The 280,140-nt window shown below is 39.3% G+C and overlaps 17 protein-coding genes and 4 long non-coding RNA genes across 54 annotated transcripts in view; 6 read left to right on the top strand and 15 right to left on the bottom strand.

The window, feature by feature from the left end:
• Positions 1–16,741, bottom strand: part of yeats2 (YEATS domain containing 2) — a 19,884-nt gene extending 3,143 nt beyond the window's left edge. Inside the window, exons 1-26 of one of the 4 annotated variants that reach the window (XM_020711048.2) lie at positions 16,613–16,741; positions 16,156–16,261; positions 15,925–16,022; positions 15,736–15,828; positions 15,405–15,638; positions 15,200–15,318; positions 13,772–13,933; positions 12,312–12,423; positions 12,081–12,125; positions 11,828–11,996; positions 11,425–11,490; positions 10,422–10,586; positions 9,615–9,700; positions 8,978–9,166; positions 8,453–8,678; positions 8,073–8,231; positions 7,687–7,802; positions 5,533–5,682; positions 5,053–5,232; positions 3,885–4,251; positions 3,150–3,284; positions 2,748–2,879; positions 2,361–2,511; positions 1,560–1,636; positions 1,392–1,471; positions 161–365 (exon numbers count right to left, since the gene is read on the bottom strand). In XM_020711048.2, the coding sequence (XP_020566707.1) occupies positions 161–365; positions 1,392–1,471; positions 1,560–1,636; positions 2,361–2,511; positions 2,748–2,879; positions 3,150–3,284; positions 3,885–4,251; positions 5,053–5,232; positions 5,533–5,682; positions 7,687–7,802; positions 8,073–8,231; positions 8,453–8,678; positions 8,978–9,166; positions 9,615–9,700; positions 10,422–10,586; positions 11,425–11,490; positions 11,828–11,996; positions 12,081–12,125; positions 12,312–12,423; positions 13,772–13,933; positions 15,200–15,318; positions 15,405–15,638; positions 15,736–15,828; positions 15,925–16,022; positions 16,156–16,255 (3,616 nt within the window). In that variant the 5' untranslated portion in view covers positions 16,256–16,261; positions 16,613–16,741. Of the gene's footprint in view, positions 1–160; positions 366–1,391; positions 1,472–1,559; positions 1,637–2,360; positions 2,512–2,747; positions 2,880–3,149; positions 3,285–3,884; positions 4,252–5,052; positions 5,233–5,532; positions 5,683–7,686; positions 7,803–8,072; positions 8,232–8,452; positions 8,679–8,977; positions 9,167–9,614; positions 9,701–10,421; positions 10,587–11,241; positions 11,491–11,827; positions 11,997–12,080; positions 12,126–12,311; positions 12,424–13,771; positions 13,934–15,199; positions 15,319–15,404; positions 15,639–15,735; positions 15,829–15,924; positions 16,023–16,155; positions 16,262–16,612 lie in introns of all 4 variants that reach the window. The other 3 variants (XM_004079330.4, XM_023965004.1, XM_020711047.2) reach the window with 3 other exon arrangements.
• Positions 16,742–20,241: 3,500 nt separating this feature from the next.
• Positions 20,242–33,946, bottom strand: klhl24 (kelch like family member 24). Its single transcript, XM_004079331.4, has 8 exons — positions 33,717–33,946; positions 31,934–32,040; positions 30,981–31,825; positions 29,540–29,724; positions 27,139–27,257; positions 23,687–23,875; positions 22,914–23,102; positions 20,242–22,832 (listed from the first exon to the last, which is right to left on the bottom strand). The coding sequence occupies exons 2-8, from the start codon at positions 32,006–32,008 to the stop codon at positions 22,632–22,634; spliced, it is 1,803 nt and encodes a 600-aa protein (XP_004079379.1). The 5' UTR covers positions 32,009–32,040; positions 33,717–33,946; the 3' UTR covers positions 20,242–22,631.
• A 1,954-nt stretch (positions 33,947–35,900) lies between these two features.
• gpr148 (G protein-coupled receptor 148) lies at positions 35,901–37,837 on the bottom strand. Its single transcript, XM_011486922.2, has one exon. The coding sequence runs from the start codon at positions 37,479–37,481 to the stop codon at positions 36,531–36,533; it is 951 nt and encodes a 316-aa protein (XP_011485224.1). The 5' UTR covers positions 37,482–37,837; the 3' UTR covers positions 35,901–36,530.
• Positions 37,838–39,096: 1,259 nt separating this feature from the next.
• LOC101168403 (transcription termination factor 4, mitochondrial) lies at positions 39,097–41,101 on the bottom strand. The gene is made up of 4 exons (XM_004079206.3): positions 40,974–41,101; positions 40,284–40,713; positions 40,005–40,189; positions 39,097–39,624 (listed from the first exon to the last, which is right to left on the bottom strand). The coding sequence occupies exons 1-4, from the start codon at positions 41,013–41,015 to the stop codon at positions 39,244–39,246; spliced, it is 1,038 nt and encodes a 345-aa protein (XP_004079254.1). The 5' UTR covers positions 41,016–41,101; the 3' UTR covers positions 39,097–39,243.
• A 1,466-nt stretch (positions 41,102–42,567) lies between these two features.
• pask (PAS domain containing serine/threonine kinase) lies at positions 42,568–52,260 on the bottom strand. Of its 3 annotated transcripts, none has more exons than XM_023965418.1 (21): positions 51,877–52,260; positions 51,539–51,599; positions 51,167–51,378; positions 50,889–51,059; positions 50,655–50,789; positions 50,407–50,541; positions 50,029–50,260; positions 49,377–49,558; positions 49,167–49,287; positions 48,771–48,942; positions 48,060–48,265; positions 47,810–47,948; positions 47,144–47,688; positions 46,598–46,740; positions 46,351–46,509; positions 46,121–46,246; positions 45,883–46,017; positions 45,416–45,615; positions 44,393–44,526; positions 44,155–44,304; positions 42,568–43,463 (listed from the first exon to the last, which is right to left on the bottom strand). In XM_023965418.1, the coding sequence occupies exons 3-21, from the start codon at positions 51,350–51,352 to the stop codon at positions 43,294–43,296; spliced, it is 3,441 nt and encodes a 1,146-aa protein (XP_023821186.1). In that variant the 5' UTR covers positions 51,353–51,378; positions 51,539–51,599; positions 51,877–52,260; the 3' UTR covers positions 42,568–43,293. The 3 variants fall into 3 exon arrangements, with proteins under 3 accessions (XP_023821186.1, XP_023821185.1, XP_023821184.1); XM_023965417.1 differs by having other exon boundaries at positions 51,539–51,645; XM_023965416.1 differs by having other exon boundaries at positions 51,539–51,696.
• A 300-nt stretch (positions 52,261–52,560) lies between these two features.
• Positions 52,561–87,412, bottom strand: LOC101168654 (voltage-gated potassium channel subunit beta-1). The gene is made up of 16 exons (XM_011486775.3): positions 87,228–87,412; positions 82,132–82,373; positions 81,112–81,610; positions 70,396–70,439; positions 68,141–68,178; positions 67,349–67,428; positions 66,883–66,927; positions 65,259–65,303; positions 63,901–63,944; positions 60,603–60,689; positions 55,521–55,606; positions 55,172–55,292; positions 54,984–55,078; positions 54,738–54,858; positions 54,539–54,627; positions 52,561–54,446 (listed from the first exon to the last, which is right to left on the bottom strand). The coding sequence occupies exons 3-16, from the start codon at positions 81,324–81,326 to the stop codon at positions 54,357–54,359; spliced, it is 1,200 nt and encodes a 399-aa protein (XP_011485077.1). The 5' UTR covers positions 81,327–81,610; positions 82,132–82,373; positions 87,228–87,412; the 3' UTR covers positions 52,561–54,356.
• Positions 87,413–90,706: 3,294 nt separating this feature from the next.
• On the bottom strand, positions 90,707–92,492 carry LOC110016894. The gene is made up of 3 exons (XR_002292197.2): positions 92,196–92,492; positions 91,891–92,116; positions 90,707–91,425 (listed from the first exon to the last, which is right to left on the bottom strand). It is a non-coding gene; the product is annotated as an uncharacterized LOC110016894 (long non-coding RNA).
• Positions 92,493–98,340: 5,848 nt separating this feature from the next.
• Positions 98,341–100,978, bottom strand: LOC101168899 (ras-related protein Rap-2b). The gene has a single exon (XM_011486776.3). The coding sequence runs from the start codon at positions 100,467–100,469 to the stop codon at positions 99,921–99,923; it is 549 nt and encodes a 182-aa protein (XP_011485078.1). The 5' UTR covers positions 100,470–100,978; the 3' UTR covers positions 98,341–99,920.
• A 1,957-nt stretch (positions 100,979–102,935) lies between these two features.
• Positions 102,936–139,609, bottom strand: LOC101169146 (muscleblind-like protein 1). Of its 21 annotated transcripts, none has more exons than XM_020711053.1 (12): positions 139,506–139,609; positions 127,025–128,007; positions 113,028–113,198; positions 112,616–112,834; positions 111,606–111,845; positions 110,566–110,619; positions 109,299–109,452; positions 108,473–108,508; positions 107,652–107,743; positions 107,238–107,282; positions 106,454–106,525; positions 102,936–106,258 (listed from the first exon to the last, which is right to left on the bottom strand). In XM_020711053.1, exons 2-11 carry the CDS (start codon positions 127,196–127,198, stop codon positions 106,469–106,471), a joined length of 1,242 nt encoding a protein of 413 aa, XP_020566712.1. In that variant the 5' UTR covers positions 127,199–128,007; positions 139,506–139,609; the 3' UTR covers positions 102,936–106,258; positions 106,454–106,468. The 21 variants fall into 21 exon arrangements, with proteins under 21 accessions (XP_020566712.1, XP_011485081.2, XP_020566714.1 ...); XM_011486779.3 differs by lacking the exon at positions 139,506–139,609 and adding an exon at positions 138,205–138,317; XM_020711055.2 differs by lacking the exon at positions 139,506–139,609 and adding an exon at positions 134,379–134,836 and having other exon boundaries at positions 102,936–106,280; positions 107,238–107,264.
• LOC105356234 lies at positions 138,415–139,688 on the top strand. The gene is made up of 2 exons (XR_910450.3): positions 138,415–139,300; positions 139,531–139,688. It is a non-coding gene; the product is annotated as an uncharacterized LOC105356234 (long non-coding RNA).
• Positions 139,689–146,655: 6,967 nt separating this feature from the next.
• LOC101170875 (cullin-3-like) lies at positions 146,656–156,019 on the top strand. Of its 2 annotated transcripts, none has more exons than XM_020711051.2 (16): positions 146,656–146,978; positions 147,643–147,840; positions 147,959–148,072; positions 148,935–149,095; positions 149,274–149,388; positions 149,486–149,714; positions 149,817–149,962; positions 150,081–150,257; positions 150,344–150,514; positions 150,644–150,751; positions 152,618–152,742; positions 152,837–152,939; positions 153,058–153,192; positions 153,338–153,524; positions 155,212–155,357; positions 155,466–156,019. In XM_020711051.2, the coding sequence occupies exons 1-16, from the start codon at positions 146,919–146,921 to the stop codon at positions 155,595–155,597; spliced, it is 2,307 nt and encodes a 768-aa protein (XP_020566710.1). In that variant the 5' UTR covers positions 146,656–146,918; the 3' UTR covers positions 155,598–156,019. The 2 variants fall into 2 exon arrangements, with proteins under 2 accessions (XP_020566710.1, XP_004079267.1); XM_004079219.4 differs by having other exon boundaries at positions 146,657–146,978; positions 152,837–152,933.
• Positions 156,020–158,348: 2,329 nt separating this feature from the next.
• LOC101171281 (dehydrogenase/reductase SDR family member 12) lies at positions 158,349–162,929 on the bottom strand. Of its 4 annotated transcripts, none has more exons than XM_020711063.1 (11): positions 162,843–162,929; positions 162,579–162,654; positions 162,136–162,186; positions 161,983–162,065; positions 161,808–161,903; positions 161,613–161,694; positions 161,472–161,533; positions 161,244–161,348; positions 160,687–160,777; positions 159,736–159,873; positions 158,349–159,635 (listed from the first exon to the last, which is right to left on the bottom strand). In XM_020711063.1, exons 2-11 carry the CDS (start codon positions 162,598–162,600, stop codon positions 159,478–159,480), a joined length of 888 nt encoding a protein of 295 aa, XP_020566722.1. In that variant the 5' UTR covers positions 162,601–162,654; positions 162,843–162,929; the 3' UTR covers positions 158,349–159,477. The 4 variants fall into 4 exon arrangements, with proteins under 4 accessions (XP_020566722.1, XP_004079269.1, XP_023821293.1 ...); XM_004079221.3 differs by having other exon boundaries at positions 162,136–162,269; XM_023965525.1 differs by lacking the exon at positions 162,843–162,929 and having other exon boundaries at positions 162,136–162,269; positions 162,579–162,774.
• Positions 162,903–167,142, top strand: LOC101171526 (AP-1 complex subunit sigma-3). 2 transcript variants are annotated; one of them, XM_004079223.4, is made up of 6 exons: positions 162,910–163,023; positions 165,204–165,382; positions 165,489–165,597; positions 165,710–165,847; positions 166,449–166,510; positions 166,674–167,142. In XM_004079223.4, exons 1-5 carry the CDS (start codon positions 163,021–163,023, stop codon positions 166,488–166,490), a joined length of 471 nt encoding a protein of 156 aa, XP_004079271.1. In that variant the 5' UTR covers positions 162,910–163,020; the 3' UTR covers positions 166,491–166,510; positions 166,674–167,142. The 2 variants fall into 2 exon arrangements, with proteins under 2 accessions (XP_004079270.1, XP_004079271.1); XM_004079222.4 differs by lacking the exon at positions 166,449–166,510 and having other exon boundaries at positions 162,903–163,023.
• Positions 167,143–167,277: 135 nt separating this feature from the next.
• On the bottom strand, positions 167,278–170,422 carry LOC101172108 (secretogranin-2). Its single transcript, XM_004079225.3, has 2 exons — positions 170,296–170,422; positions 167,278–169,860 (listed from the first exon to the last, which is right to left on the bottom strand). Exon 2 carries the CDS (start codon positions 169,841–169,843, stop codon positions 168,047–168,049), a length of 1,797 nt encoding a protein of 598 aa, XP_004079273.1. The 5' UTR covers positions 169,844–169,860; positions 170,296–170,422; the 3' UTR covers positions 167,278–168,046.
• Positions 170,423–179,449: 9,027 nt separating this feature from the next.
• On the bottom strand, positions 179,450–190,100 carry LOC101172360 (long-chain-fatty-acid--CoA ligase 3). Of its 2 annotated transcripts, XM_023965021.1 has the most exons (16): positions 189,886–190,100; positions 186,700–187,154; positions 185,372–185,549; positions 185,183–185,292; positions 184,904–185,042; positions 183,388–183,538; positions 183,099–183,222; positions 182,911–182,982; positions 182,672–182,811; positions 182,328–182,500; positions 182,182–182,256; positions 181,914–182,105; positions 181,716–181,830; positions 181,470–181,627; positions 181,174–181,369; positions 179,450–181,049 (listed from the first exon to the last, which is right to left on the bottom strand). In XM_023965021.1, exons 2-15 carry the CDS (start codon positions 187,048–187,050, stop codon positions 181,212–181,214), a joined length of 2,136 nt encoding a protein of 711 aa, XP_023820789.1. In that variant the 5' UTR covers positions 187,051–187,154; positions 189,886–190,100; the 3' UTR covers positions 179,450–181,049; positions 181,174–181,211. The 2 variants fall into 2 exon arrangements, with proteins under 2 accessions (XP_023820789.1, XP_023820788.1); XM_023965020.1 differs by having other exon boundaries at positions 179,450–181,369.
• Positions 190,101–193,402: 3,302 nt separating this feature from the next.
• Positions 193,403–196,399, bottom strand: LOC105356237 (RING finger protein 186-like). The gene has a single exon (XM_020711065.2). The coding sequence runs from the start codon at positions 195,863–195,865 to the stop codon at positions 195,218–195,220; it is 648 nt and encodes a 215-aa protein (XP_020566724.1). The 5' UTR covers positions 195,866–196,399; the 3' UTR covers positions 193,403–195,217.
• Positions 196,400–201,271: 4,872 nt separating this feature from the next.
• LOC100049190 (paired box protein Pax-3) lies at positions 201,272–217,630 on the top strand. The gene is made up of 9 exons (XM_004079227.4): positions 201,272–201,795; positions 202,107–202,342; positions 202,754–202,883; positions 203,041–203,184; positions 211,025–211,224; positions 211,936–212,101; positions 212,217–212,437; positions 215,265–215,528; positions 216,548–217,630. Exons 1-9 carry the CDS (start codon positions 201,711–201,713, stop codon positions 216,563–216,565), a joined length of 1,464 nt encoding a protein of 487 aa, XP_004079275.1. The 5' UTR covers positions 201,272–201,710; the 3' UTR covers positions 216,566–217,630.
• A 3,264-nt stretch (positions 217,631–220,894) lies between these two features.
• On the top strand, positions 220,895–221,900 carry LOC110016895. The gene is made up of 2 exons (XR_002292198.2): positions 220,895–221,436; positions 221,585–221,900. It is a non-coding gene; the product is annotated as an uncharacterized LOC110016895 (long non-coding RNA).
• An 11,676-nt stretch (positions 221,901–233,576) lies between these two features.
• On the bottom strand, positions 233,577–242,479 carry LOC111949024 (zonadhesin-like). The gene is made up of 25 exons (XM_023964794.1): positions 242,377–242,479; positions 241,810–241,951; positions 241,664–241,716; positions 241,521–241,592; positions 241,180–241,409; positions 241,002–241,083; positions 240,488–240,864; positions 239,498–240,065; positions 239,234–239,427; positions 238,774–239,163; positions 238,372–238,658; positions 237,962–238,221; positions 237,770–237,823; positions 236,970–237,107; positions 236,636–236,892; positions 236,465–236,549; positions 236,305–236,364; positions 236,051–236,182; positions 235,712–235,968; positions 235,547–235,631; positions 235,343–235,474; positions 235,141–235,269; positions 234,763–235,019; positions 234,606–234,681; positions 233,577–234,496 (listed from the first exon to the last, which is right to left on the bottom strand). Exons 1-25 carry the CDS (start codon positions 242,456–242,458, stop codon positions 234,144–234,146), a joined length of 4,752 nt encoding a protein of 1,583 aa, XP_023820562.1. The 5' UTR covers positions 242,459–242,479; the 3' UTR covers positions 233,577–234,143.
• Positions 242,480–253,333: 10,854 nt separating this feature from the next.
• On the bottom strand, positions 253,334–265,116 carry LOC101157398 (zonadhesin). 2 transcript variants are annotated; one of them, XM_023964793.1, is made up of 31 exons: positions 265,027–265,116; positions 264,460–264,601; positions 264,314–264,366; positions 264,171–264,242; positions 263,830–264,059; positions 263,651–263,732; positions 263,137–263,513; positions 262,147–262,714; positions 261,883–262,076; positions 261,423–261,812; positions 261,021–261,307; positions 260,611–260,870; positions 260,419–260,472; positions 259,619–259,756; positions 259,285–259,541; positions 259,114–259,198; positions 258,954–259,013; positions 258,700–258,831; positions 258,361–258,617; positions 258,196–258,280; positions 257,992–258,123; positions 257,790–257,918; positions 257,412–257,668; positions 257,255–257,330; positions 256,234–257,145; positions 255,097–256,056; positions 254,803–255,008; positions 254,575–254,722; positions 254,199–254,497; positions 253,932–254,061; positions 253,334–253,869 (listed from the first exon to the last, which is right to left on the bottom strand). In XM_023964793.1, the coding sequence occupies exons 1-31, from the start codon at positions 265,100–265,102 to the stop codon at positions 253,715–253,717; spliced, it is 7,203 nt and encodes a 2,400-aa protein (XP_023820561.1). In that variant the 5' UTR covers positions 265,103–265,116; the 3' UTR covers positions 253,334–253,714. The 2 variants fall into 2 exon arrangements, with proteins under 2 accessions (XP_023820561.1, XP_011485092.3); XM_011486790.3 differs by having other exon boundaries at positions 255,097–257,145.
• Positions 265,117–268,673: 3,557 nt separating this feature from the next.
• Positions 268,674–272,875, top strand: LOC111949140. Of its 2 annotated transcripts, XR_002875209.1 has the most exons (4): positions 268,674–269,005; positions 269,407–269,554; positions 270,104–270,280; positions 272,309–272,875. It is a non-coding gene; the product is annotated as an uncharacterized LOC111949140 (long non-coding RNA). The 2 variants fall into 2 exon arrangements; XR_002875208.1 differs by lacking the exon at positions 269,407–269,554 and having other exon boundaries at positions 268,691–269,005.
• The last annotated feature ends 7,265 nt before the right edge of the window (positions 272,876–280,140 follow it).

Below are 280,140 nucleotides of genomic sequence, written 5' to 3' on the forward strand. Positions count from 1 at the left end.
GAACAAAACTGGAATCCAAAGACACGCCCAGGTTTAATGGTAGCTGCTGAAGCAACACATCCTTATGTGGAACTCTCAGGAGGAAATATTGATCCCAGTGAGCTTCTGAGAGCAGAGGGATCCTCGTGTAGATTTCCTCCACAAAGTGGCAAAAGCTCACCGGGTTCATTATCGATTTGAGTGAGAATGTCCTCGATGGATTCGTCGTCATGTCTGTGCTGGGGTTCGGGGTCGGGCGGGGTGTAGCCTCTTTGCCGGCACCACTGCACCACCTCTCTGGTCTTTGGGGGGGTAAGGGCCTGCAGGCGTGGGGAGCGGTCCAGAACGTCCTGGACGACTCGCTTCACGGCCACAGCTCGCTGGAGCTTCAGAGACACAAAGAGAAACTTTGGGAAACAAAACCACAAAATGATCACCCTAAAGATCACCATTGCTGAACCCATTACAGACAGACGTCCAGCCGGAGAGACACGTCTGACCTGACAGAGAAACACCCGGCAAGGAGAAAGCTCTGCAACTCAGAGACAGATGACACAGACAACAAACTACAGATGGGATTTTTTTAGGGATTATCAGAATGATATTGATGTTCTTAACCTGGAAACTGGATGAGTGTTCATAAAAAGCTCCTAAAATCCCTCTCAGGTTGGTGTAAACCAAACCACACAAAAGAACAAAACTGACTTTGAAACACAGTGTTCTGTTGTTTATCGTGGGGGATATGTTCCATAAATAACCTGGGATGGATGTAAGTCGCAAAGTAGGATGTCCAGATGTTTTAAGACCGTAAACAACTCACTGCACACTTTAAACACCTTTTCTCAAGTCTGACATGAACATTTTCACACTATTCTCTCTTGTTTAAACTTTTAAAATTCACAATTTATTTTCAGGATTATAGAATAGAAACAGAGATCTCATCACAAAGATTTAGATAACTCTGTACAGCAGACATGTCACCAAAGATATTGATTGACTGACAAGGCCAACAGCCAATTAGGACACAGAGCACAGTGCGCTTTGAAAAAAAGAAAAAAAGAAAGATGAAGTGAAAGGTGAAGCGCAACAAAGCGAGGGATCACTGTATCCATTCAACTTCATCATTTTAGGATCAGAAGGATCAGAGGGGAGCAGAATATTTTCAGATATTTTCTGGCAGATGTGATTTGTTGAATGGAAGGTTCAGACCAGACTAGTATCCTTTCTAACTGCATCTATGGGTGATTTGGTGCAATAATGTAAAAATGACAAATTTTCATAAAGTTAGAAATGCAGCTCTGTCTAATGACACGTTTCTGCTTTTTCTGACTCACTTCAGTTTTCCTGACAGGTGCAGACATGGAAAGATTTTTAGTTTTTAGAAAAACAATTGATAAGAAGCATAAAGTTACCTCTGATGCTCGCCGCTTGCCAATGTTCCAGGAATAATACTGTTCCATCGAGGAGGCACAAAACTGGTGGGAGTCTTCAGCTAAACACAGAAAAAGAATATTCAGACAGCTGGAGAGAAAAAAAATCTGTGTTCTTTGTTGGATCACCTGGAAAGAAAGCAAACTTACTTTTTTCTGGCACAATTAAAGGGAACTTCTTCACAACAGCAGTCAGCAGCTGCATCATGGTCTCTATGTGCTCAGTGCTGCAACGAAAGTGAGCCAAGTGTAGTTTAACTGTTGTGTTTTGTTTTCTTAATATTCACAAACCATACAAATCAGTTCTACTTAAAAAAAAAACCTGTCTAAACTTTAGGTTTTTTTTATTGTCTAAATGTTATTTTTCTTTTCTGTATTTATCCATTTTTTTATTTATCATTTGACCATAATTGATTATTTTCGGTGTTTGTGTTTTTCTTCTAGTAATTTTGTAAAATTACAGTTTGTATACATTTTATTTTACAAAAAAGGCAGAATTAGACTTGATAAGCTGTTCAACGTAATCCAAAGTCCTTTTCAAACGTTGCTTGTTGTCATTCACCGTGATACTTCTCTTTTAACTCATGGTTTTGAGTGAGTTTTTATTAATTTGACATGTGTAGAGACTACTTCAACTTTCAAACTCTTGTATTATTTGTCACTTTTATTGTAGATTTTGTGTGTTTTTGGTGTTTGTTGTTGGTAAACCTACGACTTTCCCAGCGACTACAGTTGAAAATTAGCTTTGCAGCTAACACTGTTAGCGATTCATACTATTTAAAAATATATGAATTAAAAGGAATAAGAAAAGGCAATAAAAAAACGTTTAAAATATTTTTAGTCTTAGATTAAATGGAAAATTTAAAAGGAGGAGAGCAACTAATATTTTCGGTACTCTATCAGAGTCTGCGGTAAACGTGATGCTAAAACTACGACCCTTCTTTGCATTACTTGATGAGGTCGTGGGCGGCGCTCTCCGCTCCTTGCTCCTGCTTGACCGTGGTGGTGGCTGAGGTAACGTGGACAGAGGTGGGGGCAGCGCCAGCCACTGGGGGCGAAGGGCAGGCTGACACAGATGGACAAGCCCCCGGCTCTGTTTTCACTGTTACAGCAGAGAGCAGAAGCGTTCATTTCCAGCAGAAGATCCAAACCAAATAAACACAAAGAGGAAAGGGAAATGTGAAATGACAGGGAATGGGTGTTACATGATGGGTTCGTTACAATACTTGATTTTTGATATAAAAAAAATATTAAAGTGATTGCATCCTTCCTAAGCCCGACACAGCCTAACCAAATACATTAAAGTATGAAGATGAAGTGAGGATGATCCCCTCTCACCTTGTGCCAGAGGCAGGGCAAGGGAGGGGGGTTGTTGGCTAGCAGGACTTGGGGAGGCTCCAGTCCCAGCTGTTCCAGGGGTTGCTGATGATGAGGAGGAAGCAGTACTGGAGACTGGGCCTTTAGCCACCACTATACACACAGGAAATACACACGGATGGAGCATTTGCCCTTTAGGGAAACAGGCTTTACATGTATGTAGATGAAAGATGAGTGGAAATCATTTAAAGGGTTTTTGTTCCTACATAAACGATGTCTTTCTTCATCTCTATAACCACTTTAACTTTGTCTTATTTGAAGACGGAAATCATTTGTAACTAAAAAGAGGATTTCTCTCTGAAAATCATGCAACTGAAAAGGTTTTTTTTTTTTTTTTAAAGAAAGTCGATGTGAAAGTTTTACCTTTCCCAACAGGCATGAAAATAGTCTGCAGTCCACCAGAAACGCTGCCGACGCTCAGCTGCTTGAGCTGGTTGGCAGGAATAGTTAAGACCGTCTGCTGGGAGCCGGAAGCTCCAGAGTGGATCTTCAGCATCCCTGAAAAACATACGAGGAAAATGTGTGTGTCAGCTCTCCTTCCATGTTCTGTAGCTCTAATATCCAGACAAACAAATGGAGATTAAAACGATAAGCAGACAAGGAACTTTATTGAATGAGGTGTGCGAAATACCATGGAGCATTTGATGCTTAAACACCAGCCAATCAGGAACATGATGGGGGAGAGGAAGAAAACTTTCAAATCAATCTAGTTAAAGAACAACCTAAAAAGTATGAAGCTGTTTTAAATCTACAATTATTCCTAGTCTTTAGTATTCTGGCATCCAAAGATTTATTTTTTTGTTTTATCTAGATTTTCTTTGCGGGTTACAAAGAGAAAAAAACAACTAAAAATAATTTTTGAACCAGTCCTTACTTCATTTTGTGTTTATTTTTAAGCTTCTAGTTACTTGACTTTTACATTTTAACCACTTTTGTTCAGTTTTTTGAACATTTAAAAAAGTGTTATTTATAACTGAACATCGGTTTTAAATGAATACTTGAATCAAACCAATTCAGTATTTTGGCAATTAAACCCAATTCTATCTGTTAATGCTCAATAAAAGTTAGTAACTGTTGCATTAAATCATGTCTATCTACCTGATAGAGTTGCACCAGTCCTTCCTCCTCCAGACGCCACGCCGCTTACTAATGATGCTGCAGAAACCAAGGAGGCGCTGCTGCTTTTGGGTACACTCACTACGGCCCCGACCCCGCCTCCTTTTGACATCCCAACAACAGGCATGCTTGTGACCCCCTTTGCAGCAGAAACTGCCGCGCCAACAGCGGTTTTGGTTCCTGCCGCAGCGATACCAGCCCCTTTCCCAGAGGAGTTCAATGCAGCAGCTTTGGACGTATTCCCGCCTCCAGCAGCACTGGAGTTCTTGGCTGCACTGATTACCGCCGCCTGGTTGGCCGCCACCAGAAGAGACTGCTGCTGAGAGGCCGACTTCCCACTATCAGCCGTCTATGAACACACAAGAGAAACACAACCAGGAAATGAACAAAAACACAAGAACTCATTTAAAGTGGTTCTAACCAAAATACCCCAAATTCAGAACCTCATCTGTGTTTTTAAAAACACAGTGGCTTTTTGCCTTTTAGGGAGGTGTTAGGGTTTCCTTATCTAAACATATCTGTGTTTACACATAAATCTGTGTTTTACTGAGGCACAAAGACTGAATTCTTCAAAGTTTTTTAAGAGAAAAATCCTTTAAAACTAAATTTAAATATGAAGGAATTGCCGTTCAAATTCTTTGTAGAACTGCAGACCACTACAACAACAAAAGAAAGGAAAAAGTTGAATTTTCCGCAGGTGGGTTTGGGCTGTAAAACTAAAAAGAAGATTTAGCAAACATGGCACAGAACAACTTCTCCTCACTCTCAGTTTTTATTGTTGTGCAGCCCTTTGAGTGAGATCTGATGCTCAGGTCACTATGACACCCATGGATTTAACAACAACAGAAGAGCCCTCTGCCCCCACATGCAGCACTGATAACTACTACCTACAGGCGCCAAATATGCTGTAAATCTTTCAATCCCTCCTAAACAAGACAACAAACTCATCTCTGCTTTCAGAGACGGTCAATAATGTCATTCAATATCCAAGAAGCTGCTTATGCTCAAAACATAAAATCTAATTGTTTAGAAGATGCTGACTTTTCTTACATTTTTACAAAAAAATACAAAATGTAAATAAAACTAAAGAAACTTTTGAGATTAACAAGTTTGCTTTACATTGCTATTATTAAATTGTAATGAAGCCAACCTGTTGCTGATTGGCTGCTGCAGTGCTGGCAGGGGTGGAGCTTGAAGTAGTGATGACTCCGCCCGTCATCCTCAGAGTGGTGGTACCCAACTTGGACATGTGACCGGCTCCTGCTGATGTCACGGTCTTGACGGAGCCGTCAGACAGCTTAAGCTGGGCGCCCTGGGTGGAGCCCACCACCTGCCAGTAAAAAAAACACAACGGGGAGGTGTCAAAGGATACACATTTATAACTATTTAGAAATTTATTTAAAACAGGATTTATTTGCACTACAGGATTAAAACATCATGATTAAAGGAATTCAGAGTTGAAAAAAACAATTCCTTAGTTTAGCTCTTTTGGAAAACCTTTTCTGTTTTTTTAAACATTTTATAAAGACTCGCTTCAGGCTGCTTATGAAAATCTTCATGAACAACAGTTTAGCTTAAAAAAAATACTAAAGGTAGCAGTAAAGGCCTGATATCAGGGATGTTCACTCACCTGAGCCAAGATGGCTGCTTTCTGTCCAGCTGTGACCCGAATGGCCTGCTGGGTAGCAGCTGCAGCTGGAGAAGCTGCTGAATGAGCTGCTGAGCTGGCACCCCCCTGTTTCGCAGCCCCCTGCGCTGGCTGCCCAACCAGAAATGTGCCCTTCGAAGCACAAAGTTAGGTTTGGACGTGGGCGTGGGAAGGACAGTAACAGCAGAAGTTACAAAAGGGAAAAATAAACAAGTGCTCTCTCTGAAGGCATATGGATGTTAAAAAAGAACCTCAATGCTTTCCACTGTCCAAACAAGCTGATCTAGAAGTGAACATTAAGCTGAAAATCTGCTGTCGCACTAGAATTTGATCTTAAGCAACTCTGTAAACAGCTAACAAAGCCATACTCAAGAAAAATGAGATTTCAAAGGACATTTTTATTTTCCTATTCTTCCATCTTTTGTGTTGTTGAAAGTGGAGCCCATAGAAGAATTTTTAGAACAAGCAGCAGATAAAAAGCCGGGACAGGGAGCCATTTCTTTACAGAGAAGAACAGGCAGTATTATGAAGAGGGTTCATGAGAATGCATGCAGAAACACACGACTGACAGTCAATAAAGAAACCTTGCTGCTGTGAATTCCAAACAATCTCCAACAGAAATGTAGAACAATGACAATGCTATGTAATTCCAACTACCGTAAATTCCGGACTACAAAGCGCACCCGATTACAAGCCGCACCCACCCACTTTCACGTGTTTAATTAGTTTTACACATACACAAGCCGCGTCAGAGTACAAGCCGAGCATGTGTTAGGCGATATTGTCATCCTGACAGATCACGGCCAGCATCCCAGAGTGAGTGCAATTCATTAGCACATTGTGGGTGGTGCCAGCTTTGCCTCAGGCTCATGTATTTGAGTATCGACATCTGTCAAACAGCATGGACCTCTATTCTGTTCACAAGTTCCTCAGTTATGGTGTTTTTATTTCATTTTTTTTTTTACTTATTGACAATCTAGGTATCATACATAAAATTACAAACAGTAACCATATAATCAACATTACATCCCTCAGTTATGATGAGGAAATTTACATCTGCGATTCCACATTTCCCATGAGTCTTAGGGGCTAAAGGCGGGGCCAATGCCCGGCTCGCCATTCTGTTGTACGTGTTTAAGAATGAGCAAGTATCAGCAGTGCATGGAGGGGTGAACGGGAAAAGCTCTCCTTCCGCTTGTGTCGCGGCAGCGTTATGGGAGTAACAGGGCTGGTTAAAAAACACACCGGTAAAATACAGCAGCGGCGACTGACTGAAAAGCGCGCGCCTCAGCGTGATACGCGCGCCTCAGTGCGGCGCGTGCGTCAGAATTCAGAAGCCTCTGCGCTCCGCTCCCGCCCCGCGCGCTCCTTGTCTCCCCTTCCTATCTACTCTGACACCTCTGGCCAGGGCGGCTTCAAGGAGGAGCACTTCGTCCCCGTTGCGCCGGTGGATGGAGCAAATCGTTTCAGTGCAAAGCAATCGGACTTAATACTGTACGTTTTGTGTATGAGGGGCGGGTGCGTTGTTACGTGGGACTGCCATCGGCCCCGCAGCTCAATCAGCAGGAGATGTCTCCAGCTCACACGGAGGCTGTGAATTTTTCAAAGCAAAATTCCGCTTTTACGGTTTCCTTAGAAACCGTAAATGGAGTGTAAATTCACTCCATGCGCTGTTCTCTCCGTCACGCAGGAAACCGGCTTTTCCAAACCCGTTGGTGACGGTGGACTTTTTTATGCTGCTTTTAACGATTGCTTTTAACTTGAAAGCTTCATCATATTGTAGCGGCGATCACGTGCACGTTGGGTCTAATGGCACCAAAGGGTTCTGGGATGCGGCCGGGCATGCGTGTTTCGTTTTGTTGAACCATGACTGAAGTGTCTAAGACCTGAAGTCAAGTCCATGCTGTTTGGCTGCTTAAAGGTGTGTTGAATATAAATGCCTTGTGCTTGGTGTTAGATAAAGAATTCAAACTATTCACTGAGTTCGAAAGTACGTACATGGCGGCCGCTAATTAAATCCATAAATTAGCCGCGTCACTGAATAAGCCGCAGGGCTGTAAGCGCAGGAAAAAAGTAGCGGCTTGTAGTCCGGAAATTACGGTAGTTATTTATATAAAAAAACAAGAGTGTAACTACCTGTGGGGTCTGTTTAAGGATGTAGGATGTGTAGGACAGGTTTGAAGTAAGATTGCTGGAAGAGGAGCTCTGGGAACCTCCTGCGCCTCCAGAGGAGCTGCTCTGGGACTGCTGACCTTAATTCCACGCAGACGACAGGACATTTTTAAATCAGGTAAACAATCCTATTACACTTTAATATTTAGTAATCAATCAGCTTTGTGGTTCTCAATTCATAAAAGCATAAAACTAAGATTGATAAAGTGAATTGTTGGACAAAAGTACAAACAAAGCAGCTATTTAAAACTAATAGGATAATAAGTGTGTAGTATAACTGAAACAGATCTAAATAATGTGGAGGTTTCTTTGTACTTAAAGGCATAAACATAAGTTTGAGGATGTCTTACTTGCACTAGATGCTCGGAGAATGGCTCCCTGTGGTATCAGCAGCAGCTTTCCTTTCCCTGATGGGTTCTTACTGTTGGTCGTCAGATAAAGTTTGGTGCCAGGAGGCAAATTGGCCAAATTCGCCAAGTTGTTGGCTGGAAGCTGCAGAGTAGCCATTACTGTAAAAAATACAAAAGACGGTGTACAGATCAAGGTAAAAGGAAGAAGGGTGTAAAACCAAAAGTGTCTGATTTTTCAGAAAGGTGTTTATTTACAATTCAAGGTTTACAATATTACAGAATCTAAATGTTTGAGATAAAAAGAGCTAATTTCCTATAAGCTAAGATGTAAAGGTTTATCATAGTGAATCTAAATGTCAGTCATGTCTGTGAGTTCAAACCTCCACTTTTGCCCCCTGAACCACCAGCTGTCTTGGCGCCGCCCTGCTGGCCTGACAAGGCGCTGCCTCCACTGACGATGGCTTTAGCAACTCCCTGAGCCAAAACCTGCTTGCCTCCCATCACTTTGGAACCGGGGTTGCCCTTGGCAACCAGAATTTGCCCACTGCTGATGGCAACTTGCTTAACCGAAGATTGAAGTGTGGAGCCAACAGGAATCCCCAACATCTACAAAGAGAAGAAGGGGAGAGAGAAACAAATGAAAAGAAATGTTTAGGAGTTACTGTGTTTGGGAATGAAAAATAATGATGAGTGAGAGCAAGAAAAAAAAGACTGCAGTACTTGATCTTTCAAAAGTTTAAAGCCTGAAACAAGTTTTTAAAACATTATAGATCTTATTTTTCCTTGTTCCGTCAAATCTCATCAGACTGTTTTCTTTTGGGATCTGGAAGCTAAACTTGGCTTTTTGGACGCAATTCAGGTAGATCCTCCTGGTTACTGTCTGGATCTATGCAGGAATGTCTGACCTTGCTTGTTGTGGACCCTGTGGCTCCTCCGGCCTGTTTCTGAGCCGTCATGGAGATCATGTGACCTCCTTTCATTGCAACCAACTGGTGAGCTGCTGCAGCAGAAGGTTGCTGCTGGCTGGTTACCGTGGAAACCATCTGCTGCTGCTGCGCTGTTGAAACTTCCCCTGGCTCCTGTTTGATAATAACCTGAACAAGAAACACAAGAAATGTTTTAAAAGATGACTGTTCTTGCAAAAAATAACAGTCGCTTTTGTGAACATGTCGAAGAATGTTGGACTAAACGGTGACAGGACTAAAACTGTATTAGAAGAGAATTTCAAAGTAAAATCACAGAATAATCAAAAGGATGGCAACAAGTGGCAGCGCAATCACTTTACTGCAGGCTGTCAAGACATTTGGTGTGAAGCTGAACCGAGTAATTCTCTCTACAGAGCTTCCCACACCCCCACCCCCATCTTCACAAAGATGCCCTATTTAAATAGCTGCTGAAGGGCTCACATCTGCAGAAGGCAGTTCCCCAGCCTACTATTAATACACACTGCTTTGCTGGAGAGGCAAATGCTACAGGGACAGGCTGGAGGATGGATAAATCCCTCAAAAAAATGTGCTTTCGTCTAAAACGTGGCTAACTCACCTTCACTCCTGAGGACAGCAAGGTGCCGGTGTGAACTTTAGGTGCTGGGGAGCGTGTGCCTTGACCCTGTTTGCTTGTAGGGCTTCCTATGTAACAGAATATGGACAAAAATGAGCAATAACTTTATTGATAATGCTAAAGCGGACATTTAACTGCACTCCATGTAGAAGTAGAGCTGCAGGTTCGGAGAATCGACCCCACCCCCCCATGACACTCATATCAACATAATCCTGAGGGAAATCATTACTACCGCTCCAATCCCAAAACTAGATCTGACTGATGTTTGAACTCGTGGAGGAAGCGTAGGAGTGTCTAAGTGGATATAATAGCACAACATAAGAGAAAGAGCTCCAATGGTGCAATGGTTACCCAAGTTTCTGATGTGTAAAATAGATCTGTGATCATGAAGCAGCCTGCACTCCATGGAGCAAAAAAGTACTTCTAATTCATCTTTTCTCAAAAGAGCAAAAGGATTTTTAAGATGTTCTCCTGCCCTGATCATGAACTACCACAGCGCTGTTGCCATGGTAATCTCAGAGCCAGCAGCTATTCTGCTGTTTCACCTCACGTCACTCATTAGAAAACGAAACCCACAGACAAAAATACTATCAAATATTTTTTAAAATATTAAAGAGAAGAACAGACAAGAGGCTTTGGGTGCAGAGATGTGCAGAAAAAAAATCTTCCAGATTTGATCATTTGCTGTACTTTCCATTCTCTGTAGCCATTAAACGTTTTCAAGGGCATCTTAGAGGTTTGCTTTTAAACTCTGTGGAGCATCGGCAGCACTGACAAAAAGATTTGTACCTGTGGGCCCAGCAGACGAGGAAGTCATGCCGATCATTTGGCCAGGTTTGTCTACTATGATATAAGGGTTGTTGAGCACAGAGGAGCCATCCTTGGTGTGAGCGGGGGTGGAGGCGATGGGTGTGCGAGGCAGGGGAGAGTGGCTTGGGGTGGAGATGGGGGAGCCTATAGATGAGAAGATGTACCAGTAAACAGATACAGAGTAAATCTTTTGGTGTTTTATATGTCAAAGATATTGGAGGAATTGAAATGGAAGAGAACTTGAGGGCTAAGATAGTCTAAAGAACATCAACTGTTAATCACACCAATTTCATGAAATATTTTAAGCTTTTAACACCTCTAAATTTGACTGTTCTTTTTCATGGGGTGCTTTTTTTTGGCAGCTCATCTAGGACTTCATTACTGGACCTCCTCATCAGATGTCTCCTTTAGCTCTTAAGGGGGTAGGCTTTCCCAAGAGAACACTCCTAACCATAATCAGTCCATTCTGGAGCCCTACGTGTCTAAACTGCATCATGACCCGATACCAGACAGTTGGTATTTTGGGTACCCAACATTTATGATCTCAGATGAGGGTTAGAACATAAAAGACAAAAAAAGGTTATATATTCAATTTATTAATGACAAAAAAAATCACTTTTCTTAAGAAAAGTGTCTTTTCACTTAATTGTTGTTTGTAATTTGGTGGTAAATTTATCAAATAAATGCTTTATTACATGTGAAACACTGACATAATGAAATATTTTATTTTAGTGACTAAGCTCAACTTCTGAATAGGGCAGATATAGCTGCTATAAAAAAAACTGATGGAGACACTTGCCTGAAACTATTTTACAGCTCATGGTGATGGGTTGGAACAGTTTCCCAGGAGATTCAGCGGGACTGGGTGGCTGTCCTTGAGGGACTATCTTACAGCTGGCTGTGATTGGTTGGAAGGCAGAGTTGCCATGGGAACCCAAAGTAACCCTGTCACCAGTTTTGGGACGTGTTGGAGTGCGCTCACCAGCAGCAAGAGAAAGACCTGAACTAAGAGCAACTGCAGCACTTCCCACTTCTGCTTTAATCAAACCTGGAGACAGGAGGAGAGACTGCTTTAAAACTTTGTTTCTACCTCGTCTAAAGTCGGCACAAAGCAGTTGGCATAATGTTATCTAGATCATCATATCTTTCACAATAAAGACTTTCATCTAGGATAGACTGGGGATAATGAAAATGCACGTAAGGTGCATCAAAACAAACAGACATAGATGGTGGATCAACCTGAAACTGCATTGTCAAAAATCCACCCATAGGACTTTTAAGTCGCCTCTCTAGCAGTTCTGATTTACCCCATAAGGCTAAAATCCTTCAATGCGATCCATTTTCATGGTCATGTTCCAAAGCTATTTTTGTGTCTGTTTTTGTACCTTTGTCTACACTGCCGTCATGGGAGATGGGGGAAGCAGATCGTCCGCGACTCTGGGCAAAGCTGGAGGCTGACAAAGGACTGGCTGTTCCTTGCGTCACCTTGGAGGAAGACGACTGAAAGTAGTAATCTTCCCCAAGAGAGTCTCTGTGGAGCTCCACATCAACCACCTGGAATAGGAATAGCGGTGTGTGACTGCAAAAGCCTGAGCGGAGAAGTCAAAACAGGAAATGTTGCAGGAATCCAGGACTTACAGTTTCTGCCCCAAGGGTCTGAAGTCCAGTGTACGTTCTGTCCAGCTGCGAAAAACCCCAAGAAAAGGTCAACAATAAACAGGTGCTGACTTATTCTCTTAGCTACAAATGTAAATATGCCAATAAGTCAGAATGACTTATTGGCATAGTTGCAAGACCAACTATCTGGTTGCCTGGAGGAGACTTGGTCAAACTGGATATGGAAGGTGGAAGTATTTGATGAGATCTGACCTTAAGCTGGTGAATGATGTCAATACGTTTGTTGCGAGGGTCTTTGAAGTGGATCTGGATCCTGACAGGAAACTCCCCCCAGCCACGACGCGTTAAATGAAAGGGGGACTCACTGAGAAAAGAGATGTGCTTACAGTCATTCCAAGAAAAATCGAATTGAATCCCAATTAATGCTTTTAGTGTAAGGGATTCATCTAACACAAACAAACACAAGTTAGTTAAAGTCCCACTCTGATCATCTTATGTTCTATTTTTTAAATCGTTCTCGGTGGTCTTTTATTTATGATTAAGCTGAGTTGTTTTCTAAGGCATAGTTTCTGCAGAGCGGCAGTAGTTCATTAGAAATTCCCCTCACCTAACATTACTGGCGAGCAATTTAGAAGCTATTCAGCCGTACAGTTTTGAGGCAGATGCCAAATAGGGAAAGGAAGACTTACGAGGATCTAGTCGTTTACAAGTGGATGCATCAGAATGAAGTGGAGAAGGGAGCCCCGTGTTTTCTACTTAAAAAATAAGGTCTATTACAAAAGGCATTTTTTCGTTTGCTCCCGATTCACAACAACTTGAATACAGAAATCCTCAGAAATGTAATTTTAAGTTTAAAAGTTCTTTTAATATGTCCTCAATCCTCAGAAAAATGCCACAAGAATGTTAAAAACACAATTTCGAGATGGCATTTAACTACAGAAACAAGATGTATGTTAGAATTTCCAAAGTCTTTTAAGGCTTGTTTCCTTTACTTTGACACATCCGCTCATCTACATTTATGCCGTGTTCAGTCAGACTCAGCCGGTGAGTCAGTCAGTCATGAGAGGCTCATGAACGGCTGTAGCAGCAGTGTGAGTGCATCTTCAGCTCAAAGAGTTGCCAAACTTGAGATATCTACATTAAAATTGCAACCGTTTTGTTGATTCATAAAAAACAGGTAATTTGAGCGAAGGCAATGTAAACAACAACTAATTTAAACATGTGAGAGTCATGTTGAGGATAACGTTTGAAATGCAAAATGAGCAGCATTTCCTCCTAATCGATGGCCTCATTAAGCCTCAATTGAGACCCGAGTTTCTTTTGAAATTAGGCTGCATGAGCTGCAAGATCAAACAATGCACAAGGGGGCGGTATTTACTAAATTATATTTTTCGCTACATTTTTCCACACAAACTGATAAATCACATGTCAGGAGGTGATGAAGAGTTTGATATGCCTTTTAATTTGTGCAAGAGGTTTGTGGAAGGAGGAAATGCAAACCACTGACTCAGAGTCTTCCTGTGACAGGGGAGTAAATATTGATAAAAAATACTGAAACAAAGCATGGAATCATATCACCGCTGCCTTTCTTGCAGTTATTGTTGCCTCGGGTGATCAGAGAGAAGCTTACCCTGATTTTGTAAAAATACTACCTATGTTAGAAAAACATGAACCACAAGGGCGTACAATTTAGTTCACATAAAGTTACAAACCTGACTTCCACAAGGTCGTTCGGTTTGTAGCTGGGGTGCAAGAAGAACCAGACTTTCTTTACAAAGTGGTCGATGCTGGGTTCCCTCCGAGAGCCTCGGACGTAAACCATCCATTTGTGGGTGGACTGATCACTCTCTTCCCGCTTATCTGGAGGAATGTACCTGAAAGAGTAGAGAAGCAAACAGAGCCAGAAATTATTCAGGCTCTACAAGCCTTATGGGATAGTTTAAGTGCTAAGATGTTATTGAAAAATTCAGGTACAGACATAAAAAAAGACTGAGGAATGTTTTAAGTGCCAAATAAAATAACATAACAAGTGACAACAAATAGCTTGGAAAGATGAGCATTTATCAGATAATACAAGCATAACAGCTAAAAACTAAAATTATTAATATTAAAATTATTAAAATCATTTTTTCTCATGTTCATCTAGAGTCTGTAAAAAGCAAAAAATGTCAACAAAGCAGAGGTCTTTCGACATGTTTAAAGAGCACATTAATGTGTCCATCTAAAGATGAATTAAGTGGTCTGAGCTCTCTGGATTCCCTTTGGCCAATTAGAAAAAATAAAACTTGTTTTACATCTTTATCAAGACTGGGCTTGTAGCAGAAAAGAGATGTGGTTCAATATTTTGAGAGGAAGCTCTTACACAAGACCATGTTAGACAAAAAACAACTCTGTTGTACTGTTTGCTCTATTATTGAATACATTCTAACAACTGTAGGCATTGTTTTTAAATGCCTTGTCTGCACTTAAATGGATTTATACACGGAACAGTGAAGCTCTGCTGATTTAATGAGTCTAAAACACACAAAAACAGGAGCACAGTCTCAATAAACCAAAACATCAAATGCAACCAATGCCAGTTTAATGACATGTTCAAAGAAATCCTACAACACACCAAAGTTAGATAGAAAGAGCTGATAAAACACAATGTTATGATAAAAGTCTCATTTCTGAACTCAGGCTAGCACCAAAAAAGAGAGATTTCAGTCAAAAACAAACATTTAAATTGCAAATAAAAAGCCAACAAAATGAAACATTAAACACGGTTCACTGTCAGAGACATGGATGTATGATTAATCATTCATTTGAAATCTAAACTATATACTTGAAAAGAAGCAAGAAAATGTTCCTAATTTAGCAATATCAAAGGTTTTCATTTAGTTTAAATTTTACTAATAAATGTTATTTTGAATGTATTCCAACAAAAGCTTTCAGAGCGAGTTACTGTTGCGGGAAATCTCAACCCCGTCTACCATGCAGACCAAAAACCTGCCCCCAATATCATCTCTGATACCACAAAAACAGCAGTCAGACTATAGATGACAAATAAACAGCCTGACCAGGCAGTTCTTATCACACATGCAAAAAGTACATCTGTGATTCCAAAAAAAGCTTTTGATGTGCAGTGTTTGGCTACATACTTGGATACGTTCCCCACGACGATTGTCTTTTTTACGTAGAGTCTAGAAGCTTCGTCTCCAGTTGTGAGGTAGGTCACCCGCTGCTCCGCTCCAATGGTTGAAGGCACACCAAATGTGTCCTACGTCATAAAAGGAAAATCTACCAGTCTTAAAGAAAGGCCATGAGACCATTCTGCAGCCTTCAAACAACCAACAAAAAACCTACTTTTCCTGTGTTGCGTCCAGGTCTGCGCACCTGCCTGCTGCCCTCCTCTCTCCACGCTCCTTCTCCGTTCCTCTCCGCTCCGTCTCCTTGCTGTGAGAGGGACTCGGACTCTGACTGGACCAGAGAAGGGGTTTCAGAGCCTTGGTTTACTGGTGAGGAAGACCGTGATGGAGGCTCCAGGAACCGTCGAATGGCTGGATGGTTTAACACAGCTGGATCACTTTTAGGTGCATGCTAGAACATACAAAAATATATATAAATAGATGACCTGCTGCAAATCCATACCCCCACAATAAAAGTGACTGACCACAAATCAAACGCAAATAAATACCTCAGGGACTTTAGTTATTCCAGCACTGGCATAATAATTGGCAACTATACAAGCCCGCAACCTGTCCATCATCTTCCTGGCCTCGTTTAAGCGCTACAATAACCATAAAAAGTGCAAACCAATCAAAATGTTAAACAAATGGACTTATTTCTTTTGTGTCGTTCACAAACATGAACACAGTTCAAATACCTGGCTAATCACATCTATCTCGTGCTCTTTGTTCTTCATTTCCAAAGAAAACTGCTCCTTAATGATGGTTTCGATCTTCTGAATCGTCGCTTCTCGAGCTGCAAGCGCACCAAAAGCAAAAAAATAAATGAATAAAACAAAAAAAAACGGTTGAAATTAAATCCAGAGAGATAGGTGGTTATGAGCAAAACATGCAAAGCAGACGTCACATAAGGAGTTGGATTTGCTTACCATCGTGCTCAGCAGTTTTATTTCTTTTGTTATTTCGGACCTGTGAAATGTCTTCATAGTCTGGGTCGGTTCCTTCTATTTTTCGTTTCATTCCTGACATGTCTGTCTTTGAATGAGAACAGAAATTGAGAAATGCACTTAAAACATTAGCTACGACGACTAGCTAGCTAGCTGCAAAGTAACTTGTTAGCATGACAGATTTTCCTTCCTCCGCAGAAATATGTGCTATGAACTACTCAGTTATTTGTACCGTGAATACAATTAAACCAGTATGAGAAATTAACCCACAACACACTGCCCTGGGTGTTTTCAATAAATCCAAACAAGTCGCTCGACCAGAGTCCAGACACAGCACCAACAACAACACTTAGCTACTACTACTACTGCAGTTTTGTTTGCTAATTTTAGCCAAAATTAGCACAGTTCATAAAGATTTTGACTTTAAATGCAGACTTACTGCAGGGCCTTATGCTGAAAAGTATCTTGGAAAATGTTTGTCGTTATGCTTTAGCTCCACATTCATTCAACACTCGTGCTATGGAAATAATTAAATCTCAGGGGCGCTCCTTCTTCTTCTTCTACTATGTTTACTAATCTCCAAAAGGTGGCATCACTGCCCCCTGCTGGGTGCTTTTTCCACAACAGTTTTTGTTGCATTTAACAAAACAGCCGCTAGGAAGCGCAGTTCTTTGAAACCATAGCCATTAACGTAAAAGAATGAAGACAAACTAACACACCGTATTTCTTAGGAAAAGGGAAGTATAATTTCCGAGCCAAAGGCATAACTTGTTTATCAAGCTGTGTAGGTTGCTGGACCAGATATTCAGAACAAACGTGAAAATAAGGTGTTTATTATCTGTTGAACCTCATGACAACAATGCAATGCTCAAGTCATCTCTTCAGCTTTTTGGCCTTAATCTTATCAGTTCCTGATAATTCCAACATTTACTAGTCATGCATTCGGCTTTGTCATGACGAAACCTGAAAGTAAAAAAAAAAAAGGGGGGGGGGGGGTACGTTATTAGCAAAAGGAACAACAAGGAACACTGAAACACTGAAAAAAGTGTATGAAAGAAGAAGCTAATATATCTATTCAAGGTTTTAACTATAAATACATCACCCTTCATTTTTTAAACGTTTCATTTCTACCCTATTTAATTAATGTACTACTTAATTGTTGTCTTTTTTAAATGCCTCTAACTGAATTATTTAAATTAAACGTAGCATTTTTCAATGCTAGTTTTTGTGCTGGAAAACAAAAATTGGTCTAAAAATCAAATTTCTGCCATAAATATCAGAATTCACTTTTTTTTAAAACTAGTGATACCTACAAAAAACATGTTTTGTCATATTACCTGTATGAAAGTAAAACGTTTTTTGTTTTTTATTAACCCACTGGGCATAATTTTTATCTTCCGAAAAAGGCTACACTGTGGTGTAGTGGTTAGCTCTTTCAGTTGACAGCAAGAAGACTATGGTTTGAATCCCTGCTTGGACCTTTTTGTGTCAAGTTTGAATGTTCTCCCTATTCCTCCCACAGTTCAAAAACATGTTTCAGAGGTTACCTGGTATCTGCTTCAAAGTGTGGCCCTGTGACAAACTGGCCACCTGATTTGGATGTACTCCACCCTGCTTCAACAGTAGCTGGACCCAGAACCCGTACGACCCTGAAAGGGGTTCAGCAAGTTCTGAAGATGGATGTATAATGGCTGTGTTTATTTTATATCTAGTAAATGCTTTAAAAAGTCTTCTTGCAGACATCTAAAAATATCTCAAGTTTAGATTGCTAAAAGATGCGTAGCAGATACTTATGTGGAAATATCTTTCAGAACACTGTTGGTAAACATCTAACAGAGTAACAATAGATGTCTAGTGGTTAAACATCTAAATAGCCACAATTTAGATAGCTAATAGATGTTGCCGTGTCCAGTGGGAATGAACCAAAATATTGACTCTAACTTTAACTGCTGCAAAGAACAGGTTTTCTTAAGTCCAATGTTTTGTTACCTAATCTCAAAGCACAATGACATTTCTGCTAAGTAAATGTTAGAAAATGTGATACATTCATGCTTTTGCCTCACAGCAAGAAGGCCCCTGGTTCAAGTCCCGGCTGGGGGACCTGAAGCAGAACACCCACGGGGAACCTTTCTGTGTAGAGTTTGCATGTTCTCCCTGTGCACGCGTGGGTTTTCTCCGGGTACTCCGGCCAAAATCATGCCTCACAGGTTATTTGGTTAATCTAAATTGTCCATGGTGTGAATTTGAGTGTGCACAGGTGTGCAGAGTGCAACAGCCCACGAGTGGCTGGGATAGACTCCAACAGCCCCGTGACCCTGAAAGTGAGAAAACGGGTTTAGAAAAAGATGATGAATGAATTAATGTAACACATCCATTTTGGTCATCAAACAGTCATGTTTTCGGAAACAGTTGGAAATATTTTCAATAATGAAACCTGTAAGGATCGACTGGTATGTGTAAATCAGAAACTATTCAGGGAAGTCGTTGCTAAAAATCATATCTCTAATCAGTTAAGAGATCCTTGCCACGCGCCACACACTCTTTCTGAATCTTTTTTAGGGTTTACAACATATCTGTCTCATTAACTTGACATGAGATATGCGGAAACAGTTGCTGCAACACATTACAAACACAGCAGGTCATCTGTTGTTTCTAAATGTTGTCGTTTGGATCTCATTTTATTGTAATCTTTCAGTAATCTTTACATTGCTTTTGTTCGTATTTGTTGTTCATTTTAACAAGTAAAGAATTTTTTTTTTTTACATTTTTAAAGATCCTCTACACGACTTTGATGATGTTTTAAAGAGAACTTCCACACAAAAAAACATTCCAAGAGTTGTGTGACTTTCTGAGAAGATAGTTTTATACTAACATTCAGATTTAATTCACATCTCCTCATTTTTATTTAACTGTACTGTATCATGATTCAATTGTGACTTCTTGCACTTAATTCCACAAAAGCTTTGTTCAATTCAGAAACTTTTTTGCATGTGTTTTACTGATTTTTCTGATTAAAAGAAATGCGGTCATTGCAAACAAATGTCTGAATGTGGGCGTGTTAGTGTCAGCATGAGGCAACAGTATGGTGCCAATGCAGAATATCACATAAAAAAACAAGACTTTTATGACTTCTCTACTACACCCCTCCTTCAGACTCCATCTCTGATCTGTTGTGCCATAAATCTCAATCAGTGGTGTGTAAAAGACATGGCTTGGATGTTTTCACCATGCTTAGTGTTAACGTCATGAACACAAGTGTAGGAAATAATGTGGTTTTGATTCAACTGGACCACAATGAAGTGCACACTAGAAATATGTATACAAATCCAATGAATTATTATTGGAGAAAGAGTTACTCAATCCTGTGTTGAATAGTGTTGCTGGTTTTCCGTCATGTCTCTTTGTTTAACACAATAGCTCCTTAAATCTTATCACACATGATTAATTCATCCCTCTGTGAGCTGAAAACATCAGAAGCACATGGAACGAAGAACGCTGTCGGTTAACCAGAACTCTCTGGAATCCATATGGAAATACTGTAAGTGATAAATAATTCAGCGCTGATTATTTTCTACTTTTATTAGTGTTTTGTTTTTCCAATAGAAAAGGTTCACATGAAAGTGTAATTATGTTGTATTATGTTCAAACAAATATGATAAAAGTGAATTATATGGAGTTAAATTCATATGTAACAGGCTGCTTCATCATGGACAATAGATTCTGAGTTTAATGTTGAAGCACATACTTAAATTATTGCAGGAACATTTAAAAATGTGTAATTGATCGCTTTTTTTTGGATTATGTAGCGTAAAAAATGTATAAAAAAGAATTCAGTTGAATTTATAGGTAACAGGTTGTTTCATCATACACAGGAGACTTTAGATTTAAAATTAATGAAGCTGGTTTATTTTGTGGCTGTGGTCGTTTTTTTTTTTTACATATAGGACAAGTGGAGTAAACAGATCTGACAAGGGTTAAACTATCTTTGAAAGACAATGGTGTGATTAAAGATTTTACCACCATGACAAAAGACCTAAGGTATTTGGCAATAATAAGTCCAAACAAAGGTTTAAAACTGAAAGAGAAACTTTATTGATTTTCCTCATACAGAAGCCAGGCATTACATTTTGACTGAAAACAGTTTACAGTAATCCAAAGCTCTCTGGCACACGGACTCAAGGCACTGAGGAGGAAGTGTTGTTAAACATGACATCACTCCGTAACAGAAAGAGCTGATTTTTTGATTCTTGCATTAATAAACAGCCGTTTCCTCTTTTCCAACTCCTGCTTTCCAACACGACAAAGGCCAAAAAGGTTCACGCTTCCACCTTCCATGCAGCCGCACTGAAGGTTGTCTTTTTGAACAGAATCACATCCATATAGGCTGATACCTGCTTAACCTGTTCTTAGGGCTTCTCTAGATGATATTTAAGGCACTCTGTATACACGCAGAACTTAAAACATGTCAACACACAATCCCACAAAAACCAAGAAAAATTGTAAAACAACAGATAAGCTTATCAAAAGCAAACAATACATGAAAGGCTAAACATAACCAGTTATAGGAGGCAATAAATCAGCATTATAGAACATTTGTTTGAACCCTTTTATATGATAAACCCACCTTTTTTTTTTAAATATATCCATTTGTCTCACTGTATTTTTGCCCCTCAATTCATATGATTGGCCTTTAGAGTTACTATAGAGGGGAAAAAATGGGCTTAAGTGTCTAAAGATGTTTGCTTTGTTGCTCATAAAGACCTAACATGCCCAGCAGACTACTTTAATTATGCAACCCCCAACTGCTTTAGCCATTTTGAGTCAAAAAAAAACATCCTGTTCCTGCTGAAGATGGTGCTTTTCCTAACAGTGGAAACCTCCTGACTGTCTGGAGCTGAAGAGCCTTTTTTTTTAAACTGTTGTGTTTTTAAATGCTGTGTAAAAAACCAAACATATTACTGATACAGTAAAAACAGAAATTCACAATAAACAGCATCATGTCAAAGTGCACAAACGAGGTTTCAGAAACACAGTTATCAACAAAAACACATACAAAAAGAAAACAGATTATAGTCATACTCACAGCAATTCTATAGTTTATCAACACCAAGTTTAGCAAATAGTGAGTTTACTGACCAGGAGCCACACAATCCAAAATTCTCATCATTCAAAACTCCCCCTGGATGAATTACACACACATAAAGCTACACACCAGCATACAGACATTTGCACCTGGAGGTATCCATGGTTACCCCGAGTTGGATCTTTAAAGGTCAATGTACAGGTGAGAGGTGCCAGCATTAAAAAAAAAAGAAATTAGCATTTGTGCTAACACTTCAGCTCTATGACGGCCCCCTTGGCTTCAGACTGAAACAGTCCCACAGATCCACACATGCAACATGTAAACCACTTTTTCAAAGCACTCTTTGAGTTTGATCCACAAAGGCTTCTTACACTGACAGAAACCCACCCACAATCCCAGAATATCAATGAGCTGACACTGATGACACAATCACATACAACGCATTTAAAATGTAAATTGTAAAAAAAAAAAAAGGCACATACAAATATAACTTAATGCTGTATACATGTAAAGAATATGTTAGAAACATTCATAATAACATTTATAAAAATGAAGAAAAGTAAAGGTAGCCTGGATTAAAAATGTCAACGGCAATTGATTTTCCTAGATCTTCTTTGGATTGAGAACGGTTCAATGATTCAACATCAAAAACTTGAAAAGAATGACAGACTATCTTTTTATGACTCTCTACTGCAGTCTACTGTAGTTATATATTTAGTTGGACTTTAAAAAGGTCCAGAAAGGTTGGGTTAAACAGGTTTTCTTCAAACATATCACTCTTGTCTCCAGTTGGGAAATTTTAAGATTTCCTTTTTAGAAAAAACCTCCCAACATCCGCCAATCCTCCTCTGTTGGATCATTGTTGTATCAGTGACTTCCATCTCATTGTTCTTAGCAGACTGTTAAGATGCGAGTATTTAGTGTTTGGCATGAACTACAAATTCACTTGAGTGAACAGATCACTGCTCTCTTAGTATTAGATCACTGAGATTTCAAGCAAAAATAGGAAAATCAAAACAAAAATGGCTTTTTTTTGTTTCCATTGCATATGAAACATTCAGTAAAAAAGTGTAAAATGTTGCTATCACACAAATGTATGCACTTATGACAGATGGATTACTCTCCAACCTTTTGCAGTCACTGCCAAAAAAAACCTTGTGCCACAGAGATTTGGTTCTCCTTTAGCTCAGGTTGCTAAAAACAAAAAGAAGGGATTAAGTCTACTGAACAAATAGATTGCTACATGATGCTGTCCATACTGGTACAGCAAACCAAACCATTTCGCTTGTCTGCTATTTTAAAGTTGAAAGGCTGTAAGTGTGGTGTACCTAAAGAGTTTAGGCGTCATGTGTGTGTCTCTGGTTGCATGTCATGGTCATGACTTGTAATATTTGTCATTGTAGCGGTGGATGGTTACGCAGCCGTGGTAGGCGATCGGCCGGGGCATGGCCGCTGCTCCGGTTATGATGCCCGTTGATGGGTCGTAGCACAAGACCGTATCTGTGGATTCTCCGTTTTCCGTGCGACCTCCGAGGATGTAGATCTTTCCGTTACACACCGACATGCCGCAGCTCTCCTGCGAAGAAACCAAAAGGCAGATATGAGAAGACTGTTTTAGAAAACACAAGCTGAAGTTCGGCTGCGAAGAAGCCTCTACCATTTTGTTGAAGGTGTGAAGGACAAGCATCCAGTAGTCGCTCACGGGGTCGTAGCAGTAAACGGACTTTGTCAGCCCGCCGCAGACGTAGATCATGTTGTTAAGAGACACTGCTGTGATGCAGCGCTTGGCGATGGGGATGTTGGCTCTCAGTAACCAGGTGTTTGTTTCTGGGTCATAGCACTGAACCTGTACAAGAAAAATCCAACTCTTTTAGAAAGACGTGTGACAGGATGTACATTTAACGCAGGGGACAGAAAACATACTGGACACATTTATGGACAGCTCAGTGGGCTGACACAAGCCTGCCTTTGCATACATTCCGGGAATTCCTGAACCCGCTTACATATTTAAAAAAGCTGCTTTCCAACCAGTTTGTTCTCATAGATGTTCAATATGTTTGAGGAATCTTTACAAGAAATGAAAACCTTTGGGATAAATGCAAATGTAGTACAAGACCCAGCAGATTAGTAGGTTGAAGGGTGAAGCTGACAAAACATAATGAAAGCTTAGACTTAATGAAAGCCTTCTGCAGAGGACTATCTGGTTTGAATGCCTGAATTCCTGAGGTTTGTCTTGCATTGTAGTGTCACAGATGAAAAATGATAAGAATATTTTGACTTCTTTCTCCATCTCTAACAATATTACAAATAAAACTCAGCGAGAAGCCGTTTTAACAGTTGATAGCAGAATAGGGGGTCTCCAGGCCAGCTGAGCTGTTATCACTCTGGGTTCCGTGTGTGGGTACCAGTAAACATCTATCTTGTTCCCACCTTGTCTGAACAGGTTTCATCGTCAGGGCCTCCTCCTATGACAAAGAGCTTGCCAGCACAGCTGGCCACAGCTGGAGAGCTGACTGCCTCTTTCAGGGGTGCCACTTCTGTCCAACGGTTCGAGAAGGAATCATAACACTCCACACTGCTGAGGCGGCTCTGGCCATCGTAACCGCCGATGGTGTACACCTGTGAACACACACAGTGATGGCCTCCATTAAATATGAAATGGGAGCTTTTCTAGAAGTGGCACAGAAAAATGCTGCCATGATGTTTGACAGTATCTGTTGTTGCATTCAAACCTTTAGATATAAATGTTACGCCAGTATTACCAGAACCAGTTTATCAGGCGCACAGGAAGGAGGATACAATGGCTGCTGACTATTGCAGCTACTGCTGTTCTTACAGCTCTAGTTTCCAAATGCACAACCACACATTTGCAGTTGCACCTTTACAGGAAAGAGTTACCTTCATTCTTGATTCGCAACTTTAACTCTAAAAAATATCTGAAATGAGTAAAAAAACTCACAAAAGACGAATCTAAGTTAACTATCCATTATCTGTTTTGCTACAACAATGCACAAACAACAACAACACAAAGAGATTACATGTCAGAAAAAGGCTTCAGGTAGGATTTGAAATTTTGCTGTGGATCAAGTTTGTCTGATGCAACAAAAAGGCTTCAGGCTATTCCTCTGAGAAAAACAGGAAACACAAATGAGCACACAAGGTGAGAGGAAGAGAAAAACAAAATATAAGAGAAGATTTTATGGAAAAAAGGGAACAAAAAAACAGAAGTGTATGGCAAGAGTTCTGTTTTTCTCTACCAGTTTTAACGTAAAAGACATGACAGTGTTTTTCAGGTGGATATGATATCCTATAAGTCAGGTTATCAGGTTTTTTAAGAAGTAGAAACTAAGATAAATATTTTTTTAAAAGGCTGACCCCTTTCCAGCTCAACTGAGGATTTCCAGACCCCATTGTGTTTAAAGAAGCCAGTGTGGTGAGGGAGCTGCTCTGCTCCGAATAAGATCATGTTCATAAACTGAAAGACATAAATCCTTACAGCTATCAGCATGTGCACATTTCTGTGAGATCCATTATGTATCAGAACTAAGCAGGCATCACCAGAGCGAGCCACCGCAGAGCGGAGAAAAAGTCCTTTCAGTTTGATTTGGAGAAAAGCTCAACAGGAGACTGAACAAAGGGTTTTTAATAGTTCATTCATCTGCTTTAGAATATCAAACTGCATAAAAAAGGGCTAGTACAGTTGCTTCTCAAACTGCCAAAAGTTGATTATTTATTTTAGAAAATGTGATCAAAATCATCATTTTGAGGAATTGTGTGCTTTTAAAAAATGGGATATTCTCAACATTTAATTGTGGCTTTGATGAAACATTCAGGAACTTCTGAAGTGTAAACGTCCTTTAAGAAGCACATTTAAATGAAGTGAATTCTCCGTACGTGGAAACTCAGAGGTTTCAATCAGTATACTCAACTTCTTCTTCCAATATGCAAATGTTTGACAGCAACATATCCGGAATGCTTTTTGGATGAAAACATGAACATCCGTGTGTGATAAACATCACTCAGTCATCCTGCTTGGATGACTGATGGGGGACCAGAACTGTCCATAAACCGAGGAAATAACAGGCTGAATGAGGATGTGCGACGCTGCCGTTTCAGGGGGAGGGGGCAACTAAATTCTGAGGAAAAACAAACATGAAAAAAAAAAATCTTCAAACAAGACCTGCGGCATACTTGAGATAGAAACCCAGATATGATCAAGAATGAGATTGGAAGATGGAGCATACTTTGTAAAAGATTCTTCTAAGCAATTTAAAAAGAAGAAATAACTGAGGTCTTACAGCACCAAGACAGTGGAACAAAACATACTAACAGGGAAAAAAAAAAGAAAAAAGAAAAGAAACCATGTAATTCAGCTGCTCCCTTTCTTTGGTACTCTTACATCACAGACCCCGGTTTAGGTGGAATTTTCCAGCCCCCAAACCCCCCCAACTCCCAGTTTCCCCCCTTATTACTACCTTTATAGAAATGAAGAAGAAAAACTTTTCAACAGCTGTTACCTTTTTTTTTTTTGGCTGAGTACTTGAATCCATTACAGGTTCAAATGAACAAAAAGAATAAAGCCTTGTTTACGGTAAAGCCTTAATCAAAGTCATGTTAAAAATTCAGGAAGCTGTGACTGTGTTTGTCACCTTGTCAACACATTGTAATGCAAGTCTCACTTTGGGGTTCAGAAGAGATATTTATGGATGTAAACGCGTAGGAGTTCATCTGATTCAAAGATAAGGTCCAGCAAATGAGGATTATTTATATTCTGTGACAAATATTGTGGTTGTTGTCAGCATGTTTGAAAAAAACTAATTTAAAACAGGATTTTTGGGCTGTACGTGCAAATAAGAACATTTTTATTCTTAAAACTCAGCCTAATAAATATTGTATTTTTGAAAACAAGCCGATTTATTTGTTTAAATGAGGACCTGGTTTCTCTTTACTCTATGTTTAGTTGTTGCAAAGGCACATGAAGCATGATACAGGCTTAAAAAATGAAACTCTAGGCATCTGCTTGGAAGTGTGAAGAGCTGGCTTGCATCCAGAGAAGGCACACGGCCGTCACCTTCTAGAGAAAACTATGCAACCTCATAGATACATATATGAAAAACAAATGCTAATTAGGTTTTAAAAATCCACTCAACACAACGATAGGTACTTTCTTTTTCTTTTTGATGCATTGCGTGAGTTGAACTGCTGTCGCTTCTTTTAAAAACGCTGGAGCGACATAAGTTTGATAAAATACCGTTTCTAATCTAAGGATTCTCTGTCTCTGGATCTTTGATTGCACACAGCTGGTTTATGGTGGTTGACTTCATTGGCTGTGCAAGTTTGGGCAAACATAGGGGAACATGCAGGTGAATATGCATGGCATGCCCATGTGAGATTGGTGATCTGCCCACAGTGAAGCCTCAAAAGGCTTTAGGCCTCACAGCAAACCTGAACAGGATGAAGGAGCTCAAGAAAACTCATGGGGAAATGGATTACATGTTGGGAATCATTACAAATGCTACATTTTTGGTCGATTCTTTTTAACTAATTGTAACTAATTTCACAGCTTTTCTTTGTATTTATAGGGTAGATTGTAACATTATGTTGAGTTGTTCATTTTTCTGAATATGTGACTGAATAACAAAATGACAATAAAGTTCATTCTATTGTTCTGGGTTACACACTCGCATTCCACGCATTCATCTCCGATTCCTTAGAAGCACGCATCTTTCAGTAATCACATAACAGGTTTCCTTGTAAATCTGACTGATCTACTGTTGAAGTTTGAACCTATTTAGTCAAACTGTGGTGAAAATTCCCCCTGCAGGCCACATTTATCTCCTAAATCATTGTGTTCTGAAAAAGAGGGATCCTTTTCTCCTTACCTTGCCTAACAGGACACACATCTTGTGTCTCCAGCGGCCTTTGTTGAGAGAAGCGACTTTCATCCACAGGTTTAGCTGGGAGTTGTACATCCACACATCCCTGCCGTTAATGCGTCCGCCTGAAAACACAGAATCAATAACTTTTTAGAGTCAGCAAACAAAACTAATGTGACAACTTAAAGTGAAGTAAAAGCAAAAAGTCTTCAAGATCAGATTGAAACATTACAGCTGTAGACGTTAAAATTCCGTTTGAGTTGTGCAAAAGTTTGACTTAAACTGTAAAGTTTGGTAGAAGAGAGGTTGGCTAAGACTTTGACAAGTTGATCAAACTTTAACACAAAGCTTGACTTTAATTATTCAAAAGTGAAATGTGTTAAGCACCGTGAGGTGGAAGAGAAAATCAATGATTAGCGACTAAATAAAAGCAGTTAGAAAACCGCAGTAAAATGTCAAAAAAACTCGGAAAATTGAAGAATAACTAAGCATTCACTACAATGTTATCAGAATCAGAGGCAATTATTTGATATCCAAGAATAAAACCTGTACTTTATTGAGAGATAAGTGCTTAAAGCAACAGGTATGAACACGATATGAGCATGGAAGGAACTGTTTGTGTTGCGTCTTTTTTTTTTGGTTGACTAAGCTTTTATCTTTTGAGGTAAGAATGATAAATTCTGGGAAGTCTAAATAAAAACTTCTATCTTTTGTGTTTTTTTTTTTAGGAACTTCATAACAAAAATGGCCTTTAAATTTGAGTCTATTTATAACATTTAAATATGATTGGAGAATTGGATGTTATAGGAGGTATATACTAAAGATAGAAACAGGTTTCTGCACATGCTTTACTTTTTTAATGATAAATTGCATAATGTTAATATTCAGCTATGCCTAATTATACGGTAACACATAAAGAAGGAGACAGATCAGGGGAGATAGTTGCAGCATGCCTCTTTTCAGAAATCTGTAGGAAAGGCCGAGAGCTAGACAGCCTGCTGCCCTCCAGGCTTCCCTTAGTAAAAAAAAAAAAAAAAAAAAGCACACATGGGAACAAGTTGACTCGAGACGTGGAGCTTCAAAAGAGGGGGAGAAATCTAGTGTAGCCTCGCTCTAAATTTAATGCTAGGGAGCTTTACTTGTGAACACATGTTCAACGTGTGAGGAAAGTGAATTGGTTTAGCTCTTCACAGGCTGATGAGACATATCCAATCATTAAATTGCAAATTACTGATAGTAATAAATCATTAATATGCAGACAACTTGTAACTGGCTGGGGGACTAATTATACTTCCACTTCAGCCCCGTGCTATATAAAAACACAGCTGACTGTAGCAGTACAGGGAGTACAAGCTTCAGACCCCAGTTCTTGGAAGGGGGAAGCAGAATGATCCAAGGAAAATGGGGAAATGTAATCTGGAGAGTGGGCTGAACTCTACAAATGTGAAGGGGAAAAAAACCAGGACAGTGGGGCACTGGGAAACATAACATGTTACAAACACTGAGAAAAAGCCGAAGGGGGAGGAATATAATTTCAGAAAGCATGTGAGACTGAAAGCTCACACGTGAGGTCTTGGCACATTGAGGGAAAACACTGCACACGCTCTTTGCTGAAGGGAACAAGTTTTCCTTTTACCCTTTTGCCTACTTTTTTCCCCCCCTTTTCTCTCAGTCAGCTGTTGTTGTTCATCAGTGATGGGGAGCTCATTTAAAGCGTGCCTGAACCTGAACAATGCTTGAAAAATATTAGCACTTCTAATCTTTATCTTTTTATTGGAAACAAATAACTATTAAGCATTTTTTTTAGAGTTACTTATGGGCTTTTATCTCCATAAAACTAAAAGCAGCAACTTTAAGTTTTGATCATCAACTATCAGAGATGAATCAGTTTTATCAGAGAAAACGATGGGCATTATAGTATATATGATTCAGAAGTCTGAAGTAATCTGGACTATGTTTTTATTATGACAAGGATAGGCTTCTGAGGATGTCCAGGAATTAATGGGAAGGTGAAGACCTTGAGGAAAAGAAGTCGCCAACAAAAAGGATCTCAGCTCTGAGATCCAGATGTTGCTCTTTTATTTCCTTTGACTCAAAGGCAGAAGTGCTCAAGAAAAAAACAGGTCAAACTGCCACTGCTGCCATAATAGCATTTTAAGATGATCCAGAATATTACCTCCTGAAGAAAAAAACCTAGAAACATGTAGTTTTGATAAAACAATGACTGAAATTAAGAAGTGTGGTAAATTGATTAAAGATGACATTTTTCTAAATGAAGGGGCTCTAAAATCAAGTGATAACCATAAAGTATTGTTGACATGAAGCTGTTCAACAGTCAAAACATCTCAAGTTGTCCATTGATGTTTGATAGAGTTATAATTCTTTAAAAAGTATTGATGAATCTTACCTGACACCAAAATGTCATTGCGCAAGGCACACACAGCGTACTCGGACTTGGTGAATTCGGGAAGTTTGGCCAGTGACTTCCATTCTCCAATGACTGGGTCAAAACATTCAGTGTAGGGTAGGTTGAACCCACCGATCCGTTCACAGCCACCAACGACCACGATCACCTCGGAGTAGCCAGTCGATCTTTACAGAAAAGGGAAGAAAAAAGTCATAGAGAGGAAAAATGAAAAGGAGATTTCAAATAAACCAATCATAAGATCCATAAGGTAAATAAACATAAAAACAGTGAATTGTTAGGGGGAAAACATGGCACTACAGTGGAAACCTATACCATAATAAAAAAGGAGCTGTGGTTTTCTCTGGAACAGCTTTGAAAGCTCACTGTAAACTAAGGGTACCAATTCACATACTTGGCATAAGAATTTGCTGGAACTTCCATGATAACAAAGCCTTCAGCTGCTTAAAAACTTGTTAGCAGCCTCAAACAATTGAAGTGAGATCTAAATTGCATGTTGTCACATGTTCATATATCAACACTTTTAACGTGCGTCTGTGATGGTGTAGAAACCGAAGGAAAAAAACAGGCGCTTGTTTTCAAGCGTGGCGAGGCCCTCGGGGCAAACGAGGCAGACGGGACAGGAATCAACTCTGCTGATCTGCCTAGATAATAAGGATACACCTGAAACACAGCAATGGTAACTGGCAGCTGGCTCTCTGCCCACTTTAACCTTCTTTTTTTTTTTTAAAGTAGTTCCATTAACAAAGGACAGCTGCACTCCTGTTTGTTGAGAAGCAGCAGACCATAAGGTCAGGTTTCAGTGTCATTCATAATGCATCAGCCTTTTGTTCCTTATCAGAGACGTTATTTTAACTTATGTTTGGACAATCTGTAAATTCTATACAACAAAAACAAAACTATTAAGCAAATAGGTCAACCATCTGTGATGAGTGCTGTTCTGCCAGTGTCATAACAAGACACAGCATTTCATTTTTTGACATTTATTGCATCATTACTTTTTTTTTATTTTAAGGAACTCATTGTTTGAACATGCCCTGTTCCTTTCTATTTCAAAATGTTTCAAGAAAAAAAAGCTCTGTCAATAATTCACTTGTCTTTTCAGCACAACAACACTCCCTTCTGTGTCGCACGAACATGTGACAACAGCTAGGAGCACCGAGTTCATCAACAAGACATAACCTCTAGCTACACAATGACAACAGGGATTGGTTAAGTGACGACAAACTGTCCTCATTGTGGCACAGACATCTCAACCTACACAACAAACAATGGAGTTCAAAACATTATTTTTAAAATACAGGTTTAGTGGGTCATCTTTCCAGAAAACACAGTAGGTATCAACAATGAGGTCTACTTATACCTCAGGGTTGATTTATTTCTGTCACCTTCCTCATGCCAAGGAAGTCAGGATTTTCGTTACCTGCGTGGGCGTGTTCTGGGCGACATCATTTCGTTTCCAAGCACATGGTAGCGTCTGGCTTCGTGGAGGAGCTGGTAGCACTCTGGAGCATTCTGGATGAGCTGATCTCCCTCCACGGTCTGGACAAAGTAGTTGGGATGGAGCAGGGGCAGGCGAACATGCTCCAGCAAATCCTTCAGCATTGGCCTTCTGTGCTCCACAGAATGGTAGATCCACCGCACGACAGACTCGAACACCATCTCCTCCTTACTTACAGACAGGTCATCACTGTTGATGTACTCTTCCAGCTCTTCCTTGCGTAGGTCAAGGAACTCTGCGTGCTGGGCCACTTCTGAGAAGTTGGCCAGGGCGTAAGTACGACAGCGGCTGGCAAGCTGCTTCAGAGAATGTGCATCTGCAAAGCGCTGAATGCCCAGGCAGTTGCATGGGTCTAGCTGGTCCTCCAGGAACTTTGCACAAGCATCACGTAGAGTGGAGATCTGGAAGAGGCTGGAGGTTTCAAATAGGAACTGGACATTCTCTGTAGTAATCTTGGCACGGCCAGTGTAAACATAGGTGAGGAAGGAGTCCATGGCCTCGGCCAGGATGCCATTGATCTCAACCAGCATCTCACGGCTCTCGCGGTGATCATTGCAGAACATGGCTCTGAAGTAAGAGGAGGAGGCAGAGAGAACAGCGCGGTGGCAGGGGAATTCACGGCCCTGAACACTGATGACCACGTCCGTGAAGAGGCGACTATCACGGAACTCATTAAACACCTGCAGGATGCCCTCTGAATGTGAGGATCCAGAGCAGAAGTCCAAGATCTCCTGACTACCTGAGGTTTTGGATTCAACTTCAAAGACCTTAAAGAATCAAAGAACAAGTATAAATATGTTTAAACTTGTGACTTACACAAAGAATGCTTCATCTATAAAAACACAGACATGGGCTTTTTTTTTTTTACACATTACCTTTCGTTTTACAGCTGGGGAGTCTCTGATCTCAGAGTCCTCCCTGATTAATCTCCGGCCCAGCATCAACACCATTGCTGCTACCTTTAAAAGATGCTCTCAAAGATCTAAAGATAAAGAGAAAAATATACACCATCATGACAATAAGAGTGCATCTCTCACATGTGTCTTTTAGAATCTATTAAACATAAAAAATGATGGATTGCCAATGAAAAAGGAACAAGTATAGTGAACTTTGGAGTACAATAGAGTATCACATCAAACAAAACAACTCTCACACAGCAGTCACAAAACATTCAGCAAAACAGTGACAAACTATGAGATTAATGTAAACTTAGATAGATAGATAGATAGATAGATAGATAGATAGATAGATAGATGACTTTATTAATCCCACAATGGGGAAATTTCATTTATCTGTGGCAGCAACACGACATTCAGAAATAATCTATATAATATAACATCAATAAAGGACATCACAAATTACATTTATATTAGTTAATTAAAAAATATTACTAAAATTATTATGAAAAATTATTATCAAAAATGAGATTCTTATTAAATAAAGAAATAAATATAAAATAAATACAGCTGCAAAAGTGTAAAAAAACATGCGGTCTGCAAAACATGTAAACTGTAAAAAAACATTACAATTTTTTTCAAAATACAGAAATAACTAATGAAGTTCACACCAAAAACAAAAACAAACAACTGTTCAGGAACAAAAAATGCTTAATGCTCAAAAGTATACAGTAAATATGAAAAGTTTACATTTCAGTAGATGGACAACAGGAAGGAAGAGTCTCTTGAGTTTGCTAGCTCAACACTGCTGTTAAGCAGTTGTGCCCTGCAGCACAAGGGTTTGCATGAGGAAAGACAAACAGATGCAGGCGGGAGATCGGTTGAGCAACAGTTAGGCCAGCCTACATGCCAGTCAGGTTAGTTTGGACCGGAAGTGGGGGCAGGGATAACACCACATGATGAGTTTTTGAACAAGTGCAAGGTCAAAGCTTTATACGTGACTTTTCTTTTGAGTAAAACCCAAGAAAGCAAATTCAAAATGAAATGAAAAAAGAAATCTAACCATATTTTTTATAGCAGCAATTTATAATTAATCGGATTAATCGCGAAGAAATGACAGTAATGATATTCTTATGAGCACGTTTATAAATCAAATAAAGGTTATTTCCCATAAAGTCTAGAATAAGTTCTATGAAGTCATGTTTTCTTTGTTGTTATTTTTAACCTATTAGACTCAACCCATCCACGTGCCAGTAGCCGCTAGAGATTCGATAGGTTTAGCCCATGTCTGACTGAGACTTGCCTTGTTTGTCTGCTTGACGCACACGGAAATGCGAATATAGACAAAAGCACTAACGGTGTTTAGGAAAATAACAACAAATTAATAACAAGTAAAAATAACAAAATAATCGGCGTATCTGAATAAAAATGCCACAAAACTCAATAATAATAGGTTGCCTAAAAAAAACAAAATCCTGTGTAAAAAAAATTTAAATATCAAAATGTATCTAGAAAGTAAATCAATGAGAGTTTACAAATGCTTTTGAGCCCGTTTAGAACAAGCAAACGAACAAAAACCTTTAGGCTAATTTAGACAAAGCAAATGTGCCTCGTGCCACAATGTAGTTAGTTAGCTAGTGCTGACCGTTAACGGTAAAAAAAAAAAAAAAAAAAAAAACTACCATTTTTTTTTCTTTGTTATTACTTTCACTTCTACACAATAAATAAACACATCAATAATCGTCACCAAAACTCTTTTTACCTTTTAATTTAAAAAAAGTTTCCAGATGAAGCGGCGTCGTCTCTCTCGCAAAAAAAACAAACCAAAAAAAAAAGAAATTCTCCAAAACATTCAGCACTGGCCTTTGACAAGATCTTTTCTCGATGGATTATAATAGATTCGTCAGACTGCTGCATAAATTGAACATTTTGATGGCTGTACTGGACAAAAGAAAGAGTTTCGAAAAGATAACTTTGTTGTAAACAGAGAGCAATATTTATATCTCTGAGAAATCCCACCTCTAACGCGATGCATTGTGGGTATCATAGTTAAAATACTTGGTTTAGCATGGTTTCATGCTATTTCACTGAGTTAACAAACTACAGATTCCAAGAGCAACACGTTCTCCACGTGGCTTCCCTTTGTTTGCAAACAAACGGCACTTTTCATGAAAACAAGTCATATAATAGTTAAACGGAAGAAAAACAGCACGGACATTTTGGTCTACAGTTTTTCCCCGCCGCTGAAAATTCAAACTATGTTCATAAATTACAGACAGAAAATGTCTAAACGTCTTCCCACATATATATTTTTTGTGAACAACGTTAAAAATCTGAGATAATCGAAATAACATGATGTGATGTAGCTTTTTGAAGTGACAGATATGGGTAACTCTTATGAAACGAGATGTTTGCCCGTAAACCGGATGAAACGCCACACTATTTGACCAGTATGAGGTTAGTTGGAAAAAAAAGTGTGATCATTTCCTCATCAGGTTTCCTCATAGCTTTTGCGAGATCATGATTTCGTTCCAAGGAAATGTCCAAACAATCAGTGACTGGTATTGTTAAGAATTTCAAGTTTACCCCTACAAGCCATCTCATTCATGCGTTTCTGTATACCAAAGGGCATTAAAAGGTTAAAGAAAGATAACAGCCAAACAACAATAGACATGAAAAAAATAAAAACATTTTAAAACAGCTGTCAAGTCGGACTGCATGTTTGCTCTTTAACTACAAATGTTTCATTATAGGGCTATATAAATCACAGAGTAATATTTTTGTGTTTATTAGATAAACACAAATTGCTAGTTGTAAATAATCGCTTAAGGCCACTTTGGAGGAAGCACAGAGAAACACAGGGGGAAGTTATCCACTTGTTTTGCTGACAGTACAGTACTTGCCGGCAGCCCAAGCTTGATACATGGACAGAACATTGGGTCCATCTGCTGTTGAACTGTTGTAATTGTTCAAACTAAAACCCAATTTGCTTCCAAAGTTACTGAATCAACACTGACCTCATTTTTCCCCTTTTTTCTTTAAACTGCGGTGTCAACATCTTGCTTCATTGGCTTTATGCAAGCACGACTTTCTAGAGTAAATGGAGTTAGGTGTTTAGTTTCAGTGAACATAAAACTGATAGTTATTTGGATTGTACAATTTACTTTAAATATCTAAGCATAACATTTTAAACGGTGGGTCTTAAAACTGTGTTGGTATCTGAGTTGTTTAAGAATACACAAGATTAAATCAAAGATATTTTTTAAAAAATCATCTTCTTTGTGTTTTTAACATGTGCTTGTGGCATTTCTCTCATAATGGATGATACATGTAAGGAAATTAAGCTCAAAATGGTGTTTCTGAACATTTCTTTATTCAGTTGTAAATCAGGAGGAGACAAAAAATGCTGTTGGAAAAGCAATAGGTGGGCTACAAGCTCCCTGCTCCGCTCTATTCTGATGCATCCACTTGCAGACAATTAGATCCATGTACGTTTGTATGTGTAGCTCCAATTTTGCTCAACATTTCAGTAGTACCAGTAATGTCAGGTTGAGAGTGTGAGGGACGCTAGTGAGAGAGTGTGTAAACAACAGGAAGATGGGAGGTCAGGGCAGGCCTACTCCGCTCCAACAGTTCCATCCACAAGGAGGGGAAATTCTGATGAACTCCTGCCTCTTTGCAAAACCCATGTCTTAGAAAACGAGGTTTTTTTGATTTTGCCTATAAACAACATAATCAAAATTTAAAGACCACTAATAATGCTTTTACAATACTGTAGAACAAAAGATGATTAGAGTGGGACTTGACAAGAAATGTTGCATTTCAACAAGAAACAATCTTGATAAACATTAATAAAGCTGCTTGTATGGGTGTGGAAACATTTGAAGAAAAGCGTAAAAGTCCAAACACGGTGACTTTACCTCAGTTCAAGAAATCCTTCATAACATAACTTTGGACAGCATTTATTAGGCAATTAACACTTTTCTATTCTCAACTATAAAAATCTTAAACAACAATGTTGAAGAGAAACACTAATTGACAGTAAAATATTCTTTCTTCAAAACAGTCAGTGAATATGTAAACTTGGACTACCAACAATCAAAACCATCTCTGAGGGCAGAAAAACACTACATTGAGGTTTGACACAGTCTGGGACTTTCATACAATCAAAATTTTTAGGTTTAGGCATCTCTCTGTGTATGCTAAGTTGCTTTGGCTTTCACATTTTTCAAGCATCACCATTTCCACATTACAAAATAATGCAGAAAATATAACAAAATGACAAAAGATGCTAAAACATTTTACCTGAAAAGTGTGATTAAGAGGGATTTTTCTTTGTGGAAACTAATCTCATGAAATAAAAAAGTGTTGCTAGGGAAGATTGGAGGCCTTTTAACATTGGAGTGTTTAGCACAAAGTTTTTTTCTTTATTTATAAAACTCATATAGCATTGTGTGATGAACACTGATTAGGGGCATATATACACCACAAGAAACAGAACATTTAGTGAAATCAAAGAAATATGTTATTCTAAAAAGGCAATTCACAGTAAACGACAGGTGGCTTCTTAAAGTCCTCAGGATAGGGAGATTTGGCTGAGTCTTCTCTGGCGATGCAGCAGCAGAGTCAGATATTCACTGATCTCTCTGTACCTCAGACCATACAGATAAGGGGCGAGGGCCCTGGGGAGGAGCATAAAAAAACTGCCATTGAGAGTGCTGATCCACACATTTACGTCCGGATGTGAGCTCTGTTCACGGAACATGAGGAGCTCTAGTGCAAAGAGAAAGCCAGGGACAAAGTAGAGAAAGAGCAGAACCCCGTGGGCCAGTACGGTGACCCGCGCCCTGGAGAAGCGGGTCTGCCAAATACCCTGCGTCCTTGTCACCATGTAGAGCCGAATATAACAGTAGAAAATGACCAAGGAACAGGCTATGGCGCACACCAAAAAGTACACGTAAACGCCCTCCACGTTTTTGTTTTGGATCAAGCCAAGGGAAATGACAGCCAGACAGGCAAAGACGTTTTCAGTAGAACTTTCCCACTTAATAATAAGCAAAGTCAAGGGGAAGATGGCCACCAGTACCCACATCAACACGAGGAGACTGTAGGTGCGAGCAGGTGTGAGGAAATCGTGGTAATGAAGTGGCCAGTTGACGGCAGCAAAGGTGTCAACCACCATGACAGTGACAGTGAGGATGGCAGAGCTGTAAGCGGTGACAAGGACGATTGTCATCAGCTCACACGCCATCCAGGAAATGCGGACTTCCACTGAGTTGATGAAGGTTGTGGTCAGGTTGAGGACAAGGAAGAGCATGTCTGCCACTAGAGTGTTAGCCACCAGCAGGTAGCGGGTTTCCTGACGCAAGGCGCGAAAAGTAAAAATGCAACACAGGAGAACAGGGTTTGCAATCAAGGTAGCCAAGGTGATGACAGTGGCGGGAATGCAAAACAACTCCAGGTGCCATGACTCCACAACTGCAACCCAATCCTGCGTGAAGTTTACAATGTCTTTACCAAATTGCATGGTGCTTTGAAGGATTGGGGTAAAATGGAGTTGGCTTTTCAATTTCAGTCAATGAATTCCTGTAAATAGAGACAATTCATTAGAAAACAGGCCCGTTTTTGCAAAATAACCTGTGGTGAAAATAGGTAAATGCATACAAATGCAGAATAAAAGCTTGTTTTGTCAAAATTGTATGCAGATGACCATGCAGATCTATTGGTATGCAAATTAGAACAGCTTTTTCTTGTTGCAACCTGGCAGGTAAGTTAATGACCTAGATAATGGTTACTCAGAACAAAGGGAAAAACAAACATGATAACATTCATCAACCCATTTTTAAATAGTATTTGCCAACTTGTTTTTAGATAAAGTCATGAAGTATGTAGATTTTAGGGGGAAGAAAACAATATTGAGAGCCAATCAAATAAAAACTAGAAAACCTTGAGAGCAACTTTATGAAGTTCTGGACCTGAACAAACGCTGGTGACAGAACAGATTGAAATTATCTGTAGTTAATGTCATTTTAAGACAAAGAAAACAATTGGTTCAGAGATCTAATAGAATCAGTCGTGGATGACAAATTTTGGATATACAGTAAATAAAACCAATTATTTTTTGTTATTTAAAGAAACTGGGATCAAAGCTGGGTTTTTAATTCAACAAGGGAAAAAAATCAGGGTATTGTTTTCATTCAGCTTTTCTCGCAGCTTTTTGTCCTAAACCTGGAAAGCAATCCTGAAATTCTTTTACAATTTTTCCTGATAAAATGTTTGAACACAGTGGTTGTTATAATCTCTGGTTCCCTTTTCACATTAGTGAACCCCTATTAGAAAATACTGAAAGGACTAGAGTTTACAAAATGTGTGCCAATTTAAAGTAATTACAAGTTCAACAAATACTTATACTGTGGACAAAAATGTTTTTTATAAGATAGCTTCTCAAATTTAACAAACTTTTTTTCTCTGTATGATCATTTTTGAGAACAGAAGTGGCTTTATAACGCTATTACTCTGAATCCTTACTGCTTATGTAGAATCTCTCACTTTAATAGAAAGCTAAAACAAAAAAATATCGAGTAAAAGCTGTTGACAGATCCAAACAACCTTACCTTGCGTCCAATACGGAAAACCACCCACTGCAGCATAAATCAATGGTTTGTGTATGACTTCTCTCATTCCATGTCCTTATCTGATGTACTCTTTGTTGACTCAGTGATAACTTATAGATGCAAAAAGCTACAGGCACTTGGGTATCACATAGCAACAGGGTGGAGCTTTTACCATTGTAAGTGCTCAATACGGTGTTGTTTTTACCGGTTTGCAATTTTTAGTTTAAATCTAAATTTTAAAAAAAGGGGAAGCTAAAGCTCTTTATGCATTTTTCTTTTTTGTTAGTGTTTTTTATTGACCTAAATTGAGTTTCATATCTGTTCTGTTTATAACTTGGCAAAAAAGTTGCAACTAGAAATCAATTTTAGCTGGTATCTAAATGATCAGAACTCTGAAATAATGTCAGCTTACCGTCATTTAACTCTGTCTCACACCAGCATCCCGATGACAACACTTAAATAAACACAAAAAAGTCAACTCCACATCAAATAGATCCTAATTAAATAGAAGAGGCTGAGAAGCAATGCTGCATGTTTGGTTAAGATAAAATTTTTATTATCTGCTTATAAAACAGCACAATTGTATCCTTGTTTTTTTTTTTTTTTTTAGAAAACTTCCTTTTTGCTTTTCATAAAATTGTATTCCTTCTCCATTTCATTTTTTGTCTTAAACTGTTATTTCTTTTTTGTCTTTCTATATCCATTTCTTCCACCAATCTCCTCCTCCTCCCCCTCATCTTCTTCAGCATCACTATCAGCTTCTATTTTGCCCTGTAACCCCTCCTCCTTCCACTCTCTTGCCACAAGTTTCTGAAACACATCATATTCTTCTGCAGATGCCCGGGCAACACTTGTGACGAAGGTGTCCTGGTCCACATCGAGGATGCTGGCCAGTTTGGGGTTGATGATGGTCGTCTGTCCCTTCTTATCTGGGGTCTGGTACAGGCCTCGCCGCTCAAGAAAAAGGTGTCGACAGCGCAGCTCATCGAGAGTGAAACGAAACATCTTGCACTTCACCATATCTGTCTGTTTGACTCCCATTCTGAAGTAAACATACTGTGGACAGATGGGTTAACATATGCTGGTATAAATAACAAGCAGGGAGAATTTCTTCAACACAAAAAAATCTTTTAAAACAAAATACGGACTAACACGAAGATTTAAATGGCAAGGTTCACCATTCTTCACACACCAGACAAAAAACAAACAAACAAACAAACAAAAACTAGCTGCATTTTACAATTTTACTGCTGCGGGTCATAAATTTTAATTGGTGCTTTGAGGAAGTTAATAAATCTGCATTGTTGTACTGTATTTCAGTCAGAGGAACAACTCCTCCCAGACCAGTGTTATATGTGACAGGTTTACCAGTTGTTTTTGATCATTAGTATTTTATTTTAACATGTATAAATATACAGATCATCTTGTTTGCTGACCTGAAACTTGTACTCCAGTTGATTCTTGTCCTCCAGTACCACGGCTGGACTGTCTCTGAGGATGTCTGTGACCTGCTGCGTTGTAAAAAGGCACTTCTCTTTGAGAAAGAGCACCACATTTTTGACTGACTTCACAGGCACAGTCAGTATTTTAGGGTAGTGGACCACAACTCTCTGAAGACTCCCTATGTGAGAAACAGGTAAAATAGGGGGTTTGAGCTGGTTAAGTGCAGCATTTGCTCTTTTTTGTGTGATCTTATGATACATGATCATACTCACCTTCCAGTAATCCCAGCTTCCGCAGGTTGCTTATTCTCTGCTGAAGCTGTACCTCTTTGACACTACATAGTTCAGGACATTTGTTAAGCACTTTCACCACACTGGAGGAATTAAGACCCAGGACAAAAAGGGCTGTAAGTGTTGATAAAGCATGTCTGGCAGCTCCTTCTCCTCTGATGCTGCACACACATTGGTATATTTCCTCAGCCTGTGAGTCTGTGCAGCCCATGTCAACCAGAGAGCGCGGGGACAGCTCGGAAACCGGCTTTGCTGTCCATGGAGGTGGTTCATGGGGTCGCTGATTTGACTGAAAATGATCTGAGGAAGAGCACAGCCCTCTGGTTCCAAAGCGCAGACACGGGAGATGATGTATCCTGGCGTGGGGAAGACTAAACACGAAGGACGAATCCCTACAAGTCCAGTAAAATATCTGCAAATCAAAGCAATGTTTTATCGTAAATTGGTTCACTAACAGCTGGATTCAAAAATAAACAAGTTAATAAGAAATAATAAAAGGACATGCCAGTACAGAGAGTTAGGCAAACAAGAGAAGGTTATTTTAAAAAAAGGAGAGGATCTGTCAACACTTTTATTTTTATCATTCAATAAATTAACACGGTATACTTGGGAATAAACTTAACCTGCACCGTAAATATATTTAAAGTTGTATACACATAAACCTTCAATCACCTGCCTAGCAGCAATTCGCATACCCATGCTTGTCCGTGGCATATTCTGTTCCGTCTAGAAACTACAGCAATACATTGAAAGGTTCCGTTCGTTTTAGTTCTAGTTTATGCTTGTATTTAAAAATTAGTCAAATAAAACGAGTATGGAAAAAAGGGAGGTCATTTAAAAATATAAACTGATTTGATAAAATAATTTATTGCTGAGCCATTTGTGGCTACTAATACAAAGTCAAATCCATTGCTTTGGTGTGCCAGTCCCATGTTCAGGTACATGCTGAGGGTTGGGGTCAGGAGGAGCTTCTGACAAAAACCCAAGGCAAATCAGATATGCGACCATGAATAGACTGTTGTTGGTCAAAGGAAAATCATATGTGACCATGAATAGACTGTTGTTGGTCAAAGGGAAGGAGGGAGGCATGGTCATAGGTAAACAGTAAAGGAGAAACAGCCGTGTAGAGTAGAAACTAAATGGAAGTTTGTTAACAGGGAAAACTAGTTTGTTTGAGATGTTGCAAAGGAAGAAAAAAGGATGATATCCTATTTTTCAAGAGACGATCTGGAAAGAGAGAAATGCTTTTTAATGCTTTTAGAACATCTTAAAGTTTTTTTAAGATGTTCTATCCTACTGTGAATAAAAAAAGAAGAAAAGAAAAGTGGGACACTGAGAGGACAGAAGACAGCAGACAAAAAACATGAAATGCAGCAGTAGGGGAAGGTGGCAGAAGCCAAACAAAGGGCATATGAAGACTTATAAGACAGGTTGGGCACAACGGATGGATAGGTGGGTTTATACAGGTTGACAAGGCAGAGAAACAGAGATGAAAGAATGTGCAGCTAGTTTTGGGGATCAAGGACTGAGATTAAAGTGTGTTGACAGGTTCCTCAAGTGTGATGGAAAGATGGAAGAGGAACTTTGAAGATCTGATAAATGAGGAAAATTAGAGAAAGCAGAGTGGAAGAGGCGCCTGTTATGGAGCACGACTTAGTTCAGAAGTCACTGGTTTTAATAAGGAAGTCTGAAGTGGCAAAAAAGTACGTTGGAGTTGTTCAGGACAACAGATTTTGGGAAAGAGGTGAAAAGGCTTGAGGAAGCAGGTTGGAATGAGTGGAGGAAGGTTTTAGGTATGAAGTTTGTCTAAAGAATGTCAGCAAGAATGAAAGGAAAGGTAAAAGAGACACAGCTGAAAATGTTGAGGTTCTCTTTGGAAGGGACCAGGATGGATAGGATCAGGAATAAAAACATCGGAGGAAAAGATAATGTTAGATGTTTTGAAGAAAAATGCAGGCAAAGAAATTGAGATGGCTTGGATATGCTCAGAGGAGGGAAGGGTGATGATGTCAGGTAAATGTAACTGTACTAAGGTTGGAGTTCGGATAAAACCAAAAAGGAGATTTGTTTGGCGAGTTCAGATCTCATTCTAGCAGAAACTATAGGGGTGGGGCTGAAATATACATGCAAGCAACAATGCATGAACCCAAATCCATGCAAATATTTGAGTTTGGGGTGGATCAGCCTTAACAGTTGAGCTATTACTCTTGGGATCAATTCCACCGAAGAAACACCTTTATGTTCATAAAAACTCATGACACTGCTCTTTAAAGGAAAGAGGATTCTTTAATGTCCTATAAACGTTTTTGAGGCTTGCATTGGACATTTTCTTTTCTATGCAGGTTCATTCATGGTCAAAACTAAATTTGAACTTCCTTCTGTCCATAAAAGCTGTGATATCAGAGGAAACTTTCAAAAATCAAGTCAGGTACTGAACTTTGCAGCAGAGCTACTATGCATGAGTAAAACTGATGTTTTTGGAAAGATGAAGACTCACATCTTTCTTTATTGAAACTCCTTCAATTATGTTCAATGAGAACAACATAGTTGTGGTAAAATATTTATTAACACAAAAATAAATATAGAAAGTGTTTTAAATATGCTTACACATTTTAATTAAAAACTTAAAAAAAGGTTAAGAAACCTTTTCACATAAAACCAGTTTATGCAGCATTTCAGAGGTAAAGAATTTTGGGGTTTTATAGGAAAAACTGGAGGCAAAGATATTTTACCATCAACAATCTTTCAAAAGCATTAAAATAAGATAAAAATTGTGATAATTAAAGTTTATAATAAAAATTAAAATCAAGATGTATAACATCTTTAGGATTATTCAAACAAAAAACACAGAAAAAACAACAGTTTCTCTGTAGATTAGTGTTTAGACGGCAGATTTACTAAAATGAACTCCCCTTTTTCTCTTGGTTCTTGTTTCTTTAGACTGCAGGAGAGCGAATGCTGGAGCTGTAGTTCTGCTTAGCTCTCTTTAAACTCAATCCTCACAAAGATACTTCTGAAGCTCAGTTTCCAGAGCCACCATGGACAACCTTTCCTCTTCATCTTCCTCTTCATCGTGAGACAGAGTCTCCTCTCCTTGATCCAGAAACAAGCCTTGTTTGATAACTGTAGCAGGACTGGACAGCTTCTGAGGCTGCGGGGGGCCTGTTTAAAGAACAGAGGTCCTTTAATAATGTGTACACATGTGTGTGTGTGTGTGTGTGTGTATATTCACAATATACCGGTAAGTTAATGAAAACAAGTCATATAATAGTTAAACGGAAGAAAAACAGCACGGACATTTTGGTTTACAGTTTTTCCCCGCCGGTGAAAATTCAATCTATGTTCATAAATTACAGACAGACAATGTCTAAACGTCTTCCCACATATATATCTTTTGTGAACAACGTTAACAATCTGAGATAATCGAAATAACTTGATGTGATGTAGCCTTTTGAAGTGACAGAGGTGGGTAACTCTTATGAAACGAGATGTTTGCCCGTAAACCGGATGAAACGCCACACTATTTGACCAGTATGAGGTTAGTTGGTAAAAAAAAAAAAAAGTGTGATCATTTCCTCATCAGGTTTCCTCATAGCTTTTGCGAGATCATGATTACGTTCCAAGGAAATGCCCAAACAATCAGTGACTGGTATTGTTAAGAATTTCAAGTGTGTTTCTGTATACCAAAGGGCATTAAAAGGTTAAAGAAAGATAACAGCCAAACAACAATAGACATGAAAAAAATAAAAACATGTTAAACAGCTGTCAAGTCGGACTGCATGTTTGCTCTATAACTACAAATGTTTCATTATAGGGCTATATAAATCACAGAGTAATATTTTTGTGTACTTACAGTAGCTCTCGTTTGCAGGAGCTACCTCTGACCAGCTGTATTCTGCTAAGGAGATGGGCTGGCTGATCCAAGGCTGCAACAGCAACTGATCTAAAGTCATCCTTTTTTTGGGGTTGGAGTGCAGCAGTCCTCGCAACACAACATGCAGCTCTGAGAAAAAAAGTTAAAAAAAAAAAAAACCTGTAACAAAAAGAATCAGAGAGTTGTTAAAAACCAGCAGCACAGAATGCTAGCATACCTGAAGAAACAGAGAATGGAAGTTTGAGTTTGGCGTCCAAGATCTCCTCCACATCACAGAAGGGGTTCTCACTAAACAGCAAAGTGAAGAGTAGTACCCCAAGAGACCACATCTCCAGCTCTGGGCCCTCATAACTACAAGAGAAACACAAGTATAGACAAAGTCGTTGTAAATTAACCTTTCCTAGACAAACATGACAGAAACCAGGAAGCACCAAGTGCTCCAGTTCCTCTAGAGACCACTGGAGTCTGGCTATAGAGGGGAGCAATTTCTCATTAGTTTCTTTGTTGTAGATTACATCAAAATTAAAGTTAATTAAAAATGAAAGCATTTGTAGTGTGGCGTTTTTAGATTCACGAAGCCTGCAGGGTAAAAAAAAAAAAAGAGAAAGCTATTTTCCTTCTATTCAAGCTCAATTTTTCAGCTAATTCAGAGACAAAGTTTCTCAAATTGGGATGTGGGTGGAGTCAGAGCTTTACACCACTTTGTCCAAAACAAACTGGTGTTTTCAGAACATTGGACAGAGCAAATGCAGCTTCATGTGCCTGCTTCACTTAAGGCTTCATTTTCCCTTTTCAGAATTGAAACAAGTTCGAGTCCAACAACAATGAGAGGGAACCCAGCATGTTTGATCCTGAAAATGAGCATTTATTTAATTCAGACACCGAGGATGAGAACTTTGATAGATTTGTTGGAGAAGATTGACTAAAAAAATAACGTGAGTAGATTGTTAAATAGTGGAATAAATTTCAACTACCGTAAACTCACTGTTTTCCTTCTGCTTTGTGTATGGGCTAAGTAAAGAAATACACCCTCTAAGACTTTATAATACAGAATGCCTTGTGGTGCAAAAAATACCATAACTCATGATCAGATAAGAGTTTTCTGATTCTGCTTGAAAAGGAAAGAAAAGATTTTTCTGTCACTTTGCCAGCCATATTTAAAAAACGTTCTCTGTTTACACAACTTTTATGTAAAATTGATTTTAAAAAAATTCAATATTGTTATAAAGTCTACACTTACGGATGTCCCTGAAGAACTTCTGGGGAACAGTACTCCAGTGTACCACAGAAATTGTAGAAGAGCTTCCCAGGAACCAGTATTGCAGCAGAGCCAAAGTCTATCAGCCGGATGTGAAAACACTTGTCAATGATGATGTTCTCGTCTTTAATGTCCCTGTGGATGATGTTCTTGGTTCTCAGATAGAATACAGCAGCAACAAGCTGGAAGAAAAATACATATTAAAAGACAAGCTTTCACAGTGTCGTAACGGTCTTTGTGCTCAATGACAATTGTTAACACTATTGTCGTACACTAACACTTTTGAGTGAATGGACATTTTTAATATGATACAAAACTCTGTTAGAAAGATTTCTAAATCAGTCTGTGTTCATTAATGGGTCCAATTTTGAACAAATAACACAGTTTCCATTCTATTTTCCTATCATATGTGCATTTTTGAGAACTTTTTTTGGAGCTTGTTCACATACTTGTCTGAAGATATAACTGGCCAGTGGCTCATCCAGCCTCGGTTGCATGTCTATGAATTCAAATAGGTCCAAACCATCTCCGTGCTTCTCCATCACCATCTGGAAGTAACTTCCATTCTCAAACACCTCCACTACCTGGTCCCCCCATCCAGAAAAAAAACACAAACATGCTCAGATTACTTTAAGAGTATTATCAACATTTGAGACTCGAAAGCTCTGAAGCCAAGACGACGCTTACCTTGACAATGTTATGGTGCTGCACTCGCGTCAGAATGGCAATCTCCTGGCTCACCTTTCCTAACATGGGGTCATCTACCCAGGAGTCACTCACTATCCTGGCCTTGCTGATGAACTTCACTATCACCTGGATTTGATTCAGGTAAAAAGCAGCTTTACTAAAACCCTACATATTTTTTTAAAATATGCCTAAATGAAAACAATAAAATTTACTAGAGAAAAATGTTTTACCTCCTGTCCATCACAGCGTCTTACTGCCTTCCAGACAAAACCAAAAGCTCCTTTACCAACAGCTTTGGCAGGCTGGTACTCTTCTTCAAACTGCCCATCACAAGCTCGAGAATTCTCCAGATCAGTGGTGGAACGCAGAGCTGAACCTTCACCAATCCTCTGGAAAACGGCGTAAATATCCCACAGAGCAACAATTATGCTTGAATATTGTATCATATTGTGCTATGATGACTTAATTGCTGCTGACCTCTCCAAAACTAGCTCCTGATTGGTTGGTCAGTGAATGGTTTGCTTGCATCGCTGTTCCCTGCTGGCCGGCCTTTTTTATCCACACACAGAACATGAAGCTTCCATCAGAAAGGACAGTCTTATGCACATCCAGCTGGACATCTGATGAGAAAACAACGGAGGCCAGTCGAACCTTGTTGCCCATCATTTTAAGCAAATAAAGTGGTCCCTCAGTTTATCGGGGTTCATCATTCGCGGTCTCATGGAGTTTTTTCAGTTTTTCTTTCTTTAACAGCAGACTGTGTTCTGCGTCATGATTGGCCGTTTACCTTGTCAATCAATCTCCTCCATGCCATGACTCCTGTACAGAATGTGTTCAGCTTTCCAAATCGACACAAATCTTTCATTGCGAGTATATCTTTGTTTTCATTCTACAGTACTGGACTTACTTTTCTGCAATGGTTTGAACTTTGAGAGTTTAAACGAGAAAAATTGTGAAAACCCTCAGATAAAGGAGGAAACACTGTAAGCTGTTAAAAGTACTATTTTTTCTTTTTTTACCAACCTACTCTTGTTCCATCTCGGTGATATCCGCTTCCTTCAACTTGTGCATCTACTATAGTCCTGTGTGAGGACAGCACCTGTCCGTCCATCTTCTGCTTCTTAGGTGTTGATGTGGCGGGGACGTCTGTCATCGACTGCTGGCTAACATTCGCACAACACTCTTGGCTCTTCCCTTTATCAGTTGTAGTGGCAGCTGTCTGCAGCTCCTCGCTCATGTCGTTCCTGGCTTCTGCAGCAACATGGGGAACGCAGACAGACTCCGATTCCTGGTCAGACTCAATCACACACAGGGAGGGTGTCTGCAGGAGCTCAGCTGTATCCAAAGATGCTACGGACAGTTGGTTGTCGTCGGTGCATCCTCCGCTGCTAAGCAGTTCTATACTACTGCTCAGGTTTAGATCAGCGAAGGCTGTGGAAACTACATCTCCATTGATGTCCAGGAAGGAACTGGCCGAGTCCAAAGTGTGTTCTGGAACGGACTCTTCTGCATGGTCCGGCTTAAATTCACCGTGGCGATTAAACTTCTCACAGAGGCCTGAAGCTGATCTGGAAAAGAAGTTTAAGGAAAACTTATGACCTGAAATAGAATGTAGAAATTTGTGGCTTTTCATTAAATGTGAAGGTGGCTGCACTGAAAGAACATTAGCAGACAACAGTCAGATCTCACCTGCTCTCTAGTGAGATGACATCAAAGCTCGAGTCTTGAAGCTGTGAAGAGCACGAGGGTTTTTCCTCCTCTGCTACAGGACAGGTGTCACTCACACTGCTGGCTGCCTGGCCATGTTGAGTAGGGGTGCCTACAGAAACTGAATAAAACATGCATTCAGAGGATAAATTCTGATACTGCATTCCTATTCATGGTGCAGATGTGAAGCACATTTGACAGACAGGCACGAAAAAAAGGAAATAAATTTTACCAATGACCGGTGTGTGGCTCCTTTGCTGACCTTCCCTGCGTGGAACGGACACCTCAGTGGAAGCAGAGCAGCAGGATCCATCCTCCAGAGGTTCTACCCAGGTAAACGTCCCGAGGAGTGCCTGGGTGGTCTCTGCACTGTTAGGCAGACTACTGCAGGGAGCCACTCGGGCTGCTTCCCTCAGCAGCTCTATAGTGTCATTAGCCCTAAAGGGAGGAAAGAGGAGATCATAGACTCCTTGGATAAAACAATTATTGGATTTTGTGTTCTGATTGTAAAGGTGATGAAATGTAAAAACTCTTTTTTCTACATGAAGATTTAATCGGTATTCCGCCTGTAACACCTGTTCACATTCAACTTCTACATTAAAATCAGCTTCTAGCACAAGAAATAAGATGCTATCAAAATATGTAAATGTGCACCTAAGACCATCCAGATGAAGAACGGGAGTCACATGCTGGAGTGTGTTTGGATTCACAGCAAGCAAGCACATCAAATTTGCATGCAGCCTGCAGTTAGAAGTGTTTGCTTGTTCTTTAAGCAGCTCCTGCTTGTGCAAATGTTTCTTTTTTGCAAACATAACAACAGCTGGCAGATTCAAACAACTGTACATTTAAAATCGTTGTTAGTCCTGCAGACCAAAAACCTTTTACATCCTGTAGCTTATAAATCTCTCATTTGACAACAAACAAATGACGCCTGCTCCCTTACATAACTACACGTGTGGACGTGACTGCAGGAGAGGAGAGGGCTGATAGAGCGCTGGTGTGCTTCTCCAGATTGGTGCAGTTTCCAGTGAAGATCCTGCCTCTCCCTGAGGACGTCTGACCTTGGACGGCCTGCTGCACCATGGCCAAGTCTCCAGCCACCAGGGAGGAAGGATCTAAGGCAACAACAAGAAGGGAAATTACTTTAGGATGTAAAGCATGATGAGACTGAAAGACAAGCAGGATAAAAAAAACGGTTACAACAAAGAATAAAAAAGTACAGGTAGAAGCATTTCATTGGACTTTATCCGATAATTATTTTAACATGAACAACTTAGTCATCCCACTTTTTAACCTACTCCACCTTTGTGCGCAGACTAATGCAAATGGACACAGATACCTGATATTCTCGAGGAAGTTGGACTTTTGGGCAATTCTATACGAGATTCAGAGAGCGGGCCGTCCTTTTTGTCCAAGTCAGACATCCATGTATAGAAACCAGGCATCAGGAAAGAGACGCTCTGTTGGCGGCAAAGCAATATTAAGAAGATTTCAAGCCGGTACGTTCTTCAGTCCAAAGAGCTTTGCTTGGCTGGTCGTGTTGGCTAACCTTTCCAAGCAGCTCCTCATTGCTGTAACCAAACAGACTGAGGGCCAGATGGTTGTGGATGCTGAAGATTGAGCCATCAGGATGGAGGAGGAGAAGACTGCTTCTTGGAACAAACATCCAAACTGTTCCACAGTACTCCAGTAATGGACTAAGAGAGGTTCTGATGTCGTCCACTTTTTCACCTGTGAATCCCAAACATGTAACATTAACATGTAAGTCATCAGGAAAAAGATAAGCTTCTTAATCTTAACTACAGGCTTTTTTTTAAAAGGCTCCTTATTCACAGTGACTTGAATAAAGGAATCCTCAGAAATGCAAATTTGAGCTTAATTTTCTTTATATTTGTCTTCTGTCATCACAAAAATGCCATAAGATGTCAAAAACTGATTTTCTATCTGAGTGGGTCTTTAACTGTACATTATTTGTAATGGTATGTAAAGTACTTTTACAAAATTATTTTGTAAAAGTATTTTTTAAAAATAGCATTTTTATATTTTCTTGTCTTTGCATTTTGAATCACATATTTTATTTTAAAAAGCTAGATGCTTTTTGGATTTGCATGTCATGGATGTTGCTGTATTTCTTGTCATAATGTTGAATTTAGTTACATTTCTAAAATCCCTTCTTACTTCTAACCTTTGATTAAATGTACCTGATGACTTCTCTCTGCTCTGTTTCTCAGGATTTGGGACATTTCTCTTGTCTTGATGAGGCTCCCACTGGTTGCATTCGTCATTTGAAAGTTCATGCCCGTCTCTGGTGGAGTTGTGCTCATCACTCTGGTTTGGAGGTTTTCCACACAACACGGTGCTCTGTAGTTTTACACAGAGAGGCACTGATGTGCCATCCCTGCTCTTCCCAAACACTCGCTGAGCCCTCAGCATCTGAATCAAAGAACAGAGATGACACACGACATTATTTCTTGTAGGGGAAACAGAAAATCTACAAAGTACAGTTGTGAATAGGAACTGCTAAGGAGATGATAGGAAAGGTATCTGTTCCTATGTTCCTAGCTGAGTTCTCTGCTTACTTTAGGCAATGTGTGACTGTAGAGGGGAATTTGTAAGGAGGGGATTAGATTCTGTATGGCAGCTCCTTTCAACCCCTCAGGGTTGAGGTACCCATGGAGGTGAGCAAATGCACTGTCACAGGTTAGGATCCTTCCCTTGAAAGAAAATCAAATAGAAACATGCATTTTAAATAGTATGATTTCTTATAAAAGGTAAGAAAGAGCCCCTGAAAGTAGTCAGTCAGAGCACTAAATAATGGTACACTTACATCCTGCGAAAATGAAAAATAAGCAGAAACCCTTTCTACAGCTTCTGTCATGACAAGCAAGCGGTCTTCACTTTGAGGCTCTCTGTAAGTACACAGTGATACAGGAACCTCACCAGATGATGTCACAGCATCCACCTAAGAGGGAAAAAAACACACATTAGCAGTTTTCCAATAACATTTCTAAACAATTTATTTAGCGATTCTAAATATATAAATTGACTTTATAGTTCATACCACTTTTCCACTAACTGTACCAATGGTTCCATCTACACGCACGTCATTTTCTTCTAATGCTTCCTCAAGAACCTGGTTTGTTCTCTTTAACAAAGAGGATATTTTCTTTCCGATCAGGTCCACTGATGGAGACTCAAACAGCTTGGCTGCCTGTTCATTTGCTGAGAGAATCTAGAAAAATGAGCAGACGAGTTAAACATGTTTACAGATGAGAATCACTGAAGTGTACGCGAAACGATATTTATGCAGTCCTGCTAAGCAACAGCTGATCACAGTACCTCCCCAGTTTGAGAAGAAATGGTAAGGACGGCTTTGTTTGGATTGAGGGATGATGGATATTCCGGAAGATCAAAACCTCCCGAGATAAGCAAACTAAACAGACTCTCCTCTGTTTCTGATGCAGTGGATGGGTGTGGCAGGGAGCCAGGAAGTAAGCTGGAGAGTTGATGGTTTCTTGTTGCCATGAGAGCAAACACATCCAAACCTCTACCTGCAAAACACAGCAGGAAAGCCTAACGTAAATGTCATATCCCCATAGTTAGAAAAGGGAGTGGTAACTTTGATTTGAGAACCAAAACACAATCAGAAAGATTAAGGATATTTGACTACTTTTAGAGAACAAATACATGATTTAAAAAAAAAAGTCCTACCTGTCAACGAACTAGGATAATGACGACGCTGTAACTTGAAAAAGCTCCTGCAGATGGGTTTCTGGGTGCATGGATAAGACTTGTTCAGGTCAAACTCGTCTTCCGGACTAGAGGGATAATCGTCCACACCACAAAAAGTCTGTCCTTTATCCCTTATTCTGGGGTTTGGGGGAAATCGAGCCATTGTCGACATTCTTTTTTCTAACCTACAACTTCACTATGAATATACCGCCTGAAAAGGCAGGTTATTTAAATTTTAGCAACGACTAAAAAATTATGTTTGCACCAGCATCTGTGTCGCTCAGGCATTGACTGACCGTAACCTAAACAAAACCCACCTCCTCTCTCGTGGGGCCTTCTTATTTCCTTCCCCCGGCGGTAACCGTCATCTCGGCTCCACGGTTTCAGTTGAGTTTAGTTGACAGGGTAACAGCGTTTCCCCTGGGATGTTTGTCTACCTAGCAATAGCTTAGCCTCGCGGCTAAAGCTACCAGCAGAAACAACGCTGGTGGGTTTAGGACGTTCTTGCTGTTCGCATTAAAGTCGTTTGTTAAGGTAATTTTTCCGTTAAGTTAGCACAACCCTACTTCAGCCTCAATATGTTATTGATTATTCAAAAGCAATATTTTTCATTTCTTTCTCTTCTTTTGCGTCCCCTTCTAACAGTGCAATTTCATAAACCGCGGGCAAGTGGAGTGGACACGTTGAAGGACACTCCTTTCAGCCAATCAAATCACACACTTCAGCAGCAGCGACAATCATTGGACAATGAACCGGAAGCCTGTCTCCGTTTCTACGGGATGTTGACTGTCTTAATAAAATAAAATAAAATAAAATAAAATAAAATAAAATAAAATAAAATAAAATAAAATAAAATAAAATAAAATAAAATAAAATAAAATAAAATAAAATAAAATAAAATAAAATAAAATAAAATAAAATAAAATAAAATAAAATAAAATGAAATGAAATGAAATAAAATATTTTAAAGTGACACATGATGCTTACATTTTGCAGTCCAGTTTAGTCCATAATGATTTTATTTTATTTATTACTCCATTAGAAAAAACAAGGCATCCATTACATTAACAAAAAATAAAATAAATAAATATATATGTAAAACACATACATTAAACTAGGCTGTTTTTTTCATGTACAAATTTAATGAGCAATACAATGAAATAAAAGAAAACAGCTGAGATAATGTTACATAAATACACCATCTGTTTGTTCCAGGTGCTATTTGTAGGGTCCATAGGGTTCTTTTTTCTCTTACCAGAGAGTTTCTTTATCATCCACAAGGCAATATTTTTAGTCACAAGTTCTCCCTTGGGGAAAATCACCTACCTAAATTCAAGAAGACAAATGTTCTATCCACAACAATGACTGAAATGAAACCAACCAACCAGATATTTATCTTTAATGACTCAAACTCTGGAACAGTTCGACAGAAAAGAGTTGAAGGTGCACACCATAAAATTAAATTTAGTTTTTGCATAAGTAATAATTAAAAATAATTATTAACAGGTAGAATCATAAAACAGTCAGTTCATGTTAAAGATGCGATGAGCAACATCATTGTGAACAGTTTTTACTTCATTCCGAACTGAAATTATCATTCAGAGTGACACTATATCTTTAATGCACCTGGCTCAAAATATAAACATATCATCTTAATATTTTCTCAGTTTTTTGCACACAGTTTAAAAATAAAATAACACAGATTTTTGTTATGCTATGATAACTCGGACACCTAACAGTTTTGCTGTGGTCAAACCCTGCCATAAACTAAGGAGGTGCTTCAAGATTAGAAATTCCTCAAGAAGTTTCCTTTTTATGCACAGTTTCCATCATTTTTTTTTAAATGTCCTAATAACACAGTAACTTGCTGCAGCGTGTTTGTGATTCTGCACCTTCTTGCACAATTTTTTGGAGTGGAAGAAGTTTTACCTCAAGGTAACAACTTTGAAGATTGTATTTACTCATGTGGCTGGCTGCTTTAGCTGTTGCTTTGCATGCTTTGTCTTTTTGCAATAATGTACCATGAGGGCCAAGCAGAGCATATTTTGCATTCACATTTACACAGTCATAAATCATCCAAGCAACCCTGTGCAAGCAATACACTCATGTGAAAAAGGAGCATCCACTGTCAATTGTGAGACTTTTGATGACATTATTTAAAAACTGCTGGAACTTACCAAGTGATGGAAAAAAGTCAGTATAGGACGACATGTACAACTGGCTGAAAAAATTTAACCAAACAGTGAATGGAAACAAAGTAAACTTCTACTTTTGAAACACTTATTGAAAGTAAATACTCATTAGTTTTCTATCAGTTTTTGAAATTGCTGTTTTTAAAGAGCTCTGTTGATTTTTGTTTGGCATTTGATCTGCAAACTTCTGTATTTTAGTCCAACAAACTCTAAAATGTTTTCTTCCATGATCATAAAAACATTTTATCTCATGACTACTAGATGGTGATGATTACATTCATTTGAATTCCATTAACAGTATCTGGGTGATACTTACCCAGTTTCTTACAAAGCAAGAAGAAAAGATGTCTTTGATTTTACACTTATTTTGTGTTTAATCTAACTTTATGTCAAACAAATTAGTTTCAATTTTGTTTCAGTTTGATGATGTTTATTAATACTTGAACATAGGAAAATATTTATGCATAATTTAAATGACGTTCAAGGACTCAAAAACAATGGAATTGAGAGAGGATGAATCTTTTTCACACAAGACTGGATGCGACAATGGCTGTGAAAAGCGATTCTCGTTGCTTTTTTTTAGCATAGCTTGCTTGGATCTTTCTCTAATGGTGGAAGTCCTTTTTACTGTGTGGACGGTTGCCCAGTAAATGATCCACTTCAGAGGCAATGCCTGTTGTAATCTTTGGAATTACCTGAAATACAAAAAACAATGAAGGTCCATTATCACTGTCACAAAGCTTTTCCACGGGATATCAAATTAGATCATAACTAAAACAATAAATACCTGAATGGCTCCCAAGTTTTCTGTTAGTTGGACCGGATTGGAGGAACCGATGAGCACCGAACTTACCCCCTCGTTCCTCAGACACCAAGCTGCAGGGGAAAGACATAAATCGTATCCTTAGGGAGCCTAACAATAATTACGCTAATATAAGAACAATAATTGCTATACAGTTACATTTATTTTGTTATGCGTTCTTTACCTATGGCAAGCTGGGGTAAAGTACACCCAAGCTTCTCTGCAATGTGAGTCAGTTCTTTTAGCTTTGCCTGCTGTTTCCTCCCATCTTCACTCATTATCTTCTCCCTTAACCACTGGTATGGCTAAAGGATCATTAAAAAGAAAAGCATCAATGCCTCAAGTGCCTTAAAATCAACAAAAAACACATTAGTTAATCATTAATGGTCATTTCAAAAATAAAACTACAAACAAAAGATCGCTCATCCACCTTCATTGCAGCTCTGGAGGACTCTGGGATGCCGTTTTCATACTTTCCAGTGATAATTCCACAGGCCAAAGGGGACCAAGAGACAACACCCACACCTGTAACACCACAATAATTACTAAGAAACAAGAAATGAAAATCTAAATCGATTTTTTAGGGGAGATCTTTACAGCAAATATATTTTACCTTACCTATTTTGTGATAGAGCTCTGGAAGCTGAGTTTCCACTTTCTCCCTCTGGAAGAAATTATACTCAGCCTGCTCGCACACAGGTGGAATCAGATTAAACTGTCGGGCCACTGAATATGCTTCCTAATTACAGGGGAAAAGAAAGAAAAAAAAAACAAGAAAAGTGGAGCGCAATAGAGAGATAAGGAAACATTCAAAAGGTGACCTATATCGTTAATGACTTTTATCCTTTTTGAACTCTGCAAATGTGGTGCCATCTTCCTCTGTGACTCATTTCAAATTAATTTAAATGGACCTCACGTAACACTAGATTTTTTAAAAATCTTTATGACATATTTTGCAATCAGTTACCATGATCTCCATGGCAGACCAGCGAGACGTTCCCCAGTACATGGCCATCCCCTGATTGATCACATGCGTCATTGCTCTCACTATCTCTGCAAAAGGGAAACAAGAACAAATGAGAGCACAGTCATTAACTGAACAGTGGGTGGTGCCAAACTGCAACTTGAAAGAACAGAAAAGATTGAAGTGCTGCAGTTAAATTTACATAATTCCTAAATGTCCTAAAATTGTCACTAAGAAAAAATGTTAGCTTCTTGTGAAACTGGTATTAGCAAATATTATTTGCTGGGGTCAGACTACTTAATGTGAGTAAAAAGCTGCAGGGCTGAAGTGAATGTTGTCACCTATTGCAGAAGTGAAATGAAATATTCAACCGGCCCTAAAAGAATGTTGCAGTGCAGCAAATCACAGCAAACCACAGCACCTTTGGACATTTCTTAAGTCTATGTTAGAAGATGCAGTGGAACTGATGAAATACAGAAGAAGTGAAACAATATTTCACAAAAACTTGTTTTCAAAGTTACTTATAAAGTGAGTTTTCAAGGACATCTCTACAAAGACAAGAACATCCAGCTACTGTTCAGCATGGCTGTCTGTCCCATGCTGTTTCACCCAAAGAAAACAACATGGTTATAATGTAATTATAATGAAACATCTGCCACAACACCACATTGCAAACTTGGATGTAATACAGCAAAAACAGCAGCAATGTGATTTAAAAACTGATTATTTTCATCGGTTCTCTCTTTGGATCTGAAACGTAACGCAGTGAGAGATAATGATGGTGTGTGGGTGACGGGAAGGTAGAGGAGCAACAGTGCATCCGCTCCGAAAATCCATGTGTGGCAGATGGGATTTGAAGGGATGTAAGAGCTGAAAGGAAAACACATGAATCAAGTAAGAACCTTAGGCAAACATAGTTCTTGAGAGTTCGTGGAAAGATGAATAATGTTAACATGAAGCTACTTTTCACAGGGCCATGTGAGTCATCCGCACTAACAGTAGACGCCACACTGAGTAGGGAATTCAGGTAAGAAATGCAGTAAATACACCAAACTCACTAAAAAAACAATCAACAAAAGTAGATTTGTATGCAGATTTAGCCTAAAAGCAAGATCATCCTAATTATTTAATCATATTATAAATGAGTATAGTAAAACTGCAGTTAATTCCTCACAAAGAAACAAAGCATTATCTGGTTTTAAAAGCTTCCAGCAGGAATAAAAGATTTTGAAATGGAGTCGATTTGCAAATTAAACAAAATCCTCTCATCCTCTCATTTGTATTCAGTTTGCAGACACTGGCTTGGCTGGTAGCCAGGATCTGGCTGTCCAAGAGCCCTCTAGCAGTGGCAGCATGCCTCTCAGGCTGGAACATTTGGTCAACTCGAGCCAGCAGGTATGACAGTGCTCCTTCAGAACTAGGCAGTGATGTGGGTGTTAGAGAAAATTCAATACATTTTGTCTTGGCACATGCATTGAATGCTGTCTGGCTTTTTTTATTTTTTATTTGCTGGGTGATATCACACGACTCTGTCAAGGTCATGTGGGCTAAGTGAGAATGAGGGTTATCAAGAAACTTCTGTGGGGAGTCATTAAAACATTTGGTCTTTGCTGCTTTTTCTACACTCAGCCTATTTTGTAATTGCCATATTCAGTCATTTATTAGATTAAACTTTTTTCACATATTTCTTTCGAAAAAACAGGCTTTGAATGACTGGATTGCAGCATCTTTTAGACATTTAGACAGCTTGATTTGACACAGCAATTATAAGAATGAAGTTACGTTGAATAAAGTATTTTTCCTGAAGGCACCTCCACATAATATTCGCTGTAATGAGTATTTTAAAATGGCACTATTTAATAAGAAGTTGAATGAAATGCCAGTTTGTGGAAAAGCTCTATGCTGAGCCATCTTCTGTAATTGACAGTTCCAACAGTAAAAAGCAAAAGAAGAAAAAGGAGCCGGGAAGTAGGACACAATATTCTTATGACACGTGGGTCATATTCCCTCTGTTTGAAAAATTATAGGTTTAAAAAATAAAAGAAAATTAAGTACGTAAACAGCTTGTGTCGAGAAGAGGGCTGAGGCGGAGGAGGATTACGATTACAGAGACGGAAGCTGTGATGATAACAAAGGTAGACTCTGCTGCCATGACATCACTTTTCGGTCCCCAAAGGGACATGGCTCGTCTCACACAAAGTCGGAATTCGTTTAAGTCACAGAAACAAACACAAATGCATACAGATGCACTTGTTAGTTTGCATTACGTTTTCCTTCTAACACGCGGGGAGTTTAAATCCTTTGTTACACATTTTACTGATGATGTTAAAGCAGTTTAGGTTTCAGGCACTTGATGCAAGTGCATGATTCATTACATCTAGCGTGTGCACAAAAAAATCCTGCATTCTGCTCTTGTGAAGTGAGATACAGGCCAAGAGAAAGCGTTGTAGTGTGGATTTATGAGGATCTGTTGTTTTACTTTAAACATTTATACATTTAATTGTTAATTTCTCATCACAGAGTAGCATTCAAGTGTTTGGATACAGTTTTGTGGCTCTGAGTAACTGAAACAATGAAAGAATGATGATAAACATTAAAAAAGGCAATGAGAAAATATTTTGTAAATGCTTAATAGTTAGGGATACATATCCTTTCATGCTTATGCTAAGAGGAGTGCTGCTTTGTGGAGGTGCTTGCTCCTCATTTATTACGACAGGGATGTGAATTATTGTACTAAAGGCACTGTTATTGGTAAAAAATACATGAGGTTCATTTAGCTGATCATTTAAAAATCAGAAGTGTTATGATTCACTCTCAAACAGCAGGAAAGTTTTGTTTTTTCTTATCAACTCTCGTGTATTATTTTCAAGGCCAGATTTGATAACATACCCAAAGAAATGGCCCGCCACTCACAATTCTTTCTATGTGACGGTAAAGAAAACACCATCACATATAACAAATGTGATTATAGTGATTGTTGCTTGTCTGACCTTCAAACTTTGGTTTGCCTCCCAATTTAATGAATAAAAGCAGCTTGTTCCAGATTAAACCTTTTGAAGTACGCTTTTTTTTTTAAAGCTAAAACTATAACATTTCTTTAAATGAAACAGATTGTTTTATTTGTCATTTTTAGTGTTTTTGAAACCCTAAAGCCAAAATTTTTACATCAATTTGAACAACTTTTACACCTTTCAGTGTGCCTTTTTTTGTACTTCTTAGGCTAGGGGTCTGAGCCTCCGGAGCCACATGTGGCCCTTTTCCCCCCTGCTTTGACTCTGGCTAAACAAAAGGAAATAGCAGTAATTCTAAAAAGTAAGGGCTACTTATTTAGTATTGCTTTAATTTAAATTAGTCGTCAATAGGAATTTAAGGTGCTTCCATAGTAGTAAAACAAACTGTTTACATTTTTTTACTCCACTGCTGACATTACGCTGTGTGAACAACCATTGAAGGCACAGATTTCTAATACTGAGCAAAACTTTGGTAAAATGTCGGAATTTCTGTTAGCTTTGTTTATAATTGTAAAAAATGTTGAAAGCACACATTTTTTGCTGCTAAACAATATTTATTTGCTGCCCCAAGGGAAGTTTCAGAATATATATGTATTTGCATGCTTTGTAAATATTACTGCAGCATCATAAACCAAATAAATTCCGATTATACTCAGGTTAACAGCACTAGTAAGTAAGGAAAAAGATGAAAGCACCCCGAGGAAGACTTCAATTGTTTAAAAGTTGTCAGTGCAGTACATTTGCAGCAGCAGGACGATCCTTTGTTGCACCTAGGGTGTCTTATTTTAAAAGGAATTCAAATGACCCTTTGTGAAAAGTAAAATACAATTTTGTACTATATAATACATTTCAGGGTTTCTTTTGAAAAACAACATTTCATTTATATGTGGCATAAAAGTAGCAGCAACCTAAATACTAAGCAGAGTACCGGTAGTAGAATTATTTTAAAGGAGGAGTAGGGCTTTGCAGTTCCTGTAGGGTTTTTGGTTAGAGAGAAATCGGCCCAACTGGGACTTTAGGTATTGAAGGTTGCAGAGTCCTGTCTCAGGCTAAAACCCTGCAACGCCAGAAAACTGGAATGATAATAAAATAGCTGAAACAAAATTCCCTGCTACTTTCCATCTCCTTTGAGTTGTCAGTGAAAAGCTTTTTCTGGCTAATCTACTCCAAAATATATCAAAGTAACTGACAAAAAATTGTGACAAGCGTTTGGTACCACATCAAGCGATGAACATTTTATGCGTCTTAGCAATTTTTTTGGGCTGCACATCTAGCTTATTTGTTGATGTTGCTTTTGTTATCCGGTCAGAATGTGTCAGTGCAATTACAACTTGCAACAGTTCACTTGCTGAGTGATATTATTTGCAGGATTGATGGAGAAAGCTGCAGGTGTTACCTGTCAATCATGAGGAATTAGGATGACTGCAAGGCTCCTGGAATTATAAATATGACAGACTGGCCTCACACACTTTGCTGGTCCTCAGGGGAGAACATGATGGGGGCAGGGGATGAGGAGAGAATAGGAGAATAAAATTAGGGATGTTATCCTTTATAATACTTTTGGATGGGGGTTTGTTTGTGTGAAAAGAAAAAAGGATCAAAGTATCATCCCAGACCAAAAGGAAAATAATTGAGGAAGTCTCTGCAGAGGCTGAAAAGCAGTTTTTGATGACGTATGGGAAAGGCTGCACAGGAGCGCTGAAGGAGTCAGGCGCTCAGCAGGGCTTGTTTCTAGTGAGACCAGCCTAAAATACACCATTCTCTCCCACAGGAGCCAAATAATCCTGCTATGAAGAACAGAGAGGGCTGGGAGCGGGTGCAGCTAAGAAAGCCCACAGAAGTCCTCCCCCCAAGAGAGGAGAAAAATTGCTTGACAAAAATAGACGACAGAAGATAAGACAAGATTGTCGGATAACTTTTGCCCTGTTTATGCAGGAGGAAAAGAATTACTGGTGACCCCAAAGAGCCAGTCGAGTCAGTATGTGGCCCCTTCTCAGGTTACAGAACAACATGCATTGTTGCTGCCACAACTTCCCAACTGCCCCACCAGGAGGGCTGGTATGATTTCACTCACCTTCCATGGGAGTGTTGCTGTCTGTTCGATTGGCAAAAACCACATCCACATACTCGAGTTGCATCCTCTGAAGGGAACTCTTCAGTCCTAAATTAAGAGGAGAGTTGCTTCGTTAAAGATTTTCAATCATTGAAACACAAAAAACAACATTTAACAACTACAGAGAGTCTAAGTTTTGAAGTCGAATGAACACAATTTAGCTTTTAAAAAAAGAAATTATATTAACTACCAGGTCTCCTAATCCTGGTAAACCAAATTTCACAAAAACTAAGTGGCAGGAAATTTTTGTCGAAGAACTCATTAATTCCATTTAAGTGGAAAAATAGGTCAAAGAGATTCTGGCGAAGTTCAACCAACGGGCTTATAAACGTGGTAAAATGGCAGTGGACAACATCTGACTCAGAGCCTTCCAGCTGTATCTGACCTGCCACATTTTTTGATCCAGTTTGCTCTGCATGCTCATCCGAGTTGTCACATGAAGTCTGGTTCCTATTTATCGAGCCATAAAATTCTCTTTTTGCTACCCACTAAAGCTGAGAAAAGAAAAAAACACTTTAAATTTTGATAGGATCAAGGGGATCTGCCATGCGCAGGGCAAAGCTGGAAAATGAATTCATGTCATACTGTGAAAACTAAATCCTATAATAGTTATCAGGAGGAGGAAGTCTACATGTGTTCTTTGATTCTTGTGTTTGACAAAAACACCCCATCTTGTAAGGCTGTTATAGCCTCAACATCAACTACAAAAGAAATGTTCTTCCTTTAATTTTTTGAATGGTTATTGACTGAGCTACGCTGACATGACTCGTCAGACAAACAAGTAGACCTGCCACACAAGATGGTGTTAATGATGTCCCCCTGGACCAGATCAAGGCATGTTTGTTTACCTGGACAACTGCCCAACAATTTATATTACTAATTACTAATATTTTTTTTTCCTGATGAGCAAAATCACATCCAACAGATCAAAATAGAGCTACTATGACTCATATAGTCCTAACTGAATAGATAGAGTTTCATGCTCTTGTTAAAACACGGTTTCTGCATTTAAGTGTATTATTTTGAAATGCATGTCAGCTGAGTATTGTTTGGCAATTTTTACAATCAGGCAACAGTTAGGATATTGACTTTAAAGCCTGCTTTATTAGTTTACCTCATAGTTGTTAAACAAGAAGCAATATTTGTAATGATTACTGATAATATTTGTTTCTCATTGTTGCAGACTTTATTACATCTTCAACCATTGTCCAAACAGCAGGAACTGCATACTTGCAGGAGATTTGCTCCTATAAGTATTAAACTCTTTAGTAAGCTTTTTCCTTTTTGATCCGTCTTTTAGCTGAAAAAACAATATGATATTTTAAAAGTAAAAATCTTGATTAATACATAATGTTTCCTGGTATAGTAGTATTTGTTTTTAATTGAAAACAACGTTTTTTTAAGGCTGGTCTTAAAATAAACTATTTCAAGATTAATTTAAACTTAAGCAATACATAAAAAATATGTCAAAATTTGGGAATAAAAATGGGTACATTTGATTTTTTATTGGGTTTTCAGGAAACTTTATGGTACATTTTACAAAGATTGTTTTCACATATTAAATAAAAAATAAAGAAAATTGTGAAAATGATTGGTCCATGTCAAATGCACAAGTATTTAAAGTTCCAATCCAATCAGCTTTTGAGCTTTTTTAAAAACATTCCCGGTGGTCTTTTAGTTAGGATTATTCCATTTAAAGCCAAATCAAAACAATTGTGTCGTTTTTTAGGACATAGTTTCTTCAGAGCGCCGGTAGTTCATTAGAAATTCACCTGTAAGATGTGGGTGGGACTGCTGGCACAGAGCAACCCTGCCCCCCCTTCCCCTCCCTGTTGCATAGCGAACCTGAGCAGGGTGCTTGCAGTCCCCCAGCGTCTTTCCTAAGTCACAAATACTCTCCTTTTAAAACATTATTTCTTTGTTTTCCTCTGATTCACAATGGTTTGAATAAAGAAATACTCAGAAATGTCATTTTGAGCTTAATTTTCTAAATTTATGTCCTCCATCATCAGAAAAATGCCACAAGAACATGTTACCTACGTTATCTATCACCATAATGGGACTAACACATCTCTGTTTGCGATTCAATATATTTATACAGCATTTATACAGTACATATATGTGATTGTACACAAACTCTACACATACTGGTACTCAGATTTTGATAGTCTAATGTTTTGGAGCCCTTCCTTCCAAACAGAATTTAATGAACCAATTCCAACAGGAGAGAAGATGTCAGCTTCTCCATCCATGTATAATAGCTGTCAAGCATCACTTCAACCCATTCTTCCACTTTAGGCACTAACCCACTTTAGCCACCTTTGTACTGACATGACTCTCAAGATTTTACAGTCATTTTCAAGTCATCAACTCTTTTAAACTAACTTCATCTTTCCCAGAAGTCTCAAAGGGAGTTTTTTTTTTTCAGACTTTCTCTGTGGATTTTTTCCTCTCAGTTCAAAACTGATTGGTTTCAGTGAGGATCTCCATATGTTTATCTACTTTAATTGCACCACAAATAATAATATATAAATAATATATCCAATTGTTGAGGGAACTCAATCCAGTGCTGATTGTAACAGTTTGAATCTGTAGAGGACAAACTCACTCCTTGAATCTACAGAAGTAGATCAGCCTTCATTCAGTCACAAAAGAAACCAACTGAGAAGTCAAAACCCACTCAAGAGATTTTCAAAAAGAGGACAGCCGACTAATAGACATGGAAAAGTAACTGTGACTGTATGTCAGATTAGTGCCAGAAGCTTCCTCATCACCCACTAATCCCAGTTGAGAGTTACACGCTCCGCATTGCCGTTTAAACCACTTATACCCTCTCCTTTCACATGAACCTTTTCCACAATAAAGCTATTATTTTTAAGCATGCCAAGTCTCCTTTCCCCAACATTTTTGTGCAACTTTGTGTTTTTGTCCCCTTCCTTCTCTTCCAGATTTTTCTGGATTCTTTTCCTGTCTCTGGTTTGGAGGGGAATGTTACAGAGGCTGCAATGAATGCTAATGATGCTGGGGAGCTGAGTCACTGTAGGAGGTGCATTGCACTGTGGTGTGTTTGATACTGGCACTATTCAAGTTGATTATATTGGCACCTTTAAAAGTTTCGATGAAAAGTTTCGATGACCCACAAAATGGTGGGTCTGGTGTACCTCTGAGAAAAAAGGTTTTTCCAACGCAAAAAAGCAAGCAAACAAACAACAAAAAACAAAGAAAACTGATAAAGGCAGAGGAGAAACTGACATGTTACCTTCTATGATGTGTTTTCTGTTGAGGCCTCTCTCTGTCTCTGCTCTGCAAGAGCATAAGACACAAAAAATGGATTTCAAAGACGTTCAATCCAGAAAAGAAGCATTTTCATACAACATATATAACACTTTCAAAGAATGACACAGACCACTGCACATGTGAGGCAAGATTCTTAGTATAAATTACCTGCAGGCCACTTAAGAGAGGTCTACTGATTCAGTTATTGATCCGACCCTGCAGGGTTTCTCTGCAGAGGGTGCATTAAACCCCTGTTATGGATGTTAGTCCTGACCTCAAGTGATTTGAATCCACTCCCGTTTGAAATAAAAAGGGTAAAAACATGTTCAGCAAAGGCAAGTGGTAAAGCAAATGTTTGCTTTAACAAATAAATGCACATAAAAAAAATCAAGATAATACTAGTATATGTTATTATTTTTATGTTTTTGGAGTGAGGTAAACCTTCAATCCTAATCTGTTAGTTTGCATTTAATTCTAGTTTGAAAGTGGTGTATGCAGTTTAACTCACTTAAAAAATGAAGAAAAAAGATAAAAGTTAAAGTGAACCCCAAAAACTCTGGTTTCTTTTGGTTATTTTGGTTCCTTACTCTTTCTGTGTATCAGAAATGTCTAAAATCCCATACTATTCAGCTCCACATGCTCCTGTTTACTATACACTGTTGCTGCTAATGGGAAATGTTGCCATCGTGTAGCCTTGGAGTTGTTTTGCTGAAAACAGCTGATGGATTGTCCAAAAACCTCTTTTGAAGGAGTAGTGCGAGCTGTCCCTGCAGAGAAATTTCAGTCACATTCATCTTAAAATCGGTATTTTCTCCTTTTCATTGTGTTCTACTATTTTGCTCAGATAAAAGAGAACACCCATCTCCCATGACACACAAGGGATTACATATTTTCCCCATAAATTATTTCAAAATGGAACAGATTAAATTATTTTTTGACTGAAGTTTAACATCTATTTTGGGATCATGTCTACTAAGCAAAATCAGATTGAAAGCCCACCAGAGGAGGAATGTGTTTCTGCTGGTGGATGCTCTATTTCCCTCAGTCAGAGCCTAAAGACTTTTAGAAGAAGGTGGATGTGACTAATGCATACTGAACGCAGAATATTTCAGCATGACAGCAGAAGCAAATCTGACATTTAGCCGGAAGGCTAAAAACGGGTAACACTAAGGAAAAAGGAGACCGTGGTTACAGTGTCTTCAGTGTGTCTTTTTTGTGTTTTTGTGGCTTTCCCAAAATGCCTAATCCAATGTCATATTTCCTGATGCCGGAGGGAAAAGTTTTAGGTGTAGACAGGTGCAGTACAGCTAAAGATAGCCACATACATGCACATACACTTACTTTCCCCCCCAATAGAGCTTTGTGGTGATCACCAGACTGGATCTCCTGAGGGAAAACAGGAAGACATGTAAAAAATGGGACACAAATATTTCAGAGCCGGCATCAATTTGTGCACGAGTGTAACAATGTGTCAGAATCCAAACAGTGTGAGGATTAAGTGTGTGTGCAATGTTTGATGGTTAACCTGACATCCTGCAGTGAGAAGTGGCAGTCAAACCTTGTCTGTAACCTATCAAACATGAGGACTCACAGAGGTAGTCTTGTTTGTGAACTCTAACAAGACAGCTCCCTCACAATCAAATCCTCCATGCTTGAATGATCAATAATACCAACTGCTGCTGGAGTTGGAGAAAGGGCAGAGAAGGAAATGGCCTGACACGCCAGAATGGCATGCTGTGGAACAACCGCTGTTTTTCCGTGATTGAGAATCATCTTCTGTGGACTTTATGGATGATGCAGATCCTGTTTTAAGTCTTTTAATCATGATGTTGGAATTGCTGTGACTGTGCTAGAGTAGATCATGATGCTCAAAAATATTTCACACACAGGAAATTTCCAGATTAAAACATCATTAAAACAACATTTGAAGGGCATCCCCAACTGTAACTCTGGTTTGTCTTGAGGCCTACTGAACGTCAGTGTAATATCTTGTGTTGAGAATCAAAATGTAAACTTTGTACCGGAGTTTGTGGTTGAACAATTCTAGATAAAACTTGAATACAAGTTACTGATTCTAAATATACTTTTATTACCTGGTTGACCAAAATGAATAAATCACAATTCTACCTTTTAAATGCCTTCAAAGATTCAATTTTAAAATGCACTGTTTTTCTTTCTGAATCTGGTTGTCAGCCTGATAGACGACGTTCCAGTTCTTAACTGCAATAAAACAGGATAAAAAATGTACAGAGCACCAACATTTAGCTTCTCCTGAGTCAATGGCTCCCCTGAGATCTTCCATGTTTGCCTGACAAGTCTCCTTTCTGTTGGTCTGAGGCACTTCAAAATGATTGTTTTTGATCTACCTCTAAACAGTAATGTTTGCTGTGCATTCGTCTCAGACCTTTTACGCATAAACAGTTTGCTTAGAGTATGTGGCATTCGACTCATGGAGGATCTGCTCGATTTATTGCAGGTTTATATTTGAGCAATTCTAGTTCAGTTTTCACAGATGTAACAATTAAACAATCAAACACAAAAGTGCAGCTTGATGATTTGTTGTTACATAATCCTGCCCTCTTTCAATCTGACAGATTCCATGCACAAAGTGAATTCCACAAAGACATGGATTTTTTTGGTAGGAAGACTCTCAGCTTCTTCTTTTCTTCAAAATAAGGAGGAAGGACACGATTTATCCTCCAAATATCCCCTCACTAATGCCTTAGTGATAGAATGGGAGCAAATCTCTGCTGCAAGTCACCACGATCTAGTAGAAAACTATCCCAGAAGAACAGCTGCTCTCATAGGAACAAACCAAAGGGTTTGATTTTGAAAGGTTGAGTTCAAAATGTGAAATATGTACATGACCAGTAACTACAAAGGCCAAATTTGAGTGAAGTGCAATAACAATACAAAGAATAGATGGCAAAAAAAGTCTTTGTTTTATTTAGAGACTACAATGTACCTCCAACACTTCTTCCTGATGATGTTTCCCAGAAGGATTTCAGCTCTGTGAAGAAAAGAAATGGTCTGAGGTTAAAAACAGCAGAGGGATTTCAGATCAGATCATCACAGAAGCCGCCTTCAGTTGCAGCAAGTAAACGTGAATTGTATGTGCTGCATCTGTGTCTGATTAAAAACCAGAGGGGGATGCAAGATAAACGATGCTTCTTGCATCGAACACCTTAATTTCACCAGCAACCTTGAAATTAATATTTATCCCATTACAGCATTTACATGCTCTGCGTTATTCATCTTAATAATGTCCACAAAGCTGGGCAAACATAAAGATCCTCCAGCCACAGATAAGAATATTTAAATCACTTTGGACGTGCTGGTTCTGCTCTTTTTCAGCTCAATGCTACAATACCGTATCGTAATGCAATATCAAAAGACAAAATGTCTTTCAAGGACTGAAAAGTGTTACCCACTTCCCTGTGGAGTAAACCTCTGCCGTGTCGAACAGGTTAACTCCACTTTCATAAGCAATCGTCATCAGCTGCTCTGCAACCTAAGAGGCGAGAAGAGTTTTCCCATTAACCTTACTGCAGTGCAATAAATTATCCTTAAATAAAGACATTTCCATCCATAAAAACCAAAGGAGTAAAAAATGGGTTTGCTGCTGAGTCTGAAACTCTACACTGGCTGTTCACTGATTTGGGTTGTTTACTGCAGTTTGTTTTTGCAGACTTTTTTTTTGACCTACTTCTTGTGCTTGCATGTTAACTCACTAAGAAGGAAGCAGATGGAAACGCCGGTTTTGACATGAAGAAGTCTTCCAAACCATCTGCCTCCATGTCTTGTTTTATTTTGAAGATTTGTTTCTTTTCCCCTGAGTCACTTTGTCTCAGTAGTCTTCAGTTGGTGATGTGTTATCCACAATTCGGAGTTTTTCCCTCCTCCCCAGGGATGGGTAAGGGTAGCGGAGTATGTCCTCTGCTTCATAACGGCTGACAGTGAGGGATGCTACCAGATCACTTAGTGGTGGTGGAGCCAACAGGGAGTTTACGGCCGGTTGTGGCACTTGGAAATTAATTTGATGATATTGAGCGATTGCTGTGGTCTAATTGCTCCCACACCATATTACATCAGATTAAATTAAACCGCCTCCATAGATAGTGGACAGAGCCAGCTACTCAATTTTATCTTGCTGGGTCCAGGCTAATAAAAACCAACATGCACTTCTAGGCTGGGAAGGTGATTGATTGGTCATAATGTCTCACCTCGTCTGAGATCTGACCGCCAAATGTTACCCATGTTCCTGTTAAGAGAAATAAAAGGTTTGGAACAAAAAAACAAAACAAAAAAACGTTTAAAAACTTTTTCATATATAGCCTTTCTCATATTTTCACATCTTGTTGGAAATATGTATAAATGAGTCCTTGTTAAAAATTTTAACAATCAACAAATAAGTGGAAATGTATGAGACAAATAAATATAAAGGAAAACACATCAATCCCACAAAATAACAATTTTTTTATGTCTTCTTTTTTTTGGCGATTTGAACATTTTCTTGTGGTGTTTTTCTAATGATAGAGGACATACATTGGTCAAATTAATCGCAAAATTGCATTTCTGAGTAGTTCTCTATTCAAGAAGTTGTGAAAACAGCATAATTGTGACATAGACAATACACGGGGCAACTCAGAAGTGAATTTCTAATGAACTCCTGCCGCTCTGCAGAAACTATGTCAAAGAAAATGACAAAAGATTTTGGTTTGAGCAAAAAACGGTGTCATCATAATTAAAAGATCACTGGGATTGCTTGTAGAATATATAATACAGTAAATAAAAGATGACTGGAGTGGAACTTAACAAACTAAAACTTGCAAGGGCACTTCTTTCAATATACCCAAGGTTCTTCTTCAGAATGTTAAATATGTTTTTTGAGATAATATGTAATACTCACTGCTAGAGCCATATTTCATAAACATTTTCATCAAAGGGGACTCATTACTAATAGACTGGTGTTTGGAAGAATTACTAAAAATCCCTATTAGAGTATGGTTACAGAAAAAATTGTAGTTTTTAATTGTTAAGAAATGTTTCATTAAATTTAAATATTAATTTGAATTTTAAATAACTGCATTCGACATATTACTGGTCTTTAACTCTGTGATTACACAAGAACACGGTTAACATTATGCTCTGGGCCTTTCTGCATGTAAACATAATTAACATAATTAAAAAAACACTCCAACCAAACCCTAGTAAAATTATTAAAATAAGTGCAGAAAATAAGGACACTAGGATTAAAAGTTAACTGTAACCTAATACTTGACCTTGCTACTGACTGTCAGATTATTATCAAACCCAAAAGGAAACCATCAAACTTAATATTCCATTACAAAAAACATATAATATGAACATACAATACGAAGCTTTCTATTGCTCATACAATGTACGCGAGAAGTAATAATTTGTTTTGGACTGTTTTTCTATTTTAATTTTTGGCCTTTCTACCAGCCTCTTGATTCGTGACGAAAATATTATCTTCAGAAGTGAAGATCTTTCATATGGTCATCTTCTAAATGCCACCATTGTCAAGCATAAACTGTGGAAAATGGAAAATGACATGCAATTGTGGACAACCAGAATGCGTGTGTAATGGGTCAAATGCAGCTCTGAGTTATGTTGACACAGTTCCTGCACACAAGTGAGTACACGCGCGTACAAACTCATGCACTCTTGCATAACATAGCCCATGACTGAAAACCATTATATCATTTTTAAAAATGTTTTGGTGTTAGCATAATTTTTCATTAGGAAAATTGAAACCACTGAGATGCATTTATTTTACAAATTACAAGAAAGTCTGTCTTTTTGGAATGTGACTGTCCTTTTGGAGTCATTGCACTGTTAAATATTTATGTATAGGTACACATGCACACACAGAAAAAAGACTTTTAGAAGTCAGGAGATAAAGATGGGTTTCTCTGAATTTTTTTCCTACTTTGTTTGCATAAAATCAGTGCAAGAAATCAATGTTTGCTCAAAGGCCTATAGTTTCTCCCAGTTTCTCATTCGTAGTAGCTCATTGGGCTCTATCCAAGTCTTGTTAAAGAGTGTTAGGTTGGAGGAACGTCTTCATTCATGGCAAAGCAGCACCTATACTCCCCCCCATAGATTCTTTCTTATAAACAGCCTCGCACATCCATAAACATACAAAAAGAAAATTAATGAATAAAACAAGAAAAATCAGAGCAGCTCCCCCGTGGTACACACTGATATGCCTAATAGTTGTGTAATTTGTTTGCTGAAACCCTTGCCACAGATTAAATATTGAACAGGGAAATTATTAATGCTTTTTGTTGTCTCCTATGGGTTTTCATACAAATTAAATATGCATGAGGTTTGGATTGGGCTGAAACAATATTGTCAAAATAAAATAAAGGCTTTTATTTTCTGTTTGCCTTTTTCACACTTGGGTGCTTGTGAATTTTTTTCTGTATTCGTAATTGTAGGTAAATGTACTCACCAAGCCCCAGACAGGAGACACGCAGCCCAGATTTTCCCAGGTTCCTACAAAAAAACAAACACAAAGCACAACTTAAAAAAAGGGTGTAATTTTTTGCAGCTTTTATTAGTCAAATGTGAATTTAATTACTGTGCTCCTACAATAGTCTTTGGGATTTTTCCAAGCCTATACTTAAAAAAACTAAAGAACAAATTGAAACTGTGGATGTTGAAATAGCAGAAAAAAGAAATCCTGGCTCGGTGGTTTTTGTTTGGACTTTTGTGTTCTCTCTGTACATGCGTGGGTTTTATCTGGAAACTCTGGCATCTCTCCTCGGTCTGAAGTTGATTGGTGTTTCTAAATTGGCCTTGGGAGTAAAAGTGCATTTGTTTCATTTGTCTCCGTGCGGCCCTATGGTGGACCGCCAGCTTTGCAGAAGGGATCTTGGCCCTCACCCCACAACAGCTGAGGCAGCAGGAGCAGAAAATGGATGAACGAATGGGAACGCCTGCTCTAATGAGAACAGTGACAGATTTTCTCCCATGTTTGATGGGGACTCAAGTCATCTTTTATCAAAATCACAACAGATTGCAAGGTTGGAATTGCAGAGAGAAGGTTTTTTTTGCTCAATTGCACCTTCTCTACAAAATACTGGGGTCTTATGAGGGGCTAGATTTTCTTTTAAAACAAAGAAATAAGAATTAAAAGATGGCTTTGTAAGGACATTGCATAGTAATTGGTGCCCTGCATTTTTCATTTTAATATTTCTTTTTTGATATGCTTTTTACTGTATTACAATGGCATCTTCTTTGAGGTACACCTATTAGCATTAATGCAAGATTTCTAGTTCTCTACCTCTTTTTAACCTTCATTTTACACTCAGCTGTAAGCACTGCAGTAAAGAACTTTTGTTCTATAAATCGATCTTGCTGCCCTGCATTTTAAGAGTACATTCAGCTGTAGCTGCACTCACCTCACCCTCAACAACGTGCGTTCAAGCGGCCACTTCTAATGAAAAGTCTATGTAAACGCGCGTAAACGTTGAGTTAGAAGTCCCTCCCTGCTTGTCCAGTGTGAACACCTTGGGCTATCTGCATCTATCACGTCTCACGTGTGTCCATAGCTTTACATTCTGGTTAAGTGAAAGAGGACCTCATGTGGTTCAACACTTTAAAAGCTTCACAGACACACTGACTGTATGCTCTCTTTCATGGTACCACAGGTGTGCTTCGGCAGCATGATGGCGTGCAGGTGAAAGAAGCGATTTTTTTCAAAGGAGTCCAACACACACGAAGAAGCTCTGACAACCTTCTGAGCGAGCAGAGACATCCAATCTTTGTTTGGAGGGGATTGTACTTTCCGCTTGATTTTGCAGGCATTTATTCATTACAAAAACAAAAACAAAAACAAAAAAAACACATAGAGAAAAAAACTGCCAGCAGTTATTTTCTTGTGCACGAAAACTAATGACCTGTGCCTAAGGATGGACTCATTCGAGCCTGTGCTGCCTGACTGTCCCCCAGCCAATTCAATTAGGTCTTCAACGTTTGGAATAATCAGTCATCAAATAAGAGGTTGGAAAGAGTTGCCTGTGAAGCATACAAGTAAAAGTATTTTTTCTTCTAAGCACAAAATTTCTCATTAGGTTGGTGGAATGACCTGAGAAGAGAGATTCACTCATATCTCTAATTCAGAGCATAAGTTTGCATATTGTATCCTCAATCTCTGTGATGTATTATAGAGTGTGAGCCGGGATTCATGAAAGAGTGGGGGAAGGATGGGAGTTTTGTTTTGCAGTGGGTTACTAACTCAGTCTCTGTGTGTTTGATTGGGGTTCACTAGGGACAATACTCCCTGATGCTAAAAAACACATTCATTTTTGGATTCACTGCAAATTGCAGGTCAAGGTCAAGCATCGGTTTGATGCTTGAAACAGTTGGAAACTACAGAACGTTTGTCATTGATCTGTTATCTGTTTGAAGGCAGTCCTTCAACATTGTTATTTTTTTAAATAAATTACTAAGCGATTTTTTTCCAGAGAGGCTGAATTTTCAGAAGTAAAAATTCTCTGAATTGCATATTTGCATATCCTCCAGCTTTGTATACATTTGCTGTATCTGTTCAGTTTTGAACACCCTCTCTGATGAAAATTGTGTTTTTCACAGGTTCTTGGAGCATTTTTCTCATGATGGAAGACATATCTAAAATAAATTAAGATTAAAACTGTGTTTCTGAGTGCCGGTATACTCTTTATTTTAAATCTCTTGAACCAATGCATTTTAATTGCCAACCCAAACAAAATAGGTTTACCCATTTTAAAAGTTTTTCTACAATTTTGCCATCTTCTTTTCTGTAGCCACGTCCCTCTCCTACATTCTGATGCATCCATTTGCAGACAAATAGATCTGTGTACGTCTTTGTTTTCCTCGTCTGAGCTGGGATCTGGCACAAAACTGGACGGCTGGATAGCTACGATACAGTTCGAAATTTTTGTTGCTCTTGCAATGTTAGGTTGGGGTTGTGAAGGGCTGTAAGCTAGCAGGAGAGTGCAAACAAAAGGGGTGATGGGAAATAAAGGCAGTCTCACTCTGTACATATAGCCAACAACTCAAAGGTGAATTTTTGATTTCTATGTTTGATTTTGGTTTAAAGTGGAATTATCATTGTTGTGATGGGAAATAAAGGCAGTCTCACTCTGTACATATAGCCAACAACTCAAAGGTGAATTTTTGATTTCTATGTTTGATTTTGGTTTAAAGTGGAATTATCATTGTTCGAAAACCACTCAGAACACTTTTAAATAGAACAAAAGATTATTGGAATGGGACTGTGAAAGCATCAAAGTTATTTTCACCAAACAGAAAAACATTAAGCTGTTTTTGTCCGATTCTTTGACATTTTTTTTTTTTGGAGTCAGAAAGCAAGGGCTTTCTGCACCTGATCATTATAGACTGGGCATGCCATGAACAGATTTGTGCAGGTCTGGGGTTTGGGGGTGCCAGCAAAGGCACAATGCTATAGACGCAAATCCTCTGGGAAGTGCCTGGAAAAATCTGCAGCTTAAAAGGACGATGAAAAGGTGTTTTGCGGAAGAGGAAACACACACTGTGGTAGAAAGAAAAAAGAGGCATTCCTGCTGCAATATAGATGCACCTTGAATATTACACTTGCAGGGTAAACAGGAATGTAAAAGGAAGACAGTTTATGAGTTGGTATGTGCATTAAAAACAGCTTTGAAAAACTCAGACTGCAACTCGCGCCATCACGCTTGGATGATGCCTAAAAGAAGCCTTGAAGGAAAATGACAAATGAGTCAGCTCATGAGCCCCCCCTACACACACACACACACACACACACACACACACACACACACCCACGCACACACACACACACGCACACATACACGTGTCACCACTTGTATGCACTCTGCAAGCTGCTACTGTATGTCCTTCTTTTTTCCGTGGATCTAACATATGTTGCTTAACATAAAATATACAACATATAATATATAAGTGAAATAATAATTTTGCAGTGTTAGGATTTTTTAATTAGCACTTTATGACTTCATATCCAGATGCATGATTATTTAAATCAATATTTGTCAAAAAATACTTTTGCCAAAGTTATGACTTAGAAAATAAAACTATTTACTCTCTGGGGATTATTGGAGATGACACTAGAAAACACAAACCCACTTGATCGGTGAGGAATTACACAACACATACCTCCCCAGTTCCTATCACACTTCTGATGCCAACCATAACCCTGTTATCAAAATAATACGAGGAGAGAATAGAGTCTTATTGCCAATGTAGTAAAGAAAAAATGTTGGGTTCCCTCTATAACGGAGAAGATATTCAGATTGTGCAATGAACTTTAAAGGAAAACAAAGTCTGGGGATAAAATAAAGACTAGTCCTTGGAAAACATATGAAACTGATTAGGAGGAGGACAAGACAAAATGATGCAAACAGAGAGTGTTGCTTGTGTGACGTGTTCATCAAACTGAAGCTTGCAGAACTGCTAGTCTGAGCCTCAAGTCTAAGCAGATCAACCGCCCTCTAAAGAAAAAGCATTGTTATTGACAAATAGGATCTGACAGCAACTTCCCAACAGCTCCATGTACAATTTTGCATAGTGTGCTTAAGCGTGTGAGTAACAAAGTGTTTCTGTGATTCTTTTGTTCTCCTCCAGCCAAAGTAAAAAGTTTTTTATTTTGTTTTAGAATCAATACTCCTAAAAATAATATTATTCTCGTTATATGTACTTACACTTTAATGAGTGCATTTTTTTTTTTTTTTTTTTAACTTGTCCTGTCCAACAGCTAGGCAAACAGATGAGAGCTGAGGGCCTCTTGTGTTGGACATATTTTATTTTAACAAGAGGGGTTATTCATCTTCAGACAAACCAAAGGTATGTCTGAATAAACCCCTTTTGTAATTGAGGCCAAACTTTATTAATTTCAATCATGTTTGAAAATCTTTGGTGTTGGACCGGACGGAAAAGGAAAGAGGGGAAGAAGAGAGAGGGACGTTAGAGAGAGGGGGGGGTAGGAGGGTGATAATAGGAGGGGAAGGGGGGTAAGACCATGAAGCAGCATAGAGCAGGCAGGTTTACTGGTTGTTTATCGTTACGGTACGGTTCAAATGTAGTACAAAAAGGGCGGGGCCTGTTCACACACACTCAAATATTATCAACACACCTGCTAGCCGCAAAAATGTCCACATGTCAACATGCACACAAAACAGATAGTGTTCACGAACGCATACCTATGCCTTTAAACCAACTAGTGTGAAATCTTTCATTCAATCATGCAAACTATTAGTGCAAAGGTGAGCTAACACCTGTGCTCAGGTGAGTGTTTATGTTCTTCTAAAATGGATGATGGAATGTGAAAAGAAGGAGGAGGAGCGCCCAGCCACCCCCACACCCATACCCCCGCCGCAGCAGCAGCGGCAGCCGGAGCCCCCCCAACGCCACACGGGAACAGGCAGGGAACAACCGCCCCCCGGGCGACCAAGACCGCCACCCAGGCCAGGGCCAGCAGGACCGCCGCGAGGCCCCCAGAGCCAGAGAGCAGGGAGGCGCAGAGGGAAAGAGAGCGCCGCCCCAGCCCAGCCAGGAAAGCAGCCCCCCGCCGCGCCGGAAGAGCCCAACGCAGGGCCCCACCGGAGAGGGACGCCCACAGCCCCAGACGAGCACCCCACCACCACCCAGGAGTTCCGGGCATCCCCCCGCCCCGACCCCAGGTACGAGCCAGGACCCCCCAAGGGAGACCCGCTCCGCACTCCAGGCAGCCACCCACCCGGCCCACGGTTGGTCCAGGTAGGAGCAAGGCAGGGGCCCGCCGCCCCCGCCCAGGAGGGGGGAACCCCGGGGAAAAAAGGGCGGCCCACAAGGGATGTTATAAATATGGCCCGACCAGGCTCGGCCATGTTGGAAGTTTGGCGGGGCCCAGCGTCCAGGGGCAAGGACCAGGACCCACCCCCCAGGGACACGAACACCCCCGGCTCAGGTGTAATATGAACCCCCCCACCGTGCGGAGAGAGCACCGCCGGGCCCAGGGAGCCGGCACCCAAGGGACACGGCCGCCATCGCCAAGAGGCCCGCACCCCCCACCAGGGAAGGGGTAGGGGACAGATGGACCCAGGTCCCACCTTCCTTGTAAAATGTGTGTGCGTGTATGGGTGTTTGAGAGGGTGTTTGTGTGCATGTGTGTGTGTTTATGTTTGAATGTATATATTGAAGGGGGAGGGGTGTGTGTACTAAGGGGGGTGCAGTTAAAATTGGCGAGTAGGGCACTAAGGGGACATCTCCTGATTACTCACAGTGATGTCCCCTCACCCTCCACACCAAGGGGCCCTAAATGTCTAAGGTGCGGTTAAAATTGGCGGGTAGGGTGCCAGGAGGACATCTGCTGCTTGCTTGCAGTGATGTCCAAGCACCCCCCCTACCAAGGACCCTACATGTCTAAGGTGCAAATAAAACCGAAAGAGGGGGGGCCCACTCCATACGGCAACCATAGGAGGGGGGCCACTCCCAAGTAGCCCCCCCCCCAAGGCGCATCGCAGGCTAGACCCCCCACCCCCTCACCCTAATATGAGGTTATATAAGGAAGGGGGTAAGTTGGGGACAGCTGGTAGACTGTCCCCCGGTGGTCAAACAGCCGTCCCCCAGCCCACCCCCAGCAAAGGGGCCAGGGCCACCCAGCCCAGGGGCCCACCCCCGGAGGCGCCGACACCCCAGGCCCGGCACCACCCACCCCACACAGAGAGAGAGGAGCCAGAAAGCGTCGCCCCCCCCCCGGAGCAAGCCCAGGCCCCCACCCCCAGACGCCGGCCCTAGAAGAGCTCTGGTCAGGCCTCGACGGGACCGAGGAGGCCAACCGGCCGAGGCAACCACTGATTGCCTCAGCGGAGACCCTGACCCGCTAGCCCCCCCCACTTAATGAGTGCATTTTGATCTTGTGAGGAATTCCGGCTGGCTTCTTCGTATTTTTTTGTGTTTTTTTTTCCAAGCTGCAAGAACGTCTCACAGAACAGCTTTCAGTAAAATTCATTCCCTAAGATTGTGGCCTTTTTTGTCTGAGCCTCATTTTAAAGACATATGCTCAAATCTGAATAAATTACTTCAATAATAGTACAGCTTTTTTTTAAGCAAAGCAGTATGCGTTCAAAGTGTACTTTTCCCCACACACTGGCTGACCAGGACAGACCGGTATTTAGACCTAAAGGTGAGTTAGTGTCATTTGATTGTGAATAAAACATGCTTCATCCTCTGCTACATTTTCAGTTCAATTTGAGGGATTATTTTGCATCTCGCAGTCTCTAAATTCAACTTGGATTAGGCATAAACAGAGAGGCTGTCTTTCTGTTTTATCACCCCCAATTATCTATTTGCTTAGAGCCTGTTTGGGGGCTGATTAAGGAGAAAGGGCGAAAACTGCAATTGCAAGGCAGTGCTTTAAATAAACTATTACGCTCTGAGAAAACCATTGTCTTTGTGACCTTTAATTAAAACGCGCTAAGTTTGTGTAACTTTCTGACTTTTCTGCTGAGGGATTGTTTGCTGCTCATCCTTGGGGGCTCGGATGGTCTTTAGGCAGAGAGGAGCTCCACGCCGCAGGGCTCTTGTTGTGCAACAGCCTGGCTCACATTATTAGATCCACACATCACGGCGAGCAGCTTAGACAAGCACCAAAGTTAATAGTTTTGGAATACAAAATGGAACATAAATTGTATTTATTGTCTTAAAGGCTGAGGGGGACAAAAGGAAACCTGCTGCCAAACATGCTGATGCTGAGCAGAAGCAGTGTAATAACCTCTCTATGTATGCATGAATCATGCAAAGCCACACAGAAGCATCCACCCACTAACGAATAACAAAAACATCAAGAGAGCAACAAAGGAAAACACACATCAGCAGAGCATGGGAATGCAAGTAGTCTTTCTGTGGTCAGAAATGCGAGTAGACGTGCACACTTTAGTGTCCCAGGGGGGCATATAAATTAACTAAATTTAGTAAATGAGCTGCTGCTCAAAGATAAATGCAAATTTCCTATTTACTTGTTTCTCTAGATCTGCAAAGAATCCAGCATGGAATGCACTGACGGGCTACTTATTTTAAATTACCTTTATGACAAGATTATGTTGCAAATATGTGATAAATTATAGATTTAAATTACATGTCTGCAGAAAAAAACCTGTCAATGACTAAGGCCCCCTGGGAGATATTATGGTGCTTAGTAAAACTCACTTCCACCAGTGCTTTTTGTTGTTTTTGCTGAGGTCTAACAGTTCATGGCTTTATTAAACGGAGAGGCAAAGACAAAAAGATAGAAATTAATTGGAAAGATTTGGCCAGAGGCTCAGCAGACTCATCCATGAATGCAAGAATGACTTTTGCTCTGAGGCTCCTTCTCTCTATGGGAAAGAAAGCATAATATTTTACTTAACTCAGATGTGTGCTTTGGTTCAAAAAGACTTGTTCTGACCAACACTCACCATGTTTTTTAATATTCCTGTCTTGCAAAACAAAAACAAAAAAAAAACATCATTTTAGCTGCTTTTTGCATTCTACACACAAATATAAAACAAGAAAATACCTCCTTTCCACCCTATTAAGAACCTCCTCATATTTTGGCCAATAGCTGGGCTTTTTATGATCATAAAGAAGAGTTCAAATGTCCTTGTAAGGTAGCAACCAGTGGACACTGCAATTAGAACTAAACTAAATTTGGATTGTCATGACAACTAAAATGCTGGGGGTGGTGATATTATTAGTTTATGCTTGCTTGCTGTGCTTTCCACTTCTTCTGCTTCAACTTGCTACGCCTTCAGATGTTCCCAGTGTGGAACCTAAATGCCAGGCACATCGAATGCAAATACAGGGACTGGAGTACTTAATGCTGCGTGCCAGCTCCTACGCCCACAACTACACGCACCTCTGTCTTTGAAGAGAATCTCTGCTAGATTTGGTATCACTTGAAGAAAACTTGAAGGATTTTGTGTAACCCAGGTTTAACTCCAGACTTGGCTTTGCATCAAAAAAAAGAGAATCCCTGTCAGATATCTTTCAAAGGAACTCTAGTCTAGAATGTACTTTTAAAGCTTTGAATCACAGGTTGGAGATACAAAGGATAAAAAATACTGTTAAGTATTTCCTTTTGGTGGTTAAAGTGAATTTATTTGTCATTTTGTAATTTTGATTTACACAAAAATAAAAAGCCTCAACATGCTTTTAGTTTGACCAGTTAAAACACACTCTGAAAAAGGAACACTTTAGGGCAAATCCAGCTTCATGAGCAGCGTAAATTAAGAAAACCTTTTAAAACAAACTGCATCAACTGCTACCTGCTACGTTTTTGGGGGAGCATAAAAAATGTGTAATCTTCTCCAGTCAAAGAAACTCTTTTGCCTTTTTAACAAACTCAAGAACTTGTTGCGCTTTCAAAGATGCACTTGAAATTTCACTGGGGGTTGAAAAAAACCTTTGCAGTGTGTGCTCTACCTTGTTTCTTTGGCCTGCTGAACTCATCATAGACCATGATTTTCTGACATCAGGGGGTCATCAAGGCCATCATCTCTTGTAAAAACTGCACGACCAAGATCACTCTAAGAAACCTTTTGACCTTTAGATCCCTTTTTTTTCATTTGTGACAATTTTTTGAACATAATTAACTTAAAGAACTTTAATGTTCTTGCAAAACAAGGCTTTTATTCTTAATCGTTTCATTTGATGGAAAAGACCAGCTTGTGAAGTGTGACAGCCTGTCTTTTCGTTTCAATGTTGTCATGGAAACAAGTTAAAATTTAGTGACATAAAGGCTCTAAAATAATAATCTGATTTCCTCACATCTATTTCTTTTGCTGTCTCTTCTAGGTGAACTGACCCATGTGCCCCTGTTGTCCCTTCAGATTTTTTTCTAATTCTAACCATGTTTTCTTTCTTCCCCTTTTTTTCTTTTTTTTCCTTTTCCTTTCCGGCTGGACGCCTTTCTGTAATGGCCCTTCACCTGTGTCTGTTTTGACCCTGACAAGGTAACAGTGATGTCATCCTCTCCAGTGATTACCAGGGCGAGGTGAGAGCTACTGTTTTACTCCTGTGGTCTGCATGGAGAGCCCACTCACACAGATAAGAGAGCATTGTTTGCTTGGCCCGGCCTGCTTTCTACTCCCACACAGACACACATGGAGAGCCTCACCGCCCGCACGCCACAGCTTGACTGTCACACTTTCCAGAATGTGTGGTGTGATTATGTCCAGTTATCAAGAAGTGTGTGGAGAATGACTACAGTCTTTTATAAGATTTTAGTTTTAAAGCCTCAATTTCTTTGTAAAATATGACAAAGTTACAAAAAAGTTTAGTTTTTATCTTTATTTTATTGTTAAGGGCCAGTTTTGGCTATGCTTTTAAAAATTGGATATGCCAAGTAGAAAAAGTAAACATTTTAGGTAAGAGTATAGGTAAAAAAAAGGGATAAATCTTTCCTCCATAGAGCCGTAAATGACAAAAAATACTATTTCTGGTCTGTTCAGCTGATGTATTTTGCAGGGAAATAAAAAAAATCACAAACACTTAACTGTTTTGATTATCCATAACTTTGTTTCTGTTCTGTTATTTTTCATTTTTTTTTTCTATTTTTAAATATCAGTCTGCCTGAATTGTTTGTATTTCATGTTTTATTGTTCTAAATGAATTCTTTGCATTTCACGTGTTGTCTGGTATTTCAGTATTTCTCATTTTGAATGAATTCAATCTCATCTCAGGACACCCTTAATTTATGTTCAATGTTTCTATTGACAGACATTTTTGTTTTTCTGTAAAACAAACAAAAAAAAGTCTGACTTTTTGTCTTTGTTCAAAATGTTAATCCTCAGTTTATGTATTTGGTCAAAATAATTAAGTATTCATAATTAAATTGCCATTGATTACTACCTTTCTGTTACTTTTCACTAATTCCTGTAACAAAAATAGAATTTAACACGAATGTGTGTGTGTTTTTAAGTTCTCTGGATGTTATCACCATAAATCTGTGCAAGAGCAAACCACTAAGTTTTTGTCTTCACAGACACGTAGTACCATCCCACTCATCGCCTGTCCATGCTCATATAATCCTTTCTGCCATTTGTTATTCAGTTGATTTCTTTTTTCACTATTATTTTCCGCTGTTAGTCTGCAGCACTGTATCTCCATCTTTCTCCTTTTGTTCTAACAACTTCCTCATCAGTTTGCGTACCTGTACTTCATGCCAGTCTGCTTGGCGGTTGACTCCTTCAGGTTGTGGTGGTATCGGTGGGTGAAGGAGCCCAGGCTGCGTGCGATCAGAGCCACGGTGCGAAAGCGAGCCCGGGCATGACTGGTTGTGTTGGGGCTGGTGGCGTTTTGCTTGCTGTGCTCACCATTACGAGGGGCTTTCAGCCCATGGTCCGTGCATGCAAAAGACACCTGCATTGTTGCAGGCAAAGGCCACTTGTTAAACCAAAAAAAAAAAGGCGTGTTTTATGTCCTTAAAGTGCTCGAGTCTCTCCTTTCTGTCCTTGCAGCTTTGACACAGTGTTTGTTTTTATTTGTAAGTCAGAAATCCAGGCCAGTGCAGAGTAAAACAGCTGAATGTAGACGTCACAGGAGGGAGGGACGGGATCATGGCATTGTTATTATTTTCCTTCTCAGGGAGGGATCTCCAACCTGTGCAACGTCCCAATTGGAATGATCTGTCTTGGACGGGGAGACTGTATCTGAAAATATGAGATAAGAAAGAGATGAAGGCAGACATATGAAAAAAAGTCAGGAGTTGGTAAAGAAAAGAAAAGCTGTGCTTTCGTTAAGTGTGTCAATTTCCCCAGTTAAAACCTCCTGCCCTAATCTTTAAGCTCCTTCAACACGACAAATGAGATCTGTGTGGCCCAGTTTTGATCTTTTCAGCGACGCTGCTTTTTTTTTCCTGTACCATTTCCCCTTTTTCAGCTAAAATTTGGACTCCTACCCAGTCATTTTAATCCACTTCTATCTCGGAAGGATCTTTCTTTTAGATTTTTTGGGGGAGCATTTGAGAGCACCATCACACTGTGCTACACACATGCACATCATCAAAAACACGTGCACTCATTCATCTCAGGAAGAAGATCATGCTTTCACAGAAGCACAAATCCTTGCGAACAAAACTGTACACGTCCAGATGTTTTCTGCCAAACAGCTGCATTAGCCTCCATCCACACGCTCACACACACACATCAAAAACTGATACAAGTGCTCTTACACAGTGGGTTGCCAGAGATCAGACAGACGAGGCAGGATGTACTGATGTGTGCTCCCGTTAAACTTTGAGAGGGATCAAACGGTGTTACGCAGAGAGCAGAGGTCTCTTGAAGGTCTGCAACCCACAGCTGTCCTCGAACCCAGCAGAGAATCTTGTCCCGTCTCCAAAGTCCTCACGGGAGACACAGAGCTTGCTGGGGTCCCCGGCTTTGCAGTGAGACAGGTCTGATTGATAAAGGAAACCTGGAACAGACATGCAGAGAGGAGAAGGACATGGATAGAAGAGGATGCATGGTATCTCACTTCAGGGAGAGGAGAACAGATGCAGCGAGGAGGCGAGGAGCAGCATGTGCTGAGAGAAGAGAGTACAGCAGTCGCTGAGTGAGGGGGAGAGCATGTGTGTATAGGCGACTGGCTCTGACTGAGAGCCCGAAAGAACTGCAGTGCTTTTCACCATGGCGCCACACAGAGAGAGGAGGGGAGAGAGTTATATTCTGAATGGAGATGCAAGGATGTGACTTAATGTATTGTGTGTGTTTAGTCCCTCTCCAATCATTTCTTAATGGACTGTACAAGTGTTCCCAGTGGTGTCTTTGATTTGTTGACAAATTATTCATTATTAAAAAAAACTGTCATTTTCTAAAACAGTTTCTGCAGAGTGGCAGCAGGTCGTTAAAAATTCAACTCCTAGTTGTGTGTGGAGTAAGCCTGCCCTCGTTTCCCACCATTTATTTGTCTACCTTGTCTCCCACCAGCTTACAGCCCCTCACAACCCCAACTCACATTACCGGTGCAACAAAAATGGCAATAATATTGCACTTGTCTGGCTATTTGTCTGCAAATGGATGCATCAGAATGGATTGGAGCAGGGAGCTCGTCGTCCGCCAACTGTAGCACCTGGCTCACTACTACAGGCTTTTTCCAACTGCATTTTTTTTCATCTGCTCCAGATTCACAATGATTTGATTGAAGAAAAACATAGCTTTAAGCTTTATTTTCTTTACATGTTAACTCCATCATGAGAGAAATGGCACAAGAACATGTTTAAAACACCAAAAACATGATTTTCTTTGGAGTGACTCTTTAAAGCAACAACCAGATTCAACTGGTTAACTCGCTGCCCCCACTTTATATAAGATTTTGTCACAATAAGCTAATGTTTTAAAAAAAAAAAAAACAAGCGGCCACTCTAGAAATTGATTTTGCACCTGTTCAGTTATGAATACATAACATCCTTGCTCACTTCGCCTTTTCAAATATGAGGCACTGAGAGTTTTGGGAGCAGCTGTATGAGCAGGTCAGTCACACTGACATCGTGTAACAAAGCATAAAAACCACTGAGCAGAGCTGCACCTTCCTTTCCACCCCATGTAGCAGGAATGCGACAATGCTAGCTTTCATGGTTGATAGAGCTTCCACACACCTCGAGGCCCACACAGCTTTATTTAGATCACAGTGTTTACATTTGACGAGGGAAGCGTTTGAAATTAGATCAGGAAGGCTCTTTTTTGTTTAACGACTTTCACTAAAACCTATGCAAATGTGTTTTTTTTTCCAAATGTGGGGACTTCCCAGAATGTGTTCATATGCTTCAGTACCCAAATCGTTTCTTTTTTACATAATGTCCATTTCAGTCCTGCTTCTTAGTAGAGCTTCAACATTTGGCACTTAGTGGCCCAACTCTGGATTGCATCTTCACTCACTTCTGCATTGGCTTTTATTTATTTATTTATTTATTTATATTTCTAGATTGTGTGCTTTTGAACAACCACAAACAGTGGACTCAGAAGAGAGTCAAAACAGAGTATTCGGATCCATGAACTAAAAAGCATTACTTAGTAAATTAGAAATTAAAGATCCAGTCAAAAAATAGTTTTTTTTTTTTTTAACATGTTCTTGTGGCATTTTCTATTTATAGAGGACATTTGTTGGAAAATTTAGCATGAAAAAGCATTTTTGTGTATTTCTTTATTCAAATTGTTGTGAAACAGGAGTAGACGAAAAAATGCAGTTTAAAAAAGAGTTTATTTGTGATGTAGAAAATACGCTGGGAGGGCCACAAGCTCCCTGCTCTGAGCTCTCAAGGAACAGGGAGGGGAAGGGAGGTGGGGTTGCTCCCCACCAACCGTCCCATCCACAACTTAGTGGCAAATTTTTAATGAACTCCTGCCACTCTGCAGAAACTATGTCTGAGAAAACAACTCAAGTTTTTTGATTTGGGCTAAAAAACGCCTAATCATAATTAAAAGACCACTGGGAAAGCTTTTAAAATAGATCAAAAAATGATTCCAGTGGGACTTTAAATTACAATTAAATGAATAAAATCAACTGAAAGGAAATGGGGAATTAAAATAATCAAAATCTGAACAGTAAGAAGCAACATTTTAATTAATTCAACTCTTAACAAAAATAATTTTACTCTACAAACACATAGTGTTGTAAAAATGTGGCAGATTTGCAGACTATGACATGAGGACAAATCATTTCAAACACACACTCAAAAGTATTCTTACAGTACCGGTACACTCCCTTCTGATCCTCTATAAACTTGTTTCTGTCTGGATATATACACATATAGTCTATAATTTTAAATTCCACATTTTTTAACAAACTCTAAGAAGTTACATCAGCTTTGGCATGCTGCCATTAACATCTTTTCCTAAAGAAAACCCTGATTTTGACCCATGCATGCAACTCTTGAACACTCCGGAGAGGTAAGTTGGATGTAGCTACAAACACATGTCTAATGCCACAAGCACTTCCAAAGCTTTCATTTTCTCTCAGTTGATCCCATTTCAAAATGTGCCAGTCTGAAGCGCCGGTGCGAGATCCTCGGCTGGAATCCCCAGCGGTTGATAACAGTGTTGCCCTGAGGCAGCCCACTTTGCTTTAATTGCTCTTCTAGGAGTCTCTAATAGAGTTCTGAAAATGTTGCTAAACCGCCACAAAGTGAGTGTGCACACGATGATGCACTGACAGAAACGTTAAATCCCATTAGAGGAACCTAATTCTGGATTCCAGCAGGCACAACATCTGTCCGAGAAGCCCGATGGCACACCACAGCATCAATAGCAATAATTTCCTTGAGCTATGACTTTGCAAGCACAGTCTACAGTGCTGCTTCTTTGCCCCTGTAAGCACTCCACACTGCACATTTCACTCTCACGCTCAATAGACTGTTTACTGTCTAACAGAGTTTTCATTATCTGCTTTCACCTACTTTTGATCTGTAACAAGCTGGAAAACCTTCCTAAAAAGCTTTCAGTGGCACTGCAGCAGCAACACCGTCTCTCATTTTACTCACTTTTTGCCTCTTGTCTACCTTTTTGCTGAAACATGCATTTCAGCAAGTGCATGAAACACAGATGAAAACAGCTGAATGAGGAAAGGAGCAGGTGAAGTTTTGATAGGAAAGACCTCCACCGAATCCAGACAGTCATTTATATCATTGCCGTCTGTGACTTTGAACCCCCTGTAGTGACTTAGTCAAATGCTGACAGTGTGTTGGCCTCAACAGATGCCTCCTGCCTTGTGTTGCTCATGCTTTTGCCCAGCAGGCCTGCACTTTTATAGTTGAACATTAAGGGACATTATTTGTGAGGGTGAAACACTTAGATTCATAGATGAACAAATTTAGCAGCCTGCCAGCCTCTAAAAAGGACTAAAGTTTAGGACTAAATTAGTTAAACAGATCATGTGTATTAGATGTTTGTGTCAAAAGCATAATCTAAAATGCACATTGTAAATCATAAAAATAAATCAATAAATAAGATAAATAAGATGAGTTGTTGGACAAAAAAACAGCTGCACAAATACAGGTTATGGATTTTCAATAAAACTATCCAACATTAGATTGAGGCTACAGAAAACTCAACTTTTTAGAAAGCAGTAAATGGACTTTAAAAATGTATCACTCCAGATTTCACAATAAAGTTAATGTTACACTCCTGACATTGTCAAATGTATAATTATACTTTTTACCAAACAGTAAAATTCTATTAAAGCAGATAACCTTGTGAGAATAAGTTGAATCATTTTTGCCAGTATGTTCTCATATAGTGAACTACAACTCAATTTATAGATAAAAACACAATTGAAATGTAGTAAATTAGAGCAAGCAAAGTGTAGGAAATAGCTTTACCTTAAATATTGCTTGAGGGAGCACTGACAGACAAATGTTTGCCTAAATTCAGCAGATCCAATCTGCTGATTTAACAGAACACAAACATTTTTTGGAACCAATGACACAGAAACATGTCAACATTTGTGAGCATAAAGACAGTTTCACTTGTTTTTATGTGGGTTCATAAATGAGCGTACTTTTTTTGCCCGAGAATTTGTTAGTGGATGGAGAAAGGGCTAATCATTTTTGGCCAGAGATTAAATGTTTAATTTAGCAGCAGATTTTTAAAAAGTGTAATAAACAAATAGCTATATGATGATGCTATTTTAGGGTATATTAGGGTAGGCGGATGCTGAAATTCAAATGAAACAAATGAATCTGCATTTAGAAAAATGCAAAAAACAAAAGTTTTTAAGTATTTTTGGCCTTAAGTCTGGGCACAAACATATTTTAACACTGTTGGATGTGACACATAAAAAGAACTCTTATAAACTAAAACTTGATTTTGCACTTTGGTTTATAATTAAAAAAGCCAAAGTTCTAAACCTAAATAAAAAAAAGGAACACTCATCTTGCAGAGGATTAGCAATCTAAAGTAAAGATCAGGCCAATTTAGCTCCCTCAGCTTGCAGGGTTTTTCTTACTGTACCAACACCTTTCACTATTTGCTGTTTCTTTCAAAACATCTTTTTTCCCACACTTTAATGAACAGCTCTATGTAAAATAGGTTTCAGCTAACATATATGTGAACATATAAAGCAGAGAACATCTGACAGTTCCCTATCATTAAAATGAAATAAAAAAAAAAGATTTGGTAAAAACTAAATGAAAGTTTGAGCTTTTCTTTTTGCAGAAGTGTGAAACATGCTGTTGTTCAGCGAGAGGTAAACATTTCTAGTAGTGAAGCTGATGTTAATAAAAGCACTTCTCAGTAACAATGACTAAAGAGAGCATGTCCTCCACTTACAGCATACCTGCAAACCATGTTGTCATGAAGATGAGTAGAAGTTTCTAAAATTGTGGCTTGAACACAAACAGGTTTCTTTGCATTCCGCTGCTCTTTCGGCTCCAAGACTTCCCTTCATTGGTCCGACGTTTGTCTGGTTCACCCTGCTTCTGGTGAATAGAACTAGGGCAGAACTGGGTCACCACCACCTTGGTCCCTTTCTCCTCTTGGACACAGGCTGTCTTTTGATTTATGCTTCACAGAGGCTGAAAGAACACTGTCTTTTGTTAGCAAATCCCTTCCAATATATTTAGTCTTTGACAAATTCCTATTAAGAACAACGGAACGTCAGTCATGTAAAGCAGCTTGAGATTTCTGGATTTCTCTTGCTGGAGTATCTCTGTCATGCCTGAGGGCTTATCGGAGGAATTTTGATTACTACCTTGACACAGTTACCATAGAGGCTTCACACCAAGTACACATGGCTTGAAAAAGCCGCTACAGCCTGACAGCCAAACACAAATAAGTCAAACCCACAAACAGAGCCAAAGGTTATAATAGAGAGAAGGCCAGAAACAGCTCTGTGAGTCAAACCTGTGAAGTCAACTTTATTCTTGGATGCTTGGACAACCTGTGGCTTCAGTTACAGCCAAAGCTTCGGTTACAGTGGGAGAGGGGATCAACATGGCGACTTTTTCTAAATACTTTAGGACGTTTCTTCTCTATAAATCACATTTATTTACAGACATTTCAGCATTGGCGGTGACCAATGCTTGGTGTGCTTTTCGCCACATCGGTGATTGAAGATCATGCAGACGTATCTAAATTTAATCCACAACAAAGCAGAAATAATCCTGCTATTATTTATGATGCTATCTCTGAAAATAAACTGTAACACCTTAAAGTTCCCTTTTCCCTTTGATGGACAACTGACAAGTGAACAGCAGTTTATAATCAACTAAACCCAGACTAATTCCTAGCCCTGATACATTAATGTATTGATTTTACAACAGAAAAGGCCAAAAAATACAGTTGAAAATCCTGACAAGTAAAGTTAATTTAGTATAACTAGGTTAGTTTGAAATCCAAATATACTTCAGATCATTAACAGGAATTCAGATGAAATCCAGCTCAGATTAAATAAAATACAACTAAATTATGATAGATTGTTTAAGAATATAATGTATTTTACTAAAAATTCATTGCCGTGCCAAGCTAATTAGTTATTTACATCTCTAATTTTGCTAATTGATAATGAAAGCACGAGTGTCTGTTTGATATATTTTAGAGCAGACTTGGCTTTTAACAGATCCCAGAAGAAATCACTGTGCTGGCACGTATCCTCCCATAATCGCTTTTTGTTAAGATAGTGCAGTAATTTTAGGGTAGGCAGAGCAACACAATAAGATTGAACAGTTTATATTATTATTATTATTAGTAGTAGTAGTAGTAGTAGCATAGTAGTAGTAGCAGTAGTAGGAAAATTCTGAAAAGACTTTAAAACTTATTTGTCTTAAATATTAATTATTTTGCTCAGAATGCGGAAAAAAAGCAAGAAAATAGTCTAAATAGTGTACTAGCATACTTAGTCAATACTAAAAGTGAGGTAGTATATCTGAAGTTTCCTTTTTATATACTATCTATATAATCTAAAGTAAAAATGTCTAAATTTAGTGTGAATAATAGTTATATAGTATATATAAAAATATATATATTGAAAGTTTAACAAAACTATGAAAGAAAGTGAGAAAAACAAAATGGTGACAAATAAACCTGAAAACCAGACACTTAAATTGACCAAACCCTGTTCAAGGTGTCTTTGTCCAAAAGTTGGGTTGGCACCAGCAACCCCATGACCCCAAAAGGGATTCACTTGGATGGATGGATGGATGGATGGATGGATGGATGGATGGATGGATGAATGGATGAATGGATGGAAGGATAGATGGATGAATAGATGGAAGGATAGATGGATGAATAGATGGATGGATGGATGGATGGATGGATAGATGGATGGATGGATAGATGGATGAATGGGTGAATGGAAGGATGAATGGATGGATGGATGGATGAATAGATGGATGAATGGATGGATGGATGGATGGATGGAAGGATGGATGGATGGATGGATGAATGGATGGAAGGATAGATGGATGAATAGATGGAAGGATAGATGGATGAATAGATGGATGGATGGATAGATGGATGAATAAATGGATGGATGATTATATGAAATAAAGACAGCTGTGGACAGCTGACAACCAGAACCCGAAGCGACTGGCAGGAGGAAAACCAGAAAACAGAACATGACAAAAAGATCCAAACATGTCTTTAACTGTTATTTGTTTAATCGACTTACACATGACACTAAAGTTTTTTAACATTTTAATTTTAGGTGTTTTGTAATATTGAAAATGAACTTTTTCTTTTTAATATTACTATAGTGAGGAAAGTTATATTTTGGTTGACTTCTACAAATGAGAAAATAAATCGTCTGCAGTGTCTAACAATTTCTTTCTTTTTCTTGTTTTTGAACTGTATTGTGCTGAAATGAAATAATATAAAAGGTAAAATATGTAAAAAAGTATGTAATTTGCTCACACTCTCATTAATGAATATTCCTGTTAGCCAATGTACATTAGTTCCACATTATCAAAAAGTTTTTCAGAAATCATCATATACTTGAAGTTGATGTCCTATAGAGACAACTTTTATTGTCTTCCTAAAAAGATCTGGAAATAAAGGCAAAGAACGTAAAAGGCAACATTTTCACAGTCCCATATTGCTCCCTGTTTTAGAATATTTTTCAAGTTTTCTTTTTTTTTTAAGTCATCATCTCATTTTTAAAGTCCTTAACAACATAAATCTGATCTAATAGCATTTTATTTTGACATTTTTGACCTAAAGTTGGACGAGTGGTTCTTCCAGCAAATTAAAGGTTTATTGTCACTGACTTCATACCAGAAAATATCATGGAAAAGATTAAACTTGTTTTCTTTTTCCTATAGCTTTAGCCTCTCTATTAGCTCGCTCTTTAATTTTATTTTTTACTGTTTACCAACAGCCTGCTCACATTTTGCCTGCCCCAACTTCTGATCGTGCTTGCTCCCGATTTCACCTCCCATATCTCAGTTTCATCAGCTTCTGGCCTCTTGACAATTAATCAGACACTGGAAAGCCAGATTTTTTGGCATCATGGCCCCCTTTTCTAGACAACAGCTTCCTGAAAAATGTCCCACCAAAGAGGAAAGCTCCCACTTCGGTCATTTATGCCTTGATGGTTCTCCCCTTAATTGAATGTGTTTATTTGGGGATTTCAAATTCCAGAGGTAATTTATCTCTTAATCCTATTTTAAATTGTGCTAAAATGTATGATATTCTAGAGACAATATTCCCATTTTGTCTTTCTTTTTTAAATGTAAAAACTCTAACCTTTAGTACAGATGATTGTTTTGCACCTTTGTTTAGTAGGAATATTTTTAAAAAGAAAAATCTTTTACCCACCACTAAACAGGAAAATGGTAGAGGAATGCACCTAGGTAATGCAGAGCTCCTTCTTCCTGGTTTGTTGAATCAGGCTGCCCTCTTGTGGACAAAGATTAGTTAGCTGGTGACTCAGAAACATGTTGCTCTGTCACACAGGAAAATTACAATACTTAATAAAATCTTGAACTAAGAGTAAGGGACATACTGATAAAAATGATCAAAGAAATCATACAAAGCCATTGTTTTAAAAGTATTAAAGTTCATGATCAGTGTACGGAGTAATGCATTAAAGTTTCACAGTAATGTGTTACAATGTGCAGTTACTGCAAAAAGTACTAATTAGTTATGAAAATTTCAGTCATTGCTTTTTAGTAACTTGTATCACAGCAATCCCACTGTTTGATTTTTAATAAATAAATGTGTGTATTTTGTCCCAGACATGAAAAAAACTGAGGGCCAATCCTTCAGCCTGAGCTTCTTTAAACTAGTTTAATAACATTAAATGCAAATTAACCAAGGGACATTTTATTGCAGTGGCATACTTTTCATTTCTTCACAAAGAAGACAAACACATATACATACATTTTTACCCAAACTATTGTCAATTTGTACATGTGCAATGTTTCCTAGTTATTTTGTTGTAGTTAGCATGTCTCACCTGGTGGTGCCTCTTGATGCTGAACTCCTGGAGAACACCGTCTTTTTGGCATATTAGGCAGACACAGGGGTTTCATATTTCACTGAAAAAATACACCATTTTTTACTTGTCCTGGTGGTGGCCTTCAGCTTTTGTTATTTACAGTAGACATTTTAGAAATGAGCTAGAAGATGTAACAGAAGGGTCACAGAACAGTGTTGCCACAGGTTTATAATGACTTTAAATGTAATTTAGCCAACCACAATCAAGAAATCATCCACATAATTTTAGAAAATGCTGGGGGCCACATACTATAGATTTTATGACCAGGCTAGTGGAAATTTGAATGCGGGCAGTTTTTGGCCCACGGGCCGGACTTTGGACATGCCAGCTCTAAACTGTCTAATGCCTTAAAAGCAGTGGCTGTGTCCATAGTGCTCACTTTGTGCACGACAGTTGCTAGTGTTTACCATGTTAAATTCAAAGAAAATACAAAATAAAATAACTTTGTAAAAAAAAATATCATAAAATGTGTTGTTTTTTGTTATTTATATGTCCAAATACTCACTGTCAAGGCTTGCCATATTTGACTTTTTCCCTTCCAGACATCACCGTTCCCCCTTCTGGCTGTATGGAAGTGTGGTGTTGAGGCCCTGGTTTGAATCCCAGCTGCGTCTTTTCTGTGCAGAGTTCACATGTTCTCCCTGCCTGTGTGTTTTTTTTCCGCGCACTCTCACTTCCTCCCACAGTCCAAAAACCGGCTTTTTGGGTTGATGGGTGCCTCCAAACTGCCCCTAAGGAGGGAGTGGGAATGTGTGCTGTTATTTGTTGGTATGCAGCCCTTAAACAGACTGGTAGCCTGTGAGGGATTACCCCGCTTTCATCCAAAGGTAGCCGGGATGGTCACCAGCAACCCCCGTTACCCTGCAGACAAAACAAGAAATGATAATGGACGAAGAATTGTTCCTTTTGTTGTAAAAGAGAAGACTAAAAAGGTCTAAAGACATAATTATGGACATTTAGAATCATTGTTGAATCTTCTGAAAATGTTTATATTTGGAAGCTCTAAATTTAGATTTCATTCAAGGGGTTAGAAGAATAGAAGAAACAGGAGGAAGGACACTCTATGCCTCTATGTCTGTAAGTCCTTCCTCTCAGGTTCGGGATAAATTAGGTTTTCTACCGTTCCCTCTCACACCAGAACAATTATTTGTGCACAATAGCAAAAATCTAAAACAAAAAACAAAAAAACAAAAACCAAAGTGTTCTTTTTTTACCATTTAAAGAAAAAAACAGTTTATTGTGATGGTTCAAATAAAACGTTTTGATTATTCTTTACTAATCACTTTTGGAAAACTCTCATCTCAAACATGTATTTGATAAATCATAAGCTAACAAGTAATAATAATAACAATAATAATAAACTCAATTAAATAGCACTTTTCGTATTCAAGATTACAAAGTGCTGTACAATTAACATAAAACAAAGGATCAGGATTAAAAACAGTATACTATACATTATGACAAAATACAACACAGCACACACAAAACAGTGATAGCGGTTAAAATCAATCAAATCACTAAAATCAATAATATCATAAGTTTAAATTTACGAACCAGTAAAACCATTAAAAGTACAGCTATAAAGGTACATTTTTAAAAGAGATTTAATACTGGTAGGGATTCAGCGAGCCTGATCTCTTCCTGGAGACTGTTCCAGAGTGTTGGGCCTCTTCTTGCAAAAGTCCTGTCTCTCTTGGTCTTCAATCTGGATTGTGGGATTGTCAAAAAGCCTTTTGCTGAAGATCTAAGATTGCGACCAGGTACACAAGGAATGAGGAGATAAGCTATATATTTAGGGACCAGACCACAGCGTCTTTTAAAAGCATTCATTAAAATCTTAAATGTATTCTAAAACGGACTGGTAGCCAGTGCAGAGACGCTAAAACTGGAGTAAGATGTTCTCTCATTCTGGCGGCAGCACTTTGGACTAACTAGAGTTTATACACACTCTGATGTGAAAGGTATGTGTAAAGTACGTTACAATAGTCCAAACGGGAAAAAAATAAAAGCGTGAATCACCATCTCAAGACATTTTTTAGATAGGAGAGGGGTTATCCTGTATAATCAGTGTATTTGCCAGAAAAAAGATTTGACCACCAATTTGACATGTGGCCTTTACAGGGAGCACTTAAATTGTCAAAAAATGTTGATGTAACTAAGAAGCAGTTAGACCAAACCTGCAGGACCCAAAAACTTGATTTTGTTCATAAAATCCAATATTTCTTTTTCCGATGTTTTGTTTGCGCTATGGAAAAACAAGACAAATCCTCCTAAAAAGATTTACATTTTTTATTTTGCTAAATCACTAAATGGAAAATGTTGCACGTTTCTGTTTTGGAGAAAGCCATTTCATCCATTCTATTGAAAATATTTCGACAGACAAACCAACCAACAAACCGACAGACACGTCCATCTCATTCTCAGGCTTGAGAGCTTGAGCATCTGTGCTGCAAAAGAAGAGATGCTGGAAGAATCTCTGTGTGGGAGCTGAGAGCACCTGCGTGTCTGCCATCCTCCCACTCAGTGTGCAGTGTTAGAGGCAGATACTGCGCTTGTGGTCTATTTCAGGCCCGTAGATATGTAAGGTCTTTTCTTCTGTACAAGATACGAGTGAGTCACATGCAGAAAGCAGGAACCAGGAAACTCGACCAGAAAATCTGCGAGAGGAGTTGAATGCTGATGTGTTAACATGCAGTCACTGATGGAAACTGAGCATGCTTTCTCATTCATGTGTTGAACTTTTACCTCATTCCAATACAAAGGAGTCAACCAAAAACACAGGCTTTAAAATGGTATAAAATAAAAAGCTTTGTAAAAGGAATTTTTGTTAATGATCTGTTTGTAAAAATCAACAGAAAATGTAGATAAAAGTTCTATGCTGATTCGTTTTTCTCCCTGTGATGCACCTAACCAAAGAAAAATGCTGGATATGAGATGTTACAATCATAAAACAATAACAATTCTTACATAATTATCAACTAATATATAAATAAAACAAAGAATAGAGTTAAAAAACCAGAAACTTTATCTGTGGTTTTTGGAACTCATTTCATTACTGTGTATAAGTTTTAACATTTTAAAACAACCTTCAGGAAAAACAACGCATCCTTTTTCCCTTTTCTAGCGACTTCCTTATTCAGTTTGCCTGAACAATGTGTCACAAATGGGTCTGCGTGATTTCTTCCTGGAAAATATTACACATGAACCCAACAGAGTGCATATAGTTTGGCTCAGGATCAAATACTGTACAGAAATCAGTGTTTTTTTTTTGCTTTAAAACTCTCTGATATGAACAATTTATTTCTGTAAGTTGATAAAAAAACAACCTTTTCATTAGAACAAACAAAACTTTGCCAGTTTCTAAATAGAAAAAAAGAAAAAGCCTCTTTCATTCCAAAAACAGGACTAACAAGCACACAACATTTCTTCTTGTCAGTGTGATCCTCAGTTGTAACCGTTCCAGAAGCTCTGAACTGAAGTGTTACATGGATGAATTAAAATAACACAAGATTTGGGATCCAACAAAAAAAAGAATTTGTGGTCTATTTCAGGCCACACATTCACGTTTCAGTTTTTGTGTTTTCTCTTCATACTGACAAGATTAGATTTCTGTTTCACACAGTTTATCAACATTTGAAAATGTCTGCTAAATTTCGGTAGCCCAACAGAGTGCACACATTTTCAAACCCTGTGCTCGACTTTATCTCAATAAATCAGATCTGTGGATTTTTAAATAGACGAGAAATTGCTTTTTTTTCCATCAAACCAGTTTTTCTGGAAATGGGTTTGTCAGTATGAAAACAAATCTCTCCTTTTTGATTATTGCATATTGCTTCTAAGTGACTTTCTCTGCAGAAGAATAAAGTCTATATTCTGTTGTGATATTTTGATCATGGAGGAAAGTATCTGAGTCAGGATAAATACATTGCGTGTGGTTTAGTATATTGAACATTAAAATAAAATGTTGTCATTTATAATTTCATGGAAGCTCTCACAGCCAACAAGTAAAACTGGAAGCAACTTTTTGTGATTTTCTTTTTAGCACAGAGATCCTGTTGACCAACACAATGATGTGTGTGAACCTGCAAATGGCAACTTTTTCCAATCATTTTTGTAGTGAATAAAAAAGGCATTTTTATGTAAAACTGTAACTTTTTGTTGACATATTCAATCAAAGAAAGTAAAATTGTGATCATCCCCAGATACTTTTGTTCTTCCAGTCAAACAAAGTTTTTACTTTACTTTTACTGATGAAAAAGAGGTTTTTCTGTACCACCTGGCAATTCAAGTGACCTCTGTTGACAACATCCTTGTAAATGACTGAATGAATCAATGTTGTTCCATCAAACATTATGATTTATTATGATTTCTTAACTTAGACAGAAGTTATAAAAAAAAATATATAAAAAAGCAAATGCATGCCTCATGATTACTGCAGATTTGGGAACATTTTATAGGTTTTCCCTTTTACTTATGGACTAATTTGTGCTTTAATTGTTTTTATTATAATTTTCTTATTAGATTAAGACAATATAAGGTGGTGAAGTCTATTTAAAGTCTTAATGTGTGACGAGAGTTTCTCACAAAGTTGTTTTAGCGCTTAATCCATAGAAATTAATTTTCAACCTGCATTGCATTTGCAGATCAGTGGCCAGGTGGCCAAATGTCACCGAATCATTAATATTGGGAAGTTGTGTTAGAGTTTAAACTCTCCTCATACCCTAGACTTAAAAAATGACGCCCAATGCCTCTTTACATGATATCAACGCTAAGGGGTTAGACAAGGGGGGGGGGATTCCCAAACGCAGATGTGACAATTGACCTGTTCTCCAGGGAGTAGGTTCATTAGCAGAGAACAGATTTCCCCATTTAGTTGTTTGTGTCAATAATGGGACTTCAACAATGCAGTTTTAATTTTTGTTTCACAGTATTTACCACATTTTAAATAAAATGTTGGTTTTTGGATCTAATTTAGCACAAAATGTGGACACTTTTGTTAACCTTTAAACACAGCAGTCTTCCATTGTTTGATAAATACAGGAAGTTTGTGGGACAGAAAATCAATGACCAGTCAAAAATTATTTGTTGAAAATTGAAATTGCAAACATTTCTGACTTCCCATTAATTAGACAAGTACAAGAGACAAAATAACACCAACCAAACTCTCCAGTGTGAAAAGGGCCAATGTGGGCTGCAAGTGTTTGTTGACAAGTGTGTGAGACTAATATAGGCCTGTGTGGTTGGGTGGTTTAAGATCATGGAGCACAAAGCATCGCTGCAGGCCAACGTCAAACATTTTTACACTTTTTTAATTCTTTCATTTTCTTTCAGTTCATCAAATGGAGGTGCCTCAAGATAACACACTTCTCTGAGAACTACAAGACCAAAGTGATGTCCTGATTTGTGTGCTCTCAAAGGGAACTGCTTATCTGTTTCATCATTTTGCAGATCTGACATGACGTGACACAGGAAGTGCCCGTCACCCACCCTTCCTCTCCTTCACGTGCTTAAAAGAGAGCAGCGCAGTTAGGTGGGCATGATCGATTGACATAATGTGAGAACTAACTGTTACACCTGCTAAACGATTGGAAATAAATACAAGTAAAATCCTATAAAAAGCATGGTTTTGTGATTTTACAGTAAACAGGCAGCGGCGTCAGTTTAATGTAAACTTTACTCAACTGTAGCAAAGTAGTTATAAAATAATTTATTTATTTAGCTTCTTTGTATATGTAGTTTTCATACGACAAAATATGCCCAAACTGTTGTTTTCAACAGTTTTGATGAGAAAGCATTTTATTTTTACTGAGCACGACTGAGTCAAACTGTGACTATTTCCAGCTGAGTCAGGCTGCACTACTGCAGAAACATGAACTGTGCAAAAAGCAGAAGTCTGGAAAAACATTGTTTGTGTTGCATTTAGGAAGAATATAAAAAGATACTGGAGTTATAACGTGAACTTTAAAACGAAATCTCTGCATTTGCAAAGCAGGTAAAGACATCAGGTGGTGCTTCTACTACAAGCTTTGTTAAATCATGTAAAATAAAGCTATGACACCTTTACTATAAGTGCTTTATGTGTATGGTTTACTTTAGTAGCTCCCTGTAATGGCAATAGTTTAACTAGTTTACATTGAGTACTTTTTTTATTTTGTAATAAGAATAATAGCTTGAATTTGTGAGACATGTTTTAATTAAACATTAGATGGTATTATATATGTTTCTATAAAACAGCAGCTAGAAATTCCCTTTTTAAAATGTTTAAATGTAAAAAAAAAGAATCAAACCTAAAATTAAGAGTTAGCCAAAATCACCCTCTATATTCAGTTAAGTCCTTACAAACAGGCCATTCTCTGAGTCTTTGGACTCCAACTCATGTTATAATAGTTTATAAACCTTAAAAGGCTAATTTGAAATGAAAACTATCACATTTAAAGAGCTTTGGCGGAAGATCTCACCTTCTAAACAGCTTTCAGCCACCAGTCAGTGTGATAAGGTGAACACGTTTCTGTCTGCTTGTTTGGTTAGTGCTGCGGGTTTCCAGAGAGTGTGTTTTAGTTGGGGAGAGCTGCTTCCCCTCTTCCTGCCGCATGTTTTCTGGGCAACGAAGTGGAACACAGAGAGAGCTTTTTGTGTCAGCAGCCAAGTTCAGTCAGCCGACAGGCACTCGGTGAGTCCTTCATCGGTCTGCAGCCACAAGTGTCCCTCTGACCGCAAAAACTCGAGGTCAGATTTCCCAAACCCGTTCTGAGGACATCCAACCATAATGTGTCGCAAACAAACCCGGAATTAACTTGGATAATAAGCAAAATAACATTTTGGCAGCTTGAAACACAGCTTCACGATTAGTGATGACTGGGCTGCATTTTCTAATGCTACCGGAACAAGCTTTTAAATCAAATACTAGCAGTTTCACCTGAAACACACTAAAAGCAGATTATTTAAAAAAAAAACAGCAAATCAAATCTAACTTTATTTATAACACAAATTTTATACACTAAAGGCCTTCACGAAATAAGAGATGACTTTAAAAATGAAAAGGTACAAAACCAACGGAGCAAAGCTTTTCTATTCAGCCACTGGCTTTTCTCCTTATGATGGGTTGACAGCAGGCTCTTTATGTCACATCTGAAAAATGCCCACTCACTCATAAGAGCAAGTACTCAACTCCAACTGTCCTTCCTGCCTAAGTAAAGCGGCTACATTTTTCAGACCTTTGCTATCGCGTTTAAACTCAGAAAACATGTTTATTTAGGACATTTCTCTTACATCTGGAATACTTTTTTGTTGGTGCTCAGATGGTTACATTAACACAAAATGCGGCCTCACCTGCTCAAGATAAATGTTAATATTTTAGTTCAAGTAATTTATTATCAAAAATGACAAATTAATGGAATATCTGATACTAAAATGTGTTACAGACAAGATGAAATTCCATAAACGCCTAAAATAAGAATAGAAACTCGAGTACAGCACTCACTGTTAGGTAAAACAGGATTTGTATTACAAGTCTTTCAAACTGACAAGTTGGCGGCTAAAGAATTACAGTTAAGTCTCACATTTTAAAAAAGAGAAGAGAAATATTAATATACACAGACATGGCTTCCCATTCACTGAATCAAAAATCCCGATAGGCAAAGTTGTTTCTTCTCCATGGTTCTAGAAATGGCCGGAATCTGATCCTGAATCAGTTGGTTGAAACTACTCACTCCGATTTGTACATGAAAGTGAGAGTTGAAGCTGAAAAAAAAATATTTTTTTTGTGTAAAAGTTCTGATTGCCATCAAGACGCGCTGCAGAGGAAGAAGGGCTCATCAGTTGGCACAGTCGCAGATTTCTCGGGAAAGGCACTTTGACGACAGCATGGCACCATGGTCCGAGTTTGTGCACACCGAGGAGGGACATCGTCAGTGGGGGCCAGGCGGGCAGGGGGGGGGGGCTTGGCACAGATCCACGCCACAGATTGAAATGCGGCATCTCCGTGTTTGACAACCTCATGTTTGGGGTAAATGTTAACCTGTGCAAGGCTCGAGTGGTGATTCTCCGATTGACCTGAAATGCTTTCAGACCTTCTATTGAAAGAATAAAGAAAAATGGCCAGAAAGGTGAGCAACCTCATTACTGCCTGTAGGAGGGGGGAGGGTGTCTGATAACTCCCCATAAGCATCATCATCATCATCATCATCATGGCCAATCTCCAAAGAAATTATAGCAAGAAGATATAGCAACACAACTTTACAAAATGAAACTGCAAAATGATCAGAAAATCGTGTGTCTCTTAGGTATCACAAATAGACATTCCCATAGAGGCACATTTCCAGAGAAGTGTCAAATACAAAGCTATATATATGCATTTTTGATATATATATTTATATAGAAAACTCCCTAAACATTCAAGTACTTTGTCATGTAAACACTTTTCCAGACATGATACATCATCGATTGTTGTCGACCTTTTGTGTGCAACAATAAGACAACAGTGTGAGGAGAGACTTCTGCAAGCAGACAGGGTTTCTTCACGCCTGTGGGGGGGTTTCAGAGGAGGACGCAGGAGCAGCACTGGCTCCTGCCGCTGGGAACAGCTGAGTAGTTCATCTGTCTGACTATTTCTGCAAACAGTTCATCCACCGAGCCTTTGTTTTTGGCTGAGGTCTCCATGAAGGGGCAGCTCCACTCCTGGGCCAGGGCCTTGCCCTCCCCGGACGACACCTCCCTCTCCCCCTCCAGATCCACCTTGTTCCCCACCAGGATCATGGGCACCCTCTCGTACCTCTTCACCCTGATGATCTGGTCCCTCATGGGCCTGATGTCCTGGAAGCTCTGCTGGTTGACCAGGCTGTAAACCAAAATGAAGCCCTGGCCGTTCTTGATGTAGAGGTCTCGCATGGAGGCGAACTGCTCCGTCCCGGCCGTGTCCAGGATCTCCAGCACGGACGGGGACGAGTCCACCTCGATCTCTTTCCTGTAGAAATCCTCTATCGTGGGGTCGTACTTCTCGATGAAGGAGCCAGTCACGAACTGGACAGTCAGTGCGGATTTCCCGACTCCTCCCGACCCCAAAACAACCACTTTGTACTCCCTCATGATCGGGGGTGAGGCGGTGGCGGTGGTGGTGGGGAAGGCAGACGCCTCCTTTTTTCCGCGATGAAGCCTCCTCTGTCCTCCACCCGCTGACCAGCCCCGCTGTTTTCAGCTCGCGCAGGCGGAGAGGCTGCCCTCTGGCTCGGATAGCCGTCAGATCCGAGGGGGTCGGCGGCTCCTGGAACCTCAGCTGGCGCAATTACAGCGCATTTTGGTGGCACTTTGTTGTGCAACGCTGCGGGGAAGCGTGATCGCTCCTCAGCCGTTGCATGGCGTTTCCTGCCCACATCCTCAGCGCGTCAAACGCAGAGGCTCAGTTCCGTTTCCTTAAAGGAGCCGCCACCCGAACACCCCCCTCCAGCAGCAATCAGAGGCGCAGACACGCCGCCCGTGGCAGTGGGCTGCCGCGCGCGACCTCTGCGCTCCAGAAAACACGTTCACGGTCAGTGCCCGCGAGCAGACGCGCATCAGCTGCCGTTTCCCCGCAACACGAGCGTCCGCTAATGAGATCAGTCACTTAATCAATAACCAATGTGTGCTGAAGCCTATTACGGTTTGAAGTTCTGTGATTTTTTTTGAAAAGCAACACAAATTTCCAACGTTGACAAATATTATAATAAAAACTGTTATTTAAAGACCCGGTTTTGGTGATTTGACATTTTCTTGTAGCATTTTACTCAGGATGAAGGACATAAATATATAGATAATTAAGCTTAAAATTGCATTTCTGAGTATTTATTTAATTTTTTTGTGAATCAGGAGCATGCAGGAAGATGCCTGTAGCTGTGACGTAGGTGCTACAATCGGTGCGCTGCTCTTCTCTATTCTGATCAATCTACTTGCAGTAGACGACTAGGGTCATGTACATCTTTGTTCTCCTTGTCCTAACTGACATCAGGCTTCAAACTGTACAACTAGATAGCTCCGATATTGCTTGTCATTTTTGTTGCACAGAAATGTGGTAAACAAAGTAGTGTAAACAAAGGGATGATGGGAAATGACAGAAGCCTTACTCCAATTTTGACGGATTACTACTGGCCTGCAGAAATTATAGACAACAACACAAGTTTTTTGATTTTGGCTAAAAACGACATGATCATAATTAAAAGACCACTGAGAACGCTTTTACAATAGATCATAAGATGATCAGAGTGGGCCTTTAAGGTTCATTAGATAAAGGAACTGTTAATTATAAACCGTTAGTTTCCCCCAAAAACATCAAGTTTTTTTTTTAAATCAAACACTAGATTTAGTCTTTGATTATTCATATTTTTTAATTTGGAACATTTTTCATTTGGAGAAAGATTTTCCAAACAACATAAGCGTTTGTAAACTTTTTTCTTCTGTTTCATGTTTTTCTCCTACAACTGCTTTTTTCTCTGTATTTTAATAGTTGAGCTATTCAGGAGAAGCTGCCTGGCTTTATTTAGAAAGTTTGTGTTGTTGAAAAAGGTTGAGAACCACCAGAATGCTGGTGAGAAACGGGTCAAGTCTGAGATGATGGGAAAATTCAACCCATAACACACGGCTGTAATATTGATCAGATGTGCTGCATATTTCCTCCAGAGCAGCCACATGTGCAAAATCTTACCCACACGGTTTATAAGCAGAAACAGAATTCTGCTGATCTCTGTGAGGAATAGGAAAATGAAAGAAGGAGGCTTTATTTAGTAAAACACAAGCCTGCCTTGGTGATTATTTAGGCTTTATACCATTTATTATTTATTAAGTACAAGCAATTGATGTGGTATAAAAGGACAGTTTGGAATGAAAGGACAGCTGAACAAAAAATGACTAGACGTGACCAGACCAGAGGTATGAGTTATGGAAAAACAAAACAGGAAATAGAGATATTTTCTAATATAAAACTCACAAAATTTCTTTCCAGTTTTTTATCTATCCATCTTCAGATCCCACCAAATCCCTTTTGGGGTCACAAAGCAGCTGGAGCCAACCCAGCTACTGTTGGGTAAAGGCGAGGTACACCCTGAGCAGGTCACCAGTATGTTGCAGGGCCAGACTCGCACCTAGGGACAATTTAGAGACACCACCTATGCTGTGAAGCATGTTTTTGGACGGTGGGAGGAAGTGTCCATTGAGAAAACCCACACATGCATGCAGACGACATGCAAACTCCATACAGAAAGGACCCAGCCAGGATTTGAACCAGGGCCTTCCTGCTGTGAGGAAAGGGCGCCAATTGCTGCACCAGTCTTCTAATTTAACAATATAATGCAACATTCCACATTTGACCTGAAATTTTGATAATATTTGCAGTTTTTGGAGCTATACATTGATGCTTTATAATAAGCTTGGGTGATGATATGTAAACTCAAACACCCCAATCTAAGGAAAGCTTAAAACACAAACATGCATACACACACACACACACACACACACACACACACACACACACACACACACACACACACACACACACACACACAAAATACACGGGGGACCATCTAGTTGTTGCATGAGCAAATCAAATATTGTTTTATTCAGAATTTTTCATCCATACAGCAAGATTCAGTTATGGCAACAATAAAATGGACATAAACAAATCCAATGACATAGTAATACATTATTGTGTGGCAAATATTAGCAAATACATAGCAGGTAGATGCACTTACAAGTAAAAAAACAAAAACAAAAAAAAGGCAGTCAAAGCGTTCATGTGCGCCCAGCAGGGAAGAGGGACAGCCAGATGACTGGGTGTCTGTTTGGAGAAATCGGTGCTTTGGTTCTGTAGCAACTATACAAAGCAGCCGGGAGTCGACTGTTACATTCATTTGAAAGACTATTTTGCCAAATACACATTTGGTGAGGAGCCTTCACCTGCTGAGTGCACAGCTATGAAAGCAGGATCAACTGCTTGTGAGTCAGCGTGTGCTGCAATTCTTTCGATAAGAACATTTTTAGGGTGGATGAGTGCTTCTATGGTTTTACTCTTGAAATAACATGTTTGCTTGGAAACAGATGAGAAAAATGACTTATATTGTTTCTGCTCACTGTGGATGTGTTATCTACTGTATTCATAAACTGACAGGAAGAAATGCATTGTGTATGCTTAAGGTGTTACTTTTCCTTACATATCTATGTAGTTTCGTTTTTTTTTTAATTACATGGTTGTACTTTTACATGCAGTGAAATTAAACTAGAATACATTTTCAAACAGATTTGTTATTAACTGTACCATGGGAGCAGCATGATGCATGACCAAGTCCAACTCATGATATAAGGACATTATTGAGTTTGTCATCCTATGTGATGTGTGGAGTTAGCATAACATGGGGTATCTACTCCCCGGCGACATTCCCTGGCATTACGAGCCACCTATAAAATAAGACAAAAAGCGCATAGCTTTCTCTGAATGCATTGGCCAAAAAACTAGTGCCCTTCTTTGCAAGCGAATTTTAGCTGGTCTTCTAATTTAAGAATTTAAATTAATCTAACAAAATTCCTTATAATTATAGATCTTTTCTTTTTATTCAAAATAATATCTCAATATGATACACTTTTTTTTTCTCTGTTCATTTGACTATATACAGAAGTGCAAAAAGTCAACCTTCGCGCCTTAGGTTTAAACTCCTCATCTGCAGCATTTCGGACTCCTCCACAGAGGAGTTTTTGCTTTTCTCACTCCAAATCTCACCAAACATCAGTCTCAATGCTCGTTTTGACCTGACATTCAGGGCAAACTTAAGAAATATTTAAGGAAATCTACATATCTTTTTGAAATGGATACAGTAGAAAAAGTATTTCTTTTACTCTAAAACATGGACAGTCTATATTTCCACACAATATAATATTTTCCAATATGACTTTGACGTGTTACAAGGAAAGTTTGACTTGGTTGAAACAGTTTCTTGTCCAATCAGAGACGCAGCGACACATTAGCTGTTCTTTGTATGACGTCTCTCGTTTAAAAAAATAAAAATTAACTGACAATGTAACATCAACTGAGAAAGGCATCCAGCTATATGACAAAGTGAATATTCAACACGTTTATCCTTTATATGTTTTGAAAAAGTTATGAATGTCACTCTACCTTAATATCTACAAAGGCTATATCAATGTTGTCAAGTAACATGGTAAGGCAAAAAAAAGGAAAATCTAAAACTACATATCTCAAACAGATTCAAATCCTTAAGTAGTACATAACACATAAGTTAAATGAAATTTAAGAGAGTAATATTTTCTTTTACACTGAGAAAAAAACAGATCACAAGTGCTGTGTGAGAACTATAAAACATCATTGGTTTTTCTTTAATAGTATGGTGATTGAGAGGACATTTGATTGGGCACAGACCCGTTAATTATAATCTAAGGCTTTGTTAGGTACAGAACAATCAGTAAAAACACACCGTTTTGTAGAAAAGGAAAATAAAGGGAAAGTAATTACGAAACAACAATTACCGGTAATTAAAAATGATAAATGTGTCCCTAATGGTTTAAGCTTCTTTAAAGATGTTTCTAGAACCTCTATGATTATTATAATAAGACTGTGAGACAAACTGTGCTTTGGTTTGAGTAAAGATCTACGACTTGATAAAAATCTTCATGCTTTTGCTTAAGATACAAGCACAATATGTCCTGTACTTTAGCAAATGTTAAAAGTCATGGTCTGAAAAGTGGGAACTGAACCAATAAAGTCATTACTCAAACAGATGAAGTGTTGCTTAAATGAGCTAATAGACCTTTGGGTCTATTGTTTGAATATTTATCGACACAGAGCACAATGGAGCCTCTTTGCAGACAGTTTTAGAGTGGCTACTCTTCAGAAAGGAAGGGGGACACAATGCCAATTGAAGCTACACTTTAGACTTCACCAGGCTTTAGAGTCAATGGACTTGATCAAATTAATTCTGACAGATTAAAAGACACTCTTTAGTGAACAGGTATAAACAATAGTCAAAAAAGCCCTCTAATTTTGATTTAAAAAAAAGGAAACAAAACTAAATCAAACAAACACATTAAAAAACACTTCTAAAACTGATTAATTAAAAAAAGAAGATTAAAAAAACACTCACAATGAATATTCTAAAGCAAAAACAATACAAAAAAAGAGCCATACAAAACTTTTACCTTCGGTAAACAAATAACACTGCTGAGATAACACTCTGGCTTTATCTGTATGGCCTTGATGGCACATGGCAAGGCGAGAGAAACTAGCCTGGCTGCACTTTCAAGGTACACAGGTATGTTGGTTTACCCAGAACATTCATAAGTCCAAGACCCTCATGTCAACACCTAGTTTCACTAGTAGCCATAAAAAAACACAATACTGTACATGCCCAATGCATTTGGCAAACAAGATTTTTCTTTATTGTGCCTTTTAAATTTCAATTTATATTCAAGGTGCATGTTTTGTATTTCATTTGTAAACTATGAAATATGGCTATCAATTAAAAGAAATTAAAAGGCAGGAAAAAAATAATAAAATCTTGGTCTACTAACGTACCAGCACTTGATGTGGTCTATGGTTACAACGCTCTTGACCTTCTGTTTGTGCAGTATAGATGATCCGTCGAATAAACTATGTTTTGTAATTGAGTTAGCCACAGAGGCATTACCAACTGACTCCTGGCACCAACTTCTCCTCTTCCTCTTTCTGCTGGATGTCGTATTGGGCAGCAAATTTGTTATTGGTATGTGGGACGATGGCGCACATGGCATGTTGTACCCTCGATAGCAGATCCTCTGTGTCCCATTGCTTGACATTCTGAAGGTTATGTACATAAAGGCTGAGATCTTTTGGTGTGGACGATGCCAGCACACATTCATTTGATCTGTAAGAGATGATGAATACCCCTTGAAAACAGAAAAACCTTTTTAGAGAAAATTTCATGACTTCGGGGTAAAAAGTGGTAAAAAAAATTATAATCTTGAACCAGAGTTAACAGAAGTCACAGAAAACAAATAAGGGAATGGAGGAGAGCACTAAAACGACAACAGCGTATGAGGGAATTGAAATAGGAACTCACTGTTCTTGAGAGGAACTACATTTGAGTCAAGTACTTGTGACTACTCAGATGATCTGCAGATATTATTGGAATCTGAGGGCAGAAAACAGAGATCAAATGAAGTGCACACAACAGAAAACACGCAAAGAGGACTCCAGCCTGAGACCAACACATCAGCACAGATGAATCGCCTGGTTTCACATTAGGATGAGTTCACTGCTGTAAAGTTCAATGAGGAGATGGGAAAAAAAAGCTATTTGATTACAGTTGAAGTGCAACGGATTCAGGTATGTCAAATATTAGAGTACAGACTTGTGGGTAGCAGGGAGGGCAAGAGGGCGGTTTAAAGAAAGTAAGAGACGACAAGGGTGGGTGGGAAACTGTCAATTAGGTGATTTCCCCCATGCAAATCTAAGTCCTCCATGTTGTTGACCTGCACACTTCACTGATATGAAGGAAACTAGATGAGAGTAAAAAATCCTGACACAGTGTTTCATCTTCAAATCTTTTACCTTCTGATCGAAACCATTTTAAAAACAGCTGCAGAACTTGTGTTGCAAAAATTATTTATAGTTTATACATTCATAAATGACTTGGCTACAGATAATATCCAGCTTTTAAAGATAAAGAATGTGGGAAAGCTTTACTTTATGTGCTGGAAGCAGCTGCAAAAAGAAAAAAAGGAATAAAAAAAAACTAGAACAAAAAAGAAACAAAAAGCCAAGCACCAAAGATAGCAACGATTGCACAAGCTGTGCAGACGACTCTAAAATGTTATTTTATGAAATAACTACCTCATACATACCAATTGCATGTATTCGTTGGTAGTCAACTTTGATAAGGAAGAGTCCTCAAAATGGGAAAGGACAAAAATTCAAATTACAATGAGGACATACAGTTTGTTAAATACAGAATGCTTCCCCAGTGCGGTGGTTGTATATATTTATCTCTATAATTACATGTATATGCTGTACATGTTATGACAGGTAAATAAAAAAACAAAAATAAAAGTGCATGTTGGACTCTAGTGAAGGCCAACAAGAGGGAGTACCGCTATTTATCCAACCAACCCCCAACAAGACACAAGCATTCAGTTTGTCAATGTGTACAGACAGATAGAGAGAGAGAGAGAGAGAGAGAGAGAGAGAGAGAAAGAGAGAGAGAGAGGGAGAGATGGATTGTCAGATTGATTGATGGATGGGGTGGTAGAGGTGCAAACCTGATTGGTGGAGACAGTTGCGAAGGGAACGCTTGTGGCAGATGATGTGGCTGCAGACACAGTGGCTGGAGTACCACCGTGCATCATGGGAACTTTTTGGGAGGAAAAATCATGTAAGCATAAATACACGGAGGAGCGGTGTAGGCACACAAGGCAGGTGAAAGGAGAAGGAGAGAAGGAGCCAAAGAGGAAATCGATTGAACTGGTTCCCCTTCTTCTCTCTGCCAGTGCTGACTCGTCACTTGTGTTATGATTTCTTTATTGCATATTGTTTGGCAAGCACTGAGATTTTCCTGTATATTCAGTTTAAGTAAAATAACAGCTTCTCTTTTTACATTTTTCCAGGAAATATTATGTAATAACTTTAAATTTAACTACAAAAATAAGTCAACATCAAAAAGAACTTTGAAAAGCAAAGTTTTTATGGCAGAGGGGATAATGGTGAACATTTCTACTACAGTCTCTTGGTTTGTTTAACTGTTTTCAAAGAGCACCAGGTTAGATCAGCCAAAAGCCAAGTTTAGATCAAGCAGAAGAGTTGATGTACGTAGTAAGACAAAGCATAGGTCAGTTGAAATGATTCCATAAACAAAAACAGTTGATTTGCAAATAATAAAGAACAATATTTCTCTTCTTTGTGCAGACTGATCCGTCTGCTTCTAGATATATTTCCCTTCAGATAAAATTGTAACCTTAAAGTCACCATAGTAAAACAGAAACATAAAAAAGCCCACAGTTTTGTTTGTACGGTTTGATTCTGATGACCATTGGCTTACAGACATGGAGATACAAATGACTGAAGAAGGAAAGCTGGAACCTACCAACGCTGGCTGCAGGTGTCATGCACAATATTGAGCCTGCCCATCATGCAGTGCAACAGGAAGTGGATTGGATAGGGAGGAGAAATCAAAACAGCCCATCACAAGGTTCGTTAGAGTGAAGGGAGAGATAACGTGGGGGGGAAAACAGGGTTAATATTTCTCTGGCAAGGACATCATGGACTGGAGAAGGTGAAATGTTGCACTCATCATACAGAAGTGTGTTGAAAGTCTGAAAAGAGACTTTCTATTTAAATGTAACCCAGAAATTACGTATAAATTAAAAGTTGTAAATTGTACAAATAGCAGCACAGTTTGCAATCTGTAAAAGGTGATAAGAACCAAGCTTTCACTTTTGTTACCCAACTATTATGCAGTTCTTGAAGCCATCCACTCCCATTCATCCAAGCCCAAGCAAAAGCCTCAGAACCATTCAGTACCATTAAACAGCCTTCAACCCTGAGAGCTTAATCTTTCTGCTGCTAAAGTTATTTGCTAATAGGTGCAGATAGCTATGCAGTGATGCAGAAAAGGCAATACGAAGAAAGACCTTAAAAGCCCACTAACACCCATTAGCCATGCAATGCTATACAGATTATGAAGAACATTACGAAGCTTTTAAACTACATTATGAAACATAGGAAATCTTCACTGGTCTGACGTGATCATGTTTTTTTTCATAAATCTACAACAACCCTTTATAATTGGGGGAAAAAAATACTACGTATGCCATATATTGCTCTTCCAGCATAGCAGAAGCCGGCTTAGACGGATCCAGACATCCACTGGGTGGCGAGAGCACTTGTGATGGTTTCTTTGTGGTCCATACCTGATGGGAGAAAAGCAGCCTGCTGCTGAAACTGCATGCTGGCCAGGGCCTGCTGGTACTGGAGCATGCTGGTGTTAAACACAGCAGAGGCCCCGTTGGCCTTCTCCAGGGCTGCCCGCTTTGGGAGGGGAGCCATGACACTAGGGGCGATGCCCTGCCCATCCAGACGGAGGGTGGGGTTTGGGGGTGTGAGATAGAAGATAAAAGGCGAAGACAGACAGAAAGACAGGGAGAGAAGTGTGTGGAATAGAGAGAGAGAGGCGTGTTAGAAAGATGCAAAAAAAAAAAGAAAACAAAAAAAGGCACATACGTTAGAGAACATCCGAGGAGAGGTGTCAAAACATCTTTGTGTGTACAACAATCACAATATCATATCATCAGTAGCAAGCAAGCAGCAGTCTGACAAATACTAGACAAGCAGAAGCATGGTGCTTACTGAGCTATGTGCTAGGAGCATTCATTTATTCTGAATCGGATTTGACTAGCTTTGTATTGCTAAGGCTGACTAAATGCAGCATAAGCAAGCATTAACTATAAAAACAATAAGGTCGCTAACAAGGTGGAACAGGTAAAAAGCACAGAGAGGGAGGCTGCACTGCTAGCTCCATGATAATCTGTATAAGCCATGTTTAAGTGATGGTTCACTCTTGAGAAAAAGGGTCAAAGATGGCCAAAGGCCAAGAAACATGAGATAGAGATTTGTTGCAGTTGCATGACAAACACTAATGGTTCGGATGTTGGCGTGAGGCCATTCTTGAGGCTTGAGCATCTCTGGTGATGAGTGAACTATCATTTGAACTGTGATACCCAGTTATGGTGGGACCTACTGGATCCTTGTAAAAGACTTTTCCTCCTAGCCCACCCATATCCATCTGACATGCACTAGCGACACAGGCATGCACACATTCGACTGAGCTGCTCCACATTACGGACATTTAAAAATAAGCCTGAAGCCATGCCACCAAGTACAGCTCTACTGTTCTAGCCCTCGCTGACTTTTGTTAGTTGACTGCAGGTGATGAAATGATTGCGACTCTGTATCATAGCTTTGAAGTCATGTTTGCATCGATTATATGAGGAGGTTTTTTGGTTGATTGTGATGAGCAAAGCCGCTATCATTTGACCACAGGCATTTAGGACAACAGGAAGAAAGAACTTACATTGCCATAAGACAACAACAACAACAAAGACGGCTAGGTACGTTTGGTTAAGACACTACTATACAACAAAGCCACATGCCAAGCTAAAAGGTGAAAGGTCATAGTACCAGGTCAAAGGTTGCGTCGAGGGGTCGCTTCAGTGATTTGACAGCCGACTGAGTCTTAATTAGCAGGCAGCGAGCACATGATGGCAATGGGCCAATGGGGTTCAAGCGCATTAACATAAACCAGCAAGCAGAGGTGCATCATGGGGGCAGCAGTGCAGTTTGGGTATAGGTGAGAAAAAACAAAAACAAATAAAAAAACAAATCATTGGAATGCAATATACAAGGGGATAACAAGACTAAGGCATGCACAGTGTGGACACTAGATCTACCGCTCAACAGTTAAATATCAAGAGTGAAAGGTAACTACGCCTCTACATTAGTTTTTGTCACACAGGAATGGATGGATAGAGCGATGAGAAAAAAAGTTCTACAGCTTTAAGTGGATCTAAGTGGGAGCTCCTACTTCTGTGTTTTCACTGTGCACATCATAGTCTAGTTTACATTACAATGATTCACCCCCAAGCTCTCTGTATCACTTTGTCAAAAGGAGGATGTAAAAACAAAACACTATGATCGACAAACAAGTGTGGCTGCACTACTGTTCACCGCTGCTGTTACTGCAGGACAGGACTGAAAGCACAACAAATCCCTTTTATTAATGTCAGGAGGAAGAGAAGTTATAGATGGGAAGCACAGAAACAATTGAGTCATAATTAAGTCCAGGCCACCAGAGAGATGAACAAAGAGGAACTGGACTGTCTGCCTTATGGTCTGGTATGACATGAAGAGGGAAAAAGACAATCAGTGCGTCAAACTAGGAAGAAAAACCATTTGACATGACAATGCTTCAGGGTCACAATGTGCTATTGTCCTGTCCTTCCCGTCATCCAGATGGAAACTAACAGAACTTTTAAGTAAAGCAGAACTGAAATTTGCTGCATGATAGCAATCCGTAAGATAAAAAGACTTTGACAATGTCAGCATGAGACACAGGGCATGACCTCTGAAGAGAGGAATTCTAAAACAATGATGCTTAATGTCAGGTCATCATTCCTCACGTGGCTGTGACAGGAGTGAAATCATTAGTGCAGAGTGCTCACCATGGCAGCGGCGGCTGTGGCCTGGTTCACCTGATGTTGGGTAGCCTTAATTTTGGCCTGCAGATGGGCTGGCGGGTGGAAGTACTTGCACTTTTCCCTGGAGCACCGACCCTTGATGTAGTCCATGCAGACGGTGACAGTGTTGTCATTGTTTTCGATCATAGTGCTGTCGGCGGGGTGAGCGAAGCGACACTCGCCCTCTCCCCGAGCACAGTTGCCCCTCTGATACTCTCGACAGACCTTAAGTAGATATGGGGAAGAAACTATGTAAACAAACAAACTCAGGTCATTGTAATAACTATTTTACAAATTTAAAATCTCATGTTTAGCTCATCTAAAAATACAACTAAGTTCAGTAAGACTGTAAAATATTAAATTATTAATTAGTAAATTAATATTTTACAGTCTGTATCAAATCAAATAGAAAAACAAACTACCAGTAATAAAAAAATATGTTGAAAAACATATTCAAGACAAAAGTGACGGTTGTAGTCCCTATTGTAGACAACAGGGGGCAGCCTTCTCTTTTAAAATATACGCTGCAGAAACATTGACAAGGTAAAACTAAAACAATTCTGTTACAATTAAATAACGTATACATTTTATGATAACACTTTTAGCTGCATTGACAACAAATCATAGCTTTTTGACAATATTCTCATCTGAAAAGATAATATTTCATGATATTTTAGGAGAAAATATAGTGTAATAAGAAGTTCAAACCTGATGCTGAATGCTAGAATTAAAGGTAAATAAAGTCCAAAAACATTAAAATCTGTTTTAATTTATAGTTTATGGCAACTTCTTAGATTAAACTTGATGTTAATATTTAAGTTAAGGCTGTTTAGGCCAGTAAATGGGTTCTTAAGCTTGCAAAAGCACATCTTAGCACAGTAATGTTTTTAGGAATTACCGGTAGGAACTGTTTCAGAGGAGACAGCAGATTCTCCTCTGGATAAAGTGCTTGCCTCTAAAACTGAATGGCACAAATGGCAGGATTCTCTCCTTACCTCAAGTCTATCGGTTCTCAGTAGTTTCTGGGCTGCAGCAGCGCTGGGGACTTGGCTGACATTAGGGCTGGATGCCATGAGGACAGGGGTGCTGGGCATGATCTCTGGAGGCATCAGGCTTGGTGACATGGGGCTTAGGTAGGGGTTAAAAGCTGCAGCTGCAGCAGCTGCTGCTGCACCGGCGTTGGTGGCCAGGCCTGGTGTCATTGAGAACATGGGCTGCAAAGAAATCAAATGAAAAATAAATTGTTTGCACAAGCACTCCAATGAACTGTAATGCTTTGCAGGGAAAAAGACAGAGACAATACGAAAAAGCGTACAAAAACTCGAAATTAACTTTGAAAAGAGTTTAAGAGTAGTTTATGTGAGTCTCCAGGAGCTGTGGTGCATTCATGCATGCGTGGCCTCTCACCATGGCTGGTAGCTGTGTGCCGGGCATCATGGCATTAGCAAGTTGCATCTGCTGGGCCAGCATGGCCATGTTCTTCTGCTGGATCAGATTGTTCCTGCCATTGATCTCTAGCTGGGTCTTCAGATGAGGAGGGGGGTGCAAGTACTTGCAGTTCTCTCTGGAACATCGACCCTGAAAGGGAAAGGAGGAAGAGTCAGTTATTAACATCACATATTGCATGGCGTATGGCTGTCGGGCTGAACAACAATCAACAAAAAAAAAGTCCGGTGCAGATAAATCACATTTTATTCTGGATTTTGACCTTTAGATTCATAATATCAAAATGCTAATTTACCTAACAAATACATTCAAAATATGACTTAATGTGCTACTTCTTTTGAACGTAATATATATATCCGCAGACTCAAATTCACATGACGTCCGGGTCTCAGCCTCACTAATTGTCATAACAACTCTGCTATTTTTGTTAGTTATAGCTGGGAGGTGTGTGTGTCAGTGTGTGTTTGTTGGTGTGTGTGTGTGAACCCCTGGGGTTCATGACTGACACTGGTCTGTGCTGCTCCAGACATCAAGCTTTGCTTCATCTCTCTAAAACTGCCTCTAAAAATACTGTCCCCTCATATGATCTGTCTATATCATATCGACAGTCATTCAGGGGTCATGCAACAAGTTAGAGTAATCATCCGAACCAGCGTCTACTGTCTGCTGCCTGCTGTAAAAATCCACTTTTACGTTTTGTTTAAAGAGGAGCCAAACAAAAAGCGGTTCGACACACATTTTTGAGCAAACAAGAAAGCTTGTAGCACTCTCATTAAGATCATGCTTGTTTGACAGGTGGTAGAAATGTTTAATGCAAACACAAGAACACACACAGACACACACAAACAAGTCCAGAGTGCAGGAAAGACGTATTTGCTTTCAGCCCAGTGGCACAGCTGATGTGACTGTGGCAGCTTTGCTCTCCCCTGCTGACAGCGCCGGCCTCTTTGGGATTTATTTCTGTTCTCGGTCATGACTTCATACTGCTATTCCATATTCTTCACTTTTACTGACACTGGGCATCAAACATGTTCAAAGGAAAGAGGAAGAGACAAGCACCAGTGAGGGGGTATTGGAATTTTTTTTTTTTCAGGCATTTTTTCTTTGTCCACATGTTCTTGGATTTTTGGTAAAATTCATTTGAAGTTACCTGGATGGGGATGGCTGAATGCAAGTTGCAGTGCATGCTCTTGTATAATAGAATGTATTTTCTGTGTACAATAATTTTATTTCAGACAGATTTACCTGTCTGACCTGATGTTTTAAAGTGAAAATATAAGAATGCATCATTTTTCACAACCTCGCGAATGCTACACAATTTTCCATAATACATTTCCTTCTTTTCAATATCCAATAAAACAAGATAAAAGAGAAACTGCTGTGTTGGGGTGAAAAGAGGAAAAGTTCAAAGCGGCTTCTGACTTCGGTCCACAGAGTAAGCCTGATATCCAGAGGGGCTGGGGAGCGTGCATGTTTATGTGAAGCCAGGGGTGGTTGTAAAGGCATAAAAGATAATGTTACACTCACCGCAAATGACCCCAACTGTCGGCCGCTAGATAAGCTCAAGCAGCTGCGTGTGAGTATTTCAGGTACCCCTTTTCTCCTATCAGAACCATTCAAAGTACATGCCTGCCAACAACCACTGGCAGACATTTTGAACAAAAAAATAAAACAGAAAATCAGTTCCCTGAGGACAAAACGTCAGCCTTCCTAAGGAGAATAAGAGAGTAAAAGCAATGGCGATTCTGAAGCAGAGAGAGACTGCATTTTAGAAATTTGTAGATGACAAGACAATCTGTTGATACTGAGGAGAGAGGGGATTTCAGATGCAAACAAAGAAGACGGGAAGATGTTGCTCCTCAGTCCTGCGTCTGTCTTTGTGACATCAGTGGCCTTGAGGTGTAGCTACAGATGGTGTCCACGGCAACAGAGGGGCCACCTCCTACGCTGTGACTCCCAGATTGTGCTTGATTGCAGGCATATATGACATTACAGCAAAACAGCTGGCTCCACAGCAACGGTTAGCTCAGAGGCTCTTTGTGTGTGTTTGTTTTCATATGTACTGCAACTTGTAAAACATTGTGTTGTTGGAAAAAATGATTATAGGAATAATGGTGGATAGATTATGCAATATTTCACTTGCAAATGAACAACAATCTTAAAAATTAAGTTACATATTGATTTATTCTAGTGTGTTATAAGAGACTTTTTAGAGAGGAATAATAAATAAATAATTCATATCCTTTCATAACAATAAAGCTTTACTTTTAGCCTCTAAAAGTTAAATTTAACAATTTATATTGCATATTTAATATTGTCCTTGCAACAGACTGGTGACCTGTCTAGGAAGCACCCTGCCTTTGCCCAACAGTCGCTGGGACAGGCTCCAGCAACGCCTTACCCCAGAAGGGATTAAGCAGGTATAGAAAGAGGAAGGATTTTTTTAGGGAGGGGTTAATTAAACCCTAAAAGTTGCTACTCAATAGATAATAGGATCCTGTTATTAATGTCAAATCTTTATCTAGTATTTAATTAAATTTGGTGTGCAGTAATATTGGCCAATCTATTTATTTTTTATAAGGTTTTATGGGTCTAAGCCTAATGGTTTACATTTTTTTTAATTTTTTATCAACAGTGGCCTTGTTACCTTTTTCTTCTGAAAAAGGCCTGGCCAAAACCAGGTCAAACTAGGAACAATGAAGCCTCCGGCTACTGGGAAGGCTGTTTGATGATAAGTTGTAATAACACGTCCCACCCCGATCACTGTCTCTTTAACACTTTGTCTTTTGGCGTCGACACACACCCTGCTTTTGTGAGTGTATGTGGGATTTGCACAAACAGTGAACCAATGTGCAAGGAATGCAGGGTGTGACCCAATCCCATCCTTTCTGAAGGAAAGGTATGAAGCATGTGGCAAGGTTTTTGGATGCACGTGTCTCAGTATGTGAGAGAACAGAGGACCTGTGCAAAGGAAAAACTGAGTTTCACTGGGAAATATTTAAAAAATAAAAATAATAATCTGTTTTGGTTCTAATCTGTTTTGAAAGTAAAAATGATTTCTACTCCATTATATGGAATAAACCTGAAGATTTGCCAATTCCATGTGGTCTTTACATGATGAATGTAATAAAGCACAACAAAGTGTTTCCATAATCAAGATTTTTTTTCATGTGTGAAAGCAACAATTTATATTTTATTCAGTGTGAATTGAGACAAAAGGTCAGAAATTCCTTTAAAAAATATATTTTTGTGTACTCATCTTTAGAGTGGTCTTAATGTGTTAAATGTTTAGTCCTTAGTGGCCTAAACGTACATTTTCTTTCCAAATATTGTCACCCAAATTAATGTTTTGAAAAAACTAACAAAAAAAATCCTGAGAATTATTAGTTAAAAAATATTCAGCTTTTTTTTTTTTTTTAATGTAAAGGTTTCCACTATTTACTTGAGACGGCTTGTAGTTTGCTTAAGTTACAGGAAGATTCCTTCTTCCTTTTCCCAGAATAATTCAGGGACCTGCAGAGGTCAAGCTGCAGCAGTTCACTAGAGAAAAAATACATTGCAAAAACATACGCAAGCCTTTTCTTGTAGAGTTTATGTTTGATTTCTACCGTAACCCATCTCTTGACATTTAGATTTCTTATAAATTGAGCTTAATACAAGTTAAATTATTTATTACTAATTAAATTTTAGACATAATTCTGTTTAAAGGATGAACACGAATGGCTGTATATCTAAGATCCTTTAAACAAGATAAATAATATATATATATATATATATATATAAACAAATATTTTATTCTTGGGAGTTGTGTGTAAATCTTCACTGTTCTCCGCCATGCCCTTTCTTCGCTGTAAACATCTACAGAGATGAAAGCCCTTTCTCCTCTTACACACTGTGAATGTAGCTTTGTTCTGCTGGAGAGAAGCAGAGACTCAAAGGAACCGGCCCAGTGGTTGGTCTCTTTGTCTACTGTGCACTCATACAGGATAGAATATAAATATCAACTCAGTGAGGAAATAAGTAAATGAGACAAGTATGAAAAAATATCCCTGCAAACCTGAAAAATTCAGATTCAATATCTCATCTGGGGGTACATCTCCAAACATTTTGCTACTAAAATTTAATATTTAGCTTCTGATTTTGTTTAAAATAAGTGATTAACCAGTAACTTAAGAATAGTTTGAGAGAAAGAAGAAAACATGCAATAGTGAGAGGAAAACAAGACAAAAAAAGAATTATAGAGTAGCCAAAGCAGAAGCAGTTGTATGAAATGTAGGGATGTTTTATTAAACTTCCTTTTCTTTAGCAGAGGATAAACACACAGTCATACTTGTGATTATGTCGATATCTCCCTGCTTGGTTTCCATAGGCACACTGATCCACGCTGTGCTGCTCAGAGCACAAACAGCTGTTAGGACCAGTAGAGGTTTAGAGATATGGAGGAGCGAGAGAATGTAAGTTTATGATAACGGTTTAGCGTGGTAACCGTGAAGCATTGTTACACCACAGATTCAACTTAGAAGAGCTGGTTATGACTGCAAAAAAAATACATCAATTCAACTTTGATTCACATATGCACGATTCAGTTCATAATTCAAGATTCCATTCAAATGGATTTATTTGGCAAATTTACTTCCAGAGTACATTTTGCTAAAATCAAAAAAGTGCCAACAAGTTAACAATCCAACAAAGGCACAAAAGGTAAAGTGCCATCCCTACCAAATCATTCAAATCTAACATAAAAGTTTCTCTTTTGCCATAAAAACTATTCAATATTTTAATGAAACTACTCAACTATTATAAAAAGGTCAATATCTACTCAGATCCTGAACCAAATCCCCAACACTTTGTAATGCAATGCAATGCTGCCACTCGCCAAAAAAAAAAAAAAAAAAAAAAGGAGAGAAAGAACTTGGGCACAGCCAAATTATTTTCAATAAGGGTTGAGTGCATATGCTCTGAGGTTTCTTTGAAAAACTACTCAGTTTCAAGAATGCATCCTGACCAGATGTTGGCTCTTTTCAGTGCTGCAGGGTATCTATACTACTATAAATCTCTTTTTAAATGAGAGCTTTACCCCATCTATAAGGTAAAACCCTGGAAAATGTCCAGAGAAAATTCATGTTAGCCGTTTTCAGTCATCACATAGTTTTTTGATCATAGCCCAAAGCTTAGGATTGAAGTGAGGGTTGGCAAACCTGAAATATTAAAGATTAAAGACCCATTCCAATTTTTACGCATCTTCCTCGTGTTAGAGCACATATTTGAAAAAAATTAAGATTAAAACTGGGTTACTGAGTATTTTCCTTATACAAATACTTATGAATCAGGAGCAGACGAAAAAATGCTGTTGCTGTATGACTGGATACCTCTGATATTTTCTTGCCATTTTTGTTGCACCACTAATGTTAGTTTGGGGCTGTGAGGGGCTGTAAGCTAGCGGTAGAGAGTGTAAACAAAGGGTGCGGGGAAATGAAGGGTGGCTCACTCTGCGCCAACAGTCTAGCCCACAACAGAGAGGCAAATTTCTGCTCCTCTACAAAAACTATGGTTGTGTCCAAACTCCTTCACTACTAACTACGCAGTGCACCATCGTGCGTTCCCCATTTTGAAAAACCAGTGTGCATTGATGCTCAATAGACTGGCAAATATAGACCACAATGCATTGCTTTGAACAACTTCTGTGAGTAAATTTGTTATTTTAATTAATTAAAAAAAATATAAAGCGAATTTATAGTCTTCGTGAAATGTTCATATTTATTACTTTTTTACTATGGTAAATCGGTGACATCATATTTGCTGTTTAAAAAAAGAAAAAGTGGTAAGCATGGTGTCCAATTTGCTTTTAAAATCCAGGACACTATATGTTTTTTTAGCAGTTAGGGAGCAGGCAGAGAATTTGAACATAGCCTACGTCCTAGAAAACAACACAGGTTTTTAGATTTTAGCTAAAAACGGCATAATCACAATTAAAAGACCACTAGGAAGACTTTTACAACAGATCAAAAGATGATCAAAATGGGACTCTCAAAAATGTTCTTATAAACTCATATCAATCGTAACCTTTTCCACGAACAGAGTTCTCAGAAATGTTGATGCTCAAATGATTTGTACACAGGAGTTCTGGATCCACACTCACTAACTCCTTGTTTTCCTCTGACATGCCCTGTTTCTCTGCAGCCATCTTCGTCTTTTTTTTTTTTTACATAAATACACTTTCATGTGATTCTATTTAACCCAGTTTTTTTTCCCTCTACACCCCCTTTTCTGTGATGTGCCACTTTTTCCAGTGAGGGCTATTCAGGTTACTTTCTTAGCCATTTTTATTAGCAGTAATGAGGCAGGTATGGATTTGTGCAGCAGCGCTTCATAAACCGAGTGTGAATACAAGAAGTCTAGGAATGTTCATTTAATCATCCCTGAGCTTCGGTTTCCAGAGGGAGTGAAAAACAACAGTTAGCTACTGTGCAACAGTCACGGGGCCCCAGCAGGGGGGGGGGGGGGGGGGGGTGTAAGTAAGGATGCTAGTATTTATAAAATGACAAAGATTGTCGATAATCTTAAGAATGTCAGTTTAAAAGCAGCACGTGATTATTATAGATGACAGATTATCTTTGTCACAGCAGATGTGAATAAGAATGAAAAACTGGTTTTATAAGATGGAGATAAAACAGATAAAAAAGAGCTTGTATATAGTGCATGCACTCTTTAGAATTGTACAAAGGTGCATTTTTTACTCCCTCAAGACTCAGAGATTACAGAAAGTCTCACAGCTTTGTGGTCAACAGAGTTCACGACTAATTTAGCTTGCAGCAATAACATATTTAATCTGATATGCATCCAAGTAATCCCATTTTGCAGTCTGTTATCTGATCCATAACTCTGATCCCACTGTAAACTAGTCTAATCCTGTTTCTGTGTGACATAATCCGTTTTCAACTTTTTTCCCCTTGATTTTATGAGCTAATTTTGGTGAATCTTTCATCCTTCCATTTAATGTTGGTCTTTCTTCCTCTTTAGGGTTATTCTGAGGCTGGATGCTATCACAGTAAGTAATGAAAGCTGAGATTGGAACCAGGAAGTGTGTTGCTTTGAGGCCACTATCCCAAACATCACACCACTCTGCTGACCAGCCAACTGTTTTCGACACATTTTTATAAAACAAATATTTGAATTATAAATTCAAAAGAGCAGGTTTTGTTTTTTTATTGAAGTTCAATTTATAAAATAAAATAAAGAGGTAGGAGGGGCAGAATACAATTATATGAGCTATAAATCAAATTGTATTAATTTAACTCCATATACAGAGGGTAAAATAAAATAAAGGACTAATAAATGTAACATGAAATAGTTAAAGCTAATACAAAGAGAAGTTTGATATAAATAAAAACTGTCTTTATTTTTCACTTGAAAGAAAAAATAGCTCATTTAAAGAAAAACAATCTGGTGTAGAAACAGGAGCAGTTGAAAACAGTATTGACTTCAGCAGAGCAAGTTTAATTTAACAAGGCTGTAATCTATACCAAGAATCAAACAAATCGACTATTTACATTAGATGCTAAGACAGTGTTTCATTAAATTAAAGAAACCTTTCTCTTTTGCTTTTCATTTACTACTAGTCGCTTTTGTAGAAACAGTAATCAACGCTTGAATGCTTGAGCTTGAGATAGAGCTAACTTGTACAAATGTAAACTTCCCAGCTGGCATGTGGGAGAGGCAAAGCAAAAATATGCTGAGAGTTGTGTCTAAACTGCAAAGCTTCCCCAAGCTGCCCTCAAGCTCCTCTTTCACTCGTCTAATGGGAGTATAATAGTAGCCTGAATGTACCGTATGTCTGTCAACATGACAAATATGTGGTAATGAAAGCGGTGTGAGAAAAAAAAAAGATGGAAATTTGGTCAGAAAGTTTAGAAGAAATAATTTAGAAACTAAAAGGGAAAACAAGAAAGTTACTGTTGGTTTGCAAATTTAAACATGATTTACTTTTAAATTCTGGTCAACGATAAATTTGTACTGTCATTTATGGTTCTACTTTGCTTGAAACTTCAGAATAGTGCAACATTTCTTTATATACATGCTGTAAATTTTGTACCTCGTATATTTTAAGAAGATGTATATTTTATTATACGGTAACTTTTATTTAATTACAAAGTGTCGGGGTCAGTTGTAGATCAATGCATTTTACCAGGAAACACCGACAGCTTTCATCTGTGCAGAAACTTTTTAGATTCAAACAAAGATTTGCTCATTAACTGCATTTTAAAAAATGACATTTTTGTAGGAGTTTAGTTAATCCTAGCATGCTGTGAGGAAACCACTGTTGCTAAAATGCTAACTGAAGCTGTCTAATTGATCTGTATGTTAAATAGTCAGCAATCATTGTATCACTGCGGTTATAAATGGGCCCTGTGTGACAGAGAGACAGGGACGGCTGACACTGAAAAGAAAAGACTTTTGTCGTTGATCCTCTGTCGCATAAGCTCGAAGACAAGATGCTAAACCACGCTGATGTGACAAGGATGCACACACCATGAAAGAGACGGAGCAAGATGGCTCTGTGAGGCTCAGTGTGCTGAGGTTAGGATTGTAATCCCCCAGCATGAAAAGTCAGGATAAAAGCACCTGAAAGAAGCAGCATACTACCACAAAATTATCATAAAGGTACTGCGGTGCAGTCTGCCTGTTATGTCCAGGCATAGAAGGGAAGGAGCACATTCACCGAAAAAAAAAGGTAAAATATGTCTTTAGAAGCTGCAGAGAAGAGATGGGTGGAAAGAAACCTTCCTACCTTTAAACCTTACTGCAGAAGATTAACATTGGGCTCTACAAAACAAACACAGATGACACCAGTTTGTACAAAAACAGAAATCTAAGAACACTTGCTTCTTGGTTTTTTAACATGTGGTGCAAAGTCAGTAAAGACAACTTTCTATGAGCAGATTTGGATTCTGCGCATTAATCTTTCAACTGTAAATCTCATAACAAAAACATTTAACAAGAAACAAAGAGGAACGTTAATCTGGTTATGTCAAACATTTCCGGGACTCAACATTTTACACTTTTCTCTTCTGTCCGTAAAGTCTAACTATTCCAAACCAACCTTAGCGGGTCAGTGATCTCCTATAGTTAACTGCTGATGTTTCAATTACACATGCTGTGTTTTCCGCATAATAGGTCACTCTGGAGTACAAGTAGCAGCAGCCAATAAAAGTCACACTTTTGGGAAAAATGTATTCAACAAAATATGCGACCAAGAACGAACATTTCATCTTGAGAAGCAAATCATTATAATGAAATAGATAACAATAATAAATGTAATATATGCACGCTTTACTACCGTAACACACTGATGCTTATTAAGCTTCATGAAACATTGGAGGAAGTAAATATGTGTCTAGCGCTTGATAGAATTTACTTTTATAGTGGCATAGTGGCGCAGTGGTTAGCGCTTACGCCTCACAGCGAGAAGGTCCTGGTTCCAATCCCAGCTGGGACCTTTCTGTGGAGTTTGCATGTTCTCCTCGTTTGTGCGTGGGTACTCCAGCTTTCTGCCACAGTCCAAAGATATGCTTTATAAGTTAATTGATTACTCTAAATTGTCCCTAGCTTTGGGTGTGGGATTGTGTAACCTGTCCAGGGTGTACCCTGCCTTTGCCGAACATTAGCCAGGTTAGGCTCTGGCAGCTGGGTGACCCCGACCTCGTCTCTGCTCCTGCTCCTACACCTGGCTGTGGTTCCTGTCTCAGGCTCGAGTCGCGCCCCTGACTTTATATATGTAGTTGTAGAGTTAGATAAGTTAATTCCTCTCTAAGAGTTCTGGTAAATTGCCTGTCCGTCCTGGGGGAGGATCCCTCCTTCATGTGGGCACCCCTGAGGTTTCTTCGTTTTTTCCGGAATCCGCTTTTTTAGGAGTTTTTCCTTACCGCGAAGGGAGGTATAAGGGCAGGGATGTCAAGTTTAGCTTAGTCAGTTTGTTAGTTCAATTTAGTATTTTCCTACTGAACTCTTTGTATTCATGATCCTTTTGAGTTCATGTTTTACTTCGAAGCCCATCGAGACGACTGTTGTTGTGATTTTGGGCTATACAAATAAAATTGAATTGAATTGAATTGAATTGAAAAGGAATACAGAAGGTAATGAAGACGGACAGATGGACACGAGTCACACCCCCAGCCAAACTACGCAAAAATTTGCGACTTAAACTCTGAAAAAATACGATAATTGTTTTTTTAAGGCTCTTATACAAGATGACAGTTTTAACTTTATATAAAGTAAAACTTTATATATAGTGTAGTGTTAAGGCATTTGATGCCTCTACCTGCACATGCTTTACCTTCCATCCTTAATTTAGCTAAAACCCTGCGTCACAAAGTAACAAATCGGCATTGATAAAAGTCACACAACATAAATAAAAAATTGCACAAAGTCCTTTGTCTTGGTAAATTAACTTAAGAAAACTTTTGCATGTGTTTTCTGATGGCATGCATATAAGGTTTAGATCATCTCTCTATTTTGAGCACTTTCACTTTGCCCTAGTGTGTGTGTGTGTGTGTGTGTGTGTGTGTGTGTGTGTGTGTGTGTGAGGGGGGATGGTAGCAGGTTGTAATGTAACCTTGCAGTAAGGGCACGGGTGTGGTTTTGACATAAATGAGGCAAAAAAAACACAAAAAAAAACACAGACTGAGCAGGAAATGAAGAAGGAGCCAAACAAGAATCAAAAACAAGAAACAACAAGTTCATTCAAAGTAAAAAATATTCCAGATTACTCCACCTATCATAATCTAGGGAATTTGCTGCTTCTGCAGCTTTAACCACATTAAGTGATAATTGAAACAGCAATGCAACAATTAAATGTAGTCCTTTGGCAGACAATGTCTCTAAATCCACTTGCAATTGAGTCTTATAAGAAGAAAAAACTAAGTCAGTCAGTCTAAACTATCTGTTAATCATCAACTGACCGAGTTACAAGATGACTTGAAATCTGGAAGTCCATGCCGCTATTATCCTTCTCCAAATATTTACATTGCTTCAACATAGCTGAGCTGTCTGTGCTGCACCAACCAGATAGACAGTCTCCTAAAAAAGGCTGAGCTCTGGGGTTAAGGCCAAGTCTAAGGCCAGTGAGCGCCCACACATACATCGATCAAGGGCTGACATATTGGTACTAAAACACTCAATGAGGTTTTAACCCCACGGCTCAGATGCATATTTGGATCTAATTCCCCCAAGGGACACATCAGCCACATGTTTTTCATTTATTCTCAAAATAATAAAACTTTTAATAAACTATTCTCAGTACATATTTTTTTTTCTAAAGTTAAGACTTGACAAACAAAAGTGGTTGTTTCATGTGCATGTTTGTTTCTGTAAAATTCTTCAATTGCAGAGCAAAGAGAGATAGAGTGGATGTGGGGGGAAATGACTTGGTTTGGGTGTGACCTGCTCAGCTATGTGCTGGTGATCATGTGAGACCTGTTCTAATTATACACTTCTCAAGAAGAAGGTCGATCCTCTCTCATGGGCAAGAAGCCTGCACACGTGTCCAGAAGGGTGAACTAGTGTGTCCAGGACTAGTAAAGGGGAGCAACATGTATTTGTGTAACACAACTCTTTTGAGAGTTTGTCCTATTTCAACAGTTCAGTCTGTGTTAAAGTGAAGTAGGACAGCAGATTATTTACTGAATGGTCTTTGCAAAAAAAAAGTGATTTCAATTGTTTTTTCAATTTTACTTTCTGATTTTCAAAATCTTTGTTAGCTCTTTTGTTTTTTGTTCCTAATCTGGGAGTTAAATTCTGCTGTTTTTCATTACAAGTGGAAAAATGGGGTAAGCAGTTAAAAAAAGCATCAACCACCTCCATTAATGGCTTTGGTCTACTGGGAAATGAATCCAAACTACTAAAATAAGCCAACTTTCAAAAGCTAAAATGTCTCTGACGGCAACTCCTCTCTGGTGGTGACCTCCAGGTTAAATTGATTAACTAAACATACATGCATGCATCCAGGCCGCTGTGCCTTTTGTGAAAAGCTCCACTTCCCTGTCAGGCGTGCTAAAGTGAGGGGTTCATGATTGGCAAAAGAAAGCCACAAGAATGCCACAAGCACCTTCAGGACGGGGTTCCAGTTTCTCTTACTGGCCAACATTTTTGAAATAAAAAAGTTGCTTTACAAAATGACTATTTTTCCTTCAATGTGCATTTTATAAAATATTTTTTTCAGCTTAGTCAGCACAAGGGCAGTTTTGTTTTATGTCTGTATATCAATTCAACAAATCTTACAGAGATTCTAAAAGCTTGACGGCATTAAAAAAACAACCAAACATTCAAAGGATTGCCTGGAGGTTTAGATTCTAAAAACAGGAGAATATTAAATAAAGCCCAAGATATTTAATTAGAAACAAGTGTGCACCATTTTGTTTTATTTCTTAAATGTTTTAATTAATAAAAAGAAGTTCTCATTTAACGTTTTTTTCTTGAACTGAATAAAAATGCAAAAGATATTCAAAATGAAAGACAAAAAATCTCAATAATTACAACAAAAAGTAAGATTTATGATAAAATAAAATAAAAATCTATTGTTGGAGCTTGATTAAAAATAGTATTGGATAATGCCACCAAAAATGCCTGATGTTCAGATTAGAAAAAAAACAAAAATTATAAAATGTAATAAGTGTCATTTTTTGAAAAAGATATGAAATAAAAACAAACAAGAAACAGGTGTTATATTATAAATAGCAGCCGGGTAGCTCGGTTGGTAAGGTGAAAGCTATCACGCAGGAATCCAGGGTTCAATTCCCGGAGAGTAATGAACAATGGGCAAGACTCTCAACGCTACTGCCTCCTGAATGCGGTTCGGCTGCAGCTCACCGCTCCCCCAGGGGACGGGTCAAATACGGAGAAGAATTTACCCATTGTGGGATAAAAAAAGAAGAAACTATTATTATTAAATAAAGCATAGAATAATGTAGAATTGAAAATAAAATATGACTTCATTGATCCCAAAAAGGGGAAATTACCTAAATTTGACTTATTATTCAGAATAAAAGCTAAAACCTTCAAATTAGGAGTCAATGTCGTAGATTTTCTTTAGAAGGTAGAGAGTGAATAAGCAGGACATAACTCCACTGTCCACACCTGCATTTAGAAATAGATTTAAATGCACCAAAACACGCAGCTGCAGACACGTGTATCTAAATTCCACCCTGCTCAGAAACAGTCAATGACCACAAGGCACCAGAGTCTGCAGGTGTAAAACTCAACAAGTAAACAAACCATGCACAATCAGGCTTTTTAGCATCAGAGTTTTTCATGACTTGAAACTGGGTTGCCAGTCTGTATGGGTCTAAACGATGAAATAGAAGGACAGAAAGATAGCCTTTTGTTGCAGCAGCACAAAAAAAGTGAAGGATAATTGCAGAAAGTTCTCTCGCTGCCCACCAGTTTGCACGACACATGAAAGAGCAAATAGACACACAACCACCCCAGCCAGTCCTACGGGGCTTTGCACAGGAAGCGGTTGAGGTGAATGAGAGCTAAATGGCAATGTTATTATCTTGTTGTCTCGTTGTTGAAACCCTAGACCCCAAAATGAGTGTTTCCCCTATTTGAGCTAATCTTTAAAAAAGCTAGAAAATAAGTTTTCTTAAAAGGGATGATGTTTAACCAACTGGAAACACATCTAGTTTTAAAAACTGTGTTTCTTGGTAAAATATTGAATCAGTTCCAAAAATTTCAAGTACACTCTATTTAAAGATTTGCTTGGCTTCAAGAAAGTATAACTTCCTCTCTTTTTGTGACTATGAGTGGCAGGAATAAGTTAATTACATGCTATGGTTCAATAGTGCATAACGTATGTTTTCCGTTTGCAAACCATTTCCAAAACTTGTCAAGCTGTTTGTCAGCTGTTACTTTGCCTGAAATTCATGCTGTCGACTCTCTGCGCATCACTTCTCCTTTCTTACCTTCAGTGAGTCGAAGCAAGCGATCACGCGTCCGTTGTCCACCTGGCAGCTCTTGGCTGGATGAGCAAACTTGCACTCTTGGTCGGAGCGAGAGCACGTGCCCCTCTGAAACTCTCTGCAAACTTCTAGAGTCAGCCACTTTGTATCACGGATGTGCGCTATGTTCATAGCCATGATGGCGCACAGATCAAAAGAATCCTAGCAGAGATGTGTTCACGTGTAAATAAAGTAGCTCTAATTAATCCAAAGTGTTGGGGAGCTGTTTTTTATTGTCTTGGTGTCGTTTCAGCGTTTCCTTTAAAGAGTTGAAATGATTAATTAAAAAAATGAAATAAACTCCTACAGATTGGGAGTGATCCTTTTCCAAGGTGAAATGTTGCAGGACATCTGCTGTTGATTTTAACGGTTCATTACTCTGGTCAAACAGCAGCTAAGAAAAAAAAAAAACGCCTAAGGAACTTATCCTCCAACGTTATCTCTCCCTGCTTGGCCGTCACTGTTTATTGCATACACAACGACCTTATCTACAGCATTCCCAAGCAAAAACGGCGGGCCGGTGTGTGAGCCCTGCGATCAGGTAAGTGAAGCAGGCAACAACGGTGGCAGTCTGGGTGAAATCTGCTTCAGGGAGGGTGAAGACACTGAAGGCTCGGTGGAGGCTTCTGGGGTTGAAGGCGAAGGTTAAAAAATGCTGTGTGGGCCGAGTGGTGTGCAGGGCTGCAGTGGTAAGGCTGGTTCAGCTGGTGGTGTTTGGCCACAAGGCCGTCTGATGGGAGGATCTGAGGCTGGAACCTGACTGTGTGCAGTGAATGGTGATGGTAGAAGAGAGAGAACCGCGTTGAGCAGAGGCTGCAAGGATGGTGTGGCTGCTGTCCTTGCACTCGTGTTACTGTGGCAGCAAGCTAGCGAGGCAGGGGGGAGGGTGGAGCTTCAGCTGGAGAAGCAGGTCAAAGCTGCAGCAGACATCAGGGAAGGCACTTCCTCTGAGGAGAAAGGGAGATACAACAGAGGAGAGACAAAATGATTAGTGCAATTGTAAAGAAATAAACTAAATATTTTGTTTTGCTATTTAAAGATCATCCCATCTGGTGCAATTTTTATTGTCTTTTGTGGTCCTTCAGAGCAACGCTATGCAGCCGGGGAGTGAAAATATTTAAAAATGTTAAAAATGTACAGCTCAAACAAATAAAACCTTTGCCCTGAGCTGCGTTCGAGACTCACATCGGGCACGCACATGCTCTTCACGCCACTGAAATCATACTCACACACAAAAAAAAATGCACAAAGCAGCCATTCACAACTTTCCACCTCTTCTGGGCGACGCGAGAAAACCAGATCAAATCCTGTATCATATGCGATCCGGAAAAGCAAGGCTAATGTGTTTAGTGGTAAAAAGAAAAAGAAGTGAGCGAAAGCAAGAGGGAAGTTGAGCCAGGGCATGAAGGAGAAGAAGTTAGTCATTTCCTTTCATGCAAAGTCTTGTGAAAGGGGGTAACCAATGAGAGCGAGCAGAGTTGCAGCAACATTCTGGGCTGAGGGCCAGGTGAGAGCAGGGGAGGAGCAAACAGGCGGCTGACCTGCCCGCTGCTGGAGAAAAACAGAGACGCAGACTGAAATAAACACCATGTCTTCTATTTCTATGACAACCTGTTGCTTTCTGAGGAGATTAAAAATAAATGTGTCACACAACAAGTCATAAAGAATCCAAATAAGGCATTGTTGGATGAATGTTTTAGTACAACTACAAAAGATTCCTTTTCGCTAAAAAGTGTAATAATGTGGTTTTCAGGTTGTTATCACAATGCATGATGTGTTTCTGTTCAGACTTTGTTTCTATGTTTGATGTACTCATTGTGCAGCACTTCAATTGATGGGGGGAATCTGCATGATTGGGCTCCCAGGGGCCCGTTCTGTTCTTATCACACAAACAGCATGAGTCACCACACCCTGTGCAGAGAAATTGCTTTCCCCAGAAAAAAAAAGAAAACACACACACCTTCAGCAATGCAACAAAACCACCACTAGCTTTACAACGCTTGCAACACTGCATTAGTCTCTGCAGCAGTGCAGCCCAGGCCACCGTGACCCTGGAGAAAACAGGGAAGGCAGGGGAGAGAGAGTAAGGACAAACTGCTTCTTTTCACCTTGGATGACCCCTGTAGCAAAACGGTGCTGTTGAAAGACACGAACATCAGCGGCAAACGCACACTAACACAAATACACTTACAGTTCTGCACAAACTTAAGTGCACACACAAGCTCACACTATGGGCACAACGTCTGTGACGGATGCATAATGCAGAAAAGTTCAAGAATTTCCATTTTCAATATTTATCGTGTGTTTTGGTGTTTCAACATGTTCATGTAGAATTTTTCCAAAGATGGAGGACATATACCAATAAAATTAAGATTAAACCAGCATTTCTGAGTATTTGGTTATTCAAATCGTAGTGAATCAGAAGCAGAAAAAGCCTGCAGTGACACAGCTGCTATTGTTGGCAGGCCACAAGCTTTCTGCTCTGCTCCATTCCAAGGCATCCATTTGCAGACAAATAGATCCATGTACATCTTTGTTTTCCGCATCTAACCTGGCATCTGGCTCAAAAGTGTACAGCTAGACAGCACTGATATTGCTCGCCTGTTGTTAGGGTTCAGAGGGACTATAAACTACTGGAAGAGTGTAAACAAAGGGATCATGAGAAATGAGTGCAGGCTTACGCTGCGCCACAACTCAAGGCAAATTTCGGACCAACTTTTGCCACTCTGCAGAAACTATGTCATGTTTTTATAATTAAAAGACCATTGGGAACGCTTTTAAAATAGATCAAAAGATGAGCGGAGCAGGACTTTAAAAATAAATGGAACATTTCATCAAACGTTCCCCTTTAAAAAAAAGGAAAATTAATTTCAAACACAACAACATTTAAATACAAAAGGTGGACTGAGAGTAACTTGACTGAACTTTTTGTTTTGAAATGATTAAAAGGTTTTTGCTTATTTTACTAACACTTCAGTGAAAAGTCGGCCATGTCAAATCTTTAAGTGGCTTGGGGGGTGTTTTCTCTTTTTTTTTTTTTACTATATAATGCTGATATTTTAACAAAAAACAGATTATAGCTGCAGCCAGACTATCAATAAATTAAAACAGAAGCATCTATTTAAAGATTTTTTTTTCCATGTCAAGGCCTGAGCAACGGTCTCCGTGAGAGAGGAAACTGACTGGGTGCAAGAAGAAATGATGCCCCCCTAAGTTCTCCTTTTCTACCAAATCAGTTTCTGTTGTTCCTATTAGGTTCAGACAAGGGCACATCTGTGAGAGAAAAAACATTGTAGTGATAATGAGCACTCACTGTGATCCATCATGTCTGGACATGGATTAACCTTGCCCTACTGAGTTCTTTTTTTTTTGTTACCCTGGTTAACATGACAGTGTTTTTCCTTCATTCGGCTATATGTGCCAGTGCTATTAGATTCCTTCAGATCTTTTTTCAGCTCAAAAAGATGTTGTTTTGGTCTAAAACTGTAACTCCTACATTTGATTTCTCTGATCTGTCGACTAGTTTCACCACCTCAAGATCTAAAAATGTCCATCATCCTCAGAATCACCACTTCAACCTTCAAGGTCAAGGTCAGTGCAAGGTCACCTACAGAAGTTATCAGTTTGAGTGAAAGAAACTGAAAAATGAGGTCCTCCTAATGCTCTGAGAATCTGTTGTTAACATGCAGAAAATTAAGACATTTCAGCAGCACGTCTGATGCAGCAAGAACAGGTAATACAGTCATGAAAAGTTGGTTCTGACATGGACAAAAAAAGATCTTTTATCTTGCTTAGATACCTCGAAAATGCCCTAAATGACAGAAGACCGCCTTATTTTTCGCCAACAAGACACATTTTGACTGAGTGAAGAACATTAGAATCCAAAGAAACATAAGATTGTTGTTACTGCAGCTCTTAGAGACCAAAGGGGGGGGGGGGGGTGCACTTTAGTTATGAAAAGACTTCTAGACAAATGAATGAGTGACATGTGATAGGAGCAGTCAAGCTTGGATTAAAGAGTAAATACGGAGTGCCTTACTTCATGAGAAACAAGAGGACAGAGGAAACGATCCCTCTCCAAGAACAATCATGTGCTTGGATGAAAACAACTTAGGTCCAAACCAGACCTTTGTGTATTTTGCAAATAAAAAAACTCATTGCAACAAAGTCAAACCATAAGTGGAGTGATACCGTTGGTTAGATCCATGGTTATTAAGACAACTTAGTGAGCACAGGCTGCTGCTGTCAGGTTTGACTACAGAGTCTGAAGCGTTCGGTTCTCGTGGTTTGTTAGAAGTCAGTAGAGGGGGAAGAGTCTCAGCATTTCCACAGAAGTGGAGTCAGGGTGACAGTGTGCTAATGCAGGCTATCACAGCAGAAAAAGCATCAGGAAATACAACACCCCCTGTCTTTTTTGCTTGTACTGCTCCTTCTGCTCTGAATATAGATTGTCAATAGTGTCCTCACTAACCTTTAGATTTAGTTGTATATTTTAGAGCATAGATACACATACAGAATGAGAATGTGAATTTTGTTTTTTAGATAAGACCATCTGCTTATCTGTTAAGTATTTTCTGTTACATTCCTCTTTTCTTGTAGACTCTAATATGAAGTTAGTTAATATACGGTAAGTCCACAAGCTTTAGTACGCTGATTAAAAAGTTAAATAAAACTATTTTTTGTTTGAAATCCACTAAAATGAATTTTTTGACAAAACTTTGAGTCTCATTTCATTTGGTAACCTTTTATTCTAACATCATTATTGTCCTCATGATCACAGCAGCTAGCTCTATTAACAATTTGTATCATTACGACTTTCGTCCAGCAATTATATCAAGCGGCTCTGAAAGGGAGGCCTGGTCCAGAAAAGCAAAATAAACAATGCCTATCGATTCTTCTTGGACCAAATCTCTGGAGACAATGAGATCTCTTGTTTAGCATACATAGACAGAACTACACACATACACATACACACACCGACGCACACTCAAAGACAACCCATTGACAACACACACAAATGCAAACCTCTGCAAAAACACCAACCTCTGTCTTTCCTAACACCAAGCATTCCTTGGCTGGGGTCAATATCTAATTGTGCGCAACACTGCACCTCTGTGAATGTAAAGATGTGATGAAATCCACAGCATAATGCTCAGCCTCATGGCAGAATGAATAGCGCTGCTTTTTGCCTGTACAGATCTACAAATCCATGTAACTTTGGCCTCAAGAGGAATAAAATGTTTGAAATAAAATAGTGACATTTTAAACAGTGTTCAGCAAAAACTAGATCAGCAGATCCCATTTAGCTGAACTTAAGAGTTTTGTGTTCAGTTTGTTTAAAGGAAGACTATTGTTCATTGATAATTACTTTAGTTACTGAGTAAATTATTTAGGCAGCGTTTCTTCATTGGCTTTCTGTAATTTGCAAAATTAAAGAATATTGTATATTCTATATAAATTGAAAGCATACAAGTATTTTTTCACTATTGGGAATATTTGCAGCATAAAAAGATAAAGTTTTTAAATGAAAAAATAAAAAGGAACTCCTGATAATTAGAGACATGTTTACAGTCTTCCATAATGATAGACAATTTAAATTGGCCAAATTAATCTGAATGGGATTTGAATACTTTTCTTGCATGTTATTATAAATTAAAATTCTGCCTGTTATCCTGCAAATTACATAATTTTTAGAGAAACAATTAAGTATTATGACGGGTTAATTATCAGGCTAATAAGCTCTGATAGGTTGTGAAGTCAATTTCCATGAGGTTGGACTTGTGGTATTGTCCTTTAAACCCGAACTGTTACCATAACATAACATAACAGGAAGCTGCTCCTGTGACATAGAGGCTTAACCTGTCAATGCAGAGTCAAGCAAGCGCATAATCCTGTCTGCAGGACAGATTGCAGGCGAAATGAAAAGCGGACAAAAGTTAGCACCAGACCTGATATGTGTAAACAGTCATGCATCACTTCTTGTTGCTCATCTGCCGGACAGACTGACAGCCCGAGTGCAGCAGTGCTACATAGAGGATTTAGACAAATATCATAAAGGGAATGTCACACATCTGTCAGTGTTGCGCCTGCCTCTGTGTGTGCTACTGTCTGAGCCACTGGGAATCCAACTCAGTCACAACAACAACATTCCACATTAGTGCCTCGACCACAGCCATACCACCAAGAGGAAACCCAAAGAGGCTCGGAAGAGGAGGAGGAGGGACGAGATGGTGAGGAGAGGAGCAAAAGGAGAAGATGGAATGTAGGTTACAGTTTAAAGGCTCAAACATCCTTCAGCTCTCATATTTCTGTTTGCTTACTTTCTTTTAAACAACATTTGTGTTTTTAACCTCTGCGAAGCAGAGGATAAAAGTTTCCATGAATACCAACTAAAATCCTGACCTCTTTAAAATAAACACTGTAGAAGAGCCTAAAGTAACTCACTTTTACTCCATTTCATCCAACATTTACTGGATTCCTATCCCCCGTTTGTCTCTCGTTCCTGTTCCTCTTTCCCAATCCCTTAAACTTTTCATTTTCACTCATATACCCTCCTGTCAGGCGTGTGCAAACACTTAGACACACACAACACAGAAAGACTGACTGTCTAACACTCTCCTCCCACGACCCGGAATGCTTGGCAAGATTCTACTGTACTGAAATACTGCTCACCATATAAGGAAGCAGCAGCTTCACATGTCACAAATACATTTACATACATTTAAGGCGGGAGTTTGCTTGACAAAGCACGCCACCGTTAGTAAACCCGCATCCACATGCAAAAGCATGCTCCCCCAACTGAACGCTGACACAGCAAAGGGACGGACGCTTTCAGCAGGTTTTTCACTTTTACTGTTACTTGACCGAGCCCTGGAAGATAACCCCTAACGTACAGGGTTGAGTTAGATGGAGGGGAATGAAAGCTGAGTGGGCGATCTATCGATTCTCTACTTCCTGGAACAACCACGGCCTGCCACACACAAACACACAGCAGCAAATTTTCCTGCTAACTAGCACGACCTGTCAGAAGTTGCTGCTGTGAGTCTGATTTGAGCCTAGATTGCGTCTCTCAGTGTGTGTGCGGCTATACCTGCAAAAACAATCATAACAAATAAAAGTTAGCCCCAGGGTCCGAATACTGAACATACACGGCAGGCATAAGCCAGACAGACAGAAAGGCAGGCAGACAGCCTCCATACCTCTGTCTATACTGTACTGCATGGACTTACTTTAGAAAGTCAGGACAGAAGCACAGACAGGAAGAAAGATCTAGATGAAACGACACAGCAGGGAGGAAGGTAATAGAGCAAGCTCTTACCTCTCACATTGCTCTCCGGTTGGTGTTTGTGTGCTTCCGCGTGTCGACAGGCTCTGTATGTTTCTGCGTGTATTCAGACAGGCCGCGACAGCAGACCCTCAGGCACCGGCTGGACCATTCTCAGGCAGGCAGGCAGGCGGAACACAGCGAGGCAGAGCGACTGGCAGAGGGGGCAAGCGACTGAGCCAGTGAATCAGCGGCAAATGAGTAAAGGGGCTGTGCGGAACCGAGCACCAGAGTGAGAGAGAGGAGGAGTGTTTGTCTGTGCAAGTCTGTGTTTGCGTATGAGTGTGCGCGCCCTTGTGTGTGTTGCAGCATTGGCTGTGTGCGCTAGTGTCTCCCCTCCCCAGCCTCTTTAAGTGGCTGGGCTGTGCAGAGCCGTGCTGAGACGGGCTGGGCTGTGTCTTTACTGACTCCCAAGCCTCTGGATTGTCTGTCTGCTGCAGGGAAGTGCTGCTAGCTGGGCGGCAGTAGCAACAGCTGTAGAGGAGGAGGAGGAGGAGGAGGAAAAGGAGGAGGAGGAGGGAGCACTGACTGCTCTGAGCATACAGATTCTGCAGTTACCTCTCCCTCCTTTTCCTCCTCACTAAAGCTGGCCACGCCCCCACCTAAAACAACACCAGGAAGTGCTGGCTCAGATACAGCAGAACTGCCCTTGCCTTTCCAGTGAGGCAGAGGAAGGAGAGAGAAAAGAAACAGGAAGGGGAGTCTAGGAAAACATGGCACCTGGAAAAAAATATATCACACAAAAAGAGACAAACTGTTCTAAAAAAAAAAAAGGAAAAAAGGTAGAAAAGGAATCTTAAAGAAAGACAAGCAACATAATAAAATGAAAAGATATCATCATAGTTTGACTTCTATCTGACTGTCATCTTTTGAGCTGTTTTAAAAGCATTCCCAGAGATCTTTTAACAACGATCATGCTGTTTTGAGCAGTATTGGAGCTATCCAGCCGTACAGTTTTGAGCCAGATACTATCTCAAACGAGGAAAATTAAGACGTGCATGGATCTATTTGTCTGCAAGTGGATGCATCATAGTGGAGCGGCGCACCAAAAACACAATTTTCTTCAACACAACAATACAGAGAAATGAGAGGAAACAAACTTTACTACCAACAGAGATCCAGTCTTAACATCTGACGTGTAAACACTTGATATGTACATTGGACACTAATACAGTACAAACTCCAAACAAGAAAACCCAGAGGCAACTCTCACTCTCATGTATTAATGTTGACAGAAAGATTTAGCCGGTTTATACCTTCTAACCAGAGAAAGCTGGAGAGGTTTGAGGAGCCTTGAAATGTTGTTATATGAAGCTGATCCAACAGGATCTAGCAGTTATGAAAAAAGCAGCCCCATGATCTTCAGGGATCTCCACACATTCCCTGCTATGAGGAAAGTTATCTTTTGATCAGGCACATTGTTTTCCCTCTTTTATCTAGATTTTTTTTAACTGCAGAGAAGAAAAAAACTCGAAAGTCTGTTGTGCAAATGACACAAAGTTTTTTTCAAAGGGGGTAACTGCTGCATAATACTTAAGTGAATAAGGATTATATTAGTATTTATTATTATCATAAATTGATATATAAATTCGAAAAGCACATGTTCAACAAACCATACATATCAGATTGTTTCCGTAAACTCTTACTGCCACATCAACTGCCTCTCAATCTCTACACATAGGTTTCTGCTGTTCAGTTTTTTTTTGCAAAGCTGGTGATAAGTCATCTCTAATTCACACGTCTGCCTCTTAAACCCTGGGTGTTAATCTGTGTTATAGGGAGCAGCAGCACAAATTCTGTTCTCCCACAGAGGGAGAACAAAAACAGGTAGAAATATCAAATTAAAATAAATCGTAGGATGTTCCATCCTTGATCACAGATGACTTTCCATTAATCACATTGGCCTTGCTTCCCTGCAGTCTTTTAGATTGAGATAGAAATCTGAAGCTAGTTTCATCTGCTTTAAGAAAGATATTCTCACCAAAATTTAGACAGTAGGTAAAAGTTCCCTTTTAGTTTTTATTGTGTCCACTCATCTGGATTAATCAACTTCCTGTCATTTACGACAATGAAAAAAGTGCCCAAAATGCCCCACGGAAAGCTTCACACAATTAAATGTCTATTTCTGAAACAACCCAGTTTTACTTCCTCTGCTCCAGAAACAGACCTAACAGCTGAGCAAAACTTATGGAAAACATGCAATAAAGAATGCAAAACCACTTAACTTCAATAATTTAGCTTTTGACTGCTTCACCATATGCAAAACATACCGGTACATATGGATGTACATATTTTAACATAGAAATGCTTGATATGTAACATCAATAAATGCTTGAACCGTGATGATTTCTTGTGTCTCACCGATCATAAGAATGTATGACGGTTATTCTCTCTAGAGTTTGGTAAATCCAAGAAGCCACAAACATACCAACGTTAAGTAAACTTGAGACTCATAGCAATAGTAACCAACTGAAAGTAGGAAGGGGTGTGCCTGTGCTACTAAGGGGGAATTCCGACACTTTTACCAAGGCACTCGACAAGTCACAGAGAGAATTATTCAGCCTCCAAAAAGCTGTTGTATCATGTCTTCCGTGAATCTCAAGGGACCGTTGTCAGTGTCTGGAAAAATAACCCAAGAAAGGTCACAGCAAAATTGCATTATGGGAAACTACCTGCTACATCCATTCTAAAGTGTTTGTCATTTAGACATACAAATTACTGAATAAATAAATAAACTAGTCCCTATCAACACTTAATCTGGTTGTTTCAGCCTCAGTGACAAATTACAATTTAACCATTCAAGTTCAATTTGCTTTTCGTCTGTGTTGAACACAATTTTCCACTTTAAGGGCCCTTTATCCTCTCGGAGCAATGTCAGTTCGCAGTCGTCTGTAAATGACACTGACTGTCAGACGTGAACTCTCACTTCTCTGAAGAAACGCCCAAGAGCTTCTGCATGCCAAACTGTGACAGCTCAGCTATCACCAAGCCTCCAAATACACATAACACTCACATTACAAAAGATCACATCTCTTGCACCAGTGGCTGCAATACCTTAACAGAAGCGTTTTTGTTCAAATGACAGCTTCTTAGCACAACAGTAGAACCAAAACAGTATAGAGAACAAGCATATTTTTGTCTTTGTATGCATTTCGGCAGATTCCACAGGGGGGAGAACACAAACAAAATATTGCAGAAGCTTCGTCAGGCGTTCTTCCGCTTATGCAGATTTGCAGCCACATTTGACTTCTTGCGGTTTTCACTTAACTTTCTTCCATTTTGAAACAGCAGGAGGAAGCAGGTGCATTTTCATTTGGTTAGAAGTATACACAGAGAGAATAGCACACTGCCTTGTAACCGACTGACACCACAAGGTATGCAAGTGAATACAACAAAAAACATGGATTTCACGATAAAAAAGATATTTAAAAAAACATGTAGAGACCAGAAGCATCGACTTTCATTAAAGCTTTCCTCGATTCTTTTGCACAAATGTAACCAGCAAATATGCAGGCCTATTATCTGCTGTCTACATTCCAGACCTTCATGTGCTCTTCACTAAAGAAAAAGGTTTAACACTTCTAAACAAAGAATAAAAGAGTAAACACGTGAAGTATGTTAGACAATACACAGCCGAGTTTCCCCTATTTTAAAACTACATTTAATGATAAAGCTCACCAGGTCAAAGTCAGTTTTCTTAAAAAAAAATAGAAGTTTAAACAAAGCATTAAAAATAACAGAAACCTTTTTTTTTAAATGGACATTTTAGTTGATGTTTTTAGCTGTGTGCAAATAAAAATCTTGCATGAAGAAGGTTTACCTGTGCGCCTTTCTATCGCCGACGTGCCACTGTGACAAACAACGCCGCTTCAACATGGGTCATGCTGATGCAATGGGGGTTGAACTGACATCCTAATTTCTTTCTTCATCGACTTCTCTCTGCTCTCTCACACTCTCATAATAGCACCTTCTGCTAGGCAACGGTCATATCGCAAATGTGGTCAGGTTTGCAGTAAAACCATCACTGTTTCATCAAGTTTCCATGGCAACAACTTCTTATCTCATTTGCATCTTCAGCTTTCAATATGTACTCATGCCAAATATGGTCAACTTCTTACATTCGCCACCCCTTTCTGGATCCCCTTTTCATAACTTCCCTTTTCTTTGCATTTGCACAACTGTGTTTGACACACGTGGTGAGACATGCATATGTACTGATTAACAAAGCCACAGTATGTAAAAGAAATTTACTGAAATAAACTTTATTGGTGTCAACAGAATAAAGAGGTGAAACAATAGAGAGAATTCTAAATATATTGCAGTCTAGTTCTGCTTCCAGTATTTACAGCACATTTTAAAAACACCTCCCTTCCAGTTAGAGCAAAAAATATACATAGAAATTTTAATAGTTAGCTTGACAAAAAAGGTTTTATAGGGATGCCACCCTTTGGAGAAAAAAAAGATTGAATGCACACATAAAGGATTCTGCATGTATAAACTGTGCATGTGAGGGTGGGAAAAGAGGAAGAGCGTTTGACACTGCAGAGCAGTTTGTAAGCTGAGATATCAAGAAGTAAAACAACTTATTAAACCAGGAAGCAGGAACTTGTATTAGGACTCCCTTGCATATTCACTGGGCTTCACTTAACCCCTAGCTCTTCATCATTTCAGCATTTGCTAACCTTCAAACCTTCTGCCCCCCTCAAACGACTGTGTCTATCAAACTATCAATGGAATGTCGAAGTAGGCCTCTCGGGCCCACACACGCAGCAAGACTCAGCAACACTCAGCACCTGTCTCCAACTGCCAGCAAAGAGAAAGGCAGTCAATCAGACGGGACAACACCACCAAGGGAAAAGGGCACAGAAGTAGGAGGAAGACAACCAGCATTTTATTAGGAAAGCACTTAAAAAAAGGTAAGTTATGTGCCGTCTCTGTGGTAAGCATCAAATATCAATATTACTACTGTTTTTGGATGTAACTGCACAATAAAAAATAAAAGTTTTGATTACATCAAAAAGCCATTTTTCTTTCAGTTTAGATTTCTCCTAAACCCAAACCTTGCATTTCATGATGGGGGGACTTTTCAAGGGGATGAGAGTGCATGCTTGTTGGTCTTACTTGGTTTTATGTGTCCCTGTGCGAGGTGGCGTGGTGCAGAGGATGGAAACTTCCAGCATCTTCTTCAAGCATCACTGGTACAAGCCTCAACCTCTCTGCCACACCCTGCAGAGAAGGAGCCAATTCTAATAAATGGTTTGAAATAATGACAGATGGAGGATTAAAATAAAGTATTGCTATTCATTTATTCTGTGAAATTATTTACACAAAGATTTTTTTTACTGGTTCACTGGATGAATATTTTTTCTTATTAAGACTTAGGTTTATCTGGTTAACGTGGACATAGTATAAGACAAAAATAGAGAAACATATAGGAAAGAAAACTACACTGGTTTTAAGATCATTTTCACAATCTTTATGATCTATTCTCTAACATTTAAAGGATAATGTAAAAATTAGGAGATGGAAAAAGGGAAGACATGAAGGAGGCTGGTGATGGAGGAAGCTGATTCGCTGTGGCAACCCCTGAAGGAAAAGCCGGAAGGAAAAGAAAAAGGGGACGGAAAAATAATGCTAATAAATATATTTAATTTGTGTTTGCTTAAACCTGAAGCTGAACCAGAACCTGCAGTGCAGGTATTTAAACCATTGTACCCTATTGATGTAAATTCACATCATACCACTTCTGCTCTAAACTTACCTTAATTTACTTGAGAGCAAATTTACGAGTGCATTTTTTTTAAATAGGCTAAGGTGACTTGTTAATATCTTAATCCAAATCCAGTTTATTGTGGAAGCATGTAAACTCTTCAGGTCCACAGATTAAGGACTGAGGGGTACAAAGTTGACCTAGAATAACTAACAAAAATGGTAAAAATTGTCAAAATGGCATTGATAAACAAAGACTTTGGAAGGCTTTGGATTAGTTTCTAAAAAGAAAATTAAAATTACTGAGCCAGCTGACACACAAATGCAAACCCTTTGTTTACAGAACACAATTTTAATGATTCAAAAAAAGTTTCGAAAATGCTCAAAGTAAAAAAGCTTTTTACTGATGCCTCTATTTTGTCTGCTAAGACTATTGTAGGACAAATCATTACAAATGTGTCAATTTAGCTTGGTACCTGGCAGTGTTACAAAAAGCTCTGAGAAAGCATCAGCAACCTTCCCTGTTCTGGGATGTATAGCTTCTAGGACTCAAGGGATTGTAGGTCAATGAGACCAGGCCTAATTTAGGCTCCGCCGCTGCGCAAGATACCGGGAATCAGAGTGAGAACTTCTTCCCTCTTTAAAACTCCCCTGTCTCTGCAGCCCAAAAGCACCACTGCTGCACTCGCACATGAAATCAGAAGCTGAGGACAAAAGCAGAGGAAATTTCAAATTTTTTCTCCCTAGCAAGACTAGCAACAATTTAAAACATTATATTATCATTTAAATGAATAAATTAGATTTCTAACATCATGAATGGACTGTACCATCTGGTTTAGACACTTTTGAGATTCTTCACTGAATGTAAAGATTCATAGTCTGTTGGTTCAGCCACTGATTCTCAGACGAGGGTCCCTCTCCCAGTATCACAGCAACTTGCAAAAAAATTACACCGGTAATTAGGTAAGTGGAGAAGACTAATCTGAGAGTCTATACTTACCCCGTCTGCTCAGCAAGGCCCTGACACCGTGTCATATGATCTTAAAGAAGCTTGATGCCGCTGGCCTGGAAATGTTTTTGTTTCTCCAGCTGGGTCAGGGTTTTTCAATGGAAGGAAACTGACAAACAATCAAGGAAATTCAATGTATTGATGGAACTTATGGATATGAAGAGATAGAAAAAAGGAAGGCCAGGTGAAACAGCAATCCAGTCCATTTAGGGAAATATGAGCACATCGTTATCAACTGAAGCAGCTTGTGTCTTTAAAATAAATGGATTAGATGAGGATTAATCGGCGAGCCTGAACATTCCAGCATATTCCAACTGTGATATGACTGCACATTCATTATTAAAGAGTGCAATCACATCAGCCATGGTATGGAATACAAAACAGTATTAGCTGTAGAGATGTGCTGAAGTATCATCTTTACCTCCCACCATCTACAAACAGCTGAAACATGGCTGGGATTTTGGTGCATGCTGGCTTGACTGTTCCAGCAGAGACAGGACAGTGGCATAATCCCATTAGTCCATTTGAGGTCCCTGTCAGACCACCCCGCAAAATGAGGAGCCAGAGGTGGGGGCTCTATCCATTAACTGCTTCCCGGAACAAAATGGTACCTGCCTCTTTTGTCAATGAGCAAACCTCCACTTAAAAGCACCCAACAGTTTGTAACATTAAACAGCACTGAAGCTGAAAGGAATTACAGGTGAGACTCAAAGATTTATAGCATTCCTCTATTAAGAACTGTTTCAAGATTTAAGAATTAGGTCCAATTATTTGCTATTTTACAACAATAAACAATTTTACAAAAATAACAACTGTTATTTTAATCTATAATGACATCCATCCATCCATTTGCTGAACCTGCTGAATCCCTTTCGGGGTCACAAGGTTGCTGCTAACACCCTGGACAGTCTGTCACAGATCCACATAATCACACACACTTAGGTTACATTTACACTGCCCTCGGCAAAGCTTGTTGAAGCAGTCATTTTCAATAAAAAGTCTATGTGAACGCGTGTTTTGGGTTTCTCTGTTTAAAACACTTGCATTCATAATTAGCTATGCACATTTTTATGGCTGTTTTCATGCTGAACACCTGTCACATGCCCCCAGTGTTTCTGTAGCTTTAGGCACAATTAGCCGCTATGATTATATTTGAATGTTTTTGTTTGTTTGTTTGTTTTTTTTTATAGAAGGCTCATCAACCCATCTATTGCAGAACTTGCAGAACTTTGCAGAGCATGCAGATCTTTTTTCAGGTAGCTTCCAGTTGCCACATAAGCAAGAAGAAAATCAAGATATGTATTTGAATATAATGCATACAGACACTGCGAGAATATGCACAAATGACTGTGTTGCTTAAGCAGTTGGTTTTGGAAGTTGCATGATGAGCTGGATACTCATTAATCCAAATTATTTTTATTTTTCATTATAAGAACAGCTTTATGCTATCGGGTGAAAAAAATGAAAGTAAAAATATTATGGTCACCTATCATGGGTTAAACATTGTTAATGAATGTACAAGTTTTTTTTTTAAAAACAAACAAACATGTAATTGCTATACTGATAGTAAAAAGCAAAAACTGTTCATCCACCAGTCAGAGACACATTCACTTAGTCACTTAGCAACCAGTCAACCCACCATGGAACCCATTGTAATTCTAAAAAAGGGCTACACATAATTATATACTTCCTCAGCCAATCACATAAGACTTTGAGCCATAAATAACAGATTGCTCCCACTGCATAACACAAGGCAGTGCCAAAAAGTCAACAAACACTTTTTCCAGAAGCGGCCCCACCACAGCATTGCAATGGTCCTGCTCAGTTCAGGATAAACAGTCGTGGAGGGAAACACAGGCCTTGACAGTTTTCAAAAGAGGGCAGAAGAAGCAGAAAAAAAGAAACAAAAGCAGCCTATGATTACAAAGTCATTCTGTAGGCTGTTAAGGGGGAGTGTGGCTATGAACTTTATTATTAAAGACTGTTCAAAATGTCCAGAAAACCAAAGTCCCTATTCAAAATACTAGGAAGTTGAAAGACTAGAGTCCATGACTAAATGTGTGCTTAAACAGCCTTTTCATTTTGTCTGGTCCTGCGAATAATGTCAATAGCAGAACTTCTGTTTTAAGCCACACACATGCTCCTGTTAAACTGTATTACCAAGTGTGCGTTTCTGCCAGACAGCTACAGTGGTTTTCTGGGAAAGCACTTGGATGACCAATACCAAACTCTGGCTGAAGATATTTTGAGTAGGATGATTTAAGATGTCAGTTCAAAACTTCCTGCAGTTATTATCAGGTCCCATCACTTGAAGTCAGAGGACTACATGGATAGTTAAGAGAGTTTGTCTACATAGAATTAATTTTATATCAAGTTAATGGTATAGTTGAAGTAAAGGGCTTCAAATGACAGGATATTACAAAGGCTGTTAAGCCACATGACTGCAAAGACAGTTTAGGAAGATCAGTTATTGCCTCATCTTTTGACTTGGTGCAAGGTCTTTTAAAAGATGGTTTTTGGTATCTGATCTTATCAGCTAAAATGTGACTGGTTTGTAAAAAAAAGTTCTTGTAAACATACTTCCTGAGATAAGTTTGCATAGCTTACCAAAAAGATGTGTAATTGATAGAAAGATAAGTGAATTTTTCGGATGCTCTACTGAGATTATTGAATTTTATTTTAAAACGTGGTGAACTGTCAGTTTTAAAACTGTCATTTTCAGACATCCATGGCTAAATAGTTTATCTCCTTTTATGAGGCTTTTTTACTTGAACTATTTTTCTTTTAAAAATCTCAAAAAGCTTTATTTGTTACTACCAAATACATAAATAAATAGCTTTAGTTTGAAAATCAAAATTAGAATAATATAAAAGTGAGAATAGGTAGGCTATTACAGTTCAATAATTTTCTTTTTATCTATAAACCCTAAAACCCATCTTTTACTAAGTACCTTTTACAAATCATAATGTAATTTTTATTTTATTTTTTAACTCATTTTCAATCATTAGAAATATTTCATTAGAGAGGGAATGGGAGATCTGTGCTGTCATGTAGTAAAAATGTTCCTCAATTAAACTCAGACATAATATAATATATCATATTGCTATCTATAAACTTCTCATTGCTGTGTCTCACCAGAAATGACTTCATTTCTTCACAGCCATCATGTCTAACTGCCAAAGCACTTTTAGAACCTAAGTAAGCTGTGAAATATGCAACCCATACGTCTTTGTAAAAGTAAAGATGACTACTTACAATGAGAAACCCTTTTTACAGCTAATAAATTAATCGTAATACATCTCTGAAAATACGCCTGTGGAAAAAAGCAGACACACATTATGACTTAAAATATGCTAATTATCATTTAGCCAGTGGTGCTATCTTTAGCTGTGATAAAGTGCACAAACGTGTTCTTCACATTGAAGGGGAACACTTCTGATAGGGGACAGGAATTGCATACTTTTTTTCCTGTTTGCCTAACATACAAGTAGTTTATCAAAGTACTGACAGTACTGTTTTAAACTACAGATATAGTGAATTATTTTTTAATCATAATGACAAATAAATAATTCAAAAGTATTCAGTTGGTAAAGATTCTGTGATTTGCTAGAAAACTACCATTTGTACTAATCTGAAATAAGGCTTCTAAACCCTGAAAACTAGAATATTTTTTAGCTCACAGCTCACAATACCTTTTTTTTTACACAATACCTTCTTTTTTTTAAAACATCCCTTTTGGGATTGCGTTAGCCTATATTTCCTCTTTCAAGGTTGGTAGTGGCGACACATTAAATCTCTTGTCCTGCTTGCCAGTGTTGGCGTCAGGTCAAAAGCAGCTAGGCTAAAATGATGAGTAGGAAATTCTGAAGGGCTGTATTTGTCCTGACCTGCTGGTGTCATGTCTGCTAAGTAAGTAGCAAAAAGGAAAGATCTGAAATCATAAGCTGAGTATCGAATTCTGCTTCAGTAATGAGCTGCAGAGAAAATCTGTTACCTCTTCTTTCAAATGCACCACTTCATTTTATTACCCTCCAGGCATGTCATACTGACGGACGGTATCATGTGCTTTCATGGAATGAAGCTAAAAAACATTACAGTTAACTGCATTGAGACACAAAGTGCAGCATATGCCATCTGCTGGTCGTCTTTAAACATGATGTGACAGATACTTTTTTCTGTTTTGATGCAGTCAATGACATATTTATATGTGGAAAAAGAAGAGTGATATCCCAGCTGAATACAGATGGGATGTGGACAACTTAGCTAAGTCCTCTTTTCCCATGTGACAATGCACTTCTGTTATGCAGGGTAACTATATCTCAACAGCAGCATGTGGCATTTATCTTTGGGCTGCAGAAGGGGTTGCTATCAGCAAACAGCTTACACAGCACTCACGGAATGGAAGGAACTCAGAGTATGTTATGTGGTGGAACAACACAGCATAAGCAAACAGGCAGCAATATTATGATGCATTTGCAAAGGCCATAGGTCAGGTTGGCGTTTTATCCTGCTACATTATGGACCAAATCAACAACGCAGTCAATGTGGCAAAAAAAAAAATCAGTATAAAATTATTTAACAGTTGTTTATTATTTCCTCTGTAGACATGCAGCATGTGTTTTTATCATTTTATTATTTGCTTGGTCATCATGCAAAGTATCAGAACTTTGCATGATGACAGCCCTCCAATGATCCCCAGCAAAGTCAAGTTGAACTACAAGTGTTATATGAAGCAGAACCATCAGTTACCATTGAAAAGTCGGTGTAAAAAAATAACTTTTAAAAAGTAACAGATTTGTTCACAATACCTTATAGACTACCATCAAACTTTTTTGCTAAATAAGTTAACTTTAAGATCAATGCTAAGGTTCATCTAAACTAGTGAGCAGCAAAGGGGCACAAAACTCAAATTCTCCCCTAAAAGTACTGCATAAACTACTCTATATTTATTATTATTATTATTATTATTAATAATAAAAAATACAACTTTTTATGAATATCATCATTTATTTCCATGCATCCATACATGTTCTGTACCCAATTATACCTGTTTAGGGTCACTGGGATACACACAGACAGACACACGCGCACGAGCCCGCACACAAACAAACATAAATACACAAAGAAATACAAAACTATTAAAACATACATGGAAAAATGAAAGAAAACTTGGCATGGATAACATGAAAAACGTCTACATTATTAAATTGGGCCAAATAAAAAAAAAAGGAAAACTAGGGTTATAAAGAAGTTCACTCACTCACCTATGTTGTCGTCGTGCTTGTTTTATCTCAGTCTGTCTTATTACAACCTAGATGTTTTTATTGGGGGCACAAAAAAAACACATTTACGAACAATAAAAAAGCTAATTTTATGCCATGGACCATTTGCTGCATCCATTACAGTCTAAATTGCATTAAATTATGGTGTGCGGGAGGTGCTTTGTTAAGTAAAGAATGCTAATTGCCTTTGACAACGTTGCTAAAAGGTCCGGCTAACGTCAACCTGTGGAATGCACCTGTCCATGTTTTGACTTTTTCTTTATCGCGAGATTTCCGCATTGCGCAGTGGAGACCGTCGGCCGCCATCACTGCACTCAAGCTAACATTACCCAAGACACAAGGAGGGGGAGAAAAAAAAGACAAGAAAAAAAAATCTGAATAGCGACATAGCTAATATAGACACAGATTGAAATCCTCTAGCCAAGGGGAGATCGTTGTTGTTTCCTTTGGCTCTTCTGGCGCAGAAAAAATACAGCGACTGCCTTTCATGCAGTCTATAAGCCAACTTATAAAACAAAGTCGGTCTAAGTAATCATGTCCAACCTTAAAGGCGGCACCAAAAAGGACACCAAGATGAGGATACGAGCCTTTCCTGTAAGTATTTATTGGAGTTTTGAGTTTAGAAGGCCAACGTTGACATTCGAGAATCGAGGCTGACAGCTCTTTACGTTAGCACCTTCCAGCTAACTGGCTACTCAAACGAGAAAAATAGCTTTGTCATGCGAAAACGGAATAACTTGTAAAGTAACTCGGAGCCGTTTAGCTGTATTAATAGGTTGTTTCTATTCTTGTCTGAAGGATTACTGTCTTCGTAAGCTAATATGTGTAGGAAACTTCTGTCATGGGGCAGTGTTACAAACAAGCTAGCTGATAGCGGGCCCGTTAGCAGACTTTGCTAAGTTTAAGGCAAACAGGAAGTATTATTATGATATTTGCGGTTTAATGTTAAAGTTCAACTTCCATGAGTTTTAACCTGGAATCAAAGACTGCTCAATTTATCCAAAGCGGTAGACCTCGGTACATGTGGGGTAAGTTGAGTCGTCTTTCTGTGGTACTAGCAACGGTAGTTTTATCAAAATTAACAGATATTTCTTATTTTACTCTGCAGTATCGTTTCTTTTATGTTTAAAATAATGATATAAATTACACCTCATAAAATAATTACACCTCATTTCCCTTGAATTGACCTCCTTATGCAAGGATTACCTGGAGTACATGGCTTACATTCCATTTCAATCTATCCATTTTTCTTCTATAGATGACAATGGATGAGAAATATGTCAATAACATCTGGGACCTTCTGAAGAGTGCCATCCAGGAAATTCAGAGGAAAAACAACAGTGGCCTCAGCTTTGAGGAGCTCTACAGGAATGCCTACACTATGGTTCTGCACAAGCACGGGGAGCGACTCTACACTGGCCTGAGGGAGGTTGTCACTGAGCACCTCATTAACAAAGTAAGTGGACATTTTTCCAGATTCTCAAAAGACGCTATGAACTTATGACAAAAAGAAAACTATGATATTGTAGAGTTATTTGTTTAACTAAGTAACTTAATGAGACTTTTTTTCCCAGGTAAGAGAAGATGTCCTAAACTCCTTAAATAATAATTTTCTACAAACATTAAATCAAGCCTGGAATGACCATCAGACTGCCATGGTTATGATCAGAGACATCCTCATGTACATGGTAGGTTTACTTATGCGGTTCTCATTTTACATTTTGATGTTATTTTGGTAAAATCAAATTTTATGCGCTGTGACTAACTCCTTGCTTTTATTTAAAAAAAAAGTTAACTTTCTTCTTTATCTTAAAATGCTTTTTGCAGAAGTTGTTTTTGTTAAAATTGGCAGATCTAGTCCCTCACAGGAAGTTCAGTGTGTGGTAGTATTTTTGTCACGGGAGCCCAAACATTTTTACAAATGTAAGCTGAAGACAAGTCAGTTAAACAAATTTATCTTATCTTGTGGGCCGAAAATTATGTGCAGAATGAGAAAATATGTTTTGAAGACAGTGCACCGATTTTTTTTTTCCATGCACTATCAAGTATTGATTTATAAATAGGAGTGAAGGCATGTAAAAGGTAAAAACCTTAAACACTCCACATTTAAATTTGGATGGTATGATTGAGTTGACAATTCTGTTTGGGTAGTTTCTTGATTATTAAATCCACAATATCTTTTGTGAAGTTCTACTGTTAGAAGCAGATCCTTTGTGAAGCTTGATATCAGATCAGCTTGAGCTTTATCCAGAGTACATCAGTGATCCGTTAGCTCTCCTACAGACAGCCCTTGGATGTTCCACATTGTAAATACCTACCATATATATACTGTTCCACATAAAAACTTTAAAGGTAAAGTTAACAAGTATTTCAGTCACATAACTTTTTTTACTGAAAGACAATAAAAAGGACAAGGAATAATGTTGCCCAAATAAACTAACTGCCTGGGAATTGGCTGGAAATGGTTGTAATACTAACAAAACATTGCTGTAAATACTTCATTTATGCCTTTAATGTGTTTTGTCTTTATGATTTCATTCTTATTTTTAGGACAGAGTCTACGTTCAGCAAAATAACGTGGAGAATGTATACAACCTTGGCCTCATTATATTCAGGGACCAGGTAGTGAGATACGGCTGCATTCGAGACCATCTGCGGCAGACGCTGCTGGACATGATTGCACGGGAGAGGAAAGGCGAGGTTGTAGACAGGTTTGCACGGTTTTTTTTCTCTTTAAAACCACACTTAAAGATAACAACCCATAAAGAATTAGTTTGTAGGGTGCCTTTTAAAAAAAAGTTTGTTTTTTTTTTTTACAATAGATAGGAAGTTATTTGTCAAACTGAAACTGTTGCAGATATATGACTAAATATCCACTGACTATTACAGGGGAGCCATCAGAAATGCCTCCCAGATGCTGATGATTCTTGGATTGGATGGCAGATCTGTGTATGAGGAGGACTTTGAGGGTCCTTTCTTAGATATGTCAGCGGAATTCTTCCAGGTTAGTGAATCCACTTTTTATTTTTTTTACCATTTAATCTTTTTTTTTTTCTAATGATTTTTAAAGGCAAACAGAAAGCATTATGGTGTCTTTTCAGATGGAGAGCCAAAAGTTCCTTGCAGAAAACAGTGCCAGTGTTTACATTAAGAAAGTAGAGGCCAGAATCAACGAGGAGATTGAACGAGTTATGCACTGTCTGGACAAGTCTACAGAAGAGCCCATTGTGAAGGTGGTGGAGAGGGAACTGATTTCTAAACACATGAAAACAATTGTTGAGATGGAGAACTCTGGCCTGGTCCATATGCTCAAAAACAGCAAGACAGAAGGTACAATTTACTTCATTGGTGACCCCTTTTTTTTCTTTTTTCTATTCAACCTACAATGATTACAACATATTCTATAATGTTTTGATGGCTTCACATTCTCAGACCTGGCATGCATGTATAAGCTGTTCAGTCGAGTGCCAAATGGCCTAAAAACAATGTGTGAGTGTATGAGCTCCTACCTACGAGAACAAGGCAAGGCTCTTGTGTCAGAAGAAGGAGAGGGAAAGAACCCTGTCGACTACATCCAGGTATGTTGGCTGACCAGTGTTACCAAAGCACATCAAACCTCATTAAGACCTAAATAGCTGTGAATGTCTTCCTACAAAAGATATACAAAATCATTTTTTCAATGTAATTCATCAACAGGGTCTGCTAGACTTGAAGACGCGATTTGATCACTTCCTCATCGAGTCTTTCAATAATGACAGACTCTTTAAACAAACCATCGCTGGAGATTTTGAGTATTTCCTAAACCTCAACTCCCGCTCTCCGGAGTATTTGTCTCTCTTCATTGATGACAAGCTCAAGAAAGGAGTCAAAGGGGTATTTAGCATTTAGCTTTAAGGAAACAATTTTCTGGAATGTATACATATTCTGAAACTCTTCGCTGTTGTGGTTTTTCCTCCTAGTTGACTGAACAAGAGGTGGAGTCCATTCTTGACAAGGCAATGGTGTTGTTCAGGTTCATGCAGGAGAAGGATGTTTTTGAAAGATACTATAAGCAGCATCTGGGCCGCCGGCTTCTCAGCAACAAGAGTGTTTCCGATGATTCAGAAAAGAACATGATCTCTAAGCTAAAGGTGAAACAATTTTTCAATCTGGTTCCTGTTTGTCATTTGCACTGTAAGCATGTCCTTTATCACCGTTTTATCTTTTTTCAATTTTTATCAGCAACATAACATCTTGCTTTCTGTTGTTTTTCTTTGCAGACAGAATGCGGCTGTCAGTTCACCTCCAAACTGGAAGGGATGTTCAGAGATATGAGCATCTCAAACACTACCATGGATGAGTTCAGGCAACACATCCAAACAACATCGGTAAGGCTCGTTGAGGGAAAGTAACACCTAGAATGTCATTATTACATTATAATTCATAGTTTGCAAAGTATGGAAAAGATTGGTTTATATGTTTAGTTAGTTCTCTAGTACAAATTTAGTATAGCTGACTGTAATTATTACTATTTTTTGAATTAAAGTGTTTTTAGAATAGCTTTGTTTTGCTTTATATCGATGGTCCCCAACCCCTGGGGCCACTTGGTACCGGGCCGCAGACAGAAAAAAAGAATCCATACGATTACTTCAATTATTTCCCTTTTGTTTATTTTCTGATACTAAAGGAAGTTTTATTTTGGAAAACTACCAGATTCTGTTCATCGCATCCGTCTGTCTTGACGCGTCACCTCCCTTTCAGCAGCTGCTCGGACCGCACAGTTGGTAGCTCAAAGCTTAAAAGCTAATACAAACCAAACAATAAAACATATTTGGAAAGTTTATTTTAGGAGATAAGAGCCAGTGAGGAAACCGAAGAAGAGCCTTCGAATAAAAATAAAAAAAAAACATCAAGTTACTATTTACAGACAAAACCAGTCGTATTCCTGTTTATTGACAGTTGTTTTCACGTACTAGAAGCTGCTCTGCCTAAAATGCAGCGACTGACTTTTGAATGTTTCACACACGCAGATAATAAACTAACAGACATGGTGGATTCATGTTTATTATTATATTTAGAAAATATATTTTACGACGATTGTGTTCAATTTGTGATCCTTTATTTATCCATCACACCTTAAATGTCGGACGCGGCTAAAGTTAGCGTCCAGTTGTTAGCATCCACTTTGACGTTAAAGGGAAAATCTTCATCACAAAGTCTTAAGTTTAAACCAGCCATAAACATTTTACAAAGAATGAAGATTTTATCTAAGTTTTAATCAAAGGGACATTTATAATTTTTCCTACAGCAAGGCTGAATTATGCAGGCATCTGTTAAGAAACATGAGCACAGAAAATGTTCCTCTGTGTAAATAAATAAATAAAAAAAGCACAAAGAATTAGAAGAATGTATGTAAAAAGAAAATATGAAAAATATTTTTTCCCTGAAAGATGATCTGAGACTGGATATAGGTCTCAGTGTTATAATAGTGTTCCATGAAATGTTGTATCAGTAATTACAAATTATCAACTTTTTTTCATTTAATCTTCGTCATATGTAAAAAAAATAAAAAAAAATTAAACAAAATTTCTTGTAGTCGCATTTTCATTTAAAAAATAGGTTTTTGAGAAACCGGAAGCTCAAAAATATTAACACAAACTTTCTGTTTGTCCATGAAAATAAAGTCTGACATTAAACCGGTCTGTGGCCTAAAAATAATGTTTGGGACCACTGCTTTATGTACAACAAACCAGACCCTGAATATTCTTTCATACATTTTGTGTTGCAGTGTTTATAGAGGTAAATATATTTAAAACAGAAAAGTTTCACAATAAAATACAAAATAGTCTATGAAACAACGGCTGCCATTTTTCTTTTAGATATTTTATAAACCATTTCTGTTTCTGTTTTTGTCCTGGACTTTTATTAGTCATTAACTTAAAGCTGTATTAATGTCTCAAAATTAATTAAATGCTTTTTAATGAAATAATATTAACAAGACAGTAAAGTTATTGTCTAATATTTTAGCTGGTTTTTCTTAAGAGATCATAGTTACTGTTTGTATTTCAATACTAGATGTAGACCACATTGAAGTGTTGACAGTTACCATGGAACACCGCCACCCAGTGTCTTTGGAAAAGACTGCAGTTCAAATTCAAAATGGTGTAGATAGCTGACAACAGATTTCAGGCTCTGTCAGACGCTGTTTGTTGATGCTTTGATAATGATTTCTTTTTTCCTTATTTGTCTTGCAGGCGTCTCTGAGTGGTGTGGACCTCACAGTGAGGGTCCTTACTACTGGCTACTGGCCCACACAATCTGCAACACCCAAATGCACAATCCCCCCTGCCCCAAGACATGCCTTTGAAGTCTTTAGAAGGTAATGCACTTTTATCCACGCGTTTGCTGCTCAGAGGAGAAGAAAAGTCAGCTTTGTGTTCACTGCATGTTTATCTTCTGCTAAATTTCTTCAGGTTTTACCTTGCCAAGCACAGTGGAAGACAGCTGACACTTCAGCATCACATGGGTGGAGCAGACTTGAATGCCACTTTTTATGGGGCTGTAAAAAAGGTAAATGTATGTTCAATTAACTTAAATACAAAAATTAACGGCTGCATTGAGTCAAGTTCATTTTCATTTAAGATTAAAAGTGCCATGTTTGTTTTCCTTGAATCCCCATCCATCTACTCTGCAGGAGGACGGTTCTGAGGTGGGTGTTGGAGGAGCCCAGGTAACCGGTTCCAACACCCGAAAACACATTTTGCAGGTCTCCACCTTCCAGATGACCATCCTAATGCTCTTCAACAACATTGACAAGTTCAATTTTGAGGTGAAGAACAATATATCTCTTTATTGTCCGTGTTTTTAGCTATTTTCTTTATTTTTTGCCATTGTTGTTTAGCAAAAACAGACTATGATGATCATTCTGTTTTACTCCTGAACGCAACTTCTCCCAATTATAACGCATGGTGCAGGAGATTCAGCAGGAGACGGATATTCCAGAGAGAGAACTGGTGCGAGCTCTGCAGTCTTTAGCTTGTGGAAAGCCCACTCAGCGAGTTCTCACGAAAGAGCCAAAGTCTAAAGAGATCGAGAGCGGCCATGTTTTTACCGTCAACGATCAGTTCACTTCCAAACTGCACAGGGTCAAAATACAGACGGGTAAGTCAAGAGTTTGAATAATCTGCTGTTTTATTCTGATCCTATGTGTGAATTCACTTCACAGCCTCTTCTCTCCACAGCTGTCTGTAACGATAAGGAAAAAACGATTTTGTTTATTTTTGCATAGACAGTGTTCCCTCCTTTATTGCGGGAGATATATGTTCCATAAATAACCTGCAGTAGGTAAAATCTGTAAAGTAGGATTAGACATTCTTAAGGCTGTTAAACCCCTCACTACACGCTTTAAAAATGTGTTTCAGAGCGTGATGGACATTTTCACAATTTTTTTCTTTTGTTTGAAATGTTTTTATAGACTACTTTCTATAGATTTCTGTAGAGCAGTGTTTTTTTTTTAACCAGTGTGCCGCGGGACACTAGTGTGCCGTGAGATATGGTCAGGTGTGCAGTGGGAAGTTATCCATTTTCACTGATCTATAAAGATTTACCATCGCCAGGATATCAGCTCTGTGTACATCCAAACAGGCCCTGATAAAACACGGAGAAGTTAGGAATATGAAAGATCATAAAATACTTTTTTCTTTGTGTTTTTTTGATTATAATAAAGACATTTAGATGAGAATGACGGTACCGCGATTTAGCTGCAGCTTCAGCTCTGTTTTCGGAAAAGTCCCGCCCCTTTACCTGTCTCCACCAATCATTCTTGGACCCCTAATCGTACGCCATCAGTCTGACCAATCAGAAGTGGTTAGTGTCTTCACTTCCTTGTTCCAATTTAGCTCGTAAAGTCTCTCAGTTCCCACAAAAATACCAGCTAAAGCTCGTCTTTAGCGGTGTAGCTTTCAGCGGGATCCGGTATCAGACCGTGGAACAAGTGAACAAAAGAACGAAGCTCAGAGAAGCGGGTCTTTCTGGCATCACTACATCTCCCATGATGCATTGTGTTAAAGTACAATGAGTCTTCCCTATTAAACGTCTTTAAACCACAACGAGCACACGTCAAACCCTTTTTAAATCTTCTTGATGAAATCAGAGGTCAACAGTTTAGTTCTCCTTCAAGGTTTGTGTTTATTAACAGCCAAACATCCCAGAGTTTAGTCCAAGTCATATTTCTAACTGAAACACTTTTCTAATGACGTCTGGATTGAAGGACAAATTCACTTTCAGATTTCAGTCACTTTTGAAAAATGAAAAATTAGGCTTAAATAGAAGTAATAACAACATTTAGGAAACAGGATTAAGGGGAAGTGGCCAACAGACACAATTCAACTAAATTGAAAAAATTAAATCATCTAAAAAGAAATAAAATATTTTTGGTAAAGTCTTCAAAGACTTCATCTTTGATTAAGACAAAACAAAAACTAATAAAACTTCAACATGTTTACTTTTTGTGTAGCAACAGAAAACATAAATTTAATTAGTTTTTTGTGTAAAATTTGTCAAACATATTGTGATCATATTGTTCAACAATTGCAGTTGCCTGAAAAAGATCAGCGAGACAAAAAAAGTGAACTGAAATCTAGCGAGGGAATGTAGAATATACTTGGATGATTGCTGTCTGAGGCAGCGCATCTAAGCTGTTCTCTGGTTAGCTAAAAGTTCCTAATGTGCCAAGACTAAATTCCCCCATGTCTAAAATCAAAAGCTTTGTACGATCGTTTTACAGTGGGTTTTGAACTTTAAAAAAAATCTTTAAGCGCTTGTGTTCATTTTGGTGTCATTGTAACAGTTGCTGCTAAACAAGGTGAATCTGACCCTGAGCGGAAGGAGACCAGACAGAAAGTGGATGATGACCGAAAGCATGAAATTGAGGCGGCCATTGTCCGAATCATGAAGTCGAGGAAGAAAATGCAGCACAATGTCTTGGTGGCAGAGGTAATGAACCAACAAATCACCCCTTTTATTTAGATTCTAGGAAGAAATTCATGTTTTTTTTTTTTCTATTAAAGTCTTAATTCTAATATTTTGTCACTGTTCCTTCAGGTGACTCAGCAGCTGCGAGCACGTTTTCTTCCAAGCCCTGTGGTCATCAAAAAACGGATAGAAGGACTAATAGAAAGAGAATACTTGGCAAGGACGCCAGAGGATCGTAAAGTGTACACCTACGTTGCATAAAAAGGAACTATTGAGAGTGGCAAAAGTTTTCTTTGACTCATCATCAATGTTGCGCATGGACCGAAGCTGTAGCGACAGCACTGGGGATCGGTTTCATCATCCTTTGCAAAAGTATATATTAAACACCGTAAACATACACAAGTGGGAAGGAAAACAGACGTGAACATCCACCAGATCTTTTCTGACTTCGAACGAGGCCAAGTCTTCCTGTTCCCTGTGAGTTTTAGCACGGATGGATCCGGCTTCAAGCTTTTCACTGTTTTACCCTTGTAGAGATGGAACTTGCAAGGAATCCCTTGGGAAAATGTGAACGAACCACCTTATTATTTTTTTTTTCAATAATGTATCATAATAAAATTATTAAACAGCAAATGTGGATTCTTACAAAAATAAAGGAGTATCATTGCTGTGGTTTGTCTTAGAAATCACCTGCTGAAATGTGCTTTTCTGTGTATTTTATCTTGAAGCAGGGAACAGCTTCAGTATCAGGTGAAAAATAGGGGAGTGTGTCATTACAGAGCCTCATTTTTATGTTTTTGTAAGAGTTGGAAATCAAGATTTCCCCTTTAGAAGCTCCAAATGTGTTCATTTCAACAATTTTATTTAACCACAGAGAGTTTGCCTTAATGATCTATTTCAGCAGCACTAAAACCCAAATTACCTGGATGAGAAATCTGTGGTGAAAACTGTGACAACGTTTTGACATTCAACAGATGGTTTTTTTTTCACTTTAATATAATTTAAACTGAAATTAGGAACACCTAGTCCCATAGAAATACTAATTACCGGTAATGAAACCATTCAAGATTTGTCATTTGGCTTCTGTAACCATTGGACTCTTCCAAAACTTTTGACATGTTACGTTCCTCTAAATGGCTGCAGCTGGAGTTCTGAGGAAAGGGTGTGTTTCTTCAATATTAGTTTATCTTCATTGTTTTACCCTTCAAACCAGATTGGAATTAAACGTGTCTTTAAATAAAATGGTCAAACATCTTTTAAAGACCTGGGTTCTAGATTATTTGTTACTTCTAGAAAGTTCCTGAGTAGATTGGGATGCAAAGCTTTTAGCTGTCAGACTCAGACTCTCCTGTGGAAGCAGCTTCAGTCCAGACGGCAGACCTCATCCATTTTTTTTAGACAAGATGGTTTTCTCTTCGCGTGAATTTTTTCTCTCCAGCTGCCTCCCACGGTCTGAAAAACAGTGGGTGCAGTTTTCTGGCTGCCACCCTGGGATCCAGTAACCCCAGTAGTTTGAAGTGAGTATAGATCAGGGGCTTTCCAAAGTTTAATGCTAAAAGAGAAATTTGATCCAGTTTCTTACTGACCAAAACCTGGCAAGGGCTGCAAAATCACTGTGTAGGAAAATACATGTTTTTGTGACCATTAAGCATTTTATTTTAAAATATACCTTACTTTTGATAGCAGCACATACATACCCTTCAAAATAAAATACACCTTGATGTGTCAAAAATGATCTTCCTGCAACAGCAGATCTACTTGAGTTAAAAATGCAAGAAAGCAAACATGGCATTTTCCATCCCTGTGACTTTGGTGTGTTGTCATCCTTTTTTCCTTTTACTATTAAATATTAACATGACAATGCAGATGTAGAATTAATTTTTATTATTATAAATCTATATGTGCTTGAAGCTTATTCTATAACCAGCCTTACCATTATTTTATCAGTTATGCTATCTTGCATATTAAAATTCAAAACAGAAATTAACTACAAACCCTTTATTAATTGATATCATCAGCGTTTTTCTTTATAGCCAGAGTGCCACTATGAAGGGATGAAAGAGCTGCATGTGGCTCCAGAGCTTCAGGTTGCAGACACCTAGTAGAGATAATGGATGGATATATTTGAATATTCCCCACAGTTAAGATTTGCCAGGATGACCCTGAACCATGTCTTTAATTCAACTATTAAAAAACTTGCACTGCTAAGTCTCTTCCTAGATCAGGGGTCTACCACATTTAATGCTAAAAGAGCCATTTGGTCCAGTTTCTTACTGACCAAAACCCATCGGGAGCCACCAAGTTCCACCTTGGAGGCATTCATTTACAAAATGTAATTTTTTATATTTACAATTGTTGAAATATAGTGAAAATTAGTGATGAAGTGATATGTTTTCTATATATTACAATGCAAACTTCTTTTACTTTCAACAGAAAGTTCTTCCCAGCAAGTTTCAAGTTGCTGCGCTTTCATCCTTTTTTCTCCTTTACGCATGACATTGATGTAGACTCAATTTTTTTATCTATCAATCTAAATGCAACTATATACTTAAAGAAATGTGACTCTACACAACAACTAGACATCCCTGTGCAGCAGAAAATAAGAATATGTGCTTTAAGGGCATCAATAAGTGCATGATTTTGCTCAGTTATCTGACACGTTTAAAATCTATGCAAAAATGGCAACTTAACTAAAACTACTAACCCATTATTTTTTCTAATTGTTTTCAAAGCCAGAGAGCCACAATGGAGGGATAAAAGAGCAGCAAATCACTGAAGCTTTTAGACATTTCCCCACTCTGTTCCCTTTAAACTCCTCGTATATATCTCTACGCCATAGTTGCAGTCTGTCTCTCTCTGTCTCATGACAAATCTCTCTTCATAGTCTCCTCTTACCCCACCATAGCATTAATAAGACATGAACTTAGAAAAAGCAAACAATAGCTTGGGTAACTCCTCTCAGGTCAAAACCTGTTTGAGGTGTTGCCTTCTGGGAAAAAAGTCCAGGACAAACAGACTGAGGAACAGTTTTAATGCCAGGGTCATTAAAGCATTACGCAATAGGTATTACTAAAACGTATCTGAAAACTTTTTAAATTCTTGCATCTTTATCATCTTATTACATTCATGTGCTGACATTACTGTTTTATTTATCATTTTTAACAGTGTTCACCTTACGGCTAATCGTGTTAGGGATTGCCACAGCGAATCAGCTTTCACTGATTGCACGGGTGGTTTGGCAGAGTTTTTACGCCTAAGGCCCTTCCCGACACAATCTTGTATTTTCAAGGCACTAAGAGATTATTTATTATTTTTAATCTAATGTAATTATTTCATCTTTTTAATTCATTTCTTTATTTTGACAGGACTTTGTTCATAGTTTTATGCTTGTCACCCTGGTAAAGACAGATGTCAAATTTGTTGTGATATAACTGAATTGTAGAGCAATAATTCCATAAATTCATGTATTCAGATTTTTAAGGTTGGATTCTTTTTCAAATGAGTAATTTTGTTATCATAGCAGTCCACTCTGCGTGGAAAATTGAATTTTAACTATCTTAAATAACTTTACTTATCCTTTTTTCCACGTTTTTCTTTTTCCCTGTTCCACATTGAAATCACCTTGGTTCTGAAACGTTGCAGAATACATGAGCAAAACATCAAATTAAAATTTAGTTTGCAGATCTCTGCAAACTGAATAGGACATGTGTTCACAAGTTTGGCTTCTCTTTTAGAAACTGCTCATTCCACAATCAACCAATTTACTGGCTGCTTCAGCTCCGACACGCTGAAAAGATCAACCGCATCGTGAAGTTTTCACATGACTGTTCGCACAGTTGTTTGCATGGTTGACTCACTCAGAAGTTAATACCAGCCTCCACAAGCTGCCTGATTTTAGAGACATTTTCAGTCCAAACCAGTTATTTACACTTTAATCAGAAGCTGATGACATTTTCAGATCAAACACAGTTGTTATAACAGGCCAACTGAGATCAAATCTGATTTAAATAATGCAAGTCATTGAAGGCATTACATTAAAATAAGCCAAAACTTAAAATGAGAATTGAATTTTTCATAGCAAATTCCATAAATGCTTTTTTGAAATTTAAAATTAGTGATATAATAGCATAATCTAGACACACTACGGTCCGCACAGCTCCACAGAATCCTTAAATTCTTCATCAGGCTTTGACTGAACAGCTTGGGCCAGAGTTTCCATCTGAGTTATGAAAGTCTGAACCTCATGATGAGAACTGTGAGTCCAAGCCAGAGGAAGATGGGTGGGAACAGGCTTACGATCTGCAATGGAAACAGCCAGAAAAATATGAAATGAGTAACGCTCCAAAGAGAAGCTGTGTGTGTTCGGTCTTCCTTATTGCAAACAATTTGTCTTGTTTACCTTGAAAAAACTGACCACTGCGTTTTCTAACAGCAGCTCTGGACAGGGCTAACCACACAACGGTGTCAGCTCCTTGTTCCGCAGTGCGCAGCCGGCCCTGCATCATGCGGTGAAACTCAGGCATTGATGAAGACACAGCTGGAAAAAAACATGACAAAAGGATGTAGTTAGGAAGTGATGCGTAAAAGATTATTCTTCCACTAAGCAAAACACTGATGACAAACATTTGAAATTATAAATGCAACCTATAACCTTTCTTGCACACAGAAACTCTGCTGCACTCAGTCGTATGTTAAAAAACGTCTTAAGAGAAAAACACAAAATCATTAGTGAATCATTTTTTCTGTTTGTGGACAAAATAAGGAGAAATAGGAGTCCTGACAGTGATGCAGTGGTTAGCGCCTTTGCCTCAAAGTGAGAAGGCCCTGAATCACATCCTGGCTGGGATCTTTTTTTGTGGAGTTTGCATTTTCTATGTATGCATCCTAGGATTTTCTCCAGGCAGTCCGGCTTCCTCCCACAGTCCAAAATCATTCTTCATGGGTTAATTGGTTACTCTAAATTTTCCCAAGGTTTGAGTGTGTGTGAGTGATTGTGTGGTCCTACAACAGACTGGCGACCTATCCAGGGTGCACCCTTCCTCTGCCAAAACAGTAAGGACCGGTCTCTGTGACCACGAAAGAGATTCAGTGGGTTAAGAAGATGGATGATGGAGTAATAAAAGTATAGAAATATTACATTTTTGATTAAGTAATGTAATGCTAATAATTATTTATAAGATGTTGTACTTTACCTATTAATAAAATAATACTTAATAATACTACAGGGTTGTGTCAAGAAGAGCATTCTGCAAAAATATCTTTGCCAAACCACCTACGCAAATCAGCGTAAGCCAAAAGGTGAAAGAGAACAATTTTGGAAGGAAAAATAGGAAGCCTGTTGACAGGGTACCTGGTGTCTCGACCCATCCTGGATGCATGACAGAAAAGTGAATGACCGGATTAGCTGTAGCCCAGTGTTCTGTCAGCACCACCTGCTGTCTCTGAAAAGACACGACACCCTGTTATCTCTGTGAGCTGGAAAACAACCAAAACAAAATCCCTAAAGTTAATTTGTTGGAGTAACGGCCATGAAACTGAACTGACATCACAGATTTTTGTTGATTTGAAAGGACTAAATGAAAATAATTTCATTTAGTCACGAGGTTTGAAAAGTGATGGCAAAGTCAAGACTCGTGATGGCTGAGTCCGTCTGTGTCGCCATGAATTTTCACAGTCAAATTTCATAATTTAGGCAGCATAACTGTCAATTTCTATTAAAGCTTGATTCCGTTATACAAACACCATGTGGCCAGATGTTAGCAAAAACAAACATTGCATGCCACTTTCAAAACAGTTTACTGATCACTACTTCCATCATCTGGATGAAGAGTACCTTGTTATCTACCGCTTTCCAAATAAAATCTGATTTGTGATTCTTCTAGTGATGGTCACGTCTTCCTCCTTTACCTTGTTTTGTGCGTAAACCATGACAGCATCAAAGTGCCCCTTCTCTGACTGCAAGTCAACTACCCGGAGCTTCTGGACAAGCATGCCTCCAGAGGACACAGTGATCTAACAGGCGGGGAGATAACAGCAACAGCAGTGAGCTGAAACAACAGCCTGCACAATAGTGGCATTATGCAGTCCACAAGATCCAGATGAAGACTTTTTTTGTAGTTGTGTGTATAATCATACCACTCTGGGGTCACGGCTCTTCTGCAGAAGTGGTACAAGGGTCTGGGTGAGAATGTACACTCCTAGAAAGACAAAAAGGCAACACAAGCATTATAAAATGACACAACATGACACTTTGTGGCTGCTAGAAGAAAATCTCACCCATAGTGTTGGTGGCAAAATTTTTCTCCAAGCCCTCTGAATTGAGCTCTCTTTTGTGCACCATGCACCCTGCATTGTTTATCTGCAGCATATATTTAACAGTCACATTCAAAATCTCATTCTTCATGACTGAAATGGCATTTTAGCTGGTCATTTTTATGTATAAAAGGAAAATAGGTGATTATTGACACATACCAAGACATGGAGGGATGCATGCTGCTTTTTGAAAGCTTCAGCAAACTCCAACACTTTACGAGTCTGGCACATGTCCACAACATGGACGTACACTTCCTAGAAAAGCAAATACATTTCTTAATCTGGTTCATTTTGTTTTGTTTTTCAGAGCCATCTAGAAATGTCAGACACTCGCCGTGTTCCCAGACTGAGAAATGATGTCCGACTGGGCCTCCTCTGCTCTTTCTTTATTTCTGCACAGCATGTGTACCGTGCCGCCTGAACACAAATGACCCGTCTTTGACTTCAACCACAGTGTGTTACAGTGGCACGACTCTAGAGCATGTACCTCTCTTGGCTATGGCCATGGCTGCTGCTTTGCCGATTCCACTGTTGGCACCTGTAATCATAAAGGATCGCCCCACAACAGACACTTCCAAGTCCTTGGGCTCAAAGTTTTGAGCTGCTGCCTCATACCCCTTCCTGGAGGCAACATATTCTGAGTACTTAATTGTTTCCTTTTTGTTTACACGTTTTAACTCTGATACATATATGAATAATTCTTAGGAAGCAAAAGCTGTCAATAGAGCTATTGTAATGTACACAAAGGTCAGTGTGTGCCATGATGCAAGCGCCATTGTGATTTTAGCATTATATGTTAATAAATACAATGCATGAAAATTGTTCTATCAGTAATAATTTGCCAATGAATAAATGAAATCCTATAAAGTTGGCAGGAAAGCTTTTCTCATTTTTACAGAATGCAGATTAACATTTAAATAAATGACAAACCTCGTATAGTGGTGGATCCCATTCAAAAACCAGATGGCATCTCGGTAAAGAGACATGTTTGGAATGATGGTCAGCCCTGAAGGTTGAGCAGTTTCTTATCAGAGACTGAAACATATCAGCGTCACATGATGGAGAAGCGTTTGCTGCCCCCTACCGACGGTACATGGAAACTACACTAACCCCTAAAGTTAATGTTTAGCCGGTTCCCGTATTTACATTTACTAACGCGGAGCGTTCAGGCTGAAACGTCAGACATCCCGATACCTGAGCGCAGATGACGCGTCACTCCTCCGCCTGGCAGTGGGCGGAGTCAAACTACTTCACACTGACCGACCGCACTTGACGAGGAGCAGAAATGTGTTGAGCGGGACTGCTTGTTGACCCAATGTTGGGGTGAAGTGCTTGTTTTGTAATCGTGTGTGGATCCTGCGCCGCTTCTACGATGGTAAGTCTTTGTTTTGAGGTTATTTTGTGCGAATGACTGTATGAAAGCGTCACAACACCGAGGCTGTTCACCTGTTGCACCTGCCGCCCCTGTCAGACAGGAAGCGAACTCCGAAGCCCGCATCTCCGGAATCCTTCTCTTTTAATGGAAAGGGTTCTTTCATTCTAAGAAAGAAAACAATAAAACACGCATTTTCTTGCTTTTTTGGTTAAGGCTGTGTTTTCTATCTTTGAGGAAAGTCAAAAGCAAGGTGTGCGTTTGTCGAGCTTAGGTAAAACAGGTTAAGTCACTTTAAATTCTTGTCCTGCCCTTCAGGAAGTTTAATACTTCACATATTAATTTGCCTGTAGGCTGACGTCACTGGACTCTTATTTTGAAAAGACAGGCTTTTTTGTACAAAAAGTCTTCCCATGTTCCCCCGGGTTCCTCTTGAAAATGTGAAGCCCTCATAACTCTTTGAGATGATTGGATAACCGTCGATAAACATGTTTTAGGTGATCAATTTTTATTTGGATTGAGATCACTGATTTATTGATGAACGGGGTGACTTTAATTGTAAAAATGACAATAAATTGGATTCTGCAGAATGTAGCATATCAACCTAAAGATGCTGCAAATGGATTTTTTTTCTTGCAGTAGCATCTATCAGAGGGGTTTATAGCGTAGTAGAAGAATGTAGATTATAATATGACAGCTTTCATAATTGAAAGATGTTCCAGATCACTCCTATTTGTAGTGATCTGATCCCCTTTTTATTTTAGAGTTTTTTTCTTATTGTGCCGTTTTGCTTGAAATGTTACTTGTAAATGATATGGAGAAATGAAATGGTAAGCTTAAACTTCCTTAAGAGCTTCCTTAAAATGGCCATATTTTTCTGTTTTCTGTGTATTTTTTTACCGAGCTTGTGTATCTTGTAAGCCATCATTTTTTATACCTTTCCATCAAAAACAGCAGTTTTTGCTCCACCTTTCCCTCAGTCTTAATCTCCTCTAAATGTAATGAACCACACCTTGATCTCTTGTGTGCTTCCTGCCTTTTGATTGGTTTACTATTTAGAGGTGGGACCTAAAGAAACTCAGAATTGCAGAGTTTTTCTTTTCTTTTACACGGAATTGAATTGTTAATCTCACCACAGTTCCTGTTCCACAGGTTTAAAATGCACTATTCTAAATAGACTGCTGGGTGTCTGTGAATTTCATGAAGGGCTGCGCAGCATATTAAAAGTTTCACAGTTTTTTACAGATCTCATTAAGTATTTCAATTTTTAAGATTGCAAACCTTTGTTATCTTTGTAAATAACAAAATTTTCTGGAAAAAAAAAAATCATGCATTGATTTTTAAAACTATGCATGAGATTGGCGTTGCTATAAAACTAAGGAGGTTAACTACCAGCTGGCTATTGTTTTTCATTTGCACTGTAAGCAGATGACTTCACATCACATTTCCTCTTTTATATACACAAAACATGACACCACGTTTTGAAGAAGCATTTTACCGGATTTGGCCACCAAGTTTAATTTTCAAATCTCAACTTCGCAACTCTTGATTACAAAATAAAAGCCTCCATTTACAGTAACAACAGCAAATTTGAAAGGAATCTCCGTGTTGTAGCTCTATATATATATGTGCTGTCAGAGACCTTCTGATAGGGCTGCACAACACTAGGAAACAAAAAAAAATGCAAAATATATGGATTGTTTTTGGAGGACAATAGAAATTTCATAAACTGTTTTTCATATTTTCAGGAATCTTCATTCCAACTTCCTAAATGCAAGCTTTTAGCTTATAAAAGACTTGCAAAGTAATTTCTTTCCCTCATGTTGGCAATTTGGGATATCAATTAATTCATTTTTCATGATATGATCAAAAATGTTGTTCAGTTTTTGTGTATTTTTGCACATCTGTGGTTGGTTCTTAAGTTTTGTTTTAAAACCTTGTGATATTTTAAATATTTTGACTTTTTTGAAGGTTTAAAGGACAGGACATTGGTTTTAGGATAAACAGCATTAGTAGTTAAATTCATTTATATATCCAGCATAGTATAAATATGCAGAAAATCTTTGTTTTACAGATCAATAAATAGTAAAGTAACCAGAGGCTATAAACTAAAGCCACATGAACAGTCTGGAAGTATTTCATCCAAGCTGGAAGGATTGATGTGACACTGTCTGTATCTTCAGATGCGCTTCTTGCTGCTCTTCAGTCGTCAGGGGAAACTGCGTCTGCAGAAGTGGTTCACGCCCATTACTGAACGTGAAAAGAAGAAGATCATCAGGGACATGACTACCTTGGTGTTGGCACGGCAACCACGTAGCTGCAACTTCCTCCAATGGAAAGACCTTAAGATTATTTACAAGAGGCGAGTCACACCACCACATCCTTGCTGAGGATGCTCTAACTGTTTGTCAGTAGATCACCACGGTCCTTTTCACAGCTAGAAAAATACTTTCCTTTTTTCTCTACAGATATGCAAGCTTATATTTCTGCCTGGCCGTAGAAAACCAGGAGAATGAGCTGTTAGCTTTGGAGGTGATTCATCGATATGTGGAGCTGCTGGACAAATACTTTGGCAATGTACATCAAACTTAATTAAATATACCTGCATAGTTTGACAATCATGTACATTTTGTTTTCTGGATGAAAATACCCAAACCTGTAAAACATTGTGCATCTTTTTTTCTCTCAGGTGTGTGAGCTGGACATAATCTTTAACTTTGAGAAGGCCTATTTTATCCTGGATGAGTTTTTAATGGGAGGGGAGATACAGGAGACCTCCAAGCAGATGGTGAACCGCTGCATCGAAGCCTCAGACATGTTACAGGAGGTGAGATGCACTGGCACAAACGCACACATGGATCTCAATCACACACGGTCAATCGTGATATCACATGTGGTATTTATTTGTTTATTTGCTGGTGTGGGTATTTTAAAGCGGTTGGGTTTTTGGTGTTTTACTAAACAATAATCATTCTTGTGAAAGCTTTATGAGAACATGAGCTCATCGTGTGAGTGTGATGTAGTCATCGTCCATTAGTGAGTTGAGGTAATGGTGATGCTGCTGAATGCCCCTCATTCCTTTTGTTTTCCTCATAGCTAACAGGCCGTTAGCTATTCCTCCCTCTTTTTTATAGATTTGTGCTTGCGCTGCTGTTTGTCTTGCCTTTTCCTGGGTCCATATCCGCCTCTCCCTCCACCCGCATTAATGCGAGGGAGAGACAGATTTTATTTTCCTGGTATTCGGAGTGAACTTGAGTGTTTGGCTGACGCTTCCAGTTCCCCCTTTAGGCTCATAGCTCTGTGTGGTACGGTAGTTTCACTGGGTGTGTTGTTCTTGTGCTTCAGAGGAGGGCTGACTAACACTTTGAACATGATCCAACGTTAGATGAAGTGTAGTCTATCATTCACTCTGACCATTATCACTTCAGGATGACAGCAGTGAGTGGTATGAGGTGGAGCTGTTTGGATGACCTTGAATATGGACAGACAGGTTAGATGTTCTGCTTGTGTTAGTGAACTTTTTGGTGTGTTGGTGTGCTCAGCATTGTCAACAGGCGGTGTGTAGATGTGTGTCTGTGACTAGCATTTGCACCATTGAGGCTAATCTTAGCAGAAAATTATGATTTTCTTTTTCTGTGTGTAATTTTTTTCAGACTCTGGAGGAGTACATGAGTAAACCTGCGTTTTAAAAAAAAAAAAGAAGGACATAAAGAAGAAAAGCATCGAGGAGGCAGATGGGCAGTATGTGTCAAATACGTTTGAGTATAAATTTGCCTTAAACTGATTGTTTTCAACAAGAAGAACTAACTTTTGTGTGCCTTTGCAGCCTGCCTAAAGCGCTTGAGTGTGTTTTTTAATACTTAGGATTTGGGGTTTCAAAATGATGTCTGATGGGGGATTTTATATATGATGATGATATGTTACTGTCAGAGAATTGATTCACCCTCAAAACATTCTAGTTCTGAATTTTTATTTAGAATGTTCAAAAAAATGTCATCCATGTTTGCATTTTCATCCACTTTTAAATCTTCAAATGTGTGTGGGATATTGTTGGTGTGAGGAGCATTTTTTATAATGTGCAATTTATTAAAGAATGATTAAAGTGTTTATTTTGATAAACTATCTGCTCTGAGTTTTATTCTTCCCATGTTCCAATAGGGATTAACGTGGATTATCGCTACTCAAATCTGTGACAGGTAACCCAGACTGGCTGTGCTGTTTTTGTGTGAGATTAATAAGGCAACACCACTCAGCAAGAAGAAAAATAATACATCTGATGCTTTATTTATCTTTCATCAATCACACATTGTTGAACATGTACAAAATGGTTTAAAAATGAGAATATAGAGCACAACCACAGTTAGGCCAACATTACAGAGCTTTGCAGTATGAAAGGGTTAGAAGGCAGGCGACAGGCTGATATTTAGACCCTGGAGATAATAATTTGTGTTTAACAATAAATCAACCGACCCTGAATACATTTCGAGTCACAGCAACACTTGTCTTCTGCCCAGCAACAAAAAGTCCCTTTAATCTCATTGATAGCATTCCCGCCAATACATTTCCTCCTGAATTTGTCAAAGGCCCTGTCATCATGTTGTTCAGCATTTACATGGATATTCACAAATGTCATTGGATAGTTGAACACAGGAAAAATAAAAAAAATTTCAAACACCACTTGGTTATATTTCAAAATATAGGGCTGTTTACAAACACCATTAGTTGAAAACGAACAGCGTCACACAACTTTAGTCAGATTTGAGTGTAATTTACTTTTTGGGATTATATACTGAGCACTCACATCCACTCAGTGTTATGATGTTAATCTCCTGTGGTATCAATAAAATATCTCTAGAATGTTCTTGCAGCAAGTAGGGACTTCCATTGTTAAGATTCTATTATAAGATTGCTATAGTTATCTTTGTTAGGGTGACATTATTACCAGCTATAGAAATCTGTAAACTAGATCACATCCACCAAACTATAAATACTATATTCATAATGATGCTTCTTGCAGGGGGTCACTTTACATCCCTGCCACGTTTTTTTCACGGTGCTCCTTCTCCTCTTCCTCGTTGACCACTTGGGGGGGAGAGGTTTTGGCGGGCACCTCTTCTTTCCCCTGCATCTCTGTGGGGGCTACGTTTTCTTCCATGGCTACCTCGGTTTCCCTCTTGGCCACCAGCCTTTGCTCCTCCTCCGCTCCCTCCATGTAATCCTTCATGGCGCGCTCGTACAGCTCGTAGGGGAACTGTCCCTTCAGCTGCGCCTGGGTGTCCCGCTTGGCAATGGTGTTGGGGTACTCTGTGAGGATTTTAGCTGCAAGGTAGGTGGTCACCTCATCTTCCACGTCCCCATCGTCCTCATCCTCATCAGCGGCTCCATCGGCCTGGCGTTTCAAAGGCATTTTGTTGAGCTCGGACAAAAAGAGGTTCTCCCTGCGCCCGGAGGGAGGGGGGATCCTGACTGGACCTGCGTTGGTAGAAGGGTTGGATGCTGCTGGAAGCCTGTCAGGGGTCTTCATGGGTCTTTGCACGACGGGGTACTCATTACTGATGGTCTCCACTCCAATGATGTCCAGAAAATCCTCCCTGTCCATGTCATCCGATGCAGGTTTGCTCTTCAGTGGCAATCTGCGGCTGAAGTATCTGATCTTGGGGGTTTGGCCAGTGGTGTAGCGGGCTGCAGATTGGGGATCGCGGTGGAGCTTCTTGAGCTCTTCTGTAAGCAGCATATCAATTAGATCCTGGGGAGGGACGTGGAGCTTCAGAGACAGCTCTAACAGTTCCTTCACTGTTCGGGGATCCACGATGGAGGGGCGGATCAGTCGTTTCTTCTGCTCCCCGGTTTGGTCCCTCTTCTGTGTTTGATCGCTCATCTCCAGGACCTTCAGAAGGTAATAATCTACAAGTTTGGTGTCATCATCAGCATCGTCTTGGTCTTGGCCGGCCCTGCGTTCTACCTCATCCCTCTCTGGCTCCTCCTGGTCGTTCAGGGCTCTTTCCATCTCTTCGTGGCTCCTGTTCACCATCTCTTCTGTCTCTTCCCTCTCCTCCACGGGGACCCACTCCTCTCCTCCAGCCACATCCTCATAAGCCTGGTTTCTTGGACTAAAGGCATCATCCGCCTCGTCCCCGTCCTCAACAAACTCGTTTCTCTTCTGGAGACCGGGCATTCTCTCCAGCTCCTCAAAGATGGACCTTAAATTGGCCAGGCTCTGGGGCGTGTACTGCTCATCCAGGTCCTCTGTGGTCCGCTTGGCAGCGTCTGCATTCTCCTCATCTTCAAACATCAAGGGGTACTTCTTGTGGGCTCTGGGGAAGTTACTGTAGTCTGCCGGAGCGCTCTCGGGCATCTCCGTGTCTTTGGTGCGGTGCCTGTGCAGCCGCTGGTCGTTCCTGACATCCGAGGCGGGGCTGAGCCTCACCTCTTTCCCAGCTTGGTCCTGAAGAGTCTTGAGCATGGCTTTCATCAGCTGCTCCGCTGTAATGTCCTGTCTCTGCGTGTCGGGAGCAGGCTGGCGGTCCCCGGGTCCTTCATCCTGCTGCGAGGCGAGCTGAAGCAGGACTTTGAATTTCTCCACTTCGTCATAATCCACGGGTTCAGCCCTACCCCCGTTTCGTTGTTTGAGGTTTTCAATGTACTCCAGGGCTTTGATCATGTCGGAGCTGGGCGCGTAGGACGCGGGCTGCGCATCGCTCTCCCCGCCTCGGAGCCTGTAGTGACGGGGGAGTGACGCAGCCTTTACGGCGCATCCATAAAGGAGCAGGACGAGCAGGACCACGGCTCCTCCGGCGGGCAACTTGTGGTATAAATGCAGCATTGTAGGCAGGTTATCACCTGTAAAAACAAGAGTTGATCACAATTAGCGACGCACATAAAGAGCAACAACGGTCTGAAGTCAGAATTTTAGTTAAAATCGAGGCGTACTCGCGTCTGTTTTGATCCGGTTTGTTTTTACGCGTCGCAAACTGAATGATATGCGTGAGGAGATTCATGGACATCACTGGATGAGTCACTCCCGTCGTTGTTAGGGGCAACCTCTACATCCGATTTATGTTAGTAGATATAATCAATAACATCCTTGTGCTCATTTTTTTTTAAAAAATATCATTTTATTTCAGAAACCCCGGCAGATTGCGGCAGAAACGTCTCACCGCATCATTCATTCAGAAAATACCACAAAAAAAATAAATGCAATCTAACGGATTTTTTTAAACGAACTTAAAAAAACGACAGGTAGTTATAAATATAGTGATAAATGTATGTTTTTACCTTTGGTTATAAAGTTCAGACAGTAGAAAAGGTGTTGGGCATCTCCTCACGAGCGGCGCTGCTTCTCTTCTGTTTTCAGCACTTGGACAGCTCCCCTTGTTATATGAGGTAACACCTGACCACAGCGTCATCACGCGGCACACGCAATAGCTGGCCCCAAAAATCCCATATAAATGATTCAGATTTAGAATGCTGTGCATAAGGAGGCTGTTGTATTAAAAATAGACCCCCCCACCCCACGCCCCGTACTCCCTGTAGCTCAGCTCTGAAGAAGCTATTTGCTGGAAAGATCCATAAGAAAAGCACGAGGGAACCGTGCACACAAATGTGGACTATGCATGGATTAGCTTTCTACAAAAATAAATAAATAAATAACCTCTTGATGCAAAGAAAAACGGTCACATTTAAGCCATCCTCTTAATTGTGCTTTTATTATGTCATCCTTCACTCTTGAAGTTATATGATTACAGACATTTTTAAAAATAGCTTAAATGCATTTATTGTCGACAATAACAGTTGGACAGACTTCAGCATTGCAGCGCATAAAGAGTTAAACCCTCCAGCGATGACTCACAGGCTCAAACATACACCGAAGAGCTGCTGTCGCAGTTCAACCCCTCCTCTCTCCCTGCCTTACTGACAGAGATGGTGATAAACACCCTCCTGCCGGCTGGGGGCCAAAGCCCCGGCATTCCGCAGGTTGACAAGATAGAGGGGCCACAGCGAGCCAGCAGCTGATTAAAGGTCATGGATGAGCATTAAGAAAGATGATGGTGAGATCAAAAGCTTCAAAACTCTTCTATGGTCTGATCTATGGGGAGCATCATGAAAACATGGCTGAAATATGAACAATAAGGGTGTTTCTAAATCAGCCTGGAAGCTCTCTGATGCAAGTGTCTTTTCATTTTTAATAAACTCGTTAAGGCGCTGGCTTAATGAACACACTTCCTCCTTAGTGACAAGCATGTTAATGTGAAAAGGATGATGCAAATTGTGTAAAGTTCTTTGCCAAAAATGTCTCTGGAAAAACAAAGAAAACACATTGTTTGTGCTTTTTTTAAATCTAAATACATCCTATAGGGGTTGATGTAGTCTTTTTTTCCCCTGCAGATGATGGGATTTCTTCAAACATGACACTATAAAAACTGGCCCCAGTCATGAGACATGGAATCTGTTACACATCTGTCAAGTCTCTTTGGTTGTCATACATGTGTGGGTGTCTGTCTGTGTTTTTATTTGTGTTACTCTCTAGGCGCAGGGATGATTGATGGATCAGATTTCTCGAAATCCAAATCTCGGCAGACTGCCGGTGGTGGGAGACTCACTGACTGAATCTTTATTCGTCTCTCCGGGGCTCGTCGTGCGTAATCTGTGTGCATCACTCTGTACAGGCTGTACAAGCTCATTATAACAACACAAACATTTAACCTCCATCTGCCTTTTTTTATTGAGGATTACAGCTGGAAGTGAGAAAATTATATTTATAGTCACTCTTAAATGTGCTCTTTCCTGCTCGACATCATAATTCTTTCATTACAATACTTAAATGTTCAGACAACAAAGAAAGAATGTCAGTTGTCAGACTACGCTGCAAATTAATTGAATTAACATTTGCCATTCTTTAAAAAAAGAAATCACAATTTTTTCCAGGGCTGATTAAAATTATTAAAACAAAACCTTCTAATCGTTTAATAAGGAAAGCAGACTTCTACAGCTTTGCTTCTTTGCTACGTTCATTCAGAGAAGAACAGAGCTCATTTTATTTCTGGAGCTGATGTTCTGGCAGCAGTGTGCTTTCTGCAGACTTTAAAGGGCAAAACCTGGCAAGGTAATATACATAGTTCTACTGGCTGAAGGATAATCTGATTCATTCTAATTTCAGAGAAAGAATTTGAGTGGAGAAGCAAAACAAACACAAAGGAAGAACAAAGATTGAAAAAGTATGCAGCATATTTACTTAAACACAAAAATAATGTATTTAATGCTGAATAGATTTGCAGAATTCTGCTAGTTTAGTCTTTGTTTTTTTGTTGAAAAATGTGTCTAAAATTTCAGATGAGATTTTACTTCAATTCCCACAATCTCAGATAGTTATTTTCTAATGATGTTTTGTGTGTCCTCCTGCAGCAGTGGTCTCTTATGATTCCTCTGCTGTTTTTCTAACATGTTAGACCAAGCGGTGGGGGAGAAAACAACATCTAAGCAAAGGCACTCATGTGTCACTTGTTCCGCAGCAAACACACATCTATTTACATTCACACAAACACACACAATGTGCTGCAAAGCCACTGCTTGACGTGTGTTGCTGTGCTGCTTTAAAACTTCCAAACCAGCTCAAGGACCCATGACTCATCCGAGAGCTGAATCTGTAGACTTGCAAACACATTAATTTTCAACCCTGACTTTTTCTCTGAATAGTCCTTCCTTCTGCTGTGACGCTCTTATATAAACTCCTATAAAGCACTTTCATAAAAGGTATGCCAAAAACCGAGTGAGACGGAGGGTTGTTTTGTTTGTTTTCATCTCCATCACCCTCGCATTTCCACATCATGAGGCGGGGTTCATGAAGCATGGCACGCCCGTTGTTAAGGCTCCCTTTCTTCTGAACCAGTGTCTCCATGGTGATGCTACCTCATCACCTTTCATCTACATTCAACTTCCAGTCTTCTCTCTGGTCAGTATCCTTGTCTCCTTCATTAGACCTTTTGCTTCTAAAACTGACCACTTTTCTGGCGGCCTGCATTCATTACATCCTTATTCTCTAGTACCCATCCAGATCATCTCTCCCATTGTGCCAATTACTGTGACTAATGCATGGTCCTTGTCTTGTGAAGGCAGGTGGTTCAGGGACAGACATAAGGGTGATTAAAGCCTCAATATGTTGTCTGAGGCATGAGGACAGAAGGGGGGGTATTAAATTTTAAAAGAAGGAGTTTAAAAGAAACTGACCTGAAATAAGTGGAGGTCGATTTTTCATACAAGCCTTTCAGGAAAAGGGCACACACTCACGTAATGCCACTGAAATGCAGTCAAGGATCAGAAGGACGCATTAATCCGCATTAATGAGACTGCAGCAACACCTCCCTTCACATATTGAAAAAACAAATCGTCTTTTAATTTTGTATGTTTAAACTGTACAGCTTGGTGAAAGCTATTTGAGAGTTTGAATCATATTTCCCTTTTAGATCATCATGAAAACATTTGATTAGTTCTCCTGGGGTTTTCATAAGCAATCACTTCTTTTTTGTTCCGTTACATCAAGAACGGAGGTTTTTATATATGTGATGATTGCAATCATGATCATTTGAAACACTTGTTAAAATTTCTACTAATGTTTTGGACGCTCAATCTGTTGGAATGAATCTTTTGATTTGTTTTCAATAAAGCTGAACCCTACAGTGAGTTGTGCTTTTATCTGTGCATGTTAGCAGCTTTGATCTTCAGCAGTCCTCCTCTGCTCCAAACTATCTCACTTTTTTCCAGTTTGTTTGGTCATAGAGTCAAGCCCAAATTCACAATTGCCATGTTTCCAAAAAAGAGACACGTGCACAGTAATAAAGATTGATGCAGAAGCTAATCAGTTAATTACTTTGGGGCTCAAACAGTGAAACTCTTGATTTTCTGGAAGTTCAAAGAGCTCCCTAATCAGTCCTAAAATTACTGCTACAAGCTTTCTGATGAAAATGAAAGATTTTTCCAGTTTTAGCCTCCCTTTACTCATTCTCTTTTAAAAACTTTTAATGATCCAGCTAGATTTTGTGTTATATCATCCCTCCAATGAATAGTTTTGCTCCTTACTTATTGTTCCAAAGATTTCTGAAGTTAGAAAGGAAATCAGAACCCTTGATTATTGTGTTCTTTCTTTGAAAACCAACTCCCAATTTGTTCTGGAAACAATTCTCCTCTTTGACTGGATTATTGGCTTCCTTTTTTGATGAAACTTGTTGTACTGGTTTAGTTGGTCACAAAGCACCTTGAGTTTATGCTGTTTCAGAGCTGCCATTTTTCCCTGAGCACTCCCATGGAGTCATTAAACCTTTGTGTTCTTCCTCCATAGATGGAGGTTTTTCTCTCACTTTGCCTGTCTGACCACATTGCTTCATCCATTATTGCTGTTTCTTGCTCCCTTTGTAATCAATTTCTTTCAGACAGCCAAGCAGGAATCTGGCTATTCTTCTGCTTTTTTACCTCTTGAAAGGCGGTATTTTTATCCCGATTTTTCTCAATCCTGTCTTTAATGGATTTAAGATTCTCAATGTAAAATGCTTAGAATATTCATGTTTTATGTGACATAAAAAAAACAAAATATTCATTTATTTTTATTTAAACATAAGGATAAGCCTCTTGAGATGCAACATCTTATTCTCTGTTTAGATGTCAACAAAAGTAGATGAGAACCAGAGGAAAAAAAATAAACAGCACAATCTAGCTCGCACATGAATAAATATGATTCAAAGCTTAAAGTAAGAAAAAAAAATACAAGTCATCCTCGGGGGGGGCATAATATAAAAAAACAATAGTAACAAAGTTAGCTTTAACTAACTTTAACTAAATATGACAACCTTGAACCACCAGGCTAAGCTTATTTTTGACTGTCAGCAAACAAATGAAAATTAGTGAATCCCTTATTTTAATTCAGATTTTAATATCTTTACAGAAGATAATAAGTGTTAAAAGAGTGGAGAGCATTGTGATTATGAGCACATCTAATAGGAGGGGAAAATGTAAGAAAAATAAAGAATGCAACCTCCCAACACAGCAAGCCTTAAATGTTGCTTAATTTTAATTCATAACATCTGAAGTGGGTGCATTTAGGACAAACTACATTAGTGATTCATCCTTCAGGGAGCAACTGCAACTGTTGCTTGGATGAATACAAGGAACATTTTGAATTCATAAATAATGAAAAAGACATTTTTCAAAACAAATTCTGAACACTTTTTTTTTAAAAACAGCTTTCGATCCCTGGCTCACCAAGGCTGTCAAATGTCATTTCCCACAAAGATGTTCTTGATTGATTCTGATATTTTGGGATCTCAGATGAGAATTTTTGCCGTGTTTTTGCAAAAGCATGAGCTGCCTTCATTTCCCTGCTAAGGCACACTGTTCCCATTTAAACAGCTGCTTGCAAATGACTCACCTTTTGGGATGGGATGTCCATTAAGCGAACTTTATTATGGGCATGAAAAATCATGCAATAAGTCCATTTTGTACATTAATCAGTCTCTGTCCATTTGCCTTCCATAATAAATCAGTCTATTAATTTTCTATGTCCAGATCAATCACCTCATCTCTGTTGTCTAGTGGAGCTGCAAGATTAAAATCAAGAATTGGTTTCTTAATGAAGGTCCTGAGAGTTAGAGTAATGACCACAAATCCCGGAAACACCCACGGAGGACACGCAGCAAAATTTAATTTTCATCTTTGCTCTGGAACTCATTTGAACATCTTTCATCATTTAAAACAAACAGATTGTTGTTTTTATTCTGCAACCACCCACCCACCTTTTTTTGAAAGAAAAATCTCTTCTGAGTTTCTCCTCAGCCTCTCCCCTCATGGCCACCCACCACCCTGCAAACCAAAGATCTTTATATTCATTAAAAGAGCCGTTCACCTCCTGGCTTTTTATTGCCGGGTTCATATTAATGCCAGTGACTGCTCCGAATCTTTCTCCATGAACCGATGCCTCGACTGTGTGTGTGTGTCCAAGCGCACACACACAGACTGCATCATAGCGTACGGATAAGAGATGCAGCTTGACGCACTGGCTGACGTCACCTCCAGCCAAGGCAAGCAGTGTTTATTGATGAAGATGGAAGGAGAAGTCTGAAGCAGCCAGATGTGCGCATGATGTGGAGCCAAAAGCTGCAGAATGGAAAAGACACTTATGTCAAAAAAACACGTTTGTTTTTACATAAACCACACAATTTCTGTAATCCAGAGCTTGTTTCTAAAATACCCTATTGTTTTCACATTTAATGAAGTGCAACACCTTTTTTCTGTGTGTAGGTGTTTGAATGAGAGGCTGCAGAGAGGCACGTTTTCCCTACCATGAGTCAGTAAGCATGTGGATGTTTGGATACTTGAGACAGATTCCTTATTTATTTGCGTGTCACTTATACGGATCATCATCATCGCTGTAACAAGGAAAACAAAATTCGATTTTTTTCCTCCTTTTCACCATACATCCATCTTAATGATGGCCTTTGCACTCATCTTCTGTTTATCATCTCTCTCATCCTTTGTTGTTTTACGTTTCTGTTTGTCTTCCTTTCCTCCTCCCCTTATTTTTTTGCCTTTACTGACACTTTTATCTCCTCATCTTTTCTTTTACCACTCCATCAGCCAAGCGACATCGCCCCCCTTGGCCACCACCCCAACTGGATGCCCCCCCCCTCCCTTACTGATGCTATAAATACCACACATTGGTGAGTCATCGCACAGACGTATCAGTTGCCTCTCCCTCCCTTCCTCACCCACCTTCCCACTGCCTTCGTTACTCCTCTGCTCCAGCTCATTACCAGACATCACACATTTTCCCGTCCCTAACTTGGCCCTTCTATCATGATAGACTCATGCTGAGAAAAGGCAGTGCCAGGGCCTGGCAGTGAAGCCCAAGGTCGGTTCTGCCTCGAAAAACAAAACCAGCAGGAGGGAGAAAAGATGGGGAAACGTTGCAAACCTGAGAGAACATCACATTTACTGAAGATCAGAGGAGATGTGGCAAAGAGTAAAACAACTCATTTAATTAAATTAAAAAGTTTTAGAAACAGTCGCTTCACACAGAAGAAACAAATTTAAAAACAAAAAAAGATCAGGTGTTTTCAAAGTAAAACAAGTTTTATTTTGGAAATAAGAAAAACAAAACCTCCCAAAATTTGAAGTAAAACTGCTAACGTAGGAGGTTGTAACCCTTGTGCTATCTTAGATGACCCCCCCCTTACATTGACGTGTTCTCCCTACCATGACAAAGGTGGATAAAGGTGGAAAGATTTCATGTAATCCAAGAACAACAGTGAAGATCACAAATCATTGAAGAAAAAATGTTCAGAGCACTGTTTTGTGGGGTCCAGATGACCCGACTCCCAATATTAAAGTGCCTAGGATAGCACAATGTCTAGTGGGTCTGGATGACCCGACTCCCAATATTAAAGTGCCTAGGATAGCACAAGGGTTAAAGGACACTGGAGAAGAAAGAGATCGACTGTGGATGGAAAAAACAAAGTCCAGAATGACACAATCTGTGAATTTGTTTTTATAACTGTAAATAGACAACAAACACAAAAAACTAGAGAGTATGATGGGTGTCTTGACTGAAATTCATGAGCAAACATAACAAAATAGATCAAATAAAACTGGGTTTGCCACCAAAAAATGTATTAAATAATGTTGCAGCTAGTAATGAATTTATCTCAATTTGTATTTCTTCGCACAGCTGGCTGCAATATTTTCTCTAATACGTTTCTATCAAACTGAGGTTTTGTGTCTGAAGTGTTTCTTCTTTGTCCAAAATTTGTACTTGAGCAACAGGCAAAAGTTTTAGGATGAAAGGAAAACTTGCAACCAAATCATTTAAAAGGCTTTTTCTCCTGATCCAGCCTGAGCTCCAAAACCTTTAAACCTTTCAGCTTCTGTTGCCTAATGTTCCTAGCATGTCTCACTTATCTGAAACCCTGTCTTGCTGTCACCCCCGTCGTTCAGGCTCAGATCTAATTATGCGAACTTCTTGTGGACACACCGCCCACTACCTTTGCAGGGTTATGAAGCAGCCTAGATTCTCATCCTTGAGTAAACGCCAGAATGGCGTTGGCTCATAAAAGAAAGTGCACAAAGATGAAAAAGTTTTTACGCACTTCTGAGTCATGAGCAGAGAGGAAGAGGTGGTCAAGGAAAAGGAAGAATTAAAGTTTGAATGGAATGCCAGCAATCAATGAGAAGAGAATGAACACAAATGCACACACAAACCTAACCGCTCGTGGACAGGCGTCTTGCCGCTAGGTGATGGAGTCTGTGGCAGAGCTGGTGTTTGTGTGCGTCAGAATCGGTGGACTAATGAAGGGAGTGTTATGATGGGAGTGACTCACTCATCCCATAGGGCTTTGATGGAGGGAGTGAGGAGAGGGAGGCGTTACTCTAGAAATGCAAACAAAACCAAGAAATCTAATGAACTGTAATGTCGAAACAAGGTTTTAGGTTGGCTACATCTGATTAAAGCCACTGCCTTTAATTAACTGACTTTGAGTTTGGACTCTAGAAAGATTGTTTTTTTCCCCTCTGTTGCCCAACATTATATAGATGTGTGTATTTATATAAACGTGTATGTATGTGTTTTGCTTTTTAAAATATATTTTTGTCTTTAAGGATGAATCCGAAGAAAATGTATTGTTTACTCGCCCTGACATGCAGAACTCCATGTTCTGTTTGCATTAAAGAGCCCTGTGCGCTCACACACACAGCCTTGCTGGCCTTAGTTGCCATAGTAACTATAGTTTCATGATGATTCTGATCAGGCCAAACATCCAGCCTCACAGATCAAATGCAGGATTCAGCCGCACACAAAATCAAACAACACAATCTTTTTTATTTGCATTACACACGATCACAGGCCAAATCACAGATTAAAAAAAAAAAAGGTAGGAGACACTTTCATTTGCTCCTCAGCTTAGAGTGGTCTGTCACCACACAAAACCCTTCAAGCTCCTTCTTCCACACAAAGTAAAAAAACAAATTCCTATATATCTTTAAAGGAGGTTTTGCAAATGTACAGAAATATTTGGATTGCCATGCCCTTCCCCTCCTAACCTATTTACAAAAGAAAAAGGAGAAAAACAGGAATGAAAAAATGCTGTGTAGCTCACTTTCATTAGGATGTTAAGAAAATGCGAGGAGGAGCTCAGACACAAGCTTGTAGGTCAGAAGGCCACTAGCAGCCTACAAACAGGCAAAAGAAAAACAAACAAACACAAAGTGAATTAATTTTTCACTGAAATGTCAAGGGATCGGATTTTTGATTCAGAACAGGAAAGGAGGAAACGGCTTCCCCTATAATATGGTCAAAGGTGAGTTAGCAGAAACTCTTAAAAAAAAAAAAATTAAACAAAAGTACCTTTCTTGGCTTGGATTTAGAAATGGTGACGGAAAGAAGACGTCCGCCTCACAACAAACCAAACGAGCATTTATTTCGATGAAGAAATAAATAGAAGTAACAGAGTCGCTCCTAGTGCTGCCAGTCAGGTCAATTCAATAAATACCACAACCTTCTTCCATCGACGCATTGTTTACAGAGATTCAAACAACTAGCAGGTGAAAGATTCATGTAGCACTGTAGAGTTGTTTATATACATTGCACATACAGTGTTATATACACAAATCTGTTGAAATATACAGACATGTTAGTTGCAATCAGTGAGGGGATTTTTTTTTCTTCCTATCATTTAGACCTGGAGTGTATCCACAACAATTTCTTCACTTGCTCAAGTGCAGTTTTCTCTTCAGTACAGATGCTTTGGTACAGTCGCACGCTTTTCATCATGCAAGCTTTACAACCCCCCCCCCCCCCCAAAAAAAAGCTTCTTACCTCACATTTTTGCAAACATCTAAAATGTTCTCATCAGTGTCTAATTACCTTTTTGCTTCTGCGATCTCACTTTTCTACAAAGCCGCTACTTCATACAAGCAAGAGGCATAAACATGAACACGCCACAGCGGAGCTGTCGGCTGTGGTTTCCTACATACACACTTTAATTTGAGTATAAATATTGCACATTCATTTTTTATTTCGTATCTGCAAAAAAAAAAAAAAAAAGACAAGATCAAAAGCAACAGTAACTAGATCTATGGTAAATAGAATAACATATGTAACTGCCCCTAAAGTTCCTGAAAATGCAGTTAAAGAAATACAGACTATTGAAACTATTTCACTACAGTAAACCAAGTTTCCTTGAAGATATTTACCTAGTTCATTGGTCATAAATGGAGAAATACATACTTGGTCTGGCAGGCCTTTTACAAGTCACTGATGGAACAATGTTCAGTCAATAAATAGCTTTTGCCATCGATGTTCCCGCTGCAGGATGTGGAATTAAGAGAATCAAGTCAGTAAACATGAAGTCAAATGAGCAAATTTTTGGACGCAAGAAGAAAATAAAATAAGAGAAGAAAAAACAGCATTAATAAAAAACAACTTGTAAACAAAGCACAATTAGCATGACCAGAAAGAAATACAAAAGCATACAAAAGAAGAAAAACAAACTACTGTTTCATAACAGCAGTTCAATCTCTCACGGCTTCGCCACACATCACAGAGAAATGTTCAAAAATGGGTTCCAAAGCTGACAAACCCAACACGAAGGAAACATTACAACGCAGATATATAAAACAAAAAATAAAATAAAAGGAAAAACACAATTAAGATCCCTGCAGATCCAACCTGAAAGTCACGTCTGGGCCCAAGAGGGCTCTTCCCATCAGGCTCACGCTACCAACCTCCCCGCCGCGCTTCTGCGCCTCACCTCCACAGCCGAGCTTTACAGGGAGAAATCTTCCAACGAAAGGGGGGAAGAACAGATGCAATGCCTATCCTGGGATTCTCATTTCTTTGCGTCACACAGGTCCAATGTCATGAGTCGCTTTGGTCGTCACGGCGACTCAGAAGGTCTATCACAGCGGAATGACTGGCTCAGTTATTTGTGCCTCCTGGTCTTGATAAAAGCATGAAGCTGCCTTCCAGATTCTTGCTCCTGCTTTGATGGTCGCTGGTTACAGAGGAGATGAGGAACAGGAGTCTCTTAGTTTCTAATAATAATGACTTTGTTTTACCTGTAACTAGAATACAAGTCCTCTGAGAGAAGTTCAGTTTGGATTGAGCTTTTTGTTTACATGCTCAGGTTGAGTGTGCTTCTTGTAGTGGATCCTTCTTATTTCCCCCCGTACATTCTCTCTATGTCTTCCTGATAATGTGTTTTCAGCTCCTTTCGCTTCAGTTTGAAAGCGTCAGTGACCAAACCGGTCTCTGGTGTCCAGGGTTCGGCACTCAGACGGATCTTCTTGGGAATCTCAAATCGCTCCAGTTTGCCTGGTTGGAGGACAGCAGAATGTCAGCCCGACAGAGGCAGGAATGTTGGAGGAAAAAGGGGAATTTTTGTTTTGTTTTACTGTTAATATCGTCTCTCTACCTGAGATGGCTGCCTCAGTAATGATGCAGAGAACCTCCTTCTCCATCTGTGGGTTGTTGCAGATTTCCTCCCATGTTCCTTTGATTCCCATTTGTTCCGCCACCGCCATCAGCTGCTTATGGTTAGGCACCACAAAGCTAATCACATATGATTGGTCACTGCAAAACAGGAAGATTTAGTTTTTTAATCTTTAACCTTTATACCCAAATACCAACTCATCTATAGGGAGTGTGAACGTGATAATACCTGTTGGCGTAGGCACAGATATTGTCAATCAGTGGACAGTTCTTCAGAACAGCCTCCACCTTTCCGAGGGAAACGTATTCACCCGCCTGCAGTTTTACGAGGTCTTTCTTACGATCTGCAAAGACGAAATGAAAACTATAACCCTCACAGTTTAGAAGACTTGTAAATGTTTCACGCTCCTCTTGGAGAATTTCCTACCGATGATTTTGAGGCATCCATCCGGATGGAATTCTCCAATGTCTCCAGTGCAGAACCACCTCTGCCCGTTGGCATCCACAAAGAAGTCTCCTTGGTTCTTGCCCTCATATTTGTAGTAACCCATTGCAACATTAGGCCCGCCAATCAAAATCTCTCCTCTTGGGTTGGGTTTGTCTGTGCTGTAGTAACCCCCTACAGGAGCAAATCCATCAATTATTAACTCCTCTAACGTATTGACGGGTCCTTTACTCATAAGTATTCTACTGACCCTCTTCCCAGTCCTTCAGTGTGATCTCTGAGCAAACCAGTGGAGCGCCAACTCGTCCAGTGTTGTAGTCCCAAACTTTAAAGGAATAAATGTCAGAAAATCAGTTTTTTCTGAAGAGCATAATTTTACCTTTTGGTATAGCTTACCCTCGCTGATGGTGCCAGCTCCACAGGTCTCCGTCAGGCCGTAGCCCTGCCCCACAGGGCAGCACATGCAGACGTTCATGAAGCGCTGCGTGGCGGCTGACAGCGGGGCTCCGCCGGAAAGCAGCACCCGCGTGTTTCCTCCCAACAGAGAGCGCACTCGTTTGAAAACCAAACTGAAAGACGGACGAGGAACACGGTCAGGATTAGGGGCGCTGTTAGCACACCCAACATGGCCTCCACGGCAAACATTTCAAAACCAAAACCATGAACAATTTGTGATTAGGTACACTTTTTATTGACAAAAGCTAATGTTGAAATGTGTAAAACAGGAGGGGTAGTATCACCTGTCACACAGAGGCGTACTGTAACCTTTGGATATCTGCTCCATCTTGTAGTTATAAGCCAACGCAAAGAGTGTCTTTTGGAATCTACTCATCTCCTCCACTTTGGTCATTACATTTTTGTAGATTCGATCCATGATCTCCTACACACAGACAATGAGAACATTGGACAAATTAAACTGCAGGCAGGAGTGAAAAGAGACAAAAGGTATCTTCAATGACCTTAGCATAAAAACACTTACAGGTACAGAAGCCATGAGAGTGGGTTTCAGGACACTAGCATCCCCTTTGCTGCCTTTCTTAATCTTGGTGGACTGCAGTGAAATGAACAAAATGTATTATTCCAGAAGCAGTTCGGAAGATCTCTGATCACACAATTTGGAAAGAAGCCAAGAAAAACCCCCAAAAATGAATTTGACTCGGCCCTTACCTGATCGGCCAGAGTGTGAGGGGACGAATAACCGATACGACAGCCGTGAGAAATGGAAACCAGCTCTGCACTGAGCTCCAAAACATGTGCCAATGGTAGATAGCCAATGTAGGTGTCTGTCTCACTGGCAGCACATCAGTTTAGAGATTCATTATTAGCATGAATATTTGGAATAAACACAGTGGTAAGAGATGATTGAGAAATTAAAACAAAGTGGAAAGAACACACTTCAGATTTAAAAACCTAAGAGGAGAGGCTGAGGAGTCAGCACAAACGGAAATCCTCATACTTGAGATTAGGGATCCGCTCTGCCATGCCTGTGATGCCAGCAATCAGGTTGCTATGGGAGATCATGACACCCTTGGGGATGCCCGTGGAGCCGCTGGTGTACATGATGACAGCGATGTCCGACGGCTGAGGGTGTCTGCGGTCCGCTGAAACTGCAGATTGTTTAGGAGACGGTTAAATACAAATACAACACTCCGATATTATATTTTAATGTCGCCATAAGTTTCAATACAAAAAAAACATAAATACAAAAAACAAATCCCTCACTTTAAAAAATTGTGTTTTTGGCATTTTTAATATGTTCTTGTGGCATTTTTCTCAAGATTGAGAACATATATTAAGAAAAAAATTCCACTTCAAATTGCACATTTGAGTATTTCTTTATTCAAATCCTTGTGAATCAGGAGCAGATGATAAAATGCTGTTTGAAAAATGTAAATGATGATCTCCATAAGCTGCATGTAAGCAGATGGATGACGGGGAGTGGGGTCGGGCTTATTTCCCACCAACAATCCAGCCCACAATTTAGAGGCTAATTTCTAATGATCTAATGCAGAAACTATGTCCTGGAAAACTACACAGATTTTTTAAAATATGGCTAAAAAAGGCATAGTCATAAAAAAAAGACCAATGGGAAACCAAGTCAAAGTGGGACTTTGACCATCTCTCTGACACTCAATCAGAAATGGTCAAACTGAGTGTCAGAGACACTAATTACAGTAGTGTCTATATTTCCTACTAAAAGTAAACTTTTCCACAAGTTTTAAGTTTTTAGATTACAAAACTTTGAAATTTCACATAAAAAGAATGGCTTATATATAAAAGAACGACTAAAAATTCCCAAGCAGTGACAGAACTTTGCTTAATTCCAATCTTACTTTCAGACCAGACATCCTCTAACTGCATCATTTTCATGTAAAAGTCTGCTTAGACTGCAACAGAAAATCCCAGCTATGTCTGACTCACTGAGTGTAAAAATATGCTGTTTGTTAGTGTAAACAAACTAATATGGAAACTCATTGTGTTCACAGATGTTTCCAATTTGAGATCTTAGATAGTAAAGGAAAGCAGACACTCCACTGACAGATTGTTCTTTAAATGGATTCAGAGTGAAACCTCAGCAGGATCATTATTTGTCAAAGCTGAACTAACTTTCTTCTGCAAACATCTTCATCCTGTAAACAGCCTGACAGACAGACAGACAGACTTCTCCCAACATTTTTTCTTCATGCCGTTTATTCATTTGAAATCTCATTCAGGATTCAATCTTCTCATCGTTATCTCAAAATACTGAAACTTATTTCATACATTTAAAGTTGTTTATTATTCTATGTTTTTTTTTACCCTAAATTTGATCTTTAGGGCAGAGGATGATTGACAGGTGACGATCCCATGTGAGCCGCAGTGCATCGCTCTAATTAAACATCCGGGTGTTTTAAACCTCCATGAGTGTTCCTCCACGTCCCTGACAGAAGTAGAAACCATTTCAATCAAATAGAAGAGAATCAAAGGCTCACTATTTTCTGGCTTGGATCCCATCTCCTTCACAGCATCCATGTTGTAGACCTTGATGCTCTTGGGGATGTCTGGCCAGCTTGTGGGTTTCTGGTCCACTACAATGATGTACTGTAGCCGCGGCACATCACACAGAATGGCCTGGAAAGGGAAGTTGGATGCAAACAGGTAAAAATAAAACTAACGAGAAGAAATGAATTAAAATACTTAAGTAGAACAGCACTCTGGCTAATTTAGCGGCACTAATATAATATAGACAGACAATGCTGTTAAACTGGTACCTTGAGACGGCTCTGGAGTAGGTCTTTACTTGTGATGATGTGGGTCACTTCTGTCTCATTGAGGCCGTGAGCAATGGCCTTGAGTCCCAAGGTTGCGTAGAGCGTCACGACTGTGAAGTTCGTTCAAAATTAGACAGCATGACGGAGAGCACTTCAATGCATTTTCAAGTTTGTCCTTCAAACACTCACGTGGAAAATTGTACATGAAACAGGCCTGTGCTGCAACGAGCCACTCTGCTCTAGTCTCACAGAAGATGGCGATGTTGCAGTGAGGCCGCTGATTCAGAGCTGCCAGACCACTGCCAAAGCACTTTGCTGCCAGGTAAGCTTCTTCATATGAAAGCCAGTTATAGTTCCCTAAAATCACCTGCAGGAGACAAAGAACGCTGGAAGCTAAACATGACAACTGATAGGGGGAGATTTGCCTACTGAAACTTCTGAACAGTTTTGAAATGCATCATTAGCATTGAGGAGACTAATTCCAACACTGACAGACAAAAAGAAACACAAGTTAACTTATTCAGAGTACAAGAAGAAATATAGCAATACAAGAAATGGGAGTGTAATTATGATATTAATATAAAAGGACTTTTAGAAGAACTTGTCATGAAAATAAAAAATACTGAATTGCTTCCATTATCTTTATTCTTACGCAGCTCATTACTGCCATCTACAGGACGGATGAGGCAAACCGACTCTGACCGATGTCTGTTTTCCCTTACAGCAGCGGCCCCCAACCTTTTTCCGGCCACGGATCGGCCTGTACACGGCTGAACTATGTTTTTATCTTCATTCTCGTACACTAGTATTCGTATATAAACCACTAAAATGTCACATATTTTTTCTCTTAACCCATAACTGTCACACGGGAAGCAACAAAAATCAGACGCCTTGTCTTATTTTTAAGGTGAGAAACATAAATGGATGAAAAAGCAACAAAAAAAAAACAGCAACTAAAACTGGTACTTTTTAAGTATGATGATAAATATGAATCCCCTGTTTTAGCAACTTTATTAGCAGCATCCTCATAACTTTACACAGCCAGATTCCTAATATTATGCATTATTATTATGATGTGTAGGAACAAACAAATCCATTTTTGAGTCAAGTCTTCTGTTTTTTGTCTGTTTTTCTTTTATCTATAAAGTCAAAGGCTCTTCTTCCGTTTCCTCACTGGATCTTTTCTGCCAAAAGAAACTTTCCAAATACGTTTATCTTTTGCTACCTTTGTCAGCTTGGGGGTTTCAATTCAGCAGTCTTAGCAGTCGACTGAGCGACTTGACATGAGTCAAGAATGAATCGGATGTGGTGGAGGATCCAGAAAGTTTTCTAAAAAAAAGCTTCCATCAGAATCAGACTATAAATAAAACGGAAATTATGTAGGTCGTGTCTTTTTTTCCCTCTGTGCCCTGGTACCAACTGTCCCACGGGTCGGGGACCACTCCTTTACAAAACTCGCTTCAAAAGAAAGCAGTGTTTAAGATATCAACAAAACACAACAGATTAAATGCTCTCACCTTTTTGAACACCTTGCCATTAGGTTGGAGCTCATCTTCCTCACTAAGCACCTCCCTGGTGCCCAGACAGTCCCTCATTGGAAATCTCCTCGCTGCATATTCAAACATCTTGTCCAGGGTGTTCACCCCCGGTTCCATCAGCGCTACCAACTTCTCTTGGCTGTTGATGGCTCTGTAAGGTCCAGCTGGGTGTCCACTCACTGAATATGCCTTGATCCGCCGGGCTCGCTCCAAATTACTGCCGGTCCCGGAAAAGAAGTACCAGGGTAGGAAGGTGATGACCGAGTAGACCCACACTACAGAGCGGAAGACTTGTAGCAGCACTGGGTTGATGTCCTCCTTCATCTTCATCTTTGACGTAGATTCTGGACTCGAGCTCTAAAGTCTTTTAGATTTTGCTGTTTCAACAGTAAAGGTGGTGGTAGTCGGTGTTCTAATATGCATCAAAAAAGGACCTGCAATCAAGAGAAATAGATGCACTTATAGCAATAGTGTAAAAAGTAACGCGACCTCTGTGCATTTTGAAAAATGAAGCAGTCGTAAATAGTAATGCTAGACAGCAGTGACTGTTCACAGCCTGTACTGTGATAAACAACATTTCAATGACTTTCTTTGCCAAAAATGAAGATCAAAATTTACCAGAAGTTTATAGCTTGTTAAAAAAAAAACTCCGTTTGAAGTATAACTAATTTCTAATTACATTTGTTTTCAGTCAGTAAATATTTGAAGGCGTTTGAAAGACTCCCGCTTTATTGATATCATGTAAACACTGTACTGAACTAATTATAAAATAATATTACTCAAAATAATCCAGATTCTGTCTCTTTGACCCAAGAAAAGTAAGATTTGACCTTCACACCAAATGTTCTGGAATTATTCATTATTTTATACAGATGGTTGTAAAACCCTTGTCATTACTCTAACAAGCTATCCAAGATAACAAAGACCATGGGATCAGCTCTGAGCTTCTTCCTTAGAGCTAAGCTTTTGGCAGTGTTTGCCAAAGGACAGTCTGGAATTTGCAGTGCGATTCTACTACCAGTTAGGAAGACCATGTCAGAACACGCTGCAGCAGCTCATTCTGGAGCCGACAAGGAGCGGCCCGAAAAGTTACGTTTGGGGTTAGAATTCTTTGGCTTTCTAAACTGACACTGCTGGAAAGAATTTAACAGACTGAGGAGATGGAGGAGACTCCTGGCCGTTATCTGCAGTGAAATAAAGTCCTCGTAAAAGCAACAGATTTCTCTCATTCTAATTATAAAAAGAAATTGTCAGGCTACTTATCTCAATACCAGACAGGATGAACAAGCTTCTCAGAAACATCGTTACGACAGGTCAAAGACACAAAACAGTTGTATTTGCAGAGGTTAGCCAAAATATTAACGCTGAATAAACAGAGAGCACGGATAAAAGGTCGAAATATGACTCAGAGGGAGTTAAACTGTAGCGGTAAAGGTCTAGTCATTGTGTGCTTGTCATTTTAAACAAAGAAGAGACATCCTCCTTTATTTATCGTTTAAACAACGTCATAAAAGAGGATAAAAACAGCTGCACAGTTACTGAGACCAACCAGAACTTTCACCGTAGAGACAACACTTCTATCGAAATGCCAGCTCTACAAGTATGCTAGTTTGCTATAGCAGACGAGGGGGGTTCATGTGCTCGCTGTGAATACAACAACTAACATTTATTATTCACCATGATCTGGTTAAAGAATTGGAAAGACAAACTGCTAGAAAACTCCACAATATTGCAGTAGTTTAGCTATGCAACTGCATAATCCAATAAATAATATTCGAGTTATTTCTTATTTTATTAAGACAACTATCTTTAATTGCTTTACTTTTCTAATAAAAAACCTTCACACCTTAATAACTGGAAAATAAAGATGGTTGAATTAAGATTAGGGCTGCACGGTATGAGAAAAATTCGCGATATGCGATATTAGTGATCAATGCTGCAATGTCAATATAACTTGCGATAAATTAACAAATAGCAATAACAACAAAAAGATTTCCACTTCACTGCAAAAGTTTAATTTAAAAAAAAGAGTCAAAATACCTTAAATTATTCTCCAAATGACCCTCGTCTAATTAGTGGGGCAAAATCTAACATAAAAGCTCCATCCGATTGGTCAACAACGTGAAGGGCTCCATCTAAATGGTTAAATGCATACAGGGATTTATTATATTCATTAAAAAGTTCAAGTTGCCATCAGATTATTTTAGCACATTTAAGGTTTACCATTTATCGTGATTTTTGCTGACTTTTGCGATATGGATATTGCACAGCTTGAAATCGCGATAACGATAAATTTGCGATTAATCGTGAAGGCCTAATTAAGATATATAGTTTATAAATACAATCAATATGTCAGCCAAAAGACTTTCTAAAGGACATTTAAAGGTCCAATGAAAATGTAGTACTTAATGTCACACAAAACAAGGGCAGGGTTTCACCACAACAAGAAACTTTTTACTCGACCTTTCAACCACACAAAATAAAACAAAGAAATGCTTCAAAAGAAATAATAATAATAGTAATAATAATAATAATAGGTATTGCTTTTTTCAATTCACAAAGGCAGAAAAATCTAAAGTTGCTTTAAATACATGTCAGTAATCAATTAAGTAAATAATCTTTGTTTACCTTTTACTGGCAACTATAACAAGGTCATTACAATTCATTACAAACAATATTTTAGCAAAAATTAAATCCAAATAAATTCTTATACCAATGTGATTATTTTTTATTTATGCATTTATATTTTCTTTTTTTATAACAGTATCAACCTTGCTTTTTCTTAAACACAAAACAGTACTATTACATAAAAACAGAGCAGTACTAAACGGAGAACTGTTTTCACGAGATATTCAGATCAAATTGAGTTGATATATTAGGTATGGTAGTGGTGACTCCGCAAAAACATAAGCAGTTAGCGGTTTGTTCAAATTCTAGCAGCTAACAGTCAGCATTAAGCTAGCTAATGCAGCGGCTGTCGTGTCTGCTGCGTAGTAGGGGCCCGCGGAACCGCTTCACTCATTCATTATTTCTAGATAACTCAAACACAAACGCGCAAATGCACCATAGCCAACGTTAAATGCGTATTTCGTCTCCGTTGTGCAGACCGGGAGCTCATTTTCATCACCTTTCGCTAACATCTGCAGAGCGCACACACATCCTCACCTCTTCAAAAAGCGCTATGCCTGCGTCGCTGTAGCATGGACTCCAGGATAACAATAATATCCCTGATAAACACACCTTTTAAAAATATGTCGGGATTGAGTATACGTTTATAATTCAGAACAAACTAAATGCTACAAATCTAAACAATCCTATGTCAAATCGTAAATCTGAGAATTACCGGGCCACTGCTGCCAGCCCGGAAGTCATTATTTGACGTAAGAGGGTTTTCGGTCACTGATTGGAGCTCTAAGGGTGGCGCGTGTTTGGGGCAACGAAGACGTCAGCAGGGTTACTGTCGGTCAAAGTTATCTGGTTTGGGTCATTCGGTGATGGTTTTGAATAAGCAGTCACCTATATTTTTTAGGACTGCTTTTATCTTTATAATTTAACAGCATATACTTCATATATCGACACCATTTTCATATTAGCAATCTTTAGTAAATTATATTATTCATTGTTTAGATTATTGCACTAATCCAAAAGCATGTAAGCCCCAAACAACAAAAATAATGACATCTCTCTTAATTTAACTTTTAGTTAATTGGCCTAAAGTCCCGCTCCATTGATTGATTGATTGATTGATCGATTCATCTTCTTCCATTTTGTCCCTTTCCGGGTCACGGGGCTGCCTATTTTCCAAATCGTTCCCAGTGGTCTTTTAATTGTGATTATGCCTTTTTTGTGTAAAAAACAATCAAAAAAAGGTGCTGTTTTCTAGGGCATAGTTTCTGCAGAGCGGCAAGAATTCATTGGAAATTCGCCTCTGAGTTGTGGGTGGGACCTCAGGCATCCCATCATCCATCTGTTAACGTGCTCTCCCCCTCTAGCTTACAGCCCTTCACATCCCCAGCCAAAGATTACACGTGCAACAAAAAAATGGCAAGCAATATTGGAGCCATGCAGCTGTACAGTTTTGACCCAGATGCCAGCTCAGATGAGGAAAACAAAGACATGCATGGATCTATCTGTCTGTAAGTGGATGCATCAGAACGGAGCGGGAAATGGAGCTTGTGGCCCAACAATTGTAACATCAATGTCACACAGCTTTTTCCAATGGCATTTTTTGTCTGTTCCTGAGTAACAAGAATTTGAAAGAAATACTCAGAAATGCTCATTTAAACTTCACTTTCTTTTCTCCATTATGAGAAAAATGCTTCAAGAATATGTTAAAAACTCAACTTTCATTAGAGTAGGTCTTCCCTGACTTTACAAACTAAAAAAAAAAGCCTTGTTTGGGTTTGGTGTACACCTTAAATAAGCAGCTTGTTCAATTTATGTAATTCTTCAACTAAAATGTTCAAATAATGACTTTAATAAATGATCTTGCATTGTTCTATGTTTTTGGTTTGATGTAGGCCTGTCGTGTTTTTTTAGTATTATAAATGGGGAAGCAGTTGGTGAATTTGAAAACACTTTTGAGAAAGGAAGGTGCTCTAGTGCAGAGTATTTGAAATGTGGAAATAATAGGGAGGTCATCATGGTTGTTGTGCTACAGCTGCATGTAACAATTTCAGTAGGATTGATATGCTAGTTTCTGCTATGGGGTCTCTGGAACAGATTTTAAATGAATAAATAAATTAAAAAAACAATGCTACAAAAGATTAAATAATAATTGGAATTTCCCTTTCATGTCACAGTTTAACAGAAGTGACAAGTAAGAGGCTTCTCCTATATGAATATACTTCGGACCCATTACTATGACCTGTGGATGTTGAGAATTGATAAAATATTTTTGAATTTGAATTGAATAAACTTTGTGAGGGATTCGGTAAACAAAAAAAGACAAACACATTTTTTTACATAGATATTTAATGAAAAAAAAGGATAAAAATCCAGTTTTTTAAATCTATTTTGTATCCTTAAAAGAGCTCAGTTGTATTTTTAAAGGGCCACTGGTGTTTTAACTTTCAGTGCATTTTCTACTTTTGGTTATTTTGATGAGTCAAGTGTGCAGCGAGATTGTATTGCTGGGTATGATAGGTAAAGTCAACATTAATTATTGCAAAAGACAATGACAAAGCAGAATTCTGTTCTGGGTTAGGGAACTATTGAAGAACAAATGAGCAACTACAGTAAGCTCGGATATTTCCAAAAGCAAATAGGCATCAAACAAGTCTAAAGTCATTAGCATTAGCATGTCAATTTAAAGACTACACGTTTTTTTAAAACTTTATTTCAATGTTAAATTAAAACAATATGATTGGATACTAAACATTTGGCACCAGGATGGTTGACATGGATTCTTGAACCACAGAGATGAAAAATTGAAACATTGGAGGAAGTTTTTGGCAAAGGAGGAAGGTTAGAGGATGGGCAAGATATATTTTTTAGAAAATTCCTGCCCCTCTGTTGGCAAGGCTCTGTTTCTGGGTAGTTACCAAAATATGTTGTGTGCCTGCAGTCCCATTTGTAGACGCCAGAGGGAGTCTATCTTTAGTTTTTTTTTTACCTTTTCACAAGCGAAAATTCAACAAGACTTTAAAATACATTATAATGGTAATTCTTTGCAATTCTTTATGCAAGAAATAAAAAAAATATAATTAGTCTGTTAATAAATGAAGAATTGTTCTTGCAGAAAGGACAAATTGTTTTTTTTGTAAAAAAGAAAAACAAATCTGACCATGGAGTTCTGTATTTTCCCTCTTATGGGAGTAAAAAGAAAATGTGGATGAAGAAAATGAGAAACATGTATTATTTTTAAACTGTAGCTTGTTCATAAAGGCTCAGTCAAATTAATTTGTCAAAAAGAGGATTTAGCTCCATTTGCATTTGAAGCAATATTATGAGTATTGTCATCTTTAATGTTGCAATTCATAAATGAATTTCATCACCATCCTTTAGAGTTTTTTTCCACCCCTTTTAGAGCAAAAGTCTCCACATAAACAGAGACAGCATGACATACGTTTTTCTAACTTGCGTACATATTTGCATTTATACAACATGTGGTCACAGGATTGGTTGATAATCATTCAGAGGGCCGATAATCGGTCTCCTCAGGCCATGTCTTTGAGGTCATGATGGGACAAAAACCATCAGAGGGCAAAAGGAAGACTTTAATCCCCTCTGTAAAATATGTGTGTCCAATCTGATAATGACACAACAACACTTTTTGTTATCACTTAAGGCAAAATTCAGAAAAAGAGGAAATGTGTGCTGCAACTGTCTCCTTTTGGATTTTGACTGTGCTTAACGCTGCCCTCCTGGGATCACACTGAGGACTACACCTGTTTTATGCGCTCAAGCTATCGCAGCTAATAAACTTTTCACAAAAAAAGTATCAAAATATGTGTTGGTTCAACAATATCCATCCAAAGGTAGGCAGATAAAACTTTAGAACTTGAAAGCTGACTTTAAAGTCTCTTGACATCTAATTGGACTTTTAGAAGAAAAAAAAGGAGCTGGGGGTGGAGGTGATGGAGCTTGTGTGGGGATTAGGGAACAAAAGGATCATTCTTTGTAATCAAAGAGGATCTGTTCCCAACTCATCCTCTTTTCTGTGGAGGCAGCTTTTTTTTTATTTTTTAGGAGAGATGGCTAGAGGGAGGACGGAGGGTGGGAGATAACCAGGAGTTTGATGGTAGGGGATGCATATTTCAAAGCAATATTTAACTTTAAGCCCCACAGTCCCCATGAAATGAGCCCCTCTGCCACAGACACAGCGCTGGCTGTATTGCTCCCAGTGGAATCTCTTTCTTCCTTTTTTTCCTCTTCAGGCTTTTGTCATGGCAGCATTTAAGTGGTATTAGTCAATGAACAAATGCAGAGTTCCTTTTGATGGACCTCAAAGGGATGGACTTAAAGTCCTGAGACCACTGTCGCCTCTTAAAACAACTAAGTGGAAATAAATACCCGCTGCGTAACTAGGATTCAACAAATTCAAGCCAAATGGAGACATCCTCACTTAAATCGAGTAAAACGACAGTTAAAAGATAAATAATAAGTCATTGTCTATATACATTAACAAGCTTAAAAAACATTTGCATACTCCACACTTTGCTCCCACCACCTTCTTGGGGATCTTAAACAAACTGTAAGTCATTAGATTATTTAGAACTCCATAAGAGAGTAATCTGCACTTCAATTGTGTCATCACTTTACAACACTTTTTGTTAATTTTTGCCCCCTACCTGAAGTTGTTACTCATCTTGTGAGGACTCATGTCCCCTCTGGGTCAATGATGGGATCTCCTGCTGATCTGGATCACCATGGGGAGTCTTTGTAATCAAGGAGGCGGTCATGGAAGGGGCATGTTTAGTCTTGGGCACAGCAGGTCATATCATCACGAATGATTCTACCATTGAAAATACGTTTAGGTCTGTTTTAAAAGTGAATCAAATATTTATTGTTGGAAAACTTTAGGAACACAAATCTGTTTCTGTTGTTTTTGCAGATCTCAGTTCTTTACAAACATGATCAACCATTACTTTTTCATTCGGTAAATATAGTTCCTCTTCAGTGCTTTTCAATATTATAGATAGAATAGAACTTAAAGTTGCTTTTCCCCCCACTGGTTATCAACAAAATTAACATTTTTATGCCCTTTTTCAAAGTAACAGGATTCCAACTTAATAATTGCCTTCAGAGACCCACTCCGATAATCTTTTAAGCTATTTTCAAAGCGTTCCTGGTCTTTTAATTATGTTCATGGCATTTTTAGCCATATTGAAAAACCTTGTGTTGTTTTGTAGGACATAGTTCCTGCAGAGTTACAGTTTTTCATTAGAAATTCACCTTGAGTCATCACTTTACAACACTTTTTGTTAATTTTGCAGGATTTTTTCAGTCTATTCCTGATTCACAACTGTATTTGAAAATAAAAATACCCAGAAATACAATTTTGAGCTTTCCGGTAACTTTCTTCACATATGTCATCTATCATCCGAAAAATGCTACCACAAACAGTTTAAAACACCAAAAATACGATTTTACACTCCGCACCTGTAATGTCAGGTTTGGAGTTCATCTTTGTCCTTGTGGCTGCAGCAACTTTGTCTGAATTATCAAAGTTGCTCAGTATTATTTTGCTTCCAATGTCATAGTTTTGTATATATTTTCTGTTTTCCCAGATTAATTTTTAGAATGTTTTTACAAGAGCTTTTTTATTACAATTCAGTTTCACACAGGAATGGCAACAAAACTAAATCTAAATCAGTTTTGATTAATCAATTTAGCTATTTTGTCTATTTAGGACCACAGAAACGTGCCACTAGGAGATATCCTTTCGATGTTTTATGTCCATAACATTTTGTTTTAAGAAGCAGTACATTATTTTTCTTTTTTTTCTTTTTATAGATTGCTCAGGTCTCAGTAGGCCACTTTCAGGCATGATGGATCACAATAAAGCAGTTGTGAAAGAACCTGCGCTCTGCGTGTCTGCTCTGTCCTTCAGCACGCACAACAACCACATTAGGATAAGGGACAGCAGAGCCAGGATGCCTGCGACCAGCAAACAGAATGAGCCAAGAGGTAGCGTTAGGCTATCAAAGTTGTGCAGAGAAATGAGACCCAGAAATAAGAGTACCACAGTACCCAAAAAGGAGAAATTGGCGCACACGCATCCGGCGGTAAACGCAACGTGTTTGCAAGTTTCACAGCTGCTGTCGGAGTCCTGGGACGTCAAGGAGGAGCCAGACGGAGATGTCTGCTCCTCTCTGTCTGACGCATTTTCGTGCTTTGTAATTGGAAGCAAGTCAGTCAACAAAACGTTGTCGGGAAGGTTCTGAATCTGATACTCCCGAACCGGAGTTCTGTGGCGACAGACAGGACAACCGATTCTCCAGCCTCGACCCTCCAGGGAATGCAGCTTCTCGAGACACTCCCGGCAGAAGGTGTGGGAGCAGCTCAGGAGTTTGGGAATGTGGCGGTCCAGGTCGAAGTAGTTGAAGCACACTTTGCACTCGAAGTCTTCAGGGACAGAGGAGTCAGGCGCGGGCGGAGGAGCAGAGTCAGAGCCGCTCCGTGCACCGACCGTCTGCGCCATGTCAGCGCTTATGACGCTGCGCTAAAGCCGTTTTATTTATTTATATAACATGGCCCCGATGCTCAAAACCCCCCGATATTCAGCCAACACAGACTGTATGCGCTGTCTTTAAAGAGTATAATCTGTGAGTTGAGACATTTAGTCACATATTCAGCAGTCGGGGATTTTGCTGTTCACATTTCGCCCGGAGCGAAACCAGGAACAAGACCAGCCCCCAGAGACTCCCTCACGACCTTCCAAGCAGAACTAACCGTTAAAGGAGAAGTGGTGGATGGATTCCGCAATTGATTTCGCTATTCGCTCTCTGTCTCTGTCACAAGCGTGGGTCATGTGCACGAGATGCTCCCACAACCGCAAAATTACAATCTGGCATAGTGACTGCTGCTTGGAAGCGTGAAGAACAGTCCGTTTGAATTTCAGCACCACGAGCTGTGGACAGCGCCAAACACAGCAACTGCTGGCGACACTTTGAACTGCAGCCAGGAGCACATATCTTAAACCTTCGCAGTTCTGCTGAACAACCTAAACTGCTTTTTTCCAAGCAAAAATAAGATAAAAAATATGAATTAAACAAAAAGCAGACAAAAATATTTACATGGATCAAACCTAATTTAGGCTTAAAGACATACATTGATTTGAACATAAACAAAATTATAAATGCAACACCTTTATGTTTTTGCTCCCATATGTCATGAGATGAGCTCAATGATCCAAAACATTTTTTACAATCACAAAATAACAATTTTTGTCAAATAATGGTCTTATCTATTTAAATATGTGACATTGAGCACTTTTCTTTTGCTGAGATCATCCATAATCCATCTCACCTCATTGTCGTGTCAAGATGCTGATCAGACAGCATGATTATTGCACAGGTGTATAAACGCCCCTCTCACCCTTTCTCACACAAGCTCGAGTCCTCGATCAACCAGAGGCCTGGGAGCTTGAGGGTCCTGCGACGCCCCTCTTACCCTTCCGCAGGTGGTTTCTCACCCAAGCTCGAGTCCTCAACCAGAGGTCTGGGAGCTTGAGGGTCCTGCGCAGTATCTTAGCTGTTCCTAGCACTGCGCTTTTCTGGACTGAGAGGTCTGACGTCTTTCCAGGTATCTGTTGAAGCCACTCCTCCAGCTTGGGGGTTACTGCACCACTGTCACCTTCACTTTCCAGGCTTTCTCCAGTTCTTCTCTGAGTCCCTGGTATTTCTCCAGTTTCTCATGTTCCTTCTTCCGGATGTTTCCATCGCTTGGCACTGCCACATCCACCACAATGGCTTTCCTCTGTTTTTTATCCACCACTACAATGTCTGGTTGGTTAGCTATAACCATCCTGTCAGTCTGGATCTGGAAGTCCCACAGGATCTTTGCCCTCTCATTCTAAACCACCTTTGGAGGTGTTTCCCATTTTGACCTTGGGGTTTCCAGTCCATATTCTGCACACATGTTGCTGTATATTATTTCAGCCACTTGATTGTGGCGCTCCATGTATGCTTTCCCTGCCAGCATCTTACACCCTGCAGTTATGTGCTGGATTGTTTCAGGCGCCTCTTTGCACAGCCTACACATTGGGTCTTGTCTGGTGTGGTAGATCCGAGCCTCTACCGCTCTGGTGCTCAGGGCTTGTTCCTGAGCTTCCAGGATGAGTGCTTCAGTGCTGACCTGTAGGCCATCCCTTTTTAGCCATTGGTAGGACTTCTTGATATCAGCCACTTCAGTTATGGTCCGGTGGTACATCCCATGCAGGGCTTTGTCCTCCCATGAGGATCTGTCCTCCAGCACTGTATCCTCTGCTCCCCATTGCCTGAGACATTCACTGAGCACACTGTCAGTTGGGGCCTTGAGCTTGATGTACTTATGCATCTTGGATGTTTCATCCTTGACAGTGGCTTAATATGAACACTTACATGAATGTTAGCAATAAAAACTGATGTTAAACATAAATGGACATGTATTTATTTATACATAACACATTAAATGCACTAAATATAATATTTGCCACAAATTGTTTGTTTGTATCAAGAACTGGTGGTTTAGGACCCAAAATGTCCCCTGCGTGCCTCTATTTTGGTCGTCCTCCCTAACTACTTACAAATTGCTGTAAAAGGGGGGTGGAAAGAAGCACATTTATAAACAATCCCTATTGTGTGTTACTTAAAGTCTAAGTAGTTTTTACAATTTATCACTCCAAGTGCAGATTACTTATTAAAGTAATCAAGTAAGAAAAAAGTAGATAGATAGATAGATAGATATGGCAGTATTGTGCCCTCGTGTGGCTCAAGTTAGAAATGCATAATTTCGTTCAAGCAGCAGTTTGAGAACGTTAATGGATGCAGTCATTTATCTTTTTTTCATATGTAAAGAAATATAGAAAATACATAAGTCAGCAACAATGAGCTAATATTTCTTTTGAGAGGTTTTTCCATAAAGCGTATTAAAAATATTTTAACTTGTGAATTGTTTTTAATGTATTTGATCTGGCTTTGACATGCATGTTAAATTACATGATTGCCACATATTGCCATTATGTTAAGTTTTCCAACCTGGGGTTGAAAAGTGAAAGATGCCCAGACAAGCAGATATTAGGGTTATCTTGTATCTACTTTAAAGTTAAATTACATTCAACCCATAAAACCTTTGTGATCATAATGAACAGTTGCTGCAGCAACACATTTAGCAGATTGTTCTCCAGTTTTTCCAAACAATGAAAACACTGGATGTTTTGGCGATTCTTACCCATCAGTTAATGTGCCTTTTCCATCTCTAATTAAAGACAGATCAAAATCTCACCGAAGGTGTTTCCTCATACTCATCATGAGACCACAAACTTTTAACTCTGTTGTTTAAGTCTGCATTTGTTGATCTATGAAGTCCAGCATGCATGCCCTGCAGACTCATGTTTAACAAACACTCGGCTGTTCTGTTTTGCCTCTCTCCTGCACATGAGCTCACCTTGCTGGTCTTTGTTGTGATAAATTCATTCAGTTACGCTTCCCACTATAAGGGCTTGATCCAGTGATAAAATCCAACACATCATACAAACAACTTTCTTTGATAGCATCTTGTAACACTAATGTTAGAATGAAAAGGAATTTCCATTCCTCCATAATTGCAACCTCTTAAATGTTTGTTTATTTGATGACGTGATCATTATTTTTTTAATTGCTTTTTTCAAAACTTTATTGCTTTTGATTTGAGTCGACAATTTACAATAAATAAACATATGACAGAATTCATCAACATTTTGGCAAAAGATGTTTTATGGGTTTCTGGGCAGCTTTTTTCATGAAGACCTTTAAATAAAGCTGATAAATATTCAAACAAGATTTATTCACATATTTTGCCTATCGAAGAAATAAAATGATTTCCTTGCAGGAGTGATCTTGGATCACCACAACAGCACAGATTTTAAAAAAAGTGTCGAGAGCTTTTAAATTTTTTCCCCCATAATGGATCAACATTTTCTATTTGGTATGCATTTTTAGCCAATTCAGAACCTTGTTAATAAGAGCTTCAAGTAAGTTCAACTAATGCTGTTGGCCTAAGTTGTTTTCAGTAATGGCAGGAAAAATAATTCTTAAAATGTATTTGTGAGTCAGTCAGATGTAAAATGCCTAAAATACTCAGCCTGCCCTGTGTGCACGTATCCAGATATACATAACAACCAGTTTCCCTTTAGGGATATGCTTTATTTTGAAGCATTTTGTCCACCCCAGTGCAGTTTTGCCACAGCTTACTACTCTAATTGATTTGACATGCTTGATCCGATATCCTTTTCATGACAGTTAAACTTTAGTATGATAACTTTTTGTGGCCCCACTTCTTGCTTTTATGGAGGTATAATGTTTCCATATGTCTTGTGCCTTTTTCCCCCTGCACAGACTTGCAGGGAAAAAAAGTTAAAACACACTGAACAGTGTGTACTGCAGTAGAAAGACGTTAAACAGGAATAAAATACATTTTTGCTCCTTCGAAAATGTGTGTTTACTCTGCTCACTGGGAAAATACATTTTTCCCCTATTGAGCAAATAAAAACTTGTCGAAATATTTGAAGAAACGGGTGCATTTAAAGTGACATTTTCTGGATTATCATATTTTAAAAGTGCTGATTTGACAGATATAAAAAAATGATATAATTTTAATAAAATTGCTTTAAAGAGGTCACGACCAAACCCTCTTTCAAGGAATGCGCTGAGAGCCTGTAAAAAGAATTGGCAGTATGGCAGCAGCCTTCAGACCTGTTCCTCAGGGAGGGAGGGGGGTTAAAAAAGTACTGGTCTATTAAACACGCCTGATTACTACAATTATCACATCTCTACAAGCTTCAGAAAAGTCAAGTGATCCCTCATGTGGGCCTGCATAACAGCAATGGAACATTTGCACGGATGTGTTACACCTCCGTGTGGCCCGACCACGCGTCCGCGCAGCATCCTTTGTTAAATAAGCGCAACTAGACGATCACGCAGAGTTTTTTGCGTGGGTCGCGCTGGAACTCAGAGAAAAGAATAGATCCTTTTCTCCACGCTCAGCATCCCCCTCATCAACAGCAGTTTTTTTCCCCCCTGCGCACCTCTATTGTCTGCTGCAGCCACAAGACTCATGCTTTGCTCCGGCACTTGTCCCTCCCGATGATTAATAAAGATAAACGCGTTTTTTTGGAGCCAATAACTTTCTGATTTCAGGTTTGCACAGGGAAACAAAAAAACAAGGAATGGACGAAATAGTTTTTAGAAACTTAAATGGTCACACAGTAAAAATAAAAAACGTTCAAAATAAAAATAATGGAGCATTTTTTAATATTAGTTTTTGTTGATAATGTCTTAAGGGATTATGCATTTTCAATAACGTGAGTTAGTCATCTCATTTGTTATTTATACAATACTATTTGGCCAACTGTTATTCATTATTAATAGAAAATAACACAAGTAAAATTATTAAGGTATTTGTAAACTCCAAGAGGATTAAAAATACTCATATTTTGTTAAAAAAAACTTTTCTCCTGAACGTTGATTTTTTTGCTTTGCACGTATCTATGTATAAAATAAATAAACTCAAAAAAATGTTCAAAGTGTATAATCAATACAAAAATTATGATTTTGTATTCATTGCAACATTACCCTTTTGGTTTTTTACTTGAAAAAAGCGAGCTAACACTAAATTTTAGTGCACATGTGCTCGTGGTTTGGTGGGTTAAACGGTTTTACGTATTTATTTTTTGTCACATTTACACTTTCGAAGCCACATTTGACAAGCTCTATAAATCTGATTTAGTTTTGTCAAGCTTTCCGTAGAACAATTTACTGATCATAAGAAATCTGGATCAGAAGGCAACTTCATAAACTTTTTTCTAAATCAACGGATTTTGCTTTTTTTTTAAGTGTTGGTCCCCATGAAGGCCCATTTCCTCAGAAGCCTGTGACATGACAATATGGACTCGTGAGGTCAGTCCAAACGAGCTGAACTCCTGCTCTCCAATCGGAATGCTCCTCCTCTCCACAAATGTCCGGATTTGTAACCAATCAGCGCGCGCGGCGCGGAGACAGTGGGGACAGCGACCAGAGATAAAATGTTTGACTTCCATGCATCCTCTCAGAGCATCTTCTAATCCTTCGAGCACTGTCAGAAATCTGCACGTTGATCTAAACTCACCGCCCACTCACACTTACCACCGGGGACCAGTCAGTCTCTGAGGCCCCGGTTCACTTTTCCTCCTGAGGACCAACCTGTTACTCAAGAAAAGGAGACCTGCATGCGCCGCAGCCGCAGAGCGCGCTCAGCTGCAGAAACCGAACACGTTCTGTAGAGTGAAGACGCATCTGTGCTCTAAAAGTTGCCTGCAGGAGACTGGAATAATGACGGCGCTTGCAGGAGGTTTACCAAGAATGATGAGACCAAGTCCCCACCAGAACTACCCGCGGGGCGGATACTCCCTGGAAGGTAAGAGCTTTGAAGCTGACAAACTCGCTCTGAGTAAGTCTCCGTGACCGCGCAGAACTTCAGTGGTTTCAGAAAATCTCTGTGTAAAGGCGCAGAGTTGATAAGAACTTTTTACAACAAGTGACAATTAAATTAAATTTTCTTTAGGAGAACTGTCACGCTGTTTTTATAGAGTTGAACTTTCTTTGCTCTTTGACGTTGTTTCAAATCTGTAAAACAAATATTATTGAAAAGTTACATGTCATATTTTCATATTTGATCAACAAACAAAGGTCTCTGGATTTTTCTAACCTAAACCCGTGTCTTTCCAGTCTCCACGCCGCTCGGACAAGGTCGGGTCAACCAGCTCGGCGGAGTCTTCATCAATGGCAGACCTCTGCCCAATCATATCCGACATAAGATCGTGGAGATGGCGCACCACGGCATCCGGCCGTGTGTCATCTCCCGCCAGCTTCGAGTTTCCCACGGCTGCGTCTCCAAGATCCTGTGCCGATACCAGGAGACGGGCTCCATCAGGCCGGGCGCCATCGGCGGCAGCAAGCCAAAGGTGAGGAACCGAGTGCACTCCTCCGAGGCACCCGGAGAGCTGGATCACACCTTTATTTTAGAAATGTTTGTCCCTAAAAAAAAAGAAGGTAAAACGTCGAATTTGCAACAAATATAAATTTGAAATGTTGCTGAAATACATGGTCAGAGTTTTTATGCACTTATAAATAGGGCATTTCATAAAAATGATTAAAACAAATGTTTAAAGTTGCTGCACAATATTCAAGAAACAGAAAAGTAAATGAATAAAAAATATAAATGGGGAATACTCTGATCCAAATTTAAAAGGTCAGACAGAGCAATTAACTTTTCGTGAAGCCGATATCATCTTAAAGTTTCTGTTTTTTTCCTTTTTCTTTATCTTTTTTACTTTATTTTTTTTTTACTAAACTTTGTCTTTTGCGCACTGTAGCAAACCACTTCACCAGAAATAGACAAGAAAATCGAGGAGTACAAGAGAGAAACCCCCGGAATGTTCAGCTGGGAAATCAGGGACAAATTACTGAAAGATGGAATCTGCGACAGGAACAACGTCCCTTCAGGTTGGCGAACAGTTCAAGTTACAGGAAAGAAAAAATAAATCAAAACAAAAAACTCTTTTGTCAATTATAGGAAATGGAATGGTTAGTCTGTTAATTCTTTTCTGACATAAATGTAAATAAACAGCTTTTAAGGTCCATCTCTTGTTTTTGATTCTAGTGAGCGCCATCAGTCGCATCATGCGCTCAAAGTTCGGTGGAGCTGGTGAGGATGAGGAGGAAGAGGATGAAGTGGAGAAGAGGGCGATCGAGGAAAACGAACCAAGGACTAAACACAGCATTGACGGCATTCTGGGGGACAGATGTAAGTTAAGATTTTACAATTTAAAGGCCTTTTGCCCCCCAAACAACTCAGATAAAATAAATTTAGAGGGGGAGAGCAGTGATCCTGATGGTTTTCTGACTTGGGAGCTGTTCTGCATTAACTGAAACCATGTTAATAATAATAATAACAATAATAATTATAATAGTAGTAGTAATAATAATAATAATAATAATAATAATAATAATAATAATAATAATAATAATGTCTACAATTGTTTGCATAGTTAGATTTAATCGTTTAAAAGTCGTTTTTCTCTTTAAAAAACCTTTACCATTGTGCGTCTTTACGCATGCGTGCCGTCCGTTTGACGGTTTGCAAATATGCAGAGCTATTCTTAAATCAAACATTTGTCTTACTTCCAAGCCTGAGAAACTTTTCTCCCCGCCGCCACCCCCCTCCCTTACACCTAATCGGACACTTGAGGATGAACTTCAGGGGACAAAGCATGGAGAGTCCATTGAAACTCACACCTTAGTTTGAAGCGCACAAAAGCCAAACTCAGTGGTGTACAAAAAGAAGCTAGAGCTTTTCAAAATGGAGAAAGAAAGGGAGAGAAAAACGGCGCTGACAAAAGGCGGAGAGAAGACATTATGAACCGGCAATGAGTGATGAATTATTCAGGGACACCAATAGACCCAATGGGTTCTGCTTTATAGATTTCGAGCTTTTTTTATTTGAACTTATATTCTAAACTCATATCTGTGGTAAATGAATTCGAAAAAGCAGAAATGAGCTTTCCGGACAAACACCTGTTGATTTATGACCTGTTGATGACTGAGAAGAGTTGTTAGAAGGTGGACACTCTTCAGGAGATGATAGTAAACGACTCTTTGTTTACAAGAACCTGCAGTTTAGGAACTCTATAATTCAAAATAGGTCATATGTTTACGTTCCTGGCGTGAATTGTGCTCTCCGTTAGATAGAACGGTTCCGTCACTTTTGCGCGCAGAGCTTTTCAGCGCGACCTTTTTTGTCTTTGCGCAGCGAGCGTGACGCCTTCAGCCAGTGAGCGCAGGGAAAATCTTCTCCTCACTAGATTAAATCCAAACCCTTTATTTCTCTCCACTTTCATCTCATTCAAAGTCCACCCCTTTTCCTTTTCGCCCTGGGCGCACACATTTAATGCGGTGACTGTGCGGGACACTTACCTCTCTGCTGTGGCGTCCACGTTGGCACATCCAAAACTGCAGCAAAGTTGAAAAAAAATTCTTAAAAAAACAATTTTTATTTATTTTATTAACCTTATTTTGGTTATTTATTGTGCTTTAGGAGAACAAAGTCATTTTTAGGGGGAAAAAACACATTTTTCTGATTAACAAATTAAAACAAACTTTTTTAAGGATCTGGATAACATTAGCTGACTTCATGCAAACAGGGAAGAATATTTTCCTCACACTGATACACAGAACAGTCTTACTTCTTGTGTTTCTTTGTGCAAGTACTTGTTGTTTTTCTCCTTTATAGCAGTTCATTAGAATGTGAATAGGGTGGTTTGGGGACCAAGAGAGTGTCTTCTGGCCAAATATTGATTAAGTAGGTGTTTGCTGAGGCCATTGTTGTGGTGGGGAGAGGCCTGTTGCTCTCTGCCCCTTTCTCCTCTACTACTATTGTTGGCTTCCCTTAAGTGCTAAGATCAAAGCTGACTCATTTAGATTTATTTGTCTGGGAAAAAAAGGACTACTAAGGTTTGTGGGATAAAGTAGAGTGGATGGTGCTATTGCTACATGGCATGAACAAGGCCTGGAAACAGACGTGAGGTGTTTTTGTAACTCCACAAATTCAGAAAAAAATGCTTTTGCAGTTAAGAAATGTCAAACACATTTTTTTTCAAATAATAACATATAAACCAACATTTAATAAAATTACCTTTTCAAAACAAAACAAAAAACCTTCAAACGCTGCAGAAGTCTGACCGTTATCCGGCCTTATTTAATCATTGATCACATCCTCTATTTATTTAAAGTTAGCACCTCAGCCTTTAGCCTCATTTAACTAATTAAAGTTACCAAAGTCATGAAAGGAGGCTAGCCACTCTCGCAGGATCTATTTATGGCAGGAGGGGGTGAAAGGCAGAGAGAAAAAGAAAGCTCAGAAATACAAACAGTCAAAGGGAGAACTTTTCTCCAAAAGGAGTCCTGCGGTGCCTAAATGAATGAAGCCAGTTCTTTCAAACCTGCCATGGTGAACGCAGTCAACATGTAATAATTGGTTTCATTGAGGTGCATTCCAACAATCTGTTGCCATTCTCCTGCTTCTATTGTCCAGAGGCAGGCAAATAGCCAGAGGGACAGGAGGAATCAAGAGCTGACAAAACATGAAAGATTTAGCTTCTTTGCTCAAAGGAACTGAGGAGGACTTTGTTTGTGTAAATAAACTGGGTAAGTGACTCTTTGGGATTTTGGCTTAAGACTGAGGAACATTTGAGAGCAGAAAGAACAGTTTTAGAGTGGGATGTGTTTGTTATAGCAAACATTTGGCCCTATTAGAAAATTATAATTGCGCTTTATTTATAATAGATAGATAGATAGATAGATAGATAGATAGATAGATAGATAGATCTACACTTTTTCCCTTCATCTTCCTCTAAAAGATGAAAAAATCAACACTGGCTTATGTGCAGTTGAATGCAAACTCTATGCTTCATTTAAGAATCTTTCAGTGGTGGCATCCGCATTGTGATCCCCCAATATTAATTCAAAGAACAATTAATGAATGCCGGGCACCTTTGAAGTAACGGGCCTCGGTCCTGCCCCGAGCCGGCCCCTCGATGCTTATGTACTCTCCACATTCACCCAAAACACTGAGAAGCAACTGAAAGAGAAGCAGCGAGCAAAAGAAGGTCAAGGAGAGGTGCCCCGGCTGAAAAAGAGCTTTCTATACCCTTGGAAGTATTAGGCAAGGAAAACTGTGATAGGAAGGATAAAAGAATGCAATGAAAAAAAGAGGTCGGAGGCGAAGGGACTTCTCATAGACAGGCACAATAGGATGGTTAATTGAGTAATGCCAGACAGCGTTGTCAATCACTTAACTTTGTTTAGCCTTGGTTTTTGTGGAGCACTTTCTCTTAGCACGTTTTCTGCTCTGCTGTTTTTTACTTTTTTTGGGTGAAAAAACACATCTAGAAACCCAAAATTATGCCATTAAACCTAGAGGAGTATGTAAAAAGAGTATGTAAGTATGTAAAAAATAGTAAATTTAATATTATCTGTTAACAAAATGGGTTAAAATCACTGATCAAATATGAAAAATAGCCCATAAATCAGTATTTATTATTTGACAGTGTGGAATGCAGTGATGTTTTTTCTCTCTGTGGAGTGTCTGTGATGTTTGTGGGGGCAGCAGCAAAGCTGTTTCAACTGCTGCACTGATCGGTTTCTGTGAAAAGGTCAGGGGCCAACTTAGGGTCACTTGACTGTTAAAACTATCAGGCCCCAGGAAAAAAGAGGTTACGATAATGTTTGGGAAAACATGTCAAATGAGAAAGTATTATCAGGATGTCACACCAAGAAGTCAGCATGGCTCTGATAGATTTCATTTCTGTTGGTTTTTGTTACCATTTGACTCAACCAGAGTGTTCTGGGTTTGCTTGTTGGGTTGTTGGTTTTTCGCCTGAAAGAGCTGAGGCTGATGACGCGCTTTGCTGGTTAGTCTCTGTTCGACTGGAACGTGCAGCAGTCTGGTCTGTTGCTGCAGCCCCACGTGTGCTCTGTGAAGTTGCTTTGTCCCAGCCCTGAGGGTGGAAATGCCACCGTGAAACTCTCACCTAACTGCACCACAGTGGAACTAAATAATAACCACCTTACAATGGGCTCACATAATAGCCATGCAGAGCCATTTGAGGCTTCCTGTCACCCCACCAGTATTAGGCAGATACATCTTTCAATTTCATATTGCCATAGCTGCTTCTTTGTCCTAAAAGTGTCAGCCTCCTTTGCACACTTGTGTCATTTTCGTCTGTCCATCACATTATCATTATTACATTGCTTTTTTCCCCCTTTTTGTCACCCCCCTCACTTCCCAGGCAGCTGCAGGTTCCTGGGGTCTCTTTAGCAAGTCAAGTGAGCAGCCCACTCACTCCTTTTCCTTTAACTGTTAACTCCAGCTGAGTCCATAAGCTGTCAGTTAACCATTCTTTTGCTCCCGTGCATCTGCTCGCTCTGGCTCTATATGTCATGCCACTGTTTTATTCAGTGGCCCACTCGCACTGTGCTTTGTGGCCTGAAAGGGCCAGATCTACTTCCCTGCGTAAATAGCTAGTTCATTTGTCTCTTCTGCCCTTTGTTTTGGGTTGCGAACACATGTCACAAGCTCGATTACCTTCACTATTTAACAGCCCTTGGAGGACAGGAAAGCCAACTCCTACCAAGAAGAGACTAAAAGCTGCCCCGTGTGTTTTTCTCTTTTTTCCTGTGGTTGTTCATCCTTTTCACTTTTTTTTATTTGGATTTTTCTTGTCATAATATTTGAAGTTTAGTTGTTAAATCTTTTTGAAAAGACATTTGTCCAAAATGTGAAACTATCCAACATCACAGTATAGGCTTGACAATAATATGGTACACTTTCTTTGCTTCTTAGATACAACAATATAAAAATAAAAATATTTAATTTGTGTCTATCCTCGTTTAAGGAGTAGCAATGCTAGCAATGAAATATGAGGTATAATGCTTTTTTCAGCATTGGAATTCAATTTAAAATTGTTTCATCACCAGTTTTAGCAAGCATTTATAGATTTGTCAATCACGATGAAAAAATGTGGCTGTGTTACATTTCGTATTAAAATCATAGCCTTGCAGCATGAACATTTTTTTAGCAGTCTTTGAACATAACGGTTCAACAGATGCAAAATTTAGGCACATTTTCTTTCAAATGTAGATGTTTGTGTGCAACAGTTTTGGAGACCAGAAAGTGAACAAAATGTCAGTTTGCACTGAATTCACACAGGTGTTGAACATTTGGGTGGGAATCTGCATTGGCGTCTGCATGTCTTGTCATATTAACATCTCTTGGAGCAGTGTGGAAGAGTGAAAGCTTGCCAAGATGAGTCCTGGCTGCGGTAGTCTAAGCAATAAACAAGCGTGCCCTTCATCCCTACAATCTTCTCTTTTGTCTTTGCTGTTAGACTCACTGCTGCTGCACGTGAAGCTAATGAAAGCGGACGTTCTCCAGGTTCACATCTGTAGCCCTCTTGAGTTTATCTTTCGTGCCTGTCAGTCTCCTCTTCACCCTTAAATGGTTGTGTTTACACAGAGTTGTGAATTGTAGTGCTGTACTTCCCATTCTGATTTCAGATCAATTATGTTTATGCATGTACATTTTTAAATGCACTTGTCTGATTTCTTTTTTGTTGTTGTTGAACTTGTTGAAATCACTTGTTGAACTGTGCAAAATTTCACCATGTCCACCCTAACCCGTGTCCATTAAGTTCCATACATCTTATTTTGTTTTAAAACAACTGTTCCACTGTTCATTTTTTCAGCAGGTTGAATTTCCGCTTGAGGGATAATGTTCTATCTTTACTGCTAGGATTCTTGTCACAGCCATAGCCTGACTGTGAGCGCCGGTCGAGTATTTTCAACTCCCCAGCGTTTTAGCCTCAGCGTAAAATTTGATTTGAGTGTTTAAGTAAGGAGGTTGGGGCCTGCCTTTGTGCGGTTAGTGTCCTCCTCTGTCATTGTGGAAACAGTGTGGGAACAAATGGGTTCCTGCATCATCTTGAGTTAAACTGACCCACTGCAACTGTGAGTGAAAGTGTGGAAGATGTGGGTGTATTGATTGGTGGATGTACAGTATGGGGCAGGTGAGTGGATGAGACAGAAGGGGCAGGCCCTATTTTTTGTGAGTGGTGAACACCAGCGTTTTCCCGAGTTAGTCCTCCCCTCGTTTCATGTTCCTTTTCCAGGTACCTTCAGTTTCTCTCCATGTCAGCCCTTCGACTCCCCATCCCCCAGTCTTTTGCCCCTCAGGCTGTGGAAGGAGGGAATGAAGGGGCACTCCCCTGCTGTGCCCCTCCACGGCCCCCAGTGGCCCTTCTCTGGATCCCTTTGTGCCCTCTCTCCCTCCTACTCTTCATTCCCCCACTCAGCCCCTGGCTCCACAGCCTCCTTCCTACCCTACAACCCCCTCTTTCCTCCCAACTCCCCTGCTGGGCAGGTGACAGGCCCCTGAATACAGGCCCGGGCGTCCCTGATGGCTCCTACAGATGGAGCGTGGTAATCGGTCCAATAGAGCCCTGCCACAGGCTTTTCCCTGCTAAGATACAAAAGCCTGGCCTCTCACACTCAGAAAAAGTAAAAGAGGGAGTGTGAGAGGATGATATAAAAAGGAAAGAGCTGGCCATAGGATGACAAAAGCAACATTGTCATTTGCCATTAAGGGAGAGTCTGTGACGGAGCGTTCTCTCTGTAGTAACAAATAATAAAAAGAGTGGGTAAAAGGGAAAAGAGAAAAACAAAAGAGGCAGTAGACAAAGTTCCACCCCCAGGTCTTTTTTTTTTAGTTACAGTACAAATAGAAGCTTTAGAGTTTATGAGCTCTTCTGGTACTTTTTCTTAATTCATTTTTTTAGTTTCTTTAGGTTTAAAGTGGTCTCAACATTGCATTTTACTTTCTTTGCCTTTTTCTTCTACATTCCAGGAGTTTTGAAGCACTCAACCAATCCCCAAAGAGCCCAAATGCCTGCGTGGCACCCTTGGTTTAAATGTAATAAAGAGCTCTACATCAGAATCTTGTTTGTTGGCGGTCCTTTGCACAGCGGCAATCCCAGAGGCCAAATCCGTGTGTAATGCCTGGTCAGACACACACTGGCAACCAGCGCAAACATTTCCTGCTTGGCTCCAGTGGCTCCAGAGGCAAGGGGAGATCCCTGTGCTCCTCCCTCCGTGTCTGACTTGGCACTTTTTAATTAAAGCTTTAAATCTGGGGGGCAGAGGGCAAATTGGCATTCTCGGGCAAACAGAAAGGACACAGTTGAAGCTTTTTTCTTGCTTACACCTGCCTCTCTTGAGCCCCTCAGTGCCTCTGCCTTAGCTTAGGTGTTTGCTGTGAACTCTGAGTGAGGAAAAGGTGCAGTGAACCCTCTTGGTGAGGTCACATTTGGTTAGACTTGGGAACGGTTTCTAACTCTTTTAGTTTTTTTTAGTCCGTCTGTGTTTGTCACATTGTCTTAGACTACACTGACTGAATGAAAGCTCAGACGCAGCAGATGCATATTTGTGAGTGTGCACATGAGAATGAGAAGGGGGATTGAGCACGTATCGGTGGACAATAGACGGCTGTCACGCTAGTTTGCGGAGCCTAATCATTTTTTAATAGATGGCCAACCTCACCCTGAATGCAGGAATAGTTCTTTGCCTTCAGCTTCAGGCCTTCATTGATTCCCTTCTTCTGCTGAATTAGATCCCTAAAGCTGTCTCCCAGTTACCCACTGGCTCTCCCCTGCCCTCAACTTAACAAACAGATTAGGATGCACCTGCAAAAAGACGGGCTTTTCTGCAGTTTGGGATGCTATTGCAAAGGCACACAGCATGGCTAAAACTGGGAGAGACACAGTGTCCCAGGAAATAGAAACCCTGGAGGGATCTTGTACCTTTTAATCCATGTTCAAGAAGGCTCTGGCTTTTGATCCCCTCAGGAACCACTGAGGAGTTTAAGTGAACAGGAGGACACAATCTAAAGTGGATCTACACCATGTGCTATACTCAGCATTATCTGCTGTCTTGAATCTGGCTTTTGTGTCACAGATTAGGGTCCACGACAATGTTTCATTGTACACCAGTCTTGTGAATGAGGAAGTGACCATGTGTTTGTTTTGCAATCACAGCCAGTCACTCGGACGAGGGTTCTGATGTGGACTCCGAGCCAGGTCTGCCTTTGAAGAGGAAGCAGAGGCGTAGCCGCACCACCTTTACAGCGGAACAACTAGAGGAGCTGGAGAGGGCCTTTGAGCGCACACACTACCCAGACATCTACACACGAGAGGAGCTGGCTCAACGCGCCAAACTGACAGAAGCTCGAGTTCAGGTTAGACGGACATTTTTATAAAAATAAAAAGTTGAAAATTTTTAAATCCAATTAGCTATCACACACCTGGTTGTGTGAAATGTGTTCTCTGCGTATGATCCCTCCCCTGCCTAAGCAGTGACACTGGGCCCTATTTTTGGAGTCTTTGGTATGACTCAACCATGGATTTGAATTCACGATCATCCAATATCAGGGCAGTCTACTCGACTGAAGGCCACTGAGTTGGTTTCAAATTAATCTGAATGTCTGTGCGAGTGATCATTCATACTGCTGTCCTGTCACAGATCTATGTTATGTGAAAATACAATTAAATGAGGATGCTGCCATGCGTTATTGTCTTTTAATTAATATTCTCTCTTTTTTGGTCAAATATTTTTCTAAAAACATCAATAGAGAAGTTCTAAAAACGACTGCTTGATTAAGACAGCTGCCTAAAATAGACCCTAACAGCCATGACAGCCCTCAGGCGTTATGTGATCCCTGTGACTTGCAGTAGCGCACAAAGATGTGGTTTCATTTCAATCAACAAACGTTAAGATCTTTATCAGTTCAGCTCCCTGTAATATGACAGAGAAGGCTCTCACACATTCAGATTCACTGACATGGTATGGAGCACGCACAGAAAAGCACGTAATCACATCATAAAGTGAAAGTTATACTTTTACATTTTAGAAAATGGAGAACCTCTTATCCAGTTTAATCTTCTTTTAGGTGTGGTTCAGCAACAGAAGGGCACGATGGAGGAAACAAGCAGGAGCCAACCAACTGATGGCTTTTAACCACCTCATACCTAGCGGTTTCCCTCCATCGGCTATGCCGGGCCTTCAGCCTTATCAGCTGTCAGACAGTCCTTACCCTCCGACTTCTATCGCCCAGGGTGAGACACTTTTTAATCTCTCACTGAAAGGACATCTCATAAATTAACTTGTGAGATTTTAAACATTTGATCTCACAAAATTTGAATCTGAAGTATCATGTTTTGTGTTCGGCAGCCCCGGAGCAGACCAGTACGGTCCACCGGCCGCAGCCTCTGCCACCCACCTCCGTCCACCAGAGTGGGCTCAGCTCATCAGCATCTTCTCAGGATGGAAATTCTGCATACTGCCTGTCGTCTGGCCGACACAGCTTCCCAGCATACTCGGACAGCTTTGGTCCCCCGACAGGTCATAACAGCGCTGTCAACCCCACCATCGGCAACAGCCTCTCCCCCCAGGTTAACTTGTGTTTTAAAAATACTTTTAGAATTACTCACACTTTCACATCAATATGTGTTAGATCAGGATGTGGAAGGTCAGCAGTGCTACATTGTTTATCTAAAATGTGCCGTATGCTTAGATAATAACACACACAAACCTGTCTGTGTGACCCATTTAGTGTCATTGCGATGACACTGATAAAACCTTGTTAGGCAAAATAACTTGGTAGCTTTTCATTTCTGTTTATTGTGATGGAGAGTTTGATGAATTTAAAATGTGGCAAACGTCAGTCTTTGGAAAGGCAGAAAGGACCAAACATGGGGAAGGATGTACGGATGTCAGATGATGACACAAATCAAAACTGAAAAGACAATTATGGTCGATTACACAGTCATCAGTGTCCATCAGTGGCTCCCTACTAGTCCAGAAGATGGACTAACAGGCGTAAAACGAGCTTTTAACCGCCACAAAGGGTGGCTGGCCCTCCTGCAAAGCATGCTGGGTACTAATTCCCACGAGAGACAATCTCAGACTCCTGTTATGCACAGATAAAAAACTGCCTCGGGGAGGTTTGTTGCTGCAAGTGTGCCTGAAGATGTATATATTGTGAAATAAAGACAAGCTTTGTGGCTGCTGCCAGGGTGAACAGTCAAAAACTAAAGTTATAATTGGCTACTTTGAAGAATGAGCATGAGTACAGAATACATTATTCATAAAAAAGTTTTTTTGTTCCTCAATCCCTAACTTTTCCCCCACTTTTAATATATGACGCAAACAGGAAGAGGACATTAGTAATGGTTTAAAATGAACATTATAACAATTTTTTACTTTAAATAATTGCTATCTTGACGCATCTGGTCTGGATGGTAACTAGTAGTTAGGTGCTGGTGTGAATTTACACCGTTATAGGATCACCAAGGGACTTAAAGTCTAGTAAAGGGGCCAAAGGTGCTGTGGCCTCATGGATGGTTTCGACATTAACCTAAGCGGCCAACAGAGTGAACAGTACGAACATCTCCTCTTGCAAATTGGCCGGCATGCCTTAAATGTTTTCTCCGTCTGGGATTGCAATCACAGAATGTTCCAGTATCTTAATTGATTGGAATGAAGTAATCTATCCCCTCCTAACAAAGTGTGTAATTTATGCAAATGAATCACTTTGTTAACTAATTTGTTTTAATTCGTGTGTTCACTGCAGCTGTTTGAATGTATATTGCAATGCAGTTTCCTCTATTTCAAACTGGGATAGAATTAATTTCCTGATTTTAAGTTAATAAGGGAAAGGAAATGAGGGGTGATTCAATTCTGTGACATTGATAGTACACGAGGACCTCTTCGCACTTTACAAAAACTTTACCCATTCATTTTATTAGTCGGCATAGCCAGCTTGATTTTGAACTAAATCCCCTCTGAAATTGTCCTGCTGTGTTATCTGAACTCAAAATTTGTCTTTGCAAGCCACCCTGCTCAACCAACTATGCCGTATCCGGCACAAGGTAGCTCTAAGACCAGATATGGTCACATCAGAGCAGCCTATAGTTTTGATGTAGATAAGATTGGCTTTAGATCGACGATATTCCTCAGATCACTCTGCAACGATAGCAGCACCCGGCCTGATTGTTCTCCCCATCACTGGGGTCTCTGAGCTGCTCTGGTGCATACCACTGCAATCCTTTCTCACCAAGGAAGCAAGCGGCCAGGATTTGCACCCCCCCGAGACATAATCTCCGGCACAACCTCAAAACAGACACTATCAAGAACTGCTGCTGTTTCAGCTAGATGTGGTGCATGTGAGCAGATCTAACACACCCATGACACTACAAAAGGCCATGCTTCACTTTTACAAGAGAAAAACTCAAATCTACCCATAATTGTTCAAATCCTTTTGACATATTTTAAACATATTTTAAGCATTTGTTTTAATAAATATTATAAAAATGCCCAAGATAATTAAAAATAAAAAATTGTAGATTTTCCAATTTACCATGCAAAAATAAAAATTCACTTGAATAATTTTAATTTTGCAAATAATTTCACATCTGCTTGCCACTTGACTGTGAGTTGGGAAATTTTTCACCCATTTTTTAAAAAACAGTTTTACGCATTTCCTTCTCACGCAATCCCTGGTGCAGCTGTTCACAATGTATCACTGATACCCCTGCAGCTCTGACAACAGAGCAGAAATCCTCACTACACATGCACGTGCATGCACAATTCCACACGTAGGCGAGTTAGATCTAACACACACAAACACACCGCACCCCTTGTTCCCATGTACCCTTTGACCTCCTTATCCTGGCTTCATCAGGGGACACAGAGTTTGAGTCTGAAACTAAAAAACTGTGAAAGTTATTGATTGTAAAAGCAAAAAAAGTTGCTCATTCAGAATGAGAATTCCATTGTTTTCATGAGCTGTCCTTTTTAGCTTTGACCATTCTCAGGCAGAATCTTTCTTTGTGAAGGAAAAACTACAAGACCACAACTGTCACGACAAGGAAGCACCAAAATAAATCTGCGCTTTAATCTGCTTCCATAAATATGACAGGAGAACTCTTGCAGAAACGTCTGGGGGGATAGAAGATGCAGCTCCCCAGCCTCTGTCAGCTCCGCAGTCGGTGAAGCAGAGTAAAGAGAACCACATGTGTGTGGAAAGCCAGTGGTAATATATTTCTGACTGGTAATAAGGGACGTGTCTGCGCTTTAGCCCACCTGGGTAGAGAGGAAAAGATGGCTGATTGTTCCAACATGAGATTCATCCTAAGAATGAAACAAAGTAGTTATTATTGTTTGTCTTTAGACATTTTTTTTTGTATTTACCTCTGTTCAATTTGTGTTTTGTTTCAGGTAATGGGCCTGTTGAACCCCAGTGGAGTACCACATCAATCCCAGAGTGATTTTGCCCTCTCTCCCCTGACTGGAGGTCTTGAGCCCAATGGAGCTATGGCAGCCAGCTGTCATGGTTCGCAGCGCTTGGAGGCTCTTCCAGCTCTGACCAGCATGCCCACTCTGCCCAGTACTCAGTCTTACTGCCCATCATCCTACACTTCACCAGCTTACCCTGTAGACCACCACCCTACATACCAATATGGTCAATACAGCCAGAGCAAGGTAAATTTTCAGGATTTATTTTAATGATCTTTTCATTCAAACTCACACAGAGTTTCAAACTGATTGCTTAAAGAGGGTACGTATCACACAGTGACCCCTGGTCTTTCAGTGTGATTTGGTTTAGATTTACCCACAATCCAAGCTAATTGCACAGACCCCTCTGATGACTGAGGTTCTCAAGTCACCCGTGCTGCTCTGAAATTACATTCATGTTAAGGAGCACTGTCGGCCAACTTACCTCAGTTTACATTACCATCATCCAACTGTCCACGTGGCTTCATGCTTCATGCAACACACACAGATTCCCTCACTGTCCTTTCATGACCTTCTATGATGAGCTGGCCCAACAAGTCTTGCAGCTCAGCAAGCCATGTAATGACCTCTGTGTAATGAGGAGAGCCGCCCAAATGAAAAGGGCTGCTTCCTAAAGTGTGTTTGACAGGAGGGAGCGGAGTTTGTGATTTGAGCAGTGTGCTGTTGAAGGCCCATGTGAAGTACACTACCACATGCTGACTAGCCCATCAGTGGCAACATCTTGATGTTATTAATTTAGCCAAACCCAGAGGAGATTGTTGTGCAGCTGTAGGGGGTTTGTGTTTATGTGGACGTGCCAGTGAATGTCTGTGAGCACACGCACGTGTGTACAAGAGGAGGGTAAAGGGCTCTTTAACAGGGGGCAATTATGGCCCTTGGCAGGTCAGGATAGGAACCATGTGTCCCACTACAGATCACATTTAGCGCCGTTATTGATCAGCCAAGCAAATCCACACTGATCCTCACTGTAAAGTTAGTTTTACTGAGCAACTTCTAAGTAATTCTGAAGACATTTCCACCGATGACTGTGGGGTTTTATTATTTATCTTGTGATTCTTGCTTTGATGGCTACTCTGTGGATCACAGGCTTTTCTGTAACATTTAACATCTGTTACCGTACCTGCATTGAATCAGCCAGGCTGATTCCCTTTAGAAGGGAACAGTGCCTTTAAATTCTCTTTCTTTCCCCCCTATGTGCAATACAGGTGCCTTTCATCATATGAAGCCCTCAAGAGGCCTCATAGGACCTGTATGGTTGCTCCGACATTCATCCCTGGAGACCACTGCAACAGTTCGGATTTACCAGCGGCTCCAGGCCCAGGCGGCACGATGAGGGGAAAGGATTTAGGTGTTGGTAATCAGCAGAAAAAGTTGCTTGTCTGGACTGACAAGAGGTGATTTCAGTGGTGGGGTTGAATGTTCCAATGAAGGACCAAAAGTAGCGCCTTCTCTGGTAACTGGTGCTCACCTCTGTGCCTGGCTGGCTATTCTCCAAGGGACCAAACAAGGTGGATTATGTCACATAAAGCGAAAAGATGAAGAGTGTGAAGAATGTGGAGATGGACTTTATCAGCCTAGCTGCTTCCCCACTGGTGAATGATTCAGGCTGGTGAGCTTACACTTTCTAGGAATGTTTTTCAGCACTACGTCTTAAAGCAGTGCTATCAACCTGCAGTGAGATGCATTTGTTTTTGGACAATGACTTTTGAGTTTGTTAGGAAAAAGAAAAGAAAAAAGAAAAACGGAAGCCTAGTGGATCCAGTGAATCCACTGAACCCAAAGAAAGTGCAATACATTCATACCTCATGTGCTGTAGTTTGAGAACGATCAGATGTCTTCACTATAGCCTCAAAACCTGCTCTCTCTTTTTAATTGTAATTCATTTTGGGTTGTCTAAAGTGATCAATCAGGGGAAATATTGAAGTCCCCATGTCAAAAAAAAAAGAAAAAAAAAAGAAAACAAAACCGAAAGAAGCAGCAGTTCTGGCAGTGAATACACTATTCAGTTGACATCATTTTTTTATAATTGTTTTTGTCTGTTTGCATGTTTACTTAGCTGTAAACAGGAGCTTGACGATTCTGGTTCTGTTTCTTATTTATTTAGTGTTCAAGTGTATTTTTGTATGCCCCTTGTCACCACGCCTCTGTGCTTCATGTCTTACAGTTTATATTTGTTACTTTTTTATGTTTTTTTCATTTATATTGATGTGAAATAAAGTTGTTGTAAGAAACTGTGTGTATAATATAGCACTATTACTATTTATAATAAACTATGTGACAATAAAAAAGTGGCATTTTATTCTTTGTGACCAACCTAAAAAAATATCAATAATCAATATTTTCAATTAAAATTTATGTCAAAGGTCAATGAACAATCCACTGCTGGTTCCTCAATAAAATAAAATATAAAAGTTAAATTTCTTTAGAGAATTACTTTCTAGTTGATATGAATGAATAATATAAAAAGTAATACAACAGTGATTCCCAGATTATTTTCTGCATCAGTGTTAACTTATTATTGTTGCTTAGCGTTGATCCTATATTCAAGATGGAAGAGGATTTGTGTTATGTTTGCTTAAGGAAAATGTAAATATTAGTTAAGCTAAAGTAAATCTGTTGGTATATTGATAAATAAGCTTGAGATTTTACATTTTTTTCATAAATTTAGTATAGGATCTCAAAGTTAAAAATTTAAAAATGTTTCTGAAGTTTTTATACTGCAAAAAAATATATATTTTTGCCTAGTTTCAACTTTAAATAACTTTTTATACTTGTATAAGACAAAATGACTTTACTAGTAATTTGTCTGTAATATTTTATGACTTAAGACAATAATCTTGAGTATTTAATCTCGAAAAAATATGTTTTTTAGTGATATCTCTAAATAAACTAGAATTAACTAAAATAAACTTTTTTTTACTCATAATTTCAGTTGACTTTAACAACTTTATCCTAAAGTGTATAATTCTAGTCCTATTTAATTGGTCCAGAAATAAAGATTGGTAACCTGTTGTAGCACTTAAAATAGGATGTTTTGGAAAAATTAAGAATAACAAGTACAAAAAGTATAAGCATATATGTTTGTTTATACATGGGCCATCTTTACAGATAAAACTTTCCAAAAAACAATACACGCATATTTAAGATGTATTATTTCTAATTATAAGATAACTATACCTAAATATGTCTTAAAAGAGTAGGATATAACAACTTATTAAAAAAAAATTCTACCAAGACAAATTCTGGTTCTATTGGTAGATTTTTTTCACTAGTAAAAGAGAAAAACATCTTGAATTCTATGAATATATATTTAACTTGTTTTGAGAAGGACATTTTTCCAGTGTAGTAATTTTTATTTATTTATGACACTATAAGTCTATTCCTTACAAAACAAAACAACTGAGTTAAAATGGGAATGTCAAATTAAATTTGGATGTGTCTTATTGTGTTTTTGTGTTTGGGATTTTGGATTTTTTGCACATTTACCGAATTGTAGGGAAACTTGCCTTAAACCTAACAAATTGAGAAAAAGTGGTTTTATTTTATTTTAACAGAAAGGAGTTGAAAAATGATTTCTTGATTTTGTACAAAATTTTAAACAAAAATAAACATGAAGTAAACAAATTCAAACTTTTCAAAATTCAAAAACCTCTTTGTAAATAACATAAACATTAGCACTTTCACACCATTTTAATGGGATTTAAAACAATGAACGGTTACACAGAAAAAATGCGTATGTGTAGAAGAAGTTATGGTAAAGAAAAGAAAAACCATGACTGCACTGAAGGTATTAAACATTTAATAATTTGTTCATTCATTCACACATGTTTTTGCACACACTCTGGCAGCACTAAATCATCTATATGTCCTTTTTCATAAATGGTCCGCTTTAGACATATTCCAGCTCTCTGGTGACTCCTTCACACCCCTTAATGACTAAAGCAGAGCTGCTGTAAATTACAGGAGTCCAGCGGCTCACAGACACACTGGAACATCAGTCACTGACACGGCTGCACAAACCTCAGATGGCTTTGGGTGCTGGATGCCAAACAGACACAAAAGTACATATCCCCCACTGGGTGAATTGTGTTTATTTTTTTTCCAAGTCTTCCCAAATCTACGCAAAACACCAGTACATAGTTACCATTCTTTGTGCCTTGGCTGACGAAGGTTTAAGGATCAAGGTTGCAGCTGTCCATGCCATTCACAATAAAAGTCGGAGGCGTTTCTGGGTTGTAATGCGCTTCTTGTTGTTTGTTTGCATTTTTTTCGGATTAGGTTGTTTGCTGAGCACCATTTTCTTACTTCAACAAACAAATTATTTTTTTATAAGTTCGCGGCTGGTAAGACGGAATGAGTGAAAAAGCCAAAGGGCTTGCTATAGAACAAAGTGTCAGTCAAGCAGCAACACACTGGAGACAACTTAACCTCTGACCCCGACACTCTTTGAAATGAGTAGACTACTTGACCGGAGCTGACAACAATCCAAATGTCTTTGCAGCTTCCAACTTCCAAATTGAAAGTGAAGGGAAGAGTACAAAGAAAATAGACAGAAAAGGGACTTTTCGATGGATAGAAGAGAAAGAAAGTTAGAAAGGGGGGCACACAGGGTCAGAATGGTCTTTTAGCAATCAGACTTATTGCATTTAGCAATAAAAATCCTTCACTGAAAACTATTTAATAATTGCAAATATCTTAAATGTCGGCTAATAAGACTTTATCCTTTCCAAGCTTTTCTCAAAATCAGCCCAGTTGAGAGATTTTTTGTCTCATTGAAAGCTAGGATGTAGAAACAAAGAAATTATTATTATTATAATGAGTCCAAATGCTCTTGCTTCACACTTTTGACTATAGAAAAACTTAAATCAAGACACCCCCCTTCCAAAAAAACAACAACAAATTGTATGATTTAAGAAATGTTCAGAGATCTGAAGAAATTATTTTAGAAACAAAAATGTAGATTTATGTTCTAACAATAAAGACTAGTTCTAGATTTTATGAGGATTTATAAAGATCGACCAACTTGCACCAAGATCATATTCTCATTATGTTCACATTTTGTCCTAAAATGAGTCATTTCTTCTTGTTACACTAGTTTTTTGTCACTGTAATTGAATTGAACTACAGAAAAACTAAAAAGATACAGATCATTTTCTTGGAACAAAACAAAACTTTATTGGGCTGTATAAATTCAAAGCTATCTATCTAACAGTTAGCTTTTTTAGCTTATTTTTCCATTCTTGAAGGTTTTCGTGGAACTCAGTTTTCTGTAGTTTCTAGAGTCTGACATAAGATTTCTTGTAAAGTGAAAATGACATGCTACATGAAAAAAATATAAGTCAACTACTTTCTAGTGATTTTCTTCTTAAGATCAGTCTTGTTTTCCTATTTTTAGGCTACCCATCTTTGTATTGTTGTAAAAGTTTTCACCGTTCTCAAAACTAGGTCATGATTGTGCTTCTCTAATGTTTTGTCTGTTACAGAAAAGGGAAGGACAGGATTTTATCGCTGAAATGCCCCTTATCAAGCCTTGCAAAGAGGGAGTGGGTAGCTTGCAGCATACCTTTCCTAAAGTGGTGAGTGCTTGCTTTTCATGCAGAGCCAACACTAGTTGTCTAGTCGCCTTGGCTTCTTATTTTTTCCCCACCCATCTGTTTTTTCAGCTCAATTTTGTGACTGATTTTAATATGAAGATCATGAACCGGACACTCCTATTTTTTCTTCTTGCCAGATGCCAGCAGATTCTCAAGGATACAGATTTCAACACAAGTCACCACCAAATAAACCGGACAATTTCCAAGACCACAGTGAGTTCTCTGTCCAACAGCACTCCAGTTTTCTCCACTACTACCTCCAGAGCAACCTATGACAATGCTTACTTCTACATCGTGTTCGTGATGGTCTTCTACTCCGTCCTCGCCCTGACACTTTTCAAGTGCTTTGCAGGCAGTGATGAAGCAAAGAAGGATCCTCATGAGGAGTTCACAGGCTCTGGGCAGACATCAACACAAACTTTCAATGCAGGCCACATGGCAGAAAAGTTTTACTTTGAAGAGGAGAGCAGCCTCTGAGCTGCAGGAGAAAGGGGAGGAGGGTAAGGATCCGTATGGGGGATGTTTTGACAGTCACCAAGCCAGAAAAATGTCAGTGCAGCTTACTTAGACAAGACCTGCTAGTGATTTTGCAAACCTGCTGTAAGTTTATTCCTTCCACCCCTCCCTCCACTCCCATTTGACAATCAGAAATCTCCTGCGAGCGGGCCAGCTGACAGGCAGAAGGAGATGAGGTCCTCTGATGTTCTGAGAGAAGGGTGGAAACGAGAAGTGTGGGTCAATGGCAGGCCGGAATCTCCCCCTGTGAGGCCCAATCAGGATCAATAACTGCGGGGCCCTCGACATGCACACACCACAGGGAACCAGGGATACCTCTGCAGGCTGACAGAGTGGACAACACAGACTCTTGTGTGTCTGACTGCACGGTTTCTAATAAGGGCATGTAGGCATGCTCCGACCTGCTGTTTAACCACCAAATTGGAAATAAAAATGCATAATAAGTTCATAATTGTATTTTTTTCATGTATTAAAAGATAGACAATTAGGAAAGAACATATTTGAACTCATGTAACCTTCTTGTAAACAGTGATAAATCATGCATTTCTGTCACTTTACATTAACCAGCGTGTTTCTGAATAAACCAAAAAGACATGTCAGTCTCAAATTGGCTCTAATTAGAGCCAAAGCTCCATGCAATAGTCAGGACTGAGCAGCATTCCTTTGCCATTACATTGTAACTGATATTTGGCCAGTCGCCATGCAGCTACAGGCCGCTTCAACCTCTCATTGACCCTGTATGATCCAAGTTTGCAAAGCTGTGGTGAAACATGAGCCCAGGACTCCCTCTGCAAAATTAACTTCTATTGCACAGCAGGACATTGTAAGGAGGATAGCACTGGGAATGCACACATCTTGTTTTTGCCTTTTAAACCTAACTTTGGATGGAGAGGGAAGGCGTTTCAGACTATAAGAATGGAGGCTGGTCAGGTGATGGACCACACCTCTTGCATAGGCACAGCCTCATACAAATAGAAGAAGAGAAAAATAATAAGTTTTTCTGTCGTAAAACCTAAACCTTAGGGGTTAAAGGTGGGTCTGGGCTCACAATACTGGTTTAATTTGAACTATTTGCTCCTGCCGGTCCCTAAGGCCGTGTGGGGCTGTTTCCCCTTCATCTTAATTAAATTTTCATCTCATCCTCCTTCTGTGAGCTGCTGGGGTCACTACATGTACCATACCATGCCAAACACTTTACATTTGTATTTGGAGCAAGCCTGACAACGTTAAACCTCTATGGACTTTTCCCTTCTCACAGTCAATCCTGTAGCCAAACTGTTGATCCAATTGGCAGAAATGCAGGATTAATCATTTCATTTCTCTGGTGGGTTTCACATATCTGATACTGAGAATGTAACTCTAGCTCTACAGTGAGAAAAAGACTAGGCAAATATAACTGAAAATGTTTACGTTTGAGTTATTATTCAGATGAAAACATGTACAAATGTGTCTATTTTCTATATCCACTTTTAAAAACATTTACAAATTTAAAAAATGGTGAGAAACCTATCAAGGTGAAATTATATTAACACATATTTGAACTACCTAAGGAACTTTAATTTTATCCTCAAAAACAAAACCTTGGATGTGCTGCCCCCTTGTGGTCAAAACTTGGAGTTAAGTGATTTGTCCAGAACATCCAGAAGGTTTGAGCCAAAACTGAGTCAGTGCATTTTCACGATCATAGCTTCGAAGTAATTCATGCCTGAAAATTATCTTTAGAAGAGGTGTAGTTGAAGCAAAAGACTCCTACGGGAGATGGTTTGGTCCTCATGCGGCTTAATAAAAAAACGGACTATTCCAATAATTATTTTAATAAATGTCAAAGAAATAGTTTTAGTTCCAGGTTGTGATCTAGAGTTCTTTTTTCGAAGTGTTCAAGTAGAAAAAAACAAAACAAAAACAATCACTGACCATGGAAAATAATGCCAATATTAAAAATGCAGCCAACCAAGATTTCATTCATGAAAGGAATTTAATAGAATCATGTAGTTAAAAAACACACACAATGGACATCTAGCTGCTATACTGCAACAGCTGATAAACAAATTTACATATGTATTAAAAAAAATAACAGGTTGGTAGCAGAAGTCATTGTAAAAACCCAGCAGCAAGCCCATTACACTCTTTTTACGAGTTAACAATTATACTTAATTTAGATTCAGAGGACTGCAATAGAAATTACCTACAACTATTTAACAGCAGGAAGTGCGTTTTGTGTTTATACTGAACGTTGCTGAGCTACAAATCAGCTATGTGGTAACTCTTTCAGCAGTATTTGTTCTGCAAGTTCCATTCAACATGGATGATCGAAAACAAAGTTATGCAAAATAAAGAAAACAAAAAGTAAAATGTTTTAATTGACAAATAGAATGCATTTATTTTTTTACAATTTACAATTTAATTTCCTGCCAAAATATGCTGAACCGCTTAATTCCAAGCTTGGAGCTCTGGTATTTTTCTTCATCTGCTTGCAGTTTGCTGTAAATTGCATGCACTGATTTAGGCTTTCAGGGCTTTAACCCTTTTAAAACTTTTTGAATGTTAAAAATGTTTTCAGGTCCAGCCAATCTGGTTTTTCGTGCTACTTTAATGTAGTCACTGTTGTTGTTTTTATCTGTAAAGCATTTTTGCATTTTCTTATTTCCTTATAATCTTTAATGCTCACCTGGTGAGTGAACTCTTTTGTGAACTGAATGTTAGAGGTTATATTTGCTTATTAAAATTATTCAAAAATGGGGAAAATATTTGTCTGTGGATTGTTGTAACCCATTGAATCATTTATGAAGTCATAAATTACTAAATACACTGGATTGCTACTTTTTGGTTAATTTTAGCATAAAACCAGCCGAACAACTACTTATGAAGATTTTCTTTGATCAACATCTGCAGCACTGCTTCTCACACATAAAAGACGAGCAGCCTTATATTTATTATTATTATTTGATTGATCTTTTTCTTTCTACAAATTGTTATTGTATTCTATTATTGTCTTTTTTAAAAATTTGATAAAACTGTATAGTTCCAGTGTTATGTCCTCAGTTTTGACGTTCCTGCAGCTCTCCTCGTTATCCAACGATCCAATAAAAATTCCACATTCCAAAAGTAAAAGGGAAAAATCTTTAATTCCTTTTCTGCAGGTTGAAAAATGAACAATAATCCACAGTGAACTTAAGGAAAAAAACTGAACAAATATAAAGAAAATATGTAAATTAACGAGAAGAACTTAGCGAGGTCAAAAAACTGTTTGACTCCATTCCAAAATTGAGACTGACATGCATCTGCTGCGTGACCACCAGTGAACCCAAGAGTGAAACCCCGGCTCCCCCTAGTAGCTGTAAACAGAATAACACACTGAATGCAAAATGGTCATCTCTGGCATTAAGGCTTCTACAAAAACTCAATAAAAAGAAATTGAAAAATAAATACATAAAAAATAAATGAAGAGCAGCCTGGTCCAAAAGTTCAAGAGTCCAAGTTTCTCTTTAGTGGTATATTCTTTTTATTTACCCTTTGAGTTTGGGTTTGACCATGTTAACACACAAATGTCATATTGTACATTAACAAATCCAACATTAAATCAAAGAAAAAGCTTCAGTCTTTTCAGAGAGCCATCCACAGCGCTTTTACTATACAGTTGCGCCCTCCACTGGCTGAACCGAATATAGCTCCTCAGATGAATTTGATGCTTCTGATTGAGAAAGTGCAGCCCTCACAGTTTTGCTGCATCAGGATCTGAAACAGAAACTATAAGGACATGCAGCAATTATTCACTCTCCAAACAATACTGATTTTGATAGTGCAGGTCATTCTGCTGAGATTGTTTACATTTGACAGTGCCTCAGAAATCTCATCTTCCTCTTGGACATCAGGGGATAATAAAAGAGATGCTTTAAAGTGAAGTGTTACTGTTTGAAAAACCAAATAAAGCAGACAAGTCAATTAGATGGAAATCACAGTGGAAAACTGCTGGATATTTGATGTACCTTTTTCTGAACTGCTGGTCAGTTGGATAATTTTGCTGGGACTGCTCACTGTTGGTGAAGATAAGGTAGTACCTGGATCTGGAGCACCAACGTCAGACATCATTTTTCTTCCTGAACCAACCACATTTATTTTACAAGTTTACATTTTCATGTGCGGCCCAATCAAAATGCACTTTCTACATTTTTCCAAAAATACTAAAATTATTATTATTATATTAGCAAATGTATTTAGTCGTGACAAAAAAAAATTATAAAATAAAAAAAACATCATTCCATTCCTAGTTTGGGTGAAAATTAGACTTTCTTTGAATAAATATGTCTATTTAATTATTAAAATTAAAACAGCATATAATTCTCTTTCTCTACAAATAATTAGTTGACATTTTTCAACTGCTTACCGGAAAATCAACTGTTATGGTGCTTTCAATTGTTTTCTCTTAAAATGTTGACTGGCTTGCTGAGGCGTTTGAGTGAAACATTTCCCATTTGGCTCCAACTTTGAAGCAATTATTAAATTCCAGATGTTACTTTGAAGGCTTCTTTGTTTCACTGCTGAATGCTTCTTTGAATACAAAGTTTGTTGTCACCTGAGCAGGATGAGTCAACTTTATTTAAAAAGAAAAAAAAATATCTTTGTTATTACTCTGTGTGGGAGGAACGCTAGGGAAGATAAATCATTTGAAACAAAAATATTTTTTCCAATGAGAGTTGATCATCAAGCAAAAAATGGTTTGGTTACACAGCTTGATTTAATGGAAAGGTCTGTTTTTCTTTTAGGTATAGATTATCGGGCTAGTGGTGAAGAGTCTGCCATTAGATTTGGAAATTGTGGGTCCAAGTATGCGGTGGAGTCAAACCAAAGTCTAAAATCCAGACCCCCTTTTTTACAGTAAGTATTACAAGGTTAGATTGGGGTGTTAAACCACCAGTTAAGATCTTACTGCTCATCTAGGGGATGTTCAAATAAGGATAGCTATTTTAACTGAGCAGTGTGTGATATTGTTGGAACTTGCAATTTAACTTAAGGTACTGATAAAGGACCATCTCTGTGTTGTTTGGGCACAAAAGGACTAACCTGGTGGTGCAAACGTTGATGTTTGGTCATCAAAAGCTGTAGCAGGGTGGGTGGCTTGTGCCATACCAGTTGCAGAAGACACATGTGAAGCCAACCCTGCACAGTCACAGTATGCTTTGGAGGGCTTACAGTCTTAGGGTCTGTGGCTGAAAAGACCATTAAGGAGACCACCTTTATTTCTGTTTTCTGCATGAATGATAAACAAATTTTGATCTTGCTTTCATTTTTTTATTTATTTAATTTTTGAACTTATTTTATGTGGCTAAAAATTATTATTGCTGATGTGAAAGGGGTTCTAACATGAATTAACGTGATTCATATGCTAAAGAAATAAAAGTGGGTTAATTTTTTTTAGAGCTAGATACTGCAGTGAGATGAAAGTTGCATTATGCAGATGAGCAGTTCTAGCATTGCCTCCACAAAGATAGGGGAAAAAATTCCATAATTCTGTTGAAGATTCTCATTCAATTCAGACATTTCTTGATCCCAAAACACTGACTTTATCAAAAGTAAATATGTTTTCTAACTACATCCATCCAATATGAAATACCGTTTGATTCCATTTAGAGTCATGGATGCTGCAGGGAACAGACAGGATACACTAACCCTTAGCCTGATCAGGTCACCAGTCTATCAGCAAGACAACAAACCTGGAGCTTTGATTTGTGCCAGCTTTTTTTGGCCTTTGACACGGCTTTTTACTGTGTCCTGACAGAATCCTCATTCCTTCTGCCTATTTCTAACCATTTTTACTTCAACAGAAGCAATGGTGTACAGAAGAACACATGAAAGTTTTCAGTCCAACAAAACATGTACATTAGAACAAGAGATAGGCTCAAAATTAATCTTCTTTGTCATGTTTTCCAGAGTTTCTAACATAAACATTAAGTCAGGTTGAAGAGATTTGGCTAGAAGTAGACACATCTTGCTATCCAGCCGCCTCTGTTAAACACATGATATCTGGATTGTAAAATGCTGTAACATTTTGGATTAAAAAGCACTTGCTGAGATCTGAACGTGCTTTGACAGATCTGAAAGTTTAGCACCCCCCCCTTACATTTGGCTTACATTTGACACTTGCTTTACTGGATCACATTTTATTATACTTATTTCCTTGCTATGACAAAGTTAAGTTACTCTGCATGTTACAAAACAACACACAAATACTACAACTTTCTAATGAATGGAGTCTCAACCTACTCTGGGTGTCAAAATGCACCCTGGACCCTTTAAATATTTAACATCAGATTGAGAACATGAAGTTGGGTGGAGGAATTAAACGGGGCCAAGATGAACACCCTACCTTTTATTACCCTTGTATGGGGATTATAGGGGGCTGAGGTTAGACCTAGTCCCAATATTGACCCATTTCCTTATCTGCTTGGGAAGTGTCTGACGGGGCGAGGAAGGAGGAAGTCGGTAGGACAATGATCGGTCAGAAATTTGGGGAGGTAAAGAAGGTCCACCGCCCCGGTTTACAGTAATGTTGAGGGGGATTTGATAAAGATAAAAATCCTTGCTTTTGCCTCAAAGTTTCTTCTTAAATCTGTTTTGGGGTGGGGGCAGATGCAGCAGCTTTTCTGGGTTTCTTTTGGGATTTGTTTTGTCTTCTATTGGCGCACACTGTTGCAGGACAACATAAAAGAACAGACAACACATGAACAACTTGATTAGATTTGGAACATTTTTGAGCTGTGGGAGGAGGCTGGATGGAAAAACCACAAATGAAGTGCAAGCTCCATACATACAGGAGCTAGGTCAGTTTCAAACCAGAACATTCGTGCTCTAAAAGGACAGTACCAACCACCATCTAGCCTAGAATTGTGAACTCAAAACATCGTTCTTCCCCTCTTACGTTGCTTGCAGACTGATGTGTAGTCCGGACAGCAGACCTGTAATTTCACACACCCCTCATCACAGAAGCACCTTCTGGCACAGGTCGAGTCCACACTAGAGCACCACAGCTTTGGTGGACCAGCACAACTTACAACATTCATCAAGACCCTCTAATTTAAGGTTATTGTGTCACAGAAAATCCCAATTAGGGTGTCATGATTAGTTAGCTGACCAGTATTGGAAAATTTAGTGGGCACTTTTCAGAGATAACAGAGCGAAGATAGTTTAACAGGGAAATAAATGGGAACAGACTCATCTGGATGCAGAAAACCTAAAGGCAGCCAGGTGTTGTGAATATTACCTGTTCGTCTTGTAATTATAGCTGCCCCATGAGCTTAAACAAAAACAATGCCCAATGGTAGGTTAATAGTTTAGAATAAAATGAAAGCTACCATTTTTCAAATATATTTTTTTCTGATGCAAAGGTGTTAGGCTAAAATCTACTCCTTAAACTTGTACAGGTTATTGATTGCATGTCGGTTCGAAAACCTCCGACTGTTGTGGCATATTAGCCAAGGGATTGACATAATTTCATCTGATGTGACAAGGTCTAAGGTTTCTGTCCTTAAAATAGTTTCATTTTTAAACACATTTTTAGGGCATTTAATGAAAACTGTTTTCAGAAATGTAAAAACCAGCAACAATGCGCACATGAAACTAAAGCGGGTCAGTGAAAATGTGACAGTTTAGACCCATCTGATACAAGAACCGTGAGCCTCAGGAATATGGGCTTTGCTGGGCTTGACTCATTGTACTGGTGTATGTTCACAAAGATTTTCTTTATTCATGGTTTTTGCCTTTGAAGAGGCTGTGTACACCAGGACAAACAGCAATTGTACTTTTGTCCTACTGTGTGTCAAGTACACAACCAGTTACAACTTTAAATAATTTTTGGCATCAAAGTTTTGGTAATATTTTCCTACAAGTAAAAACTTTTTTCTGGATTCAACTTTTCTTAGACAGTCTGACCTTTCAACAAAACATTTGTATATTAGTTAATATTTTTTAGTTTATGAATTGTATTCATCTGTGTTCTAAAATAAAATACAAGTTCTCAAAACCCAACTTTGAAAGGTTTATTTCTTAAACCCTTGATAGAATTTCTTTCCAATTATATTAAAAAAAAAAATCCAGATGATTTAGTAAATATGACAATAGCACATCAAAGATAATTTTAGGTCTCTTGCTAATCGACTCGCAAGAGTCTCAATTGGCGTTAAGGGGTTCAGTTTTATCAAGTTATGGATTACCTAGTGTTAAACTGTAAACCTTGAAACACTTTTTAGAGTCTTGGCTAAAAATGTGCTTCTTTTGATGTTTTAAAGACCTACAAGTCATGCCAGACTATTTTTCACAACTCTAAAAACAGTTTTCACATTGAAATGTTCAGACACTGTATAAGGAAAACTGTTTAAGACAGTTTAAAATACAATACGCATTTTACTCATAGAACAGCACAAACAGGAGAAAGATGCTTTGCACAAACCCATCCACGACAGAGTTGCTGCTTCAGATTGTTTTAGCGACATGCAGATATACTCAGGCAAGAATCACCCCATTGTTTGCATGAACACCAACTACATATCACTTTGCAGAAGTATTTTGTCTGGCTAAACAAGGAATTCTATTCCAGTGTAAACATTTGAGTGCTGATGTAGCCAAAGACTATAATCCAGTCTACATAAACGTTTAAACATTGAAGGCTTTTTAAAACATGCACAGAAGCACAAAACCAAACCAGTTTTTAAAAAAAATAAAATATCCCTTTGATTATCTTGTTACCCTTTACTGCCCAAATTTAAAAGTTTGTATTAAAAATATAAAAGTCAAAGAGCACACCATAACCAGGCTTTAGTGTAATGTACCAGTAATCTTTTTGAATCCAAACTGAATTGAAAAGTTCCCCGTCAAGTTACATATGAGTATTTCACTGTAGTTTTGTTATGGATTAACTACTTATCAAATTTATTTTAAAATGAAAGTCTACATAACAAGTAGCTTTAACTGAACAGAAATGTCTTTACTGAAAAGAAATTGCTATCCCAGAGTGATCTACAGAAAATGGCTGGAAAAAATAAAATAAAAACTGAAGTTGATGCTGATTTCTTTCAATTTTATTGCCATTTCAACAACATGCATTTGTTAGTCACAGTACATTTACAAACAAAAAAAAAATCTTCGTACACAAGATCCAACTATACAAGTTCTCAGTTGTTGGAACAATTTGACAGTTACTCAAGCTAGCACAAATTAGTTTGAGGAACTTTAAAGACAAAGACTTTAAACCCCTGTTGGAAAAGAAAAACCCATGGGTTTAATGCAAATCTTACTGTGACATTAACAGGAAGTGAAAACTGGCAGAAAAGCCTTACCAGCTATGCTTCACAACTAAGATTCCAGCACGAGATTTAGTTATCAGAACAAGCATTTTGTAAACAGTCATGAAACTCCTGGCAAGAAATGTGATACATGCTGCATTTTATCCTAAATCCGACACTCTCCAGCTTTCACCAAACTCGTCAATGCTTTTTGCTGTAGACCCATCCGGCTTTACCTTGTCATTCCATTTTCGGCCATCAAAGTTTCCACACAGCCCCTCAACCTTTTTTCGGTATATGGTTGGCAAAATAATTTCTGAAAAGAATTTAATAGATTAGTGTAAGAAACACAAATATTTAATAATAAAAACAAAATACCTGTTTTGCAGTGTCCATTAAATTCCACTGAAAGGCCAAAGTCTGTCTTTAAGTAGACTCGAGAAGAACGCTCCTGGATTGTGAGACCACTTGTTGGTGATACAGGAGTTTTAGCCCCATTTCCATCCACCTGCAAATAGAAAGGGAATTTCAGTGCAAAGTTAGAAAAAAAAAAAAAAAAAAACATTTATAAAGCCAGTACTTAATCTTCCAACATTCTGTTGACAATTAGCTTTTGTTTGACAAGATTTCGAAACCTCATACTTACAAGTATCTGTCGATTTTTCTTCAGCTCCACAGTGTGATTGTACACTTGAATTTTGACCTGTTGCATCTTCTGAAGCTCAGAGTCATCGTCACTACTGCTGTCTTCTTCACTACCATCATCTTCGTCACTTTGACTATCAATAGTGCATGCATTTATCATCTCAATATAGATCTGTGGAATGTTTTTAGGCAGGTTTTTTGTCCTAACAAGCACATAAGAGCGTTTCCCCTCAAACCCATGCTTCATTCCATCAAATGTCCTGTACTCAGGATCTCCCTGAATGGTGCACTCACTAAAACCTATTTGAAAGGGAGAAAAAAAAACAAGTTAGAAACTTCCAATTAAGTTCAGTTATACAGAAAGTTCTATACAACACCTGTAGACTGGCAGAAATAGCCCATTTCATTTGGAAGGCAAACCGCATCCTCACATTCCTCATCATCACAAACCACTTTCCCAGTACCATCCTCCTCTTCACATTCACATTTCTGACTGCAGTGATTGGTATACCACACTTCATTGAACTAGAGAAATATCAGATTAGAGATCAATGATTTGATCTTTCAGAGAGAGTCATGTTTTTGGTACGGTTTTGAAAACTTACATTGTGTCTGAAGCCATTTGTGTCCTGACATCCACACTTTTGTACAGGAACACAACTCCTTTCATTCTGTACAAAACCATCATTACAGACACATCCTGAGGTGCATTTCTTTTCCTTGCAGCCTGGTGAGCCATTGAGATGTGTGCAAGTTGGATTACATGGAGGGATGCAAGTAGTGTAATGACTGTTCTTTGCACAAGTTGGTGCTAGAGGGAAAAAAAAAGATTAGTTGACAAATTACATCCAATTATAACATGGCCAATGTAAATTTAGAAAAGAAAGCTTCACATTACCTTTTGAGATTTGTTGGGTGGTTTTACTTTGAGGTCTAAACATGGTTTGAAGTTGAGGTTTAGGTGTAGTGTTTGCTGGTAGATGTGGGGTCACAGTTTCATTAACCTTTGCAGTTACTGGTTTAAACACAGCAGCAGCTGGTGTTGTAGAGTGTAGCTGTGGGGTGGTTTCATTACTGTGCACGACTGGAAGTTGTGGCCTGGTTGTAGTTTCAGTTGAGAACGTCTGTGCAGGTATTGCAGTATGCTCCTGAGAAACTGTATTGCTCTTTGCAGTCACAGGTTTTGGCTCAGTGATCAGCGGTGAAGTTGTAGATTGTGGTTTTGTCATTGAGAACTGTGGGACAGTTGTTGCAGTTTGTGGCCTTGTGGTCCCAGGTTGTAGTTTGCCTGTAAATGGAGATTGAACACTTGTGGATTCTGGTTTTGCTGTAGACAGCTGTGGTGCTGCTGTTGCAGACTGTGGCCCAGATCTGGTTTGAGGTTGGGTTCCAACAGTAGATTTTGGTTTGGGAGTTGTAAACTGTTGCGGGGCCTCTGTAGTTTGCGATTTAGAGCTGGTTGGAGATTTGGTTCCAATGGTTGATTTTAATACAACAGGATGCTGAGTAGTCACCATCCCATTGCCTTGTGTGGGTAGAGGTTGTGGAACAGTTGCATTTTTAAGTTGAGTTGCAGTTGTGAATTCTGGCCGAGTTGCTGTAGGATTGAGAAGTTTTGGACTAGCCGTGGTTCCCATAACAGTTGAAGAGTCCGGTGTAGAAGTTGTATGAATATTTGAGTTTTCTGTTGCACTTCCCTTTGTAAATACAGATTTTGGTCTAGCTGTGGTCTGAGGAAGAGTGCCAATTGTGGAACCAGATGCAGAAGTTGTAAGTTGCTGTGGGCCCATTGTTGCATTATTCCCAGTTGTTACAGTTAACTTTCCAGCTGTAATTTTAGGAAGATTTGTAGCTTCTGGTGCAGCAGTTGAAGGGAATTGGGGACCAGCTGGTGTATTGCTACGATTGGTCAGAGGTTGTTTAACTGATATGTGAGGTGTAGATTCTGGCATAGCAGTTGTAGGTTGCAGTGGAATTGCCGTTGGACTACCCCCTGTGGTCACAGTCTGTGGAACAGTTCTTGTTGCAACTTCTGGTGCAGCAGTTGAAGGAAATTGGGGACCAGCTGGTGTATTGCTACGATTGGTCAGAGGTTGTTTAACTGATATGTGAGGTGTAGATTCTGGCATAGCAGTTGTAGGTTGAAGTGGAATTGCCGTTGGACTACCCCCTGTGGTCACAGTCTGTGGAACAGTTCTTGTTGCAACTTCTGGTGCAGCAGTTGAAGGCAATTGGGGACCAGCTGGTGTATTGCTACGATTGGTCAGAGGTTGTTTAACTGATATGTGAGGTGTAGATTCTGGCATGGCAGTTGTAGGTTGCAGTGGAATTGCTGTTGGATTATCCCCTGTGGTCACAGTCTGTGGAACAGTTCTTGTTGAAACTTCTGGTGCAGCAGTTGAAGGCAATTGGGGACCAGCTGGTGTATTGCTACGATTGGTCAGAGGTTGTTTAACTGATATGTGAGGTGTAGATTCTGGCATGGCAGTTGTAGGTTGCAGTGGAATTGCTGTTGGATTATCCCCTGTGGTCACAGTCTGTGGAACAGTTCTTGTTGAAACTTCTGGTGCAGCAGTTGAAGGCAATTGGGGACCAGCTGGTGTATTGCTACGATTGGTCAGAGGTTGTTTAACTGATATGTGAGGTGTAGATTCAGGCGTAGCAGTTGTAGGTTGCAGTGGATTACCCCCTGTGGTCACAGTTCTTGTTGCAACTTCTGGTGCTACAGTTGAAGGTGCTTGTGGGGCTGCTGTTACATTGCTATGGTAAGTCTAGTTTTTTAGAACATTGGTTTTGGGTGTAGATTCAGGTGTAGGCGTTGAAAGTTGCTGTTGGGCTATTGTTGCATTGCCCTTTGTGGTTAAAGGTTGTTTAACAGTAGTTTCAGGTCTATACTTTGGTTCAGTGGCAGGTTGATGTGGGACTGTTGTTTCATTACACCTTGATGTTGGAGGTTGCCTCTGTGCAACTTGTGGTCTTGGCGTTACTTGTAGCTGTGTTTGCTGAAGTTGGTATTGATGGGTTGCAGTTTTGGATGTTCCAAGCATCACAGCAGAATTTTGGAGTGTTTTTGAAGTAGCCATTTTTGGTATCCCAGCAATGCTTCCTTGAGATGGCCCAGAACCTTTGACATGAACAAAGTGTACAATTACTGCATCAAGTCCAAAAGATTTGAATACAATTAAATTTTTGACATGCTACAGTTGGGCATTACCCAGATTTCATGACATTACCTGCACAGAATCCTCTATGGAGTGAGATGTCATCAATAGCCACTGACTGATCTGAACCTCTCCCTTCAAAGATCACCTATGGGGGTGCATTTTAATATTCAGCCTTTTATTTGCGGACTGGTTACTTGGCTTAAATCTGAAAATCATAACTACTCACCTGAAATGTTCCGGTTGTTACAAAGTTCACTTGAGCTAGATTCCATACAATGCCTTGTCCCTCCCTCTTCCTCCATAATGAATCAGTGTTTCCATCGTTGAGCAAGTATACGTCAAGGCCAACTTCCCCTGCTGAATCGTCCATGAGGTACCAGAATTGCAAACAATGAGGTCCAGCGGCAGAACATTCAGAACTAATAAGACGAGCCGTTTCTCCAAACGGCACACTCTTTGCTTCAATGTAAATGTAGTGGCCACCTGGTTGAAGACAAGAGCATTTACCATTTAGGTTTTGTTTTACAGTTCATATTCACACAATTTCTCAGTTATGCATTACTGCAGAAAGGCTTTAGCTATAACTAAAAATTAATTCAGTTACCTTGTTTTGAGTTAGAGGAAGCAGAGATGGTACTTTGTGTGGGGCCACTGTGCCTTTTCCAATCAAACACGTCAAGCTGTTGAGTCCACTGGCATAAATCTTCTTCAAAGTTACAGTTCATCTGACATCCTAGTAAAGCATTTTAATTGCAGAATTAAATTTGAAGTAGTTTATGCTGAAATACCTTCAGTGGTATCATTACCATCAGCTGGCTGTGTGATCACTTCCTTTGTAGGAGATTTGTTTATTGGAGAAAGAGTTTGTGGAGGGGCACTCTGTAGATCTGCTGGATTAAAGTATCTTGAAGGAAGGACCTCATTCGCCATCCTCACATCTGTAATAAAATATGATTGAAGTTTTTCCTTAAACATTTAAATGAGGGGAAAAATATATCTTAAGTCATTACCAGAGCATGGAAGGTGAAGAAGCTTCATTTCATCTATTGCCACAACAGACTGATCATTGGATTCCCTTTGCCCTTTAATGAGTATCTGAAACAAATAGCACTTAGTACATAAATGGGGCAAGGGAAAAGCAGAAGGAGGCATCTTCAGATAAGTCTGAACAGTACCTGGAACATTGTTGTTGCATAGAAGTCCACCAGAGCCAAGTGCCACACATTGCCTTGGTCATGTCTTTTCCACCATACAATCTCAGTTGCTTGGTTCTGAAGCAAATAAACATCAAGGCCCATATGATCACTTGGGCCATGCATGTGGTACCAAAACTGTAGGCAGTGAGGACCAATGGCAGAACACTCTGGACTAATAAGGCGAGCTGTATTGCCTTGTACCATGCCTTTAGCCTCAATGCAGAGATAACTTCCACCTACAGAAAAGAGATTAAGGATTAAATTCACTTTGATGTGATTTAAAAAAAAAAAAAAAAAGTAAAAAAATCCTTCCATTACCATTTGTGGGGCCAGAAGTGCTGTCGGAAATCGGAGTTGGTGTGTAACTGTTCCATATCCAGTCAAGAGCATCTGTGGCCATCTTATTCCAACTACATAGACTGCCATCAAAGCTACAGTTGACACTGCAGACTAAACAAAGACATAATCTTAAAATTCAATTTCTTTGAAGTTTCTGATTTTTTTACTTTTTAATAATTTAGCTTCATTTAGAAGCTACCCAACTGATTGAAGTTTTACTTTAACATGCTTACCTGGAGATGGTATAATTTCTGTAGTTTGAACAGTTTCATCTGTAAACCTTGAGACAACTTCTAAAATAAAGCAAGTTTGAAACAGTTTTAGTAAAAATATAAATAAAAATAAACCCCTCTTATACTCCTTTTGGTTGCCGTGTTTAGAGAGGTTGTTCACCTGAGCAAGTGCCAAGACTGGTAGAGATGTCATCCAGTGCCACATCCGACTGATCAGAAGCGCCTCTCACACCTTCAATAATGATCTGAAAGAGGGGAAAAAAACAACAAACTAGTTAAACTTAAGGGCACAGGTTTCTTCAAGAATTTGATTTCTTGTAGTTAACCTTACTTGAAAAGAACCAGAAACCCTGAGATCAACACTTGCCAGATGCCATTTTGGGCCCTGGTTGTTAACCACAGACCAAAGCTTGACAGCTTTGTTGTCTTTGAGCAGGAAGATGTTAAGGGTCATACCAACAGCGGAGCCATACAAGTAGTACCAAAAATGCAAGCAGAGGGGACCACTATAGGAGCACAACGAGCTCTGCAAACTTGCAGAGTTGCCGTGGGAGACCCCATTACTCTCAAGGTGCAAGTAGAAGCCATCTGCAAGAAGAGTTTAAATTGTTTTGTTATGGAATATTTAAAAAACAAAAACTGCAGACAGTTTTCCTCATATTTACCTCCAGAAGTATGATCTTGGTTTGGCCCAGTTAGATTTGAAGGCGTTGGGCCAGAATATCTGGTCCAGTCACAACTGTCCTTAATTACTTGCTCCCATCCACAAAGATTTTCATCAAAGTTACAATCCATAGGACAGACTAAGAAAATAAAAAATAAAAAACAATTTACTGTAGGTATAAATGCTCAAAGTTGCCCATACCCTGGGTGGGCACTGGTCTGTCAGTTTATATTGGGCCAAACAAAATTCTCCAAATTTTCCCCTCATCCAATTCTAGACAAGGTTTTATTTTGGGGAAGTACCAGATATTCTCCAGTCAACTTCCTGACTCGTTTTGCATGTCAAGACGTTCGTCTCGGTCACACATCTTTCCTACATTCAGCTACCTTCTTTCATTGTCCGCTGTAGCTGGTAAAATTTATGGCTAAATTATAACCCAGACTAGTAAAGTCAACTACAAATGTCCTGAGTGTCTATAGACAGGGCAAGTATGCAGGTGGGGAGACCAAAGAGGTTGCAATTTCAAATTAAAAGAAAGCTACATTTCAGAAATATGTATTCATTGTGACAAGTTATTCCCAGTCAAGTCTGCTCTGTAAAACAACGGGCTCTTAAGGTACTGCTGGTAAAGTTTCATAGAGTGGATTAGTTTAGAGCTTATTTAAATGCCAGTTGTCCTTTAATTTTGACCTTAAGGGCCAGTCTGAAAATACTGTGACAGGAAAACTATAGCGGGGAGAAAATAAATAAAACCTACAATCAATGACACTGAAGTAGAGAGGAATCCTAAAGTAATCTTACAAGTCTGTTCTGGACTTGAAGGTGAAGGGGTCGATGTTGGAAGTAGGCGTTGCGCTGTAAATAAAGTTTGACAACATTGAGCATAGATTTTTGTTCAAGAAGATTTGAATTTTGAAGTCAATTTAAAGAGCAAAGTTTAAAGAAAAAAAAAAATCAAAGTTTAGCATCTCAGCAGCTGAGCTCCTGACTTACCACAGGCTGTTCCAGGCTCCCAGTTTGGAAGAGTCACTCCTGCAATCTGGCATGCTGATTCATAAGACTTCAGAGAGTCACATAGTGTGTGCTGATCACCACTGGTGGCACAGTAGTCATAAACACAACTATTGAGGTAGATACTTGGATGGACATGCTCCTGGCAAGCAGAAAATTCATCCTTAAACAGCATGGAACACTCCATGTTGGCAATGGTCTCACTGTCACATTGTCTGGGGTAAGTTTCCTCCGTAATGCACCTAAGGAACATTTACATTTTATTCTCTAACAAATGTTGAATTTGTCAAATGCAAATATTCAATGTAAGCAATTAAGATTTCCTTTTGCTGGTCAAAACACAAGTTTCAGAAGCAAGTAGAGGTCTGTTTTTGGAGGATTAAACTACTCACTCATTTTGCACTCTCCAACTGTTTCCAAATTCAGATGTCTCATTGGCAACATGCTCCCCTGGCATGTAGTAGTCATCACCTTGGAACCCAGAGTAAGTTCCACACAGTCCACAGAGATTATACTTGTATTGCTCATCCACCTGCAGGAATAGTCTGCCCTGTCCATCAAGAATGACTTTTAAGCCGAAGGATGCCTTCAAGATTATGTAATTTTCCTCTGCATAGATCCACACTGCTCCATATGTACCGCTGACAGAGTGTGGAAGTCTGATAAGGTTCTCATGTACCTGGAGAGAAAATGCTTTAGTTGTAGATCGTTGACAAAGCATTGTTATCACTTATTCTGCATTTGTGGCAGCCACCAGTACTACAATGGTAAACTAAGGAAACCTCTTTACTTACGTAGACTTCTCCACTTTGAGTCAAGGTACACCTCAGATCATCAACTTCAAGAGAGGCACTGTTAAGTTTTGACCTGGTGACGTTTTGAAGGGGAGGATGCATATTGTGTCCAATAACTGTAAAGTTCAATGATTGTGCATCACCGCATGATGTGGTCAGTATGTAACTGCAGCCCCCTTGAAAGTTGTAGGCCAAGTTGTCAAAGGTGATGTAATGGAGATCCCCATACACACTGCATGTAGCTGGTTTAAAAGGGAAGCAGCCTCTGACTCCGTCCATTTCTTTACATACTTTGTTGTTGGAACACTGCAGCTTTGTGCATTCCAGGAGGTCATTACCCATGCATTGGCATTGTTGAATGCAGTCATCCCTCACAAACTGCTCTCCTTTCTGGCAGACATGGGAAAAAAAAAAGGTTAACAAATTAAGACATCTAAATTTTCCACATCTGCCTTCTTACCTCATAGTATTTTCCATCATATAGGCATCCACAGTCTTCTGCTGTTATGCACTTATTCCTGCCAAGTTTGAATCCAGCATCACACTCGCACCTTTGCTCACAGCTTCCACAGCTAGTTTTGTTCTGACTGAAGCATGCCTTTGGACAGCCATCAGCACAGGCATTGTAGTGGCTGTTATTGCCACACATCAGAGCTGGAAGGAAAAATTTTTTTATCGACACTGCAATTTCATCTTTTCCATAATCTAGAATCGCAGCACTTACGACAAAACATTGAGTTCCTCCACATGGGCAGAGCAGCTCCAGCATCCTGGCAAACACTGGCATAGAGCTGTAATGTCTTACACAGCTCTGCTTGATCACCATGAGCAGAGCACATGTCTGAGACACAGGCCTTGAAATAGCTCTCGACTTTAACAACGGATGTACAGTTGGCAAAAGGCCCACTACCAGAGAGAAGTAGTCCACAGTACATTTCACTGGCATATTCTTCCTCATCCAGTGGGTCACACTTTGGAGACACCAAAGCACTTTTACAGGAAGTGCTAGTTGTCTCAGTTTGCCAACTCTCAGCTAAAGCCGTGACATTTTCTGCCATTGTACCATTAGCCATGAGAAAGTCATCTCTGTGGATATGGTTGAAGTTGCCACACAATCCACACACTTCATTAGAGAAGTTTGACGGCAGGATAACACTGATTGCTCCAGCATGGTCATAGGAAACAGACAGACCAAAACCTGCTTCCAGTAGTGTTGCAGCAGAGTTGCTTTGGATTTGAACATCAATACTAGTGTTGATGCTGAAGGGAAGGCTCTTCCAGACACCATTCACCTAAACACACAAATCAGGGTTGCTTACCGTAAATTTACTGCAGAAATTATGATTATGGTGCAAACACATCTGGGAGAGTCACAAGCTGATTCAGTCTTTAAGCACATTCACTAGAGTGAGCTGATGTATGACCCAACTTTAAGTAGGCTAAAATGATAAATGCAGATTGAGAAGGATTTTATTTACTGCAGTATGGTTTAAGGGAGCCATCTTTATCAATTTTCCCCATTGTGGGATCAATGCAGTCCCATTTTCTTCAAAAGGTACAATACTACACCAGACAAGGTTCTAAGAATGTGAACCGTTAGTCAAATTATACTGCAAACCTGACAACAAATTTGGTATAAGGCTAAACAAAGCAACTAAGGTGTAATTTAAATTTAGTTACTGTACATTACTTATTAAAACAAATAAAGACTCACCACAACTTTGTCTCTTTGCTTTTCTATCAGAGACACCATGATGTTCCCTAAAGTCATAGTAATCCCTTTGACCATGGTTATTGATGAATTGCCACCCTGCTCATTAACCACCTCAACACTGAACTTTTCCATGACTTCCGTGCAAGACTTTGTCAGCACATAGCTGCAGGGAGCCATGGACTGGAACTGAACGCCATCAAAGGTGCTGTACTCCGTGTGATCCCGGATGGTGCAAATCCCTGATGTGGAAAACTTATTGGAACCACAGATTTGGTCTTTTGGGCAGTTTGATGGAAAGCACAAGAGCATGCCAACTGAACACAGGCAACGAGTAGCGTCATCAGGCCAGAAGTCTGTGTCCGAGTCACACTGGTTTCCTGTGAGAAAGAGTTATGAAATCTCAAAACTGTCAAGCAAAATTGAAGGTGTACACAATGATTACCTCAATTTAAATTTTATGTCAACCTTTCATTTTGTAACCTAATGAAACAAACCTTTAAACAAAGATACTTACCGCATGAACCTTTTTTCACCCCTATTTGTCTTAAAGTAGTTTGATCCTGTAGAGCGACTGGTTGGATGGCTTCAAATAAAACCTAAGAGATTGAGCCATTGAATACTTTGAGCCAAAGTGATGGGAAAAAAAAAATATATATATATATATAAAATAATTTCATAAGATTAAAGTTTACCTGGGTGTCTTGTTCAGTGACATTCAAGTTCAGCAAAATTTGTCTCCATGCATTTCTACGCAGGACAGGAGAGACCCAGATTTTCTCCAAACTACTATTACTTTTAAGCTGAACTGTAACCTCAGACCCAGTAGCTGCAACTGGAACCAGGAACCAGAACTCCAAACAAGCCTTTCCCTCAATGCCCAGTAAAGGACTTTCCAAAATATTCACCATAGCACCCGTTAGAGCTGAAAGAGATAGACCTCAGTTATATGAACAAACTCTTTAGTGTTTCACTACACACATCACATATTAACGATAATTTAGTATTTAAGCAAAGAAAATGGAAGTTTCTGTACCAGATTTCTGGCTTTTTGTCCAGTCACAAACCACAGCCCCATGGCTTTTGTCAAAGCACTGAGTAACATAATCTACAGAGAAAACAAGACTAGTGTGACACATTTTGTTTCAAGTCTACCCTTTTCTTTAAGTGAGACAGTACCTGAAGTTGCCTGCAATCCTGGTAAAGTGACTGATGAAAAGTCTTTTTCAGCTCTAAAAGATCAGATTTATCATCACATCTTTACTCAAAAAACCATGGGTAGTATATAAAACAAACCAATATTTTAAAGTTAAAAAAGTTCAGACCTGCTCCAAATCCCCATTTGCATTAGGAGTAAAGCAACTATGAGCAGCAAGTCCATGTTTGTGCATCCAAGGATGGTCAGCCAACTATTGCCAGTAATGATGTTGAATCCAGCTTTTGAGATGAAGGCACAATAATATGGTCCTGTGGAAAGACAGTTTAACTTTCAACTACCAATGCACAACTAAACAGGCTTAAGGTATTCTCAGAAATGCAGGTTAGAGGCACTTATTCTCCCAAACCAGATAACCTCAGTGGGAGGAGGACAAGGAGAGAAAAAAAAAAGCCCAAGTTATAAAAAGGGCTGGACTCTATGTGGGGCAGGTGACATTGTAAAGTAAACAGTTTCAGTCACTGAGTTAAAAGGCTTACTTCATAATAGAGATCACTTAATACTTGTACAACTTGATTGCTGTACATTCTAATATGGGGGTGGGGGGTGTCAAACAAGAAAACAAGCACCATGAAGAAAAAAAGAAAGACAATCGAATATACTTCAAAATTGATAGTACTGTGTTCTCAACTTGTTAGAATAACTGCTGGTGATGGAGGTACACTTCAAAACTCACCCCTACAAAGACGGGCTCCGTAGGTTAGCTTTGCAACATGAGCACGTCTGATTTTAATAGATGCTGCCTCACCAGGCTTCATTCATGCCTAATGACAAACTTGATCATTCATTTAAAACAGGTGAGCTGGAGGAAAAAAATATGTCACAAGTTCTGCCTGAAAGAAAAAATACAGACACTTCTTCAACAAATATTGATTTATTGGTATGATTTGTGCAAATTATTTTGATTTGACTATTTTTCTATTTGGGCTAAATGTGTACACTAAAGGATTCAAACAAAAGCTTTAAGGAGACACTGCAGACAGATTAAAAGTGTAGTTTACAGCAAAAATTCAATTGGTAGGCCTATATCCTATGTTCAACCTGAAAAACTGACATTTTAAAATTTTCTGAATGATAGACGGGCAAGTCTTTCATTTTTCTCCTGGAACTGAGATCTGTGATTTCATAGAAAGACATACCCAAGACACCACCCATGGTGAGTCAGCTTGTCCAATGCGTAGTGTAGAAAAGCGACACAAGTCACGTCTACCATGTGACCTGGAGATGTTGTAAAAACCAGCTTCAGCTTTTGTTTGCTAAAGAACATTAAGTATGGGTTAGTCAGATAGCATGCCACAGAACAAGAACAGTTATTGAAAAAGAGATAAGAAAAAGGCACTTTGTGGGTAGTGCTGTTTGAACACTTTAATGTGACATTCCTGAAGAATGTATCAGTAGAGTAGGTGGTCCAAACCATGAAGACTCCTTTGTAATTCTCCAAGTTTATTTACTGAATGGGTAACAGTATTGTTGATAGAGTAATATTTTCTTAGCACCAAAGTCTAACTTTTAGAGCTAATTTCCAATCCTAGTCCCTTACATTCCAAGAAAAATAAAACAAAACAATAAAAAAACTTTAAGAATATATAAAGTATTACTGACTACATGAAGAACCCATCTGCTAATCTGTTACTTTAAATTTGCTTTTCCATGATAAGAAAAGCAAATTTACCAATTTAATGTTTAATCACTGTAAGCATACAAATGTCTTCCTGAGGACTTTTTCAAATGTTTTTTAAACTATTAAAGTATCTTCACATTTACTTACAGTAGAAAAAACTGGAAACCTTTCAAAGCTGTAAAGTTGACAAGATTATACAAGAAACCCCCATCAATAACTTAAATCTTTGGTCATGTGGAATAGGACAATATCACATATTTGGAAATCTGCTAGTCTACATTGACATATTGTAGAAAAAAGAAATCACAACTGGTAAATTTGACTCCACAGGAAGTTGCAAAAAAACAAGAATAAGTATTAAGAATCTGGGGCTCTAAGGGTCACAGTACACTGCAGATGATCCATGACAAATGAAACCATGTTTGCTATTAATACCTTGTTTGGTTGTGTGGCTGTGAAGTATTGCAAAATAGAACACTACGGTTAGCGGACACAAACAGTGAAACATGTCATATATGTCTCATTTGCACACAGATTTCAGTGAGGTGGAGCAGTCTGTTGCACCACAAAATGTTCTAAAGTAATTCATTAAAAAAATCTAATGAAAGAATTAACTAAGCCTGTCTCGAATGACAGTTTAGACCCATTGCGCAACTTAATAGCTGACAAGTGACTTTCTGTTTTTTGTAAAGAGCCTTCAGAAAAGTGTTTCAGGTCATGGATTTAAGATAAAGGTCTGAACGATTAGGAATTAAGGGGTCAGCATTCTTCCTCACAATTCATAACTGACAGGTGAACGACGTAAAAGCAGTGAAACATTTCAGTAACTTTCCACTCACCACAGAGATTTGCCATATAGTTTGTAAATGTTCAAAAATGGAAGCTTTGTTTATAGTACCCCTTTTTTGTTGAATTCTGCAGTTCTTTGCTGGAGCTTATAAATTCTCATTGGAGTTCATCACGCCTTCTTTTGAAGAAGCAGATAATGAGGACTTTGGGTTGAGGCTGTCTATTACCCGAGCTGAAGTCACTGAGGTAGTCAACAAGCTCCTCAGTGGCAATGCCCCGGGAGTGGATGAAGTCCGCCCTGAGTACCTCAAGTCTCTGGATGCTGTGGGAGTGTCTTGGCTGACACGTCTCTGCAGCATCGCGCGGCAGTCGGGAACTGTACCACTGGACTGGCAGACAGGGGTGGTGGTTCCCCTCTTTAAGAAGGGGGACCGGAGGTTGTGTTCCAACTACAGGGGAATTACACTCCTCAGCCAACCTGCGAAAGTCTACGCCAGGGTACTGGAGAGGAGAGTCCGTCCGATGGTCGAACCTCAGATTCAGGAACAACAGTGCGGTTTCCGTCCTGGTCGTGGAACAGTGGACCAGCTCTACACCCTATCTAGGGTACTGGAAGGATTGTGGGAGTTCGCTCATCCAGTCCATATGTGTTTTGTGGATTTGGAGAAGGCGTTAGACCGCATTCCCCGTGGTATACTGTGGAGGGTGCTCTGGGAGTATGGGGTCCGGGGAGCCTTACTGAGGGCTGTCCGGTCTATGTATGGCCGGAGTAGGAGCTTGGTTCGCACAGCCAGCAATAAGTCAGACCTGTTCCCGGTCCATGTTGGACTCCGGCAGGGCTGCCCTTTATCACCGGTTCTGTTCATAGTTTTTATGGACAGAATTTCTAGGCGCAGCCAGGGGCCGGAGGGGGTCTGGTTTGGGGACCACAGGATTTCCTCTCTGCTTTTTGCAGATTATGTTGTCCTGTTGGCTTCATCGAACCGGGACCTCCAGCGTGCATTGGGGCGGTTTGTGGCAGAGTGTGAAGTGGCTGGGATGAGGGTCAGCACCGCTAAATCTGAGGCCATGGTTCTCGACCGGAGAAAGGTAGTTTGCCAATTCTCGGTGGGTGGAGTGTCCCTGCCCCAGGTGGAGGAGTTTAAATACCTTAGGGTCTTGTTCACGAGTGAGGGAAGACCGGAGCGTGGAGCGGCATCCGTAGTTATGCGGTCGCTGTATTGGTCCGTCGTGATGAAGAGAGAGCTGAGCCAAAAGCAAAGCTCTCCATTTACCGGTCGATCTTCGTTCCAATACTCACCTATGGTCATGAGCTCTGGGTCATGACCGAAAGAACGAGGTCCCGAATACATGTGGCCGAAATGAGCTTCCTCCGCAGGGTGGCTGGGTGCTCCCTTAGAGATAGGGTGAGAAGCTCGGTCACCCGCAGAGAGCTCGGAGTAGAACCGCTTCTCCTCCACATCGAAAGGAGCCAGTTGAGGTGGCTCGGGCATCTAGTCCGGATGCCTCCTGGGCGCCTCCCTGGAGAGGTGTCCCGGGCATGTCCCACTGGGCGGAGGCCCCGGGGAAGACCCAGGACAAGTTGGAGAGACTAGGTCTCTCGGCTGGCCTGGGAACGCCTCGGGGTCCCCCCAGAGGAGCTGGAGGAATGGGCTGGGGCGAGGGAAGTCTGGGCATCTCTGCTTAGACTGCTGCCCCTGCGACCCGGTCCCGGATGAGCAGAGGAAGATGGATGGATGGATGGATGGAGTTCATCTGCTAGACTGCAGCAGATCTGATATGGAGTAATACTTCTGAAGATTCCTGAATTTGCAGTAGACTACATCCTGGAACAAGGTACAGTAGCTTAACAGCATGAGGGGAAAAACACTGACTGAGATTTCAAAATCTGTCTATTTTTAAAACAACAAACATTTTGTGGGAGACAGATTTGAGACAAATATGTAAAACTGTTAAAAATAGTTTTGAAACAATTGCAATATGTTAGTTGTAAAAACAAATAGTTACATTCAATATAAATTGAATTCACATCGAATGAACCTATGATAAATTGTTTATAAAACACTATATCTTTTCAATTAAGACTTATTTATTTATAAATGGAAAAAATCGTTTTCATTGTACAACTGAAAATCAAAGAATTTACCAAAACGGTCCAAAAAAATAAATATAGAAACCCATGGTAGACCATGCAACTAATTTAGGTTAAATAACACCAGGGTGTCACTGTGATGTAGTTCACTGCTTGAGATTAATTTATATTCCAGAAATCAGTGTCTACAGCTAAGTGTGCCATTTACAATTGCTCTCTCATGTGAAAAACAAGACATATGTGAACGTGATCCAGACGTGATTCTGGCAAGGCCAGAAGCCGGGGATCACATCACACCTGAGCCGGGGGTGTCAGTGTCCCTGTGGTTTGGGTTCTGGTCCTTGCCCCTGAGTGCTGGCCCTCGCCAAATTTCCAACTGTGGCCGAGCCTGGTCGGGCGATGTTTACATGTTTACAACACCCCTTCTGGACCCCCTTTTCTCCTGGGTGCCGGCCCTTGCTCCTCCCTGGACCAACCGTGGGCCGGGTGTGTGGCTGCCTGGAGCGTGGAGCGGGTCTCCCTTGGGGGGTCCTGGCTCGTACCTGGGGTTGGGGCAGGGGGATGCCCAGAACTCCTGAGTGGTGATGAGGTGCTCGTCTGGGGCTGTGGGCACTCTTCTAGGGTGGGGGCCTGCATTGGGCCCTCCCCGCGCGGCGAGGGGGCTGCTCTACTGGTTGGGCCAGGGCTGCACTCTCTGTACCCCCATGCCTCCCTGCTCTCTGGCTCTGGGGGCCCCCGTGGCGGTCCTGCTGGCCCTGGCCTGGGTGGCGGATGTGATCGCCCGGGGGGGGGGGGGTTCGGGCTGCCGCAGCTGCTGTGGCGGGGGTCTTGGTGTGGGGATGGCTGGGTACTCTCCCTCCTTCTTTTCACATTCCACCATCCATTTTAGAAGAACATAAACACTCACTTAAGCACAGATGTTATCTCACCTTTGCACAAATAATTTGTGTGATTGAATGAAATATCTCACACTAGTTGGTTTGAAGGCATAAGTATGCATGTGTGAACACTATCTGTATGGTGTACATGTTGACATATGGACATTTTTGCAGCCAACAGGTATGTTTATAACATTCATTTGAGTGTGTGTGTGGACAGGCCTCGCCCCCTTCTAGATTTGTATTACATCTGAACCTCACTGTAATGATAAACATCCAGAAACTTGTTGTCTTATGCTGCTTCATGGTTTACACCCCCCCCCCCCCCCCCCCATCACCTTCCTACCTCCCCTCTCTAATATCCTTCTTTCTTCTTCCCTCCTTACCTTTTCCGTCCGGTCCAACACAAAAGATTTTCAAATACGTTTAAAATGAATAAAGTTTGGCCTCAATTACAAAAGGGGATTATTCAGACATATCTCTGGTTTATCAGAAGATTCATAACCCCCTGTTGTTAAAGTAAAATATGTGCAATACAAGAGGCCTTCAGCTCTCATCTGTTTGCCCAACTGTTGGACAGGACAAGTTTAAAAAACAAAAAAACAAATACAAAAACCACACACAATGGAAATCTAGCTGCTATCCTGCTGCTGATAAACAAATTTACATATGCATTAAAAAAAAAACTGGTTGGTTTCAAAAGTCTTGTCATTGTAAAAAACGCAGCAAGCCCCAGTTGCTCCATTAAACAATTTCTAGAAGTTAACATTTATACTTCGTTTAGATTCAGAGGACTGCAATTGACATTACCCACATCTATTAAACTACAGAAGGTGTGCTTTGTGTTTATACTAAATGTTGCAGATCAGCTATGTGGTAACTCTTTCAGCAGTATTTGTTCTGCAAGTTCCATTCAACATGGATGATCGAAAACAAAGTTATGCAAAATAAAGAAAACAAAAAGTGAAACATGTTTTAAGTGACAAATAGAATGCATTTATTTTTTTACAATTTACAATTTAATTTCCTGCCAAAATATGCTGAACCGCTTAATTCCAAGCTTGGAGCTCTGGTATTTTTCTTCATCTGCTCGCAGTTTGCTGTAAATTGCATGCACTGATTTAGGCTTTCAGGGCTTTAACCCTTTTAAAACTTTTTGAATGTTAAAAATGTTTTCAGGTCCAGCCAATCTGGTGCTGCTTTAATGTAGTCACTGTTGTTGTTTTTATCTGTAAAGCATTTTTGCATTTTCTTATTTCCTTATAATCTTTAATGCTCACCTGGTGAGTGAACTCTTTTGTGAACTGAATGTTAAAGGTTAGAATATTTGCTTGTTAAAATTATTCAAAAATGGGGAAAATATTTGTCTGTGGATTGTTGTAACCCATTGAATCATTTGAATCACTAAATACACTGGATTGCTACTTTTTGGTTAATGTTAGCATAAACTAGCCTAACAACTACTTATCAAGATTTTCTTTGGTATGATCAACATCTGCAGCACTGCTTCTCACACATAAAAGACGAGCAGCCTTATATTTCTTATTAGTGGTGAAATCCAGTTTTTTTCACCTGAGACAACTGGCCAAGGTTAAACCTCTCCTCTCCCGCCATGACTTTGAGATTTTAATCCATGCTTTTATTTCAACACGTTTGGACTACTGTAATGCTCTCTATGTTGGGCTTTCCCAGAAATTACTTGCTCGTTTGCAGTTAGTCCAAAATGCAGCTGCCCGTCTTCTAACTGGTACACGGAAACAAGAACATATCACTCCCATTTTAGCATCTCTTCACTGGCTCCCAGTTCGCTTACGCATTGATTTTAAAATTCTCCTATTTGTTTTTAAATGTCTCCATGGACTCGCCCCAAAATATTTGTCTGACCTGATTCAGGTGTACAATCCCCCCCGCTCCCTTAGGTCAACAAATCAGACACAGCTGGTCGTCTCGAAGACCAGGAGAAAACTGAGAGGTGACCGAGCCTTCTCAGTCTTCGGACCAAAAATCTGGAACGAATTGCCCCTGTACCTCAGACAGATAAACTCACTCAGTATTTTTAAATCTGCTCTTAAAACATATTTTTTCACTTTGGCTTTTAACTGAGTTGGGATCCGGACCTATTTTATGTGTTTTATGCTTTATATTTTTATGTGCTTTTATTAATTTTTGTATTGTTCAGCACTTTGGTGAACCTTGTTCTGTTTAAAGTGCTTTATAAATAAAGTTGAGTTGAGTTGAGTTGATTATTTGATTTATATTTTTCTTTACTCAAATTGTTCTTGCAATTAATTATTGTTGTCTTTTTTGAAAATTTGATAAAAACCCAATAAAAAGAAATTGAAAAACAATTAAAAAAAGCAACCTGGTCCAAAAGTCCAAGAGAAGTTTCTCTTTAGTGGTATATTCTCTTTATTTACTTTGGGTTTGACCATGTTTACACATAAATAGGTCATAGTATATTAACAAATCCAACATTAAATCAAAGAAAAAGCTTCAGTCTTTTCAGAGAGCCATCCACAGCGCTTTTACTATACAGTTGCGCCCTCCACTGGCTGAACCGAATATAGCTCCTCAGATGAATTTGATACTTCTGATTGAGAAAGTGCAGCCCTCACAGTTTTGCTGCATCAGGATCTCAGTTGCAAACTCAAACTCAGTTGCAGAGGGAGCCTAATTTCAAAACAGACTTTAGGTTGCAGCCGAACAAGATAAATATCTATTGAACACACTAAAGCTAAACTTTTAAACCTTTAAAACTTTAACTTAATTTTAACTTTTTAAACATAAATGTAAATAAAAACAGACAGGAATATTAATCCTCACATTAATGGATTACTCAACCACCTCAACCTATTCCCAAAATCTTTACATTACATGAATCATAAGAATGTCCAGAAATTGTGTAATTTATTTGATCTATTTAAACTTTTGTAATAGACCCTTACTTTTAGTGATTATTTTTTAAGTTATATTTGTTTACATATTTGGGTTTTCTTTGTCTACCTTTATCTCAGAATTGATATTGTTGTCATTGACAGACATGCCGTGGTTGTTTGTTAAATATTTGCTTCAATAAAAAAATAAAATAAATAAAATAATTTTGGGTGCATTCCCTGCGGGCGCCACAAGGGGTGCTCGCGGGCGCACTGGCGCCCGCGGGCACAGGGTTGGTGACCCCTGCTTTAGACCCATCTGATCCAAGAACAGTGAGCCTCAGGAATATGGGCTTTGCAGGGCTCGACAGCTTGTGGTTTAACTCATTGTACTGGTGTATGTTCACATGCAAATATTTTCTTTATTCATGGTTTTTGCCTTTGAAGAGGCTGTGTACACCAGGACAAACAGCATTTGTACTTTTGTACTATTGTGTGTCAAGTACACAACCATTTACAACTTTAAATAATTTTTGGCATCAAGGTTTTGGTAATATTTTCCTACAAGTAAAAACTTTTTTTTTTCCCTTTCTGGCTCCTCTCTCTCTGTGTGGGGTGGGTGGTGCTGGACCTGGGGTGCCGGCGCCTCCGGGGATGGGGCCCCTGGGCTGGGTGGACCTGGCCCCTATGCTGGGGGGGAGGGGGCTGGGGGACAGCTGTTTGACCACCGGGGGACAGTCTACCAGCTGTCCCCAACTTACCCCCTTCCTCACATAACCTCATATTAGGGTGAGGGGTGGGGGGTTTAGCCTGCGATGCGCCTTGGGGGGGGCTACTTGGCAGCGGTCCCCCTCCTATGGTTGCCGTATGGAGTGGGCCCCCCCTCTTTTGGTTTCATTTGCACCTTAGACATGTAGGGCCCTTGGTAGGGGGGGTGCTTGGACATCACTGCCAGCAAGTAGCAGATGTCCTCCTGGCACCCTATTAGCCACCAATTTTAACCGCACCTTAGACATTTAGGGCCCCTTGGTGGGGAGGGTAAGGGGACATCACTGTGAGTAATCAGGAGATGTCCCCTTAGTGCCCTACCCGCCAATTTTAACTGCACCCCCCTTAGTACACACACCCCTCACCCCTCAACATATACATCCCAACATAAACACGCACACATGCACACACACATCCTCTCGAACACACGCACACACACTTTGCAAGGAAGGTGGGACCTAGGACCATCTGTCCCCTACCCCTTCCCTGGTGGGGGGTACGGGGCCCTTGGCAACGGCGGCCGTGTCCCTTGGGTGCCGGTTTCCTGGGCCCAGCGGTGCTCTCTCCGTGCGGGGGGGTGGGGTGGGGGGGGGTTCACGTTACACCAGAGCCGGGGGTGATCGTGTCCCTGGGGGATGGGTTCGGGTCCTTGCCCCTGAGCGCTGTGCCCCGCCAAATTTCCAACTGTGGCCGAGCCTGGTCGGGCCACGTTTACAACACCCCTTGTGGGCCCCCTTTTTCCCCGGGGTGCCCCCCTCCTGGGCGGGGGCGGCGGGCCCCTGCCTTGCTCCTCCCTGGACCAACCGTGGGCCGGGTGGGTGGCTGCCTGGAGTGCGGAGCGGGTCTCCCTTGGGGGGTCCTGGCTCGTACCTGGGGTTGGGGCGGGGGGGGGGGTGCCCGGAACTCCTGGGTGGTGATGGGGTGCTCGTCTGGGGCTGTGGGCGCCCATCTCCGGTGGGGCCCTGCGTTGGGCTCTCCCGGCGCGGCGGGGGGGCTGCTCTCCTGGTTGGGCTGGGGCGGCGCTCTCTTTCCGTCCGCGCCTCCCTGCTCTCTGGCTCTGGGGGCCTCGCGGCGGTCCTGCTGGCCCTGGCCTGGGTGGCGGTCGTTCCCTGCCTGTTCCCGTGTGGCGTTGGGGGAATTCCGGCTGCCGCTGCTGCTGTGGCGGGGGTCTGGGTGTGGGGGTGGCTGGGCGCTCCTCCTTTTCACATTCCACCATCCATTTTAGAAGAACATAAACACTCACCTGAGCACAGGTGTTAGCTCACCTTTGCACTTATAGTTTGCATGATTGAATGAATGAAAGATTTCACACTAGTTGGTTTAAAGGCATAGGTATGCGTTCGTGAACACTGTTTTGTGTACATGTTGACATGTGAACATTTTTTTGCAGCTAGCAGGTGTGTTGATAATATTTGAGTGTGTGTGAACAGGCCCCGCCCTTTTTGTACTACATTTGAACTGTACCGTAATGATAAACAACTAGTAAACCTGTCTGCTTTATGCTGCTTCATGGTCTTACCCCCACCCCCCCTCTGACATCCCTCCCTCTTCTTCCCTTTTCCGTCCGGTCCAACACCAAAGATTTTCAAACATGGTTGAAATGAAAAGTTTGGCCTCAATTACAAAAGGGGTTTGTTCAGTCATACCTTTGGTTTGTCTGAAGATTAATAACCCCTCTTGTTAAAGTAAGATATGTCCAACATAAGAGGCCCTCAGCTCTCATCTGCCTGCCTAGCTGTTGGACAGGACAAGTTTTAAAAAAAAAACAAAAAAAACAACCTTGAAACACTTAAGTCTTGGCTAAAAATCTGCTTTTTTTTGATGATTTAAAGTCCTACAAATCCATTCTGTATTTTAGCCAAGTCATGCCAGACTATTTTTCACAACTAACAGTTTTCACATTGAAGTGTTCAAAGACTGCATTAGGAAAACAGTTTAAGACAGTTTTAAATACAATACACATTTTACTCATAGAACAGCAAAAACAGGAGAAAGACGCTTTGCACAAGCCTATCCATGACAGAGTTGCTGCTTCAGATTGTTTTAGCGACATGCAAATAAAATGGACAAGAATCACCCATTGTTTGCATGAACACACCAACGACATCACTTTCAGAAGTATTTGGTCGTGCTAAAAAAGAAATTCCTTCCCAATGTAAGCATTTGAGTGCTGATGTAGCCAGAAAAGACTTTAATCCAGGCTACATAAACGCGTTTAAACATCGAATGCTTTTTAAAACATGCACAAGACCAAACCAGTTTTTATAAATAAAAATTAACCTTTGACCATCTGGTTACTCTTTACTGTCCAAAATTAAATGTTTGTAAAAATCGTCAAAGAGCACAAAACCAAAAAATTTCCAGGCTTTAGTGTAATGCACCAGTATTCTTTTTGATCCAAACTAAATTGAAAAGTTCCCTGTCAAGTTGCATACGAGTATTTCACAGTAGTTTTGTTATGGATTAACAACTTTTCACATTTATTTTAAAATGAAAGTCTACATAACAAGTAGCTTAAACTGAACAGAAATTATGTCTTTACTGAAAAGAAATTGCTATCCCAGAGTGATCTACAGAAAATGGCTGGAAAAAAATAAAATCTGAAGTTGATGCTGATTTCTTTCGATTTTATTTCCATTTCAACAACATGCATTTGTTAGTCACAGTACATTTACAAAAATTAAAAAAATCTTTGTACACAAGATCCAACTATACAAGTTCTCGATTGTTGGAACAATTTGACAGTTACTCAAGCTAGCACAAATTAATTTGAGGAACTTTAAAGACAAAGACTTTAAACACCTGTTGGAAAAGAAAAACCCATGGGTTTAATGCAAATCTTACTGTGACATTAACAGGAAGTGAAAACTGGCAGAAGAGCCTTACCAGCTATGCTTCACAACTAAGATTCCAGCACGAGATTTAGTTATCAGAACAAGCATTTTGTAAACAGTCATGAAACTCCTGGCAAGAAATGTGATACATGCTGCATTTTATCCTAAATCCGACACTCTCCAGCTTTCACCAAACTCGTCAATGCTTTTTGCTGTAGACCCATCCGGCTTTACCTTGTCATTCCATTTTCGGCCATCAAAGTTTCCACACAGCCCCTCAACCTTTTTTCGGTATATGGTTGGCAAAATAATTTCTGAAAAGAATTTAATAGATTAGTGTAAGAAACACAAATATTTAATAATAAAAACAAAATACCTGTTTTGCAGTGTCCATTAAATTCCACTGAAAGGCCAAAGTCTGTCTTTAAGTAGACTCGAGAAGAACGCTCCTGGATTGTGAGACCACTTGTTGGTGATACAGGAGTTTTAGCCCCATTTCCATCCACCTGCAAATAGAAAGGGAATTTCAGTGCAAAGTTAGAAAAAAAAAAAAAAAAAACATTTATAAAGCCAGTACTTAATCTTCCAACATTCTGTTGACAATTAGCTTTTGTTTGACAAGATTTCGAAACCTCATACTTACAAGTATCTGTCGATTTTTCTTCAGCTCCACAGTGTGATTGTACACTTGAATTTTGACCTGTTGCATCTTCTGAAGCTCAGAGTCATCGTCACTACTGCTGTCTTCTTCACTACCATCATCTTCGTCACTTTGACTATCAATAGTGCATGCATTTATCATCTCAATATAGATCTGTGGAATGTTTTTAGGCAGGTTTTTTGTCCTAACAAGCACATAAGAGCGTTTCCCCTCAAACCCATGCTTCATTCCATCAAATGTCCTGTACTCAGGATCTCCCTGAATGGTGCACTCACTAAAACCTATTTGAAAGGGAGAAAAAAAAACAAGTTAGAAACTTCCAATTAAGTTCAGTTATACAGAAAGTTCTATACAACACCTGTAGACTGGCAGAAATAGCCCATTTCATTTGGAAGGCAAACCGCATCCTCACATTCCTCATCATCACAAACCACTTTCCCAGTACCATCCTCCTCTTCACATTCACATTTCTGACTGCAGTGATTGGTATACCACACTTCATTGAACTAGAGAAATATCAGATTAGAGATCAATGATTTGATCTTTCAGAGAGAGTCATGTTTTTGGTACGGTTTTGAAAACTTACATTGTGTCTGAAGCCATTTGTGTCCTGACATCCACACTTTTGTACAGGAACACAACTCCTTTCATTCTGTACAAAACCATCATTACAGACACATCCTGAGGTGCATTTCTTTTCCTTGCAGCCTGGTGAGCCATTGAGATGTGTGCAAGTTGGATTACATGGAGGGATGCAAGTAGTGTAATGACTGTTCTTTGCACAAGTTGGTGCTAGAGGGAAAAAAAAAAGATTTGTTGACAAATTACATCCAATTATAACATGGCCAATGTAAATTTAGAAAAGAAAGCTTCACATTACCTTTTGAGATTTGTTGGGTGGTTTTACTTTGAGGTCTAAACATGGTTTGAAGTTGAGGTTTAGGTGTAGTGTTTGCTGGTAGATGTGGGGTCACAGTTTCATTAACCTTTGCAGTTACTGGTTTAAACACAGCAGCAGCTGGTGTTGTAGAGTGTAGCTGTGGGGTGGTTTCATTACTGTGCACGACTGGAAGTTGTGGCCTGGTTGTAGTTTCAGTTGAGAACGTCTGTGCAGGTATTGCAGTATGCTCCTGAGAAACTGTATTGCTCTTTGCAGTCACAGGTTTTGGCTCAGTGATCAGCGGTGAAGTTGTAGATTGTGGTTTTGTCATTGAGAACTGTGGGACAGTTGTTGCAGTTTGTGGCCTTGTGGTCCCAGGTTGTAGTTTGCCTGTAAATGGAGATTGAACACTTGTGGATTCTGGTTTTGCTGTAGACAGCTGTGGTGCTGCTGTTGCAGACTGTGGCCCAGATCTGGTTTGAGGTTGGGTTCCAACAGTAGATTTTGGTTTGGCAGTTGTAAACTGTTGCGAGGCCTCTGTAGTTTGCGATTTAGAGCTGGTTGGAGATTTGGTTCCAATGGTTGATTTTAATACAACAGGATGCTGAGTAGTCACCATCCCATTGCCTTGTGTGGGTAGAGGTTGTGGAACAGTTGCATTTTTAAGTTGAGTTGCAGTTGTGAATTCTGGCCGAGTTGCTGTAGGATTGAGAAGTTTTGGACTAGCCGTGGTTCCCATTACAGTTGAAGAGTCCGGTGTAGAAGTTGTATGAATATTTGAGTTTTCTGTTGCACTTCCCTTTGTAAATACAGATTTTGGTCTAGCTGTGGTCTGAGGAAGAGTGCCAATTGTGGAACCAGATGCAGAAGTTGTAAGTTGCTGTGGGCCCATTGTTGCATTATTCCCAGTTGTTACAGTTAACTTTCCAGCTGTAATTTTAGGAAGATTTGTAGCTTCTGGTGCAGCAGTTGAAGGGAATTGGGGACCAGCTGGTGTATTGCTACGATTGGTCAGAGGTTGTTTAACTGATATGTGAGGTGTAGATTCTGGCATGGCAGTTGTAGGTTGCAGTGGAATTGCTGTTGGATTATCCCCTGTGGTCACAGTCTGTGGAACAGTTCTTGTTGAAACTTCTGGTGCAGCAGTTGAAGGGAATTGGGGACCAGCTGGTGTATTGCTACGATTGGTCAGAGGTTGTTTAACTGATATGTGAGGTGTAGATTCTGGCATGGCAGTTGTAGGTTGCAGTGGAATTGCTGTTGGATTATCCCCTGTGGTCACAGTCTGTGGAACAGTTCTTGTTGAAACTTCTGGTGCAGCAGTTGAAGGCAATTGGGGACCAGCTGGTGTATTGCTACGATTGGTCAGAGGTTGTTTAACTGATATGTGAGGTGTAGATTCTGGCATGGCAGTTGTAGGTTGCAGTGGAATTGCTGTTGGATTATCCCCTGTGGTCACAGTCTGTGGAACAGTTCTTGTTGAAACTTCTGGTGCAGCAGTTGAAGGCAATTGGGGACCAGCTGGTGTATTGCTACGATTGGTCAGAGGTTGTTTAACTGATATGTGAGGTGTAGATTCAGGCGTAGCAGTTGTAGGTTGCAGTGGATTACCCCCTGTGGTCACAGTTCTTGTTGCAACTTCTGGTGCTGCAGTTGAAGGTGCTTGTGGGGCTGCTGTTACATTGCTATGGTAAGTCTGGTTTTTTAGAACATTGGTTTTGGGTGTAGATTCAGGTGTAGGCGTTGAAAGTTGCTGTTGGGCTATTGTTGCATTGCCCTTTGTGGTTAAAGGTTGTTTAACAGTAGTTTCAGGTCTATACTTTGGTTCAGTGGCAGGTTGATGTGGGACTGTTGTTTCATTACACCTTGATGTTGGAGGTTGCCTCTGTGCAACTTGTGGTCTTGGCGTTACTTGTAGCTGTGTTTGCTGAAGTTGGTATTGATGGGTTGCAGTTTTGGATGTTCCAAGCATCACAGCAGAATTTTGGAGTGTTTTTGAAGTAGCCATTTTTGGTATCCCAGCAATGCTTCCTTGAGATGGCCCAGAACCTTTGACATGAACAAAGTGTACAATTACTGCATCAAGTCCAAAAGATTTGAATACAATTAAATTTTTGACATGCTACAGTTGGGCATTACCCAGATTTCATGACATTACCTGCACAGAATCCTCTATGGAGTGAGATGTCATCAATAGCCACTGACTGATCTGAACCTCTCCCTTCAAAGATCACCTATGGGGGTGCATTTTAATATTCAGCCTTTTATTTGCGGACTGGTTACTTGGCTTAAATCTGAAAATCATAACTACTCACCTGAAATGTTCCGGTTGTTACAAAGTTCACTTGAGCTAGATTCCATACAATGCCTTGTCCCTCCCTCTTCCTCCATAATGAATCAGTGTTTCCATCGTTGAGCAAGTATACGTCAAGGCCAACTTCCCCTGCTGAATCGTCCATGAGGTACCAGAATTGCAAACAATGAGGTCCAGCGGCAGAACATTCAGAACTAATAAGACGAGCCGTTTCTCCAAACGGCACACTCTTTGCTTCAATGTAAATGTAGTGGCCACCTGGTTGAAGACAAGAGCATTTACCATTTAGGTTTTGTTTTACAGTTCATATTCACACAATTTCTCAGTTATGCATTACTGCAGAAAGGCTTTAGCTATAACTAAAAATTAATTCAGTTACCTTGTTTTGAGTTAGAGGAAGCAGAGATGGTACTTTGTGTGGGGCCACTGTGCCTTTTCCAATCAAACACGTCAAGCTGTTGAGTCCACTGGCATAAATCTTCTTCAAAGTTACAGTTCATCTGACATCCTAGTAAAGCATTTTAATTGCAGAATTAAATTTGAAGTAGTTTATGCTGAAATACCTTCAGTGGTATCATTACCATCAGCTGGCTGTGTGATCACTTCCTTTGTAGGAGATTTGTTTATTGGAGAAAGAGTTTGTGGAGGGGCACTCTGTAGATCTGCTGGATTAAAGTATCTTGAAGGAAGGACCTCATTCGCCATCCTCACATCTGTAATAAAATATGATTGAAGTTTTTCCTTAAACATTTAAATGAGGGGAAAAATATATCTTAAGTCATTACCAGAGCATGGAAGGTGAAGAAGCTTCATTTCATCTATTGCCACAACAGACTGATCATTGGATTCCCTTTGCCCTTTAATGAGTATCTGAAACAAATAGCACTTAGTACATAAATGGGGCAAGGGAAAAGCAGAAGGAGGCATCTTCAGATAAGTCTGAACAGTACCTGGAACATTGTTGTTGCATAGAAGTCCACCAGAGCCAAGTGCCACACATTGCCTTGGTCATGTCTTTTCCACCATACAATCTCAGTTGCTTGGTTCTGAAGCAAATAAACATCAAGGCCCATATGATCACTTGGGCCATGCATGTGGTACCAAAACTGTAGGCAGTGAGGACCAATGGCAGAACACTCTGGACTAATAAGGCGAGCTGTATTGCCTTGTACCATGCCTTTAGCCTCAATGCAGAGATAACTTCCACCTACAGAAAAGAGATTAAGGATTAAATTCACTTTGATGTGATTTAAAAAAAAAAAAAAAAAGTAAAAAAATCCTTCCATTACCATTTGTGGGGCCAGAAGTGCTGTCGGAAATCGGAGTTGGTGTGTAACTGTTCCATATCCAGTCAAGAGCATCTGTGGCCATCTTATTCCAACTACATAGACTGCCATCAAAGCTACAGTTGACACTGCAGACTAAACAAAGACATAATCTTAAAATTCAATTTCTTTGAAGTTTCTGATTTTTTTACTTTTTAATAATTTAGCTTCATTTAGAAGCTACCCAACTGATTGAAGTTTTACTTTAACATGCTTACCTGGAGATGGTATAATTTCTGTAGTTTGAACAGTTTCATCTGTAAACCTTGAGACAACTTCTAAAATAAAGCAAGTTTGAAACAGTTTTAGTAAAAATATAAATAAAAATAAACCCCTCTTATACTCCTTTTGGTTGCCGTGTTTAGAGAGGTTGTTCACCTGAGCAAGTGCCAAGACTGGTAGAGATGTCATCCAGTGCCACATCCGACTGATCAGAAGCGCCTCTCACACCTTCAATAATGATCTGAAAGAGGGGAAAAAAACAACAAACTAGTTAAACTTAAGGGCACAGGTTTCTTCAAGAATTTGATTTCTTGTAGTTAACCTTACTTGAAAAGAACCAGAAACCCTGAGATCAACACTTGCCAGATGCCATTTTGGGCCCTGGTTGTTAACCACAGACCAAAGCTTGACAGCTTTGTTGTCTTTGAGCAGGAAGATGTTAAGGGTCATACCAACAGCGGAGCCATACAAGTAGTACCAAAAATGCAAGCAGAGGGGACCACTATAGGAGCACAACGAGCTCTGCAAACTTGCAGAGTTGCCGTGGGAGACCCCATTACTCTCAAGGTGCAAGTAGAAGCCATCTGCAAGAAGAGTTTAAATTGTTTTGTTATGGAATATTTAAAAAACAAAAACTGCAGACAGTTTTCCTCATATTTACCTCCAGAAGTATGATCTTGGTTTGGCCCAGTTAGATTTGAAGGCGTTGGGCCAGAATATCTGGTCCAGTCACAACTGTCCTTAATTACTTGCTCCCATCCACAAAGATTTTCATCAAAGTTACAATCCATAGGACAGACTAAGAAAATAAAAAATAAAAAACAATTTACTGTAGGTATAAATGCTCAAAGTTGCCCATACCCTGGGTGGGCACTGGTCTGTCAGTTTATATTGGGCCAAACAAAATTCTCCAAATTTTCCCCTCATCCAATTCTAGACAAGGTTTTATTTTGGGGAAGTACCAGATATTCTCCAGTCAACTTCCTGACTCGTTTTGCATGTCAAGACGTTCGTCTCGGTCACACATCTTTCCTACATTCAGCTACCTTCTTTCATTGTCCGCTGTAGCTGGTAAAATTTATGGCTAAATTATAACCCAGACTAGTAAAGTCAACTACAAATGTCCTGAGTGTCTATAGACAGGGCAAGTATGCAGGTGGGGAGACCAAAGAGGTTGCAATTTCAAATTAAAAGAAAGCTACATTTCAGAAATATGTATTCATTGTGACAAGTTATTCCCAGTCAAGTCTGCTCTGTAAAACAACGGGCTCTTAAGGTACTGCTGGTAAAGTTTCATAGAGTGGATTAGTTTAGAGCTTATTTAAATGCCAGTTGTCCTTTAATTTTGACCTTAAGGGCCAGTCTGAAAATACTGTGACAGGAAAACTATAGCGGGGAGAAAATAAATAAAACCTACAATCAATGACACTGAAGTAGAGAGGAATCCTAAAGTAATCTTACAAGTCTGTTCTGGACTTGAAGGTGAAGGGGTCGATGTTGGAAGTAGGCGTTGCGCTGTAAATAAAGTTTGACAACATTGAGCATAGATTTTTGTTCAAGAAGATTTGAATTTTGAAGTCAATTTAAAGAGCAAAGTTTAAAGAAAAAAAAAAATCAAAGTTTAGCATCTCAGCAGCTGAGCTCCTGACTTACCACAGGCTGTTCCAGGCTCCCAGTTTGGAAGAGTCACTCCTGCAATCTGGCATGCTGATTCATAAGACTTCAGAGAGTCACATAGTGTGTGCTGATCACCACTGGTGGCACAGTAGTCATAAACACAACTATTGAGGTAGATACTTGGATGGACATGCTCCTGGCAAGCAGAAAATTCATCCTTAAACAGCATGGAACACTCCATGTTGGCAATGGTCTCACTGTCACATTGTCTGGGGTAAGTTTCCTCCGTAATGCACCTAAGGAACATTTACATTTTATTCTCTAACAAATGTTGAATTTGTCAAATGCAAATATTCAATGTAAGCAATTAAGATTTCCTTTTGCTGGTCAAAACACAAGTTTCAGAAGCAAGTAGAGGTCTGTTTTTGGAGGATTAAACTACTCACTCATTTTGCACTCTCCAACTGTTTCCAAATTCAGATGTCTCATTGGCAACATGCTCCCCTGGCATGTAGTAGTCATCACCTTGGAACCCAGAGTAAGTTCCACACAGTCCACAGAGATTATACTTGTATTGCTCATCCACCTGCAGGAATAGTCTGCCCTGTCCATCAAGAATGACTTTTAAGCCGAAGGATGCCTTCAAGATTATGTAATTTTCCTCTGCATAGATCCACACTGCTCCATATGTACCGCTGACAGAGTGTGGAAGTCTGATAAGGTTCTCATGTACCTGGAGAGAAAATGCTTTAGTTGTAGATCGTTGACAAAGCATTGTTATCACTTATTCTGCATTTGTGGCAGCCACCAGTACTACAATGGTAAACTAAGGAAACCTCTTTACTTACGTAGACTTCTCCACTTTGAGTCAAGGTACACCTCAGATCATCAACTTCAAGAGAGGCACTGTTAAGTTTTGACCTGGTGACGTTTTGAAGGGGAGGATGCATATTGTGTCCAATAACTGTAAAGTTCAATGATTGTGCATCACCGCATGATGTGGTCAGTATGTAACTGCAGCCCCCTTGAAAGTTGTAGGCCAAGTTGTCAAAGGTGATGTAATGGAGATCCCCATACACACTGCATGTAGCTGGTTTAAAAGGGAAGCAGCCTCTGACTCCGTCCATTTCTTTACATACTTTGTTGTTGGAACACTGCAGCTTTGTGCATTCCAGGAGGTCATTACCCATGCATTGGCATTGTTGAATGCAGTCATCCCTCACAAACTGCTCTCCTTTCTGGCAGACATGGGAAAAAAAAAAGGTTAACAAATTAAGACATCTAAATTTTCCACATCTGCCTTCTTACCTCATAGTATTTTCCATCATATAGGCATCCACAGTCTTCTGCTGTTATGCACTTATTCCTGCCAAGTTTGAATCCAGCATCACACTCGCACCTTTGCTCACAGCTTCCACAGCTAGTTTTGTTCTGACTGAAGCATGCCTTTGGACAGCCATCAGCACAGGCATTGTAGTGGCTGTTATTGCCACACATCAGAGCTGGAAGGAAAAATTTTTTTATCGACACTGCAATTTCATCTTTTCCATAATCTAGAATCGCAGCACTTACGACAAAACATTGAGTTCCTCCACATGGGCAGAGCAGCTCCAGCATCCTGGCAAACACTGGCATAGAGCTGTAATGTCTTACACAGCTCTGCTTGATCACCATGAGCAGAGCACATGTCTGAGACACAGGCCTTGAAATAGCTCTCGACTTTAACAACGGATGTACAGTTGGCAAAAGGCCCACTACCAGAGAGAAGTAGTCCACAGTACATTTCACTGGCATATTCTTCCTCATCCAGTGGGTCACACTTTGGAGACACCAAAGCACTTTTACAGGAAGTGCTAGTTGTCTCAGTTTGCCAACTCTCAGCTAAAGCCGTGACATTTTCTGCCATTGTACCATTAGCCATGAGAAAGTCATCTCTGTGGATATGGTTGAAGTTGCCACACAATCCACACACTTCATTAGAGAAGTTTGACGGCAGGATAACACTGATTGCTCCAGCATGGTCATAGGAAACAGACAGACCAAAACCTGCTTCCAGTAGTGTTGCAGCAGAGTTGCTTTGGATTTGAACATCAATACTAGTGTTGATGCTGAAGGGAAGGCTCTTCCAGACACCATTCACCTAAACACACAAATCAGGGTTGCTTACCGTAAATTTACTGCAGAAATTATGATTATGGTGCAAACACATCTGGGAGAGTCACAAGCTGATTCAGTCTTTAAGCACATTCACTAGAGTGAGCTGATGTATGACCCAACTTTAAGTAGGCTAAAATGATAAATGCAGATTGAGAAGGATTTTATTTACTGCAGTATGGTTTAAGGGAGCCATCTTTATCAATTTTCCCCATTGTGGGATCAATGCAGTCCCATTTTCTTCAAAAGGTACAATACTACACCAGACAAGGTTCTAAGAATGTGAACCGTTAGTCAAATTATACTGCAAACCTGACAACAAATTTGGTATAAGGCTAAACAAAGCAACTAAGGTGTAATTTAAATTTAGTTACTGTACATTACTTATTAAAACAAATAAAGACTCACCACAACTTTGTCTCTTTGCTTTTCTATCAGAGACACCATGATGTTCCCTAAAGTCATAGTAATCCCTTTGACCATGGTTATTGATGAATTGCCACCCTGCTCATTAACCACCTCAACACTGAACTTTTCCATGACTTCCGTGCAAGACTTTGTCAGCACATAGCTGCAGGGAGCCATGGACTGGAACTGAACGCCATCAAAGGTGCTGTACTCCGTGTGATCCCGGATGGTGCAAATCCCTGATGTGGAAAACTTATTGGAACCACAGATTTGGTCTTTTGGGCAGTTTGATGGAAAGCACAAGAGCATGCCAACTGAACACAGGCAACGAGTAGCGTCATCAGGCCAGAAGTCTGTGTCCGAGTCACACTGGTTTCCTGTGAGAAAGAGTTATGAAATCTCAAAACTGTCAAGCAAAATTGAAGGTGTACACAATGATTACCTCAATTTAAATTTTATGTCAACCTTTCATTTTGTAACCTAATGAAACAAACCTTTAAACAAAGATACTTACCGCATGAACCTTTTTTCACCCCTATTTGTCTTAAAGTAGTTTGATCCTGTAGAGCGACTGGTTGGATGGCTTCAAATAAAACCTAAGAGATTGAGCCATTGAATACTTTGAGCCAAAGTGATGGGAAAAAAAAAAATATATATATATATATAAAATAATTTCATAAGATTAAAGTTTACCTGGGTGTCTTGTTCAGTGACATTCAAGTTCAGCAAAATTTGTCTCCATGCATTTCTACGCAGGACAGGAGAGACCCAGATTTTCTCCAAACTACTATTACTTTTAAGCTGAACTGTAACCTCAGACCCAGTAGCTGCAACTGGAACCAGGAACCAGAACTCCAAACAAGCCTTTCCCTCAATGCCCAGTAAAGGACTTTCCAAAATATTCACCATAGCACCCGTTAGAGCTGAAAGAGATAGACCTCAGTTATATGAACAAACTCTTTAGTGTTTCACTACACACATCACATATTAACGATAATTTAGTATTTAAGCAAAGAAAATGGAAGTTTCTGTACCAGATTTCTGGCTTTTTGTCCAGTCACAAACCACAGCCCCATGGCTTTTGTCAAAGCACTGAGTAACATAATCTACAGAGAAAACAAGACTAGTGTGACACATTTTGTTTCAAGTCTACCCTTTTCTTTAAGTGAGACAGTACCTGAAGTTGCCTGCAATCCTGGTAAAGTGACTGATGAAAAGTCTTTTTCAGCTCTAAAAGATCAGATTTATCATCACATCTTTACTCAAAAAACCATGGGTAGTATATAAAACAAACCAATATTTTAAAGTTAAAAAAGTTCAGACCTGCTCCAAATCCCCATTTGCATTAGGAGTAAAGCAACTATGAGCAGCAAGTCCATGTTTGTGCATCCAAGGATGGTCAGCCAACTATTGCCAGTAATGATGTTGAATCCAGCTTTTGAGATGAAGGCACAATAATATGGTCCTGTGGAAAGACAGTTTAACTTTCAACTACCAATGCACAACTAAACAGGCTTAAGGTATTCTCAGAAATGCAGGTTAGAGACACTTATTCTCCCAAACCAGATAACCTCAGTGGGAGGAGGACAAGGAGAGAAAAAAAAAAGCCCAAGTTATAAAAAGGGCTGGACTCTTTGTGGGGCAGGTGACATTGTAAAGTAAACAGTTTCAGTCACTGAGTTAAAAGGCTTACTTCATAATAGAGATCACTTAATACTTGTACAACTTGATTGCTGTACATTCTAATATGGGGGTGGGGGGTGTCAAACAAGAAAACAAGCACCATGAAGAAAAAAAGAAAGACAATCGAATATACTTCAAAATTGATAGTACTGTGTTCTCAACTTGTTAGAATAACTGCTGGTGATGGAGGTACACTTCAAAACTCACCCCTACAAAGACGGGCTCCGTAGGTTAGCTTTGCAACATGAGCACGTCTGATTTTAATAGCCTCACCAGGCTTCATTCATGCCTAATGACAAACTTGATCATTCATTTAAAACAGGTGAGCTGGAGGAAAAAAATATGTCACAAGTTCTGCCTGAAAGAAAAAATACAGACACTTCTTCAACAAATATTGATTTATTAGTATGATTTGTGCAAATTATTTTGATTTGACTATTTTTCTATTTGGGCTAAATGTGTACACTAAAGGATTCAAACAAAAGCTTTAAGGAGACACCGCACAGATTAAAAGTGTAGTTTACAGCAAAAATTCAATTGGTAGGCCTATATCCTATGTTCAACCTGAAAAACTGACATTTTAAAATTCTCTGAATGATAGACGGGCAAGTCTTTCATTTTTCTCCTGGAACTGAGATCTGTGATTTCATAGAAAGACATACCCAAGACACCACCCATGGTGAGTCAGCTTGTCCAATGCGTAGTGTAGAAAAGCGACACAAGTCACGTCTACCATGTGACCTGGAGATGTTGTAAAAACCAGCTTCAGCTTTTGTTTGCAAAAGAACATTAAGTATGGGTTAGTCAGATAGCATGCCACAGAACAAGAACAGGTATTGAAAAAGAGATAAGAAAAAGGCACTTTGTGGGTAGTGCTGTTTGAACACTTTAATGTGACATTCCTGAAGAATGTATCAGTAGAGTAGGTGGTCCAAACCATGAAGACTCCTTTGTAATTCTCCAAGTTTATTTACTGAATGGGTAACAGTATTGTTGATAGAGTAATATTTTCTTAGCACCAAAGTCTAACTTTTAGAGCTAATTTCCAATCCTAGTCCCTTACATTCCAAGAAAAATAAAACAAAACAATAAAAAAACTTTAAGAATATATAAAGTATTACATGAATCTCTGACTTTAAATTTGCTTTTCCATGATAACAAAAATGTACCAATTTAAAGTTCAATCACTGTATGCGTAAAAAATATCTTCCTGAGGACCTTTTCAAATGTTTTTTTTTTTAAACGATTAAATTAAAGCATCTTCACATTTACTTACAGTAGAATAAACTGAAAACTTTTCAAAGCTGTAAAGTTGACAAGATTATACAAGAAACCCCCATCAATAACTTAAATCTTTGGTCATGTGGAATAGGACAATATCACATATTTGGAAATCTGCTAGTCTACATTGACATATTGTAGAAAAAAGAAATCACAACTGGTAAATTTGACTCCACAGGAAGTTGCAAAAAAACAAGAATAAGTATTAAGAATCTGGGGCTCTAAGGGTCACAGTACACTGCAGATGATCCATGACAAATGAAACCATGTTTGCTATTAATACCTTGTTTGGTTGTGTGGCCGTGAAGTATTGCAAAATAGAACACTACGGTTAGCGGACACAAAAAGTGACAAATGACATATATGTCTCATTTACACACAGATTTCAGTGAGGTGGAGCAGTCTGTTGCACTACAAAGTGTTCTAAAGTAATTCATTAAAAAAATCTAATGAAAGAATTAACTAAGCCTGTCTCGAATGACAGTTTAGACCCAATGCGCAACTTAATAGCTGACAAGTGACTTTCTGTTTTTTGTAAAGAGCCTTCAGAAAAGTGTTTCAGGTCATGGATTTAAGATAAAGGTCTGAACAATTAGGAATGAAAGGGTCAGCATTCTTCCTCACAATTAATAACTGACAGGTGAACAACGTAACAGCAGTGAAGCATTTCAGTAACTTTCCACTCACCACAGAGATTTTCCAGATAGTTTGTAAATGTTCAAAAATGGAAGTTGCTTCCTTTTTTTTTTTTTTAAATCTTTTAATCGTCCTACACATCAGTTTCTTTTTAACCACAGAGACAGACTGGAAGCTTTGTTTATATTACCCCTTTTTTTAAATTCTGCAGTTCTTTGCTGGAGTTTATAAATTGTAATTGGAGTTAATCTGCTAGACTGCAGCAGATCTGATATAGAGTAATACTTCTGTAGACTCCTGAATCGTAGTAGACTACATCCTGGAACATGGTACAGCAGCTTAACAGCATGAGGGACAAACATTGACTGAGATTTCAAAATCTGTCTATTTTTAAAACAACAAACATTTTGTGGGAGACATATTTGAGACAAATATGTAAATATGTTTAAAATAGGTATGAAACAATTGCAATATGTTGTAAAAACAAATAGTTACATTCAATATGAATTGAAATCGTATTGATTGAACCAATGTTAAATTGTTTATAAAACACTTTAATATATTTTCAATTAAAACATGTTTATTTATAAATGGAAAAAAATCGTTTTCATTGTACAACTGAAAACCAAAGAATTTGTCAAAACAGTCCAAAAAAACAAATATAGAAACCCTTGGTAGACCATGCAACTAATTAGGTTAAATAACACCAGGGTGTCACTGTGATGTAGATCACTGCTTGAGATTAATTTCACTTCCAGAAATCAGTGTCTACAGCTAAGTGTGCCATTTACAATTGCTCTGTCATGTGAAAAACAAGACATATGTGAACATGATCCAGAAATGCTGCCATCAAAGCTCAAGTAAAGTGGATTGAGGCAAAGTGGCAAACTGCCCTGTTGTTGGATGAAATATGAAATTACTTTTGGAAATCATAAGTACCTTACCTTGGGGCCATTTGTCTTGTTTTCTTCTCCATCTATACATCTTCTATTTCTGCTTCATCCTGTGGAGAGTCGTAGGGGTTGCTGGAGCCTTTCCCAGCCACTTCAGGGTAAAAGCAGCGTACACCTTGGACATTTTACCAGTTTATCGCAGGGCCACACACACTATGAAACATTTTTTTGGACAATAGTGACAGAGTGCCAAGAGAACAGTCACTGTAATTTAGGGAGAGAACAATCTCCACTCCACTGGTATTTGAACCGATGGCAACAAGGCTAACCATTACAGCACAGTGCCACTGTACCCTGTTTTCCTATCTTTGAACTCAAAAGATGAGACTGCTGATAGTATGAAAATGCATTGATGCCTCTGCAGGTACGTTCACACCACCCTCAGCAACGTGCGTTCAAGCGACAACTTTCAATGCAAAGTCTAGGTAAATGCTTTTGAATGTGTAATGGAGGAGAAATTAATGATTGTGGTTTGTACCCGGCCAGAATTATAATACACCAAGTCTTTCATATATCGTAATAGAGCTGTGTAAGAAAAAGCCTGGAGCAAGATTGGCAAAATTTCACACTGAGCCTTTTTGTAGAGTGAACATGCGTTAAACAGTAGCAAAAAGAAAAAGAAAAAAAAGAATGCCCAATATAAACGTAGCATCAGTTTGCACTTCTGGGAGAGAAACTCAATGCTAGCATGTAGGCTAAGCATAACTTGAATATAAAGCAGGAACATATGTCTGATGAGGTAGTGAAAAACGCATGGAGATAAAAGTAGAAGACAAACTCGAAGTCAATAAACAAAAACAAAAATTAATTAAGTGATTCTTTTGAGGATTATTAGATATTTCATAATTTAGTGCTTTCAAACTGACTGAAAACATTGAAAAAATACTTAAAAAAAGCTTCCTACAAGATGATCAAAATAAACAAACATTATATATTTAGTTAGTTTTTAAACTTCCAGCAAAAAAAAAAAAAAAAAAAAAACACTATGAAGAAACCAATGATCCACTTCCCATCTGGGTTGCCCCATGAAGACCACAGAGAGAAGAACAAGGAGGTTGTAGAGCCCCACTCTTATGTTGTTGTGTGTGATTTATTAGTCAGACAATCATTGTTTTCTGCAGTCAAACTGGTCTGTATAGGATTTGATTGAATTTTAATGATCATCTGTGGGGGGAAGCATTACACCCACCAGTGTACAGCCTGCTGGAAAACATTGAAGAAGAAGAAGAAGAGGGCCCCACCCTAAACGAACAGGTGACAGTGATGCTTCACAGCAGGATCAAGCTTTCTGACGACTGCATTCCAAACACTTCCAGGTGAATACCAACAGTTCACAAACTATTTTGTCACTGCAAAGGAAAATGAATTCTTATTGAGAGAAAAAAGACAAAAGAATCATGAATTCGTGACATTGAAGCTCGCAAAGTTAAATTCTTGTCTAAAATTATTTGAAACGTGTCTTTACTCAACCTCTTTAGACCTGAGCTAATATTTGAGTTAACCCTCTTTACATACAGTCACAGGGCCCCAGTAAAGCTGAATTAACTATTGTGGTGATTGAACCCAAAATGTGATGTCCATGTATGTGGACGCCAGGTCTTAAGAGGTCAAAGAGAAGTTGTTTTTGTACAGTTAGGGTAAAATAAAACCAGTTTCCCCTTTTCAGCATATGTTTTGTGTGAAGTAACTTGGTATTTGCTTTTCATTTTTGTCACAGTCACCTCTTATTTTTAGAATAGCATGGAGTTATTTCCCTCTGCCTCTTTGCTGCTGCTGGCCCTGACTTAATTGCCGTAATAGGCTGCACGTTATGAAGGCCAGTGAAGGCTGCCTGGTGTGGCCTTCATGGACTGCTTCTTTCTGCAGTAAGGTCACTTTTTTGTTTTAATTTTGATAGCTTAAAAACATTTTTTCCTCTTTTTTTTACGTTTTGTGTTGAGTCACTTTTATGTTGAGAACAGACTGCATTAAAACAGTTTCTAGGTCCTTTGTTGAGTTGATATTTTCAACCACTTGCCTTTAGTTTGTTTCATATCTAATATCTGTTTAATATCAGCACAGGGATAGTTTTTTAATGATGCATTAAAATAAAAAAAAAATGCACTGATTGCTTTACATTTTCGATTAAAGTATTTGTTTATGTTCTAGTTTACTCATGATCAGCAGCTTTTATTTGAGTCTCAAAAATATATTGTTTAAGTCAATTTCTTCACAAAGCTTTGTCCTGCAGTCTCAAGAAACCGATTCAAAAGTACCTCTTTGACCCTTTTTTTTTTTTTTTAGGTTCGTTTTACCTGACCTTTCCCAGTGGTCATTTCTATTGGACGGAAAACAAAAATCAATCTACAACACCGCCTTTCTTTGACATATTTCAGCTCAGTGCCATTTAAAAATGTTGGCTTCTTTATTTCCAGTCTGTGGAGATGTCCTCAAACGGAGAAGCACCAGGTCAAGGCTAAACTAGAGAGAAGTCAAGATGGGTCACGCCCATTTCTTTTCTTTTTCCATCCCCAATGTCGGCTTCAACACTCTTCTTACCTTGAAACCCTTATTCACGTACTCCCCACACCATGTGAGGGAAGTCATAGAAGGTAATTGGGATCACACTGTTGCGGCTTTTGGTTTTGGACAGATTGTACATTTTAAAAGTATAAAAATAGGTCACGAAATAACCTGTTCCCATAAATCTAAAATTCTAAGAAGCACCTCTGAGTTGTTGAGAAAATGACCTATTTCAGCTGCATAAGGGATATAAATGGAATACTTTTCAGGTTTCAAGCACAAGTAGACAGTTTGGCATTTGAAATTCAGCACAATTTCCCTTTTTCTTCACATTTGCATTTCACAGTGCTATAGTCTGTAACAGCCACAGAGTGAGTGACTCTCTCTGATGATAATGATGGCATAAAGTCACATCAGGTTCTTTGGACCAACTGTTTAAGTGGGTCTAACATTATAATTCCATGCCTTATATGTGTTTTATGAGGAGCTGCCCTTTATCATCTGCTGGAGATTACATATTAGCAAGAGCATTAAAAATGATAAATTTCGGGGGGGGGGGAGTCAGCTAAAGGCCCATCTGTGGAAAGCAAAGTTGGTATACTAGTTTATTGTTTGAGTTATAAAGTTATAAAGCTTTGCCTTGCCTTCTCAAGAAACAGATTCAAAAGTACCCCTTTGACCCATTTTTTTTAAGTTAGTTTTACCTGACCTTTCCCAGTGGTCCAAAACAAAAATACACTTTTTTTCTCCCTCTACTGTCAGGAATTATTTGACCTGCAAAGCAGTTCCTAATTTCACAGGAATGAAACATATTGTCATGATTTCACCCTCAAATCACTGAAGGTTAACATGTGTTTTAAAGGCAGTAAAGGAAATCAACCTCTTATTTCCCCCTTTTTTTAAATTAGATTGTATCCTCTTAAGATTATCTTTTTGTTTTCACACCCCTCATTAAATGTTTTTCTTGAGATAAGGTCACAACTTTTCTTTCCTTCCTGCTGTCATGCTCCATTGAGGATTTCCCAGTTGATATTGCAGGTGTTTCTTGGCTTGTTGTTTCTTCTTGAAAACACTGCATGGTTACTAAACAGGCTGTTTTAATGAATACAGGTGCTGTGGTTCTGCTCTGACAATCAGGGAGACATGATCAATACTGTAGGCAAGCTGCAATTAATTGTCCTCTGTCAGAACTGTGAGACAGAAGAAGAAAAACATCTCCACCTCATCTCTCCATCCCTCCTAACTATTCCACCTCACTTCAGAAATGCCTCACTTTAGGCATTTCTTAAATATTAACAGGTTTGCTAAAAAGTTATTAGAAAATATTTGTTAAAAGCTGAAGTTGACATTAAAAAAGGTTATTTTGAATGTAATTATCTTTCATTCAATATGCTCTCTCACAGCTCTTAAATTAGAATTTACTTTGTTTTAACAGCTTAAATAATCGCGTAAAACTTCCTTTTCTTAAATTGTCTGTAACCCAAATGCATGAAGACCTTTACGGGAGAACTTCTCTGATCATGTGAGCACTCTACCAGAAGGTGGCACTTGATCTCTTTCTGAAATTCCTTGAGCTGCACTTCCAGAACTTACTCAGTTTCTGAAGATCACCCATTACCAGACACACCAAGAAATGAAAACCACACCTATGTTTTTTTGTTTTTTATCGGCAATGTTTTATGTTAATATTAAGCAGTCATTCACACCTTTAGGGAATGCAGCTCTATATGGTTAAAAAAAAAGCTGTTTGGATGCAGATTACTTAAATGCAGCTTGAAGTTGTGAAGTTCTGCCAAGGCTGTGATCCTGACCTAGAAAACAGATGATGAGAATATGAAATTAATTATCATAGAAATTGATCTTCCCATCTAGCCTGTTAAAGCAAAGGAATTCTCATTTGGAAGGACTGATAAGGATTTTTTTCTAGAGTCAGTAATTGCCTCACTGATAAACCTGGTGTGCCCAGCTAGAACACTGCAGCAGACAGTGGCCCAGTGTCCTATCTCCCCTCAATTAACTTCAAACTGCTCTCTATTACACGCTACAATGAAACGCGCAATTTCATTACCTCACACATACCCATCAGAGCTTCTAATTGTTTTTCTTTTCGTTTTCAGCATCCCCCCCTTTTCCTGGAAGAGGGTGTGAAGATATCCCAACGTTCATAACCGTGGAGAGATGCAGGGGTCTGGAGGAGAGGAAAAAAGGTACCAGCGTGAGGCAGACAGATTCTAGCTCTCTGGTGTGCTTGCTGTTATTGGTTCAGGAGTGAAAGGACCTGCAGAGTTAGTATATATAACCTTCAAAGGCCAGGAACACGAAGCACTCAGAGACACTTAATTCCCAATCAGCAAAAGGTCAACACTAACACACAACGGGAGCTGCTGTATTCCACAGAGCTAACTAACCACTGTCTGAGTGGCCACACTTTCTGTCCTTAAAACACAACAAATCATCAGTTGTGCTTTGTTTCCATTTAGAAGTGCTGCAGTTGCACTCCAGGCAATGTAAGAGATGCTCAAGTGCAAGCTGAACACAGTTCCCTCATAAACAGTAGAATGTACCCAACAGACACTGGTCCGAACAGTGATTTATTTACTGATCAAACATGTTCAACTGGAAGGATGGAAGAAATTGTATTTTTCCTCAGGAGTACCAAATATCAAAATAACTTTTTGGATACAAGCTAGTGCATTTTTATTGTTTTATTATTTTTAAATAAAGTTTGTTTTCAATGACCCATCGTGTATCAACTTAAAATTATCTTATTATTTGTGAACTTTTGTTTTTTAACCCCAAAAGTTTGTAGGTGACTTGTATGCATTACGGGTGTAAGGTTTAATTAATTATTTGATTTCTCCAACCCGACCGATCTCTCTGAGGCAAATTGTTAAACGAATCCACCCAAAACAATAAAAAGACGTTTCAAAATTAAATGAAACGATCTATAATTGATATTGTCTTTTACAAAGACGTGACCATACAGTGTGGTAGAATGTTCTATTTGTAGTATTTTGATACGGGAAAAAAAGATGGGCTGAACTTTAGGAAACAAAAATGTATATGGATTCGCCGTCAATTCTTGTTTAGTTGTTTGTTTATACACATATTTAATTTACACTAGATTATTTTGCAAGGAATCTGGAAAACGTCACCTGCATTGTTCAGTAACCAGATACTTACCTCACACTGGTTAAGGTTTTGGCGAAAGATATCCTGGATCTATCTTTGAGTCAGTGAATCGTATCAAATTGTTCAAAAAGAACTAATATTGACTATGAATCGTATCATCAACCACAATTATGATACGAATCAAATTGTCGTTAAAATGAATAGTTACACCCAGTTAGTTAATAAACACAAGCATAATGAAGCATTGCTTCTTGAAGTATTTTTTTGTTTAGACTTAATTTGTTTTCCTTCAAGCTGCATGTCATTCTTAAGGTCTGCCAAAAATAAAGCATTATATTTACCAGCCACTTTTTAACTGTCAGTTCTGTAAAATATATTGATTTTCTTTTCCCTTTTGTTTGTTTTTCCTTCAAAAACAGCAACTTTTCCAAAAAGCGAAAGAAAAAAAAAAAGAACAATTTATCTCAAAGTCTATAAAGAGAAATTTACTGAATAAATGAATCACGGAATGATAAAGCACCAGGTCAGCTGTGGAAGCAAGCAATCATTTTCTGCTTGTTATGATCAACACCCCTCACACAATGTTGTGTGATCTAGTGCAGAAGAAACGCATTTGTCATAACAGTTTTCAGCACTGTGCGAATGTGCAACCTGTCTGGTGCACTTTTGAAAATGTGGTGGAAGATTAAGCAGATGTGACATCAGCAGGAGATGGGCGGACTTAGGTGGCACTTAACTACTCTGAGGCAAAAGTCATCTTATTAATAATGCATAAAGTATTGCATGCAGTGATGTCACACACAGTGGTCTCCCTGCCTTAATAAGATCCACGCAATGACTCACTCTGCTTGAAATGGCCCTAAATCACAGTTAAGCTGCATTTTAAATGTCAAAAACATAAAAGTCATCTAAACAATGTGTTTAACGTTTAACCTGTAGTTATATTTGAGTGTAAGCACATTTTACTTGGTGTATGTGGTGAATCATCAGTGGTTTGTCCACATTATTCAAGCAGAATTGTTTCAGCTTGAAAGTAGACAAATGATATGGTGCTGTTTCTGTTGCTTAAGTGGTTGCCAGAAACTAAATGTTTGCTTCTCCTTATAAACAACTGATTTAACATGTACATGTGACCGAGACAAGCAGGGCTCAACCTGAAACCGTTTTGCTCTTGTTAGCCACAGTTTAATTCACCTAGGCAGCCAGTAGCATTTTGCAGTAAGGTGCTGGTCTCCAGCAGAGAAATAGAAATCCCTATTGCGCTGCTTTACCTTAACTGAGGCACACAGGAACATAAAAAAGAATGCATAACAGGCAGAGAGACACAGAGATGCTCAGAAACAGACGGGGAGAGAGGAGCTGAGATAACGGGAGAGAAGTCTTGAATCTTCAAGCAGGAAGGTTGCTCGCCTTAAATCCTGTGAAGTCGAGCATAGAAGAACAATCAAAGCTTTCACAGACATAGCCTGAGACAGCTTCGTAGTTGTGTCTTAGGTCCTTCTTGTGATTCATGGCTCTTCTGGCTGAAATGATGCAGCTTGAGGCTGCAATGGTCAACCAATAGGGCATAAAGAGCAGAACCTTCAATTACAGGGGGAAATTGTAATTACTAGGTGATGTGCCAGCACCCAAACAGCAACATGGTAGTCCAAGGTAGCGCCTCTGTGTTCTGAAACGCAGGATAAGGGTATTTCTCTGCTTTTCCGTTAAAAAAAGAGAAAAGAGCAGTCACAGTTACCCTGAAAAACTCTCATTATGTTCAGAAGATCTGTCTGCACCTGCAGCACCCAACCTATGCACCTTTTCACTCAGCAATAGCTCAGAGAGATAATGGCTAGCAGTCGCAAGCAGCTAGACGGAGCAACATTTGAATGTCAACCATCAAATATCAAAAGAAAACGCACAAATCATGCTGCAACATCAGAGTGAGGCAAAGACACATTATCTCAATGTGAAGCAATGCTGATAAGGGGAATAAAAGCCAAGGGAATTCTAATCGCAGTGTAAAAGATTAGACTTGCGAGCTGAATGACATTAATGTTAAGCTGCCTAATGCTGGCCTGGAAATGAACATAATTTATAAAAGATTTAAGTGTGTGTGTGTGTATTAACGGTCAAAGTGGTGGAAACACCTTTGATTTGTAATTATTTGTTTGGCCAAAGGGTTTGAATATTTTAAATCATTCTTCTGATTTAGACCAGATCCAAATGGCGTATATGGCAGAATTAGAAGTTCGTCCTCATACAAAAATGTAATGGGTGGGTGGGTGTTGACGTCCTGAATTTATTAGCATTTTTCTTTTTTGCATTGTGACAACAATAAAAAGATCCTATAATTCAGTTATGGTTTTTTCCCTCCTCTGCCTAATGTTAGTCATCTAGCCGTTAGCTAGTCGTCAAACTCTTGGTCACAGAGACCGAAGTAGCAGCAAAAGCGTCCGTCATTCAGATGAATCTCACGGTACTGGGAGAATCTCCAAATGATCTCATGAACGCAGACATGCAGGCGTGCTTACCAATGCTTTTGTAGATTTTTTTTTCAAAATAAATAAACCTGATCTCTCAACATCATCTGTCTACCATGTATCATACTGTATATGAGATATACAATCAGTGCTTCCAAATAGTGATGAGGCTAAAACCTTTTTAGGCGGTAGTAAATCCTTTGTCAAGTTTGTGAACACAGTTTTGGACAGACGTGAAGCATCAAATTTGGAGCACGTCGATAGGTGAATGTTGAAATCTGAATATTAAGGCGGAGTATTAATATAAATGTTTTGAATAGGGTAAAGGGATGGGGACTATGGAATGATCAAGAAAATGTTTATCCCTTTTTTTTGAGATTCAGCCACATGCACTTTATATGTGAAAAAAATGGTGTATTTTTTCTTTCTTTGTTTTTTTTACTTTATTGTTTGATGAAAGAGCTGCCTCTAGATAGTGTCTGGTATTTCCAACATTTTAGATGGCCTACTGTACACTGATACCAGGCTTAGTCATGCTGGCTAGAAGAATGAGCAATGTGACTAAACACCCAGTTGATTTCTGAACAGCATTACTTCCATCTGTATTGATGGATTCATGCAACTTTGAGTCTGTGACTAATACCATGTCCAAAATGTTCACAAGCATGTATCTGTGATGGAAGACCAAAGTTTTTCCTTTTTTTTATTTTATTTCCCCCTGCTACTTTTCTGATGCAGCTTCTGCATTGAGGCACTGAAGAACAGGGGTTTGTAATAGTCTGCAATGGGCCTCACACTTGCACAAGGCTACAAGTATGTGTTCACAAGTCGATAAACAATCCGAGCATCACAAAGGAACAAAAGCAACCATATGATTGTCCAGCCAGCAAACGTGTTCCTTTAAAGTACAAAATGAAAATGCTGCAGCAAGGTTTTAGTTTTTCATTGATTCAAAATGCGCTCATCATTTGACGACCATGCTCAAAATCGGACCCCCTTCATTCTGAAAACAAAGTGAAGAGCAGGCTATTTAGAAAATTGCCTTGCAGGGAAAATGCATTCAATCTTTACACTCTAATTTCAAGTGTTTTTGAAAAAGCAGGGAGAGAAACTTCCAAGATCACTTTGAAATTTAGACATTTTGTGTTGACGGGCTGACGAAAACAATAGCAAACTTCTTCTGCCAACAGTCACTAAAATATAGCCAATATAGTTTATATGCATAAAAAGAGAAAGGCATTCTAATGCTGAGAAAATGACAAGAGTGCTACTTTAGACGTACAGAGTTCCTTTGAAGATTGTGAATGTGGAGTCACTCGGTCAGGTTTAGTATTTTTCTCCGTGTTTCTGAAGCACCTGTTCAAATCTGGCCTTTTTTCCTTTTATGGAGCCTTCCTGAACAAGTGCAATGGCTGTTTCTCTCATTATTTCTCATTCTTCAATATCCACTCTGTCTTTCTCCCCCATGTGCTAGAGGCCACCTTCTCTATCCCTCAGGCGTGTGTTGCATTTTTCTTGTATTTTTTGAGCTTTACATTCTACCATTGCAATATATTCTATCATCAAAATGGGAGGAAAATTGCTTGTTTCAAGTCTAACTTTAATTGTCATTTGATCTATTTTAAAAGCGTTCCCACTGGTCTTTTAATTATGATTATGCCCTTTTTGGCCAAAATATATAAGAAATTGTAATTTTCTAGGACATGACTTCTGTAGAGAGGCAATTGTGCATTAGAAATTCTCCTGAGTTGTGGGCGGGACTGTTGGTGCTGAGTAAGCCTGCTCCTATACCATTATACATGAGTTTACGTGCTCTCCCCTTACAGCTTGCAGCCAGCCAACAGCCCAACCTGACATCGCCACTGCATCTAAAATGGTGAGCATTATTGGAGCCATCCAGTTATACAGTTTTAAACCAGATGCTAGCTCAGACGGGGAAAACAATGTCGCACATGGGATCTAGTTTTATAAAAGTGGATGCATCATAACGGAGCGGAGGAGGGAGCTTATGGCTTGTCGTAGTAACTTGTATGTTCTGCTTTTTCCATCTGCAATTTTGCACGTTCTCCTGATTTGCAATGATTTTAAGAAAGAAATACTCAGAAATGCTTTGAGATTAATTTTCCTTATTGATACATGTCTTTCACCGTATGGAAAATGCTACAAGAACATGTTTAAAAACGCAATTTTCATCAGATTGGGTCTTTAGTGGAAGGTAAACAATGTTTGCTTAGTCAAAAAGGGAAAAGAAATTGCTTGAAACTTTTACATATAGCTTTTTTTATGCTTAACACCTGATTGAAAAAAAGATATACAAAAATCAATTATATTTTTTATTTCAAGTAGATGCTAACTTAAGGTAAGTTGAATCCAATGTGCTTTGATTCATATTTGTATGGATAGCATCAAGGAGTTTAAACCATAATAGATTTCTCAATAGTCACACAATTGTGATGGGCTGTTTTTACTTTATCTAGCAATACTTTACCTAGAACAGCCAGTTCCCTTACTTATATTAGATTTCATTTTCTGGGAAAAAAATCCTTTAGCATCTGGCTCCACAGTTTGCTGTCTGTGTAAAACATTGCAGCAGCTGACACACTACAGCTTCAGCTCCACGGGACACTTGTGTATATTTCACAAGTTGTCGTGGCAGTTCAGAAGCTCCAGTGCTTCGACACATCCATTGTTTTCAAAAAAACACAAAGAAATATACTTTAATTGTGACGTGTAGTTTGACATAAGTTAATGCATATATTAAATCACTAAAGTCATTTATTATTGTATAAAGAAAAACCAAATTCGGTCCTGAGCCCTAACCTTGAAAATGAGAGCTTAAAAGAGAGGGGGCACCTCTGTTGAAGTCCGAATCACACTCAAGCATTTTGGAATCCAAGCCATAAACAATACAACAAATATCATTCAGGTAAAGGGAGACGCCACCACCTTAAGGGCCCAGCCACCATCACCGCAGTACACACTCAACTGCTGTGAAGGACAAAGAACATCCAATTAGCCGGGCAGCAAACAGAAGCACCCTGCGGGCACTGACCAACAACTGAAACACACTGCAAATCCACAGCTATAACTACAGGGCAGCCAGCCAGCACAGTCACAGCAGAAAAATAATAATCCACTAACACAAAATTCTGCAATTTACAACACAATCAAGGGACATTACAATACATTAATCCCAGAACAATTTTACCAAAAAATCTCCTGGGGGGAAAAAAGCCTTAATAAAATAAACATTTATTACTTAAGTTTAATTTTTTACCTTTTAATAATTGGTCTTTATTTTTGTTTCAAGGATTTGTTTCAATGATCAACACTACCAGATCAGAGATTTTTGTTTAAAAGGATGGACACTGTGATGGTTAGAACACCTGACTTGAAATCCAGCAGGGACCTTTTTCTACACAATCGGTTTATGGTTTTCTCAGGGTAGACCTACTTCCTCTCACAGTCCAAAAATACTCATCATTGGCTCGTTTAGGATAAAAAAAAAAAATCCCCGAGGAAAGAGTGTGTGGCTGGTTATATAGCGATGCACTGGAGGCTTGTGCCTCCACTGTATGATTTGGAAGCATATAGAAGATGGCAGAACCGTTTAATGTATTTAATTCTCTCCATTATGAATTCATTATTATGAATTGAACTGTTAACCTAGGTCATAATATACAGTACCACACTAAAACGAGTTACAGTCACACCTCCTACTAGAAATGTTAACCTAGCTCCACATTTCAAACATAGCAACATCTCTTGGCCAGAGCAATTCACTGTGTCAGCATACAAAAGGCCTCAGTTGCAAAGACTCATTGTGAAGTGTGCAAAATTGTGCACGCAAATGGATTGCATTTGCTGTTTGTTTAGGATTTGCAGGTGATCAACCAAGAATGCTTGCATAACTGATAACCTACACAAACAGCAGTATTCAAATGAGGGTTTAGCATGCGCTTTGGTTTCATCATGGAGAGCTTAAAAGCAGAGCAGGAAGGTTGCAAATGCAAAATGAAATTCTACCAAATGGAAATTGAGAGATTAATGTAAGATCAAAAAAAATAAATAATGCTGAGCTTCAGCAAAGAAATCTAAATGCCACCGGAAAGGCTTTGATTATTAGGGAGTCTCTGCAAAAAAATAAATGCTTGTAAGGAAAACAGGAGGAACACCAGATGCAGCCAAGAGGTGCTAGCAAGACTTATGATGAAAAATCAAAGAAAAATGCTGGTGATTTAAATTACAGCAAAAATAAATAAAAAAATAAAAATAATAACATGAAATAAATTGGCCTGTGCTCACCTGGGATGAAAATGACTTAATTTTCTGGGGAGAAGGATCAAAGATGG

The sequence above is a fragment of the Oryzias latipes genome, chromosome 17 (assembly GCF_002234675.1).
Source record: "Oryzias latipes chromosome 17, ASM223467v1".
NCBI classification, from domain to species: Eukaryota; Metazoa; Chordata; class Actinopteri; order Beloniformes; family Adrianichthyidae; genus Oryzias; species Oryzias latipes.

What these genes read in the sequence shown, in the direction of transcription:
- klhl24 (XM_004079331.4), bottom strand. Translation starts at nt 32,008, where the DNA reads ATGGTGTTGATGCTGGGCCGGAGATTAATCAGGGAGGACTCTGAGATC. An exon ending in CAATGACATTTTGGTGTCAG is followed by an intron (nt 27,258 to 29,539) that starts GTAAGATTCATC and finishes CTGTGTTTTCAG; the next exon opens with GCGGACGCATTAACGGCAGG. An exon ending in TTCACACCTTCAACAAAATG is followed by an intron (nt 22,833 to 22,913) that starts GTAGAGGCTTCT and finishes GTTTCTTCGCAG; the next exon opens with GAGAGCTGCGGCATGTCGGT.
- gpr148 (XM_011486922.2), bottom strand. Translation starts at nt 37,481, where the DNA reads ATGCAATTTGGTAAAGACATTGTAAACTTCACGCAGGATTGGGTTGCA.
- LOC101168403 (XM_004079206.3), bottom strand. Translation starts at nt 41,015, where the DNA reads ATGCCACGGACAAGCATGGGTATGCGAATTGCTGCTAGGCAG. An exon ending in TGCGAATTGCTGCTAGGCAG is followed by an intron (nt 40,714 to 40,973) that starts GTGATTGAAGGT and finishes TTTGATTTGCAG; the next exon opens with ATATTTTACTGGACTTGTAG. An exon ending in AACTGGAGTACAAGTTTCAG is followed by an intron (nt 39,625 to 40,004) that starts GTCAGCAAACAA and finishes ATCTGTCCACAG; the next exon opens with TATGTTTACTTCAGAATGGG.
- pask (XM_023965418.1), bottom strand. Translation starts at nt 51,352, where the DNA reads ATGGCAACAAGAAACCATCAACTCTCCAGCTTACTTCCTGGCTCCCTG. An exon ending in ATGAGGAGCTGCTTGGAAAG is followed by an intron (nt 49,288 to 49,376) that starts GTTAGCCAACAC and finishes TGCCGCCAACAG; the next exon opens with AGCGTCTCTTTCCTGATGCC. An exon ending in TCCATTCTCTGTTTCTTCAG is followed by an intron (nt 44,305 to 44,392) that starts GTATGCTAGCAT and finishes TTTTTTTCTCAG; the next exon opens with AGCTGCATGTTGTGTTGCGA.
- LOC101168654 (XM_011486775.3), bottom strand. Translation starts at nt 81,326, where the DNA reads ATGCAGGTGTCTTTTGCATGCACGGACCATGGGCTGAAAGCCCCTCGT. An exon ending in AAGCTCTATTGGGGGGGAAA is followed by an intron (nt 63,945 to 65,258) that starts GTAAGTGTATGT and finishes ATGCTCTTGCAG; the next exon opens with AGCAGAGACAGAGAGAGGCC. An exon ending in TTTACCCCAGCTTGCCATAG is followed by an intron (nt 54,628 to 54,737) that starts GTAAAGAACGCA and finishes TTTCCCCTGCAG; the next exon opens with CTTGGTGTCTGAGGAACGAG.
- LOC101168899 (XM_011486776.3), bottom strand. Translation starts at nt 100,469, where the DNA reads ATGAGGGAGTACAAAGTGGTTGTTTTGGGGTCGGGAGGAGTCGGGAAA.
- LOC101169146 (XM_020711053.1), bottom strand. Translation starts at nt 127,198, where the DNA reads ATGGCTATGAACATAGCGCACATCCGTGATACAAAGTGGCTGACTCTA. An exon ending in CTTGCTTCGACTCACTGAAG is followed by an intron (nt 113,199 to 127,024) that starts GTAAGAAAGGAG and finishes TTTCCCTTTCAG; the next exon opens with GGTCGATGTTCCAGAGAGAA. An exon ending in GCACACAGCTACCAGCCATG is followed by an intron (nt 112,835 to 113,027) that starts GTGAGAGGCCAC and finishes ATTTCTTTGCAG; the next exon opens with CCCATGTTCTCAATGACACC.
- LOC101170875 (XM_020711051.2), top strand. Translation starts at nt 146,919, where the DNA reads ATGTCCAACCTTAAAGGCGGCACCAAAAAGGACACCAAGATGAGGATA. An exon ending in GAGACATCCTCATGTACATG is followed by an intron (nt 148,073 to 148,934) that starts GTAGGTTTACTT and finishes TCTTATTTTTAG; the next exon opens with GACAGAGTCTACGTTCAGCA. An exon ending in TCAAGAAAGGAGTCAAAGGG is followed by an intron (nt 150,258 to 150,343) that starts GTATTTAGCATT and finishes TTTTCCTCCTAG; the next exon opens with TTGACTGAACAAGAGGTGGA.
- LOC101171281 (XM_004079221.3), bottom strand. Translation starts at nt 162,634, where the DNA reads ATGTCTCTTTACCGAGATGCCATCTGGTTTTTGAATGGGATCCACCAC. An exon ending in GGGATCCACCACTATACGAG is followed by an intron (nt 162,270 to 162,578) that starts GTTTGTCATTTA and finishes TGTTGCCTCCAG; the next exon opens with GAAGGGGTATGAGGCAGCAG. An exon ending in TGGTTTACGCACAAAACAAG is followed by an intron (nt 160,778 to 161,243) that starts GTAAAGGAGGAA and finishes GTGTCTTTTCAG; the next exon opens with AGACAGCAGGTGGTGCTGAC.
- LOC101171526 (XM_004079223.4), top strand. An exon ending in CTTAAGATTATTTACAAGAG is followed by an intron (nt 165,383 to 165,488) that starts GCGAGTCACACC and finishes TTTTCTCTACAG; the next exon opens with ATATGCAAGCTTATATTTCT. An exon ending in CCTCAGACATGTTACAGGAG is followed by an intron (nt 165,848 to 166,448) that starts GTGAGATGCACT and finishes TTATCACTTCAG; the next exon opens with GATGACAGCAGTGAGTGGTA.
- LOC101172108 (XM_004079225.3), bottom strand. Translation starts at nt 169,843, where the DNA reads ATGCTGCATTTATACCACAAGTTGCCCGCCGGAGGAGCCGTGGTCCTG.
- LOC101172360 (XM_023965021.1), bottom strand. Translation starts at nt 187,050, where the DNA reads ATGAAGATGAAGGAGGACATCAACCCAGTGCTGCTACAAGTCTTCCGC. An exon ending in AGCTGGCACCATCAGCGAGG is followed by an intron (nt 182,257 to 182,327) that starts GTAAGCTATACC and finishes ATTCCTTTAAAG; the next exon opens with TTTGGGACTACAACACTGGA. An exon ending in ATCTGTGCCTACGCCAACAG is followed by an intron (nt 181,628 to 181,715) that starts GTATTATCACGT and finishes CCTGTTTTGCAG; the next exon opens with TGACCAATCATATGTGATTA.
- LOC105356237 (XM_020711065.2), bottom strand. Translation starts at nt 195,865, where the DNA reads ATGGCGCAGACGGTCGGTGCACGGAGCGGCTCTGACTCTGCTCCTCCG.
- LOC100049190 (XM_004079227.4), top strand. Translation starts at nt 201,711, where the DNA reads ATGACGGCGCTTGCAGGAGGTTTACCAAGAATGATGAGACCAAGTCCC. An exon ending in TGACAGAAGCTCGAGTTCAG is followed by an intron (nt 211,225 to 211,935) that starts GTTAGACGGACA and finishes ATCTTCTTTTAG; the next exon opens with GTGTGGTTCAGCAACAGAAG. An exon ending in TCCGACTTCTATCGCCCAGG is followed by an intron (nt 212,102 to 212,216) that starts GTGAGACACTTT and finishes TGTGTTCGGCAG; the next exon opens with CCCCGGAGCAGACCAGTACG.
- LOC111949024 (XM_023964794.1), bottom strand. Translation starts at nt 242,458, where the DNA reads ATGAAGCCTGGTGAGGCAGCATCTATTAAAATCAGACGTGCTCATGTT. An exon ending in CGGAGCCCGTCTTTGTAGGG is followed by an intron (nt 241,952 to 242,376) that starts GTGAGTTTTGAA and finishes GTCTTTCCACAG; the next exon opens with GACCATATTATTGTGCCTTC. An exon ending in CAAATGGGGATTTGGAGCAG is followed by an intron (nt 241,717 to 241,809) that starts GTCTGAACTTTT and finishes CTGATCTTTTAG; the next exon opens with AGCTGAAAAAGACTTTTCAT.
- LOC101157398 (XM_011486790.3), bottom strand. Translation starts at nt 265,102, where the DNA reads ATGAAGCCTGGTGAGGCTATTAAAATCAGACGTGCTCATGTTGCAAAG. An exon ending in AGCAAAGAGACAAAGTTGTG is followed by an intron (nt 262,715 to 263,136) that starts GTGAGTCTTTAT and finishes TTGTGTGTTTAG; the next exon opens with GTGAATGGTGTCTGGAAGAG. An exon ending in AGAAAAATCGACAGATACTT is followed by an intron (nt 254,062 to 254,198) that starts GTAAGTATGAGG and finishes TTCTATTTGCAG; the next exon opens with GTGGATGGAAATGGGGCTAA.